Here is a 284,414-nt window from a genome sequence, read left to right as displayed (position 1 = left end):
TAAGTTGATAAATTGTGGACACTCAAGCAGCATTCTATAAAAAAACAAAACAGCATTTCAAATCATTCCCAAAAAGTATAAAAAACACAACAACAAAAAAAACAGAATTGGAATGGATTACAACCATGGCAAAGTGGTCTCAAATTTCAGCCCCATAATGTAAATGGTAAATTTTCTTATTGTGGCTTTTGTAGCATGAAAGGCTGATGATGGAGTAAAACATAAAGGGAATGGCTGCTGTCAAGTACGTATATTCAAACAGTTACTATTGCCCAAGAGAAAGAAGATAAAAGGAAAACAAGAATATATCATATCTTCTATATATATATATATATATATATATATAAATAGCTGTAGCTAGCAGTATGTGAACCAAGGTCTCCTTTTCCTTTACTTTGTGGTTCCACCGTTAAGGCTTTTCGAACATTAAGATACAGCCTTCAATCCTCAGTCCGCTGCTTCCCTGAGATACAGAACGCTGTAGTTTTCAGAGTTTGTTCGATAAAAACACCTCGACCCCTCTGGAGTGGGAGAAAGAGAGACGTCCGCTGGGATCGTTCTTCATCTGCCGAGTGCTTGTTTGATCTGTGATGCTAAAGGGCTTCTGATCACGTCTTCTGTGTGTTTGTGGTGTTTTTTTCTTCCTCAAAGGGTGATAGAGAGGTGGAAGTGTTGAACTAGTGAGCAGGGAGTTTTTATTTTTTTATTTGTGTAGATTAAGTTTGTGTTTTCTTCTTATCATTCGTTCAAACTTTGAAAATGCAAAGCTGTAAGGGTTCATTCGTCTGTCATTCCAAGGCTGAATAAGAAAAGTGGTTTGCAAGAGAGTTCTGTTTTCTAGACTCTGTGGTTTTGGAAACAGCCTCAGTGCCGATGTGATGCTAGGCGCTTCAGAAGAGGCTTGTCATAGACCCAGCATTCACCGTCCTCGTGAAACAGCTGCAGGGAAACAAACAAATCATTCTTTAAATAATCATTGTTCTGAAAGGAAGACAGATCATTTAATCAGATTCATGTGAATCTGTCAATCAAGATGATCAAAGGTATTTTACATTATGTAAGCTCTGATATCTTCAGAGAACATTTCAGCAAAATAGTTCCTGCTAAAAAGAATACTCAGATCTGATGTCACTATTCATATTCAACATCTTTCTGTCTTCCTTCAAAGTCCTTCAGATATAATATATTTGTATGCATTTAGACCCATTTATTCTGTGTGAGAAAAATATTATATATGATCTTAATATATAATTATGATACTTAAAAAGGTTTCTCATTATTTTTAAATATATAATTAAAAAAAGATTTCAGAATACCACACAATTTTAAATATTGTTCTGATATTCTAGTCACAAATCAATCTATCCATCTTTTAAAAGCTTTTACTGACATTGTAACACAGCCCAAATTAATTGCAATATAAAATATTTTGTAATATATAAACTAGTGCTGTCAAATGATTAATCGCATACAAAATTAAAGTTTTTGTTTGCATAATATATGTGCGTGTTCTGTGTATATTTATTATGTATATATAAATACACACACAGTATATCTTTTGAAAATATTTACATGTCTATATTTATATTCATATAATTTATATTATAAATAAATATATTTAATATATAAACAACATTTTTCTGATATATATACATGCATGTGTGTATTTACTGTATATATGCATAATAAATATACACAGCACACATACATATATTATGTAAATTAAAACTTTTATTTTGGATGTGATTAATCGCGATCAATCGTTTGACAAACTCATAACTGTAAATGAGGCCAACAGCCTCATAGTTTGAATAGAGCTCAGTAGTATGATTCAAGATGTGAACTGAATGTTCATTTATGAAATATTTTGGCTAATATACTTATGCTTTCAGAGTTGAACACATTTTACAATGTTTAAATCCATTTCCCAGATTTTGCCCCAAAATCAGCTTAGAAAATGTGAAAAGAATCAGGAGATTTCATGCAGTCTGGCAATAACATTTAAGTCCAGATGGGTCTGCCAAATAATGGTATATGCTTTTATATTAAATACAGTTCTGTCTGATTGCTGAATTCAACATGAGTTGATTGGTTTGTGTAAAAGCTGAAATATGTTTGGTGAAAATCAATTTGCAACACTGTTGGGCACTTTAAATATCCAGCTATGTGCATCATGGGTAACATTCAGTTTAAGAACATGCTGCTTTTAAGCAACAAGAACCAATTAAGGACCATTTATCAGAGTCATATTTCGATCTCATTATTTCTCACAGCACATTTCCCCTCCACATGTGTGTGTACATAAGCACACTCACTCTCGTCTCCCACTGCATTTCATTCTCCTTCCTTTCTCTGGCCTCCGCCCTCTGTTTCTCCTCCAGCCTGTGTTTGGCGTCCGTCGCAGAATCAATGTCCTTCAGTTTCAGGTTCACGGTCACGTCCTTCCACAAACTGACAGCAGACAGAGAAATAACAACGGTCTGCATCAGATCATCTCACAGAGGTACCCAAGCAGAAAAAAAAAACATCACTTCAGCAGGTCCTCAGAGGAGCCGCCACAAAAATAACCAAGCCTTTTGAAGATCAGCAAATAAGTCAGGTGAAAACAAAACTAAATGCAGTGTGTTCCAAAAGTCAAAATGCTTGCATGTTGAATTGAAAAATGTCTGAGATTAAGTTGAAAATTTCTGTGTTTGTTTTGTCCATATTTTGCTTTGATACAAACAGCATTCAAGCTCTATGAGCTTCACAGGTTTGTGTACAACTTGATGATCGTGATTTAAGAATGAGACTCTTGAGCCTTAATGGAAGCAAGAACATCTGAGAGAACCTGAAATATTTATTTTTATTTAGACAATGTTATAAAAAAGCCTAAAACTGTTAGAAACTTTGTTTATATGCAGATTTAATGGAAATTTCAATGTGGATTTTCCAAATCACTTTCCAAACCTTCCCAGATTGAGTGGGAAGACAAGACACCTCATTCGGTAGTACAAATTAGATTTAAGAACCTGAAGAATTAGACTTCATTCTTAACCACACAAAATTCAAATGAGTTTTTAAGGATGGTTTCCCATGACTTGTCACAGAGTCAAGCCCAAGATTAAAAAGTGTGTATATCTACACTATAGCTTAAGAGAAAATGGATTTTGGAGATGTTTTGTGTTGCGGCAAATCCTGTTTTAGAGGCTCCAAGAAGTAGTCAACATTTAGAAAGCAGAGAAAAAAAAACAACTTGTCAGACCCACACACCTTCTGGATTCATATTCCAACTGGTCCTCCAATTTCCGCACTTTCTTCTTAATAATGCCAATTTTCTTTGTGTCAATGAATACTGCATTTTCCTGGGTAGAAGACAAATATGTTGTTTCATTTTTTCTTGAAGGTACTTCCTTTTCTTGTTTTCTATGGTACAAACTTACCCCGGTAGCCAATTTAGAATACATAACACCATTCCACTCTCCCTCTATGGAGCAGAATGACTTCTTATCATTGGGAGCACTAATAAAAAAGGACAATATTATGAGGATTTTATTAGATATTTTCAATAAACATGACAATAATCTTAATGCATTTGCATACAAATTCCTTATCATGAATTTATTGTAATAACTAAAGAAACCATGACAGTAGCGGTTATGACTGTCACTGAATTTAAGGGAAAGTACCACTTTGACTTACAAAATCTCAGCAGTTATCCTGTGCTTCTTTCCTCCATAGAATGGTTTGGTGTGGAAAACTATATTGGCACTGTAGCCAGATTTGGAACAGGAAATATTGCACTCTCCACCCAGCTCAACCCATGGAACAGTGAGGATTGACCTATTGGAGCACAGTGAGATGGATGGGATGCTCTGCCCACTTCCGCTCTAGAAATCTAAACATCTAAAATACATCAGTGTGATAAAACAGAACAATGCTTACCTTCCGTAGCCATTGGGAAAAGTAAGAATATAGTGCTCGTCATATTCAAGACAAGACACACAACCTATGGGAAACAGGAGAGGACAGTTGAGCACTGCAATAGCACTAATGTGTATTAAATCACTACTTAACAACGTCCTCGACTACCTTGACCAATATTATGGACACCAATTGACATTCCAAGGAACTTTGATTTCGTCCAGATGTGGGCGTTGAACTGGATTTTTTTGCTGAAACACTCAGCATAAAACGCAGATACTGCAAAAGGACAAAGGTGTTGGAAAATGTCCATTTACCCAAAAATCACAACAGATTATTGCATTAACATAAAATTTAAATGAGTTTAATAAATAAGTTGCTAATTAAACAGATATTGTTTTTGTTGTACTTTTCAGTACCAGGTCATTTGTGGTAACTTGTAAATTGGATCTATTTTCTTCTACTGGTGGCTATGATAAATTAGTTAGGGATGAAGTTAGTATTAGTTCAGCACTTACTAGGTGGGTGGTGAGAAACCTGCTCGGCCACAAAAGACACACTGTTTTTGCTACTACACGGCACTGGCCCATCTGATACAGACTCCTAGAAAGACAGACAGTGAGCGAGGGAGAAGGAAACATATAATACAGGGAGCGGCAACAAATAAAATCTGTTAAGATAATGCAAACATTGGCTTTTTAGACCTTCAAACACACACTCACAGAAGCAGCAGGATCCTCTGTTTCGTAAGGCAGGTCCCAGTGACAGAAGAACACCTCGCCCAGAATGGGGTTGTAGGGCTTCTTGGCCACAGATCCTTTCCGACCAGCGTGAAAGGCTGAGAGGTACCACTTTACCACATACACCATGCGGTCCCTTGGATCCTGCTGCTCTGCAATACTGCAAAATGTGCCAATCGTGAGTTCATTAAAATGAACTGTTTGAACAAATCAACTTGTTAGAATGAATCACACTCCTATTTCAGAGAGCAAAGATATTCTGGCAGGACGTTTAATTATTTCCTCAGCTCATTTGGTTGCAACATTGGAACCAATTGCACAGTACACTGGAAACAGCTCAGTTGCTGTCTGGCAACTCAAAAATGTAGTCACGTTAGTACTAGCATTGCTACTTTTAAATACATCAATTATTACAGCGCTGCTGTAATCAGACATAAGAATGATAAGTCCATATGGTAGAACAGCTGTGAGATCTATAAAAAAGACAGGATGTGCATTACCTTACAAACAAATCCGGGTGTGCAAAGAAATCTGCATACATTTCCAGCAACGACCTCCGCTCCAAGATAAATGTCGGCAAGACGACCTGAGGATGACAAAGATGGATTAAAAGGTGGAAATTGTATGAAAAAATAGGTGAGAATGTAAAAAATAAGAGAAGGTTGTTTGTGTTTACCTTGGTGAGATCCATTCCCAGTCGCACTTGAGACAGCAGATGCATGATGACACTTTTGTGTTCTTCCACAGATTCACCCTCGCCGTCGTCATCTCTCTCATCATGACTGTCAAACTGATCTGAGAAAAACACACAGCAAACACTGAACATTAAAACCAACATATACACATATTGCTGGCCAAAAGTTACAAATAAATATGTGTTTAAATGTTTTTTAAAGAGGTTTCTTATGCTTACCAAGATTGCACTTATTTGAGCAAAAATCTAGTAAAATCAGTAATATTGTGATTTGGGGCTCAAGGGATTTTTCTTATTACCATCAATGCTAATCAGTTTTTGCTGCTTAAAGAAACTACGGTTTAAAAAAAAAATATTATGTATATGATTAAAAAACATATTCAGTAAGGATGCAAAATGTTCAAATGTGACAGTAAACACATTTATAATGTTACAAAAAATAAAATAAATGCTGTTCCTTAAACTTTCTATTAATCAAAGAATCCTGAAATCACCTTTTTAAAGAAAATATTAAGCATCAAAAACTGTTTTCAACATTGATAAGAACCATTAATAATTGAGCACCAAATCAACATATTAGAATGATTTCTGTAGAATCAAATTTCAGTTTTGCCTTCATAGGAATAAATGACATTTATTTACATCACAATATATTCAAACAGAAAACAGTTATTTTAAATTAGTAGCAGTATTTCACAATATTACTGTCTTTACTGTATTTAAAGAAATGCAACATTGGTGAACATTAGAGACTTTTTCAAAAACACTGAGAAATCTTATTTATTGTTAATAAATATTTATTATAATAAATATTAATTCTTCTAATTAATCTTAATTATTATACACTTTGTGAGTTTTTGCTTGCTGTTGGTGTCCAAACTTTTAAAAGTTTGTTAAATTCTAAATACAAAAAAAAAAAAAAATACACACTTCACTTTCAACACAAGCACCAAGCAAGAAGACACAACACAAACACAGTATTTGCTCTAATTCATTTTGAGAAATGTGCGTGTGTGTGTTTGTCTGTGAGTTTTGTGTACCTGCATCAGTGGTGCCGTTTGACATGGAGGAGTTGATTGACTCGTTGGTGTCTGGCCGTTTCAGGGCTGTGCTGTCTTCATTGTTCACAGCAGCGGTTCTGTTCGGACTGCAGAGACACAAGAACATCACAACAGCTTATTCCAGAATAAATTATGTGGCAATGGAAGATAGCGTTTGTGTGTGTGTTTTAATTAGGTCAGTGTGTGTGTTTCTTTTTGTTTGCAGAAAATAGTGCGTGGGAGTGTTTATATCTCTAAGCAGAACTGTTTTCACATTATGCAGTGTTAGTTAATGTGCGTGTGGGCAGGTGCTACTATAATTTACTTGTGCAGCAGTACTTCAGTGAGTTTTAATTATATAGATTCCGTACATTACTTACACTATTCTGTGTTTCAGGTGTGGTGTGTGTATGTTTAACTCACTCTATGCAGTGTTTTGGTGAGGTGCTGCTCTGATAAAACTCATCTGCATCGTAAAACTCGTCTTCACTGCTGGAATAGGAGAAGTCAGGGACAGTGTGGGGCGGTAAGTTCATGTGACTGGGTGAAGTCACGCTGCTGCTGGGAGCTGAAGGACCACTCCCTAAAACCACAGGAAGAAAATTAAACTAATAAATGTGAGAATAAATGCACGTGTGCTGAGGAACTATGACTAACCACATTCATTTAAGCAATACCATGGCCGTAAGTCATTGTAGTTCAGATATAGGTTGAGGTTGTGTGCTTTTGCAGAAGTGGTTGGCATATGGGCTTCAAATAAATAGCATGGTTTGTTAGAAAGGACATTAACCTCTTTAAAAATGCTAGTAATTTTTTACATAATTGTAGTTCAGAAATGTTAAGACAAAACAGAAAATGGCTCATGAGACAAAGCATGCATATTATTTTGATGCTGTCAGCCTAAAGCCTAAAAAATGTTATGTTTGGTTGTGTTGATAAGACCAAGATTGTTCAAATGCTCAAAGATGTCCAATTCAATCAGCCCTGCCTACAACGCAAGCACTTTCAGCATGAATATAAATGGAAACCCTGATTCACAGTCTGCACTTTTGAGCTCTTGACTGTGTTTTATGCGTAGTTTCCTGCACTGCTGTCCAGAGTGCTACCGATCGGCTGTGTTTTTGCTGAGCTCAGCTCTTCCTGCACTGCCTCAGAAGAAGCTGGACTCTCTGAGCTGAGGCCCTGTATCCAGCACTAATGACAGTCAGAGGAAAACAGACTGACTGCAGAGAGAACAGCTCTGCCTGCATCCCCACTGCAGCGGAATACTAGGGGAATACTGCTTCTGCTCACGTTAAAAAGAAGCATTAGTTGAATGAGAAGTAAGTTAACTTCATCCTAAATACAGTGTTTTCTTTCAAAAACACTTTAGCTTCATTCTAAGATTAGATTAAATCTAATGGGAATTTGCTGATTAGAATACAAGCATCTGCATGAATAGAATAAATACAAATACATAACATGCACACGTATGATAGGATAAAAATGTAACAGAAAAAAAAAATATTCGAAAATATTAATCCATATTAAAAGTGATTTAAAATGTAACATTTTACACACGTCACATTTTAAAATGGATTAATATGTTCTAACATGTACTTTTTTCTTTTATATTTGTATATAAACATACATTTAAATTTGATACAAATATGTATATATAAAATTAAACAAGAAAATACAAGACATAAAAAACATATGTAATTAATTATAAAATTAATATGTATTATAAAATGTTGAAATATTTTAATATGTGACCCTGGACCGCAAAACCAGTCATAAGGGTAAATTGTTCAAAATTGAGATTTATACATCATCTGAAAGCTGAATAAATAAGATCTCCATTGATGTATGGTTTGTTAGGATAGGACAATATTTGGCCGAGATACAACTATTTGAAAATCTGGAATCTGAGGGTGCAAAAAAAATCGAAATATTGAGAAAATCGCCTTTAAAGCTGTCCAAATGAAGTTCTTAGCAAAGCATATCACTAATCAAAAATTAAGTTTTGATATATTTACGGTAGGAAATTTATAAAATATCTTCATGGAACATGATCTTTACTTAATGTCCTAATGACTTTTGGCATAAAAGGAAAATCTATCATTTTGACCCACACAATGTATTCTTGGCTATTGCTACAAATATACCCGTGGTTTTGTGGTCCAGGGTCACATATACATACATATATGTATATGTATATATGGCTGTCTCATTGTTGATTCAAACCTGTGCTGTTGGGAGTGGGGGTCTGAAGGCTGCCCATCACCGTAACAACAGGGCCCACAGGTAAAGAAGAAGGCCTCTGTTCCATTTTACACACCTGAGCTCCATCTACGGAAGAACACACCCCCTTCATATGCCCTTGGCCCTGATATACGCACACAGAATTTGCAAACCAAATCTAACCTTTGAGTTTCCAAATCAAAAAGGGTTTCCAATGCCAAGAAGCCTTCAAAATGTGTAAAAATATATATAAAACATTATTAAAGAATAAAATGGAGAAAGAGAGAGATAGAGAGCTCACCTGTGGGTAGAGTGGTCTGCGTTGGCATGGCACTGACTACAGCGGTGTTGAGAGGGATAGGCTGGAATACCCCATCCACTGGGTTTATGGTGCTCTGCAGAGAACCACAGACATGATACAAAACACGGCTCTCACAGGAAAACACATTATAAATACACCCTGTCATTGAAGATTTCAGTCTCAATGCCCAACCAAACTCTCACAGAAATCTTCAGGGGAAACAAGGACTTGTGCTATACAGTTACTAAAACTGTTTAAAGGGATAGTTCACCCAATTATGACAATTCGGGCATTATTTAAACTAATGTTGTTCTAAACCTGTATGACTTTTTACTTCTATTGGTCATTCTTTGAAAGTATAATGAACTTTCATTTTAGAGTGGCCTGGATGCACTTTTTCCTTCTGTGTTCCACACTGATCTTGAACAACACAAGGGAGAGTAAATGATGAACTATCTCTTTAAGGTGCTAAAAAATAAAAAAAAACATTTGTAAGTGAAATACAGACATACTACATATATACTAATTTCTCAAGTTGACTTCAATACTCTGACTTCCTTCATGAAATAGTAAAACATTGTTATTTATTGTTAAAGACAACATGAAATCATGAAATTAACACTACCAGTAAAACTAGTTTTATCTACTAGGCTGCATTAAATTGATAGTCATATGTCAATAACATGTCATGTTATGCAAATTCCATGCATTGCCACTTTATGTTGTCTTTAACCATTTTACGTGTCCACATTCTTTCCACACAGAGAAACAGAAATAGTCAATGATGCTTTGATAATTAAGAAAAAGATTTGAAGTAAATCAGTGAATCAGATTCAGTGCTTTATAATACACTGTGTCCAAATGACCAACCTCTCAGCTGTGGCCCGTGTCCGTGACACTGAATTTCCTCAATATACAAAAATCACTGAGTCAATCTCTGCCTTATGGTAACCAAACACCAAGCATCTGTCAGTCGGCACAGACTCAGACCCAAGGCTATTATGACGACAAGATCAACACATAATCCTGTGTATCATACACTAAATAGGCAAGGCAGAGAGATAAATAATCTCTACCCAGCATGCACAGTGAAACATTGACGTCACAGGGCACAGCAGTGAGGTAACTTTACCTGAAAACACACAAGGGGGAAAAAAGGCATGCAGGGGAGTGAGTGAAATGAGTTTGGAGGGGCTTTTCTGCAAAAGAACTTGTTGTTCTGAATAATCCGTTTCTTTGTACCACAACAGAGGCTGCTGCTCTTAATTAAAAGCCAATTGGAGCAATTAGAGCTCTGCAGTAAATACATAAACTCTAGAATGAGATTAAATCAAGAGGCAGAGACACTCAGGTCAGATTCAGAAGGAAGAAACTCAACATTTGGTTAAAGTCCCTAAATACTGTTTGCATTTTCAACATTTCATGTAAAAAAAAATCTGCTATAATGTGCATAAAACATTATATACAAATTTTAGATTTGGCGTTTTTAGCAATATTAATTTCAAACTAAACCAGACTGCGTGAAATATTAAATGCAGTTGATGATTACGTCACTTCAGCACTAGCCTTGACGGTTATTGACCCAATGAGAGCCCCTGGGTACGTCGTAATAGATCCGTATGCATTTGTCCTACATGGTTTAATAGCATGTATGACAATGGAAAATCGATGATTACGCTGCGTGTTTCATGTTTGCAGGGTTGAAGCAGTTTGGTTCAATCACAATGTCGGAAAGAAGTATTGAGGTTTAAATTTGTTGAAAATCATGACCACAGGAAAGGATAGGCCCAGAATTACCCGACACGTAGTGTAAGAAAGAATGAAAGCAGAGAAAAAAAAAAAAGAGAGAGAGATGTAGACGTGGTGGGCAGAGCCCTCCGATCAAGGTCATGCACATCTTGGTTCAGTTTTATTGAAGTGAAAATGTGATTTCAGTGGAAGAGAGAACAGTAGCACCGTTTGATTTAGACTAGTTCATTGCTAAGGAATGTCAAAACTTACTATCAGTCCGTTTGAGTGTTGCTGTTCGTTACTTTGATCCTTCAAATTTTAAAAAAGAAAACACAAATTGAGAAATAAGGCAACTCCACAGTTGGGAGTAAGCAAAAAAAAGATGCAAATGGTCTCTGCTTTTATTTAAAAGCAATAACAATTGTCACTCAAGGTATTTTAACCTACTGAATCTCTCAGACTATGTTCACACAGTCAGTATTTGGGATTGTAAACCGTTTTTACTAATAGGTCCACATTCATAGTAAGACTTACAGGAGTTTGATACAATGTTTTTTGATAAACAAGTCCAATCAAGATCAAAATTTTAGGTCAATGTAAGCATAACCATGCTTATCACTGTAAAACAAGCCAGACAACTATATCCTGCTGCTGTGTGAACATGGCCTTAGTGTAGGAGAATCACCTCTCCAAACCATTAATATGGTACCTGCTGGAATGTTCACAAGTCGGCCAAAATAAATATTAACAGGGTTATGGAAAATTACAGGTTGGGTTGCACAAGACACATAAATATTAACACAGTGGGCAGACAAAACACAGGTGCATACACATTCTGAGCTTGAGAGACAAGAGTTTTACCTTGGCAATCTGTAGTAGTACGATACAGTGTTTGATGGATTCTACCATACTCTAAAAAACAAAAAAAAGACCAGAAAAAACAAAAACAAGTAATGAAAATGCATTCCACTACCAAAATTAGATCCAAAATGCATTAAGAGGGTGAAGGTGCAGACGCTCTTACACAAGTCGTGTCCTTCAGGTTCTCGATTTTCTGTGAATAGGACAATGAAAAAGATGACAAGGGACAGTTTCAGTTAAAATTGTGAAATGCTCTTGGATTAAAAACAAGATGCACCTTTACAAAACCTAAAAAAAAGCAGAAATGAAAACCTGAGACCAAATGTCTCACGAGTTTCATCGCCTAAAATAGGCTTAAACTGTGACTCTCTTTAAAATCTTGGCTTCAAATTTGGTCACTTCAAAACATTTTCATTTTATGAGAGCTCACAGACCTCCCCACCCCTTCCATCTTCCAGTCAATTTACAATCATTTAGTGCCTCATTAGAAAATATAGCAAATATCTTGATTTATTTATTCGGTAACACTTTACAATAAGGTTTATTAGTTAACATTAGTAAACTAGATAAGTCAATATGAACTAAGAATGAAACACATTTCTAAAGCATTTATTAATCTTAGTTAATGTTAATTTCAGCATTTACTAATGCATTATTAAAATCACAAGTTGTGGTTGTTAACATTAGTTAATGCACTGTGAACTAACATGAACAATGAACAAGTGTATTTTTATTAACTAACATTAACAAACATGAATAAATAGTGTAATAAATGTATTGTTCATTCATGTTAGTTAATACATTACCTAATGTTAAAAAATGACACTTTATTGTAAAGTGTTACCATTTACGCTTAATCATGAAAATATATTAATGTCTTTTAAACTTCATAATATATTGCCTGAAAATGGGCAAACCTTTCTTAGCATTTCCAGTTAACAAGTAACAATTTAACTTGCCATCTAAAACAAGATATCATAATAATGCACTGCATTTTGATCAGGCATGCCTTTACTCTGGCTTTTATTTGGAAGGTGGGATGTCCTTCAATAGAGATGCCATATTGGGTGTTCCTGTTACTCACAGTTATTGTAATAAAAGTGGACTGTCTCTGCCATATACTGTGCCTGGCAGAAAGATAGACTGATAGACAATGCACCTCTGGTGACAAATAAAAATGATCATGTCTTACTCTGCGCGACTCATCTTCCTTGCAGTCTTTAATCTTTTCATCGAAGAGCTATAGGATGCAACAAAAGCAGGAATTAAACAGCAATGTATGAGAAAAATGATATTTCAACTCAAAACACAAGGCAATTTTGAGTCACAATGAGGTCCTATGATAAAAAAGCCTTACTTTTAACTGGTCAATCAAAATCTGCAAATACGCATCAGCTTCAGCTAGCTTCTTGTCGAAGTCCTGAACGCTGGGAACGAATCCTGTTTCTGTCTCCTGCAATTGAAAGTGAGAGGGATCAGTTTCAGTCCTTCTACAGCGTATAAAAGCTTTCATGGTGTCCTAAGCTCAGTCATGTTCTGCTTTCGAGAGGAACTGAGCAGAACTGCCCTCTGCCTGTTCACATTTCTCTCTAACAGCTTTAACTGAATTACAGAATTAGACAACAGGCATAAACAGAGATCAGATCATGAGAGGGACTGACACTGAACTGAACTGTAGAATAAAGGGTACAGGCTGTGACTGGTTATTGAAGGAAAAAAAAAAAAAAGTCTTCCAATGCACATCAAACACTGCAACGAATAGGGTTTGTTTCTAGGACACGAGGCCAGGCGAGGCCAGGTGATCATTATCTTGTGTTATAATATTTCTGAGCCTTTCTATGTAACCGAGTCAAACAATACTAGGTTGAAAAAAAGGGAAACAAAAAATACTTCAGTTGTTTAAAATGATCAACAGACTTGTCATGACTGATATAATGCAGACCTGGACTTTAATGTTGATCATCATAACATAAAATTAACCAACAATTTTCATGGATTCATTTCAGCTTTACTTGCCAACTAACTAAATTAGACATTTTAAAAATAGGCTACATTTTTAAATAAATAAAAATATAAGAAAAAATGTAATAAATAAACAAACTGTCAATAGAATATATGCTCATTTTATTTATCACACAAACAAATAACTACTTTTACAGCACATGCTTTATGTTATGACACTTCTCTTATGAGGAGTGATGTCTTCCCTAAACTCATAACACACTCAAATTCGGAGAATTACACAAGCGAATTCACTAAAACCTTAAAACAGCTTCCTATAACTAGAACAAGATGTTAAAATATTATTACTTGTAACCTTAAGAAAGGCAAACCACAGTTCCTTCTTTTATATGCAGCATAACCACAAATACAACCTTAAGTTATTCCAGACCTCTTAGTTAAACTATCAGAATAAACACTAAAGCTAATAGCGGCTAGCCCAGGTGGTTTTGAGGAGTGAAGTTTAGATAGCACAGGCAATGTTGGCAGTAGCCTTAATAAGAGAGGTACTCCCTGGTCTGGGGGCCACTGTTGCGAGTTTTGGATCTTGCCGGACCTCATGAAAGACCTCACGGTGGAGATTGGCAAAACTGAACTGCATGGGCAAATGAAGAAAAGCCATGGGCAGCTAACTGTTGGTCAAAACGGTTAACATTATAAAAATAGGTCAAAGAGCAAATCCATTCAGAAATCAAAGGTTAAGTGGAATATCAGCATGAAACCGTGTGATTCATTGAGGCGACTGTGAACACATGTATGTAGACGCACAATAAAAGATATGAGAGATTTGCTGCTTTTAAATTAAACTAAAGTTCAAGCTCCACTCTAAAGGCATGGCCTGATTGTACTAATCTACAGGTTATTTGTACTTCTGACATCTTATAGGAATGCTTTTACAAAGCACTCAGTCCTTCTAAAACAAACTCCCTAAACAATGAAGGCAGTTAACAGCTGGAATGAAAGCCTGAAACATTGTAACAACTCATAACCCAATTTGCAAATGTATGTAACATTCTAAGCATTGCCACAAGAGCCACTATATCAGGCAGATGGTCAGTTTTCTCTTTCAAGCCAACTATACTCATTGCAATAGTTTAGTGGATACAAAATCATGTACTTCTAAACTGTTGGCATAGCAGCACATCAAAATAAATGGAAGGTATTTTTTATATATGTTAAGGGTTTGTTAGCATAACAATAATGCAAGAACGCAGGTAAAGTATGTTCAACAGACCGCTTACCTTGCCAAGCATTCATGCCAAGCATTGCTTTTACGTACCTTTTTTAATAGTGAAGTATGTTTCTGGCAAACTAGCATCCTAACAGTTATGCATCCTCTGCTCTTCTGTGTGACCATAACATTTAGCCAAAATATATTTAACAATGTTTTATGGTAAAAGTCTAGGTATGATCGTTATGGTGGATTTATTTATATAGTTATTTATTTATGTGCAATGGCTATATTCATGGCAACATTAACAGAATCATTTCAATACATAATTTACAATAATACATTTTCTGAAGAAGCAAAAACATACAAGTAACAACAATAGTACTAATAAAAATCATAAAGAATCTTTCAATTTAATCAATGATAAAACGTTTATATTAAAAAATCTTTAACAATAATACTGTAAAACAAAATAGAAATATGAGAACAGATGACTTTTAAACTATTATTTGAAACCATTTTTTTTTTTCAAGAACTGTGAAAATTACAAACAGTATTGTAACTATTCTTTATTTTATTCATTCTATTTTAAACAGAAGAAGGGTATAACCGCCCAATAAGCACATAAATAACCTCAGAGGGTAGTTCAGAAACTGACTTGAAATGTGTTAACAAATGAAATAAGCCGCACAATCTCCAGAAAAATAATAATTGTAACTCGTATTTACGACAACTCAAAAATCAACATAATATAAGGGACAATTTCTGGTTAAGGGACAATCAGATTTGTGATTTAACTGCTAATATAATGTTAATATATCTGGCATGCACTTTTATTGAAATACATATTCCCTGGGAATTGACCCACAATTCTCTAGTTAAGTATGCCTGGTCATGTCCTACAGGCACCATAAACATTTCACCTCCCAGCAACCAGATCTGCTATTTTGGCATGAACAAACTGCCAAAATACCTCTTAACAAGCATTTGCGACCCCCAAAAGAGCATTACATAATTATTTTATCCTGTGCCTGGCAGGGGAAAGCTGCGGCACGCTGAGAACTACATGGTAGCTGTTAACACACACCTGAACACACAAATTGTCCAGACAGGAAGCTGTTCCCATTGACTCACTCTTTCAGTCTGACTCATAGCAGAAAACATCCAACCACTGCAAGGAATATTTTAGCGTGAATCAACAAAACCACTTGGGGTGTATTGGCTATCGTTGTGTCTTTTTAGGAGACAAACCCACCAGTGACACATTTGAAAGGCAAACACACAAGTCTGACTCCAAGTCATGTGCTGTATTATGTCAGCACAGACCATACACACATGATGTGGCTGAGATTGCAAATCTCAAGTTAGTAGAAAAGTAACCTTCCCATCCTCTCTGTATTTGCACAAGAAAATGCTTTCCTACCTTCGTCAACACACATTCACACACCCACCTCTACCTGTCCACACTCACACACACACACACACACACACACACACAGCATGATTTAATGCATCAGTAAATCACAACAAAACAAAGATACTCACTCGACCCTTGCCACTGCAGGACATGCCTCCACAAATCTGACTCTCACTCACAGAAACACTTTCAGTATTAGTCCGCACACCCTTTCCTGTAAGTTCTCCCTCTAAAGGAGGGGAGAATAAGGTGAACAAATACCTATTGGCTTGCTGGCTGATTCAGAGCCATTCTATAAACCACTCTTGACCAGGAAGAGTAGACTTCCTCAAAAGAAAAAAAAAAGAAGTCGAAGTAGCATAAGCTTTACAGACTGTAGGAAACAAAATAGAGTGCTGTGATTGGATCTGTCATCTGCTGCACAGTAGTGCCTGGCTGAATAAGCAAAGCTGTGATTGGCTGCCAGAGATCATGTGACCGGATAGCTGCGCACACTCAGGTACATGCAGTTACAAGTCAGCAGTTTTTTTTTTGTTTTGTTTTTTAAAGACACAGAGCTAAGGTAGAGAAGGAACAGAGAGATCTTTGAGAGGACAGGAGGAGGGGAAGAAAATAAGCTTCAAAAACTATTTTATTTACATTATTGCATTATTTACAAGATGGGGAAAAAACAACAACTATAAAGCTGCATGCTTTTTTTGGCCTGTCCTGGTTTCCTCCTTTGGTATGGAGCAGGTGGGCATGTTTAATGCATTCAATTCCCTCAGAGCTCCTCTTCAGGCCTTTTTTTGTAGTTTTTAGATCATTAAAAAAGCAAATCTTACACAAGCTCTAATTAAAAACACATTATACTTTCCTAATGATAGCCACATGGAATGGAAGACACATTTCTCTATTTTAGGAAAATAACATTTCTTAAACTGACTTTGCCATCACAAAAGATTTGAAAAGGTTTGATAAATGCCATTTTCTTTTCTGTGTTGAGGTATTTTCCATTGAAATAGAAAGTGTGGCACATATTAATAAATAAATAAATAAATAAATAAATAAATAATTTTATAATACAATCTTGAGCAACTCAATGGATTACACCTTGGACAATAATAAAAGACAAAATGAATAAATTGTAGCCACCTAGTTAGAATTGAAATAAATAACTTTTACTATACATTTTAGGTACATGTACATTTTAGGAGTACAGCATATAGCACATTGACAACCTCAAAAAATACGTAAAAAAAAAAAAAAAAAAAATCACGAGGTCTTTAAGCATATTTTATTTTTCACCTCCCTGAGATCATAAATGTGGTATATGTGGCACTGATGTGGCTCTTACCCGCTGAAGGGTGTGGCGAAGAATCGTCCCCTCTAAGGCATGAATCCACTTCTCCCGCTCGTCTGCGTCACGGGCTGGGGGTGGGGGGACATCCAAAAACACATCCATTAGTAATAAGCAGGCGGATTGCAAACACACGGCATGTGAAATGGAGAGTGGAGAATGACCCTGCCGTGGAACTGTAAGGGTGACAGTGGTAACTACAGCTCTATTGTCCTATCCAGTTTTCCTTAATGAAAACAGGCAGAGTTTCACGAAGACACGACAGGGTTGTGGCTTAAGTTAAACAGGAACACACACAAATGAAAGCCTCTGCCCTTGTGTAAATACGAACGGTAAATAACACTCATGACAGAGTTTCCTGTAGAAAAGAGGGATGAAATTTCAGAAAAGCCAAGGTGTAACTAAAAACAGCTTCTGCGCTTCAAAAGATCTATAAATCAAGCATAAAACTATAAAGCCTACAGCATAAAATACAAGTAGGAGTTTCTAACTGTCAGGTCAACAAATGTATGTACGCCTGAAGAGATAGTTGATGTGAAATAAAATTCTGTCATTGTTTACCCATGCACCCTCATGTTGTTCAAAGCTCGATTTGATTCATTCCATTGAACTTTCTTGTTCACGTTTACACACAATCAAACCTGATACTCACACAAGAATAAGATTTATGAGCTTCAGTGAAGGAGATGGTTTTCAGTAAATAATGACTTCTGTTTGATTTTCATGATGAACTTAAAATATAGAGCAAAAGCTGTACAGACCACTTTTATGGTGCTTTTTTGAGCTTTAGAGCCACCGTTCACCATCCACTTTCACTGTATGTAAAAGAGAAGCATGAGCATTCCTCAAAACATCTATTTTTGGGCTCCACAGAAAAAAAGAAAATCCTAAAGCATCAAATGACATGAGGTAAATCATCAGTAGTACTATATGTAGTTCACAACAAGGGGCGAATCAAACCTCTAAGGCTTCATTTGATTTGATGTTTGGCCTAAGAAGCTCATAAAATGTATAGATATTAGTCTAAGTCTTCATCTCTTTCACAAATAGCCATCAGTCATGCATTTAATTATTTCCTATGGGAACTGATGAGAAACAGCACTCCAAACATAACATATAGCTGACACTTCAATGGATGAAGGTGCAAAGCTCAGCAGAAAATCTAAGAGCTTTCAGAAGCACAAAAAAGATCTGACACATTCAATTACCATTTCTGTAACAAATTCAAAAACAGCTGAATAACTCAATGACTGCATGTTGAGGTGACCTTATAGATGATAGAACAACCTTGAGATACAGCAACATTATACATACACAGAATCAGTTAATAATCAATACACATTAACCAGAAATAACAAAAACACAACTGATTTAATATCTTCAAGAAAAGAACTTGTAATCCTCTTTACCTGCTGATAAAATGCAGCAGCGTCAGCGTTCGCACAGAACCACCAAAGCCATCCCACATCTATGGAACATGCTTGAAATCAATGTCCCAGATCCGTGTAAGTCACCGTCCAAAACAAACATGGTCCCTCCCTGCGTTACTGGCACCGGAGCAGAGATCACATGACGCATGAAGACAGGCTACCTCCACTTGCTAGCCAATGACATTTCACAAGGTGCGGTAGTAGAGTTGATTACAAAACACTGCACTTGTCCGTTATTTGGCAACGAGGACAAACTAACATTGACCTAAAGACTGCAGCAACAGCAAAACCCTGAGTACAATATGAAATCAAAAATATTTTCATTATTATTATTAATAATAATAGCAATAAGTCATACATTTATAATATATTTAATAATATAATTTAAATTATAAACAATGTAATGCAAATATCATCAAAGAAATGGACACTAAAATTGCTGTCTACTTGAACTGAATGTTCTTTGAGCAAATGCGTGAGCGCTAACTTATTTTACTACCTATTTTGCACTCCTCCCCATCACTACCCTATATACTGAAAGAAAGGTGGAGTGTGTCTCTGGAGAGCAATGGCGGACTTCAGCGTGGAACGAGGGCAATGTGCCCTTCTAACGACACCCCAGCAGTATGCAAGAGAAAGAGAGAAACTCCAGCTCTCAAAAAGTCCTTTTAAACCTAGTGAACGTGAAAGACATTTCTGCAACACACTAGCAGCTGCTGTCACATAGCAGGGTGTTTTCACCAGACTTGCCACTAAGCTACTTCAAGATGTTAAAGGATGGTGAAGCAAACAGTAACAGTCGGAGGAGACAAAAGAATGTGTTAGGGGTGAAGTGATATTTAAAAAAAATCTGGCTGACACAAATAAGCAACTAATTATTTACATTGATATTAAAATTATATACACTAGTCAAGTAAAGTCAAGTCACCTTTATTTATATAGCGCTTTTAACAATACAGATTGTGTCAAAGCACTTAACAGTATCAAGTTGGAGGATAGCGTGTCAGTAATGTATACAAATAAGATTAAACACTCAATTTTCAGTTAAGGCATTTCATTATTGAGTTCAGAGATGTCATTGTCTAGCTCAGTTTAGTTTAAATAGTATCTGTGAAATCAAATTGACGATAATCACTAGAAATTAAGTACTACCATTCAAAGGTTTGTGGTCGTTAAGATTTTTTTTTTAGAAAGTTTATTTTTGAAGAACGTCTATTATGCTCAACAGGGCTACATTTATTTGATCAAAAATACAGTAAAAACATTAATATTGTGAAAAAATATGAAATTTTCTGCGGAATGTTTAGCAGCCATTACTCCAGTCTTCATTGTCACACGATCCTCCAAAAATAATTTTATGCTGATTTGGTGCTCATTTTTCTTATCGCTGAAAACGGAAATCTTTTGTAACAATGTAATAGCCTTTACTGTAATTTCTGATCAATTGAATGCATCTTGGCAGAATAGCATTCGTTTCTAAATTTTAATTACAAAAAACAAAAGCCTACCGACTCCAAATAAAATAAATACTAAAATAATTTTAAAAAATTTATCAAAACTGTTAGTCATCACAAGATTATAATGTACAGTATTAAAAATGAACATTCATTTTAAGACTTGCTTTTGACATATTATGACTTAAATAATTAGTATTTTAAACAAAATAATTTAAGTGACCATTCGATGATGGAAAATGTAATTTAAAATGTAAAAATAAGGGAAATATAATTAGATAAAAAAAACTGATATGGTACAGATTTATTGTGCATCCCTGGTGTGTGTCCATCTGTCCAGAAAATATAGTGAGCTGCCTTATATCTATAGTTTGGAACAGCCTTTGTATCAGGAAAGAGCTTTAAAATGCTGCTTAGCTCAGTAGGTTTTGGAAGAGAGCACACGTGTGTGTGTGTGTGTGTGTGTGCTCTCCTGCAGTCTCTCCTAAACTCACTGCAGCTTCCATGGGACTCCCTGCATCTTTCCACTGCCAGCTCTGTCCTGCAGAAACATGAGAGTTTGACGACAGAGAGAAAAGCACACACCAGTAGCTCACTCTTCCTCTATGCAACCGTTCCACGTCTTTTCTCCTTCTCTGTTATTTCTTTCCCCTCTGGAGCATGAATGTGAATGTTGATCCACTGCCAGCAGGAGCTCAGTGTCGGACACTGGAAGCTTTTAACTGCTTTTTTTGCAGTCAAGTGTCTGAGAGGAAGACAGGTAGAGGCTTTTAGAAAATAAAGGAGCTTTCAGGCCGGGCTGATATTGGGCCACAGAAGATTATTATGAATTATGGATGGTCCTCTAAATAGCAAGTACAGTTCCTCTGAGCCATCTCTGCGGCCGACATTGTGCGAACCTCTCCATATATACCCGTCTTGATCGGTCAAACTCATCTAATTCTCAAATGTATCTTGCTGAATGGGGAGGTTAACTATATTCTTACATTCACATGGTTACATTTACTGTCCTGCGAGTGTTTATTACACTATATTATCATTTAGCAAGAGCATTTCTAGAGCAAGGTTGTGTTGTTTCTACACTGTAACATCTTAACAGCACGTTGTTTGGTTTTAGCTCAGTGGGCAGCCTGCTATAATCCTGATGAGGTTTCATGTTGAAACAAGAAAAACAAAGCACAGTTTTGCTTAGGTTTAACCCGAACACATCTCACTTTATAAATCACCCCACCGTGCACTGACCACAAACACTGCAAAATCAGAACAATGTTATTAAGGTTTTAGCATTTCAAAGCCATATAAAAGATGCTGGATTTGTATGATACAGCATTAAGATGTTACAATTAAATCTCAAATCGATGATTCCATGAATTTGTTGATATCATCATCGATTAATAGACCGACATGCAAAAAACTGGTAATCTGTTCGAATAAAAGCCATTTGCAACAACACCAATGGAAACCGTAGAAGATCATACAAATGCAGCATCTTTTATAATAATTGTTTATAATCAATAACAAAAATAACCAAGAAATTTGATTACACACTACCGTTCAAAAGAAGTATCTTATATTCTCAAAATAAACCATTCTGAACCCAATATGGCACTATGTAACGCTAAATACTCTAAAAATAACAAAGATGCAAGCAAATTGTGCTGCAATTCCGGTCCATTGAGAGATCAGGAGGCACAAAACCATTTCCGCTGTGGGGTAAATGGCTCCTGCTGCTATGAGATATGAGAACTGATAGGATGAGTCCCTGAGGATCTCAAGAGGTGGATAGTATGAAAAGATTGTTGAAACCGAAGCCTGAGCTCCACACTCACACTCACTGAAATACACACATGCAAACGCACATCAGGAAATCTGACACGGCAGGTTGGGTTTGTTTTTTGTTTTTGTTTTTTAAAAGAGGTTTGGATTGGCATACCACGGCACAACTGTCACACGATACCAAAGAATGTCGGCAATGAATGAAAGTGAAAATTAATAAAGTTAAAAAATCTTCCTTCAATATATGCATGGAAGACTTATCACAGGATGGAATGAGCCTAAAACTATCACTGATAAATATAAAAGCCACAATCTTAACATACTCAACATAGTGCCACCAAGTGCGTATTTTCAAAACCTGTAACTCTTAGAGAAAGAATAAAGCCAACACAACCAGCCAACTTCAAGTGTAAATAAAAACAAAGCATGGTTGAAACTAATCATTAATGCAAACCGCAATGATAAACGGTCACGGCAGAAGACGCAATCAGACGAGTCCCAGCTGAGCGTGACCTTACCCTTCTTACTGTAAAGCCACAGCATACAGTGTCGGAACATAGCAGTGGATGAGGGCATGGGGAGTGTGAACGCACCCCCGGCAGGGCGGATGCCAGGGGGGGTGGAGGAGGATAGATGAGCCAGTGAGAGAAGGTGGAGGCTAGAGGCTAAAAACCTGGAGCTCAGCAGCCAGCAGCCTTGCGTAACTCTGCGGTGAGACTGTCTGTTCTACTCCGTTTCTCGAAGAGTTCTTCCAGCTCCGAGGAAATTCCTAGTAGAAATTCAACACGGATCCTGGAGAAAATCCGAGAGCCTCTGATCTCAATTCACAAAACTATGAAATCTGCAGATCGTCCCAGTCAGTGGTCGCAAGAGATAAGCCAGACAAATGCACCAGGCCTAATGCATGTTTAGATTGTCTGCGCGCAACTGATGCGAGTGAGTCGTGTTTGCATTAGAATGCTGAATGTTACTAACGTCATAATCCTCTTTAAAATCAAAATGAGAAAGAGCATGTGGGGGAGAATGAGTAAGCAAGAGCAAAAATAAACAGAGTGGAAAGAGGAGAGGAGGGATGAGCAGTATAGAGAGAGAGAGAGAGAGAGAGAGAGCGAGAGAGAGAGAGCGTGAGCAAGACAGACAGACCAGGTACACGTGAGCAGCCGGCTGATGGCCGCGCTATAAACACTGGCTAAAAGCATCACAGCAGGAGGTGCCAAAGAACAGAAGATGAGAGAGGAGAAGAACAAGACAAAAGCCCTAGAAGAACAAGAGAATAGAGACCTCACCCTGAAAATGGAAAGTCTTCTGGTCCACGGTAATGGTGAAAGTGCTGTCGTCCTCGTCATCGATTCCAATCACAGCTCCCTGCAAAAAAGGAACGCAGCAAAAGCCATTCAGACTGAGGGACACGTCATTCGCTCCCTCTCTCTTTTTATCTGTTCCTCTGCCCCACTCCCTTACGGACAGAGAGAGAGAGAGAGAGAAGGAAAGGGGTGGGAGAGAATGGGTGGAGTAAGAGAAAGAGAGGGGAACAAGGCAGAAAAGGGAGGAAAAAATGAAAAGAGAGAAAGGGGAAGGAGATGGAAATTGAGAAAGGAGGACGGAGAGAGAGAGTGAGGGGAAGAACTGCAGCACGTTCAGTAAGTATTACAGGGCCAGAGGAAAAACATGAGGTTATTAACTCTTTCATACCTAATGTACTACCACAGCAAATCCTGATCATTCAAAAATCTAAAATCATTTCTAACATCATAAAACATTTAAACAGAGCACTTTGAAAACACGCCATTGTTTTGAAGAAGAAAATGCTGAAAATCTAAAGGAAAACACTAAGCTTTCAAACACTAAGCCTTGAGAAAAATAAGCCAACGCCCTAAGCTCTTTTAAAGTCTGTCTTAAATTTACATTAACTGCTCACTGTCAGGCAATCTGGAGCTCAATTTCTTATTTACGATGTCATCAATTAAAGGTATGCAATACAAGGAGATACACAAAACTCTTTAATTAACACTTAATTGCAATTTAACTGCAGAGAAACTTCATCCATCTTCATTCTTTTGGCATAACAGAAATTATGAACATAAAACCTGGTGATAATAACTTTGACTGTCTTTAGGCTGTATTTAAGCATTAACTACAACTAAAATACTTACAATACCATGCTCCCTTTAACAAAATAACTCTACTCTGTATATTATAACAATTCTTCTCTGCTTTTAATTTGTACATATTTCATAACTGTCCTCTGCGTATTAAACTGAAGAGTGTGCCATCTGCTGGTGAAGAGTTTGCACAGCATTGCATTCAATAGGTGAAGCATTTCTATCACATCCTGAACCAGACACACATCTCTGAATAAACCGGGTTTGTACGAGGGTCTAATGATTACAGTGGAAACAAATCCTAATGCTAAACCATACAAAGAGCTTCTAATGTATTGCAGCAACAGTTTGAGAAGGGCTCTTTATTGTTTCACCATCACTGACTGTATACTAAGCAAGGACCACATAGAAATGTTTTACGAAATCTGATGTTGAAATGCTTGACAGTGCTGCACAAACCTGGACCTGAACTCGTAGTGGACTCCTAAGAGAAGATATTAGCCTCATTAATACATGCAGTCTACCTCTACTAAAATACAATGCATAAAGCATAAAATCATGTCACTTTTTAAAAATTCTTCATCTATACTATAATATCCTGATGACAGATTCTCAACAGCAGCTAGGGTTCACTTAATAGCATAATTAAACAAGAATAATAGCCAGAACAAGAACAGACATGAGTTAATCACTGAAATGATGGACTAGAAAAAAAAAATGGAGTAAGACCAGATTCAACTTAGTCCTGCTTTAACAATAAAGAAAGCTTCTTACCCGAAGTCGCACACAGCCTCTTCTAGAGCCACGCATCATCTTATCCTTGGACTGAAGAAAGAGACAGTGTGTTAAAGAAGGATTTTATCAAACCACCAACACAGGGCTGGAATACATTCAAGTCTCACTTTGCTGAAGAAAATGTTGGGTCTAAGATCATACATGTAACCAATTTGTATTTTGTATCATACAGTAGAAAAATGGTATGTGCACATGGTATGTAATGGTATCTGCACAATAGTAGTACTCTGGGAAATGAGACATTCAAAACAGAGCTATTAATATAAAACTATATACTCTCTCTCTCTCTCTCTCTCTATATATATATATATATATATATATATATATATATGTGTGTGTGTGTGTGTATGTGTGTGTATACAGTACATAAATACAGTATATGTGCGTGTCATTATAATATATATAATAAAAAATTAGTTGTATACTCTGTGTGAATGTATACATGTATGTATTTACATCTCCGTTTGACAGTTTCAGTTGTTGGATCATATGCAGTATTAGCGAGACAGTAAACCAAGATAATCAGAGATAAGAGTTCATTTTTACCTGTTTAACCCTGTGTCAATAAACAAATTACTGGCTAAAAAATTATATGGCTTATATGTAACGTTAGACATTAACAAACCTGAGAGCTCTAGCTTGTGGATGATTTACTGACAGCAACTGCAGCTCTTAGCTTAGCTATTTATCTTGTGTTTGAACATTATAAAGCTTTCCGGATGAAGTCTGAAAGCTATAAATGTGCGTTAAGACATTTAATATCCTGCAGCTAACGCATCCAAAACAGCGGTGACATGTGGTCGCCTCCACCCTTCAAATTTTGCAAACTAAACTACACTACTGTAAGCATTTTTTCCAAGGGAGGTGGCCTTCCTGCTGGCAACACATCAGGTCTAGCTGCTCATTGGCTAACGGCTTCCCCAGCAAAGCCCGGATTGGCTGAAGTCACGGTCACTCGAGCTAAGCCCCGCCCCAACCAGCTGAGATTCCCAACTCTTGACAGGCCTGCGAGTGCTCGTATCCTTCCTAACATTAAACGATTGTGGAACAGGCCACTAAGCGATCAGCCCTCTCTCATATCACGTAGCCATGCAAGAAAAACTTACAGTATAATATGAGAGCAACCCGGCGTTATAGTCCAGTACGAACCAGCGGTACTGCCACCCCTTCATGACGTTAGTCCATTTGCTCAGCGGCCCCTCCATGATGGACGCCATTTTTAGACTTTGCCTGAGTGCTCGCGGGGAGGAGCGCGCGGCGAGAAAAACCATGCGTCTGACGTCACGTGCTGAACTATGCCTTGCTTTATAGAAGGATGACTTCTGGCTCTGGAAGTAATAATAACTTCAATCTTACATATGTGCAAGATGGCATGGTGAAAGTCAAAGAGAATGAACTCCCAACTAGGCTATGCATATACGCATATGTTCAGAAATGTAATAAATTGGAAACTCTGGAGATTTTGGAAGAAATAGCCTACTGTCTAAAAATAACATAGTTGTGATATCTTACATGATATATGCAGCTGAATGTGTTATAGATGCTTGGGTAGTCTTGTTATTTTTGTTTATAAAATCAGTTTTTGTTTTTGAATATATAGTCTTTTTTAGTGAAAAGGCTGACAATTATTTGTCTGTGCACATATTAATATATTATAGGTTTCATTAATATATTGAATTCGTGTTTTTTTTATTTTCATTTAAAAAATTTAGTTTTGCTATGTTTTGTCATTTTTATTCGTTTTAAAAATGTGTCTTTGTAAAAAAAATATATTGTAGTATATCAAGTTGCACTGACAGCTAAAATAAAATAAGCGGTTTTTATTGTGTATTTTATTTCTAAATGCCGTTTTTATGGAATAATTATTTAGTTTTTCAGTTTTTAGTTTTCTTTACTATAATAACCCCCGCCTTATAGAATAGAATAGAATAGAATAGAATAGAATAGAATAGAATAGAATAGAATAGTTAACATTTGAAGTGGCTCAAAAAAGTTAATCAAAGTTGTCCTAAGCCTAAGGCAAGAACGCATTTTGGTTTTCGGTTTTAGGACAAGTTTGATGAAAGGTTTTGATCCACTTCAAATGTAGACTACTGTAGAAGAGTCTGTGCCATAGACACTCATTTACTGATCTATATTGCTCTCTAGTGGTCATTATATCACTATATAATATACATTATATCTCAAACTCAAACGTTCCTTTCTGCTTGTTTCCTTCCAGACTTAGTTTCTCGTTACACTATAAAACATTCAATAATTTTAGACATTTGTCTGTCGCCTCATCATGTACTGTTGTATGTTAAGGTAAGTTCTTTTGCTAAACTAATGTGTTTCTGCCGTTTTGGAAAGTTCTTCGCGTTTATTATCCGAGTAAGCTCATAACGACCTTTGACACACTTAAAGTAAGAAAAATACAGGCTCATGCAGCATAAAGAATTAGACGAGTAATATAAACTAGACATAATAGAAAGACCAATGCAACGTGCAAGGTTGTTTTTTTTAGTATTATTAACAATGCATTATGCATTATTACAACATTATGTATTTATGTAATCTTGAGGATTTCTTGTGGTTGATTGTAGTCTATAATATTACAGCTCGACCTGTCACTTCATATTTCTCTTAGAGCTGCATTATATGTGCACAAAACCTGAATCACGATCTCTACAATGACAAAAAACAAATTCATTGTGTCAGTCACAGTCAAAAACAATAGAAAGGTATTCTTTAACATTATTCATTTAGACTCCAATCATCACTAATGCACTGTGTGTCTAGTTTAAGTTATTCGTGCACCTCTTTATGCTGCATGAGCCTGTATTTTTCTTTCTTTAAAGGTTGTAATTTAACGAATAATAATAACTAATAAACTAATAATTGTAATAATCGATATATCTGTATTATTTAATATTATTATTAATAATAATAATTATTATTATTAAAGCTGGTGTTTTGAATAGAAATCCCTAGCCCGATGTGTAATTCCTGAAGTTATTGCAAATAAAATGTATGTCTCTTATTTCACCAGGTCTTTCCATATAAAAGGAAATAATCTCATTCAGCTCACTAGAGCATCATTCTCTCAAAATCCACAGTCATGGGACACATCACCCAAGCTTTTCAGTTGCACTACTGCACACATTCACTTGTTTCAGGCAGTCTGTGGCAACCCTTGACACATAGGGCACACCAGCCTGCAGCATCGTCCCACTGTATGAGCTCCACTGTGCGCAGGAGACACCTGCCAAGTGCCTTTCCAGTTATAGATGGAGAATTTCATCCAGTTCACAGACATGTGTATGAAGCCAATGTGAGGAACAGCCTAATCTGTCAACAAAAGTAAGTCTGATTCACCTGTGTTAAAGATCTAACCACAGTTACATTACAATATTATTCCTTAATCATACATTTCATCACATAAGTAATATCCACCTTGTATAACATTGTATTGTTTCAACAGATACCTTGAGCACAAGGAAAAAGTAATGAAGGGGGGTGGTGAAAATGCCATAGCACGGCATACTCTGAGGAATCGAAAGGTACTGGTACGAGACAGACTCCGCATGCTGCTGGATGATGAAGATTATTTAGAACTTTCTCCTTTTGCTGGACTTGATCTGCCCTATGGAGACATCCCATCAGCTGGCTGTCTCACAGGTAAAATACTACATAATACAGTGAAAAGTATTATCATTTATTATTTATGGTTAATAAAAAATAAATTTTACGAATACAAAATTAGGCATTAAAAGGATCAAAATCAGAATTTCAGTCATGCTTCTTTGTGAGGCTTATTTAAATGAAGGTTGTAATATTGTTACTAATCATTAAATAATTGGCATTATATGGCAATTATAATTATATTTTTCTCCTTTCCTTGAATTGTGTTTTTTAGTGCACCAGGGTTGTTTATTTATTGATTGGTATTATTATAATTATACATAACATTATTTCGACTTTATTTATTATTTTAATTTATTAGACTTTATATTATTATTATTAAAGGTAATCATTTGAAGTTAAGTGATATTAAAATATTTGTGCATAGACATTCCTCTCAAACCGCTTCCTTAGAAATTGTTATTTATTTTTCCACAGGAATCGGTAAAATGAATGGACTTTGGTGCATGTTCATTGCTAATGATGCCACTGTGAAAGGAGGCACAGCGTATCCCACCACAGTTAAAAAGCAGCTCAGAGCGCAGGTTATGGCCATGCAGAATCTTTGCCCTCTGTTTACTTGGTGGACAGTGGTGGCGCATTTCTGCCTCTTCAAGTAACTTGCATTTATTTCCATGACGAGCTCTGTAATCTTTGAATGGTGCATTAATGGTTGTGCAACTACTGTATCAACAGTCAGAGATCTTTCCTGATAGAAACCATGGAGGTCGCACCTTTTATAATGAAGCTGTTATGTCAGCAATGAAGATTCCTCAGGTAATAAAAGATTTGTGCAAAACATTATTATTAAAAAACAAATATCCATTCCCAGTCAATTTATTTTTTAGTGTTACTCTTATGTTTTTTGTGTAATGTTAAATGTTTGATCTAATGTGATGTGATTATCATAACCTGTAGGTGGCAGTAGTGTGTGGCTCATGCACAGCTGGAGGTGCTTATGTCCCCACTATGTCTGAGGAGGCAGTGATTGTCCACAGGATAGGAACAATATTTTTGGGGGGTCCACCGCTGGTGAAAGCTGCAACCGGAGAGGAGGTTTCCCCAGAGGACCTGGGAGGAGCCAGGCTGCACTCAGAGTATGCCGTTTCCTTCCTTGATTGCATTTTCTTTTTTTATCTTGGTCTCCAGAGCAGTGGTTTTCAATCCCTCTATGTCCACAACCATGTTATTAATTGATAAATAAAAATAATGACGAGCATGTGGTTGTTAACAAAGACCAAAACCATCCTGCTTTGCTTCATTGATTGTCAGTCAAGTTTTAGGGTATATTTAAAGCAGCATAGAGTATTCAAAAATGTGTAAAGCTATTAGATTAATTTAATAATATAACATAATATCATATTAATACTCGAGCAGTAATTAACATGCATAGTTTTGCTCAGCTGATGGAATATAACTAATAATAAAATATTATATATTATTGTTTACCATAATATTAAATAAAATGAAATATAATTTTTTATTTGTAAAAAAAATAATTGTATTAATATATAATATAATAATTGAACTCAATATTGCAACAATATTATAAATGCATCCTGCACAGTTTTACTCTGATTAATTTTTTTCAATATTTCTCTAATTTACCTGCACATTTCTTGCCTCCTTGTCTATATCACCAGAGTGAGTGGCTGTGTGGACCATTTTGCTGCAGCAGAGAATGAGGCATATGAGTATACCAGAAACATCATCTCCACCCTAAATTATGAGCTCCCAGAGGAGGACAGCACTCAGGTTGAGGAGCCCCTGTACAACGTGGACGATCTCATGGGCCTTGCACCCCGTTGCTACAATCACAGCATGGATGTCAGATTGGTAAAGACACATGCACTGTTTCAGACTTATACTATCACATGATTTGTGGGCGTTCATTTACTAATTTCTTTCTTTATACTGTTTAGATTGTGAGTCGACTGACTGATGGTAGTCGGTTTCAGGAGTTCAAGGCCCGTTACGGCACCCCCCTCCTCACTGGGTTTGCCAGAATTGAAGGGTAATAGCATTTGGAGGATGTTTTTAGTTCATTTGTTATTAGAAAAAAGTGAGGTGTTTTGATTATTGTGGAATTTGAACTGAATATAAACCTTTTTTCCCCACTGTTAAAACATTGTGCATAACTTGTTTCCAGGTCATCAATCAGGACACTGCCGTGACAGTAAAATGGTAAATGTAAAGATAAAACAGTTATCCCTGTTAACCTGAAAATCAGATTTTCTTGCTTCTGTATGTCTGACCTATCAGATCTAAGCAGGATGTGGATTAAGAGAAGGAATCTCGGCTAAAGATGGGGACCGATCTCTGAGAGCTGCTTTGTTGTTGTCAATCTGAAACTCCAGACTACAAAAAGAATAAATATACATCAGAGATGTTCAGATAAAACTGTTATTGAGGGTTATGTTATGCTGAACAAATATTACTTTATTGTTAAACTGATGTTACTGTATATTTAATTTTACTTTTAACTTTATTTAACTGGCAATGCTTGCTATGGCAGTCATCATTTGTTAAATATATCCCACATCGTTTGTGTTACGGACATGAATTGTACCATTAATTAAGTGGTTTGTTGAGAAGAGGTGTTATTATTTATTAATCAATTCAACAACAACAACAAAATCACCTGGCAGACAATAAAACGTGAATAAATCTGTAATTTTGATACTAAATTAGCCATTTCTTGGGGCTAAAATATAAAGGCGTTTTACAGCACCCAGAAGACCCTGGCTACTGCATAGTTACATGCTCTGAAAACCACTCTGAACAGCTTAACAACCACCCAGAATATATTGGGAGAGAGTTTTGCATTGGCATTTTTTTTTTGAGAACATGCAAAAATCTAGTTTTTAGGTTTTATTTTCTCATCAATCTTTAGTCATCAGGTTGGAATCGTGGCAAATAACGGAGAGCTGACATATGAATGTGTGATCAGAGGGACATTCCTCTCATCTTCCTGCAAAACACGGCACCAGAACCTGCACACACATTCTCACAAACCAAGGTGCATCAAAAGACATTTACGTATATGCAGACTTTCCAACAAAGATTCTTTAAAAGAGAAATCATATTACTTGTGATTTCATTTAAACAAGCATGTGATACACAGGATAGTGTAATAGTTTCCACTTTGTTACAGTATAAATAAGTGGGTTTTTTTTTTAACGGAATGATTTCTGGCTCTACACACGCCATCTTGTTTTACTTTATTTGCTCTCTTTTCTCCCTCGCTCACTTCATTCCTCTAAACCACTCGTTCTCTTTCCCATCTCTCTTTTTAGGCAGAGTCCAACACTAACAGACTAAAAGCTCAAGGTTCCATGATGTCTGCTGTGGCTTGTGCTTCTGTTCCCAAAATCACTGTGGTTATTGGAGGATGTCATGGAGGTGATAGCTATGCTATGGTCAGTATATAAATCTGATATTTGGATTTAGAATTTTTTTTTTAACTTTGTGTAGTTAAAAATGTAAAATCTTTCTGAACACTTTTTTTTTTTTTAGTGTGGAAGGGCTTTTGACCCTAATTTCCTGTTCCTGTGGCCCAATGCGAGAGTGTCGATTTTGGCCCCAGGCCACTCGGATGCATTTGTGCCGACTGAAGAGGAAATCACACCGATTAATGAGATGTAAGAGCCACTGTAACAGGATATCACACATTTTAGTGACAGAGATAACTGGCTGTTTTAAAGATGTATTAAAAATGCATTAATTAAATATAAATAAAATTAAAATATGTAAAAAAAAATATCCTTGTGAAGGTTGGAGGAAGAGAGTTCAGCATTCTTTTCCACTGGCAGACTGTGGGATGATGGTGTTATTCTACCTCAAGTCACCAGGAAGGTAAAAGAGCTAGCAAATTTACTTTAACATATATGTGATTGAATCTTCTATTTGTACTTTTGCTATGCAAATATGAACACTGGTTTAATTTTCTACAAAAAATGGGGTAATTAATCTTTTACTTAAAAATATCAGACAAAAATAAAATACAGAGCACTAGACTTTTCACTGGAAGGCCATAATGAAAAGCAGCTGTTAAGGGGTTTTAGCGGCATCATTGATGTGATAGCAACTAGAATTAACTAGTGTTCCTAATTAATACTTCTTTATAATAACCTGAAATATTTCTTTAAAATAAATACCACTTGTTTTGATATTTTGTTATCTAATGCAATTACATGAATATATTTAAGTGTGCTTTAACTGCCAAAATACCTTTTTCACTGTTAGCTTAAAACATTTGCTCATATCTTTTGTTATAAAAGAGTTAATAGTTTTAAAAGTAGTTAAATTTGGATTTTCTTCAAAAAGATCTTGAGTTTGAAAAACAAAGCTTTATAAAATATATGCCTCTGTTCCTTTTTAGGTTTTGAGTAAGTGTCTGAAAATCATTAAGCAACAAGAGTATCAATTGTCCAGAGAGGAAACGAGGACTCCTTTTCTTCGACTATAACACTACCTCTGCAGAATCCTCAGTGAACTTGATAAACTTGTATAAGGTGTTTTATTAAAGTAATAAACTAACAGTGTTAGTGTTATATACACATATCTTTATTTTAATGACAATTTGCCTGTAATCAGCAGTGGTGCCTTATTATTGTGATTTTCTGACTGATGTAAAATAAACCTATTTGTACATATGGAATTTTACTTGTGAATAAATCATTGTTCATAAATGCTGAAGTAGAAATTTTATTTAAAAAAAAGTCGTCTTTCTTACTGTACACGTTTATCATAAAGCAACAATCACACTGTTTACATTAAAAAGTTATATTTACAAAAAATGACCAATTTTGAAGTATAGTCTGAAATGCAAAGTCGTGGCTCTGATCCTCTAGGGTTTGTACATGCCATGGAGAATGACAGGAATCAGGACATCAACCTCTGCACGTGCTATTTCTGTCAGGTCAGTGGCATTGAGTATGAGGAGGAACGTTGGCCTCTGGGTGACTCCTGGTTTCACGACAATACTCAGAGGAACACCTGAGAAAACCAGAATAAATTAATTTGGGATAATAAGCAGATCCAAAATATATGTTCTGTTTAGTAACAGATCAGGGCTTTGAACAAACGGGTTCGGATGGATAGGCATCTGGCTCCTGCCATTTCCATGTTTCTTTGCTTTTCACATTCAACTTGCAAATCTAAAACCCCACAAAAATTACACAAATGACACACGGAGCAAATGTGGAACATGGAAAAAAATTCAGTATCACGTCACACCCACCCAGTCTGGAACGAAGTGGTTTAGCCCAAGTCCATAAGCGAAGGTGTAATGTTTCCCACAGTATTTTTTGTAGTTGATCTGAGGAAACTCAAAAGCTGAAAAACAAACACAAAGAAATACTTTAAATCTATTATTTTTTTATTCAACTTCATTAATTTTTTTAAACAATTATTAATATTTGTTTTTAACAAGTACATAAAAATAGTTTTTGATATAAATTCAATAGTAAGTGTTATAAATCTATAATAACTATTATACGGTATATACAGTACCGTCTGGATCAGTATGTGGATGTGCAGTCACACCATTGACAGAGATAATTGCAAAGGTCCACCTATGGGAAAGTAGAGATGCTAAATAGTTCATGCAAAAATTAGAATTTACTGAAAATGTACTTACCCTCAGGCCTTCCAAGATGTAGATCAGTTTGTTTCTTTAAAGGAACAGATTTGGATAAATTTAGCATTACATCACTTGCTCACAAATGGATCCTCTGCAGTGAATGGGTGCCGTCCGAATGAGAGTCCAAACATCTGATAAAAACATCATGATAATCTTATATTAGTAATCAGCATGACTATGTTACTTGATGGACTGGAGTCATGTGGATTACTTGTGGATTATTGTGATGTTTTTATCAGCTGTTTGGACTCTCATTCTGACGGCACCCATTCACTGCAGAGGATACATTAGAGAGCAAGTGATGTAATGCAAATCTGTTCTGATGAAGAAACAAACTCATCTACATCTTGGATGGCCTGAGGGTGAGTAAAGTTTCAGCAAATGTTAATTTTTAAGTGAACTATTCCTTTAAAAGGTGTATGCTTCTGTTAATAGCCTCAAAATTGGGCAACAGTGCAAAAGCCTACCTTTTTTATTGTTTCTAATGTATCAGGATCAACTTTGGCTATGTAGTTGGTTTCTGTGCAGGCATAGAAGTCCTCACCAATGGGGTAGATGTTAACAAGGCAGTTGTCTGTCACCTCAATGCCTTGAAAGTAAGTAAAAAACCTGATGTATATATATTAAAAAAAGTACCAAAAGTAAATGCACCATTAGGAGTAAATTTGTTTTTATGTGGCATTATTATTATTATACTCCCAAATGAAATCGAACAGAAAATATTCTCCAGACATGGAAAAGATGTTTTTGCATGGATCTGGATATGCAGCGGTGCCAAACTCTGTGATCACAATCCTTTTTTCTGCCTGTTTTTCTTCAGCCCCCAAATGTCTATAAAACAGCTCCCATATCAAAGGCTACAAGGCATTTACAAGAAGCTGCATACACTTTTCTCGTCAATGAAAGCATGGAGAAAGTAAAATGTGGAAAGTTATCAAATTGAAAATGCTTATAGGTGTTCAAACCTGAGACATGAGCAGGAATGGGCTCAGCTAACTCTTCACATGACTCAGATTTTTTTTATAGCCACCAGCTGGGTGTTCAAGACTGTGAATGAAAACAGATGTCCACATTTTTCGCATAATGACGTGACATGAAAAAGAAAAAAACAACTAAACTTATACTAAATATACATTTTTCTAAATTATACATTGCCAAGGACAAACGTAAGCTTAAAGGAAACAAATGATTAAGGAAACATCACTTTTAAAATTTCCAAAAATGTACAATAAATACATTTGTACAATCTGCAGTTTGACTGAGAGTTAAAAGTTCCATTACTCACCGGCTGACCATGTTGAACTGAGTTTGAAGTGAGATGCTGCCTGTTTGTGTGTAAACCAGAACTGTTCTGTTCCCAGGAACAGCCGATTGGAAGGCTCTGAAACAATAATCCCTTTGTGGCATGTGAAAAGACATTTTTTTTTTTTTAACAATCTGTTTGTTGAGATGTAACAAGATATTACAAAGTCGTAAATGTAGTACAACAATAATGTAGTTACATCTTTTCATATGAAAAAACACAACACAAAAAAACCCCACAGGTTATTTTAAATAGTGTGAAAAGGCATTTAATTATTTTTTCTTTGTTTACTGCCCTGCATGACAAATGATTTGTTTTCCAGGGCCATCATTCATAAACGGAGACTGGTTGTGAATACTGATGAATGTTCACACAGAAGCACTTCTCACAAGTCAGAGACTACAATGACATGCACACGTTTCATATACTGACAATAAAAAACAAAAATGTAATTTAATTTAAAAAACAAAAAATTGCATATTTATAATGTTTATTGCATAGATCAGGAACAGTATAAGAAATTCAGGGTGATACAATAAAGTAATAAACAACATAAAACAATGGATTTGGCTCACTTATGCTCATTAACTCGATACAGTAAAACCATAAATCAATCACTGTCCAAGTTTAGTCTTTCATTCTTAATATGCAAGCCACTAAATCAGTACAATGACTGAGTGCAAGATGATAAAACACAGATAAGAGGAACATAAGCAATCAGTAGATACTGACTAGAAAGAAAATGTACACAAGAAATGACTACACGTCAGCGCATTTGAGATGGCAAAAAACAGTGCAAATTAGCCCATATTAGCTTAGTAGCCAGGAAACTCCCACATCACAGAAAATCAATATATTTGTCTTTACAAGTCTGAGTGAGCATTTTCTATGCACCTGAATAGTGAAGACACACACAAAAAAAGACATAATAGAAAAACAAGGGACGAAAAGTGACACACAAACAATGTTACAAGACTAAAATTAAAATCTTCATTTCGTTTCAAGAAGTCTCCATGTAAACTGCATGTCAAACCTATCTGCATAATATTGGCTGTGGGTTCTCTGAGCTTTTGTAGATATGACACTATGAATGTCTGAAAGCTCCCAATAAATCACACACCTTAAATAAATAACATTAAAACTAACAGACATCTGTACTGAAACTGAAAAAGAAAAATCACTTCACTAGAGAGCAACAGCACAAGAAACCTAAAAAAAAACAAAAAACACTTCAACCAAAGTTACAGCTCAGATTATACTATGCAATCCAATGCATTAGATCAACTAGAGGTCTTTAAACACAAACAGTCTCCCAAAATATCATTCATAATTCACAATTTAAGAGGTATTCAGTTTCGGATACTGAAGGTTTTGGCTTTCTTGATGCTTAACAGCATTGGCGGTTTTATCTTTGGTTTATCTGCAAAAAGCTGAGCTTCACTCTCTGTTGTGGGAAAACGTCTTGAGTAGATGTCAGGATATTCCTTCTGAAACTGAGAGAAGAACAAGAAAAATAATCATTTGCTTTTGTATGCGGCCATAAAATTATCCGGAACAAACTATGAATCAACACTTTGGTGTTAAGAGCATATTTCAGTGATTAAATTACATTTCATTTTGTGTTTAATATTTACTGCTAGAAAATAACAAAAAGTAATAAAAATGTTTAAGGCCTTATTTTGTGTCCCTTTCGTGGAAACGGCAGGATGTTTATGAGATATGAGAAGTGGAGTAAATAAATACCAGTTTTAGCTTCTTTTTCTTCTCTTTCACAGACATGGTCTTGTCCTTTATGAGACTCTCCAGTAGGTCAGCAAGAGCAGTCTGGGACACAGAGAGTTTCTGCTCTTCAAACTCCTGAGTGCTGATCTGCCTGCAGAATGAGTAGATCGGCATGGCAACACCAGAGCCTGGGTATGCGGTCTGAGATCCAAAACGCATGCAAATGAATGTTGGATGAATAAATAAACAGAGACATCTCTTCTCATGAATAAACTTGTTTAAATTCAATTTAACATGTTCTATGTTTAATTCCTTCAATGCAATGGCCATTACAATACAAACCAAAAATCTTTGATTTTACAAACTGAGGGATGTTTTTGTTTTAACTCGGGTTCTGTTTAACCCTCACTAACCCTTCATCCTCAGGTTGCAAGTTGCTTTAAAAAAATATTTAATATATATACAATAGTTCAAAAGTTTGGGGTCAGAATTGTGTGTGTGTGTGTTAAAAAAATAACACTTGATCAAACAAGACAGTAAAAAGATTTAGAATGTAACAAAAGATTTTTATTTCTAATAAATGTTGTTCTTTTTTAACTTTCTATTCATCAAAGAATCCTGGAAAAACATGTATCAAGGTTTTCATAAAGATATTAAGTAGCACAACTGTTTTTAACATTGAAAATAATAAGTAATGTTTCTTGAGCACCAAATCAGCATATTATTATGATTTCTGAAGGATCATGTGACACTGAAGACTGGAGTAATGGCTGCTGAAAATTCAGCTTTGCCATCACAGGAATAAATTTATATATATTAATTATTTTAAACTGTTATCGTATTTTACAATATTACCCTTTTAACTGTATTTTTGATTAAACAATTGCAGCATTGGTGAGCGTAAGATCTTTATCAAAATCTAGTTAATTATAGTTCTCTATATATTTAGCATTTTTAAGCAACACTGCTAATATATTAAAATAAATACAAATTTAAATGTATTTAAAAACATTCCCCCGGTTTCACAGACAAGGCTTAAGCTAGTCCCAGACCAAAATGCATGTTTGAGCTGTCTCAACTGAAAATATATTGCTCTTACATATCTAAAATTATGTCAGTGTCATTGTTCTGTGTCAAGATGCACACCTTAATGTGTTCTTCTAAGGCATTTTTGTAAAAGTTGCTTAAATATCTTAATTTAACGAAGGCCTAGTTCTGGCTTAAGCTAAGCCCCGTTTGTGAAACCGGGCCATTATTTCCAAGAAGTATATATCGTATGAGTAATTTCAATGTGGTTTGTCAGCACTCACCAGTGATTTGAGATAACTGATGTAATCTTCCACAGCATTGCGCAGGTACACAGGCACCTGCAGGACCTCCTGGTGGTGATCCATGAGAAAGGATAATAGCCTTGTAGCCAAGAGCTCGTCCAGATCATCTACCTCCTCACAACTCAAGACACATCTAGAGAAAGTCTGCACCAACTGTACAGAAGTATATGAATATGCAGAAAAGCACAAGAAAATAAAACATTGACTTGAGAGATGATAAAAAGGTAAAAAAACTACATAAAATCTATCTATATAAGGTCTATTGGACTCTTCCTGACCAGAGTCCGTGTTCCAATGACGTCATGCAGCCGTGGCATGTCGACGTTCTGGCTCATACGAGAGGTCATTCGCAGAAGCAGCTGTAGTTTGCGGCGACTGGCGGGTGGCAGGAGTAATGTGCAGAGCTGCAGGGCCTCAATGGCCACCCGCTCCAGTGATGGCTGCAATAAACCTGGAATGTCATGTGACTCACATGTAACCGAAATAAACCACACCAAAAAACTATAAACACACATAAAGCTTAAACATCACGTAATAAGTTCTGATGATCATGATCAAATCACACACATAAACTTCTTTAAGCAACACAAACACAACTGCACATCTAAAAAAAAAAAAAAAAAAAAAAAAAAAAGTATTTTACATTTCAGTAAGTGAATAAAATGCTTAGAATATAAATACTGCAAATTACAAGAAAACTAAAATATACAAATCAAACACACACTCACTACACTGTACTGTTGTTGTTTTTTTTAACCAAAAATTGCCAAATAAATATGTAAAACGTTCAAAAAAAAAATATTATTAGTAGCCAAAGTGTGCCACAGAATTAGTTAGCATTAAAGTGATAGTTCACCCAAAAATTTTAATTTCGTTATACTGTTCCAGACCTCTAAGGAGATATTTAGCAAGAAAATAAGAGTAGCTTTTTTCCTCCTAAGTATCCATTTTGTGTCCTATGCAAGTAAATCATACAGGTTTGGAACAACATGAGGATGAGCACATTTTTGAGTTTTCATTTTTGGGTGAACTATCCCTTTAAGAATTATCATTCACGTTAGTCTGGCGGGCACAAACAAACACATGCTCAAGCACAAACAGACAAGCACATCCTCATGGTTTGTGTGTGTTTTTCACATGCTCTTACTTTGCTCGGGGTGGCGTGCTAACGGGGGCCAAGTGGGTGCAGGTTTGCTCAGGTCCAGAGAGCTCTGACAGCGTCTGTTAAAGCTCGGACCAGCCCTAATGTCCATGCAACTTCCATGCAAACTGAGCAAACCAGGACCTCTAAGGCCAATGCTATACGTGGAATCTGGCCTCATGGTAATTTCAGCCACAGGAGCGTGGATGCTAAAGCTGCTAGCAGACATTTCTCTATTCTCCTCTATGTCAAACAAGTTACCGATGCTTCTGGGCCGGGCCCTGGAGGGTCTCTGGTTGGTTCGGCGAAGATCTGAAGGGAGTTGTGAGATTGTGTTGTTGCTGGACGTTTGAACACAAGAGTTTATGGACATTGAGGAACCTTGAAGCTCAAATTTGAGGTTTGGGTCTACTGGAGAATATGTTTGAGAGGATGATTTATCACTGCTGCAGGACTGTAGACTTTCAGATGATCTGAGAAGTCTGTTCTTTGAATGGTTATGAACAATTCCCTCCAAAGAGCAACTTCTTGACCGAAGCCTGCCAAATGGGACTTCTGTTTTGTGAGCCTGAGGAATATCTAGATAGCTACCGCCCAGCCGGTCTCCATCGCTGGCCCTTCTACCTCTAAACACGGGCTGCTGTGCTCTATGGGTTTCTAATTTAGTCTCTGCTTTTGAACTGAAAATTTCCCTCATGGGTGAATCGGCTTCATCGAAGGCCTCCTTTCTTATTAAGCTCAGTAGGAGGCATTCGGTAGATTTGAACAGGTTGGCAGCGTTCACAAATGGGGTTTTTGCTGGCTGTGGGCAGTTGGGTTCCTCCTGGTTTTTACGCTTTCCACGTTGAGTTTTAGGAGCTGTGATGTAGCCACACATAACTAGCAAAGGACCAGACAACAGAACATAAACAACAAACAAGCAGACAAAGACATTCAAGAATGAGGTGAGACATTCAAAACAGAGAAGTCAGAGTTAGTTTTGAACATCATCTGACAACACAAAAGCAGTGCAGTCAGAAGAAACAGTGCCGTGTGACTCCACAGTTTGCTCCATCAGTATTTTATATATTAATACCCACAGCCAAATGATTTAGGTAACTCTTTAGGAAGGATTTCCCAGAAAGGATGAAGTGTCTGAGTATTCAAACAATCCAGGCCTGAATCTCAAATGACTTATTAACCCATTTATCCTGCTTATGTAAAAAATAAAAATCATCATGTAACAAACCATACTTGCATAAACTGTAAAATGGATACACTACCATTCAAAAGTTTGGGGTTAATAAGAATTGTTTAAAAATGTTTTGGAAGACGTTCTTCAAAGCTGCATTTATTTGACCAAAAACACAGTAATATTGTGAAATGTTATTTCTATTTAAAATGAACTATTTTCTATTTGAATAGATTTTAAAATATAATTCCTGAATTTTCAGCAGCCATTACTCCAATATCACATGATCCTTCAGAAATCGTTCTAATATGCTGATTTGGTGCTCAGAAAAACATTACTACTTATTATCAGTGCTGAAAACAGTTGTACAATCAAGCATGTGCTTCATACATACCCAAGATGTTGACAAAGAGTTCATAGTACTGGTAAGTAAGCAGTGGCTGAGAAAGGCTGTAGAAATAGTCTGAAACCGTTTTAAACACATCCCGCTCAAAGCCTGGGTAAGATGGCTGGTTTGAGTCATACTTTGGCCCTTGATAGATTGGAAAAATTACAAAGCATTATTATAAAATCAATTAATCATATATATATATATATATATATATATATATATATACACACACACACACACACACAAAAGTACATTATGAATGTTATCTTGATCTGGCTGTAGTAACATTTTAAATACTTATTTCAACTTCACTTAATTTCACAAATAGCATAACTTACAGTTTGCAAGACATTTCATGGCAGACAAAACCCAGTGTGGCAAATCATCTATTGAGGGGGACGAAACAAGACAAAATAAACAGAATGCAAAAATATGATGTTCTCCACAGACTGAAAAGACACATATCTGACCTACCGGTCTTATCTTCCAATGAAACGACCCCATGTTTATTGACTTTGGTCATATTATAAACAATGAACTGGGGATTGACTTGGGCTGGATCCAAAACATCTTCAAGAGACCCTGATCCCACCACCTTCTGCAAACTGAGCATACAAAAGATGACATAGAACATCATGTAGAACCTATTTAAAATGTTGTTTTTTTATTTATTTATTATTAATTTATGTAATACACCCTCTAATTAGAACAGTTAGACATGTGTAACAGAATTTCCTACACTAAAGGTGCTTCACGATGCCATAGAAGAACCTTTTTTGTCTAAATGGTTCCATAAAGAACCCTTAACATCTGAAGTTCAGTTTCACAAAAGGTTCTTTGTTGTGAAAGAAGGTTCTTCGGATTATAAAAGGTAAGAAAGAGATGATTCTATAAAGAACCTCTGACTGGTTCTCTGTGGAACCAAAAATCTTCTATGGCATCACTGTGAAGAACCTTTTAAGCACCTTTACTTTTAAGAGTGTAGGGGAAAACACTGCAAAAAAGACAACATAGCATCACATTTACTCTATTATTATTCATTTGGACTCAAATAAATCATACAGAATCCACGTCTACATCAAAAACAAACCAGCAGTGATCACTAACTAAACAATTACCATTGTGGACATGCACCGAGATATATTTAATACCTTGGTATGACTTGTAAATGCCAAACATTTAGAAGAAAGCAATGCTTCAAAGTATTATATTAGATAATCTTGCTACTTTGTAAGTGATTACAAGCAGGAAGTACTTTTGGTGCAATGCGGTGTACTTCAAAGCATGCAAACTATAGGTGACAGATGGTGTGGGGGGAGGTGGGCTTACTGTGTAAGTGTGACATTCTTCCAGATGACTTGAATGTCGTCCTCTGCGAGCTCCCTGCAGTGCTCCATCTCACTTGAGGAAGATCCCATAGGAGATTCTTGTGCTTCTGGATCCACATTTTCCTGTGTGAAACAGCAAGTGGATATTATACATCTGCAATGAAATGTCACGTTAACAACACATTGGAAACAACTAAAATTACCAATATTTCTTTGTCAAATTTCTTAGAGCCCCTGAATTTGAAGAAACTCTCCCTGTCCATCATAGATATGCTCTTTTTTCTCAAAACAGAGGCACGGTTAGGAATGGTCTTCAGTGGAGATGTTGATGGAAACCTGAAACATATTTTAAACCAGATAACATTACGATTCTCTATATTTTTCACCAAAATTCTTTCCAACCTTTCTAAAACAGTTTATAATACCTGTACAGCTGGCTGTTGTCCTCCAGGTCTTCCATGCCCCATCTACCCTTCACATCCTCAATAACATGGTTCTTCAAGAACTTTTTTAGCAGCTGGACTGTCTGCTGTCTGGTGACGTCGGGTCCAAAATTGCTGTTGTTCTTCAAGAGTTCATGTAACCAGTCCACAGCTGCTGATGCGGTGAAGCAGTTCATGTAAACTCTGAAGTGCTGCCGGTGCTTCTTCAAAGGCATCCCTGCCCGAAACAGCTTGGTCACTTCATTCCACTGGAGAATAAAAAGATGAAGAACATGAAGAGCTTGTAATCACTTATATATATATATATATATATAAATAAATCATAATAATAAGAATATGCAGGGAAGAACATTGTTCTCCAAGTTTATAACTGTTACTCTTTTTGTTCAAAATGTTTTCACAATTGACATTAAATATACATTAAGTAGACAAAAGGCATGGTAAATAGTTTTAATGTGAACTATAACGACATATATAGCTAAAGAAACACCTAATAATAAACATAGCACTTCTATAGCTCAAAAAACAACAACTCAATTTGCTTAACAAAAACTGAACAGCTAAATAAACGTGCATTATAAAACTGAGATGCAGGTAATTGACCTTGTAAACAAATGCTATACATGACCGAACCAAATTTGATCAAAGGCAGGAGACTCACCAGTTTAGTGGCCCTGTATGGACCTGGAGTGACGATGTGTGAACTCATTGAAAAGGTCGCGATGTATTAAACACCTATACAGCCGTTTTCATTATTCCTACATATACGGGACAGTTTGTTTTTGATCTACTGAACACATTAGGCTATATTTAATAGTATTACTGAATATATCGATAGCTAAACCCGCTAATAGATATGCCGCTGGCTGTGTAAACAGATCATCCGGGGATGTTTCAATCCTCACACCCGTTTGAAATTACAACGCTAACGTCTCAGAAGATTGTGATTGGATGGTTTGTTTGGTCACATGATCTACATTCCGACAGCCATTGGTTGTTCATTGGTGACAGTTTTGGCTGTCAAAATATTGGTCTGATAATAATATAAACTCTCAGATGTTATTTTATTATGAAAATCCAAAGCTATAATATGTTGTTAATTTCCTTATATTGAATGCAAAATTCTTCATTTATAAGCAAAAATGGCTTAAATCTCCTTTGTATTTTCCACTTTTTCTTGCTGAATTTGACTCATTTAATCTCTCTTTCATTTTACATTTACAAATAACAAATAGACTGCCAATTTTTCTTAAAAGTTGTAATTTTATTTATTTATTTTTTGCTTTTCTTTTCTTTTTTACAGTCTATGGGATAATACCATAATGTGTGCAAATCCATATTATTGTTTTCTGTGCTTGCTTTATTATTATTATTATTATTTATACAATGAATTTAAATATGGAATTGCTCAAATTATATATATATATATATATATATATATATATATATATATACATATATATATATACACTCCAAACAAAGAAAATGTAAAAATGACAATACAACATAAAAACAAACAAAAAAAGGTACTGCTTCACTTATTTATCATTATCATATTTATAATTACATATAATTCAAATGATATATAATTCACATTGCATTCTCTACAAGATATTTGCAAGACAACATGAATACAGGTTAACAACGATTAAAAAAAATTTTTAAATAAAAAGGCTCATTTAAGCCATTTGTAGTTTCCGTTCTGAGAGGACGTGAATGGGAACGACTACAATTCCCATGCCGCAATGCACACACGTTAAGAGTTTCACTTCCGTTAGGTGTTTCTGGCGACAGTTACCGACTCATAACTGGTCGGCAAATATTGAACGGTTTATCTGGTAGGTGCTCGTCTTTTTATAAACAGATCACATTGAACAACATGCTCTATGTAATGGTATTTACACAAAGTTACTATAGTGTAATTTTCATTCATATTAGTGTTGTAGAACAGTCGCTAGAAAGCTGTGTTGCTAGCTTTTAGCTGCCACTGATACCTACCGAACTTCGTTAGAGAACTGTAACTGGTTTAACAGTTTTATCAAATCATTTTTAAATATAAATATGAATAGGTATATATTTATTGCACAAAAGAAAAATAATAAATCTTTACTCGGTAAAACAAAACTCATAGATTTGCATGCTAAACTACCTAGCTAATAATATGATCAGTCAAAGGCATAAAAGGCTATTACAGCGAGCAATATTGACTCTAAACTACAATGTAAACTTAGGAATATGACATTTTACACATTGCATGAGATCCTGCATCTAGTGATGTGAATTTATAACTCGTTTCTCTTCTCAGGATCTGCTGCTGAAGACGGAGAACAAGGACGATGATTGATATCAAAGCATGGGCAGAATATGTGGTGGAGTGGGCAGCCAAAGATCCCTATGGATTTCTCACCACGGTTATCCTGGCTTTGACCCCTCTGTTTATTGCCAGCGCCCTGTTGTCATGGAAACTCGCCAAGATGATTGAGGCCAAGGACCGTGAGCAGAAGAAGAAACAAAAACGACAAGAGAACATTGCCAAAGCCAAGAGGGCCAAGAAGGATTGAGCTTGGCATGGAGAGGGGTCAATGTAACAGTCTGGTCCCCGATATATGGCTCTTCTCTTCACCCAGGACAGTTCTAATGGGACTTGGAGCAAGACTGGGCTTGAAAGAGGCCTTAGTAAACCCTTAGAGGGAACATTTAATGGAGAGTTGATTGATCTCAGTGGCAGGACTGCAGTACTTTTCCAGGATATTATCAATACAATGGAAAATGCACTGCATTTTTGTGCTATACACCATTGTGCAGTACTCTGCATTCCATTTTTTACTGGGTTGATTGTTTTTTCCAAGCTGAATCCACAACACACTTAAATTATGCTTTTTTTTTTAATTATTAATAAAAAAAATCTACATGAATTTTGGCTCAAAACTGTCTGTGTGTGATTACTACAGTATTCTTGAATCTTAACCACATTATTTTTCAATGACAAAGACATTTAACTATTTGTGAGACTTTTGATTCATTAATCACTAAAGGTAAATAACTAGAAGAATAAAGTGCAGTAAATGTAAAATGCCTGTGTTTATGATTGATTATTTTGATAAGTGCAGCTGCAATGTTTATTTACACACTTTCTAAAAATGCAAAAGGAAATAGAAATCATTTTAAATTAGTCTCTACTGATATTAATAATTTTCAATATGGCGAGACGGCACATCTGAAATAAAATTGATTAAACTGAATGCATAAAATGTTTGATTTTTAAACAATCCTGAAGCAGAGCTCTCAGAAAATTAGCAGCATATATTTTGTTTCTTTATATCATTTTACAATCCATTTCAGTGATGGTAAAGATAGTTCACCCAAACATTAAAATTTACTAACCCTCAGACCATCTAAGATGTAGACGAGTTTGTTTTTTCATTGGAACAGATATGGAGAAATTTAGCATTACATTACATTACTATCCAGTTGATCCTCTAGTCTACAGTGATAGGTTCCATGAGAATGAGAGGAAAAACTCCATAATAATGCACATAATTGACATGAGTCCAGTCCATCAATTAATGTCTTGTGAAGTGAAAAGCTGCATGTTTGCAAGTTTACATCCATCATTTAAACTTTGAAGTTTTCACTTTAAAGTCTAGAATCAATAATAATGCTTCCTCCAGTGAAAAAGGTCATGTCATCCTCTCACATCAAAATCGACCATAATATTTGTTTAGAACTGCTTTGGCTCCTGATTTAGACAAGGAGAAGGCAATAGCATGGATAGAGGACTCGTAATTTACCTGGAAGCAACGGTTTGAAGTTAAAAACATCTTAATGCTGAGCTTTTCAATTCACAAGACCTTTGCGATGTTGTATTGTCATGTTTTCATCAGATGTTTGGACTCCAAATTCTCCAAATCGGTTTGGATGAAACTCACCTACATCTTGGATGGCCTGAGAGACTGAACATTTTCAGAAATTTTTAATTTCTGGTCAAAATATTCATTTAAACTTGAAAAACAATAGCAAGCTAACCAGTCATTACATAGTGTTTTTAATTGTCTTCAAAAAAAACAAAAAAAAAAACAGTATTGAATATATATCAAGACGTGCTGAGATGCAGTGAAAATCAGCAGAACTACTATTTCACTTAGATTGCAAATTTACTTGAAGACAGCAAAGGAAGTTTCAAATAAAGCTATTTTTTGCTTTCTGGAGGTGTCCAGGACCCAGGCTGGAATGTGTTGGCAGTGCTTACAGGGTCCTCACTGAATTCAGGCTTTCCAAACTGTGTGGCAGAAGCATGACCTTTGACCTGAGTCTGAACAGGTTGGGCCACCAAACCTTCCTCATGCTCTTTGGCCTGCAGGGCTTTATCCTTCTCCTCTGCCGCTACAGCTCTGATTTTGATCTGTTCCCTGTAATGTTCATTCTGTAGCAACTCCTATAGAGGGCAACAGACAAGTGTTAAAGGGATAGTTCACCCAAAAATGAAAATTCGGTCATCATTTACTCACCCTCAAGTAGTTCCAAACCTGTATGAATATCTTTGTTCTGCTCAACACAAAGGAAGATATTCTGAAGAATGTGGGAAACAGAGCAGTTCTGGGGCACCATTGACTTCCATAGTATTTTTTTTTTCCTACTATGGAAGTCAATGGTGCCCCAAAACAGCCTGATTACAAACTTTCTTCTTTGTGTTTGGCAGAGCAAAGACAGTCATACAGGGTTGGAACTACTTGAGGGTGAGTAAATGATGACAGAATTTTCATTTTTGGGTGAATCTCTTTAACGCGACACTCCCAATGATGTGTTCATTACAACATTACTAGCTATACAATTCTCATTTTAAGACATTATATAATGCCTTTATAGGCACTCTCAATATAATCAGACACAAAAGTACCTCTATTGTAGGTGGCTGCTTCCGCCTGCCTCTGATCCAAGCTACGGGAAAAGAAAAGCCAAGACTAAGTTAATAAATCATTTGATAACTATATATATGAAAACATTTACATTTTAAAGAACAATATTATAAAACATCTAATAATAGGCTTACGACAAGGTCAGTTTTGCAAACAGTTCTTTTCGTTTAGACAGTTATAGAAACAATCTGGACATAAATTTTGGTTGGATTCATTCACATTATCGTAAAAATATATAGTATTTGTTCATTAATGTAGTCTCTATTACCATCCCATTCAGAAGGAATGTTTCCCTCCATGTACTCAAACTCTTTTGGATTGGCTGCTTCTACTAGGCGTCTGGTCCGGGTGACCCGTCCTGAGGAAGACAAGGCATTAGGTTTATTTGAACTAACAAATTAAACAACAAAAAGATAAGTTATCTATAACCACTGGCCAAAAAATGAGCTTGATTGGAAGATGACTGGTAAGTATTTATAGTACAGAATGGCTACAATTCAAAATATTTACTTTTATTTAAAGTTATTTTAGGCATTTAGATTATATATTTTCGGCATATGCATAATTCTCAATTTTAATATCAATTTATAATCAGTATTGCATTAATATGAATAAACTTGTATCAAATTGGCTATTAGTGGTTTAAAAAGAGGTCAAGATTACTCCTATGCATGACCTACCTGTCCATGACTTCTGCTCGGGTATGTAGTAATATTTATTTCCTATATGATCTGTGCCGACATGCTCTTTCACCACTCCAAATGTTCTTCGCAACAGAGAGGTAATACGGCTCATCACTATAAGTTAAGTATCTGTTTATATATCCTCTCCTAGTGTACATACGCATTTACTTTGAATCGTAGGTTACACAATGACCTAGCATTAATACTGTCATCTGATTGGTTCTTGCTCCCGGTTTGACCAATCAGAGTTCGTGTTGTAGACACGTCACAACATGGCTGCCTCCTATCCAACAAAGTGCGCAACAATCATATTTAAAAGCTGAACTAGATCATATACATTTAGTGCGTTGTGCAGAATGAATTTGTTTAGTTTAAAAACGCGGTTTTACAGGCTAAAAAACCGCCACTCAAAAGCTTGGGTAAAAGACTCTAAACAGACATCTGTTATGGTTATTTCACTCTGAAACACAGTCATACCGTACAATACCCAAATAAACAGAAAAGCTTCAATGTCTCTACAACGATGCTGAGTTTTCTTTATGCCAGGCAATCAGGGCTTGGCGACCCAGTTCGTCTGAGACGTGCAGAGTCTACAAGAAGGTAATGCTGTATTTTTTCCCCGAGGTGCTTCTAGAAGAGCTTCAATGGTTTAAAAGATATACATGTTCAAACAAAACAAGTAAATAAAAAAATAGGGCTGTCAAACGATTAATCGCATACAAAATAAAAGTTTTTGTTTGCATAATATATGTGTGTGTTCTGTGTATATTTGTTATGCATACATAAATGCACATACAGTATATATTATGAAAATATTGACATTTACATGTCTATATTTATGTTCATTTAATTTATATAATAAATATATTTAATATATAAACAACCTATTTTTCTGAAATATATACATGTATGTGTATATATATATATATGTAAGGAATAATTGACGACGGGCCGTTGAATTATTAGAAAAATAATGCACACCCGAGGTGGTGATGCGGCCACGACGCGAAGCGGAGTATATATGACATCGATCAGATTATATATTTCAAGGGATTCGTCCGGTTTTTCTACTTAAATCGCTATTGTGAGTAGGATTATTTCTTCCGCATCTCATCCAACGACTCTTTTGCTAGTTCCAAAAAGTCATTTTAAAGCTGGCAATGGAGGCTTGAGCCGTTGATAGCAGACTAATGCAGTTAATAATGAAGTTATTAGAAAGAGAGCGAGAGAGACAGAGAAAGAGAAACAGAGAGAGAGAGAGAGAGAGCTTGTATGAATTAGGCTACCTCTGTGTGTCCCTCAACAGTGTTCTGAAGCACCGTCTCTAAACTGTAAGTCTGCTTTAAGATGCAGCGCTGTTATTACCTCGCTAGTGAGAAATGTCATGTGTAGCCTTTAAGTTGCTACACTAGGCTAACTGATAAAATCGTCAGGGCAGCGCTGACAACGATGCGAAGTGATATGGAACTGTAATGCGGTCAAGAAAGCTGCCTGGAACTACGTTCGCCGTGCGTTTCCCTGAAAATAATTGCACACCTCAGAACGTTCGTCAGCCAATCAGATTCAAGCATTCAACGGCCCCGTAGTATAAATGTATATAATATACACAGCACACATACAGTACATATATAAACAAAAACTTTTATTTTGGATGTGCTTAATCGCGATTAATCCTTTGACAGCACTAAAAAAAAAAAAAAAAGATAGGGGAAAAAGCTTTTAAAACTATTAACACGTCTCTATTTGTTTTTTTTTTTTGTTGGTATTGTGTAATGATGTTAACATTCCAGTATTATTTTGTTACGTTTGCTGGAATAATTAATGCATAGATGAGAGTGTTGGACTAGTAAACTGCTTTATTTATGAATGTATGTATGTATGATTGGGCATAACCCATTCTCCCATACTGTATTTTTAGGGTGCTGAGTCTGGAGTTGAACCACAACAGAGATGTTGATCGTATTCATGGCAATGGAATTAACACCCTGGACATTGAGGCTATTGATGGAAGATAGTAAGTGTACAATAACCATAGAATTCACATTTACGTATATTTGCATGCATCACACAATTCTTTTCTTGTGATGACACCCATTTTGCTGTTTTGTACATTGCCTATTTGTATATTATTCTTTTATTATCTGTGTCCTGGCCTGTTGCTGTCTTTCTGTTGCACTGTGGAGCTTCTGTCACTAAAACAAATTCCTCGTATGTGTAAACAACATACTTGGCCAATAAAGCTCATTCTGATTCTGATTCTGATTCATATAACAAGAAGACAATAAATACAACAAATTTCTGGCCTGGTTTGCTTTCCAGTATTTTGTCAGGTGGATCTGATGGCGTAATTGTGATCTATGACTTGGAAAACAACAGCAAGAAGCCTCGATACACTTGCAAAGCAATCTGCACAGTGGGCAGGTCAGTATGACTTCATTCTCGTTCACAGTGTTCCAGTGACCACCAGATGGCAGTATGATATTTTCAGATTTTAATGTGTGTTTGCATGTAATGTGCTGCTTTCACATCTCTGTTTTTCTGTGAAGGTCCAGTCAGCATGTGCATAAATTCAGCGTTGAAACAGTGCAGTGGTACCCGCATGACACTGGTATGTTTGTAAGTAAGTAAGTAAGTCGTGACGTATTGTCAAGTATGGTGACCCATACTCGAAATTGGTGCTCTGCGTTTAACCCATCCAAGTGCACACACACAGCAGTGAGTAGTGAACAAATGCGCACACACACACACACACACACCGTGAACACACACCCGGAGCAGTGGGCAGCCATGCTGCGGCGCCCGGGGAGCAATTGGGGGTTCGGTGCCTTGCTCAAGGGCACCTCAGTCGTGGTATTGAGGGTGGAGAGAGCGCTGGACATTCACTCCCCCCACCTACAATTCCTGCCGGCCGGGGACTCGAACCCGCAACCTTTCGAGTACGAGTCCGACTCTCTAACCATTAGGCCACGACTTCCCCCAGTCGTGGGGGAAGTCGTGGCCTAATGTATCTAGTTCATTCGACAAAACCATGAAAGTCTGGGATACAGAAACTCTGAAGGTGTGTCTAAGTCTATGTCTTGAAGATTACTCATTTATTTATCTTTTTCTCTCCTTATAATTATAATAATATATTGTATGTGTGTATGTCCACATAATGCTATTTTCACTTCTGTTTAGTTCCTTCCTAACTGCATTTAATTTGCTCTGTCCTTGCACAATAACAGCAAAGTTGAATCTAATCGAATCTATAAGTATACATGACCACCTGCTTTTACCCAGTCCACAAAGTCCCCACAGTTTTTGTTTTTTTTCACAAATGTAATTTAGCAAATTATCCAACAACTGAAAGCAGTAAGCCATTGTGGAACCACCAATCTGCTCTAACAGTGGCTCTTCTGTGGTGTCAAATGTCCCTTATCTGTTGGCCCTTCATCTGGTATTTGCATTGTAACTGACACACAGGAATGGTCCCCAAGCAACATTCAATGCCTTCTGCTCCCTTAAGCACATCTAACATGGGTGTATATACAGTGGGTATGGAAAGTATTCAGACCCCCTTAAATTTTTCACTCTTTGTTATATTGCAGCCATTTGCTAAAACCATTCAAGTTCATTTTTTTCCTCATTAATGTACACACAGCACCCCATATTGACAGAAAAAAACACAGAATTGTTGACATTTTTGCAGATTTATTAAAAAAGAAAAACTGAAATATCACATGGTCCTAAGTATTCAGACCCTTTGCTGTGACACTCATATATTTAACTCAGGTGCTGTCCATTTCTTCGGATCATCCTTGAGATGGTTCTACACCTTCATTTGAGTCCAGCTGTGTTTGATTATACTGACTGGACTTGATTAGGAAAGCCACACACCTGTCTATATAAGACCTTACAGCTCACAGTGCATGTCAGAGCAAATGAGAATCATGAGGTCAAAGGAACTGCCTGAAGAGCTCAGAGACAGAATTGTGGCAAGGCACAGATCTGGCCAAGGTTACAAAAACATTTCTGCTGCACTTAAGGTTCCTAAGAGCACAGTGGCCTCCATAATCCTTAAATGGAAGACGTTTGGGACGACCAGAACCCTTCCTAGAGCTGGCCGTCCGGCCAAACTGAGCTATCAGGGGAGAAGAGCCTTGGTGAGAGAGGTAAAGAAGAACCCAAAGATCACTGTGGCTGAGCTCCAGAGATGCAGTCGGGAGATGGGAAAAAGTTGTAGAAAGTCAACCATCACTGCAGCCCTCCACCAGTCGGGGCTTTATGGCAGAGTGGCCCGACGGAAGCCTCTCCTCAGTGCAAGACACAAAAAAACACCTGAAGGACTACAAGATGGTGAGACATAAGATTCTCTGGTCTGATGAGACCAAGATAGAACTTTTTGGCCTTAATTCTAAGCGGTATGTGTGGAGAAAACCAGGCACTGCTCATCACCTGTCCAATACAGTCCCAACAGTGAAGCATGGTGGTGGCAGCATCATGCTGTGGGGGTGTTTTTCAGCTGCAGGGACATGAATGCGGCCAAGTACAGGGATATCCTGGACAAAAACCTTCTCCAGAGTGCTCAGGACCTCAGACTGGGCCGACGGTTTACCTTCCAACAAGACAATGACCCTAAGCACACAGCTAAAATAACGAAGGAGTGGCTTCACAACAACTCCGTGACTGTTCTTGAATGGCCCAGCCAGAGCCCTGACTTAAACCCAATTGAGCATCTCTGGAGAGACCTAAAAATGGCTGTCCACCAACATTTACCATCCAACCTGACAGAACTGGAGAGGATCTGCAAGGAGAAATGACAGAGGATCCCCAAATCCAGGTGTGAAAAACTTGTTGCATCTTTCCCAAAAAGACTCATGGCTGTATTAGATCAAAAGGGTGCTTCTACTAAATACTGAGCAAAGGGTCTGAATACTTAGGACCATGTGATATTTCAGTTTTTCTTTTTTAATAAATGAGCAAAAATGTCAACAATTCTGTGTTTTTCTGTCAATATTGGGTGCTGTGTGTACATTGAGGAAAAAAATGAACTTGAATGGTTTTAGCAAATGGCTGCAATATAACAAAGAGTGAAAAATTTAAGGGGGTCTGAATACTTTCCGTACCCACTGTATGTGTATTTCCCTTATTTATCACATTAAGTGATAAATTATTATTTTATCACATTAAGTTTCACTGAATATTATTTATTTCAGCCAGCTGAGGAGTTCCAGTTTGATGGTAATGTCTACTGTCATCACATGTCTCCTATAGCCAGGAAGCACAGTCTTGTAGCAGGTGTGTTCTCTGACCAAACCAAACCTTCTGCATGTGGGTGTTCTTTTGCAATTCTGAGCACTCATTACTCTTTGATTTGATTCAGTTAAAAATTGAGAATCCTTAGAGCTTTAGAGTAGCACATTCACAGCATCTACATCTTCAGATGGCCTTCAAAAAAGAGTTTATTCCCAAAATGTATGTTTTAGGTAGATGCTCATATCTGCTCTAGAATATTCTTTAGGTAAAGTGGAAGAAATTATGGGATCTTTATCATCATTATTACCATTAAATGGGGAGACGGTAAAACATTTCCTGCTTTAGAAGTGAGGAATCCAGGCACTTACCTACTAATCAAGAAGGACAGGTTATGAACGCCTCCATTGTCTCCATCTTTCCTTTTCTCTATTTCTTTTTCTTTTTTTCCCAATGAGTTTCAATGAACTCATAATTAATTTTTCCCCCACTTCCATTTTTTTCAGGAAAAAAACTAACTTGTTTAAGAAGACTTTTTCTTAATCTCCCATAGTATAATAAGATGTGACATGATTATATGCTGAAGAAGCAAATGCAACCTTCTCTATAATGTAATATTTATCAGAAGCTAGGATCTGCCCTGATACATATTTTGTACATATGATCAGTCTTTTTGTCTTCGCTAAATTATCTTTAAAGCTACAAGAAGTATTACGTCAAGTGTGACATCAAGGCCTTTATGAAATTTCACACCTGTTTCCAACTTCATGCATGTCAAACATTATTCATTTTGAGTGTTCTGAGTTCTCTTGGGTTTGAGGCATGGTTTACATCAAAATTTCTGATAAATTTGGCCTGACAGCTCTGACTAACACCTCCAAAGTTTCCAGTTACTGGAATCCATAAATTAAATTTGATTAAGCAGTATTATTTAAGTAAACTGTATCTGTATGTTTATTGTGACGTAGTTAAAAATCTGGTCAATTTTTTTTATAACCAATTTATTCCAGAAAATCTGACATCTCGCATACATACTTTTTCTTGCAACTGCATAATCAGAATCATTTTAAAAATTATATTAATAAATAATTTGTTTTATTTGTCACATACACAATTATACAGAGTATAACCAGCAGTGAAATGTGTGCATTTAACCCATCCAAGTGTACACTCAGTAGTGAACACACCCGGAGCAGTGGGCAGCCAACGCTGCGGCGCCCAGGGAGCAGTTGGGGGTTCGGTGCCTTGCTCAAGGGTCTCGGGTCTCACCTCAGTCGTGGTATTGAGGGTGGAGAGAGTGTTGGTTATTCACACCCCCACCTACAATCCCTGCCGGACCTGAGACTCGAACCCACGACCTTTAATAGCCATTAGGCCACGACTGCCCCTGTGGGAAAATTCAGCATTTTCCCACAAGTTTATCATTTGTATTCCAGTACATAAATCTTATAAAATTACAAAATATTGTGCAATTACTTGCCACAAACACATATTGGTGTGTTCAGTGTGTGTTGCCCTCAACACTGGGTTCAGAGCTACTACAATAACAGTGTGTCTGAGCTGTTGTGTTATTCTTCTCACTCAGCTCTATTGTGCTCTGTGTTGGCAGTTGGTACCAAAGACCCCAAAGTGCAGCTTTGTGATCTGAAGTCTGGGTCCCGCATCCACATCCTTCAGGGTGAGTAATGCCAGTTGTTTCTGAATGGAGACAGCCCTGGTGGAGGGATATTGTATGCTTTTAAAAGCCAAAGCTCAAATGTTTTGAATAGACACGGGTTATTAAATCCTGGCCATATTAGCAGTAATTTTCCCAGATTTTTCTGTTCATCTCAGAGACCGCAATGCAAGATTTACAATACCATTCAAATATTTGCGTGTGGTAAGTTTTGTGCATTAAAACAATATTATTGTGAAATATTGTTATAGTTTAAAATAAAATGTTTTCTATTTTAAAATATTTTTATTTAATATTGTGATGCAAAGCTGCATTTTCAGCAGTCATTCAGTGTCACATGATCCTTCAGAAATCATTCTAATATGCTGATTTGGTGCTAAAGAAACACTCTTATCTCTGTATATAAATGTTGAAAACGATTGTGCTGCTTAATATTTTTGTGGAAATTTATAAAAAAAATTCAGGATACATTGATAAATACAAAGTTCATACAAGCAGCATTTATTTGAGATAGAAATCTTTTGCTAACCTTATTAATGTCTTTAGTGTCACATTTGATCAATTCAATGAATAAATGTATTAAGTATTTCACCTCAAACTTTTGAGCGGTAGTGTACTAACATTAAGAGTTGGCCAAAGTGTCAGTTATCATAAAAACAAGTTTTCCCTGGCAGGTCACAGGGGCGAGATCCTCTCAGTGAGATGGTCTCCACGATACGAGCACATCCTGGCCACCGCCAGGTAAGCACTTCCCCACCTGCACAAATGTCAATGCACTCAACTTTCATTTGCTACCATAACAATAAACAGCCACATCTTGTGCTATATGATGCTGTTTTTTTAACTATTGAGGGTATTTTTGTAACTATTTGGTAACTATTTATGGTATTTATTAGTTTTTTACATAATCAAGTCACATGCAGTATTTATGCATAATGTCTTTTCAAAAGATTCAGCGCTCACCTGCTGTTTGCGTAATGTGAGTGAATGAGAGTGAGATAATTAGCCACTGGGGACTTTTGAAACTGTCCTTCCTGCCTAGAAAATTAAGAAAACAGACCTGTGTGTCAGCCTTCTGCAAGATTATTTGCTAAATCTATTTTACAAATAAAAACTGAGCACATAAAGTTGAACTAAGCACATAAAGTTCTAGGAAGAAACTGATTGTAGGAAGACTTTCAGGCATTTTGGCATCCGTTTTGTTTGGCATCTAATTCTCAAACGAGATGATGATTGCCTAATTTAGGTGGGCATAAGAATGATTATGGTAGCATTACATGAACAGAGGGATCAAACTTGTTTAAAGGCCAGTTCTGAATCTGACCTCACCATCTGTAGGAGATTTATTTATCTTGCATTATTGCTAGCAGGATTTCCCATTAGCACTGACAGCAGGGTTCGTGTCTGGGATGTGAGAAGAGCCTCGGGGAGTCTTTTTACTTTGGACCAGCACAATGGGGACAAATCCAAGGCCTCATCTGAAGCAGGTGAAATCACACTTGTTTCATCAAGCCTCATGAGGATAAATGTGTTTTGTGTTTTAATCTTTACACGATATTTGGGAAAATGAACTGCATAATGAATGAATTGTAATCAGTTACAGTTTAACTGAAAAGCATTTGAGAGGTAGTTCATGAAGCTGTAAAATATAATTTACTGTGTGCATTCTATAAAATGCATTCATGTGAATAAATAATTGCTTCCAAAATAGTGCATCAGAATTAATATGCAATTTTAAAGCAAATTCAGATGATACATTTTTTTTAAAGACTGTTGCCACAGCGAAGAGTGCAGCAAGCAGAATTAAATTACCAATAATCTCTGTGTAAAAGATGCTGACAACTCGTAGTGCTGCATCAGACAAAGAGCTGTTTATATACTTAATAGACCTGTCTGTTATCACCCACATTGTACTTGTATGTATTTTTTTTTAATTTTCTTCTGTCACAGAAAACAAAGCAAAATCAAATGCACACACACACACACACACACACACATATATATATATATATATATATATTAGTCAGTTTAACACACTAATGATATAATGATAAACACTAAATAATATAATATAAAATATCAATATTATTTAATATAAATATATAAAAGAATTAATATTATACACTTTCATTTAAATGTGTATATACTGTATATGTACAATACAAATATATTTTGTATTTCTTATATTTCTTATTTATAAAAATTTATATATATATATATATATATATATATATATATATATATGGCTCGATTAATCGCATCCAAAATAAGTCTGTGTTTACATAAAATGTGTATGTGAACTGTGTACAGTATATTTATGTTTATATAAATACACACACACAAGTGTATATATTTAAGAAAAAAATATATATTTATTGAAATATATAAATTATATATTCATATTTAAATATGATTTATATATACATGTAAATATTTCTTAAATATATACATGTATGTGTGTGTTAATATATAAATATACAGTGCACACACATATATTATGTAAACACAAACTTTTATTTTGGATGTGATTAATCACGATTAATCGATTTGACCACCCTAAAAATATTTAATATAATATGTTACTTTTCTTCCAGTGAACACGGCACACAATGGGCGAGTGAATGGATTGTGCTTCACAGCTGACGGACTTCATCTCCTCACTACTGGGACAGATGATCGCATACGCCTGTGGAACAGTGCCACAGGGGAAAACACATTAGTGAGTAGCAGTTAGGCTTGTTTGAAGACTTTCTTAATACCTAATCTATGTTTTGTAAAAAGTATCAAGAATTATATTCTGAGCCTATGTTCATGCAGCAAAAGGAATGTCTTCTCTCATGAGTGTTATTGGCCTTCTGTGTGTCAAAAGAGTTTATTCCAAAAGCAACTGAGACAGAATGTTGCCAGACATGAAAACAAGATACAATCATCTGAAGACATTCACGTGTTTTCCTAAACACTTTCTTTGTTAATGACAAGAAATATGTTCTTTAAAAAAATGGCTGGCTGATGCACATTTTTTATCTGCTAAGTTGTTCATTTGTTATTAAAAAATCCTTATTTCTCATTAAAAGGTGAACTATGGGAAAGTCGTGAATGAGAGTCGCAAAGGCCTCAAGTTTACCGTATCGAGGGGCTGCAGTCCGGAGTTTGTGTTTGTGCCGTGTGGCAGTTCGGTTGTGGTGTACAGGCTTCACTCAGGAGAGCTGATCACTATGTTGAGGGGACATTATAATAACGTAGACTGCTGTGAGTTCCATCCTGATTATCAGGTAATGTTGATCCCAGTGACTTGCTTAGTGGTTTTGTCTTTACTAATTAACTAAAACTTAAAGTATGCCTGTAATTTAAAGCTTTTGAGGTCTAGCATTAGCTCATAGACTATTGACTGTGAATCTGTGGGGTGCATTTTTAGGAGCTGTACAGCGGAGGTAAAGACTGTAACGTCCTGGCCTGGGTCCCAGTGCTGAGACAGCCTGACATTGAGGATGATGAAACCAACTCTAAAAGGGTAAAACAGTTTGAGACATTTTTAATATAAAACATATTACTTAATTTCACTGGCTCTTATTTAGATTTTAAAAAATCTGAGGTTGATTGAATTAACAGTGCACCTTAATGACAAATGCAATGCACTGTGGATCAGCTGTTTATACCTTTGCAGATCTGCAGGTTTGGATTAGGTGGAGCAGAAAGTAAATCCAAATTTGTGCTCATGTAAACACGTTCTCCAACCTTGCTCATGTCCCTCAGCCAATAGATAAGATCAGATGACTTGACAAAAACTATGCCCATTATGGCATGCATTCAGATGCGATTGCTGTCAGTCATGGTATACGTGAGGTATGCATGTTGCCTGGAGTCACATCTTGATGGCTTGTAGTTTATCAGTCTCTCTATGTTTTGCGTTGAACATCCTGCTCTACCAGTTTTTCTGGCAAAAACTCTGGTACACATTTAAATAATCGCAATGTATTACTGCATCACTGATACACACATAGTAGCTATTAGCAATTACATGGCTTAGTGATATGATTTGTATTTTTAACAATGTATTTGGAAAAACTTTAGTAATTTCACAACAATATATATTTTTATTTACATATTTAACATTTTTGTTTATTATTACTATGATTTATTTATTCGTTTTTTTGGTAAAATGTTGTGGTTTGAGAAATATATTTGAAAACTTTTTAGATTTAAAAATATTAATTCTAAATATTTTCAACATTTTATTTTTATTTATTATTTTTTTTAAAAATATTTATAGCTTTCATTATGTTTTTTTTGGAAGTTTTTATTTATTTAGTATTATTATAATTTTTTTCATTTGCAATAATACCAGAAATGTATTCAGTCATAAATCATGACAGCTATTAGTTCATAAACTTATATATGCAACTATGTGCCCTGTATCATCTAAACCACAATTAAACTTGACTGAATCATGTTGGCTTAATAATGATTAAATATTTAATGTTTCTGAATATTCTGGATGCATATTTTTACAGGGTGGAGCACAAGCTGCTATCAATCCTGCTTTTGAAGATGCCTGGAGCAGCGATGAAGACTGACAGAGCAAGGAACCCATCACCACTATATGCATTCCCTCAGAGATTAAAGGGCTTTTACTGCATTCAGTTGCAATCTGCATCAAGGGGTGCATATAAAGTGACTGTACATAAAAAAAGACTCATGGGTGTTGAGTACTTTCTTTGATTGTCATCTACTGATTTGCCTGTGGATTTTAAGTTTTACATTGTCTTGAGCTTCACTTCTGTGGGATTTGCATTTCACATAGATGTGAACTACAAGTTCTCATATCTTTAGAACCAATAAATAAGCTACCATGGTTTCGTGTAAAAAAAAAAAAAAAAGGCTTTGTGATTATGCTGAACATATTTGTTTTTACTTCTGTGGGATGATCAACGAACAGTTTAGGCTTTATTTTTGAGCTTTAAACATTGAATGTGTGTGTTTTTTTTTTTTTAAAAAAAGACCCTTGCTGACAGTATATCATTTGTGTATTTTATGCTAATACTGTTGTCTGTGTTGTTGCTTTTAATTTATTTTTATTCAAATTAAAATAAAAACTTTTGGAACATTTTCAATGAATCGATATATTGTGGCATCACTAATCTGTCACATTTGGCACAATATTTTCGATCTCAGACATTTCTATATTAGATGGCAGTCATGCAGCCAATGGCGTGCAGGTATTGAGAGTCCTGATGCGACATTTGGCCAATCAGAGCCCTCAGTCTCGGAATCAGGTGAAAGTCTCCGCCCACCGCCCGCTCCTCTCAGCGAAGACGGAACTCCGGCGTCTGAAAGAGTAATTGATGGAGGTCGTGTTGACGCACCATTAGCTTTTACTTTTTAAACTGCTTTAACTGGCCGAGAGGTAGAAGACGAGCGTCCTGGTGAACGCAGAGCGGGAGGACCTCGAGGTCTTCAAAGAAATATATATCTGAACTTTTGTCTGTTTTGTCACGGTAAGACAGGTGCACTGAGATTAAAATTTGAACTAAGCACATAAAGTTCTAGGAAGAAACTGATTGTCATTTAATTAGTAAGCTATCTTTTTTTCACACTGTTTACAAAAGTTTTATTTAATCTTTTTAATGATTTTAGAGCACAGGTGGTGTCTCTGAAATGCTGATATGTGTTTGTTTTTGTTTCAGAAAAAAGACATTAAAAAATATGCATAACTGAACCTCGAAAACACGTTGGTGTACACAACAATATATCAAATATATTTTAAATATTTTCATTTTTTAACGTATTTTATTTATTTGTCACAAACACGTATTTTAAATCTATTTATTCCTTGTTGGTAATGTACACCCATGTGCACTCAAGGTTCAGAGAAAGTGATTTTATGATCTTTTTCTTAATGGTTACACAACTATTATTTAAATTTAGAGTCATTAAAGGGAGTAATGTATTTACACACGTTCAAATTTTTAGAGCCATATTTCAGCTGAATCCAGCACTGGAATTGAACTTGTACATTTGCATGGCCAATATTAAAATTTTCTGGCATCATAAATCAAATTGTTTGTGATGCAGGTAATTTTATTTGTTTTCCCGGTATATATTAATTGTTGAAAGTTCAACAACAGGGAATTCTGCCTATGGCTATGGAAAAACTCTAAGCCAACAGAGCATTTCCCACACTTGAATGTCATAAAACTTCAGATATTATGTTTGGTTTTGATTAGTATTGGGCTTTCCAGTTAAGCCGTTGGCACCCGGTGTTTAAAGCACTTGTGTGGAGAGAAGGTAGTGTCTTCCTCTCACACCTGCAACCTGTCTGTCTCATGGCAACAGGCGTGTCGGAGCTTGCATTAAAGATTACAGTATCTAGGCAAGCAACTCTCTCCAGATAATTGGGCCAGTATGTCCTGAAACACATGTTGGATTAGTTTCTTTTCAAACATTGTGTAGTGTGTGTTTTGGAGGGAGGAAAAAAACGCTTTGGTTGATGGTTCACTAGAACAATGCCAAAATTCATGTACAGCTGCTGAGTTGGTGTTTTTATTTATTTATTTTTTTAAATTAGGGCCCTTCAGCTTGAAGTAACCTGTTATTTAACATTTATTTAATGTAATTTTTACTTGTGTGGACTGTATGCATATACCAGGGAAAAATTATATCCTTGTGAAGTCATATTTACAAAATATATACAAATAGTTCAGTTTTATGCAAGATTTTATATGTAATTTTTTTTTGTTACAAAAAGAAGATACAAAAACAAATAATGGGTTTTTAGTTTGCAGTAATTGCAGTTTCAGCCCTTATTTGTCCTTAAAGAATAAAATTAGTTTTTGCGACCCTAATACACAGCCACAGATATGTACGTTCATTATAGAACAATGGCATTTGAAATGCACTTTTCTGGTAATGTTATCATGTCGAGAACAACTGAGTGTCTCCATTATATGCATCTCTGAGTTCAGCTGTTTTCTGGTATATTACTCTACATTGTTCTCTGCGCTCTGCATATCTTCGTTTATCCACCCCCGTGGTTTTATGGGCTTGTCCTGTCCTGAACATACACTGACTGCTAACCATTGTGTTCCAACACTCGTCCTCTTGTTCAGCTCTGAGTTTGCTGGAGAGGATGGAGGATGGCCCAACTGCTGATTTTAACTTCTTGTGTTTTCTTACCACAATACAACTTTTCATGGTGCCACCATACACGAGCCATTCCTGCTTCATTTTAGAGCATTTAGGTTCTACATCACGTTGTGTCATACTGTCAAGAACGGGAACGGTACTGTGAAGGTGTAATTCAGGATTGTCCAATTATAAATTCAGTCTGAATAACATGGCATTTAAGTTAAATAACTCAACTTGTGTCGGACGTAACTTGTGGGATGTTTCTTTTAAATGCAAGTCATCTATTGAGGGTTATATCACACGTACACTTTGTGTTTGTGACCTTAGGCTCTAACCATTGGCAGTGATGGTATTCCATGAGTTCACATCCACAGCTGCACAGCTGTATGACAAGTGGATGAAAGATGCAGGTAAGAAGGTTTCTGACATCAGAAAATCAAAACATTAATGTATGACTGCACACATTTAAACCTCAACAACTCCCATAGAGTGCAGCAGTCAGGTTTCGGAAGTAAAGATTGCATTTTTCGCCGTAGGGGAATTATTTAATTTTTTTTGACTATAACTTAAAAAGCTTTAAAGACAGACCTACCATCTACGAGGTTGTTAATTGATGTAAATATGCTTTTGTTGAAGCCATCAGGCTGCATTATTTAATCTTATTTTTTAAATAATCATGTTTAAAATTGGAATTCCTGGTGAAAAACTACATTACCTGTGACATCTCCACCAATCAGAGAAATAACTATTTAGCTCCCACCCACATAATTCAGTGAGTCTGTCTGTGCTCTTACACTGTTTAAGTATTTGTGCATATATAAGCTTGTTTCGCAATAAATGTAAGATATTGTTTCTTTATATATAATCAATATTTTTGAACCAATAGCTTTGTCTCACCATTGTTTTTAACTAGGGCTGCACAATAAATCTCATGTGATTATCATGCGCATCTACTCCGTAAAGCCGGTTCAGTGATTAGTAGTAAATCTCCGTCATGTGCCTTCAGATGGAGCGGCATTTAATACACAGAGCCGTAGATCACTGACAAGCTACACAATATCGCGTTCATAATCAAAGGCGATTCATCTGTGATTCGTCGGGCTTTACTGACGAGATGCACATGATAATCGCATGCAATTTATCGTGCAGCCCTATTTTTAACAATGGAAGGTTTGGATCATTGCTTATAGCTATTTAACAAAGAATCCCTATAGGATAAATACTTCCAGAACTAACACTGATGAAAAAGTGGGTTGGTACTGTTGCACTCTATTCTGTGTTTAGTAACTTAGTCCACCCAGTAATCATTATTTCAAATGACTTATTTTGTGGATCTTGACTGATTCTGTTCCTAATATTGTTGAAACGTCAATTTCTCACTGTATTTTATTGATCTTAAGGAATTAGTGTACAACAACATCAGTGCCAAATATAGACAAACTAATGCAGTTACTATAGATGTTACTGTGCATGGAGACATTACATGGAGTGCAGATATTTTTGTGATGTGATTTCAGACCCCAGGTCAGAAGACTGGCTGCTCATGTCCTCGCCGATCCCACAAACCGTTATTATTGTATTTTACATCTACTTTGTGATGTCACTGGGGCCCAGGTTAATGGAAAACAGGAAACCGTTTGATCTAAAGCGAGTCCTCGTCATCTATAATTTCAGCGTTGTGGCTTATTCTCTTTACATGTGTTATGAGGTAAATCTATTTCTGTTTGCTAGCAGGCAAACCTGTTGTGTTTTCTTGGGAGTTTACAAAGGCACGTTTTTATGAACGTGTTTTGTTAGATTCCATTGAGTTATGCTATCAAGTTTCATGCAGCTCAGTCACACATTAGGTTAATGCGTAAATGGGTGGAATGAGTTTACCTACACCAGTGTCTGCTTCAGTTTACTGAAAAAATGACAATTTACTCATCCTTGTGTTGTTCTAAACTTGTATGATTGTCTTTTTTTCTGTGGATCACAAAATATGATGTTCTGCAAAATGTCTGAAGCAGCTCTTTTATGTACAGTGAATGTGGATCTGATTCATACTGCCAGGCACCATATACGTTTGCTATACTTCTGAAGACTTCTGAAGCATGTAGAACAAACTGAAATGAAGTATTATTGGAGCTTTTTGTGTTGCTCTTTCCCTTGGCCAAATTGGCAGTATTAATCACTGTTCATTTTTACTGTATGGAGAAAAAAAGAACATTTTGCAGAATATGAGCTTTTTGTGTTACAGGAGAATGCATGTCATGAGGGTGAGTAAATGTCTTTAAACAGAGGTTTCACCATTTAATTGTGCATAATGTGGTATAGTTTCCTACAAAATGTGTAGGGCAACAGTCATTAAGTGCATTAATATGCCAGTCTTGAACATTGTGTTATTAGCATAATCGGTGTACATAATTCAAAACGGTGTTCCTTTTAGTAAATAACAAAAACTGTTTAATTAAAGCTCAAATGTTTTTGCTTATTATCCCACTTTCACTTCCAATTTGATGGTGCATGTATTTAATGTGTGTAAATCAAAATGTAATGCATGTAAACAACTTGCATTTAGTTCATCTCCAAATTAAATGGTATGACCAAAGATGAATTTCTTGAAATATTTCTTCTTTGCAGTTTGTGATGTCAGGCTGGGGAACCGGGTATTCATTCGGCTGCGATCTGGTAGACTACTCTCAATCGCCAAAAGCCATGAGGGTGAGAGCAGAAGAAATGTTGTCTTACCTGTTTTATGAAAAGCTCGTCACCTGGCTCCAGGTTTAGGTGTTTCACTTGACTTAAATGATAGACAGGACCATTGAGACTAAACAATACACTCACTGCTGACTGTGCTGAGTAATATATTGTATCTGTATGTCTGATGAATTTAGTGATTCATTCAAGTTTGTTATAATTTAAATAACATGTTTTATATTTAATAGTTTGTTGGGCATTTGTGCTTAATCTACATTTCTCTGTCTCCAGATGACATGGACTTGCTGGCTCTATTACTTCTCAAAGTTTATTGAGTTGTTGGACACAGTAAGTAATGTGTTTCTAATTTACAACCCCAATTCCAGAGAAGTTTGGCCATTTTGTAAAATGCAATAAAATCAAGAATCTGTTTATTCTCTTTAACTTTTATTTAATTGACAAAAGTACAAAGAAAAGATTTCTATGTTTTCACTGACCAACGTAAATGTATTTTGTAAATATGAACAAACTTTGTTGATGGCCGCAACACATTCCAAAAAAGTTGGGACAGAGGCATGTTTAACCCTGTGTCACATCAACGGTCCTTTTAATTACAATGTTTAATTGTTTTTACAATTGAGGATACTAATTGTTAAAGTTCTGCAAGCAAAAGTTTTGTCCAATCTCGCTTGATTCAAGATGCTCAGAAGTCTGTGATTGTTGTTGTCTGATTCTCCTTTTCATGATGAGCCATACATCAATAGGAGTCAGATCTGCTGGCCAGTCTAGCGCATTCACTCTGTCTACGAAACCACGCTGTTGTAGCACATGCAGAATGAGACCTGGCATTGTCTTGATATAATAACCATGGACTTCCCATGAAAGACAAATCATATTGAAGGCAGTATATGTCTCTGTACAATGCCAGTATATGCCTCCATGTCAATGGTACCTTTGCAAATATTCCATGCCGTTTGCTCTGCTGCACCCCATACCATGACAGACATTTGCTGTTGCTTCTGGCGCTAATGAAAGTCTGGATGGTTCCTTTGGTCTTTGGGACTGAGAACTCAAAATCCATATTTTCCAGGAAACAAGTTGAAATGTGGACTCATCTGAGTACAGCACACATTTAGAGACACACAGTCTTTTTGACTATCTGAGATGAGCTCTGGCCCAGAGAACCTGGCAGCATCACTGCATAGAATTGATGTATAGCTTTCTCCTAGAGTAACCGATATTCAAGTTGCATTTCTTGATGCAGCAGCAGACTGTGGTTTTCTAAAAGGGATAGTTACCAAAAATACAAATTCTGTCATTAATTACTCACCCTCATGTTGTTCCAAATCCGTAAGACCTCCGTTCATCTTCGGAATACAAATTAAGATATTTTTGATTGAATCTGAGAGTTCTCTGACCCTCCCATAGACAGCAAGGATCCTTACACAATCGAGGTCCAGAAACATAGAAAGGAGATCGGTAAAATAATCCATGTGACATCAGGGGTTCAACAGTAATTTTACGAAGCTACGAGAATACTTTTTTTTTTTTTTTTTTTTTTTTTTATGCACAAAAGAAGAAAAAAAACAACTTTATTCAACAATTATTCCAAACTATCCCTTTTAGAAATTTGTCTCCTCTGCGTCACGCTGGCGCCATTTTGGGGAGTATCCACTGAACGTAAACAGCGTATGCTGTTCTGTGTCAGCTGCAAATTGTTGAATAAAGTCATTATTTTCTTTCTTCTGCGTTTTCTTAATTTGTGTTCCCAAGATGAACGGAGGTCTTACGGATTTGGAACTATATGAGGGTGAGTAATTAATGACAGAATTTTCATTTTTGGATGAACCAACCCTTGAAGTACTCCTGAGCCCATGCAGCTATATTTAACACCGCAGCATGACTGTTTCTTATGCAATGCCATCTGAGGGCTCAAAGGTCAAGCACATTCAACTGAGGTTTCCTGCCTTGCCTGACATGTACTGTGATTTCTCTGGATTCCCTGAATCTTTTCACAATATTATGTATGGTACTTGGTGGAAGACCTAAATTCTTTGCAATTTTGCATTGCGAAATGTGATTTTTGATTTGTTTGACACCTCTCTCGTGAAATTTGGCACAAAGTGATGAGCCATGATCCAGCTTTGCTTGCAAAGACTTAGATGCTCCTTTTATACCCAAACATTATACCTTGACCTATTACTAATTCACCTGCTTACTGTGAACTGTTTCAAAACAGTATTACATGGATATTCTGTAACCTTTTCACTTTTATTTTGCCTCTGTCCCAACTTTTTTGGAATGGGTTGCAGCCATCAAAAACAAAATTTGGTCATATTTAAAAAATACATTTACGTTGGCCAGTGAAATCTTTTCTTTGTACTTTTGACAATTAAATAATTTAAAGAGAATTAACAAATAATTAGGGGTGCTCCGATCAGGATTTTTGAGGCCGATTGCTGATCACAGAAAGCAGTGTCTGCCGATTCAATCACCGATACCTATCTTTTTAAAGCCATCTTTTTATCATGTAGAATTATTTATAGTGATACTCCAAACTTTATTTTTAGACATTTATTCAGTGCCTGAATTTAATTTTTGAAAATGGGGGGAATTCCCCTCTTATGTGACTCTTATCTCACCTAAATGTTTGATCATCCAGTGCATTTTTGTTTTTACAATTGTGCAATTGTTGCAGAAAAGCTTACACACAGCACAAGCCTGATTTCACACAGGAGTCCACTACTGATCCATCTGTTTACCACAAACACTATTTATCCATTATTTTGATTTCAAATCCAAACATTGTTACTGAAAATGCTTTCTCATAATACAGTTCACACAATTTCTCGTAATACAGTCTTTATAGACGTGTTTAAATGCAATAAATATAAGAAACGCATTATTCAATGCTTTTTACTTTTGCATTTAGGCTACTTCTAGATTTATATATTAAGTTGCTGAAGCAAGTGGCAAAACAGTTTAACTACTCTTCTTATGTTATCACAAACATTCTAAATTAACTTATGCCTGGCAGAAACAGTCAGCTCTACTGAATTTTCTTTTGCATTTAAATCTTTATTACAAGCAATCATGTGGTTAGAACTTTGCTTTCCATACCTCCATGAGTGCCATCTATTATTGCCTTTTATCTAACAGTGCTCTCTTCCTCTTAAACCTAGCCAAAAAGCCACATGTGATGACTCTGAAACACAGTAGACTTTAATTACATGCATTTATAGTATTACTACATTTTCGTGTTAATCCATGTTACTTTAATTCAGTGTGTGCAGTACAGCAAAGATGGACTCGGTGCAGAAACTATCTCTGCACTGCTGCAGACGCACTGCTCCTGAACGGACTGCCAGACCACAACCGCGTGCAGTGTTAACGCTCTGATCCGTTAAAATGTTAAGTGTGGAAAAATACGCACTGCAAACGGAGAAATGTGAACCTGGCATTATGTGTGCGCGCTGCGAGTGCATTCACACAGACCGTTTAAGAAGCGATGTCTCACAGAAAGTTTCAAATTACTTTATATGCTATTTAATCAATAAATATGAATTGTACCTCACCTTCAGCATTATAATTATTTCACTCGCACCAGACAGAGACTGAGACGTTACCGCTGCATGTCGTGCCAAACCTCTCTCGGCACGCATGTCATCAGCTATAAATCGTTTTTTTGAGATCGGCCTTTTTAGAGACCGCCGATCAAACATCCTCAAACGATTATCGGCCGATAATGATCGGTACCCGATCAATCGGAGGACCCCTACAAATAATAGATTCTTGATTTTATTGCATTTTACGAAACGTCCCAACTTCTCTGGAATCGGGGTTGTATTACCTTGCTTACATCTACTTTGCTACTGTACGAATATAGCTGGTATATAGGTGTCAGTTCTGTTCGGCATGCTAAATATGGCTCTTTTATGTGGCATACTCCATTTGGTTATGAAGGAGATTTAAAACCTGTTCTTTACATTTTCAAGATTTTTCACTTTATTTGATAGTTGCTATTTGAAGGAAACAGAAGTAAGCAACTAGTTGTCGGTCACGTCTTTGATTACAACATTTACCTCTTGAGTGAATGGATCACAATCAGTTTAGACCCCATTTACGCCAATATAGTATTTAGCACTGTCCTTGTGATCAGATCACACAAAACGGATGTTTAACACCGGGTCTTTTCTGCTTCTTCTGGACAGGTTTTCTTTGTGCTGAGGAAAAAGCACAACCAGGTGACTTTTCTACACGTCTTCCATCATTCCATCATGCCTTTCACTTGGTGGTTTGGAGTCCGGTTTTCTCCAGGTGTGGATTTGTCTCTTACGATTGCATGAATACACCTAAAAGATGTATTTCCTATAGACGTCTGTTCGGTTTGATGTTGCAGGTGGTTTGGGGACGTTTCACGCTCTTCTAAACTGCATCGTTCATGTCATCATGTATACATACTATGGGCTGTCAGCTCTGGGCCCTGCCTACCAGAAGTGTTTATGGTGGAAAAAGCATTTGACTTCAATACAGCTTGTATGTATTACAACATTTTTGACTTCCTTTTGATGATGTTTCTTGACCATTGATATGATCAGAATAAAGGGAAACATTTATTTATCTATTTATTTGTTTTATTTATTTTTATATATTTATGTATTCTTATTTGTTTCATTTTATTTGCTTATTTTTATTTATTTTTAAATTTTTATTGGACTGACATTCACGGTCATGAATGTGATGAAGTCAATATTTATTGTATCTACATCAGTTACCATAGCATCAGAATGAAAATCGGATTTCAAGTTACATATGGAGGTGGTTTAGATCTGGTTTTAAAAATCATGTCCCATGTAGTCTTTTGCTGTTCATACTATCAATTAAATCATTTTGAGTTGGATTTGACACACTGTTATTTTTGCTTGTACTCTCTCTTCTCAGATCCAGTTTGTCATCATAACTTGTCATATTAGCCAGTACTTCTTCATGAAAGACTGTCCTTACCTGTACCCCATATTCATCTACATCATTGCTCTGTATGGCATCATCTTCCTACTCCTCTTCCTCAACTTCTGGTACCACGCCTACACAAAAGGCAAAAGGCTTCCTAAGGTCCTGCAAAACACAACCATGCAACAGAACAACAATGACATAAACCACAAGAAAGACTAACTGGTGCAGTGTGACTAACCAATCAGCAGTGACAATCTCCCTAAAACCACCTTTTGGCTACATTTTTATAAGACTATTTATATGTACACCTTAACATTTATCTTGATGCCCTGGGAAAAACGTTACTGTACAGACTGTGTGTTGCAGTCTGGGCTGGATCTTGCCTTCTACCCTCAGCTGGGCATTTGAGTTGAACTCTGGGTCATTGCCCTGAGCGCTTCTCCTGTTTCTACTCATTTTCCTCATTGTTTTCTTCATACTGACGTGTTTCCCCTTCCTACTTAATGAGATGCGAGTCAGAAGCCTCCCAGCTCCTCGCTCATGTCAGTCACATCATTTTTATTGCCATTTTAGACACCATTTTTTTGTGTATTTATATATTTATGTCCCCGTTTTTGGCTATATCAGTAAATAAGATGAAAGAAGTGTTGGCAACTTTTTCTCCTCTTTCTTTAATAAAAAGCAGAACTGTCAGGAATGATCTACTTGGTGCTATCTCCGTAATGCATATTTATGTCTGTCTTTCACCCTCCACATGTGACATTGTGTGAATGGTAGCAGTATTGCAACTGTCCTTGGAGGAACCAATGCATTGATCTCATCTTGCACTATTGGTGAAGGAGGACAGGAATTCGGTTACCTTTTTTATTTTATATATCATGTCGTCATGAATGTCTTGGGATGTTTTTTTGTCCTGGGACAGGAGCTTGCAATTTTTGTACAAGTAAACTTATGCCAATTAACTTTTAAATATTTATGAAAAAAATAAATGCTGTATTCACTTGTTGTGCTGTGCTGTTGTTGTTTTTTTACTGCACTTTCTCATGGACTGGCTATACTTGGCTATACTATACTGGCATGGACTGGCCCAGAAGTCCGCTAAATATCTCAAAACCTCAGCACATGTAGGGGTTTTGGTTAATTTAATGTATTTGATTATATTTATGCAAGTAGTAGTCTGTTGCATGTCTCCATTTAGGGTTGTGTTTGTTTTAAATATAAACACAAGATTTTAAATACCCACTTAGATCTAATTTTTCTAGTATCTGTGTTCTCACTATAAGATCACAGCTCCCCCATGTGGAGTAAAACGTAGTAACAGTCAAGGGATAAAAGGGTCTGGGAAATATTTTTAGATTTTTAAAATAAACGCACAATAAACCTAAATGAATTTGGCTGTGTAAGACAGCCACATAGTTTCTTTTTTCTTTTCTTTTTTTTTTAGCATGATATAAAACTGTTATTTTAAAGACCTTGAAGGAATAGTTCAACCAAAAATGAAAATATGCTGAAAATGTACTTACCCTCAGGCCATCCAAGATGCAGTGAATGGGTGCCGTCAGAATGAGTCCAAACAGCTGATAAAACATCACAATAATCCACAAGTAATTCACATGACTGCAATCCATCATTTAACGTCTTGTGAAGGTAAAAGCTGTGTTTTTATTTAAAAAAAACATTCATTATGAAGACGCTTTTTAGTTCAAACCATTGCTTCCAGCTAAAGTACGAAGCTAAAATAAAAGTCTTCTATCCATAATATTGCTTTCTCCAGTGAAAAATTCAGCTTGTCTGAATCAGGAAAGAAATATGCACTGATCAAGCACTGTTTACAAGTGAAAACAAATATGACAGGACAACAAGGAATGGACTTTTTCACTGGAGGAAGCATCAACATGGATGGTATTTTGGCGACAGTTTAAACTTAACACGCCTTAATGATGGATTTGTTTATTACAAACACAGCTTTTCACAGCTGTCTATTAAAAAGAGAGGAAGCTCCTTTCCAGGTGAGTATTTTTTTTACTTGCAGTTTGATTTTGTTAGCCTATTATTTGAATCGTGAATCTAATAGTGTCGTGGCTTAAAAGGAATACATTTTATGTACATTGAAGTCAGCAAAAGTGGGTCATCAGCAAAAATAGGACATATAAGCTTTTGGTGTAGTGCTCCTACACCAAAAGCTGATACTGATAAGAACGGGTGGTCTTGAAATGTTGTAATTACAGTACTTAATTTGAATATCAACATTTGAGTAGTCAAATGTAAATCATAGGGGCGTGGTTACCACTCAAATGCTAGAAGGTCTGATAAAGTATGGTAAGTGTCCATACATAGTTTAAGTCTATTAAAATTGTTACGGTGTAAATTCAAATACAAACAGTATTTCAATCTACATTATAAATTTGTATTACACGTGTTCATGTGATCATTCAATTTTATGCAAGGATGTACAAGTTTCTTCGTTCTCTTTTTAAAAAGCATGTGTTACACACATACTACTAAAACACACAAATGGGTCAATATCACTGTAGGGTGCCTTTTGGTGTCCTGTACATAACTCATTTGCCATGATAATTTAATATAAAAATTACTATGAAAGGGAGTGTTATATTAGGCTAAGTTTTTATATTCATAACAAAAGCATAACTTGGCTCTTTAGATACATTTTCAACATTTTTTTTAGTTTTGTGTAAGAGGATGCATGTTATTTTGCTATGTCCCATGCACTGCTCGTTAAATTTGAATGATAGTAGAATATTGTCCAATCATAAAATACAATGTTCCTCTTCAGGAACTCGAGCTGTGTCCAGGGACGCTTTGGGGAATGCCTTCAGCGTGACACCATGGTGGTGTTGCGGGCATACCAGGCTGACCTGCTCAAGGAGTTGGATGAGGGCGAGGGATTTAGTGCGGAGGACATTCGTAAACGCCGCAAAACCGCTGATTTGTCTCTCCGCGCCACCAAGGAGATGTCGGGGGATCTGTGACAGCTCTGGTGGCGGCGGAGAGGCATCTTTGGTTGACCCTGTCGGTTTTAAAAGACTGCGACAGGGTCTTCCTTCTGGACGCCCCACTTTGCCTTCTGGCTTTTTCGGTGACGGGAGGCAGGCGGCGGCATTTCAGCGGTTTCTCCCTCGCTGCTCTCTAGCTCACGGGGCTGCTTGGCGAGAGCAGCCCCTGCCGCGTGCTGGCTCCTCGTATGGGCAAGCTCGCGCCTGCGGGAGCGGGGTCGGGGCGGTAAGAAGGGTGCGCGGTCAAAGACCTCCCAGCCAAGCAGGCGAAGAGGTCTTCGGCCAAGAAGCCCTGATGTGAGTGGATCAGGGCTTATTAGGGTAGCCCCGCTGGGGTAGAGCAACGATCACCGCAGCGTACGGTGCTCGTGTTCCCCCAGTGCCCTCAGGAAATCGATCTGCTAACCCTGCCACATATGGTGTTCCAGGGCGCAGCGTTCTCCAGCGAGCACACATCTCAGTCTCTTCCGCTCGGAACCGTAGCGGAGCTGAGATGCTCGCTACCCCTTCGGGGGTCTCTGGAGCAGCTAGTTCGGCTGTTCCCTGCCGGTGTGCCATTCCAGGGCACCGAGCCGCTCTGATTACACCAGAGGCCAGTCTCGAGAGACTGGTTCCCTTAGTAGACTATTTCGTAGCGTGGAACTACTGCCAAATGTTTCTCAGTGGGTCCTGCGCACTGTAGAGAGAGGCTACAGAATCCAGTTCGGTTCTCGTCCGCCTCAATTCAATGGGGTGAATTCCAAGTTAGTGGGCCCAGAGCAGGCTCTAGTAATGGAACAAGAGGTAGATACTCTCTTAAGGTAGGAGGCCATCGAGGTGGTCCTCCTCACGAAAGAGAGTCCGGGTTCTACAGCCGGTACTTCACAGTTCCAAGGAAGATGGAGGATTGCGTCCCATTTTAGATCTGCATCAATTGAGCCGCTCAGTCAGCTGACTGAAGTTCAAGATGCTCAGGTAAGTGTCTCAGATCAAGTTCGAGGACTGGTTTGTCACGTAGATCTAAAAGACGCATACTTCCACATCGCCATCCTTCCCACTGACAGGAAGTTCCTGAGGTTTGCTTTCGGGGGCAAAGCTTACCAAAATCGGGTACTTCCCTTCGGCCTAGCACTCTCACCCCACACTTTTACGAGTGTGTGGACGCCGTGTTAGCTCCGCAGTGGCTACGGGGTGTCCACATACTCAATTTCATCGATGATTGGTTGATTCTCGCTCAGAGCGGAGGGCGGCTCAACATTGAGATGTTGTTCTCGTTCACTAAAAGTGTTGGGATTAAGACTGAACCACAAGAAAAGTTATTTCTCCATTACAGCTGGGAGAACCACTTATCTGGGGATGGTGTGGGATTCGACCACGGTGCAGGCACATATGTCTCCTGCTCGGATCGAGTCAATCCTCACGAAAGTCAGGAGGGTGAAAGAAGGCTAGTCACTCACTGTCAAGCAGTTTCAGACACTGTTGGGTCTGGTGGCAGCTGCGTCCAACGTGATACCTATTGGCCTGCTGTACATGAGACCCTACAATGGTGGCTCAAGAACAAGAGGTTCTCACCGAGGGAAACCCGCTTCGCATGATCAAGGTCACGCGGCGATGCCTACGTGCCTTAGACATGTGGAGACAACCTTGGCTCTTGTCCCAGGGCCCGGTGCTGGGAGCTCCGTGTCGCTGCATACGCTAGCGACGGATGCATCCCTCACTGGTTGGGGAGCGGTCATGAGTGGCCACCCTGCCCACGGTCTGTGGAGGGGTCATCATCTCGCTTGGCACTTGCTACAGGCTCTCTACTTCATCCAGCTTCATTGGGGCTGGATGCCATGGTACAGACGTGGCCGAGGCTTCGTCTTTACGCCTTCCTCCCCGTCTGCTCTGCTCCCCAGAGTTCTGGAGAGAGTGCGCCGGGACGGAGTCCGGCTGCTACTAGTAGCCCTGTGCTGCCGGGCCGAGTATGGTTCTCAGACCTGATTTCCCCCCTCGACGGCTCTCCATGGGAGATTCCAGTCAGGAGGAATCTCCTCTCACAGGCAGGAGGCACCCTTGTGCACCCCCACCCGGAGTTGTGGAGGCTGTGGGTGTGGCCCCTGGGGGGGGCACAGCTCATAGCTTCTGGTCTCTCAACCGAGGTTATTGAGACCATCCTCCAATCCAGAGCTCCCTCAACGAGGAGATTGTACGCCCTGAAGTGGAGCGCCCCCCCCCCAAGCTTAACCGTACGTGTCCAGTGCGAGCACTGGACGCATACGTCCACAGAGCTGCCATGTGGAGAAGGGCGGACCAATTGCTGATTTGCTATGGTCCCCCTAAGAGAGGTCTTCCTGCTTCAAGCAGACCCTCAGCGGTGGATTGTCGATGCCATTCATTGGACCATCCATTGGACAGATTTCATTTGTATTCAGAGCCGGTCACGCTGAAGGCGTTCCCCAAAGCGTCTCTGGACGCAGCGTCTCGTTCCCTCGAGGAACTAGGGTTACATATGTAACCCGAGACGTTTTTTTGTTGAATAAGAGATTACTCAATTTGAGTGGTCTGATCATTTGGTAATAAAAAATTATATTTTTATTTAATAAAAAAGGAGAGTTTGTCCATGTCCCTTGAATGGTTGTCCACCCTGTAGTATTGGGGAATCCGCCCCTTTAAGAAAGGCACTGAATATATCAATGTGATTGATAATGTAATTATATTATTTATTATAATATTATTATTTTAATAACCCTGTTTAGGAAAGGGACATCATACCTTTCAGAAAATATAATTTGCATCTTAATTTTGCAATGAAAATGTATTTAACAGTAATATATATGTCCTGACAGGGTGGACATATCTTATGGTTTATGCTTCGAATAATGGCCCATTATTATCTAAAAAAAAAAAAAATGTATTCAAGTACCGAGACTTGCTACTGCACTCTAAAAAATGCTGGGTTAAATACAACCCAGCGCTGGGTAAAATATGGACAAACCCAGCGATTGGGTTGTTTTGACCCAGCAGTTGGGTTACTGCCCAGAAGGTTGGGTTAAACATTTAACCCAACTGCTGGTTAAAAACAACCCAATCGCTGGGTTTGCCGATATTTAACCCATCATTTTTTAGAGAATCAGAATGAGCTTTATTGCCAGGTATGTTTGCACATACAAGGAATTTGTTTTAGTGACAGTAGCTCCACAGTGCGACAGAATGACAGCAACAGGACAGGACACAGATAATAAAAAATTGAAATTAAAAATTAAAATAAAATAATGTACAAATATACAATAATTGACAATGTGCCAAATAGCACAAACACAATATACAAAATAGACAATTCGGTATGTACAGGTATGTTAGGTGCAAATTAGAAATGTAATAAGTATGTGTGTAAAATAAAAAGTATGATAGTGTTGTGTGTTTCATGTTTATTGTTAAAAGTTCAAATGTTCATGAGATGGATTGCCTGAGGGAAGAAACTGCTCCTATATCTGGTCGTTCTGGTGCACAGAGCTCTGTAGCGTCGACCAGACTGTAACACTTCAAGGAGGTTGTGAGGGGTCCAGAGTGATTTTACCAGCCCTTTTGCTCACTCTGGATAAGTACAGTTCTTGGAGAGTGGTAAGGGTTGTACCAATGATTCGCTCAGCAGTCCGGCCTACCCTCTGTAGTCTTCTGAGGTCAGATTTGGTAGCTGAGCTGAACCAGACAGTTATAGAAGTGCAGAGGATGCATTCAATAATGGCAGAGTAGAACTGTTTCAGCAGCTCCTGTGGCAGGTTGAACTTCCTCAGCTGGCAAAGGAAGTACAACCTCTGCTGGGCCTTTTTCACAATAGAGTCAATTTGATTGTCCCACTTCAGGTCCTGAGAAATTGTGGTGCCCAGGAACCTGAATGACTCCACTGCAGTCACAGTGCTGTTCATGATGGTGAGTGGGGGGAGAGCAGGGTTTTTTTTTCCTGAAGTCCACAATCATCTCCACAGTTTTGCGCGTGTTAAGATCCACGTTGTTAAGACTGCACCAGACAGCCAGCTCCTTAACCTCCCGTCTGTAAGCAGACTCGTCACCTTCCTGAATGAGGCCAATCAGTGCGGTGTCGTCTGCAAACTTCAGGAGCTTGACAGAGGGGTCTTTAGATGTGCAGTCGTTGGTGTAGAGGGAGAAGAGCAGTGGGGAGAGAACGCAGCGCTGAGGAGCTCCAGTGCTGATGGTGCTGGTGCTGGATGAGAATTTTCACAGCCTCACTAGCTGCTGCCTGTCTGTCAGGAAGCTTTTGATCCACTGACAGATGGAGGTGGGCACGGAAAGCTGAGTTAGTTTGGGCAGGAGGAGGTTTGGAATGATAGTGTTAAAGGGCCGAGCTAAAGTCCACAAACAGGATCCTCACATAAGTCCCTGGTCTGTCCAGGTGTTGCAGTGTTTAATGCAGTCCCATATTGACTGCATTATCCACAGACCTGTTTGCTCTGTAGGCAAACTGCAGGGGTTCCAGTAAGGGTCCAGTGATGTCCTTCAGATAAGCCAAAACCAGTTTTTCAAATGACTTCATGACCACAGATGTTAGAGCCACAGGTCTTTAGTCATTAAGTCCTGTAATCTTGGGATTCTTTGGGACGGGGATGATGGTGGAGTGTTTGAAGCAGGAAGGGACTTCACACAGCTCCAGTGATCTGTTGAAGATCTGTGTGAAGATGGGAGCCAGCTAGTCAGCACAGGAGTTCAGACAGGCTGGTGTCACACCGCCTGTCCCGGAGCCTTCCTTCTCTTGTTCTTTTTGAAGACCTGGCGCACATCATCTTCTCTTATCTGCAGTTCAGGTGTGGGGGAGAGGGGGGTTGCAGGTGTGAATGGTGTTTTTTCAAACCTACAATAGAACTCATTAAGATTGTCTGCCAGTTGTTGATTCTCCACAGTGCTGGGGGATGGTGTCTTGTAATTTGTGTTGTCTTTCAGACCTTTCCACACTGAAGCCGTGTCACTGGAAGAGAATTGGATCCTTAACTTATCGGAATAATTCCTCTTTGCCACTCTGATCTCCTTTTCCAGTGTGTATTTGGCCTGTTTATACAAGACTCTGTCCCCATTCCTGTAAGCATATTCTTTGGCCTGACGGAGCTGTCTGAGTTTTGCTGTGAACCACGGTTTGTCATTGTCATAAGTTAGATGAGTCCTGGTAGGAATGCACATATCCTCACAGAAACTGATATATGATGTTACAGTCTCTGTGAGCTCGTCCAGATCATCAGCAGCTTCAAAAACACTACAATCAGTAAGGTTGAGACAGGCTTATAAAACCCGCTCTGTCTCATTAGTCCATCTCTTTACAGTTCTTAATACAGGTTTAAGATATTTAAGTTTCTGCCTGTAGGTTGGAATAAGATGAACTAAACAGTGATCAGAGAGTCCTAAAGCTGCCCGTGGGACAGAGTGATATGCGTCCTTTATTGTTGTGTAACAGTGATCCAATATATTACTGTTTCTGGTGGGACATGTAACATGCTGTTTGTATTTTGGCAGTTCGTGGGAGAGATTTGCTTTATTAAAGTCCCCGAGAATGATTAAAACAGAGTCTGGGTGTTGTTGTTCTGTGTCTGTGATCAGATCAGCGAGTTTCTGTAAAGCTGAGCTCACGTGCGCTTGCGGTGGAATGTAGACACTCACGAGAATGAACTCACAGAGTGTGCCAATATAACCACAACATGCTGCTGTGAGCATGTAAGAAATACGGCTGCTGCAAAAATAACATATATGAAATAACCCCTCATATAGCAGGGGTCGGCAAGTAAGTTTGGCATCGGGCCAAAAAAAAATAACTTCACCACTAGATGGCGGACCAGAATATAGTCAATGGATAATTTAAGATATTAATTGATGAAAAATACAACCAGGATTTCCTATGACTGACTGTTACACTGACTGACTGTTACATAGTGAGCTCTTGCTCTGTGTAAAATCCTGCGACAGTCATTAACAAAAAGCTACATTTGTGTGGCGGTGTCCGATAAGAGTATGTGAGCGGAGTGGAGCGCCAACAATTTCCCCTCCGCACTCCGAGCATTTAATAATCACTCCGCGCTCACTGATATCAGAAACACCGCTCCGCGGCTAAAGTATTTCATTGTGTTTGAAATATCACAGTTCTATGGAAGCCTGTTTCAAACACTGAATAAAAAAATAAAAATAAAAAAAAAAGTTTTTTTTCCACAGAATTGTGACAAACTCGCAATTGTGAGTTAAAGTCCAGTTTTGAGGGGGGAAAAAGACTCATATGTTCTCAGAATTGTGAGTTTATATCTCAGAATTATAACTTTTTTAACTCGCAATTGCGAGTTTATATCACAGCAATTCTGAGAAAACAAAAGTCAGCTGTCAGCTGAAAATATTCAGAAAGAACAAATAAATTCCTTGAGAAATATAACTTCCCACTCATGTCCATTGCAGTCATCATAGCCTTCACATTCTTTCTGATTTGAGTGATCCTTTTCTATCTAGCTAGCTAAATATATATGTTTAACGTGAATTCTTGCTAAATATGCAGTTATATTACAGGTTGTTGGCATGAATTGTACTCGTGATGGAGCAGTGATGGAGCGCTTTTAGAGTGAGTGAAAACTAAGAAAACAGGGTGATCACGTGACGTTTTCATGAGCCAAGTCGCACATTCGCTGAGCTCCTTGTATATTACCGTCTTTTACTGTTGATTGTCTTCTTTTTTACATTTGGGGTAGTTTTTTCATTTGTCGTTGGTCTGGAGATGTCACACAGTCGGAAACTCACTTGTAAGATATCAGAGACCGAATCAGACGAATTTAAGATGCATCAGAACATTGAAACCCGAGGAGCTGGAATGCAGAGAGGCTTCAAAGCTGTAACAGGACAACGTCATAAATCGGATTCCTGGCTCCTAACAAGCAAACTAACCAGCAAGCCTCTTTCACAGAATAGCTTACAACCTTGAGACAAAAGAACACTGATTGATAATTCCAATTCAGGAAGCAGACTGTCAAATTTGTTGCAAGTAATCAAGACTGATGGTCACATGTAAATCTGTGATAGAAAATTACGAGCTACAGACTCTCTTGGGTGGGTCTCCACACACAGAAGACAAAGAACCAGACTGAAAGTCCTTCGTTCATAGAGACAATCTGTTCACATGTACTAAAAATCATCTTAAAAAGGACATACAAGTTATTTCTCTGCATAGAAATAACCTATACAATATTTTGTCTTTCAAATGTAGTGAAGTTAAAGTCATAAGTTTCCAGAAAAAAATAATACTCAATTACAGATACTCAAAATGTGTACTTAAGTACAATACTCAAGTAAATGTACATAGTTAAGTACAATACTCAAGTAAATGTACATCGTTACTGTCCGCCTCTGATTTTACTGAACTCTGGCACAGTGTCTTCAAGTTAAACCGAACTTTTATTTTGACGGGTTGCCGTGAATACCTTTACATTTCTGTGTGATATGAGGCTAGTTTTACTCCTATGAAACGGTAAAATGCTCATGAATTGACTCTCAAAGCAGTTTTGGAGATGTTGTTCATAAATGTCCTCCTTTAGCAAGAATCTGAAAACACAGAGAGGGTCACACACGCTTAAAAACCACGAGTCTGCACCATTCTCTAATACAGACACGCGGAACATGCAGAATTTATGTTTAAATAGTCTTTTTGTGGCTACTAGTCTGAGTAGTGGACGGGCACGTAGGGTAATGCAGCTTTAGAAAGCTCTGTCAGTTTTTTTTTTACTTTCACTTTCTCTATAGTGAGCAGAGGAGAATTATAAACGTGCGACCGTGTAGAGACAGAAATGACATGCCATCGTGTAAATAAGATAAATACCCCCCCCCCCCCCACTATAATAGCAGGGGAAACACGGAGTAGTGGTTAGTCTCTTATTGCCATGTTTAGAAAAGCTCTCAAAACAAACAAAACAAGCACTGCAATTTAATCAAATAAAACAATATACAGACAATTCTTAGTTAATAGTATTTGATTATTAGTTGCATTTTATAGGCTATATTTTACTTTCAATTAAACATTTGCAATGGGTTTATAAGAACTATTTTATGCACATTGAGTTTTTGTTGCATTTACAGAGTTTTGACCAGCAGGCGTCACCTTGTGGTGTTTCGAGCACTTCGAAACAGTGAATAATTTTGCTTCGAAAAGGGTTGTTTCTCCCATTATAGCCAGGCCAAGTAGCCTATTGCATATTCAAAGATTGCATATTCCGATGAAAAAGATATCGGTTGCGTATCTGTTTCAAGACGTTAACTTGTCTTATTGAATAATACGGGCCCGGCCATGTGTATATTGAATGTGCGAGGCTTCTGGTGTCCTTCACTTCCAATTATTTTAAAACAGTCTGTTATTGCAAACTTATGTTTTAATTCATTATCATATTCATGAACACATTGGCTTGTATCGCAACTAATGTTAGTTAACGGTACTTTATTCTAGTTATTTATCTTTATGAATCGGAAGTCTGGCACATTTAAAGAAAATGGCTTGCTTCGCACGTTGCAAATATAAGGTGGCTAGAAGAATGAGCATATTCGTTTCAGGAATCAGTCTACAGTGGTCCCTTATGTTTGTGTATTTTGATTTACTAAAAATAACCGGCTCGAAGTCCTTTCATGAATAACTGGTCACGTGGCATTGATTCACCTGCAATGCTTAAAAATATGGATACAGGAAAGATGCTACAAACAAACTAATTAATACAGAGTCCAAACTATGCACTGATTTATTTTTTTAGTGTTCGCTCATCTGCAATACGTCTATAGGACGCTTCTTAGATGTCAAATAGACGTTTATTAGATGTCTTTAAGATGTTAATGATTTAGAATGCATGTATGTAAAACTGACATCTTACAGACATCTGTCATATGTCTGTACACAGCAGATGCTTTCCAGATCAAGCGATCTTTAGCAGACATCTTGCAGACGTACATGTGCTATATGCAGTGTCATGAGTGAGTCATGCAGTCACCGAAAATACTAAAAGATCGATTTGTATCGTTCAAGTCGCATTTGATTTCAAACGATGATGTTTTTACTAGATCATTGTTATTGTGTTATTTCTCTCTTAATTTTGGTGTAAAGTATCCTCATCAAGATGGATAAAGTGTTGTCAACACTTCAACTGGCTCTGACATAGGCTAACATCAGCATCATACATCTGGACTTGTCTTATAGGTTTGTTTGGACTGCTTGTGTGTCTAAACACTTCGAGCAGATGGGAAATCATGACAGACATAGCTCAAAAAAACAGCTCGGTGCCTTATTCACAATATTTCTAAATACCATTGACGTTTGCAGTGTCTGTAAATGTAATACACCGATAACTCAATTTCCCATCAAACATCCTGTAAACAATAACAAACATATCACATAGGAACTCCAGACAGTGCCTCACAAAAATGTTAGTAATGAGTTTATTTAAAGTGCATCGTAGCTAGATATCCAAGAGTAATTTATTACAAAATATGATTTGTTTGCTACCCTTGCCCACTTGAATGTGGCTAGGCTAGAGCAGATTAGCTCCATATGTGTGTGATTATTTTTTATTATTTGTTTATTACACAATGCTTTGTAATACTTGATTTTGATTGGTCGATCATGGCATTGACTGGTCAGATTTTTCCACAATTTTCTATGGTCTGCTCACATTTTCAGCGGCCTTGGTTCCGCAAATATTTTTTCCATACATTTTTCCCATGGAGATTTTTAAAAAGTCTTTGTTAAACAGTTAAGCAATGAACCAAATCAGTAACCTAAATTATAAAATTTAAAACTAATGCATAAATTGAAGCAAAAACATATTTGAAGATCTGACAAAATAAAGGACAAGACTATGCACTTTAAACAACAGTTAAATATTGATTTCAAAAGGTTAACTGTGTATAGAAATAGTCAACATTTTTGCAAAATAACCATTTATTTATTTCAGGATTTGCTTCACTTTGTTTCGATTCTCTAATTGGTGTAGAGGTCTTTGCAACTTCATGGGTAATGTAGTTTTCACCATGTATTTTAAAATACCATTTATTGTGAAATAGTGTTTTTTTTTGTTGCTCAGGAATAGGGTATTTTTCACGAACGTCAGGACAGAACAAGTTTTTAAATGTAATAAATTCAATATCATTTGCCCAAACATTTTTGAATGTTGCTTTTTTGCACCGTTTTTTCTCGAATCGTTTTACGTTTCATAAGAGCTTCACTGTTTGATTTTTGCCGTTTAGCCATGTTGTCACAAACGATCAGTTTGAGTTCAATTAACGACATCTTTTTCCACATGACGCTGGAAATGTTCAATAGCTTGTTTGTGGCTTTGACTTTAAAGTGTATGCTTATATAAAAATGAACTTCTACATTTTTCAGAAGTATGAAGTGTGACAACTAGCCCCGTTCTCTCCTGATAATCAAAAACGAGGCAGAGACCAGTCAGAGGGCATGTGAAATGAGAACTGCAGAAGGGACCACAGAGGTAAACAGTAGCACAACTGATGTCTGACATCCATTTTTGACCATTCATTTCCAAAAGAAAACTCTCAGCTGATTGCAGTATTCCCATGGTGATGCAAACACTCTTGTGGCTCTTGTGCTTGACAATTTGATACGTATAAGCATCCTGCTGTGATGCTGCAGTGGCCCCTGCTTTTTAAAACATCACTCCAGTCTCTGCTGGCTATTGCTGGAGAAACTTTAGGGAGGGGTGGGGGGAAACAGAGCTGAGGGCTCTGATTGGCTGAGAGGCTGGGAACTCCGATATTCTTCAGTCCTTAAACCAAAGAGCATCACAGCACAAGGCACAGTGTCACAGGAAGCAAAGGAGACTTAGATATTCTGTTCTGTTTCAGCTGGACTGTATCGCAGTGACTATCGGGATCAGTCTCTGGAGGATTGCATCTGTCACTTCCGTTCCTTTTCTCTTTCTCCCAGGAGAAGAGTAAGTTCCCATTCACACTTTATTCACTCCCTTTTTCCTTTTATATGTACCTCCCGATGGTATAGAGAGAATGTTTCTGTACCCTACAAACCTGTCTTCTCGTGCTTTTCCTGCTCTCACCGTCCATCTGGTCTAGAACTGCCCGCTAGTGCATGTCTTTTTTGAGCTTATGGCATGTGGATGAGATGCAGGTGCAAGGTGACTTTTGAGCACTGTTCAGCCAACTCATCGTTGCAATGCATGCAAAGGTTTCTTTTAGAAGAGAGACGTTTGGTGGCTTTTGCATCCTTTAATCTATAAATAGAGCACCACAAAGCAGCCTGCACTCACAGTGACCTGGAATGTCTTATTGTATCATAATCATAGTATAGTGAGGCATTACGGTCCACATGTGCTTCTTTATTGGGGCTTGTGTCCAGCTGACGATATTGTAGCCGCTCTTGTGTTTTCCTTCCACATGTCAGTGTTTCCCCTACGAAATGAAGTCATGTGTAAAAGCGAGCTCATGACTGTGTGACTTTGTCACATAATTGCTTACTATGAACTCACTATTTTTGAGTAAGGAGAGATGCAGTTTTGTATTCAAATGATTTTTGAATAACTTTTTTCCACCCAGTATTTCACCATTTTACAAACAAAAATACAAAATCTCCTTGTCCCTGTTATGCCAGTCACAAAAGAGTAAAATAATATAAAAAACATAAATAATATGTATAATATAAATATACTTCTGATTAATACTACTAATAGTAAGTCGTCAAGTCGTGACGTATTGTCAAGTATGGTGACCCATACTCGAAATTGGTGCTCTGCCTTTAACCCATCCAAGTGCACACACACAGCAGTGAGTAGTGAACAAATCCACACACACACACACACACACACACACACACACCGTGAACACACACCCGGAGCAGTGGGCAGCCATGCTGCGGCGCCCGGGGAGCAATTGGGGGTTCGGTGCCTTGCTCAAGGGCACCTCAGTCGTGGTATTGAGGGTGGAGAGAGCGCTGGACGTTCCCTCCCCCCACCTACAATTCCTGCCGGCCGGGGGCTCGAACCCGCAACCTTTCGATTACGAGTCCGACTCTCTAACCATTAGGCCACGACTTCCCCACTGTTAATATATCCCCACTAATAAAATATACATTAAAATTTAATAAATTACAGTACCAAATAAATTGCAGTAGATTATTCAGTTATTTAAAAAGGTATACATTTATTTCACATCGTAACGTGTTACATCCTAGAAATCATACACAAAGCAACCTGAGCTTGATGAATGGACGCATTCAAGATATGTAAAAAAAAAAAAAAAAAAAGAAAAAAAAAAAAAATTCCAAGATCTGGAAAAATCCCACTAGTTTATCAACAATTTCTTACCTATTTTTGACCATATGCAAGTCTAACAACTACATTTTATAAAAAAAAAAAAAAAAAAAGTCACACAGTTTACTTGAACACTGACAAGATGTCAAAACAAGAATTTCATTTTATGATCCAGTGTTTTTTAATAATGGGAAATGTATCAATCCAGTGTGCTTTTACAATATTCAAAAATGCTGAATCTGAAACAAGAAAACGTTCAAAAGGGTGTGCGATGATGTATGATGTCAAGAAGGCCAGCTAATGATGTCAGCGATGACACCACCCTTCCCCTCTAAAACATCTGCGCTCCTAATCGGTTCCTTATGGCACAATATCGCTGCATTTATAGCCACGCTGGGTAATTATTACTTGTAACGACTCGCCTTAAAACTTGTAAGGAGTACAGACCCCTGCTGTTTTCTAACACTCCTCCCTCACGAACTGTGAATGTTATGCTTCAAAAGCTTGTGTGTGCGGATGTAACTGGAGACTTAATTTAAACCTCCACCTTTGGTTGTCTGTCCAATGGCCTTTTTGCTTTGAACATTTCAAACTTTGTGTAAGCTTCTCCAATGCAAATGGCTCTTTGTAGTTCACTGAAATATTAAGGACGAAGGAAGTTGGCTGTGTTCTGATTGCTCTTGGTAACAGATGTTTTTTTCCTGCTCCTTTGCCATCAGTTTCCACAGTGTATAGTCGGAGCCCTCATTAGGTACAATTAAGGTAGTATATTTTATTTCAAACATATTAAAAATGTTTGGAAAATGTGCAGGCATGTCTGAGAATCAATGATGCAGTGACTCGAGACAAGCACATGTTCATGCTGTTGTTTCATGCTTATTATATAATTTCATGCTTTAAAGGTCAATCTAAACCAATGCCAAAGCTGACAGCTTGCTTTTCTGTCATGTGAATGTTATTTGGGGGCATATGCCCACACCAGAATCTACCTGGCTAATCCTCATCTGTTAAATCAGCGTGAGGTACATGAGAGGAAACTGGTGAGGGACCCTCAGGCGGCGACATAAACAAATGAACTATGATAGGCCAGACAATCTAGGCAAGTCTAGGTTGTTCTTTTTTGTTAAATGTGTACTCAGTATTTTCATACCCTTCAAAAAAGCTAGGAAACCATTTTCACTTGCTTGAAAATTTTCATATATTCAAATATTTGCTGTAAATTTCACAAATAATTGTAAAAATACAGCAACAGTTATCGGTTTTATTTATGACTTTGAAGAATAATTCATTACATTGTCAAAACTGAATAGAACTGTTATAAGTTTCAAATCCTCAAACACTCACAAAATATGAAGACTCTAGTAATATTAGTTGCTGAATTAAAGCGGTTTTATTTTTAATTGACCAGTTTGCCTCTTGGAGTCACATGACCAAGTCAATACTACTCTCTTTAGCTTTAGCATTTCGCTCACTAAATAAATTTAGTATGGCTGAGAGAAGATGGGGAATTTTTTAAATGGCATAGGCAAGCAAAAATTGTTTTGTGATGCATCATCCACACAGCTAGGTGTCAGTATAACTCTGAATGACAAGGATTCAAATCTTGCACGTTTTAATGGCAAAATTTGTCTTAATCATATTAACAAGATGCTGCTTGTATTTACATTAACATTCGTTAACAGACAATCTATCACAGGCTAAACTTAGGCAGATTGTTATTAGCATACACCAAGGCCATGTTGTTCTATTGTGAGCACCTTAACATGACCGCTTCTTGATCTTACATCTAAAAAGTTCCTCTTTTCTTCTCCCCCGATGGTGTATATGGAATAAAAAAAAGCCTAATTTTCCATTTTAAGATTGTGTTTTAAATGCCTCATCTAGCATCCTGTGTGGAGAGGTTGAAAAGCCATTTCTGGAAGAACATCAAAAGGAAAACAGTGCAGCCATTTTTCCCCAAACTCTCTCATGACACATTAAAAGTTCAATAACCTCAGCAGAAACACACAGATGGCAAGGCAACATGGGAGCAACTGACATTTAAAGATTCAGTAATGGCAATGCTGATATACAAAAGTTAATATATATGACAACACTGTGCTAAATTTTACATATGAAGCCCTCTGGTTTCTCTTTTTATACGTTAGATTTGCAATTGCATGTATGACATGACATGGCATTTGCCTTTGCGCTGTAAACATTTGCCAAGCATACAAATATCATTCTTCCTTTCAGAGAGCACAAGGAAAATAACATTTGATTAAAAACATCAACATGCCACATGCATGAATTAAAGATAATTTTATAGAGGACACCGTGGGGTTTGCATGATCATATCCACTACAAGTGCTTGTTGGATTTCTTTGGCGAACTTTGGCCGAAAAGAATGTAGAAAAGGTTGTGTTATGCTTCCCATGGAAAATATTCTGTAAACAATAATTGACATATGCCTATTTTAGCCTGTGACACTCACAAATATTTGCCTGGGGAAATAATTGTCTGAGAGAGAGTTTACATTTTCAGCAGTTACTGAGACATGGGGAACCTCTTTCTAAAAACACTGTATTTTCCCACTGTAAACAGTACAATGTCAAGGGGGCTGTTGTAGTTTTATGACTAAAATTTCTAGATGAGAATCAGACAGTGATCAGAAATCTTTCACATTTAGTGCAGGTTCTGAAGTATATTTAACGTTCCATTCTGTTAATCACATTTATTGTTTCACGAAAACATTGTATAATAATATAAGGTCTGTTTTTATCAAATTTTTTCTGCAGATTCAGCAAGCTAAACACCTATGTGACCCATTTTTTTAAAATGCATTTATACATCATTTGTTAGGATAGGACAATATTTGTCCGAGATACAACCATTCTGGAATCAGATAATTCAGATACAAAATCTGGAATCTGAGGGCGCAAAAAAATCTAAATCCTGAGAAAATCGTCTTTAAAGTTGTCCAAATTAAGTTCTTAGCAATGCATATTACTAATCAAAAATTAAGTTTTGATATATTTATGGTAGGAAATTTACAAAATATATTCATGGAATGTTATCTTTACTTAATTTGCTAATGATTTTTTGGCATAAAAGAAATATCACTAATTTTGACCCATAGTGTGTTTTGTTGGCTATTGCTACAAATACACATGTGCTACTTCAGGTTTTGTGGTCCAGGGTCACTTATGGGTAAGTGAACTGATTCTGCAGCAGTATAGCCACTAGATGGTGATAGAGACTTCAGGTTTTGTGGTCCAGGGTCACTTATGGGTAAGTGAACTGATTCTGCAGCAGTATAGCCACTAGGTGGTGATAGAGACTTCAGGTTTTGTAGACTATTTGGGGAAAAATTCCATTCCATAGGCATCATATTGCTTTCCTTAGACATTTCATGTTGCACAGCTATTTACAATATGAATAGGGAAATGCTCTGTAAGAAAAGATTGTTTATAGCATTCTTTCCAAATTTTGTTTTAGTGTAGTTTGTTTTCATTTTGCAAGTTTAGCTTATCATATTCTGTATATTTGTGCTAAGTCTGTTGATTTCAGCTTGAGCTTGAACTTAAAACAAATGTTTTTTTTATTTTTTCTCTCTTTCTCTCTACTCTGTCGGTCTACTCTGGTTTGTGGGTACAACGGTGCTAAAGACTCCCTGGTTTAAAAGGTTCTTTTGATTTTTATTATCCCAGTTCGCTGTTCCCTGTATGCTGTTTCACTCTTAGAAAACAGTTATCCAAAAAGATGGTTTTACAAGTGATGACAAAAGAATAATTTTGGGTTCCCCAAAGAACCGTTCAGTGATCTGTTTTCAAAAGATATTTTTTTTCTTTATCTAAGAAACATTTGAATAATCTAAAGAACCTTTCTCCACTATATTAAATGTTTATTTAGATTTATATTCCACATTTTGGGCAATGGAAAGGTTCCATGGATGTTAAAGATTCTTAAATGGAACCAGATGCCAGTAAATAACCTTTATTTGTAAGAGTGTATAGGCCCTGCAGGGAATTTTTGCCCTCCCTTTTGGGGTAAATTGGCCTTCTAGCTGCCTTAATTATAATATTTAAATTAAATTGTTTCTTTTGATACAAAATTTGTTCCATCAAAATTCAGTAAACTGTCTTTATATATTTTCAGCCATCATATTTAGAAATAAAAAAGTAATAATAATAATACATTTTTTGTAAGGGTGCTTTTAGACCATTGCACCCAAGTTTTTGACTATGTTCAGTTTTGAATAGATTTCGCCTTGCGAATAAGTTTTTCTTCAGGTCAGCAGAACTGCGCCTGCAACAAAAGACTTGCCTACCCAAATAATAATGCATTGGCATGAATAATCACCCACCCTTATAATGGAAATATTATATTATTTTTTTAGGTTTTAGAATACCTCACAGTTAGAAATCTCATTTTTCTGTTATAAAATTATGTATGTACATACCTATTTTTAAACCAAGGATGCCTAGAAGAAATTCTTGAAGTGCTAACTTCAAGTTTTAAGATTATTCAAAGCAGGAAGCATCTGTCAAAGATTCAGTTTGGTATTGAAAGTGACTTTGTGGAACTGGCCAACTTCAAATAGGACAGAGCTTGTTCTGCCTCATGAATAATTTATAGAGCTCTAATTTAAGAAATGTACACAATAATTCCAAGGTCGAATCAAATGCATACAATGATTACCCTAAATGTAGAGAGAAAAGTGACACAGCTCTGTGTGTGTGTGGCATGTTGCAGTCTATACTTTTGAAAACAGTATAATTTCTTTTTCATGCAAAACTAGCTCTTGAACGGTTGGTTCCTAGAAAATCAGCTTGTCCCCAAGGACCACAGACTCACTGATGAAAAGAAAAGTGCATTTATTCAAATGCAATTTCTGATGCCAGAACTGCACAAGATGTTTTTGTATGCTGGTAGTAGTCAAAATGGGATTTGGAGCCAAAAATGTGGACATTTGATGTTGTGATGTCTGTTATCGCCTTATTTTACTAGAGTCTCTTGATTTGTGTGATGACAAACCTCCTTTGATTTGTTCTAGGACTTTCTACGTTCTGAGGCTGAAACCTCAACTTTTATCTGGGGGACAAACAATGCAAGAGAATGCCTGCAGCGGAGAAAGTCAGTTGGAGAGTGTGAGTGCAATGAAATCATTCATGCCATACACATGCACAGACAATTAAAATCAATATGTGTAGCTTTTATTTATTACACTGGACATTTTACAAGCATTGAGTAGTTATTGGAGTCGGTTAAGAGGTTTATTAATCATCATTGGGCACCAACAGACAGAGCAGCTAGCTTCGGTTAAAACTCAGGACAGATGGTACAGGTTCAAATGATATTTCGCGAAGATGTTTTCATTTTATAAATGAAGGGAACAAAGGAAATGTTGCTGCTTTCACCTGTGATAAAGTACATTGTCACTTGAAACCTTGCCTAGAGAAGGGTTTATGGCTGTTGTTACAAAATAGCATTATCTTGGAAATCGGTTGCCCTAAATGGGTTATTTACCAGTACTTACAAACAGTTTTGTGGCAGTGATTAATGATCTGAGCTGTAAACCAGTGGCGGTCCAAAACTGAAGCCCAAGAGGCAGTGACCCATGAACTGGAGTGTTGATGAGTTCCTCTACCACCTTAGTGTTCTTGTGCAGCACTTAAAATGCAATTTTTGCACATTTTCTGCTATATGAGGAATGTGCATATGTGTACAGCTGTTCAAATGTTTGGGATCAGTAAGATATTTATTTAGAATTGGATCATTTTATTTGAAAAAAAGGATATATAAAATTGATGATTTATAATGTTACAAAATATTTCTATTTCTATTCATCAAAGAATCCTAAAAAAAATGTGCATCACGGTTGCACAACTGTTTTCAATTATAAATAATAATTGTTTTGCGCACTAAATCAGCATGTTAGAATGATTTCTGAAGGATCATGTGACACTGAAGACTGGAGTATTGATGCTGAAAATTCAGTTTGGCATCACAGGAATAAATTACATTTTAAAATATAATAAAAAAAAAAAAAAAGAGTTTTAAATTTTAATAATTCTTCATCATATTTTTACTTTTGATCAGATAAATTCAGCCTTGTTGAGCGTAAGAGATAGCTTTCAAAAACAAAAAAAATTCTTACAGACCAGGGTTGCCAGGTCTCACAACAAAACCCACCTAAATGCTACTCAAAACTAGCCCAATCGCGTTTTGAAAGGGGTCCCCCCAGTAAAAATCATGTTTCGGGGGTAAAATATATGTTTTTTTGGCAGGGTTCCCCTGGTAAAATTAGCATTTTAGGGGCTAAAAATCACATTATTGGGGTCGCTTAAACCCGCAGACATGAAAAACAACCCGTGGCAAAAGTGTTTAAGTAAACCAATTCCAGGGGAAAACCGCAGACTTGACAATGTTTTATTTATTTATTATTATTATTTTTAATGTAATATATAGAGCAATGGTAAAAAATCAATACATTTCACTACATGTCGTACTATGTATGTATATGTATGTGACAAATAAAATTTGAATTTGAATTTGATTTGAAAAACTTTTTTTTGTAAATAAGTTAATTTAATGTGGGATGTAAAAAATGTCTCCAGGGACCTGCTATTGTATAGTATTATCTCTCACTTATTCAAAACAAGTAAAATATTTGAATAAAAATCTAATAAACAGCCAATATATATAATAAAAATCTAATAAACAACCAGTTTGCTAGGTAATATGCATCCTAATAAGCAACTAATTAATGGTGATAATTGGTCCTTAAAATAAAATGTTACCTATAGTTCACTATAATATTGTAGACCAAGACATTTTTGTATTGCATAGAGGCAAGATTTTCGAGTGGTTGCTATTTAGCAGTTTGTGAGAAGATAATACCACAAGTGTTTTTTATTTATATCCTGGGAGGCCTTTAGCCTTGTAAATTCAAATTCAAATTCAAATTCAAATTTTATTTGTCACATACATATACATACGTAGTACGACATGTAGTGAAATGTATTGTACGACTGTCCAACAAATTGTCCAACAAAATTAGAAAAACCTCAAGTTTACAAAAATACAAATAGAAAAAGTACAGTAACCATATATACAGAATAAACTAGCAATAAAATAAAATAACAAATAGATATGAGAATAAAAAATAGAATATGATTCTATATAGATTCTATAAAAAGTAAAGTGTATGTCAGTGATAAAGTGTCCGTGTGCTGTGCTGTGCAGTGCAGTAAAGTGTATAAGTGAGTAAAAGGATACTAAAGACAAAGACAAATGGTATGTAAGTCCCACTCATTTATCCTTCCGTACCTTCTACAAATTAGTGCAGATTGTACTTGAAAAATGTGCAAAGTGGAAGTGTGGGGTGATGTGATTAGAGTGGAGAGTGGTTTAGACTCCGAATGGCCTGCGGGAAGAAGCTCCTCCTCATTCTCTCTGTGTTCGCCTTCATGGAGCGGAAGCGTCTCCCTGAACGCAGCAGAGAAAAGAGTCCATTGTTGGGATGGCTGAGGTCCTTCACTATCTTCCTGGCCCTGGTCAGGCACCGCTTGCTGTAGATGTCCTGCAGGTTAGGGAGCTCGGTGTGAATGGTACGTTCCGCTGAACGCACCACCCTCTGGAGGGCTCGTCTGTCCTGCATAGTGCAGTTCCCGAACCAGGAAGTGATGCTGCCCGTCAGGACGCTCTCGATGGTGCAGGTGTAAAAAGTCTTAAGCACCCGAGAGGGAAGTCTAAAGTCCTTTAAGCGTCTCAGATGGTACAGACGCTGCCTGGCCTTCTTCACCAGGGTGCTGGTATGACAGGACCAAGTCAAGTCCTGCGTGATGTGAACACCCAGGTATCTGAAGCTGTCCACTCTCTCCACTGGAGTCCCGCTGATCGTGATCGGCTGGTACGACCGCTCCTGCTTCGTACTGAAGTCCACTATCAGCTCCTTAGTTTTGCTGATGTTCAGGTGTAGACTATTCACCTGGCACCAACTCTCCAGGTTCTTAATCTCCTGTATGTAGGCCGTCTCGTCGTTGTCTGAGATCAGGCCCAACACAACAGTGTCATCAGCAAACTTAATGATGGTGGTGGAGTTGGAAGTGGCCACACAGTCATAAGTGTACAGTGAGTACAGCAGGGGGCTCAGAACACAACCTTGAGGGGCTCCAGTGCTTAGGGTGATGGAGGATGAGGTGTGTTTACCCATCCGTACGGCTTGCTGTCTGTCCTTCAGGAAGCTGGAGATCCATTGGCACAAGGATGTGCTGAGACCAAGGACCTCCAACTTGGAGGTGAGTGTGGAGGGAATTATGGTGTTAAACGCTGAACTGTAGTCCACAAACAGCATTTTTACATAATTCCCTTTTCTGCAGTCCAGGTGACTTGTTGTGGTGTGGAGGAGGTGTGAGATGGCATCCTCCGTGGAGCGGTTATGTCTGTATGCAAACTGTAGTGGATCCAGTGTGTCTGGTAGTGATGCAATGATGAAGTCTCTGACCAGTCTCTCAAAGCACTTCATCACCACTGATGTGAGGGCTACAGGGCGATAGTCGTTTAGGCAGGTGGGCTGCGGTTTCTTGGGGACAGGAACAATGGTACTGCCTATATGTAAATTATTAAACCCAAATATGTCTCTGAAATATATCCTTTCAGAACTAGTCTCAAGGAGGCAGATGAAGTGTAGTCTTTTATAAGAAGATTAATAAATTGAGATTCATCATTGACCTGCTGTCATTTAGCTCCAGGCGACATAAGAGACTGTCATCGCTTGTCATCACCTGTGTAACCCGTGTTACTGCTCACATCACAAAAGCCCGGGGCAAGAACTTCATATCACTGTGATTCATTTCTGGTGCTTTAGCTCCACATTTCAGGACTCTATGATATCTAAACTGTTTTAATGACTTTTTAATGTCAGACGTGCCTTTATGTTTGAGTTACAGCTAATTTAGTCTATTTAAATTTTTTAATCATCCTTCATTCTGTCTTTATCATAATTAATACATTTCATTAAATGAGCAGTGTATTGTTCTTTAGTGTTGGAATGACAAATTAAACATCCAAGTGATTTACCTTCCCTAAAATTAATATGAACACTTTCAGATACCTGATGATGACTGAAAATTTAGATTTCAATCCATAGTAAAAGAAGAGAGCTAGTGAAGCCTGCTAGTTAAATATCATCAAATCTCACTTGATAAAGCGCCTCATTTGGGTGCCGGTCTTTACCCATGTGACACCTTAATCATTCCTTTCTGAAATCACATTTCCAATATTTCAAACGCAGCAGAGCTCTACAAAGCATCAGTGACGATAATTAAAATGTTTATATATTGTTATATAATGTTTATTCAACGCCTCTGTGAAAACACTGGTAATTGGATAAAAGGTTTGCGTATTTACCCACACATTTATTTATGAGTCCGCTGATGGTTTGCATATTTCATTCAGGCAATAAGATTGGGGTGTTCCCCCGAAAGAGAGCATGTTTCTTTGCAGTTAATGTGTTTTTCACGGGATGTGACCACAGCCATTAGAGTAGAAAGGTGAGACGTTGTTTACTCCTTTCACCTTGAGTCAAAAGACATTTATTTTCTGTTTAAAATTTCACAGTTGGGCAGTTATAATTTAGGTAGAAAATTAGTTTTTTAGTTAATATCTGATTTATCAAAGCTAAAAAAGTCTGTTAAAAAGATGCAATTTAATACATGTTTGTGTATTTTTTATTTAAAATATACAAACACACTTTACAAACTTAGTTGTATTCAAAGTTAAACTGAATTAATTTTTAAATGATATTTCAAGCATGAAACTTGAGTATACAGATGAAATGTCCCTTTGCATTCACACTTTTGTCCTCTAAACCCCCTACAATGGCACTGAGACACATCTAACTTACTTCCTGTGAAGAGGAAAATTAATTGTTCCTGAAGGCCAGAACTATTTTAAACCCTTCCGTTCACATGGGATACCTTGTTTTGGCTTGCAGCAATATCTGAAGTGAACACAATTAAGTAATTCATAATGTATGAGGTGAGAAGTTTGAATGTAAACCTCCTGAGAGAGGTTTCTATACAACCGAAAACAAAGGAAAATGTCAATGTTAGAAAAGAAGTAAATACCTTGTAGACCTGTCTTTGAGCACAGGTACTTAGTCATTTTCCCTTCAGTCAACTATCGTAATGGTTTTTTGACTACAAATTATGCAATAATTTATCTTTCAGGATAACTGTTTTTCATTGCATTTTGGGGTTGGTGCCTGAAGGAAAATGAGTGGGAGCCTTTTTGTTTGAATCAATGGTGATTTGTGTTTTCGACTTTGTCCTGAGGCTGTTTGGAGAGAGCTGGTCTCTGTATAAAATCAATATCGCTTTGTTGTATCCAGAGGGAGTGAGGGTTCTCATGTGTCTTCAGAGCATATTGTCAAAAGAAGAGAGGACTTATGATCACAAAAAACAGGAATAATAAATGGATGGATGGATATTTGTCACGATTCCTTAGAAATCGTTTTAATACTCTGATTTGGTACTCAAGTAACATTTTCTATTATTTTTACATTTTAAAATGGTTGTTGTTGTTGCTTTTTGCTGCTATTTTTGTGTGAAATTGTTTTTATAAGATAAAAAAAAAAAAAGATTTATTTATTTATTTTCAAATTATGAGCATAGTGCTATAAATTTGGACAATTTTTAAAATAAATTTTTATGTAGAAAGCCAAGGTTAATGGAATACAGGTGACTCATTCATTCTAAAATTAAGAGTAAATGGTTCATTTAGTTATGAATAAATTCACTTGTTTTAAGGTTCATAATTTTAGTATACACTCTTTAAAATAAAGGTACTTCAAGATGCTATAAAATAACCTTTTTGTCTAAATGGTTCCATAAAGAACCTTTAACGTCTGAAGAACCTTTCTGTTTCACAAAAGGTTCTTTGTGGCAAAAGAAGGTTCTTCAGATTATAAAAAGGTAAGAAATAGATGGTTCTTTATAGAACATTTGACTGAATGGTTCTTTGTGGAACCAAAAATGGTTCTTCTATGGCATCACTGTGAAGAAATTGTCGAATAGAATCTGCACTTAAAATCTTCAGACTGAAGGTTCATCTGAGGACTGATTCAATTTCATTCCTTACCAGTTCATATATCTCATATATAGGTGGGGTATGTAATTTTTCAAAAACACTTTAGAAAACTGAGTCGGGGCCGAGTACCAAAACAAACTTGTAGGCAATCAGCGGTAAGGGGCGTGTCTGCTCATGATATGGAGGAGAGAGCGTTCAGTGAACAGCCGAGCCGAGCAACAGAAAGATAGAGTTGGCGAATAAAAAACAAAAGAGGAAAACGTCTGTGGAACGATAAGGCAAGAAGTAGGACCCGTGTAAATAACAGATCAGCTTTCCAGCGCTGGAGAGAACTCAAGGAGCGGAAGGCCTGCGATCGGATGCCGAGGTGGCTTTGTTTCTTCCCGATAGTGTCTACACCGGACGTGCCGTGCTGCAACAGCTAAAGTCTGCCTACAATGGACGTGATAAAGCGACTGTTGAAAATCATTTGAAGTTTGTGTCAGCACGTCATAAATAGAACGTGGCAGCAGTTTTCTGTCGGAGATTTGTCCCGGTGTAGACACGGTGTAACATTGGTTTTGCTTTGTAATTAATCGTTGCCTGGGTTGCATAGGCTACGTATAGGGGCGAGACCCTTTTGGGGTAGGGGGCGTGTTTGTTTTGATGATTTCAAATATCAACATTGGCTTCCAGAAATCGCTTACCCCACCTTTAAATTGACTATTTTTAGTAAAAGTCTCATATATTCTCTAAAACTGCAAAGAGTTTGGGGAAATGACTCTTAATGAAACTGTCACTTTCTCAGGTCTCAGATTGTTCCCCAGACTCCACAGACTCATGTCCACTGTCCTGCATGGAGGCCTTTGCGGTCCGCAGGCTTTCCTGCCGAACCGTCCAGCTGCCCCCTTTGGCCTTCAGGCAGGCTGAGCAGTACTACTGTGAGAGGAAACCAGAGACTGAGACGGCCCAGCCTCGACCCACCAGCCTCCCCTTGAGAGCACCTCCACTCATTGCCATCACCTCCGCAGATACAAGCAGGTAAACAGCTGGGCTTTTATCATCTATTATTGCCGATGATTGTTTTTGTTCCGTTTATCAGAAACAAAGAATGAGTCAATATTATCAACTTTTTAACAGAAATTAAAAGCCAATTTTGACTTTAAACAAAAAACTTTTACTTTTAAGCATTAAATTAACATGGGTCACCTCTTACAGAAAATTCAAATCTGCTTTTGCCTGACAGATGCATCGGAGCTAATAGCACTTTTGATCTGGTTATTTTCTCTTGCTTTGGAGATTTGTTATTTTTTTAACAAGAATATTTGTTAAAGGCAGTGATACATTTTGATTCTGATTGCTAGGCTATACAGTAGCCTAAATGTTTATATTGTGCCATCATTTTAGCAAGCATATTTTATTGCATGTGTGTAAAAGATCAGAAAATCTCCACTACTTTTACTGAAGAAAATAATTGGTGACCCAACTGAACCGAGGTAAACAAGAAATGTTTTTAAAAACAATATCATGATGAACTGCAGGTAGATACTGTTTGCACAGATTGTTAATAGCGTTACTGTTTGCACCAAGTGTAAAAATCAACAATTATCATCTGGTTTACACTTAATTTAGTGTAACTTTCCTGTAGCTCAAATAGTAGAGCATGGCGCTAGCAACGCCAAGGTCATGGGTTCGATACCCAGGGAAAGCAAGAGCTGATCAAATGTAAAAACTGTAACTTGAATGCAATGTAAGTCGCTTTGGATAAAAAGCGTCTGCTAAATGCATAAATGTAAATGTAAATTAAATAGTGGTAAATGCTATGTAAACAGAAGTGAAATGCTGTTTGTACTAAAGGTAAATTGTCTGAGCATTGGAACACAAACTTGAAAAGAGCGTCTACATACACATTGAGTGTAAACAAACAGTCTAATTATTAACATAGGCTGAATGGAAAAACTGACATTTTTAGTTTAAATGAATAGTTCACACAGAAATTAAAATATGGTCACCCTCAGGCCATCGAAGTAGATGATTTAGTTTGTTCATCAAAACAGATTTGGAGAAATTTAGCATTACACCATTTGCTTACCAATGGGTGCCGTCAGAATGAGAGTCCAGTTGATAAAAACATCAAAAAGCTGCATGTTTTTCAAAACAAGATTTTAATTTCAAATCGTTGCTTCTTGCCTCTATCCATAAAATTGCTTTCTCCAGTGAAGACAAGAGGATAATCAATGGACTGGAGTGGTGTTTTTGTGTGTACTTTTTGATGTTTTTATCAGCTGTTTGAACTCTTATTCTAACGGAACCCATTCACTGCAGAGGATTCATTGGCGAGCAAGTGATGTAACCTGATTTCCTGGAGTCAGCAGCTCTTATTTTTCTTGAGAATGTGCACACCTCTTTATTTAGTCCATCTCAGCTAAATATATATCTAGCTGCATTTTTTCCATTAAGCATTGCTCCATTGCTTTAGATTACAAATACTGACAAAGATATAAACTTTTTATTGTAGGTCTTTGGATTTTACATGGCCTTGTAGCCTCATGACGTTTGATGAAACATGATGGACCAGTTCAGTGGTCCAAAGAATGATTACAGTCCAACCAAAGACAACTCAATCATAGCTAGCAACTTTCTCATAATTAGCGTCTACAGCAAAATATGATTGACAGTCATGTCAGCTAGAGACGTAGAATCTGTCAATCAAGTGCTCAGTGATACGCAACATCAGTTCCCATCTATGGCACATAGACTTTATACGCATGAGGCTTTTTTTCCCCATCTGATTATGGCAAATCATTTTTTCAATACCCCAGGAGGCCTCAGTCTCCTACTGTGAGGACTGGAGATTTGATGTTAAGAACACTTTGCATTAAACATAAGGAAAAAGCTTCATTTGTGTATGCATTATTGCAATTTTTCTTATATTTAAGAAACTGTTGCTGAAACTCACTATATGAACTATTGTTTTAATTGTGTTACACTGCCCAGTGTTCAATCGCATCTTCTGCTCTGAATAAGCCTTGCATCTTGATTATGTGTATGCATCATTTCCCTGTTTTATGCCAGACTTGTAATTCACAAGGTCATGCTCCCCTCTTTACAATTCAGTGAATATTCTAATATGCCGACTTCACTGGATAAATTGTCTCAATTCTTCTTCCCCCTGTTGGCTCTAATGGAAAGAGCGCTTTATCCTACACCTCTCTTACACACACTTATCTTTGAATTGCCTTCCTGTCAATGCTGTGTGTCAGATGCAGGACAGTTATTCGAACAACGCTTTGGTTTTAGTGCCTGAACTTAGGGTTGATTCGCATTGTATTTGATTGAAAATCTATCTTAGATAAAAGAGAGAAGGGGCAAAGAACAGATTTGCTGTCAAAAGTAATTTCATGCTTATAACTTCAGGATTCTGGGTGGTCGTTTAGTGATTATCGTACGCTCAGGTTGAACTGGCACCTAAAGGATGCTGTCAATACTGCTCAGCTCATGTGAGGAAACCTGTCAGGATGCTCAGAGTCACTGTACACAAACTGCAGTAAATGGAAAAAATTCTAAAATATAATTATGTATAGGAAAACTGTGAAATATTATTGTAATGTATATTAAATATATAATGAAAATTTAGACCCTTTTCGCATTTCCGGGTTTCTCGGAAGCAGCAATTATCATAGTTGGGTAGACTTCTGTAGCTGTGAACAAATAAAATTCTTGCATTCCCATTTGCTCAAATAGCAAAAGAAAATCTCCACAATAGTATTTTCATGACTTTCAAAAAGATGAAAAAAAAAGAGAGCGATTGATAACTGCAGTCAGAAGAGAGAACAATGTACAATTTACTGTTACTTCCAGAGCCTCTGCATTAGAAACTCCTTCACAGTGTTTTTAAATTACCTTAAATATTTAGTAATTTTTTAGTAATGTGATGCAAAGGTCTATACAGGTATAGCAGCATTATAAAATGTACATAATATATTTTTTAATAAAACATGTATATGTGTACGTGTATATATATATATATATATATATATATATATATATATATGCATTAAAACATCGTCATCTGACTGATTCGGCAGAAACAAATAAGTTTTGTTTTCTCAAAGTTGTTTCCCGCATTAGAAGAGCATTAGGCTCCTCCCCCTGGTCTGTCAGTCAACCTGTGCAGAATAAATATTGATCGCCTCCCAGCATCACTTCTGTGTGAAGAGAGGAGAGGAGAGGAGAAGGAGAGCACTTGGATGTTTTTTCCGTCCAGGCGAGGCGCGAGACAGGGATGCTGGATATTGTTGCATGGACCCCGAAGATTTGCTAGTTTATTTAGGAACCAATTTGACGGGACAAGCGTCTGTTGTCCGAAGTTTTATGTTATTATGAACATAACGATAGAAGCGAGCGATGATGTCTAGAGACGATGAATTATTGGACAGAATGGGTCAATCCAGTATAGTAAACATCAAAACTGACTTTTGGGTTTATATGCATTTTTTGCATATTTTATGTAGAGTATTATTGCTTTCTTGGAAATAGCACTAATGGTGTAAGTTACTTTACGTTACGCTTTCTTATGGATGTTTTCCAAGTTTCGGACATTTCGCGCCAAAGCTAGTTGCAATAATTATCTCACAAAAATATAGTGTTTTGACGAATTTTAGTGAGTCGATACAACTGCAAGAATGGACTCCGGAAGCGAGGTGTCAACTTTGGTTTCTCCCGGTACCGATGGAAATGCGCCAAAACATCTGTGGAGGCAACAAAGCCCGGTTCCGCTTCAGATCCAGAACTCTTTCGGCTCGCGCAAGAACTACCGGGTGAGACAGAGAGGCTTTTCCGACACGGAAAAGTACCTGAATCCCAGGACCATGGACCGGAGCTATGCCGTGGACACCGGTAACCGTCCCGGTTTGAAGAAGTCCAGAATGTCATGGCCATCATCCTTTCAAGGACTTAAACGGTGAGAATATGATTTTGGCTATCAAGTAAACAAGTTTTTTCTTTTAGGTAAAAGTAAATACTTTGTATATAAATACATTACACGGGTATTATGTAGTATAATATTATTTAACTTAGTTTGCATATATTTACATTTTTAAAGGCATATAGCCTAGTAATTGATACATTCATGGATCATAATATATTACAATGTGGAATTTATTAAGCTATTTGTATTATATACAAAGAAGCATGTACATATCTTTGTCAGATAAAGAACAAAAATTTATAATTTTGGTTCATTTTTGTAGCAGAGAAAGATTGCAAGTTTAAAATGTGTATACATGCCAAGTCAATTTTGCCAGCTTTTATCGGTGCATGACATTTAATTGGGGCTTAATGCTTATAAAAGAATATAAATATAAATGTTTGAATATCTTAAATTGTTAGTTTTTGCAAACTAGTACAAGAAAAAGCATAAATAGGATGCCATCTGGAGATGCATCACAGAAGTCATGCAAGTACAAGGTATGTTTTTCACGCCGTGCAATCCATTGAGTGAAAGAGAAAACTAATCCATTTACTCTTCTGTTTAGCTGTGATTTTGTTACATCAATTTTGTTTTCAGTCTGGACAGTAAAGTGTTTGGTGCTGGAATTTTCCAGGTTAGGACACAGATGGATTGCAAAATGGACAGACACAGATATGGGTCAGAATAATATATAAATAGGTTTAAGTGGACTGTAGTTAAAGTGCAAACTGGTTATCAAATAGCCAAGCAAAAAGGTAATCATAATCAATATTTTTAATTAGCCCAGAGCAAGAGGCATGGCTTCTCTTGATGAGTTCGTGCATAAGTATATTTCATGTTTGTTGCTCTCTGGAGAGCCCTCTGGAGAACTGCTGTCCTTCACGGCTCCCCCTTCATTCACCAAATGAGAAATAAGACTGTTTACACCCATCACGGACTAATTCATTGCAAGCTGAACACCAGACGTTCACATCCAGTCCCTGATGGTCTAGTACTTGGTAAGAAGCGACCAACAGTTCAAATGTTCCCTGAAGAAAAGTGAGTGTTTATCAGAGAGCCTTAGTTACAGGCAGAAATATGCAGATACCCTTGAATCAAGCTAATAATAGACCATTAGTCACAGATTTGATACCTTTCGGTCAGAGCAATGAAATGTTTCCTTACCTCATATATTGCCCTCACATTGGCACTAAGTGGTAAATGTAAAAGTCACCTTGACAGATGTTGGAGATTTTACTGTTTTCTGTCCTTATTCCTTAAGGACTCCCCCTCCTTCCTTTCTAAGTCTCAAAACAAAATATATGCAAAAACAAATATTTTTTTTGTCTTAAAACTAAGCACCTCTGATTTATGACATCAGTGTTCAGTATATACAAGAACGGAAGAAAAACAAGTCCTACTTTCTATCATTATGCCGATAATTGCTTCTATAGTCCATTTAAATCCATTTTCTCATTACTGGAGATGGATTTATGAGACTCGCGGAGGGGGTGAAATTCAACCCCACACATTTAGACCACGACCAGACCGTATGACTCACTTTTGTGAATGTTATCACAATTTTAATATCCAGGGCCTTTGTACCCCTTCGTTGCAAGTTCGAGTTTTCCTTGCTGAGCAAATTGGTCTCAGTGTTTGTGGAATGATGTTCAGTGACTTAACATAAGGAGCTTCAAGCTAATGTTTTTTGTGCTTTCAGGACAATCACAAGTTATATACACGTTTTCAGCTGCATGGATAAAAATAGCAACATCTAGGGTCTGCTTGACTAGAATATTAGACTAAAACTTTCATTGCAGTTACCTTTTTATTCATAAAATGCTTTTTAATGACGTTGATCTGTTTTCTGATGCCATTTTTATGCTCGATGTAGTATGCTGTAAAATGGATTGTAAAACAGTGCTTTGGTTGTTTTGACATGTTTGAAGGACTATGTGAGAAGATCTTTTTGTAAATTATGACTGAGCCTTTCTGTTCATTGCTGCCTTTGTGCATTGTACCGAGGAACTGGCATAAAAGGATCCAATATCTGTGCACCGTGCACATGTCTGTCAGCTGATCCCAAGAGCTCATTGTCGCACTGGTCCCTGGAAACACCTGAGATGTGAACGTGTTTGCTGCGCAGCTGTGTGTGAGTGCTGTTACATTAGATCTCTCGGTTAGAAGAGTTCATCCTGATGGATGGCCTTATTAACAGAGAGCGGCGAGATCAGCAAGTTGTGACGCTTAAGATATTTTCTGATTAGCTAACTATTGGGGACTAGAAAGACTGTATCATGTGCACTGCAGTGATGTGTTTCAGGTGTTAGTTTTTTTTGTTTTGTTTTGTTTAAATTTGGCATGTTAATTTTAAGTTTTTTTTAAATCCAGTCTTTCATTGACATCTTTATAGTGCAGATATTCTGCCTGTCAGGCAGCATGGATTTGCTTTCTAAAGTAGTCTCAGTTGTACTACTGTTTTGTACACAAACACGCACACGCTGACAGCCAAATCCCTCAGAGACCTGATATGTATCATGGTGCAGAACTGCCTCTAGACGCAGACAAAGCTCTCTCGTTGTCCTGGCACATGGTTGCTTTAAATCCAGAGCGCTCCTGGTGTGCATGGAGAACTCATTGTAGAAACCGAGTAGTCAAACTGATTTGCAATAACATTTAATATTGGTGTAAATAGATGTATATGAATTTGCGGGTGGTATAAAATTAAGTAACATCCTGAACATTGTAATTATTTTAGTGCGCATTTATTTGGCTATAATTAGACTAATTTGTGTGATTGTAGTGCTAGCAACAGCATGTTTGATTCCCTGTGAATGTCAATGGAAAGTCTGTCAAATGTAAATGGGAATAGTGAGTATGAGAGTGTTATACAGATGGCAAGCTTATTAAACTTCAGTAGCAAAAACAGAATTAGTAAGTTTTATTTATTCCATCAGACTGTGTTAAAGTTATATGAATAAAATGATAGTTAGACTGATTGAAAAATTACCCTTTTTAGCCATTTATATATTGTTATATAAACCACGGTTTAGAAGTTTTGGATTGGCAAGATTTTTTATAACTTTTTGAAAAAAGTATTCTGTGCTGCATCGTTTTGATCATAAATACAGTAGAAACTATTGTGAAATATTATTAAAATTTAAAATAACAGTTTTCTATTTTAGAACATTTTAAAATCTAATTTATTCCTGTGATGTCAAAGTCTAATTATCTGCATCATTACTCCTGTCTTCAGTGTCACAAAATCCTTCAGAAATATTCTAATGATTTGGGGCTCAACAAGCATTTCTTATTAGTAATGTTGAAAATAGCTGTCCTGCTTAATGTTTTTGTGAAAAGGGTGATCTTTTTTTTGATTACTAGACAATTCAAATTAATAGCATCATCAGCCCTTAGAGTATGCGAGTTGCCATCAGTACAAATCAATACCTTTACATTTGTATTCTCTGGAAGTTTAAGTCCTGTGATACACTTTAGATTTGATTGCAGCGATAACTGATGCCTGGCCGCCGAGGCTTTCACCCGTGATGAAGAGTGCGGTCACTGGTAGAGCATTCATTCTATCTATAAACACAGGGATAGTGTCTCCCATGAGTGGTTTGATTTATGCGCGGCAAGAATTCAGGTGGATCGGTGTTCACATTGAATTCAGATAAGAATCAAACTGTGGTGCTGTGTGCTAACGTGAACAATTTGTAAATTCATAGTAAAGAAAAAAGGACAGGTACTTCAAGGGTTCCAGTAATGGGCATATCAGTGAATTTTTGGTGAATCCATCATTTCCATTGGTTACAATTCACAGCTGAGGCCTCGTAGTGCAGAACTGCTGCCACTTTTATCCATTTCCTTTTAAATGATTCCGCACAAGAATCAGTAACATTTTTATAAATTGGCAAAGAATCTGACCCACTTCTCCCAAGTAAAGGACAGAATTCACTCCCATGGTCGGCAGAAACAAACATAACATTATTAATCATAAAAACAGGTTTCAGGGGGTCTGTGGTGCTGAAAAGAAATTTATATCAGAAACGAAGAGGACTGAGGCGCTCAGGGGAACCAACGTTGCTCTAGTTATTATGTATGCTGGTCACCCCTCCCTCTTTTCTCAGTTTTATGGAAAACTTTTCAGACATATCTTTTTTTACAAATGTTTCTTTTGGGTACAAGTACACATATTTATTCTCCTGATTCTCTGGTGGGCGGTATTACCAAAATCTTCCATCTAGTAACGCTATTTTATTTTTTAATAATATGATGCTGTTATCGTTCTGTTGTCCTTAACAAAAGCGTATCACAGTTTCTACAAAAAATTAAGCAGCACAACTGTTGTTAGCATTGATAATAAGAAATGTTTTTTTATACAGGCAATAAGCATATTGGAATGATTTCTGAAGGATCATATTCCTAGTAAAGAAGGGATATACGAAGTTCAAATCTATTGACATACTGACTAATCGCTTGAGACTTATAGAAACATTACAATTAAACTTTTAGTGCTCATGGCACATTTCTTAATATTAAGCCTAAAATATGTTTTAATGTCACTATTGATGAGGATTATATGATCTTTGAATAATATCAGTCTTTAAATGCAAGATAATTATGTGTACCTGAAGTGTACTTGCAATAGTTCGACTTTGTCACAATCATACAGTATACTTTAGTTGGACTTCAGCACTACTTCCACACAATTAAAGTGCATTAAGTACAAAATTAGTTGTTCCAATTTAGCAGATTTTAAGTAGGCCTATACCAGTTTAGTATAGGCTACCTAAAGTACAATTGCAGGGTATTTTTATTAAGTAGATAAATATGTAAATATTTGTAGTAGGGATGCAGAAATCTGATCCTCAGGATTGGTATTGTCTCCGATACTGGCATTTTCTATCGGGTATCGGTCAGACGTGACTGATCTAAATCCGATATTTTGTGTATACTATTCTGTTTTTGATAAGCCCCACAAAAGCACAAAAACATAATAAAGCACCATAGAGTCGAAGTCCAAGTGTTCTGAAACCGTTCCATGGTTTAAAGTGAGGTAGAGATAAATATTTAATTCAGGTTGACAAACTCTTCTCTCCGCTGCGGTTGTCTTTCATCCTCTGTTCAGCATTCAAACTGTGTGTCACATTCGGTTACGACAGTCAAGACGATACAACTCTCCCCAAGAGCGTACATTAACTGACATTTAAAACTGTTAAAAGAAAAGGCTCAAATTATTGCACAGATTCCATAAACTACGCATCAATATCTCTTTCATTTGTGCTTTGGACTTCTCTATGTGGAGCGCTGCGTGCGGTGATTCCGTGCTGCTTCAAGCGAATCATTCTGCGCATAGGATGCGCATAAGTGCTTCGTGCCGCTCTGTATTGGAGCCTTTTGTATTATAATACTTTTGTGCAAGATTATTTATTTTTTTACGTTTCTTGTTTGGTCCTATGCTATACATTTTTCTAAAATAAATTAATGCTGCTTAATTATCCACTAACTTTGTTTATAATTATAGTATTTATTTTGTAGATGTCATTTGTTATGATTATATGTTTTTTTATTTGTTATTTTTCATTAATATGAATTTGTCTATATTTAGTAGATTATGTTTAACACACAAAGGAGTGACGATCAGGTCAACACATTGACGGAAATTCTACATTGATTTAAAAAAAAAAAAAATTCCGATCAGCGCTCTGATCGGAATCGGCCGATACTCCGGATCGAATTGAACCAAATACGTTTTAGTTTATTTTTCACTAGAGGTGACACCGGAGACTAGAGTAATGGCTGCTGAAAATTCACAGGAATAAATTACATTTGAAAATATGAAAATAGAAAACGGTTATTTGATTAAATTGTAATAATATTTTACAATACTGCTGTTTTCACCAAAATGTTGAATGTCTTAAAAAAAAAAAAATCAGATAGATAGAAAGATAAAAATTTTTAAGCTTATATCCGTTTAAGTATGATTTTAGTATACGGTTTTACCAGTATAGCTGAATCTCTACCAGATGACACATTTCTGCCATATATACCACCATACAACTCTCAGGAATAAAGGTTTCTTAATCAAACCGCTGTTCTCTTCTGTTTTGCATGCAAAATGCAGAACGCCGTTCTCTTCCAAATGCATGCAATCATGTCCTTTTTCCCTCCAAGGTTTTGAGTTGGTGTTACACGACACCCCTGGAGGATTAGGTCCGGTCTCTTAAGCTGGCTGCTCTGATCCCAGGGGTTAGACTACCTGCAGCCAGTGTTTATGACTCACGCTCGTCTTACTATGCTTCTTTCCCTGGCAACAATAGAGAACATGCATTACCTGGGCTCAGGACTGGGCGGTGCAGTGAATGAAATGCAATATATTTGAGATCTGTATGCTTATTATTAGTTGTTTACGTATGCTTCATGCAGTTTATAAAGGAATGGAAAGCTCTTGCATGAATGATCTAAGAAACCCACACACCTAATATAGGAGACTCAAGGACGGGTTTGAGAGGTAAAGATGAAATGTACTGGAGAAAATGAGATCACTAAATCTGAATCACTTGCTGATGCGTTTTATTATTTGCAAATTAATATTCATTTGGAGACAAAGCAAAGAAAGTTTGGAGATGTAGGACAAGAGACTTCAGAGTCAGAACAAAGCATGTGTGATCTTTTTTTGACTGTAAACACATGCATTTCTGCTTTGCAGTACAACAGAATGAGATCTTTTACTTTCGATCAAGGTAATGTTGTGCGGGATTACTTGGGGGACTCCTCGAGAGAGGCTGCTTTCTGATTGGTAGTCTGGCTGTACGCGCCGTTCTCCTCAGAGGTCACCCTGGCATAAAGCATAATGGAAGGTCACAGGGAGATGTGAGGTAGACAAAGACTTCAGCAATTACAATATTTATTGTGTTTTAGAAAATAAGACAGTTACGCTTACATATTTGTTTGACTCTAAAAGACTTGTTCAGTTTAATGGATTTTCCATTGTGTTAGTCATGTCTTTTTTCTCTACTGCATTTCATCTAGCAACCTACAGTGATTATTTCCGGTCTACTATCATGTCTGTGAATGCAGTCAGTATGTCAAATACACAGGTGTGCGGTGGGGTTTTAAATTGAGGAGGCAGTTTTATATATATTAGGGATGTGCATCTCCATAACTGAGGCCGATGCGATAAGCATCTCGATGCATAGCCAACGATACAATACATTGAAGATACATATGAAGCAGCTAGCAATGCAATTTTCCCCTATTACGATGCAGTGCGATTCGATTTTGATTCGATTCAACACAATGCGATTCGATGCAATGGAAAAAAATATGATCGCTTTTATTTCTTTGGTTCAGACAGACAACAAATCATAAATTGACTTGTGTCTTCTGACTTCTAACGCCTCGAGGCCTGTTTTATAAAACAAGTTTACCAAATAGGCCAGGCTTATTTCAGTTACTCTGACTGCAAATTTAACAAAGATCAACCTGGCTATTTATACTGGAAAGCTAACCTGGTTCAAGGCAGGCAATCTGTCAGGCTAAGCTGAGCTCCTCTAATACTGACCAATAGGAATGCAATTTTACCACTGACTCTTTCACATACTATCATAGCCATGCATCCTTTCTCTCTGGTTTTATAACAGCTGTACCTTTTATAGTTAGAACAGATAGCATTAGAAAATATACTTGTGACATGTTAGTTATGCACTGAGGAAAACAAGACGTCTCAAATGCATTAAACAGCACAAATATATTCACTGTTTTCCATGGTGGATCGATCTGATCCTTGAACGACATTAAGGTCTGCTTAAGAATAAGTGTGCACACATTAGTTAGATTGTGTGAACTTACATTGTCGTTTATAAGCGCTTTAGCCCCGATTGATTTATTAGGTTATTTCAAGTCAGGTTTTGGACTTTAATCCCCGCTTTTCCTCAGGTCTTCATCATATTCACGCGCAGCAGTGATGAGAGAACGCACTCGAGAAGCAAGCAATACTTTTGTTTCGAGAGGAGAAATCAATCTACAAATAAAATATTGGTCACTTTCTAAACAATAAAAGTGTAGCGCATCCACTAGTAATTATGTATAAATAAATCAGTTTTTACCGATGCAAATGTGTTAGAAACGATGCATCTTGATACAAATGCCAACTTGTATCTGATGCACACTTTTTAAAAAGCGAACGATCAAATTAGTCAGGTTAGTTTGATAGATAATATCAGAAATATGGTGGGAATTAAGTTATATTTTACCACTTAAACAACGGAGAGGGAAAGTAAGATTCAACAGAAAAGCGAAGCTACAATTGCAAACCTCTCAGCAGCACGACAGACAGCTAAAGCATAATCCAAAAACTGATTTAGTGACAAACGCGGACCCTCGTGAATGAGTTTAGATTTCAGCGGTAGATTAACGCCCTCACAGAAAAAGTCTATGAGCACACAGTCAGGCAAATCAGAATAATTAGCGATCTCTAAATACTCCTGAATATAGCTCTCGAGCGATCGAGTGCGCTGCTTGAGAGCTAATAGCAGTCTTGCTGTGTCCATACCTGGCCAGTGTCCACTTGAAAAGCCGCTGGATCCTTGTGTGGCCGAGTATTCTGTTATGGGGCGAACGAGACGTGAGATGTGAATAACACGAGCAATAGTCCAGGCGAGGAGCAAACAGAGTCCGAAACAGCAGGCAAAGGGTTAATCCAAGATATATAGGCAGAAGATCAGGAAACAGACTACAAGGCAACACGAAAAGACTAGACTTAGACTAGAACTGGAACTAGAAACTAGGACTGGAAACTTGGAATGGCTCCGTAGTGTAGCTATCGCTAGAAGAGTGATCAACGCTAAACAATACTCGGCAGTGAGAAAGAGGAAGTCCATGGCTTATGTAGCATGTCTGATTGAATTCAGCTGTGTATGTGTACTCAGTGCATTCAGCTGTTTATGTGTAATCAGTGCCATGGATGATGGGAACTGTAGTCCGGGGTGAAGTGCAACAGTTATTGTGGTGCAAGAGTCCTTAGTAGTGAACGGGTAATCTCTGGTGGTGAGCAAACGGAAGTGCATGAACCGGATTTGTGACAGTTATGAAGGTATTGGTAAAATAATTTCAGAAGGTATAGATTAAGTGTAGTTAATTCTGGTGAGTACAATGAATATGGACTGAAAACTGTAGCTGACTGTCACTCACTTTTTTTATTTACCTCATAGGAGTACTTACGCTGAATGTAGATTATGCAGATGAGATGCAAAGACCATCCATGTAGCTCAATGGTTTGATAGAAGGCCTATGAATATTTATGAGATGCCAGCTCAGTTGTTGACAGCTTTCAGAGATGGCAAATAGTTTTTTTTTCTGCTCTATAATATTTACATGTTTTGTCTGACCTATTCCACATGAACATGTGTAGATGTGTGTATAGATAGATATGTATTTATATATGTAAAAGTTTTTTTTGTGTGTATGTTTAGTTTTATTATTTCTATATCTAGATATAAATGAGAACAGCCTGTAATTTGCAAACCGATGTAGAACTTTGTCGAAGCAAGAACACACACACACACACACCTATTAACAGGACAGCACATTCCGGAGAAATTTGCTCTTTTCACTATCTGTGGCCGTAAAATTAATTAACGACCAGCACCGCGCCCAAGCATCGCGCCTTGACGTCTCACGAGACCCCTAAAACAAAGGATATATGTGTGGAAAAATCTGGAATGTATTTAAAACAGGACTTCTTATCACTTAAGCATAATTCAACCAGAAACAGGACGAAGACCTTGGCATCTGGAAAGGCTCCAGCACAGACCCTCCCTGAGATCTCCTGACCATTAACGCAACCAGGAGAGATGGTTTTACAACCGATGTCTGAGCTAAGGAAATCTCCAGATCTCCACAAACGTGTTCTCATGACCTCGAACAACTCTTCTCCTCTCTCCTCCTCACATTCCAAAGGAAAAGCGCCTTGTCTTCTTATTAACAGACAAAGAGACTCAAATCTTTGCTTTAAGTATGTCAAAAAGAACAAATTATAATTGTTGCTGCTATTAAAGCAATATACTCAAAAGCAATACATACAATATATTTACAATATATATTCAGGTTGTATTTCATGAAATTAAATTAAGCTTGTTGTGTTATTGGAATCTATGGTATTGTTGTAATCTTTTGATGTCTAATTTTTCCCGATCACTATTGTTTAGTTTCACATGCTTAGTGTGATTATTTAGAATTTAGGATCGTTTAATCTATGCCTTAACCGCGTAATAGATAAAATTGATATATGTACTTTGGGTATGCAAAATACTTGGTGTTTGATTTCGAATGAAAGCTAGTTGCGTCAGCAATAATTTGGTGTGGATGAAAATTGACCTTTCTCATCATAATGTTTATTAAAACACTTATAGGAATCTGCTAGGATATGCTCTTCATGTTATGGAATAATTCAGCAAAGGATTTACGCACGGAAAACTGAGCCGTGCGTAAAGATAGCAAAGATAGTAAAGTTCCTTGCTTGTGACTCCCTCAGGTTGAAGTTAGAGCATTCTTGGAAACGAGCATTAGAACCTTAAACTCTCTTCAAATCAAAACAATTAATTGCCTGCAGCGTGTATGTGTGTTTGTGTGTCTATGTATTCTGTTTTGTGTTATTTTAGCTTAGTAGTGTTGTAGAGTAGCAAGTAAACTTTGATTTATTAAGAAATCTTTGTCTGGTGCTATGTGATTTTCAAGTCTTAAACTATTTGCCAAAGATCACGTTACCTATGCTAAAACTTACCTATGCTAAAATTACCTATGCTAAAAAATTACTTAATCAATTCGGTATTACTGTGGCCACGGGAATAATCTGAATTGTTAAAACATACTGGTTTTAATGCTTGCTGGCATTAAATATATCCTATTAAAGTATGACAGGATTTTAAATTTAAAGGTGTAACATGTAAATCAATGGAACTGAAGGTCTTTTGTGAGCAATATATGGGCTTCTGACAGTTCTGGTACGTAATGGACTCACTACTCTAATGAGATGTCATGGTTTGAAAATTCCAGACCTTTCTTTGATAGACAAAAATAGAGACTCTTTTATATTGTTTCCTTGTATGTTGACATCCCAATTTACGTCAGGCGGTGTGGCAGAGTATGCAGAATTGTTCAGTGGAAGTCAGTGTCTCAATGAAACGTGGGTGTATATGAGATTAATTGCTGGACATGAAGTTTAATATTTTCTTCATGCCAGGGGGGCAGGCAAAACAGACGGGCCTCAAAAACTCTTAAATATTTAGTTTTACATTTGGTCCATATTGGTGTCGTTAATCAGTTTGGTGACTAATAGATTGCTTCATTGTTTAGGAGGAAATGAACCCACAGTGAAGCATTTCAGTGAAGGTTTTTTTGTTGGATTTTCTGTGTCTATGGCTTCTGCTGTTTGTTGTGTTGGCTCCTAAAGCCTTTTGAAGAAATGGCTTCTAGAGAGGTGATAGGCCAACTTCACTGGTTTTCCCATCTCCTTGAAGTGTCAGACCCCCTGAAGGGGAATCTTTCAGCTCTGGAGTCCCACAGATCCATGTGTTTTGGAAATGGCAAGGAATAGATCACAGGACATCAGATAGAAAAAGATGTATAATACATACACACCCTCACATTCAGTTGTGGGGGATACTAATGCAGTTGTTGAACACCTTTTGTGAGATTTATTAGCCTCTGTTTTAAATTTTTCTTACAATGATTCTAATATAATTTTTTATATAATTTTTTGATATGATCTACTGTATTTAAATATATTAAACATATACTTTTTTTGTACATTTTTGATTAGCTTTTAAATACAAATATTTTATATAATTTAATTATATTATTTTTTATGACTGAAGGCCATGGATCACTGATACCAATTAATACTGATTTCCCTATAAAAAAAATTCCCCTAATATTTAACCATTAACTATAGCTATTCAACATTGCATCATAATTAAGAGCTAGCAATTTTAACATTTATTAGACTTTAAAAATAACTTCTAATTTAAGTGAACTTAAAACCTTCACATAAACCCTTTAGGCTATAATAAATGTCATATTTACCTGTGCCCCTCAGCAGAAATATACAGAAATTGAATAAAGATTTCAAACACTAAATTCTAAACTAAATACAGGTGAATTCTTAAAGCTATAGAAGTTATTGATTTCCTCTTTTTTCTTTTGTTCTTGATGAACAGACATCACAGCAGCTGGCTATTAGGTTGTTTTTGGCTGCTGTTTCTTTAAGAGCTGCCGCAGCTGATCATTACGCAGATCTGGCGCGCATCGTATTTTCTCTCAACTCTCTTTACCTTTTCTGACCCATTTCAGTCTCTACTAATGAACCGACGAGTTGAATCGGGTGTGTTAGATGAGGGAGACAGTGCTGGGAGATTTATTTCACTATCGGCCAGTGGCCGATTGTTCAAAAGCAGCCGATGATCAGGGCCGATTATATCCTGTCAATCAAAAGGTGGCGGAAAAACGTGTCAGACTGCAACTCATACTGTGAGTGAATAAAATCTCTGTTGAATTTAGGGCTGTCAAAATTAACGTGACTAAGGCATTAACAGTTAAAAAAGCGACATTAAAGCAGGCTCTATTTGACCAGATGAATCACCCGTAGTTCAAGCCAGCATTGCCAGATGCACAGTTTTTCTCTACACCAAACATTTGTAGCACACCTCGATCCATCCAATAATCACAAAGAGCTCTGTGCTTTCTTACTTTTGATAAGAAACAAACTCTCAGCTTTCAAATCCTGTATATTCTATCATGAAATACAAACAATGAATGCCGTTTTGATGCTTTTAAATGGGACGTGACCGATCGCTATTGCACCTCAGTTCAAGTTCAAGTCAAGATTCAAGATTTTTATTCGTCACATACACAATTATACAGAGTATAACCAGCAGTGAAATGTAAGTCAGGTCCGCTCCAAGGACAGTTCAATTGTATAGACAAATATTAAGAAAAAGAAAAGTAGAAAAAAAAAGAGTAAAATAAAAGATAAAAAAATATAAATATACCGTAAATGTGCAGGTCAGTATGTTGTTGACATAAATAGTAATATAACAGGAATGTGCAAAAGAATGTGCAAAAAAGTTGTACAGGGTATTTAAATAGCAGCATATGAGGTAGAACAAATTATGAATAGCTTATTGATATATTGATATTAACATGGAGTCAAGTGATGTTATGACACAGAGTTAGAGTTTAGGAGCCTGATGGCCTGGGGGAAGAAGCTTCTCCTAAGTCTCTCAGTTTTTGCCATCAGGCTACGGAAGCGCTTTCCAGATGGAAGCAAAGTGAATAGTCGGTTACCAGGGTGATTTGAGTCCTTGATAATTTTGACAGCTCTACTTTTGCAGCATTTGAGGTAGATGTCCTGCAGAGAGGGGAGAGCAGACCCTGAGATACGCTCAGCTAAGCGCACAACTCTCTGTAGTGCTTTGCAGTCCTGATTGGAGCTGTTTCCATACCACACTGAGAGTCAATACACTTTCTATGGTCCCTGAATAGAAAGTTTTCAGGATTGCTGGTGAGACCCTGAATTTCCTCAGCTGTCGCAGATGGTACAGTCTTTGCCTGGCTTTCTTAAGCCGGGCTCACACTGTGCGATTTTTAATAATCTTTTGCGATTGCTGCTTGTCACACTGTACGAACATGATCCCCATGTCAGACTGTAGGATCTCAGTTGTCTTAATGTCAGACTGTACGACAGTCAAGACGCGATAAAAACGGACGTACTCAAGAAGACTTGTCCGGAGTTTTACGTCATCAATACGTGACCCGCGTTCTCTCGCTATAATGGTAGCTAGCAAACAACAGCAACGTGTAGCGTTAGTTTTATTAATTACATGCCTTGATGTAAAAAAAAAAAAAAAAAAACCCGAAAAAGACGACGTGTGTGGAGCAAGTCATGGCTGGGCAAAAGAGGACTTTATGGACTTCCAGTTCTACAGAGCGAACTTGAGGTAATTTTGTTATTCGAGTTTAAACATCCTGCCCCTTAATAAATAAACTTTAAGTAAACTTTACGTTGTACATATATTGTTTTTTACAAATAATGAATGGTTTGAAGTTGTCGCGCTAATTGCGTCATCAAGTTCAGTGCTCCTATTGGTTCTTGGTTTGACGGTCGTCGTAGGAGATGTCACACTGCAGGAAACTTGAGGAAAGTGTCTGAAATCTTCTGACACTGCCAGAATTTAATCGGAGGAAAAAATTGATCGCAACGGCCATTAATCGGCTGTCGGTGAACATGTCAAACCAGCGATCTAGACAACCGATTTTAGCCTAGGATTATAGGAATCTTTTAGGATGTTAGGATTTTCAAAATTTGTCTCAGACGAACAAATCGTGGCCAAAATCGCACAGTGTGAGCCGGGCTTTAACCTGTGTTTGGATGTGTGTAGTCCAAGTCAGGTCCTCGGAGATGTTTACACCGAGGTACTTGAAGCTACTCACCCTCTCCACAGGGGTCCAACTGATCATGAGAGGAGTGTAGGGCCGCTGCTGTCTCTTCCTAAAGTCCATGATCAGCTCTTTAGTTTTGCTCACATTCAGAGAGAGACAGTTGTCCTGGCACCATGATGTGAATCTCTCTACCTCATCCACGTATGCGGTCTCATCATTGTTGGAGATGAGGCCCAGAACCACAGTATCATCAGCGAATTTGATAATGGATGTGGAGCTGTGAGAGGACACGCAGTCATGCGTGTAGAGAGAGTAGAGCAGGGGACTCAGGACACAGCCCTGTGGGGCTCCTATGTTCAGAGTGATGGAGTTTGAGGTGAACTGGCCAACTTTCACCACTTGAGGTCTGCCGGTGAGGAAGTCTTGAATCCAGTCACAGAGTTAGGAGTTTAGGCCGAGGTCTGTGAGTTTAGAAGCCAGCTTGATGGGGACTATAGTGTTGAAAGCTGAGCTATAGTCAATGAATAGCAGCCTTACATAATTCGCATTGTTGCTGTCTAAGTGTGTGAGGGAAGAGTGGAGGACGTGAGAGATGGCATCATCCGTAGTTCTGTTTGGGCGATAGGCAAACTGAAGAGGGTCCAAAGTATCAGGGATGGAGGAGCAGATGTGGCTCTTTACAAGTCTCTCAAAAACCTTCATGACTATAGATGTGAGGGCAACTGGGCGATAGTCATTCAGCCAAGAGGGTTTATTGTTCTTAGGCACAGGGATTATTACGGATTTTTTAAATGAGGTGGGAACCACGGAGGTAGCAAGGGACTCATTAAAGATGGAAGTGAACAAACCAGCGAGCTGATCAGCGCTGGACCTCAGAACACAGCCGGTTATCCCATCAGGTCCGGCTGCTTTCCTGACGTTCACTTTCTTTAGCGCCCTCCGAACCTCATCCTCTGACACGGTGATTACAGGATCATCGCTGCTCTGCCTGCTGCTTCCTGACGCGCTGGACGGCAGAGACGCGCTGCCGCCGTTGCAATCGAAGCGGCCGAAGAAGGTGTTTAACTCGTCGGCCAGCAACGGATCTCCGCGGAGGATTTGTTTCCGAAGACACAGATGGTCCTCAGTCCCTGCCACATCCTTCGAGAGTCATTGAGCTGGAAATGAGACTCAATTCTCTCTCTGTATCTGTGTTTAGCGGCTCTTACTGCGCGTCGGAGAGCATAGCACGATGCTTTGTACTCACTCATATTCCCGGTCAGAAGAGCCTCATTGTAAGCGGCAGTGCGTGTGTTAACCTCAGAACGGATTGTACTGTCCACCCACGGATTCTGATTGGAGAATGTCCTTATCGTTATTGTTTCTGTATCTTGCTCGGTTAGCGTGTTTACAAAGCTTAATGCTACATCCGTGAACTCGCTGATGTCAGAAGAACTCACCCGGAACATGTCCCAGTCGACGTCATCAAGAGCCGCCTGCAGCATAGCCTCTGAGTGGGAGGACCAGCGCGTCACTACTCTCTGCACCGGAGGATCCTGAACGAGTTGAATAAGTTAATAAGTTTAATAAGTTAATAAATTAATAAGTTTAATAAGTTATAGCGCAAAATACACATGAATGTACATAAAATGTTGCAGTATGGCTTACCAAAATGTATTATGTCTGTCTAATGTAATCGCTCAATCAGTGTTTCAACCGCTGATAAATGCAAATAAAACAAGACTGTGAACAGTATGTCACTTAATGTGACATTTACCTCAGCAGTTCACAGTTCATTAGTTAGCTATAAAACAACACTGAAGAGAAGTTTTTTTACTTTATATAAGTATGTTTGAATAAATCTGGTATTAAGGTATTTATGAAGAAAAAAGGAAAGTTTATGTTTAAGTTTATGGTAACAAAAGTGGTTAACATTCAACCTGTTCTTTTTCATCAGTATTATTTGTGATTTGAAATTTGTGAACGGGAGTTCCTCTTTTGCTGTGCTAAGCCGGGCTTAGGACGCTTTCACTTTCGAATTCAAATTCACGACCGTCACTTTTTACAAGAAAAGATAGTTGTCTGTTTTGCTTACATCTATTCACTGTTTAAAACTAAAACAAATTATTGAAATATGGATTCTTAAAAGCACAACAACAATAAAACAGTAGGCTACAAACTAACTTATATAATGTAATTAATATAAACGAATAAGACGAGGCATGGCATAGGTGATACCAGAACGTTTAGCAAACACAGAGGAATCAAATAAATAAACAACATTTAAAGAAAGCCTCCATAGCATAACATGAGATAAACAGCAAAGACAAAACCAACATGTTCACCTTCTCTGGTTTAAGAAGTAGTCTTTTATTTTACTTTCGCTGGAAAACCAAATCATCTGTCCCGTCCGCCATCGTTTCCTCAGTAGGAAGCTCTGCTCCCAAAGAGCGTAGACCATGCACTGGCACAAATGCGAACACGTCAAATTTTAACGCTCTCATAACTATCGGCATCGGCATCGGTATCGGCCGATATCATTCTGAAAAATCGGCTATCGGTATCGGCAGAGAAATTCAGTATCAGTGCATCTCTATTAAATGTGACTCATAACATAACTTCAATTTTATGAGTCACATTTAAAATGGGTGGGTTCAAACAAAAGGTGCTATCTTCTAAGTTGTGTATCAGATCCAGATGAAAATACCTGTAAATAAAAGATGAAATGTTAATCTCTCATCTCATATTCATCTTTTGATGTCAAACCCAAATGTTTTCAGTCTACAGCAAAAATAAAGGAATTGAAGGAATTGGCCTTACTGTTCCAATACTTTTGGAGGGCACTGTATATACTGTGTATATATTAAATCATTCTAGATTATATTATGAAAATATTTTATATATTAATAATAGATCTATAGATAGATAGATAGATGATATATTTTTTTGTATTTAAAGTGCATTTATTTTATAATTGTGAACAAATGGGCAAAATAATATATACAATATCCAACAAGAGATGTAAGCCCTAGTTGTGCAATCTTTTTTCATGCATTTTTGGTCACTTAAGTGGGACAGAATGAAGGCCACTGTTGCATGTGTTTTGAATGATGATTACAGTGGAGGCTGTTCGTCTATTTTAGGAGTTCTTGCCCGATGGGCTATACCCACCTCCCTCGGTAAAACGTGACCTGTTTCTGGTAAATGCTCTATCCTCGGCCCTCTCTTCAGGCTCGAAACTGACCATGTGCCAAACCTTGAAATTCCAAAACACCACTTCCTCTTTGAGGAGCAGCAACAAAGATAAGCCACTTTGTTATTTTTGGGTGGACAAACGCCTCGCACAAGAAATTAGTGTAGGAGAGCCGATGTTGAAATGCATAGTGAAAGCTTGTAAAATAAAGCATTGGCTGCATTTACACAGACAGACAGACAGACAGATATATATATATATATATGAGAGGTTTTTTACCTTTTATTTTTTTCTTCAAAATAAATGCTTATATGGGCTTTGGTGTGAAGAAATATTGAGCGTATGAACATGGTGTCTAATGAGAAAGACCTTTTCAGGTTTTGTTGTTTTGAAATTCCTCCTGTAGCTGTCTCCTCCTGATGAGGTCACGAGGTCACAATGAACCCTGCTGTTCTATAGCGTTTAGGTGTTTCTGCAGGGTGCCAAGCTGTTGTTCCTGCTCTGCTGACATATCTGGGTCATTCCATCAAGGAAACTAACCATTTGTTTTTCAAGTAGTTTGCCAGTGCATGTGATATATTATTTTCCACCCTAAATATTCATTGATCTTATTGTTGGGTGTCGTGTAGTGCTGCTTACTGCTGTTTTGTCAAGTGTACTCATAAGAAATCAGCGAGTGTTCGGGTGTCTGGATAGAAAGCAAGTGCCACAGTGTGAATTAACATAAACACTGCCTTTGTCCTTACTGTCATCTTAATTTGTCTCTTTGATTGCATTAAGGCTCATATCTTGCTGTGAAAATTACATTTTTCACCGTCATGCTCCTGTCTATGAATATTTTGTTAAAAAAAAAAGCAGACCTAAGGCTTGTCATTTCACTGTGCTCTGATTACAAATGCATTTTGTATAGAGCGCTGCGTAGAGATCGACATTCAAAAGCATGATAATTTTGGTCTAGATGAGTCAACCCCCTGGTAAATGCGTCATAAATCATAAAAAGATCAGATCTATTTGAACTTTTACAATTCTTTTATTGCTAAAAATGAAAAAGTAATGAAAAAAATGTCATGCAGATATGAGACCTTGCTAACATTTGGTGTCTCAAGTGTCTTTCCTTCACATAAGGAATTATGTTTGACACTAATTCATTACAGAGCAGCTATAAAAGGAACAGTTCACCCAGAAATGAAATTACTGTTATTGTTTAAATTTTGGAAAAGGAAAGAGGAATTGACGTGACATGTGGCCAAGCATGGTGACCCAAATTTGGAATTTACCCATCCAAGTGCACATTTTGGTGGTTAGGGGAATCAGTCTTTTTTTTTTTTTTTTTTTTAACTAAATATACATTTTTAGCTTTTTGTGAAAATGACCCTTTTTTTTCCAGATCAACCAAAATCAGCACACACTTAGGTAGTCCGTGTCTCAGATGCGGTACGTTTCTTTAAAGAACTACAGACTCTGTTTGTAAAATAGGCTGTGAAGCACAGAGATGCAGGGTAGGATTAATCTTGTGGTCTTCAGTGTCTATGTTTTAAATTCATTCATTTTTATAAGATACAGAATGTGTTGAAGACTGAATCAATGAAGGATCCGCAAGGCCTGATATTCTTAATATTTTGGAATGGCAACATTTAGTGATGTATTACTCTAGACTGGTCTTATCTCGAACTGTTGTGCACAGCTGTGTTTCGCTACTGAATTAATCAACTAATTTTAACAAATTGTTGAATAATTCATTCATTCACTCACTCACTCATTAAATGATTGTCGCCACCTACAGGCGGTTTTAACTTTGTTTATCATTTAATCTTATCAGTTATCATTCATATCAATGTAGGCTTTTTATTTTTCCATAATATTTCTGTATTCAAAATGTTATATTTAAAACATTATATTCATAACATTATTTATGCAGTTGTAATTGTAGTGTAAGTGACTTTATGACTTATTTTATCAAGACATTTGTGGATCTTTCAGATGAATTTGAGGAGTGCTGGTCTGGTCTTGTCTGGTTTTGGTCTTGCCTTAGTCTCAACCCTTCAAAGTCTTGGTCTTGTCTTTGTCTTCTTGACGCACTCAGGTCTTGTTTTTGACTTGATCTTGATTTATTTGGTCTAGCAACATGACAATAATGTATGTTTACAATTCAAATAATTCACAAATATTTAATTGGATCTGCAGACATTGCAGTAATTATTGCAGTAAAAGCTTAAGTTTTATTATAAAGTATATTTTTATTTGGGGGATGATAATAATAATAATAATAATACGTTTTATTTATATAGCGCCTTTCCAGAGCTCAAGGATACTTTACAATAAACATCAGAAATGTGAGAATAACATCAAACAATAATACAGAAAGTATATAGAGTAATATATAGAGTAATATAGAGTAGAGTAATATATAGATTAGACAACATAAAACAGAATAAACAGAAATCAACTTAAGAAAGGTCGCATTCTGAAAACAAGTGAGTTGTAAGCAGCGATTTAAATTCAGACAGGTTATTGGCAAGACAGAGTGATCTGGGCAGAGAGTTCCATAATTTAGGGGCAACAACACTGAATAATCTGCCCCCCATGGAAGAGAGGGACAGCGAGAAGGCGAGAATCAGAGGGCCGCAATGAACGAGGTAGAGAACAGGCAAGGAGCAAATTGCAAAGATTGTAAGGAGCCAGACCATGCAAAGCTTTATATGTAAGCAGGAGAATTTTAAACTTGATATGATAGGCCACTGGTAGCCAATGCAGATCAATTAGGGATGCATCGATCCGATACTCAGTATCGGTATCGGCTCCGATACTGGCATTTTCTGCGGATCGGGTATCTGTCAGACAAGACCGATCCAAGATGAATACAGATGAATATTTAAGTCGGTAAACTCAAGTTCATGTAAACTCTTCTCTCTGCTGAGGCTGTCTGTCATCCTCCATTCAGCATTTGAACTGCGTTTCACGTTCGGTTATGCCAGTAAAAACGATGAAACTCTCTTCAAGAGCACTTAACTACTGAGATTTAACATGTTAAAAGAAAAGGTTCAAACTATCGCACAGATTTAATAAACTACGCATCAATATATCTTTCCTTTGTGCTTTCAACTTCTCTATGCAGCGCTGCACGCTATGACTCCGTGCTGCTTCAAGTGCATCATTCTGCGCACGGGATGCACATAAGCGTTTTGTGCCGCTCTGTATTGGAGCTTTTCTTACTAGGCCTATAATAAAGCTTTGCGCAATGAAGGATTATTTATAGCGTTTCTTGTTCTGTCCGATGATAGGACAGAAAAAGAAAGGCTAATAATAATCTAATGTATAGCACAGTAGTGGAGGCAGCAACATATGATACATAGGACATTTACATTTAGCAGACGCTTTTATCCAAAGCGACTTACATTGCATTCAAGTTACAGTTTTACATTTTATCAGCTCTTGCTTTCCCTGGGAATCGAACCCATGACCTTGGCGTTGCTAGCACCATGCTCTACTATTTGAGCTACAGGAAAGCTAACATAAAACATTATTTTTGTATCTGCGAGGTGTCCATTACACATTTTCCCTGTGTGTTAACATCAGTAATTATGACTATCTCTTGGTAATGTATTTTGCCCCGCCCCCAAACATATGATTGGACTATCAGTCGAATATCGGCAAGATTCAAAAATTCTGATTCGACTATGAAAATCCTTAGTCGGGGACACCCCTAATATAAATACTTTTACTTGTTTTCATTAATGTATTTTACAACAATACAAAGAGCAATGTGTAACATTTTACCAGATTTAGTCCTACACTTATTCACTTTTATTTGTTCCCCTCTAAATAAATGTTATTTCACTAAATGTTTAGATTTTATGAAATTGTGCACTTGTGTAACTTTCGCTGCTAAATTATCCACTAACCTACTTTATAATAGTATTTTTGTCATTGATATGATTTTATATTTTTTCATTTGTTATTTTTCATTAAAATTAAGTTATTTAGTAGATTGTGTTTCACACACACGCTAGTGATGATCAGGTCAACACACAGAGGTATACAAATTCTACATTGATAAAAAAAAACTGCGCTCGGATCGCATCGGATTTGGCCGATAGTCAGAATTTTCTAGATCGGATCGGATCTGAAAAAAATGGTATCGTTGCATCCCTAGCTAGAATAGGGGTGATGTGGGCCGAATGCTTAGTATGAGTGAGAATACGAGCGGCTGAGCTTTGAATATACTGTAATTTAGCAATGGAGGTAGCTGGTAAACCAATGAAAAGGGCATTACAGTAATATAGATGACTTGAAACAAAAGCATGGATGAGAGTTACTGCATCGTTGGCACTAATGAAAGGACGGAGCTGGACAGTTCGTCATGAAAGAATGCTGATTTAGTGAGAGGGTTGATATGAGACTGAAATGAAAGAGAGGAGTCAAACATAACACCGAGATGATGGGGGATGATGATTAAACAGACAAAAAAAGCAACATACAAGTATCATAAAAATTGTCAATATGATTCCACATCTTCTGATCTTCTCAGTATGGGGAAAAAGCAGCTTAGACAATTTGCCTAAGATCTCCTTTGTGTGGAAGCAGAAAAATATTTTCAGCCATTTTTGCACTGTATTTTAAGACAGCAAACGTTTTTTTGCAATTACAGCTGCCTCCCTTGGCAGGTGTGCTGTTTTGCATTTTTAATGCATGTGCGTAAGAGCTGTCAATGTCTTGATTTTGCATTTACCCCTGTCGCAAGTGTCTGGCAGTATTACATGAAACAACCGTGTCAGCGTGAAGGAGGCTAGCCACTGTGAGACTCAGAAAGTTGAATAACAGAAGCAGATCTGACATGCAGCCAAAATATTATTCGTGCCAAAGCTGCGAGATGCATCATTAAGGAGAGAATAAGCCCTGCTGAGGGCAGCGATAGAAAAACAACTTGTGTGACCAAGACATCAGCCGTTGGATCCCAAAGGTTACTCTCTAGTGAGGACAAGCTTCCCAAACATTTTCAAGGTGACAACAGAAATGAGTCAAGCATTATCACGTTAAAACAGATTGTATAAAGGAGGATCTGATATGAGATGAGGAGTTTTGGGTTTTTGTGGACAGAGGAGATGAACTTGGGGAAAGGTGGAGTGAAAAAAGTAATTGTGCAAAGCAAACGCTATTATCTGTGATATACTGTATTAGGGAATGTGATGCCTTGTTTTGGTCTTCCAAGCTTTCACATAACTATCAAACGTGTTTGTGATGGTGCAGAATGATAAAATGGATATTGAGGTGGCTAGAAAGGTCTTATTTTTTAAGCACTTCATCAAAATTCTAAATTTATCTCAATGATTCGTCCTGGAACCAAATAATGGGCCTCAATACACTGAAAGTGGAAATTGGCCCCTTCTGATATGATTCAGGTAAAAATGGTTTAAAAATGAAAGTAGCTGTCCAAATTTCCCAGTGCTATTTTAAATTATAATTTCAGAATGGAATGCAAAAATGAGACGTTTTCACATTCAGAGATTCTCTCAAAGTGTGAAGGTAATTTTTTTTCCTGATACTGGTATGCCCTCTTGTGTCCAAAACACAACTATTTTTCTGTTCTGAATATTGTACAATAATATTGTAGGTTTTATTACCCTGTTGTGGATATTTAACTGTGTTTAATGAAATAACAATTATAGTTGTAAAATAAGTAAAATTGCAATATAATTAAGTTACAGCTATTGTCAAATAAATACTGCTACCTGTAGTTTCAAAGAAAAAACTGATGATAAAAATGTGTAAATATAATAAAATGGAGGATAATCTAAACACATAATAATGATAATAAAAATAATAATACAAGATTAATTTTCTGAAAGCCAAAATCTAAAAAAGTGTCTCTAAAACTTTTTATTACACATTATCAAGTGTAACAATATGCAGTGTGCTATCATGGTGTATTAAATCTTTAAAGAAATTATATTATTATATTAAATATAAATAAAATAATTATATTAAAATGGGAAAACATTATTATTAATGTATTAATAATATTAATACATTAATAAACATACTCTACCATTTGAGCTACAGTTTTTGGGTACTCCACCCACCTCTGTATTTAAATAGTACAGACTAATATAGTTTTCAAGGTCAGTCATTTGTTTTTTCATCATGAATGAATGATGCATTTAAATGGCGCTTTTATTGTGTATTGCCGTACTCCCAAAGTGCTTTACAATCATGTGGGGGTCTCTCCTCAACCACCACCAGTGTGCAGCATCCACTTGGATGATCATAGCTAGACCTGTTTTTTTTTAGGTATGCGTGTACATATTTTAGGGTTGTTGCTAAAGAAAAAACAAGCAAAGAAATCCTAGTAAGGAAAGATATAATGGTTTGAACCCAGTCGTCCAGTAGAGGGAGATGTTTTACTGTAAGTCAAGCTTTCTAATTCTGCTTGTTAATTGTGTGCATTGTATACCACTGAAATGTGCAGGAATAATTAAGGAATTAATTAATAATTAAGGAATAATTCACCCAAAAATTTTATATTTATTTATTTTTGGTAATGCTGTTTCAAATTCACATGCTCTTAATTTTTCTGTTAAACAGAGACAGTTAATTTTTGAAGCAACTGTTCCTTTAAGAACAGTTTTTTTTTTTTATTGTCGTTTGTCATTCCTGTCATTTTCTTTTAATCCATGTACAGATGTGGACTGGAGTGACTTTGCTCTCGCTGTTTCTAAAATAAGTGGACAAGCTATAGTTTGATTTAGAATCTAAATTTGCTCCATTATTCCATTGAAAGCTTGCAGCACACAACAATGCAGTCTAATTTTAGTTCATGTTTTTTATACCTTGATTTTTAAAGTGCTGACAGAACAAGGGTATGACAACCTCTGCAATAGTGATAAAATCACAAAGTGTTTGAAGAGATGTGTCACTTCTTCACTTTTGATTGAACTTGTTTGAGGACATCCTTTTATAGCACCGTTCTCTCAGCATGTCAGACTTTAAAAAGGGTCTTTTTATACCGTTGTGTTTGAAGGGTGCCACAGCTATAATTCACACAAAGTGCTCTGGCACAGAGTTCTCCCTTATCAGCTGGAAGGCAGTTAGTCAGTCAGTGCGAATGAGCTGCTAAATGGCCACAGAGGTCGTGCAGCCACATCAACTCTGCACACAAAAAGACAGATACTTTGCATTTATGTATCTTCAATATATTCGTGACTGTCTATGGATTTTTGAGTATTCAACTTGGCATGGTTGGGGCACCACCAATATCACAAAACATGTTCAGGTTACATTTCACCCTGAAAATAAGAAATTGAGGCTTTTTTTGTGTGTACCAAGCACGTTTTCCTCCAAAATTACATAATGTATCCAGAGGTATTACTTATGATTATGCAATTTTGAAATTATTCCTAATAGTGATTTAATTAGCTACTCGAGTCTGATGAGAAAAAGAGTTGTTCAAAATGTCTATTGTTTATTATGTTTATTTTTGATTCTCATTTAATTCGCATGAATGTAACACAATAATAATAAAAAAAAAATTTATCACAATTTTTTTATCGATAGGTAGTGTAACACATACTATCATGTGTAGTTTAAACCGATCATAGAATCATAATTATATATAAAATATGAATAATAAAAATAATAAATATATAAAAAATAATATTAAATAATGAAAATATCAATTAAAACTATTTCTCATTAAATATAATTATAAAAAAATAAAACAATTATTAATAATAAATTAATTATTAATATTAATATTATTAATAATCCTTCCAACTGTCTATGAAACCTATGTTATTCTGCGGGCACCACTTAGACATCCAGCCATTGAGTGACGACAGTCTGCTATGAATCTCATCGCCACAGTAAGCAGGGAGCGGACCAGAGCATATTACAGTGTCTGACATCGTACTTGCAAGTTCACACACCTCTTTAACATTATATTTAGTGATCTCCGACTGGCAAAGTCGAACATCATTAGCGCCGACGTGGATAACAATCTTACTGAATTTACGTTTAGCATTAGCCAGCACTTTTAAATCTGCCAAGATGTCAGGCGCTCTGGCTCCCGGTAAACATTGAACTATGGTGGCTGGTGTCTCTATTTTCACGTTCCGTACAATAGAATCGCCAATAACTAGAGCACTTTCATCAGGTTTCTCAGTGGGTGCCTCACTGAGTGGGCAGAACCTGTTTGATGTTTTGATCGAAACGGAAGAGACTAGGCCGCCTCACAGTCACCCAGCTGCCCTGCTGCACGGGCTCTACCGGAACCGAACAATGTACAGGACTCCCTGAGCTAGTCGCATCCAAAGCAGTATCAACAGCCCTCACATTCTTACTGTCCTCAACTAAAGTTTGGATGCCTGTCTCAAATTCTGAAACCTTCTCTGTCAGCCTAACTATTTCCCTGCATTTACCACATGTGAATCCCTCGTCGCCGACAGAGAGAGAGATAAACTGTACATGTGCCAAACAGTGCAAACAACAATAGCAGGGGAAGAAGCCATTACTCACCGTGATTGAAGAATGATTCACTTACCACTATTGTTTGATGAACTCGTGAGAAACGTAGCGAGAAAAAAGAAAACAATAATCGGCGCGAATGGAACTGCGAGTGACAAGCTAACCGGCTAACGAATCCTAACGCGCTACACTCGCGGTTTTAAACAGCGACTATCAAATTAGTTTGATAGATAATACCAGAAAAATGGTGGGAATTAAGTTATATATTATCACTTTAAACAACAGAGAGTGAAAGTAAGATAGAGATTCAACAGAAAAGCGAAGCTACATGGAGCTACAATCGCAAACCTCTCAGCAGCACGACAGACAGGAACAGACAAAAGCAATCGATGTGAGTAGTAGTAGTAGTAATATTAATACATGTTTTTCATAAATGATTATTAATATAATAATCAATAATGTAATATTAATAATAATTATAAAATAATACGTTTTTCTTATTTACTTTTAATTCTATTTTAAAATCTTTATTTTTTTACCTTTAATTATCTATTGTGATTATTTTACGACTGTGATCTTTGAATTAGTATTGTTTATGATATGTGTAATATAAATAAACTTGCGCTTTCTTGCCTAATATTATTATTATAATTATTACATGAAATTATAATGATCATGATTTGCTATTCAGTTACTTTATATCACAGTCATGAAAATTCGATTTTTGCCTTAGAGTAATGAGAATTTTAGGAGGAAGTGTGCTTAATTAAATTAAATTAATGTCACCACAATAATAAAAAAAATTAAAATGAGGCTTCATTTTCTTTAAGCGCAAAATATTTTTTTCTTTTGATTTTTAGGGTGAAATAGGACCTAGACATATTTCATATCTCTGGACGGGTTCTGAGAGATTGACCCAGAGAGTATTTGTGTGAGGCGTTCATGCATGCATGCATATGTATGTGAACATCACCAGCACTGGGTTTGGAGCTGCATTCTGCGGATTAGTCTCCTTTCATTCCTCTGTTAAATCTCTAGCTCTGAGTCAATTCTTACCACACACACACACACACACACACTTGTCTCTTTCCATCCATGTTGCCAAGGGTAACAGTGGAGAAACACACACAGACGTCATGCAGGGAGAAGTGGGGATGGGAAGCGAACACACAATGCAGTGCTCTACCAGTCACTATGACACAACCCAAAGAACATGCACACATTGAGGTGGCCTGATGCCAAATGTGCATACTGACAGTCCACAAAAAGCTGAGGGTTATCAAATCAGTAGTTAAAATCATAACATCCCTATATTCCTTGATATATCACAAGTTATGAGTCTATTGTGAGATTTGGAACCCAGTGAAAGCAAGTATGGTAGATCTCACCACATGGAGTATTTTATTGTCTTTTTTGTGAGCACTATTATTTATGCTCCTTTTTTGTGGACTATGTACTAGATGAGAGATTGACAGCCCAGAACTAGTGCTTGCGAACGTCTCTGTCCTGTGTCCTTGAAGTAATGAGTTGAAATCCAGAGGCAGTTTTCCGACGGGGCACGGTGAGGCCAGGGACCAACACATCCATAGACAAGCACACACTTTAATAACATGGTTACCCTCAGACAGATGCTGTTTTATGGTATCAAGAGATTTATCTGAAGTCACATTAATAATTCTTAACAAGAGATTAAATATTAACATTATTTCCGATTAAATATACACAAACATTCAAAACTTTTAGGATCAGTACTTTTTTTTGTTTTAAAGAAATTACTACTTTTATTCAGCATTGATGCACTGAATTGATCAAAGTGACAGTAAAGACATTTACAGTATAATACATTATTAATTACAAAAGGTTTGTGTATGTGTTAAATGCAGACCTTGAGCCAAAAGCTTATCACCAAACACCAATGACTTGTACATGTGAGAAGCACACAATTCCCTAGAATATCATTATATATGTATTAGGGGTATGCGATATATATCATCTACGATAATATCATAATTGTTGTTTTAACAATGTGCGATTTGACATTATCGAGTATTTTGCAAAAACCATTCAAAACACACCTACAGAGTGCACGCATTTATGACGTGTCACTACATTTAGAAAGATCACAAAATTAAAGACATGGGGGCAGAAAATGTATATAGGCTATTTATACCACTTCATATAGCCTAGTTAATAAATTTCACACGAAGAGTAACGAAAAATAATGCTCCAAAAATGACCATGATTACAAACGTGGAATTGATTTTTTTTTTTTTTTTTTTTTTTTTTTACAACAGTTCAATAAACAAGAAGTTAATTAAGAGACTTAACGTTTTAGACACCATATTTCCTGTTTTTGCTTTATTTCGACAACAAGAATAACTCCAAACACAGCCACAGCACTGTTTTGCGTCTCTGAGCAACATGATGCTGTTTTGTTCTTGAATGAGTCAACCTTTGAATGATTCGGTTCAATCCCGACTCACTTATTAACAGTGACTTGCTGCCACCTGCTGGCGGTTTTAATTTCACATTCAAAGTATCTTTTTTTATTTAAATAATTTCAAATATCGGTATTTATTGTTTTATGTTTAATGTATCAAAACATGATTTATGCATTTGTAATTGCAGGTTAAATGCATTCATATCTTGCATTAAACAGTGTGTATATGCATCTAAATGCCCTGTCAGATGCAGCTTCTGTGTTTTCTCTGCATTGCAAAGATTCATTTTGTTGTTACTGATTTCATTTGCTTGGTAACAGCCCAAAAGTCTTATTATTCTAATTCACTGATTAAATGTAGGAATTTGACTCAAAAGATAATGGACACTTTTAGAAAAAATTGCTTTTTATATTATATCATAACATGTAAAAATTAGTTTAAACTTATTGGAAAAGATTCATTTCTATCAGTGTGAACTGACCACCACACAGAATTTGAAGAATATCAAAAACTTTAGGAGTCGGCTGTCCACGACAGTCCTTAAGGTACCAGCACAATAGCATACAGAAAAATATAGTCGAATTATCTTTATCGATAAAATCCCAGAAAATATAATCGAGATATAATATTTTGTCAATGTTGCACATCCCTAATATGTATGTATGTATGCATGTATGTGTATATGTATATATATATATATGTGTGTGTATATATGAGTGTGTGTATATACAGTACATAGTCCACTGAGGGTGAACAAATATATGACAGAATCATACACTGCACATGAGAACATCAACAGCCAAGCAAGCACACACTTTAATAACTTGGTCATCCTGAGACAGATGTTGTTTCATGATATCAAGAGATTTAATTGGAGTACAGCTTTTGCAAAATCTGCTGCTCTGAAGTCACATTAATACATTTTAATGAGAAAAAGAATCGATTAAATATTAACATAACTTTCAGTACTGTGTGGTATTTCTACAGTGGCACCACTTAAGATGTTGATATATCTGTTAAGACTGTCATAATTTCTTGGAGTATTTTGCAGTATAAAATCCTTGTATTGTACATGCTTTTATATTGATTATGCATCATTTTAAGATAGACTGTCATAACCAGAAGGATGAGACCGTAGCGTCATCCATGACACATTTGTACATCAGATTTCTTTGGTTTTGTTCACAATGAACTGCTCACATTTCAACCAAATTGCAGGTTTCTTGCGCAATCACCAATCTTTCTGTAGCTATTTTTGTCTGTCTTCCTGGATTTTGTGTTAATTCTACCCTGATCTTCCAGCTAATTCCAGGAACTGGAATTGAGAACCACTGAATTATAGATATAGTGTATGTGATTTGTATAAATTTTTTTTTTTTTTACATTTTTGTATTTTTTTTACTCACCCTTATGTGGTTCCAAACAAATATTAAAACTTTGGAGTCTGTAAGATTTTTTAAAATGTTTTTGAAAGAAGACTCTTGCTCACAAAGACTGCATTTATTTGATCAAAAAACAGTAATGACAATTATATTATGAAATATTATTACAACTTACATTTAATTATGTTTAAAAAGCAATTTATTAATGTGCTGACAAAGCTACATGATCAAAAATACAATAAAATAGTAATATTGTGAAATGTTATTACAATTTAAAAGAACTGTTTTGTATTTTAATATATTTTCTAAATGTATTTCTGTAAAGCAAAGCTGAATTTTCAGCAGCCATTACTCCAGTCTTCAGTGTCACATGATCCTACAAAAATCATTCTTATATGCGGATTAATTCCTTGAGGAATAAAAAAGCTTTCTAATTTTAAAGGTACTATTTTATGATTTTTGTCCTTTTTTGAGCACTTTCATTTTATGGAAAACGTTTGCTTGGACAGTCTGGCTAGTTGTTTCTTTGGTGTTTCACAAAGATATGCCTTTTGTTATTGTAACAATATTGTTATTGTAATTATTTGTTGTTGCTTTTAAATGGTCGTTAAATTGTGTAAAGTAAAGGTGAGCACATCTTTTTGTGATAACAGATGGCAAGCTGAGTAAGTATATTCACAAGTATATTCACACAGACAGATGTGAACTAATGAAACGTTAGCATGCTAAATGCTTCTCTTCTCAAAATAGCCCAGAGGGTTATCTTAATGTCACACTTACAGTTGTTATTGGTTATTATGTGATGCTTGTTTTTGTTTTTTTGTAAAGCAATGACAGTCTGTTGCAGTCAGCAGGGGGTGGTGTGCTGTACTGGTTAAAGATCTATGCTTCTAACGGAAAGAGTTTGAATCCCTCATTGAATTGCCGTTGTGCCCTTCAGCTAAACACTTACAGCAACCCCGGGTTTCTACAGTGAAGATTCTCCCTGTTAGAAGTGCACTTTAAATTGCTTCGGGTCACAGCATCTGTTAAATGACTAGAACTCAATAGAAGCTTATGATAGTATCACCAATTCAGGTGAGTGAAGGTGAAAGGGACAGGCAGAGAAGTGCTATTGACCCCTGAGCAATTTTGTGTCCAATGTCTAGTTAGTATGAGGATGATTATGTATGGTATAACTGAGAATGCATTTCTGCATTCTGATAAACATGAAAGTAAGCATAGAAATAGGAGATTTGGAAAAAGTTGTCATTTTTGGATTTTACATGCTAAAACACAGCAAAGAGATCATACAGAGATCCTAAAACAATTGAGGATTGTTCTCCTGATGAGAACTTTACACTTTCCTTTTTTTTGGGCATTTTACCCAAAGTGTCTGTAACAGGGCGAACGAGACGTGGGGATCCATGTGCAAGATTTTATTAATAAACAGTCAAATAACAGGCAGGATTATCAAACAACAGCGAACAGGTATGGTACGGGCAAGACACAAGCGTATTCCTAGAACAAGCGTGGGTCTTTGATCGGCGAACAATATCCAACAGGGTGAGGCAGAGAGATAATCCAGGTAAACGATCAGTGATTCAAGAGAGGTGCAAACAGAGTCCGAACGGCAAGGCAAGGGGTTAATCCAGGAAACATGGGCAAGAATCGAAACACTAGAAAACACACAAGGCAAGGCTAAGACAACAAAGAGGGTTCTGTATCACAACTAAAACTAGAAGAGTTATAAATGCAGAACAATACTGGAACTAAACAGAAAAACACAGAATGGATCAGTAAGGCAGCTAACACTAGGGGAGTGCTAAACGCAGAACAATACTCAGCAGAGAGGAAGAGGAAGTCCATGGTTTAAGTAGGGTGTGTAATTGTGTGATAATTCTCAGGTGTGAGCGTGATTAGTGGAATCAGCTGTGTGTGTCGTCAGTGCAATGGATGATGGGAAATGCAGTCCAGTGTGATGTGTGCTGTGAGAGTCAATATGATGGAGAGGCGACCTCTTGTGGCAGTCAGACGGAAGGCCACGAACCAGATTCGTGACAGTGACTTTGATTGCATTGAAGGTTACATTATATTACATTCTATCAGTTCATGCCTGGGGTTCAAACCCATGACCTTGGAGTTGCTAGTGCCATTCTCTACAGTTTAAGCTACAGAAATGCTCAAAAAAAGTAGGATTTTTTTTATGATACAGTAGCATATTTGGTCTCAGAAGTAGGGATGCACGATGTTATCGGACTGATATCGGAATCGGCAGATAATGGCTTGTAAATATCAGCAAATATCGGCCTGATATGAAAAATTATGCCATATGTCTTGCCGATAAGAGGATTACATTAACTCACATGTGTTCAGGGTGTGCTAGTGATTAGATCACGTCAACAGTGTGGCTCATTCTTGAAGCAAAGTTTTGTCTGAATGATGATTAAATTCACTGATTTAGATAGCTGAACTTAATCTGTGAAAGCACGTACAGAATGACGCGTTCGGTGTGTGATAGAGTAAACAGTAACAGCACGTGCAGCGGCAGCAGTGACAGCCTCCCCCCCAGGTCTTAACGCCCGGTCGGTAAGGAGATTTTATCTTTAGGGGGCGCTGTTGGCCTACTTCTAATTAAATTAAAGGTAAAATAGCCTACACAAATAACATTTAGACTGTGTTTCTGATTTCATAAAGCCGTAATTGATGTCATAAAATAACGAGTATGTTTCGATTTAATGGTCAGAATCTATAGCTTAAATAAAAAAAAAATCACAAACATGACACTTATAATTTTATATATACTGATTTATTCATTAATGTGTCATGAGCTGTAAAAGATTTTAAGAACTCTTTTGTTTTAGACCATCTACAAATGTTAAATCCTAAAATAAAATGTTAGGGTAAACTGCATCTTTCTGGGGGAAAAATGCAGCAATTGATAGTTTATTTATAGTTATTTTCAAAGCTTCAATGTACTGTCAAAAAAAAAAATCATAATTTTTTCTTTAATTATAATAAATAAGTTTGTTAAAAACTAACCAAAATTAATTTCTGCACAGGAGAGACTTGGTGTTGTTTCCAAACAAAAGGAAATATATCGGCATCGGCCAAAATTAGATAGAACATATCGGCATATCGGAAATCGGCAAAAATCCAATATCGTGCATCCCTACTCAGAATAATCTGAGCACAGTATGAGACATTGTTGAGATCTCATCTGAAGCTTCAGAGAAGACACATATATTACTGGATTTTAGTCTTTGGAGAAAAATCTTAAGAAATTTAAATAGATAGTTATCCCAAAAATGAGAATTCTGTCATAATTTCCTTACTCTCATGTTGTTCCAAGCCTGTATGACTTTATTCTGGGGAAAGCTAAAGAAAATATCTTGAAGAACATCGAAAACCAAAGATTTGAGGCCATTTCGCAAAATATCTTCTTTTATGTTCCACAGAAGAAAGTAAGTCATAGAGGTTTGGAAACGACACAAGGGTGAATAAATGACGACAGAATTTTTATTTTTGGGTGAACTATTGCTTTCAGTAGAAGCCTCCATTTCATTTTATTTTCTAAAAGAAATGATAGAGATATTAAAGAGATTTTTATTTATTTCCTGCAGCTATTAAAATAAGCATGCTGTGATGATCATAAGCAACATTTATAGCCGGCTCCTGTCAGGATTCATTAATCTTCGTGTCTCCTTACCTCGCGAGGCTTTTCATTTTGTGACAAGTTTGGCAGTGTAAAGTCTACATCATAAAATAACCTATTTAGAAACTGAGCAGCTGTTCTAAATATGATTTTATGATGTTGACTTTACGCTGCCAAACGTGTCACAAAATGAAAGATTGATTTTATTGGGAGGGCATACGACTGGACCCGTGTGCTGATCACCGATTGCTTCTGTCTCTCGATTGCTTCTGTCTGTTCCTGTCTGTCATGCTTCTGAGAGGTTTGCGATTGTAGCTCCATGTAGCTTCGCTTTTCTGTTGAATCTCTATCTTACTTTCACTCTCTGTTGTTTAAGTGGTAAAATGTAACTTAATTCCCACCATATTTCTGATATTATCTATCAAACTAACCTGACTAATTTGATCGTTTGCTTTTAATCTAAAAGCGTGAGTGCAGCGCGTTAGCATTTGCTAGCCAGTTAGCTTGTCATAAGTGTTTCTACTCACGTCTATTACTGTTTTGTTTTTTCTCGCTCCGTTTCATTTCTCTCTCGCTCTGTTTTTCATGAGTTCATCAAACAACAGTGGTAAGTGGTAAGTTCATTGTTCAGTTCCGGTTGAGCCCGTGCAGCAGGGCAGCTGGGTGACTGTGAGGCGGCCTAGTCGCGGGTCAAAACACCACTCTTCCGTTTCGATCAAAACATCAAACAGGTTCTCCCCACTCAGTGAGGCACCCACTGAGAAACCTGATGAAAGTGCTCTAGTTATTGGTGATTCTATTGTACGGAACGTGAAAATAGAGACACCAGCCACCATAGTTCAATGTTTACCGGGAGCCAGAGCGCCTGACATCTTGGCAGATTTAAAAGTGCTGGCTAATGCTAAACGTAAATTCAGTAAGATTGTTATCCACTTCGGCGCTAATGATGTTCGACTTCGCCAGTCGGAGATCACTAAATATAATGTTAAAGAGGTGTGTGAACTTGCAAGTACGATGTCAGACACTGTAATATGCTCTGGTACGCTCCCTGCTTACCGTGGCGATGAGATTCATAGCAGACTGTCGTCACTCAATGGCTGGATGTCTAAGTGGTGCCCACAGAATAGCATAGACTTTATAGACAATTGGACGAGTTTTTGGGGCAGACCTGACCTGTTGAAAAGAGATGGTGTTCATCCCTCCTGGGGTGGTGCCGCTCTTCTCTCTAGAAATATGGCACATAGTCTCAGAGTTCGTACTTGACTAACTGGGGCCCAGGTCAGGAAGCTAGCCGCCTTATGTCACAGAAGTCAGTTAATTTTCACTCCTTCACCCAGATATCACTTCTCAATGTCAAATGCAGAAATGTTAATTCATGCGTTTATGACCTCAAGGTTAGATTATTTTAATGCTTTATTGGGCGGTTGTTCTGCATGCTTAATAAACAAACTACAGATGGTTCAAAATGCAGCAGCTAGAGTTCTTACTAGAACAAGGAAGTATGACCACATTAGCCTGGTTCTGTCAACACTGCACTGGCTCCCTATTAAACATTGTATAGATTTTAAAATCTTGTTAATTACTTATAAAGCCCTGAATGGTTTAGCTCCTCCGTTCTTGATCGCATTATAGTCCTCCACGTCCATTACATTCTCAAAACTCTGGCCATTTGATAATAGCTAAAATATCAAAATCAACTGCGGGCGGCAGATCCTTTTTCTATTTAGTGCCCAAACTCTGGAAAAATCTACCTAACACCGTTCGGGAGGCAGACACACTCTGTCAGTTTAAAACTAGATTAAAGACCCATCTCTTTAACCTGGCATACACATAACACACTAATACGCTTCTAATATTCAAATCCGTTAAAGGATTGTTAGGCTGCATTAACTTGGTCAGAACTGGCCCCCCGACTGAGCCTGGTTTCTCCCAAGGTTTTTTCTCCATTCTGTCACCGATGGAGTTTTGGTTCCTTGTCGCTGTCGCCTCTGTCTTGCTTAGTTGGGGACACTTCATTTCCAGCGATATCGTCGACCTTATTGCAAAGACACTATTTAAACTGAACTGAGCTGGATGATGACATCACTGAATTCAAAATTGAAATGACTTTAACTGAAAATTGAGTGTTTAATCTTGTCATTTTACATTATTGACACACTATTTTCCTATTTTGATAATGTGCAGTTGCTTTATCACAATTTGCATTGTCAAAAGCGCTATATAAATAAAGGTGACTTGACTTGACTTGACTCAGTGATCAAAGGATAAGCAAATACGCACACTATTTTCTTTGGACCGCACGCACACATTCTTGTCATAAATTAGTCAGATTTAAACATACGGAGAGGGAAAAAAGAGAAAAGTTGCTTTTTGGCAGCAGTGGCCGCTTACTCCATACTGCACACACACACACACACACACACACACACACACACACACACACAATTTGAATGGCTCTTTAGCGAAGTGGTGGCTTGCAGTCAGCAGTTAGTGAAGCACTGCAGATCGACAGCTGCTCGCTCTGTCTCTCCTCCCTCCCTCCCTCCCTTCCTCTCTCCCTCTCCTCTTCTCTCTCACAAGCACACCATCATAGCTCGGCAGTCGTCCTGACAGGAGCACGCACTCTTCTGCTCTCCCGCTCTTTCGCGATTAATTCCAGTCACTCATTCTTGCGTCGAGCAGCCCGCACAGGGTTTGCAGAGACGCTCCGAGTTCGTTTGCTCACCCCTGCTCTCCCCCATCCTGGGGAGTTTACCGCTGGATTAGTGGACGTTTTTTTGTTTTTGCCCCCAGCAGCGGGAGAAGGACAGGCGAAGCGTGAGGATGGCCCAGCAAGCGGCCGTGGGCCACCAGGACACGCTGGCAGTGCCGCCCATGCCCAAGCATGTCGGGCTTAACGAGGACCTGGTGAAGATCCTGAGGGAGAACCTCCTGCAGCAGGAGCGACCCCGAGGGCACCGCCGCTCGCCCTCTTCCATTTCGCCGCGGCTGTCGCCACGGAACTCCCCCCGTCTCCTCCGACGGATGCTTCTCAACAACAACATCCACAAGCAGAGGCGCTTCACCGTGGCACATACTTGGTAGGACCCTGCCTGCCGTGTTTTTTTTTTTTTTTGGCTTTTTATCAGAGCTGGAAAAAGGAGCGTTTGTATGTACATTTTGTCAAACAGTTTCTATGCGTGAGAAGTTTTGTTCTGTTTGTTGTGTCTTTCGGAATCGTTTCCATACTCTTCCTACCTGTCACCTGCTGGGTTCTGCGTCACTTTGAGTGGCGACTGCTGTTTTCAGCCCGCTGGCACGCTTTTTGGTGTGCAGGCAAACAAATATTAATGTGCATGTTCTCCTTTGATATGGCAGATGCTCTTGCGCCACTGTTGAATAAATCATACCTGCATAAACGCTCTTTCAGACTTTCCACCTTAAGGCGAACGTTGAGGGATTAATAACTGCATATCCCACTTCATCCTCCAGTATCCTACTCTTCCAATTCCTTGCCAGCAGAAATGAGATAGAACTAATTGTTTTTTTGTTGTTGTTGTTGAAGGTGTCAGATTATTGGGCTCCAGGAAGGATTTTTACATCGCCTTCTACTGTTTTCACTATCTTAATTTCACACTTCCTTTAATGCCGCCCCCTTGCCATCCGGATTACTGTCACAAGCCACTTTAGAAATACATTTAACAGAAATTCTGTGGTGTTCTTTGGCCTTTTTCTGTTTCTGATCCAACACTGGAGAGATGTGCTGAGCAGAAACATTTCTCGGTGCCATTCTCATATGAAAAAGGTGGCGTTTAAGTCTTCGTCCTGATGAAATGGAAGTAGCAATAGATCGTTTCTTCCATTTTGTGATGTTCATCCAAGTGTAATGGATTATTATAGGGGCGGACTTAGTTCTATGCACTGGTTGTTGATTGGTTTTTGAAATGTGGGCATTGCACTCAAACCTTCAAACACCTTTCAATCTGCATGCACTTTTAAGCAGGTTAAATGATTGGAGTTGCCCTGCATATGTCACCAGAGAGAAGTCTTGATTAAGGTTCAGTTTTGATTAAACAGTACAAGGTCAAAGCATTTTTTAAATAGAAAACACATACACTAATGAAATGTTTACAGTGCGATCCATGAGATGCATCCAGTAAATAGGGATCTTTTGCATTTCATGCCGACCTTAATGCAAATGAAAACACACATTCGTACATTCTCACTGATTTTGCAATCATTTGTATTGATCCCTTCCCTCAAGATGATTTCTCTTCAGAGAAATGCTCTGGCCGTTCTTGAAAGCCTTTGAATTGATGCGCTCATCCAAGGTCTATCAGCTTGTTTGGTTAGAGACAGCTTTCCAGAGAATATCATCATTCAGAACCGCAGGGGTGTAATCAAGGTGTCAGCGTCTATGCTCATTAAATCGTCTTTAAATGTAGATGGCCTTGTGCATTTTCCCTCATTTTTCCAGCATGCCATATATCTGCAGACATAATTTGTAGTGATAACATGCATGCTCAGAATTCCAAGTCAAAGGTACATGGTTTTGACGAAAATTAGAAATATGCCCTTGTTATTTGCAATTAGCTATTGCTGGTATGCAGAAAGTGCTTCTTGTTTGTCAATTGACTAGGACAGCTAGGCATTATTGACGTATCTATTTTTTGCTCTCAAGAGATCCCTTTGTAAATGTTACCCATCTAAAAGAGGAAAAATCCCTGCTGTGTTTCAGATGCGATTAATTGGCCCACATTTCAGAGGTGTGGGAGCTGTTTTGTGTAAACGGTAAAAAAGGAGATCACTTTGCTCAACAGCTGTTGGATTCGAATGCTTTTTGTAATGCCATTATTTCGCCCCTGCACAGGAAAATGGTTCCATCAATCAGGTGAAATGGAGCTTGAGGTTTTGCCGTTTGGGGGTGATTTCTAGGATGGCCTCTGATAGAAATCTCTCGGATTTCGGGTATTTCAATTTTGAAGTACATTTTCATGTCCACGTTATGTCTTAATATATTGGCTGAAATATTATTTAAAAAAAAAATAACATTAGTTAGTTTCTTTTGTCGTAATATTCCAATTAAATGAACATGGAGTGAATATGAAATAATTTTCCTTTTTTTTTTTTTTTTACTTTTTTTCACCATGTAACTGGGTGTAAATCACTGACTTCGAAAATTATATTTTATTACTTGAAATTAAATTTTTTAGGAAATATGCCAGGTTTTTCTTCTTTTCTTTTCGTTGGTTCTTTAATCAAAAAGTTTGCAAGAGGTTTGGTAAAAATTTAAGAAGTGAGAATTTGAATTGAATTGGCCTGATCCATCCATCTAGATAAATCCATCCATCTTTTTTTTCCCCCACAAGTTTTAAACAAAGATTTGTCAAGCCAATATTTAAAGTTTGTCTTGGCCAACTTTGCTTTTCTAGTTAAATTTCATAGAATTTCAGTTTAATTCTACTTCCATATATTTAAATTACCACTTCAGTTGGCGCAGAACTCTGGTTTCCAGTAGGGATGTGCAACAGCGATCGAGTACTCGAGTACTCGGCCGTGACAGCGATGATCGATCATGAAAATGATGATTGTGGGGAAAGAAAATTCTGATTGGTTATAGCAGCACTTTGGGCGGCACCCTGAGCTCTGATTGTTTAGCTTGCAACAGCATGTGGGACAAAGTATAGACGCGAGAAGAGAGAGAAGCTTGGCTTTGAAGTCATGTAGCTACACATATCTGATTAATCTAATGTAGGATGCCTTGGGATATTAACATTTATTTACATGCAGCTGAATGCGCTGCATATTACAGTGTTTAGTTTCATGCTCAAATGAGTTATTTGAGACGGTCATATTGCTTTTAGATGTTTCTTTTTCAACAATACTGATCCTATAATATTGCAGCAGTGATGTTTTTCATCATATTTGTTCAAAAGTAGACATACTTCAATTAAAATTATTTTCGTACTTCTTATGGCATCGAAAACACGCAGGCAATTTTAGGAATCACCTGATAATGTAGATGAAAATATAGCACAAATCTGCCATAAACATTAATGACATAAGCATTATAATGAGAACTTTATAGAATGTGAAATCTATAGTAAATCCTGTCCATGCCCATGTTTCAGCGCGCTGTTGAAAGCGCATCACGGCGGGAGCGCGTTCTCACTCTCTCTCTCGCTATAGCATGTAACTTAAACTTCACTGGCATATGCATCCTTTTGTGCAGATACAAGTTGTAATGTTACGTTTATGTTTTGTATCTAAGTTATCTGATTAATATCATAGGAAGTGTCATAGAACGGGTTTCAGTTTATTGGCATAAAGTCAGCTACACCTGAGGCAGCTATTCTTTTTTAGATGCTTCTTTTTTTAATAACATTGCTGCATCGTAATCATAATCTAACATCTAATCATGTGTTCATGTTTTCATGTCATATTTTTTTTTTTTAACATTCATTTTCATAACAGTCTTCAGATATTTTCTTTATCTCCATTACGACCATGCCCCACCTCCCGAGTACTCGATTAATCGTTTTTGAAACCTATCGATGATCGAAATAAGAAATTGTCAAAAATGCCCATCCCTAGTTTCCAGCAAAATATTAACAACTTAGCAATGGCAAACTCATGCTTTTTTTCCACTGTCTTTCTTTTTTTTAATCTATTTTGTGAATGTGTAAATCTGGCATACCCTGAAATACATTCCTAAATTACTACACATGCACAAGTTCAGAAGGTAGTGCATAACGATAATGACCCACATGTGTCTTGTTTGCAAGAGCAGATGGTCAGATGGCAGAATGAAATAATAATTTAACGCTTGTTAGGAATCGCTTGTAATCCTAATGGACTTTGACTGGTGTCAATTAATGTTTCTTATGAATCATGGCTTAGAAGGTAGTGCTAGTGTGTCTCGAATGTTGGTCTTTTTCTAGATTTTGCCAGGCCAGATAGGGATTTTGAATCTTTTATTCAGAATCATTTGGACTGGAGGTGGTTTACATTGTATGAGGCTGAATGCCCACTGTGAAAAAAAGAAGCACTTCACAGTCATGGTACGTTTTTGAAAAGATGAGAGGAAGCAACGTTTACAACAGTCCTCAAATCAAGTCCCCTTGTTATATTTCCTCTCACTATCACCGAGACAAACTAGAGATATTTTTACAAATGTATAATACAGATCATCAGCACCACTGCATGCACGCTGTGCGCTCGTTTTCTCGCTCGCTCTCTCTCCCCCTCGCTCTCCGGCATAGTCATACTCTCGCTCACACAGGAATGCACAAAAAACAAACACAGAAGTACACACAGTCACGATTCCATCACCTCCCTTTCTTTCCTGCTCGCCAGCGCTGTGAGTTACCTTAGTAATGTTAGAAAAAAGGTTTGAGAGATTTCCAGAGGCCTTGAACTGAAGAATGTGAGGAGTGATGTAAGAGGCACTGCAGGTTGGGTGGAAGAGATGGAAAGAGTGCATGCAGAATGGAGAGGAGAACCAGAAATGGTATAAGGACCACAATAGAAAAATGAATGAGAGAATCTATAATGCTCATTATAGCTTTTTCATGACCTATGCAGATTGTTGTTATGTTTAAATGGCTATTAATCAATATCCAGAACTGATTTTTAACATTAATAATTGTATTATTAGTAATACATTGTTCTTCTGATGTATGTATAGTGAGGTCCATATATATTTGGACACTGACACAATTTTCATAATTTTGGCCCTGTATGTCACCAGAACAGAATTAAAAATAAAACAATCAAGATGAAATTGAAGTGCAGACTTTAAGCTTTAATTCAAGGGGTTGAACAAAAATATAACATAAAGTGCTTAGGAATTACAACCATTTACCATTTTTATACACAGTCCCCCCCATGTTCTGGGGCTCAAATGTAATTGGACAAATAAATATAATCATAAATAAAATGTTCATTTTTAATATTTTGTTGAGAATCCTTTGCAGGCAATGACTGCCTTAAGTCTGGAACTCATGGACATCACCAGAGACTGGGTTTCCTCCTTCCAGATGCTTTTCCAGGCCTTTACTGCAGTTGCCTTCATTTGTTCCTTGTTTGTGGGTCTTTCTGCCTTTATTTTTGTCATCAGCAAGTGAAATGCATGCTCAGTTGGGTTTAAATCAGGAGATTGACTTGGCCATTGCAGAATATTTCACTTTTTTACCTTCAACAACTGTTTTTTTTGGGTTGCTTTGTTTTGGGTCATTGTCCATTTGTACTATGAAGCGCTGCCCAATCAGCTTTGCTCCATTTGACTGAACATGGGCAGAGAGTATATTCCTATACACTTCAGCATTATTCCGGCTGCTTCTGTCTTCTGTCATGTCATCACTAAATACCAGTTACCCAGTGCCACTGGAAGCCATGCATGCTCATGCCATCACACTGCTCCACCATGTTTCACAGATGACGTTTAATGCTTTGGATCATGAGCTGTTCCAAGCCTTCTCCATACGTTTTTCTTTCCGTCATTCTGGTACATGTTGATCTTAATTTCAGCTGTCAAAAGAATGCTTTTCCAGAAGTGGTCAGGCTTTTTTTTGGTGTTTTTTGGCAAAGTCTAATCTGGCCTTTTTTGCACCTTATGGTGAACCCTCTGTATTTGCTGTCGTGAAGTCTTGTCTTGATTGTAGACTTTAACAGTGACATGACTACCTCCTGGAGAGTGTTCTTCTCTTGGCTGGATGTTGTGAAAGGGATCCTCCGATCATCCACCCCTGCTGTCCTCCATGGACATCCGTGGACATATATATATAAATATCAAAATAATAAATATTATTGGTTTTGTTGCTGTTATTATTTATAACTATAATAATACAAGTGTTTTATTGTTGTTAATAATGCTATAATACTAGTACTATTACTAATAATAATTATTATTATTTATAATAATAATTGTTTATTATAAAATAATACAAAATAATATAATAATACTTTTTGTACAATAATGTTTGAACTAGACAAGCAAAATTTATGATACCATTGTCAGACTTTATTGCTGATTTAAAAATATTCAATCTTGACTAATATTTTCGGAGTAGATAAAAACTATACTTGCATGCCTGCATACACTACCAGTAAAAAGTTTGGAATTATTAAGATTTTTTTAATACTGTTAAAAGAAGTCTCACCAAGGTTGCATTTATTTGAATAAATTACAGTAAAAACAGGAATATTGTGAAATATTATTACAACCTAAAAGAACTGTTTTCTATTTTAACATTTTTCTTAAATATTATGTATTCCTGTGGCGGCAAAGCTGAATTTTCAGCAGCCATTACTCCAGTCTTCAGTGTCAAATAATCATTCAGAAGTTCAGAGTCCAAATCACCCAATCAGCCCAGCAGCTCACCCATAAAAACCCACAGCTGAAGCTCCCATACCGACACTGCAATGCCTCACACATTGATTTTTTTTCTTTCCTGTCATACTGTATGTCCCTTTTCTCATCCTCTATCTCATTTCAGCTGCAGGACTCTGAAGCTTTGCTGAAATCACTGTTAGCTTTCACAGCAGCAGAGCCGAGAGCATTGATTCCATATGGATGAGGGGTGAGCGCACGTCATGCTGGAGGAAAAGTTTCAAAAGTGCTGGAGAGGCAGAAAAAAAGGTGTGGGTGGGAAGAGATGGACTTCAGCCAAGGTGCCCAAGTCAACCAGCAGCGAGCAGATAGCAGGCGTACATGCAATACTGAGGTATTACAAAACAAACAAGGCAAACTCGCAACATCGTTGCAGTGCTTTCCACCAAGCACCCTGCAGAACAGCAATGCGTGGGTGGCTTGAGCTGTACTCACAGAAGGCAATAACTTGATCAAAGCGATTGTTTTCTCTAGAGATGCAACAGGGTGACTATCACCCAGAGACAACATAAGGTCATGGCGACGACAAGCAGCAGACATTTGTGCAGAAGAGAGATGCCATGAACTGATGCATAGCTACATAAACAGGCACTTCAGATTTGTTCTAGCTGGCGGTTTGATTCAAGCCAGTGCACACAGCTGCTTTATTGTTCTACACACACACACACACACACACACACATTAATGTGCGTGCGCATGTTAGAGATGGGTCAGGAGGAGGGTGGACTAGTCATCCACCAACTGATTAGCTGATTTGTGAGGTCAACTAGATTTAATATATTTAGCAGCAGTGCTTTCAAGGGAATGGATTTAGAGGAGCAACTTTTCAAAGATTTATGTGGTTTAGTGCAGATTTGTACCCCCCTTGGATGCAAAGGGGGCGCTAAGGAGTCTGGAGAAATAACAAAAACATATATAATTCAGTATTAATAAAGTGAAAGGATAAATGTTTGCCATATCATATCATTGACTACGTTTACATGCACACAAATAATGTGATTATTTCCAATAATCAGAGTAAGGACTTATTTGCATTATGATGCTTACATGACAAGAGCAAAGCTCTTACTCCTGTTTACATGCAATTTCCATTATTCGCTAAGAGTTATTTTTTTACTGCCATTATTCACATAGCCCACTGCACAGCACAAATGGACTCAGAAAGAGCAGGTGTGTTACCAGCCACTGTTTTAATTTATTTGCGTCTAATGCAAAACACTTTTGTATGGTTGCATTCCATGCTTTTTTGGCGCCATAGAAATGTGATGGCAATTCATTTGCCTTCGCTGCCGTCATATTCTACTCGCCGTTTAGTAGTAAAGACATCATTAAAATAGTCCATGTGACATCAGTAGTTCAAGAAATTGTTGAATAAAGTCATTATTTTTGTTTTCTTTGCGCACACAAAAAGTATTCTTGTAGCTTCATAAAATGAAGGTTTAACCACTAGTGTCACTGATGTGAGTATTTAATGGCAGAATTAAAATTTTTGGGTGAACTAACCCTTTAACATATAAATATAAATGGATCTTTGTGTATAAGATGCATAAGATTTGTGACATCAAAAAGTTTAAAAGTTCTGTTGTGTCTCTAAAGATGTGTCTATAAATTCATCCTTTTTAAAGCACAGCTGCAAAGCACCAGCTGTGTAACAAATCCACAGGCTTCAGCAATAAATTTCAAGACAATTAGTGACGGATTTTAAATCACCTGCTGTGGCCAATGTACCTGTTATCATGAATAATCCATAAATCGCTGGGTTTTTTTTGGTCAGGAATATGAATATTTGCTGCAATAATAGTTTTGTGCAATAAAATACTTTTAGCTAATATCATATTTATGTTGCTAATTGGATTCAATCTGTGTTTTTTTTTTTATGTGTTTTTGTACACAAAGACAGATTACTTCCGCCATTAGCTATATTGTGTTTCACTCTATTTTTAAGATTTTTAAGACAATGTGCCATATTAAATAGTTGGACTATTAGAAATGTGTCTCTGGCAGGGTGGATATGAACTGAGAATATCTTTTAAATTAAGGTTATTTCCAGAATTTGAATGGAGTTTGCAAACAGGATGTAGAATTGCAATTTGAAAGCAAGGAAGTAGAATTAAAAGTAATTGAAATTCATGTAACTTATTTTAACTGTAAATGTGCAGTTTATCAAGACAAACTTTGAATATTTACTTGGCATAGATAAATGGATAAATGGATGGATGGAGTAGATGGAGTTTCAGATAGATAGATCATCCCTAGTGCATCTAATTTTAACAAGACAAGAGGGTAGGTACTTGTTTTGGTGAATGCCACATCTGATGGAAATATGGCAATTGGCATGTGTTTCTTTGATTTGCAGACGTGATAGCGTGAGCTAATCATTTCGCACATCTGCAGTGTGCAACGTGTTTATTAGCAGTAATTATGCAAATTACTTTTCCTTCATTTTCCCTATCTCCTCCACCCATGTGTAATTTGCCCAGTAATGAGCGGCAAGTCGGATTTGAGCAGAGGAAACACTAAATTAAATCTCCTCTAAATTATTAATCAATTGAATTAACTCACAGACCAATCATTTATTTCCAAATAGAATTAAAGTCATTCTCAAACAAACAGAGCTACTGTAGATGAACTACAGTCTGAGAGCGAGTCTGTTTCCATGGCCACACCATAACGGAGAGGTCACCATCCACTTCTTTGTGCTTTAAGGATCCTTAAGCTGTATGTGGATTTTCTGGGTGGTTTTTTGCAAGTCAAGTCACCTTTATTTATATAGCGCTTTTAACAAAGTAAATTGTGTCAAAGCAACTGCACAATATCAAAAAAGGAAAATAGTGTGTCAATAATGTAAAATGAAAAGATTAAAAAAATGATTTTCAGTTAAAGGCATTTCATTATTGAATTCAGTGATGTCATCATCCAGCTCAGTTCAGTTTAAATAGTGTCTTTGCAATCAGGTCGACGATATCGCTGGAAATGAAGTGTCCCCAACTAAGCAAGCCAGAGGCGACAGCGGCAAGGAACCAAAACTCCATCGGTGACAGAATGGAGAAAAAACCTTGGGAGAAACCAGGCTCAGTCGGGGGTCCAGTTCTCCTCTGGCCAAACGAACCAGCAGTTCAATTCCAACTGCAGCAAAATCAGATTGTAAGGGCTCAACTGGTTCCAGTGGTCAAGCTGTAGGTCTCCCAGAAGGAACTGTGAGGCATCGTGTGTGAGATTGGGCTTGGCACAAGATTGGAGTACAGAGGGCTGCCTGAAAAGAGAAAATAATGAATCAATGTGGGCAGGAAAAAGGAAGGGCATTGGCAGCCCAGATGCTCCGCTGCGCTTTGAAAGCTTTTTAGAGAACTGATTAAGCTGTGGTCTAATGAGCTGCAGTGTCCCTCCACTGTTTCGGTCCTTTGTTCTTTTCATTTCAGAAATGAAAAGCAAGGCTTTGATTGAAACCAACCTAACCTTTGTTCTTCTCACTGCTAGAGATTCTCCTTATTTATCCCTGTGCACCGACCAGAACTGAACACGGCTGCTGAAATGAAGGTACAATTTTGTTTGAAATGGAAATGATGCATAAGTGATCCTGGGCTTTCCGGTCATCATTCCAGAGTCATATCTTGGTATCCTGCGCCTGGGAGGTGTTGCAGTGTTTGGTTGTTAAACAGTTTTTCTGTAGAGCTTTTCAGTCATGACATTGATTAGCAGGTCAACCCAGAAGGATAATTCACCACTGCATTGTTCAAGAGTAGCGGCTTTTGATTTATGAGTAAAATAAAATTACACATTCACAGTCATACATCAAATGAGTTTAAAAAAATGTTTAATATTATATTTTTTTATGTTTAATAATAAAACAATGTATATTGAATATTATATTTTTTAACATATATTTTTAATATTTAAAATTATAGTAATATTTAAAATATGTCGTCATGAGTCTGGGTCCTGCGCTTCTCCTTCTCACCACAAGAAGTCGCCATCTCCCATCTTCCCGGACTCAATTCTCCAGATTCCATTCACCTGACACTCATTATTACAGCCTCAGCTGTTCCCCATTACCACAGACTATATATTCTACTCTCTCCCACCACTCTGCCTGGTTGTATTAGTTGTAATTAATTGTTTGTAGTGTGTGTTCATCTCTGGTGATACATGCACTGTATTGCGGACTTGTATCCCATTCCTTTTACTGCTTTGTTTTTTGCCTTGTTGGCCTTTTTGTTTATTAAAATAGAGCCTTACCTGCACTTGGACCCAGACTTTGTATTTTCCACGGCGCTCTCTCAGTGTTCCGTGACATGTATAATATACTGTATCATTAAATATTTTATATGATACATTATAATATGAAGAGTTTATTTTTGCATTTTTTATTTATTTTCAGAAATCATGGTTTTTATTGTGCATTCCAAGTAATATCAATCAAACTGCAATTGGGTTGTTTTGATTTAGTAATAATAACTTAAACATAAACAGGTAACTTACAAAATTAAAGTTAATTGAAAGTATGTTTTTTTTTAATGTATCGAAAGTTTGTTTATAGCAAAAGCAGATAACTCCAACAGTCATTTTTTGGCAATAGCAGATAACTCCACATTTCAAGTTTCAGAGTTACAAAAAACCCCCCAAAAAACTAATTTTATCTCATCAGATGACATTGTAGATGCCTGATAAGCTTTGTTGTTGTGATCATAGACTGCATGGTTGTGATTACACAAATTACACTGAGCTTTTCCCTCACCATTGTAACACGCTGCTTTTGCAAGGTTCCATGAAAACGTTTCAGCTTTTATTTTCCTTTACGCTCTAAAGAAGATCACAGGTTCATTAAGTTTGTCTAAATTATCCATCCTCGATCACTTTTAGTCAGCTTTGATGAAACTCCTCTCAGCTAGTGCGTCTTTTCAAAGTGACTGGCAGCCTTGTCACCTGACCTGAATACAGTGTGCTGATTTGCTAAATCATAATTATTGGCTTCTGTTCACAAACCGCCAGGGCGCTTATCGGCTTCTGCAGTAAAACGTGAACTTGCTTTGCCTTGAAAGTGGACAATACTGGCTTTTTTGACAAAACGTGTTCAGGTTTCAGATCTTGCTATGTGTGGAGAATAATGCACGGCACTCAGTTAAATTTCTTTTTTGAAGTGGCATTTATCGCAGGGCTTCAGTCAAAAAAATCCAGTAAGGAGCTATTGGCTCCTATTGTCACAGTTTTGGTCTGTTTTGGGTTTTTTTCCCCCCGTGTTTGTTCCTGTGTTTCCTTAATTGGTCATTTTCCTGTCCTTGTTTAGTTTGATTATGATTCCGTTCAGCTATGTGTGATTTAATTATGTAGTTTCATCCTGTGTATTTAAGTTTCTGTCTGTTCAGTTAGTTTTCGACTGGTCTGCTCGTTACTCCCGTTGTTCCTGTGTGTCTGCCCTGCCTTGTATTGCCCTGCCTTGTTTGGATTAAAGACTGTTTATTTTGAGTTTACTCCTCGTCTCATGTTCCTTGTTCCTTCCCGTTGTGTGCACTGGGACACCTATAAGAAAAAAATAATTTTTTTAGGTGCCACAGAATAAATGCATTTTATTATTTACCTTTTGACATATCAATCATACTGTCATGTGTTTATGTCTACACTGATAAAAATAATTTTGTGGTGAAGTAAATACTACAGAAAAACAAATGTAATTTCTACATGAAATAATTTAGTTCAGGCAAGAAAAATAAAAAATAATTTCAAACTGTCAAGTTCACTTAGGCCTGGTTTCACAGACAAGGCTTAGACTAAGCCAGGGTTAGGCCATAGTTCAATTAGGTCATTTAAGTAATTTTTATAAATGTGCCTTAGAAAAACACATTACTTTGTGCATCTTGAGACAAAACAAAGCCACTGAGTTAATGTATTTCTTTAATTATGCATTAAGTGTATTTACTTAATAATTTTAAGGCAACGGGTTGTTTCCTCAATTTTTTTAAATAAAAGTCAACTGATCGCTTATTACAGTGTTAGTTTGGGCTCCTCAATGCATCTTATAGAAATATTGTCAAATCTCTCACACATCCAGTCGGTTTTTCTTCATTAGTAACATGCAATTTTATAGGATGTGATGAATTTTTATCTTTAGCTTGCATTCTTGCATTTTTTATCATGTAGACAGCAGGTTAAGTAGAAATATCAATATGCTGTAGCGAATAAATATAGCAAAATGCTCCTCTTTATAGTTATTTTTCTAGCTGACTGATGAGTTTATGGATGCCGAATGGAGGTAAAAGTATCGTTACTTGACATTGTATACAAGCTTTACATGTTTTCTGCAGTTTGACACAAAATTAGCGATTTAATGAGACATTTCAATAAGTTGTATTAGGCTCTCTTATAAAATAGCCTACCTTTTGATGTTAATTCGCGTTCATTTCGTACTATAGTAGAGAAAGATATAATGGGTTCACTTGCCGCTTGAACTGAGGCGCTAAAGCGATATAAGGACATTATTAACTGTCTTTACATTTATTTTGAAAGCTGAAGCTTGCGATTATGGAAAGGGTGCTCGGCCAATGGTGCTCGGCCAATCACAATGCACTGTGTCAGTTGGCTAATCAGAGCAGACTGCGCTTGTCGGAAGGAGGGACTTTGTAGAAAGCGAAGCATTTGAGAGAGGCGGGGCATAGAGGACCTACAATAATGTACAGTATTTTAAAAATAATGTGTTTTTTGATCATTAAAGCATGTCAACATATTCTGTTATACCAAATACACAAAATAATTATTTAAAAAAGAAAGCATCATATGACCCCTTTAAAACAGCATGCAAAGTAGGAACATCACTAGATACAAACAATTGGCTTGCACTCATCCACCTTGGGAACTTATTATTAATGCATCATTAAATGCCACCTGAAGCTTTTTCATTTTAGCTTTACTGTAACTACACCATAAGTGTGACGTATAAAATGAAGTACAGTACGCTCCAAAAAGTGCTATTTTGACATCAACAGTGCACAAGTAAAATTTACGAGCCAACATATTCGCTTGTCCGTATAACTTATAGCACTGGCATTGCACATCATCATCATCATTCAAATCATCTCTAATAATGTGACCCAGATATTACCACATTTTATACTTGGTCACCTAAATAAAAGGAGGGAAACTTTTGTTTCCGATCTTCTTTAGTTTTAACAATCATAACCACACTCTTTTTCGTATTAAATACAATATCATGCTGCACACCATAATTTGAACATACACGAAGCAACTGTTGTAGCCCAGAACTTTAAGGGGACAGAATAACTAAGTCATCAGCATACATCAAATTTTCATTTAACTCAACAGAGAGATCATATATACAAATAAAAAAGAAGAGGTGATAATATTCCACCTTGCCGAACCCCATTTGTCACACAAAAAGGTGCCGAAACATTCCTACCCCATCTGACTTGTATAGGTTGATGTATATACCAGTACTGTAAAATCCTAATCAAATATGGGGGAACCCCTCTGTCTTGTAACTTTATAAACAGCTTAGTGTGATTAATTTGATCAAATACCTTAGAAGCATCTAAAAAGCACATAAATACTGCAGAATTGTCTATTATACACACTAACCACTTCCTTTAGCGAATATATGCATAAATCAGTACCATGCTTCCTCTTAAAACCAAACTGATTATCTGTAGTTGCCAAATATTCTTTGAGTCTATGCATAAGGTTTAGAAAGTAAAGTTTTATATTTTATGTGTGGTACTTTTAATATATTATCACTTAGTTAGGGGTGCTCCGATTGATCGGCTACCGATCACTATCGGCCGAGAATCGCTTGGGGATGTTTGATCGGCGGTCTCTAAAAAGGCAGATCTCAAAAAAACGATCTCAAGCCACAACATGTTGCTCACCGTCTCAGTCTTTGTCTGGCGCGGGTGAAATAATTATAATGCTGAAGGTGTGGTACAATTCATATTTCTTCATTAAATAACGTATAAAGTAATTTGAAAACCTTATGTGAGACGTAATTTCACAAACAGCGTGAGTGAATCACCGCATGCGCTCTCTCTCTCTCAAAAAGCACAAACGGCTTCAAATCACATCGCGTCACTATAGTTTATAAAGTGCATTTCATTTGAATTCTTGCCAGTGTTTAAACCATTCAGCGCTTGTGTGCTCATGCACACTCGCAGCGCGTACACACACACATAACGCCAAGTTCACATCCGTTTGCAGTGCGTATGCAGTGTGTATTTTTTCTGCACTCATCATAACGGATTAGAGCGTTCACACTGCACACGGTGCGTTCCAGGAGCGGTGCGTCTGCAGCAGTGCAGAGATTGTTTCCACTGCACGCACTGAATTAAAATAACAGCGCATTGTTTGCAGTAAATATGAACATGGATTGACATGAAAATGTAGTAATAACACCATAAATGCATATAATTACAGTCTACTCTGTTTCACAGTCAACACATATGGCTTTTTGGCTAGGTTTAAAGGGAAAGAGCACTTTTAGATAAACAAGGCAAAAAACAAAGTTCTTTATGAACCGCAGGATTGCTTGTAATAAAGATTTAAATGCAAAAGGAAAAGCAGTACAGCTGACTGTTTCTGTGAATGGTAAGTTTGTGATAACGTAAGAAAAGTAAAAAGAAAACATTCAACATTCAAAAAGAAAAGTTTGAATGTTTTGCCACTTGAGCAATTTAATATATAAATCTAGCAGTAAATGCAAAAGTAAAAAGCATTGAATAATGTGTGGCTTTGCATATATTTATTGTGTTTAAACACATCTATGAAAGATTGTATTACTGTACTGTATAAAAAAATTATCTGATAATAATGCTGAAAAAGCATTTTCATTGACAATGTTTGGATTTCAAATCAAAATAATGGATAAATGTTGTGTTTGTGGTAAACAGGCACAGATCAGTTGCAGACTCCTGTGTGAAAGCAGAGTCAGTGCTGCTTCAGCACATGGACTGCATACACACTGCAACCAGAGTAGGCCTATGTGTGAACCTGGCATAAAACGCCACCTCATATGCAGCTCACAAAATCAGGCTTGTGCTGTGTGTAAGCTACTGCACGATTGTAAAAACAAAAATGCACTGCATGATCAAACGTTTAGGTGAGATAAATATATATTTTTGAAAAATGTTTAAAAATGCCCCCTCCACCCCTCAAATTAAAAAATCACCTCTCACAAGAGTCAACTAAGAGGGGAATTCATTCTTAAAAATTAAAATTCAGGCCCTGAATAAATGCCTAAAAATCCTGATTGGAGTATCACTATAAATAATTCTACATAATAAAAAGAAGGCTTTAAAAAGATCGGTATTGGTGATTGGATCGGCAGAGACCGCTTTCTGTGATCAGCAATCGGTGATCAGCCTGATCGGAGCACCTCTACACTTAGGGCGCTTTCACACTAGCACTTTTGGTGCGTACCCGGGTTCGATTGACGTCAGAGTTCGGTTCGTTTGGATGATGTGAACGCTTGTCTTCCGACCTCGGGTTTTTAGCATTCCATCACTTGCTCACCAGTGGATCCTCTGCAGTGAATGGGTCCCATCAGAAGATAAAAACATGAAAATAATCCACAATAGATTTCTTTAATAATCAGTTAATATGTATATTTATAATCAACTATCTTTTCACACCCTACAATGCCTCCCACATAGTCACCTTGGTAGTTTTTGATGACCAAAAGTCATCAAATTTTCAATAATACTTTAATATAGGGACCAATTCTCGCTATTTACTAATTACTTATTAGCATACCTATCATTTATTAGTACTTATAAAGCACATATTCTGCATAACCATATTCAACATTCCTAATCCTACCCAATACCTAAACCTAACAACTACCTTACTAACAATTAATATGCAGCAGATTAAAAGTTTGAGGCAAAAGTTGTAGTTAATCAGGTTTGCTAATAGTGAGACTTGGACCTAAAATAAAGTGACCAAATTGTCTAATTACATGTTTAATTCTAAAACATGTTTAATTCTAAACTCTTACTTGTTCTGCTCACTGAAAGTGGGCAGTAGTATTAGTGCTATTTTCATGCTAGCTCATGTATTCAAGATTTGAAAGGAATAAATAAAGGAATAAAACAAACTTGCCCACGCAGTCCCCCAGCGTCCAACTTGTGATCCAACTCCAAAAAGCGAATCTCTGAGAGTCATGACTGTGTCAGTATCTAGTGTGACATCTAGAGTTCTTCAAAGATGACCAAAATAATTTTGTGAGAGGTGAAAACCAAATGAGATTTGCTTTTTAGAGATTTCTTAGAGACTGTGTGTACTTCTATTTCATTATATTTTTTTATTTCTTGAATACTTGTGCTAATGAGAATGCGTGTCATTTATTTTACTTTTCTTTTAGTTTTTATTTTAATTTATGTAATTTACTTTACAGACTCTACTCATACATAAAACCATTATTCTAGAAACTCTGTAGGGAACCCATGCTTTGAAAATGCTAATTTGCTTCCAGGTTTTAAACCGAACAGCTGTAGCCTAAGCAACAAACACACACAAAGCTTTTTTCAGAGTAAAATCTTAACATCACCATTGTTTGCTTGGTCAGGTTCGATATTTGAATGCTTCGGCGAATGTTTGAGGTGAAACCTGCATATTCTATCACATGTCAAAGCAACAGATTGAGAAGATTATCCCTTTCATCCACTTTCATTTTTTCTGTAGTTGGTTGGTGCTCCGTGCTGACATCCCTGTACATGTGGGATGTGCAATCTCTGAGAAATTCTTTGCCTGCGGTATTGATTAATCGTCCGATCTTCATGCTTCTCGCTGCACTTGAAACCTGTTAGTCATCTCTCGCAGAGACATTACATTTTAGTCTTTCCCTGCACTGCATAAATATACAAATATGCCCTTATCTTTGCTCTCAGTTCACTGTCTACATCTCATTACCGACCACTTTCCACTCATTTAAGATGTAATACTAAGAAGTACACCTACTCAGCCATATTCTTGAGAGGACTTCAAGTCTTTCACTGTAATTATTAATTTTGTGACCTTTGGAAGATTGTTCCGTAGGACATGCAACACAGACTGCTTAATAATCTCAGCCTAACTATAATATATTCCAATTTTTACAGTTCATGAACATTTCTTACAGCAGATGCACCATTGTTTAGGACACACTGTTAATTTAGTTAATGAAATTGCTTTTTTTTTGGTACTGTAATATTAATTAACATGATTTTAATTAACAGTATGTAAAATATGATGGTAAAAATGTATGCAGTATATCATCAGGTTTTCATAATAACACTGAAAAAAATTGGTGTTGTATTTACAATTTTCAATTTATGAATAAAATAAAGTCTGTGGTCGACATTACTTGAAGAGACATACAAAGCCATTCCTCAAATATTTTTAATTATACATTTTTGACATTTAATACTATATTTCATATTAAACATGTATTTTAATATTATGAAATATTTAAATATTATGAAATATTTAGAAAATTGTAAACAAATTACTTTTAAACTATTTTAATTCAGAAACTAATGTACTCTAATAATTTCTAATATTCTTTAATTAAAACTTTAATTTTATATATATATATATTACAGTGAAGGACAGTTTTCACAATATTTTATTATGTTTGAAACATGCTCAAATAAATATTTATACACTTTTCAAAAATGTTTTTCACATTGTGAACTAAAGTGATATTTTTCATGAATATGAAACCTCTAAATGTTGATTTTTGAACTGTATCTGTGACCTCTTCCCTGCTGGTCATCAGAAGAAACAGTGATGGGGCAGCTGTGCTTCGAGAATCCCATAAAATTAAAGTCAAGGCTCAATGACGTTTATGGTTAGGAGCACCAGGTAATGATTAAAGAGGAAAAATCCTAGCTGTGCTGCAGATGAGACCTGTGCCCGCTGCCTCAGTACATGCTGTGTCATATATTATGCGGCACTCTCTCTGCTCTCTGAGTGCGCGCAATGTGGTGGATGACATTTTGAATGCAATATATCTTCCACTTCAACCATTTGATTTGTTCTGCAAACACTCAAGGTCTCATTGCTGGAAATGTTTAGAGATTGATCCTGTTATTCCTTTATTTGCAACCATAGAGAATATACAATATTACAAATTATATTTGTCCATATATACGTCAATCGGAGGAACTAATCTAATCTAAGATACTGTAGCTGATACTGTTACATTATTAGATTTACTGTACATGTATTGGTATTCTAAAGCTATTTTTTTTTTATTTTTTTTACAATACCTTACAATAATAATAAATGTAATGAAGTTTAGGACTTTTTGAAGATAATTTTGTTTTTATATTTCTTTGTATTTTGCATATTGTTGCTATGTTTCTGTTATTGCTACTCTTTACAGTGATCTTGAGCTTGGGAAAGGTGCTTATTAATCATTATTAATAATAATAATAATACATTTGCATTATAAAACATACAATTTCACAAATGTATGTAACCAAAATGATAAGAAATTATAATACTTACCTATTCCTGGTTATACCATAAGGCATTAAAACAATATAAAACATGAAATTATACATTTATTTTCAAAGATAATAAGTGGAATTTGTGCACTACCTACTGGATATGCAAAAATAATAACAGTTTCTAAACAGGTTTCTTAAAACACACTCCCTGTCTGCCATTGGTCGAGCAAAAATATAGCCTTTGGTTGAGCCAAGTTGTCAGGTCATTATATGTTTTGGGCCTTTATATGAAATACATAAACCGGCTTCAAGAACTTTTTGTTTTGAGTATAATTTATGTTTATCTGCAAAGATTAACAGCCTTTCATTGGTGAGTATTGTGGCATTCACATAAAAGACTAAAGTGACATCCTGGTGTTACATCCATATAGACAGCACCTATAGTTCAGTAAAGCTGAGTAGTATTTCTGTAATGTTTTTTCTTATTAGTGTGTATCTGCTGAGACAAATGTCATTGGCGTCAGAGAAAAGACAAGCAGAGGAAGCATCTGGCTGAGAGCAAGAAAGAGACTTTCTTTAGGGCTCGCTTCTCTCCTAAATCGTGACCTTTGTAGTATGTCGAGACAGTTTGACAACACGTGCTGTGGTCCTATTATATTGACTGTATCGAAGCATGTGTATATACTCCTGTATTTGTGTTTCTTCACCTGATTTATGCACGTAATCATTGTGGTGTCATTTGTGTGTTTAAATGTTTTGCTGAATTTGTGAGGGTCAGATGTTTAGAAATGTCTTGTGAAACTTAAATTGGACATTGACGTTGTTGGAATAAACTGGTTTTAAATTCAACAATGGAATTATTGGTTTAGGGGTGTCATATAGTAAATGTCACTATTCAGAGCTGGGTCTCGTAATCACAAACTTTATTTGAATGATCTGGATATAATTCCTAAAAACCCTCAGATTGACATTTTAGTGTTTTAAGCAGCGTCACACCCTGAATCTAGAGGCTCGTGAATATATTCCCATGTTAAAAGTCAACTAACTGTGATCAGTTAAAAGTAGACCAAGAACACACATATTTTATCTTTCACACATATTTTGCACGTAGTAAAAAAACCCCGCTTGATTTAAGAACAAATGACTCTTATGAACCGATACTTTTTAGTGAGTCAGCAACATAAAACACAACCAGTGAAGTCCGACTCAAGAACAAACGATTCTTTCAGCGTAAATGATTCACAAACAAATATTTCTTTTGAATCAAGCTTTTAATAAAGTATTCAAAAATTCTCACAAACTCAAAAGTTACCGTTTTAATTAATCTGAATCTTTGACTGAATGAACTGGCTGCAATTGAACTGCATAGTTTGGGACCTTTTGTTAATTTTTAAGTTTAATATTTTCATAATGCAACATTTTAGAAGATCTGCTACAGAAAAAGTTGCGAGAGAATTATTTTAATTCTCCTCAGCGCAAACACTTTCAGTTTACGGTCATATCCTTATCTGTAAATGTCACAAATTCACGCGAGCATTTCCATTTTTGCATAATGTTCTGTCCTGAGAGTCTGTGTTAAGTTTAAATCTTTACTTTGAACGCGTGTCAGAGAGGGAGACAATATAGAGTGGGTTCCATTTAGTGAACAAAGTACCATATTTCAGCTCTCATTTTGTTAAGGTGGTTACACAAAATGTTATTTTATCCTTGCTTCTAGGAAATCCTCAATCTATATGCTTTCTAACAGCTTCATGGGGCCGTAAACATTTAATTTTAATGTGGCTTTAAGCACTATGCAGCCTTAAAGTTTCACTTTAACCACATAAAGCTGGTAAATGTGGTGTTTACATCTAATAATCGTAATATGAGTTTACCTTATGGTACGAACCCAGAGTCTCCGCATCAGTAAGCGATAAAAGGAGCATCTTCCATCCGAAGACTTGTGTTCCATTTCGGGGCAAAGCAAAAAAAAACATTGTCGAACAACAATATAAAATGCGGGAAACTATTCATTGGTTATTCAAAAATTAATTGTATTGCAACTTATACTACAACTGGAAAATACTGTAAATTGATCAACTGTTCGGCGTGATGACGTTGAATGTAACAGCCTAAAAAAAAATCACGAGTAGGGTGTAACTGGTGTGTTCTATGTCGTAGAATAAAACGTGAAAGTATCTTGAGCCTGTGTGAACCACGGACCTTATTTAAGAGGTTTAACCAAAATTCCATTCAAAAAATCCATTGATTCTGGGACGACGGAACCGGAAGTGCTAAAATGCTAACTCCGGGTTTTCGCCAACAAAGTGACATCATAGTTTCACCACTCTATTCAGCACAAAAACATTAATTGTGCTGAAATATCTGTTGTTGAACGTTAAATTAATGTTTACAAGTCAACATGTAGTGCACGTATTTTATGAGAGTAGGAACTGTAAAGGGATAACAGCGTGTAATTGTCTGAATATAAATATCAGACGCTTCATAGCCACCTTTTACAGGATAAAGAAATTAGGTCTACGTGACTGTGATCAAAAAGTGAACACGTGTGCCTGCAGAACATTACGTTTACCTGTTGGTTAACACTGAGTTTGTGTTTTTATTCTATCTTTATTATTATCTTAATTTTTGATGAAGAGATTTAAACTATAGGCCTATATACAATGCTTAAATTTATTAAAACAAATTTATGTAAGGTTTATAACAAATTATGTAAGGTCTGTGCCACTGCTGCTCAATACTGCAACAGTATTGGTGTTTACTAAAATAATTTTTTAGCTATCTGTATTGGTTAGTCCTCCAATATGCGTAAGCTCTTTAGTAAAAGTAGGCTATTTCTAATGCTATAATATAATTATTGCTGTTATATATGAAATAATGAAAGATCTATGAAAGATTTTTTTCAGATACCCACAGTCAAAAAGTACCTAAACAATGCCAGCAAGAATGCATGCTGTTATGAAAGGCAGGAGGCCATTTATTATTATTATTATGTGAATAAATACTATTTAGTTGTTTCAGTTTGTTATTTGCCAAATAAATGACAATAACAGTTTTAGATTTAAACAATTCTTTGACAAATTCCTCAAATATTTGTTTTCTCTTTATGACAAGTGGTCTAATAAATATGATTTATTAGTATGTTTTTATAGCATTCAGTTGGCACGTTTGTTTAAAGAACATTGGGCAGAATGTGGAAGTAGTTTTTTTGTCAATAAAAGAAAAGAAAATGTAGCTTTTTGTATCCAATCTAATATCTAATCGTTAGTTGCAGCCCTGTGTGTGCGTGATTGATTGCTACTGGAGTGTTTTTCACCATATCGAAATTTACAAAGAAATCTAAATATTGAGAAATTCGCCTTTAAAGTTGTCCAAATGAAGTTCTTAGCAATGCCTATTATTAATAAAAAATTAAGTTTTGATATATTTACAGTAGGAAATTTACAAAATACCTTCATGGAACATGATCTTTACTTAATGTCCTAATGATTTTTGGCATAAAAGAAAAATCTATAATTTTGACCCAAACAGTGTATTTTTGGCTATTGCTGCAAGTATACCCCAGCGACTTAAGGTTTTTTGGTCCAGGGTCACATATTGGATAATGAACGCAGAAAAGCATGGATCACTCACAGGGGAAGAATTGATGTGCACCTCCTCAACTCTGAGAGGATGGATGAGTTTAGCTGGCTGGCTAATTGCCTGATTAAAATATGAAGGCTTCATGACGCTCATGGAGCTGATTGACTGCTCTCCATCCTGATGGAGATGTTCATCGCTGTGTTTGCATAATAATGCATGCAGACATCTACCAAAGTCCTCAGTCCATCATGCGAAGGAAGGTACGACACTTGCGCTTTACACGTTTCCAGATAAACCCAGGGTGTTAGATGCCATATATTGTCATTTCTTTTCCTAGTGCCCTTTTGTTTTCCCACTCAACCGATAGTGTAAGGCTGAAATCAGCTGAAATTGTCTCTAAAGAGCTCATGCCCTCTGCCAACTCAGTCTTTTTTGGTTCTTGTCTCAGAATAGCTGATAAATGTCAGGTGCTGTATTACGTCCTCCTGTGCACACACCGAATTAGCCTCCTGCATTAGTGCTGTAGGTTATTTATTTCTGCTCCTGCCGGACTGACACTCTAATCCAGGGAGAATAGAGACAACATTAACGTCAACCTGTCTGTTCCCTTATGTGTTTTATGGGGAGGGAGGGGTGACAGAATAACCTTTGTGCAGACAAATCACAGCTTCTTTACGACTGTCTGCCTTCTCACCGCATTAGACTTCTGTCAAAACTGAGCAATGGCTCTGCTGCCTTGAGGTACATGTGGTCTACACTTGCGGTTTTGTTATTTGGTGATTAGTTGTAAAGCAGACTTGGGAAATGGATAAAAATAACTCTTGTAAAAGGAATAGTTCTCTTAAAAAAAAAAAGAAAATTTGCTGAATGTTTACTTATCCTCAGGCCATCCAGGATTGTAGATGAGTTTGTTTCTTCATCGGAATAGATTTGGAGAAATTTAGCATTACATAACTTGCTCAGTAATGGATCTTCTGCAGTGAATGGGTGCCGCCAGAAGTCCAAACAGTTCATGAAAAACACAATAATCCACACGACTCCAGTCCATCAGTTAACATCTTATGAAGTGAAAAGATGTGTGTTGTAAGAAACAGATCCATCATTTTAACTTCAAACCATCGTTCTGACCAAAATATGAGCTCATAATCTATAATAACTCGTCCTCCAGTGAAAACGTTCAACGCCTGTAGTCCTCTTTAATCAAAATCCACCAGCTTATTTGCTTAGAACTGCTTTGGTTATTTCTTTCTCCTGATTCAGGCGAGATGATTTGTTCATTGGAAAAAGCAATATCATGGATATAATGAACTCATAAGTATTTGACCTGAAGCAACGGTTTGAAGTTAAACATGTCTTGATGGATTTGTTTATTATAAACTCTCAGCTTTTCTATTAACAAGACATTAATTGATAGACTAGAGTCAATTATTGTGATGTTTTTATCAGCTCTTTGGACTCTCATTTTGACGGCACCCATTCAGTGCAGAGGATCCATTAGTGATGCAATGCTAAATTTCTTCAAATTTGTTCCGAAAACAAACTACAGTGAATAAATGATTAGTAACTAGTAAATTTTCATTTTTGGGTGAACTGTTCCTTTAATGAAATGCTAAGTTGAAATATTGTCTTAAAAAGACCTAATTGAATAGTCTAGTCTCAAACAGTCTTTTATATTACATTTCTAAACTATGCCAGACGTTTTGAACAGTATAAATATGCTCCCATGCATGGCAGAGTCAACATTTGCTCAGAAATAATTGTTGCCCCTCTGTTAGCACCAGTATATCATCACAGGAGAGGTCCAAGACCCCTTTTTTCTCAGAAAGTCTATTTATAGAAATTCATTTAGATCTGTTTGCAGTGGGCTTGCCATCACAATAGAGAATGGATATCACCTGGCTTCGTTTTCGTCCCCCCATCCCCCCCTCCACAGATTACTGGTTACAGATAACAGACCTGCATCACCCCGCCATCAGTCTGGTGTTGCTATGTGCTTTGTAGAAGTGTTGCACAGACTTAAGCAACCTTCACATATCGAATTAACTCCGGTTTCCATGGTGAGCAGCAACAGTGTATATAATCCCAGAGTGCTTGATTTAATTGCAGATCGAATCAAAACAAAGTAATGATGCACGGAAATAACGGATAAAATGCACCGTCAGGCTATTTTTAGCTGCAGTGAAACATCTTTCGTGGCTACTCGCAGAAATAGCAAGATTTCATTTAAGCATGCTGGATTAGTATAGTTATCTTATCCTGTATGTACTGTGATCTGATTGAGCTGCAATCAGTAGAGTAAATAATTTACATTTTTGAAAAAAATAAATTTCACTTTAGTAAGGGATGGTTTGAATTGTTTGCACTGAACTCTAAACTAATTTTGCTGAGTCCAGAAATGAACAGAAGACACAAGAGAGAAAGACCAGAAGCAAGGGAGGAAAGAAATGAGCAATAAAGCAATTTTCCTTTTCCAGTTAATTTTTGTTAGTGCTAGAGGCCATTTGGAAATGTACTACTAAAGTCATTTACTTGACTTAATTGCTTTTAAATTTAAGATTAATAACAAATTATTATTAAATATTTTTTTTCCTATTGCCATCAGAAATTATGTAACCCAATTTTAGAAGTGCTGTCTGAAAGCTTTAGCTTAATTACATTTTCTATGCAAAAACAAAAAAAAAGTTTAAAGTATTATCAGATATTTTCAGCCTAATAATCCATAACGCCATGCATTATGAGTTTACTGGGAAGCCTGGTGGACAGTAAACTCATATATCGTGCATGTGTTTGCTTGTGTGAGTTTGTGTTTGCCTGTTTGTTTGTGTGCCGTTGGTGGTAGACATGGTTTGGATTCCTGATTTTTAATTGGCCCTGGCAGACATTCAGAAGACATTGAATTACTGTGTTTAGCGTAACAGAGGGACAGACTGCAGCCCCAAGAGTGCTGTTAGTGCTTATAGAGGGTATTTATCATTCGTAAGAAGGTCTGTGCAGAGAGCGAGTTAGATATATAGAGAGAGAAATGAAGAGAGAAAGAGGAAACATGAATGTTTGCAGATGGTTGAAAATCCACAGCGACCGTTCAGTGAGAGCAATACCATAGATTTAGATTTTTCATTTTAGCTCTGATTGTGCTGAATAAAACCTTTATGGAGGGAAAAAACAAAACAAAACACAAGTCGCCCTATGTTGGTGTCACGGGCTGATGAGGCACAACTGCAGGCAGACGACGGTGATACAAACAAAAGGTATTTTAATCAGAATATCAAAAGGTAGACAATAAATCAAGCTTACATAGACGAGAACGGACGAATACACAGGGAGAACTGAAGACTTATAAAGGATGGACCAAACATAGGAGACTAATGAGATAATTGCAAAAACAGGTGAACTGAATGACTAATTAAACTGAATGGGGAAAACTAGGTCACAGGGGAAAACAGAAAACCAGACATGTTACAGTTCGCCCCCTCCCGGCAAGGCGTGACCCCACGCCGTCATATAATAACTGAGGAGGGAGGGTGGGGGCTCTGGAGGAGGATGCGGAGCAGGAGGGTGGCAGAAAAAAAAAACAAAAAAAACAACGAGAGAGTCCAAAAAAGAAGTCCATGGGGGAGTGGAGGGTGGGAGGAGCCAAGGGGAAGCCAGGAGCAGTCCGATGAAAATCCAGAGACCAGCCAGGAAGAGGCCACAGGGCGGAGTCGAGGGAGGGAGGAGCCAGGGTGGAGAAGGCCTTGACGACACCCTGGGGATGACTGACGGAGATGGAGCCGATGGAAGGGGAGCCCAGGATGGAACCGAGCAGATGGAGAGCCAGGGTGACATTAAGGATCCGGAGGGCCAAGGCGGAGTCCGAGGCTCAGGCGACTGAGGTGGAGGCGGGGAACCGGAATGCCGCGGCGGAGCCGGAGTGACGGAGGATGAAGGTGACGCTGACGGGAAGGAGGAGCCTGACAGCGCCGAAGGGGAGGAGTGACTAGGTGTAGCCGCAGGAATGGAGCCCCAAGGCGGTGGATGGTCGACGACTGACCAAGGCGGAGCCGGAGGGACGAGGGAGCCCGGTGGAGCAGGTGGGAGGACGGGCCCCGGTGGAGGTGATGGAGCTATGAGCCAAGGTGGAGCCGATGGTTCGGAGGGCCGAGATGGAGTCCGGGGTTCGGAGGCTGGAGGTGGAGACAGGGAATCCTCACACCTTGGCAGAGCTGGCAGGTGAAAGTCCCGAAGCGATGGCTCAGGGCGCCCAGCTGGCGCAGACTGAGGGTGAGCTGAGGGGCTGACAGGCACCAGCGGGACTAGGGTAGAGGAACTGACTGGCTTGAGAGGAGGCGGGAGAGGGAGGCTGGGAGGGAACACAAGAGGATTCGAGCTGGACGGAACCAGCGGAGGCACAGGAGATTCAGGGCTGGGCGGAACCAGCGGAGGCACAGGAGATTCAGGGCTGGACGGAACCAGCGGAGGCACAGGAGATTCAGGGCTGGATGGAACCAGCGGAGACACAGGAGATACAGGGCTGGGTAATGCCTCCCCAAACCAGTCAATAAGATCCCACATGAAGATGTCCTTAAGTTCTTCGGAATAATTGCCAGTGGCCAGTTGCAGCTCACCCTCAGCTTGGGCGGGGCTTCCCTCCAAGCCCTCGATCTCCACTAGGATTCCCTCGGGGACGGACGATGTTGCCGGCTCACGCACTTGGTCAGACCACTCCTGGGGCTCAGGCTCCGGGGTAACGATAGGCTCGATCACAGGTCTCGGATCTGGCTCACGTGTCACGGCAGGCACAGGCTCTCCATCTGGAGTGGGCTCCGGCGAAATCTCCGTGCAGTAGGAGAAAGGCTGGCTGGTCACTGGTTTGGGAGTGAGGCTGGAGAAGTCCTCATCAGCGGGGCAGACGGAGAAGAATAGTCCATTGTTCTCCAGCACCCACTCCACACATGCGGCAAAGTTGTTCCGAGGACCGCTCCCGGGGAGGCGTGCCTTAGACCGCTCGCTAAGGCTGGCGATGTAAAATACACAAAGCGAGCGGTCAGGATAGTGCGTTAGGCACGCCAATTCCACAAAATCCCTGGTGTAATCTTCTAGGGAGCGGTCCCTCTGCTCCAGGCATAGCAGGGCAATGTTGGGATTATCCATGGGAAAGGGGGAGGAAAAAATAGGGGAGCAAAAAATGCCGCAAAAAAAAACTGTATTGGTCCGTTCTTCTGTCACGGGCTGATGAGGCACAACTGCAGGCAGACGACGGTGATACAAACAAAAGGTATTTTAATCAGAATATCAAAAGGTAGACAATAAATCAAGCTTACATAGACGAGAACGGACGAATACACAGGGAGAACTGAAGACTTATAAAGGATGGACCAAACATAGGAGACTAATGAGATAATTGCAAAAACAGGTGAACTGAATGACTAATTAAACTGAATGGGGAAAACTAGGTCACAGGGGAAAACAGAAAACCAGACATGTTACAGTTGGCTGTTTTATGGAAAATGACATACATTGTTTTTGGCCAATGTGATAATAAATAAATAATTTGAAAAATTAAATTAAATAATTACATAATTAAAAAATAAAAACAATATTTTAAATGCTAGAAGTACATTTCTAATGTTTATAATGAAAACTGTGGAAACTGTCAGGATTCTATGATTAAAAAAATGTACAATAAGGTTCATTAGTTAACATAAACTAAGATTTTATTAGATTAAGATTTAAGATTTTATTCATTTATTAATTTTAGTTAATGTTAATTTCAGCGTTTACTAATGCATTTTTAAAATCACAAGTTGTGCTTGTTAACATTAGTTAATGCACTGTGAACTAACATGAACTAACAATGAACAACTCTATTTTCATTAACTAACATTAACAAAGATTAATAAATAGTGTAATTTATGTGCTGATCATTGTTCGTTCATGTTAGTTAACACATTAACTAATGGTAATAAATGACACCTTATTGTAAAGTGTTACCAAAAATTCAAAAGAACAGCATTGTAAATGTTTGTACTGTAACTTTTGATCAATTTAGTGCATTCTTGCTAAATAAAATCAGAATTTAAAAATATTATAATATAATATAATAATAATAGGTGTCAACCACATTACAAATGTAAACCGTTTTTACAGATGTAAAGTCATTCATAAAGTTTTATTCATCCTTTAAAAACCACCAGTAATTTTTCAGTGTGTGAATTATTAATCTCAATTGTAGATGCTTTTAATGAAGGATTATGGTTATTCTAGCACACTAGGAGGCAGGAAACCATAAGGAAAATCTGGGCCCCAAAATGCAAACGGGAAAACAGGAGACTATATCTTAGCCAGCAGTCAGGATGAATGCTGCTGAGGAGTAAACAAATTATTGAGCAGTCGTGTGGAATTCTCAACAGTCAGCCGTGTGATACCCCATGCCATCTTTATGGTTCAATAGCACAGAACTGTCCTCACAGCTGTTGCATGAGAAGGTGCTGGAAATACTGTGATGAAAGACATTTACAAGAGATCTCACCAGGCCAGGGATATTGTGTGTGTGCACCGAGAAAAAGAGCAAGAATTTGTCAAATTAACAAAAATACCAAAGCTTGACATTTCTTGGTGCATCCAGCATTTATTTCTTCCTGGAAATGTCACTCATTTGAATAGTTCCCCAACAGTATTGTCCTTTCAAGCCAGGGGCCATCAGTCTGGAAAAGAGCTGTCTGTTAACTTAAAGAGACAGAATCCACAATGAATTATTACCGCCAAGAAAGAGCCTTATTTTTAGACCCCACCATAGAGATGAATGCATTATGTATGAATCTTCAAGCCTGTAAGGTTACAATATTTATGACACCATGTGCTAACTTAATTACTTATTACACTGATATCATGCAAAGCCTCATATCTGTAATACATGCTTTGTTTTGTTTTTGTTATTATAGAGTTTAGGAGAAAATATTCTTGTCTTAAAATAAAAATATTCATTGTTTAAGCGCACCATTTGCGTTGGTTTAGCACCAGATAAGATAAAGGAATTATGCAGATCAGCTAATAGTGCAGATTTGCTCAAAATGTGTTGAACTAATTTTCACAGTGCACATCAAATCTTGCTGGCTGGTTTGGAGTGTAAGTTGTGAAAATGCTGGTAAATGTACACAAACATCTAGGGATGCACCAATATTAAAATTCTGGCCATTACTGATGGTTGATGGGAAGTCGTGGTCTAATGGTTAGAGAGTCGGACTCGTAATCCAAAGGTTGCGGGTTCGAGTCTCAGGCCGGCAGGGATTGTAGGTGGGGTGAGTGAATGTCCAGCGCTCTCTCCACCCTCAATACCACGACTGAGGTGCCCTTGAGCAAGGCACCGAACCCCCAACTGCTCCCCGGGCGCCGCAGCATAAATGGCTGCCCACTGCTCCGGGTGTGTGTTCACGGTGTGTGTGTGTTCACTGCTGTGTGTGTTCACGGTGTGTGTGTGCACGTTGGATGGGTTAAATGCAGAGCACGAATTCTGAGTATGGGTCACCATACTTGGCAGTATGTCACTTCACTTCACTTGATAACTGGTAAATAGCCAGTATTAAAAATCTTTACAGTTTTGCTTTAAAGAAGAAAGAAAAAAGAAAAAACCAGAAAATTACTGATGGATCCACTGCAGTGAATGGGTGCCGTCAGAATGAGAGTTTGAAATGCCTCTTAATGATGAATTTATTACAAACGCTAAAAGCTTTTACTTCACAAGACACGAGTCGTATGGATTACTTGTGGATTATTGTGATGTTTTAATCAGCTGTTTAAACTCTCAATCTGACGGCACCCATTCACTGCAGAAGAGCAAGTGATGTAATGCTAAATTTCTATATTTCTTTTTTTATTTCATTTGCAAAAGCAAACAGTAATTGGCAGATGTTTAACTATTCATAAAAGTCATGTTAGATACAAGCCTTTATAAAAGTACATCTTAAATTTAGCAAAGTACATAGCAGATATTTTGTTTTGAGGTGTTTTGTAGCTGGTACAGTAGCTTTGTAGCATTTTAATCTTTAGTTTGAAGATATTATGCCTTTGTTAATCATGCTGCGGTAAAAATATCTCCATAAAGGCTGTGATTCAGCGTAGATCTGCATGCAGAGAACTGAGGTGCGAGGGTTCAGTGCACGAAAGATCAACAGATCGATAGTCAACAGCCGCTGAATGCTCCCCTTTGACAACGCTGCCTTCTCAGTGAAGAGCGAGTCTCTCGTCTGCCTCTTCAGCACTCACTTCTATGCAACAAGTGCACAGTTAGAGCCAGTCGCATTATTTAATCAGGAGTGTGCTGTTTGTGTGCTCTCGTTAATGTACCCGGTGTCCACCATAGTCTGTCATGGCATTGGATGTAGACTGTTTTAATGGCCTTGCAGCTATATTGGGTATGCGGTGACCCTTTCCCTCCTCCGTTTTCTCCTTACACTTGACTGCATCGTTCTGTCTTTTCCTGAACTTCCATTTTGCTCCTTGTTCAGAAAGGCTTCCACTGGCTCTGCTCTTGCTGTTTGATTTCTGACAGGTGTGATTTATTTCACTGTTAAAGGAGTATTCCAGGTTCACAAATTGGATCGGATTAAAAATCGGATTTGGTTTTTGTCAAGGGAATCAGGGTGATGGTTGTAATTTCCAAAATGCTATAACTGCAAACATATGTAATCACTACAGCACTCTATTCTTTTTGGTGGCGCTAGGAATTCCACACTTCATCTTTGAATTTGGTTCTTAATCTAATTTTTGAGAGCAGGTGAATGAGCAGTCATCTGTAGAGCGAGTCGGTGATTAGGGCTGTCTGACAGAGGTGCTGGTAGTAACTGTGTGTGAGAGAGAAAGAAAGCCACTTATCACCTTTGCAGCCCATAAGCACTGTGCTAATTGTACCCGTTGCGCTGTATAATGTCAGTGTACACTTTGTGAAATCCCCTGACTGATGCTATTTCTGATCGTTTGGAGCAGAACCGAGCCCCATGCACATCCTTGCTTTAATAGCTGTGCTTGAGAGAGCACTGAATTGCTGACTGCTGAAGTGTTAAGAGATGGAATGCCATATTAGCAAATTGCTTACAATGCAAACGCTGCAATCCAGTTTACGGTATGTAACAATAAACACTTGAACCTGTAGAATACTACACTGTTGTCACATGACTTTACATCTTGTTCAATTTTGGGGCTGGGGTTTAGTTCATAGTTTTGCCATTGATTTAGATTTTTTCCCGATTTTGGGCTATATTAACTTAATGCTATATAACAATAATGCTGGTTCTTCACTAATGTAAAGTGCATTGTATTATGGGATGGGATACAATACAATATGGGAATTGTAGTGTGCTCTAGTTGTATTTTGTACACTTTTTTTGAATACGCCACAAATACTGCATTCTGCATAAAATATTATGAGTAGTATGCTAAATATACTGCAGCATTTTTGTAATTTCTTAATTCACTGTATTATAAATTTATATACCTCAAAATTATTACACTACAGTTCAAAAGTTATTTTTATTTATTTAAAAATATGTTCACCAAGGCTATATTTATTTGATCAAAAATACAGTAAAGCTAGTTTTTAAATATTATTACAATTTTTTATTATTTTAATATATTTTAAAATGTAATTTATTTCTGTGATGGCAAAGCAGATTTTTTACTCAAGCCCTCAGTAAAAAAAAATTATTATGTTTATTTAGGTTTATACTTATGTTAATAAGTATTAAGGATGCTTTTGTTTAATAAAGCAGGGATTATGGAGGATAAGGTTTTTTAAGAGAGAAAGCTTTATACTTTCCAGCCAATTAAAGCACCTGTGTGCATGGAAGGAATCAATAATAAATCTCTCTCTACATCCCGCCCAGCCGAAGTTACAAAACAGCTTATTCACACCGGCCACGAGGATCTATGAGGCAAGCACTGAATAATTCATTGCTCTCCTCGACTACCAGGGTCTTCCTCACAGCTAACACTCCAGCATGAGCTTGCATTATATGATACGCTTTTTTAATGTGTCCTGTTGATGCAGATTTTACATTCACCAAGTCCTGCATCACGACCCTGTTTGTTTAGATGATGTCCTCTCCCACAACACCACATTTCGACGAGTAGAAACAATAGCATGTTACGACCCTTATTAATGTACAAAGAAATCAATAATTAATGGAAAACATAATTAAAATGCTAGCTTTTCCTTTAAAGCAGCTTGGTTCCATAAGTTGATGAGGTGACAGATTCAGCACGAATAACAATGAGTGGGTTTTGGCCCCTTCTCTCAGACGCTGCCTGATCGCACACCCCATCTTTTTTTGTCTTCTCTTACATAATTCTGCTCCTTCTGCTATTTATATCACTTCTGTTTTCAGGGTTTTCCACAAGATACCCACAATTCTCCCTGTTTCTCCTGCCGTTGGATGTGGGAAACTCGATAAAGAGTCATTCAATGCGATTATAGCTAATGAATTGGAAAAAATGGGACTGATGGACTGAGGTGAAATAAAGACTTATTGGTTGGCTGTTCATGTAGCACCAGAGGGCTTGTTTACTGAGTGTTGAGCAGCGAACATGTGGGTTTCCACTAGGGATGCACCGAATGTTCGGCAACCGAAATTGTACCGAACAATGCCGTGACGTCTGCAGTGTGAAAGTATTTAAAACTATCAGAGAAAGATGCTAAAATCATTATAAGTAGGAATGCACGATAATATCAGGAACACCGACAGCACGAGACTGCTTAGTGCTGCATCTCATGTCTCCGATGAGAAGAGGAAGAGGTGGTTGATGCTGGTTACTGTGATGATTGAAATCACAAAATGGCCTCAAATGATTAGTAAATAAACTGTAGAATGTTATGTTTTCAAATACAGGCACGAATTGCATGTATTCAAACAGTTTGCACAAGCTCGCTGTGCCAGGGTTCAAAGTCCAAAGCGAGGGGAAAATCTGCGCTAAAACACTATTACTCGTCACTTGCTCTGTAACATTTTTATTAGTTTCTTCTGCTCAGCAAGGCCTCATTTATTTGTACAGTAAAAAATACATGCCTGATTCAATAAAGGGGTCTCAAAAATGGCCCAAAAATATTATTTTACTAACTTATGAATTATAAATTTAATTGTGCTTTGTTGGTATAATATAGAGCCCCTTAGAGCTCATGGTGGTGGAAAGATTTCAGGGTGGGTGAAAAAAATTCGGGGTGGGAGGAAAAAATATTTTTCAAATCTTTTGCGTTCTCTCGCAAAACTCTTGCGTTCCCTCGCAAAACTTTGCCTTCTCTCGCAAAGATGTTTGCTTTGCGAGAGAAGGCAAAGTTTTGCGAGGGAACGCAAACATCTTTGCGAGGGAAGGCAAAGTTTTGCGAGGGAACGCAAACATCTTTGTAAGAGCAAATATTTTTTCCTCCCACCCCAAATTTTTTTCACCCCCCCCCGAAATCTTTCCACCACCATGAGCTCTTAGGGGCTCCGTAGTATAATGTCTGATAGAATGTTAAAAAATGTTCAGTGTTAAGTAAATATTTTTAAATTGTTGTTTTGTAATTGATTTGTTTATTTGAAAAACAGGACAAAACAGTAAAAAGTACATTTTGGCTATTTAATGGTGAAAATGGTGAAATAAATGGCAAAATAGGCCTACATGGGGAAATAAAATACAAAAAACGTGCTCGGTATTCGGCTTTCGGCCCAGTGTTTAATTTTGTTCTTTGGCTTTGGCTAAGAATTTTAATTGCAGTGTATCCCTAGTTTCCACATCTGTTTCTGACCAGAGTCACCCACGAGGAGGTGGATGCAATGGTGTCATGGTGTAACGGGTTTGGTTTTGCACAAAGGGATGAATTGAAAAATCAGTGCTGCATGGTGGTAATTGTTAAACTCCTTGCAGGATAAATTCTGTCATGTCACTGTAGGACACAAAAAAATAAATTACAGTCGTGATAAACAGCATAATAAATGGAGTCCTGGCTAAACATTTTCTCAGTAAGGGCCTTTGAAATATTAGAAATATTCCACCTCCACAGTGTTGAAAACAATCATTTCCTAAAGCCATTGCTGAATATGTTTTTCTTTTTATTTCCACTAAAGTATGTACCTTCCCTCCACCTTTTAAAATTTAAATATATTTTATATATATATACATATATATATATATATATATATATATATATATATATATATATATATATATATATATATATATATATATATATATATTTATTAGTGGTGCAAGGGATCACAAACCTCACAGTTTGGATTTTGAGTCACGGATCGGATCATTTTTCGGATCAGCAAAAAAAGTTAGCTTTTCATTAATTACTAAAAGCTTACTTTAATTACTTCTATACCCCAGCAGAAACTACTAGATTAACTACTAAAGCCAGTAATAAAACAAGAACAGTTACACAAATTACGAGCATAGATGAACAGCCTACAACATAAAATCATTAATAAAGACAGTAACAGTAGTATTCAGGCGCAGAAATGTAAAAATTAAGTGTAAAACAACACAATAATGCTTACTGCATAAGTTAAATACAGATGATTAGCAGACCGAAGCCGGTATTATAGGCTGCTGTCTCTTTAAGACTAAATGCACGTACCTAATACTGACACACATCCGTTTTTTTTCTCAGCTGTATTCGTTAACTTAAGACATAACCGACTGTGTTTAGCAGAATACTTGCCAAAACGGGTATTTTAACGTAACTTTGTGTGTATGTATCCATCTGTTGAGGCGTTGTCTGAAACGCGGTATCTGAATCGCGCCTCTCTCTCTCTCTCTCTGCGTGTGCACGCTTCAGTGTGTGCGGCAGCGGCTGAGCACAGAAAACGGTGCACGAGTACCGATTCGACTTCTCCTTCATCTGAATGGTCTGTATATAATAAATATTTTTTTTTTCAAATGTATTTAATATATCATATAATTTTAATAATATATACTTAAAGGGGTCATATGATAAGATTTCAAGTTTTCCTTTCTCTTTGGAGTGTTACAAGCTGTTATGGCATTAATAATATCCCTGAAGTTGCAAAGACTAAAGTCTCAAACCCAAAGAGATATTCTTTATAAAAGTTAAGATTTGTCCACGCCCTCCTAAAACGGCTCATTTAAACACGCCCCCACGTCTACGTCACTGTGTGGGAAGAGTTAAATAACACCCCCCAAATGTATAAGCAAAGAAAGAGGGCGTGATTTTTATTCTCGCTGTAGTGTTGTTGCCGCTGGCGCCATGTCCTGAGCGCTGTGTTTCGTTGTGAAAGGGAAACTACTTTGTTTGGGCTTCCAAAAGAGGACATAACTAGAAATCAGTGGTTAAGTTGTATTTACAACACTGTTCCAGAACAGTTCAACCCAAATATTAGAGTGTGTGCAGCGCATTTTACAAAGGACTATTTCCTGAACCTGGGAGAGTAGCCTACAATCGCTTCTGACTCTGAGCCTGCAAGTATGTTTTCATATTTAAAGAATTTGCCACTGACTATTCAAACGCGTGTTTTGAGCAGTGTAGAGTAGTGCTTGTTGTTTGTCGTTTCTCCAATCACAAATGCAGACATGGTAATGTTTACGTGGTGCGATGCAACGCAACGCGTAAAAAGACAGTATAAATCATTATAATCAGTAATTATTTCCCCACTGGATGCAACAAATGCCTCGTTTATAGTGGGTTTTATTGTTTTTGTCTCATCGCGCAATACGCCATCACAATACGGTAAGGGGCGTAACATTTCCATCTCATGCTTGAGGTATTCGGCCAATCACAACACACTGGATAGCTGGCCAATCAGAGCAATCCTCGCTTCTCAGAACGATGAGCTTTGTAAAAATCGGCACGTTTCAGAAAGGCGGAGCATAGAGGAGCAACAATAATGTACAGTATGTGGAAAAGAATGTGTTTTTTGAACCTTAAACCGCATAAACACATTGCATTACACCAAATACACAAAATAATGTTTTTTTTTCAGCAAAGTCATATGACCCCTTTAACAAGTACTTATATAATAATAAAATTTACTTTTTAAAAAATCTATTAATATATATAGATTTTTTTAAAAGATTCTTTTTCTTCTTTGATTTAATTTTTTTTTTTCTTTAGGATGTTTTATTTCTTTACTCATGTAGCATTTTGACCCGTGACATTTAAATGCCACCTGCAGTTCACCAAATCATCTCCCAGACTGTTATCGGACATGGCTGTACACTTGCTTCCATTGTCAGCGCCAATATGCTGTGAGCACCCAAGTATCCATCAAGACGAGGTGAAGGTTAATTACATTGTGACAGTAATTACACAGTCCTGAGGACAGATAGCAGACGAGACTCGCATGACATTGATAGCCACGATATTATCTTCCTTTTCATTCCAATAGCCCTTTGAAGATTTCTCTCAATTTATTTCACCATCTCCCACCTTCTTCACACAGTGGGGCTTTGTTTTCACAACAGTAATAGAATTCAGGAATCATAAAAAGCCAGTATAATGCCTTTGGGTGAGAATTGGAATTATGCAAATTAGTCTCTGGACGTGAGTAATTCATTAGCGCCTGCAATATAACAAAGATATTTGGCTGCTACTTCTTTCAGGCACATAAATTGGGTTATAACTTTTGGAGACTTTTGGTTATGTTTCATATGATTTACTCAAGAGCTCATTTACATGTATTTCATTAACAACGATACATTGTGCCTTGTTTTACATCTCGTGGCTGTCGTTACAGGTTAAAACATACCTGGGCTTCCTGTGCATATGTCGATGTTGTTATTTTTATGAGTCAAGTTGTACACCTGTAATCAATTATGAGAAAACATTTTCCTGAACAGCAATTTCAAAATGTTCAGAAATGCAAGACAAAAAGTATTACATTGTCAGTATTTAAATGAAGTAATTGTCATTCAGAGCAAGTACACCTTTCTATGTAAATTAGACTCATTTAGGGATGGAATCATGAAGAATTGAATGCTTCTAGTTCCAATTCATCTTAACAATTCATGTCCCTTTATGGTTCCAATGACTCTTTTAATAGTCTTAGGAATACATATTTGGAAAAAATAAATACAGTTCCATCGTAAACTAATGAGATTATTTAAAAAATAAATCATTTTAAAAAACAATTCTTGCCAAAGTCTGATTTTTTCCTGTATTTGGCCCAAGTGTTCAAGTGAGGATGAAGACAAGAAGTGTGTGTCGAACTTTTCATTACCTGACGGGACACACACTTATAGTGTTGTAAAAATGTGTTTACATAGCTTTATTTTAATCTTAATTTGAAATACTTTGCATTTTAAAATCAACTTCTAAATGTCTGTTCAGTAGTCCCTATAACATGACATAGTTTAATTTGTGGTGCTTCTAATTAAGTGATAAAAAGCAGTTGTAAATGTTGTACAAAATATATATCACCACTACTCATCTTTGCACCATTAAAACTTAAAAACGCTGTTTTTCTGCCAAATTATTTGTAATATCTTATTATATTAATGTTTAGCTTATATTGGAAAGGTTTCCGTGACCTCTCGCGAGATCTCGGCAAAAAGTCTCACGATTTATTTCCAGAACATGATGCATGATGGGATACACTTAGCCTCGAATAGCGCTCCGGAGTGTGGATTTAGTGTGCGTTAAGGGCGCTGTACTTTGTCATTTTGAAGACCTGGGACAGTCTTGCACACTTACTTTCTGTCTCGCACGTGCTCTCAAGTGGCCAAGACCACAAGTGTGGGTATTTGGACAAAGCCTATGTTTGAGAACTGGACTTCATTGGGTGCACAGTTTGTTTTCGATTCACTAAAAAAGGACCAGTTCATAAGAGTCATTTGTGAATCAGACTACCCTGGTTCCACAGCATGTTATTTGATTCCCTAACAGGAATCGATTCTTTAGAGTCATTGTTTTGTATTAAAACTACATTGACTGCACTGTTTGTTTTGCATTGTAAATTAAACAGTGGTGCTGCAGGTCTGATGAATAAGTTGTTGAGGAATATATGATGATGTGAGTAGTTTTTAGCTATATGTTGGCAAGCAAAGGTTGTGCATTGGCATTTGTTCTTTTCTTAGGACCTTTACTGAAACATTCAGTTGTTTATAGACTCCTGTTAATCTGTAAAACCTGAGCTAAGAGTCTAATAGATCACCCTGCGGTCATGATGCTTTTAAGGGCCTAAGTTTATGTATTGCTTTTGTTTTAAGACCTCAGGTGCTGCCATTTTACTCTATCCTGGTGGCCCTGTTGGTGAAAATGAAATGTGAAAAGCAATGCTGAAAGGGGGAGAAAGATCCCACTGTAGAGAGATAACATAAACATCAGACAGCAAGATAAGGACCGTTGGTGCAATGCAGAAAGTCTATTTTGGGGGATGGGAGAAGGACTAGTGTGAGCAGCCCCTTTAGGACCCTCATTCAGGAGTTATAACATCTCCCCTCTCTCACTCTTCAGTGATCACGCCCAATGCAAATACCAGCATGCATTTCATTTAGCTCTCGCTGTCAGTAAGTGCACCAAATTAACGAGTGAATGAAGTGGAAATGTTGGAGATTGATAATGGTCACAGATCATGTGTAAAAAAGGAAAGAAGCTATTGCATAATGCACTATAACCAGGTTGCAGTTCAGTGGTGCATCTATAAATTTATGCTCTGTGGATTTTTAACACTAAAAGCTTTTATCCTAACGGATGTTATGCAATGAAGAGTATAAAATGTGACTTGTGGCATACCTGCTGTAAACGCATTTGAAGGGAAGAACAGCTAGTTGATTTTAAGCAGTTTTATAAATCAGCATTTGACATATATTATGGCAGCTAAAGCAGTGGTGGGTTGTGATCTGAAAATGGGTGTATGTCAGGGTTCTGTCACTTCGGTCTAGTTTATTCATGGTTTTGTGACGGAGCCCTGACACTCCCTATTTGTCTTGTTTCCTGGTGAACTCTCTTGTCTGCGTACTCTGTTTAATTTTGGGGCGTGGTGTTCGGATCCCGGCACTCCTGTCTTGTTCAGGCTCAGTTCTGGTTTTGTGTCGGTGTTCGGACACTCACGCTCCAGGTTTGTTCTTGCTGTGGAATCGTGCGATTTCGAGTTCGCTCGGGCTGTGCACTCCTCTGTCCTCTGTGTGTTTTGTTCGGCACGCGGTTCGATTTTGGCTGCATGCTTTTTCTTGTTTTGTTTTGCTCTGTGTTGCACGCAGCTTGTGTTTTTTCACTGGCTGCGTGCTTTCATGTTTGTCATATTTTGTGTGAACACACGGCTTATAAGTCTCCTCATTAGCTGCAAGTTCGTATCCTGTTTTGCACATGGCTAGTGATTTTGGTTTTGCTGGCCATGTGCTTGTGTTTTTGTTTTGTGTGAGCACATGGCTGGTCTTGTTTGGTTCTATGTGCCATGTGCTCTCATGTCAATTGTCTTGACCCCACCCACCTTGTTTCCTGATTATTTGTTAATTTGCCCCACCTGTGTTATCTTGTTACCCTCCTCATTTGCTCCCTTCATAATCTCCTTGTGTTTGCAGTCCTGGGCCAGTTTGTCGTTGTATGGTCCCCCGTTGTGTGCTGATCCTGCCTTGCCTTGCCTTGCCTTGCCTTGCCTTGCCTTGCCTTGCCTTGCCTCGCGTCGTGTCGTGTCGTGTCGTGTCCTGCCCTGCCCTGCCCAGCTTGCCAGCTGTCCTGTTTTTCCCCTACGGTGTAGTTTTGGTTGGTTTTGTTTATTTTTATTATTAATAAAAGCCCATTCTCTGCAGTACTGTGTCCTCGCCTCATCCCTTCACCCCACAAGCCTGACAGTGTAGGTCTATAATGATAGGGTCGTTAACTGCTGGAGAAAACAAAACAATGAAATTAAATATTATCTTGCATAATTAGGAGAAAACACTAAATAAGCTAATAAAGATGTAAATGTTTGTGCCTACCAACGTGTGTTTTGTGATGAATTATGCAAAGAGAAAAAGCGTCCATCATTGATATAAAGTATTTTTGCAACATGCTGTGCATTTAGTATATTCAGGAGCATTAAGTTTGTTTCACATGTTAGACTGTTAAATCGCACCTTGGCTACTGTTTGTTTCTGAATTTCCCTTTATTGTACAATAATAGCAAATTAGCTATTTTGTGACAAGACTCAAATAGTTACATTGCTGGATATAATTGATACTTTCTTTCACAGAGAAAGAAACTCTGTTCTATTCTGTATGCTAATCTACTCCCAGGAGACTTTTTAAAATTCTCTTTTATGCCTGTTTTGTGTCAGTTTTAGCTGATGTTGACAGATTGCTTTTTTTTTCGATCACGTGTTATCGAACCGCATGCATTAGAACCATTGATATGGAACACCTAAAAATTTGGTTGACAAATTTATACTTTAATATCAGGATAGATTAAGTTGATCAAAATTGACAGTAAAGACTTTTACATCGGTAAAATCTATTTCAAATAAATGCTGTATTTTGATCTTTCTATTTTTGTGATATTTTGATATTAAAATTTTCGATGGCATTATATGAAAATATAATGAAATAGGACTGATGAGATGGCTGATATTGTGTCTGTGTGGGTATATGATAAAAAGAGAGAAATCGAGTCACAAATCAACTTATGAGCATCTCACTGTCTTGTCACCATATCCCAGTGCAGCATCCCGAGGTCTTCTCTATTTCCCTCTCAGTTTGAGGCGTCATTTGTTGTGTTAAAAAGCTAAAGAGTGCAGCTTGCACTGACAGAATCGATACGCTTTAGCTACTGGAACGAAGAGGGCAGCAGGGGCTCTCATTATGGGTCGAAGAGGATGACCACATGCCGACAGGGAAGTAGATCTGCACAGGAGCACTAGTCTCACCCAGGCCTGCAATGTGTTTTCCTCCCACACAAACACACACTCATACACCAGGGATGTTTTGTTCAAGGGAGACATTGCCTCTGCAATGAAAACCAGATAAAAAAATTATTTATAATGCAGTAATAAAACAAAAAACATGACGAAATATATAAGCAGATTGTGTGAAAGTGAGGGGTATACTTTTTTTTTAAATCTGTTGACTGCCCTTTTGTTTTTTTAAAGAAATGGTTCACCCAAAAACCATTCACTCACAATAATGTCATTGCAAAACCTGATTTTCTTCTGTGGTAAGATATTTTGAATGTCAGTGGGGTCTAAAACAACATCGTATCCCACTGACCGAAAAGCACAGACTTCTTTAGAAATATGTTTTTAAAAGCGAATCACACAGGTTTGGAATGACACGAGGGTGAGTTTGATTACAATGATGACAGAATTTAAATTTTCGGGTGAACTGTTCCTTTAATAATTTCTATTTTATATATCAGTGCTGGTACTACTAGATCTTAGTGCTGCGTTTGACACTGTCGATCATAACATACTTCTAGCGAGACTGGAAAACTGGGTCGGGCTTACCATCTGGGATGGTACTCAAATGGTTCAGGTCATACTTAGAAGGGAGAGGTTATTATGTGAGTATAGGAGAGCATAAGTTTAAGTGGATGTCCATGACATGTGGAGTCCCACAAGGCTCAATTCTTGCACCGCTCTTGTTTAGCCTGTATATGCTCCCACTAAGTCAAATAATGAGAAAAAAATAAATTGCCTATCACAACTATGCTGATTATACCCAGATTTATCTAGCCTTATCTCCAAATGACTATACCCCCATTGACTCCCTCTGCCAATACATTGATGAAATTAACAGTTGGATGTGCCAGAACTTCCTTCAGTTAAACAAGGAGAAAACTGAAGTCATTGCATTTGGAAACATTGATGAAGTTCTCAAGGTGAATGCATACCTTGACTGTAGGGGTCAAACAACTAAAAATCAAGTCAAAAATCTTGGGGTGATTCTGGAGACAGACCTTAGTTTCAGTAGTCATGTCAAAGCAGTAACTAAATCAGCATACTATCATCTCAAAAACATTGCAAGAATGAGATGTTTTGTTTCCAGTCAAGACTTGAAGAAACTTGTTCATGCCTTTATCACAAGCAGGGTGGATTATTGTAATGGTCTCCTCTAGTGTTGCTTTCGTCAACGAAAATTATGACTAAATATCGTCGTCAACGAACCTTTATCACATGACGAAAACGTGATGAGACAACGTAAATGCTGGTCATGTGACGATGACTATAATTAAATGTATAATGCAATATTGTTGACGAATAAAAACGAGACTAAATGTGGTTTACAAAATAAAAACTATGCTAAAATGTCTCTTCATTTTCGTTGACCAAAACGAGACGAAACGAAAAGTTATAACGTTATTTCGTCTCGTTTAATCGCGTTATTATTATTGTTTTTCAGTATTTCTGTTTCCGGTGTCTCACTTCAGGTCGCACTGCGCAGACGCAGGCGACGTCACTTCCTCAAGCCCCACTCGCGGCATTATTTAGAAGACGACAACAAAGTTAAGTCTGACACAGAGTAAGGGAACGATGGCCAGCCAGCCAGGGTTCATCTTTGGGAGATGTGTGTGTACTTCTAACATGTTTGTTTGATAAAATAAATGTTGTAAATTCAGAGCGTCTTCCGTGTCTCTAATGGATGTATTCTTGAGTCTATAAAGTAACAATAATATAATAAGATAACCTTGTTTGAAATGGGTTTGGCTAAAAGAAAATTTTGGTTTTGTCTATACTACTAGGTACTTATACAATATTGAGTGGGTTAAATAGAATTGTATTACTAAAAAGAGACTAAAATACAATTTTCATTGACGAAAACTAGACTAAATGTCATCAGTTTTCTTCGACTAAAACTAGACGAAAATAGTCATGGATAATTCTGACTAAAATAACACTAAAATGCTCAGACTTTTAGTTGACTGAAACTTGACTAGACTAAAATGAGTATGAACGTGACTAAAACTAATAAAAACTAAAATGACAGCTTCACACAAAGACTAGACTAAAACTAAAATTAAAACAGGCCGCCAAAAAAAAACACTAGTCTCCTCACCTGCCTTCCCAAGAAGACCATTAGACAGCTGCAGCTCATCCAGAATGCTGCTGCCAGGATTCTGACTAGAACCAGCAAATCTGAGCATATCACACCAGTCCTCACGTCCTTACACTGGCTTCCAGTTACATTTAGGACTGCTTTTAAAGTACTTTTACTCGTTTATAAATCACTCAATGGCCTGGGACCCAAATACATTGCAGATATGCTCACTGAATATAAACCTAACAGACCATTCAGATCATTAGGATCGAGTCAGTTAGAAATACCAAGGCTTCACACAAAACAAGGTGAGTTTGCTTTTAGCTTTAATGCGCCCCTGCAGTTCCAGAAGTAAATCAGAAGTAAAACCAGCTTCCAGAAGAGATCAGATGTGCTAAAAAATGTATTTTATGTATAATTTTTATTTCTAGCTGTTCTAAATTCTTTTTAAATACATCTTTCAATCATTTTAAACATTTTAAAATTCTGGTTTTATTGTTTTGATTATTTTGTAATGATTATTTTACTTCCTTTTATGTAAAGCACTTTGAATTACCATTGTGTATGAAATGTGCTATTTAAATAAACTTGCCTTGCCTTGCTTTGCCTTTATAGGATTAACAAAGAAATCATCTATAGTTCCATGAAGAACCTTTAACATCCATGGAAAAGCACAAAAGGTTCTTTAGATTCTAAGAAATATAGTTAGAGGTACCCCTGAGGTACGTGAATCATTGACGTAAAACACCATGAAAACAAAAACAGACTTTAATGTTCAGGAAAAATGTGGATAAAGCTGAAGTGATTGAAACACGGAAGGATTTAGGGCAGTATATCCTTGCTGAACTCTAGCGCCCTGCCCTCTGTGATTTGAGAGGAAATATATCGCTGGCAACAGGAAAAAACAAAGATTTGATATCGTCATGTGGATAGGAACGAGGAATGTGGTCAAGCGTATTCCATATAAACACAATGAACCTCAGTTGGGACGGGAACAACTCGGCACGCTACGTCAGAGGCTTCTGTATTTAGACATCATAAAAATTTCATTTGTCTTCTCTTATATGCTTAATAGAGTAGCTTGATTATTGATTATTGATATTGATGTTTTTGTTTTCTTTATCATCATTAAACTATGGCAAAGTAGCAACGGATTAACCAGACCAGACTCCACATGGCGCGATGGCAGTAAGAAGACATTATGGACACAGACACCACTTAAATCCACAGTAGTCACATAGTCTTTTCTCTCAATGAGAAGGATTCATGAAGAGCTTGTTGAGAAACTCTTGAAAGTCTGTCGTTCAATGAAGTCCAGCCGCAATCACAGGGTTCGAGAGGAGAGAATGATACGCTTGAGCAGCCTTCCTCTCCGAAGGCATTCCTGGATATGGTGAGAATTTCCTTTAGCATGTCATGTGCGTTTGTGTTTTTGGTTAGGCAGCATCTACAACACAGCAATGCGTCAAAGAACATTCAGCACTTTTTACACGCTCATTGTTTTGGTTGTGTTGTACTATATGTGATTGAGAGCACATGTCCGTTTGAGTGTGTATGCGTGCCAGTTGTGTGAATTGATGCTCAGTCACAGGTTGCTGGGCTCTCATCCGCCAGCTTGCCATTCAGGGTAAATTTACTGTTTAATGATGGACTCATTTCCTGCGGCCTCATCCAGCATTAAACGCCTGAGCAGGTTCACAGATGAGGGTATATATCAAAAGCAGATTAGCAAGGGTGGCGGTTATAATTGAATCAGAGTGGTATGTGTTTGTAAGCCTATCAGAGCAGAACTTCTATAAAAGCACTGTAAAATAAAATTGTTTTACTCATTTTTAGTTGCATTGTTTATATTTGAATAATCTAATTTTCATGTACAATTATTTTATTTGTTATTATATTTGTATGTAATATAATTAATATAATAATATTAAAATAATATATTATTTTCATACACACAAACACACATACAAATAAAAAAAATGCATATACTGTATCCGACTGTTTAAAATGCAGTTGAACAGCAGTATTGTGAAATATTATTACATATTGTTTTATATTTTAAAATGTAATCTATTCCTGTGTCTTCAGTGTCACATGATTATTTAGAAATCATTATAATATGCTAATTTGGTGCTCAAGAAACATTTCCTAATATTATCAATGTTGAAAACTGTTTTTCTGCTTAATATTTTTTGTGGAAACAGTGATACATTTATTTCAGGATTATTTGATATATGTGACCCCTGGACCACAAAACCAGTCTTACGTGTCAATTTTTCAAAATTGAAATTTCTACATACGCTGAATAAATAAGCTTTCCATTGATGTATGGTTTGTTAGGATAGGATTGGCTCTTTTTTTGCACTCTTATGCTAATTTGCCCTGTTTAGTAAATCTGGCCCAAAATGAACAAATCTGTATGATACTTACATATTTATTTTTTGGTTTTTATTTAACAGTTCATTCAATAATTTGTAGTTTTTCAAACATTATTTGAAATTGTCAGCATTATGCTATCTGTTAATGTTTGTTTTTTCAAAGCTTTCTCGTGACAAACATCAAAAACAAAAACAAATATTTGGAAAATGGCACTGGTTTCTTTTCTATCATGAAAAATATGACTGCTTTACAGCAGCCCTCTCTTCTTTCAAATATAGGGACATTTTTTTCCCTGATTCACTGCAGGCCCATCACGTAATCCCTGACTGTGGACTTGCCAATGCGCTGATTTTCCCTGGAAATACAGGCGCTTGTGTAGCACTTCTCATCCCTTTAGCTCAGCGGAGAGGCTTGGCTGATAGATGCTTTATTGAATCTGCTGCTGGGCTCCTTGACAACAGTGAGGAATGAGTGGGTGTCTCGCTATTAGTTCACAATAAGAACACAGTGTCAGCACAGTCAGCGGGCGGCAATCAGCTCCATCCGTATTTCCAACCCTGTTGATGCAGGAAGAATAGTGCCTGAAGCGGCTAGCATCGTTAACGGCCCACCAATGCTAACCCGATTCGTCGCTGCCATCATACTTCCTGTGTGTTTCAAAACATCTCTCATGTCAGTGTGTGGGCTGCCGCATTTCATACATGGATAGTCAGACTTACACAATCTGTTCATGCGGTTGACAATAGCTTATTGCTTAACGGATGCAACAGGAACATACGCTAAGGATTTGTGGTGTAGCTTCCCTTAAGGGACAAGGGGGTGCGTGACTAATCCAAAAAACAGCATTGTTACTTTAAGTGCAACTTTCAGCCCTACTCAGTAGCACCTTTTCAGTGTTGTTTATTTGTTTGCGATGACAGCAGTCGCTATGCTAATTTTCTGTTATTTGTGCGATGCTTGTCTTGTAGGCACACAAAGTCATTCATTTAAAGTCGAAAACAACATTGTAGCAGGATAATTGTAATAATGCCTCTGAGTTGTGCGCTCAATGGCTTATTGTGAGCTCCCAGCATGCACTTTTGCGTGGCATATCACATAGCACTAGAGATAATCCAGAGAACAGCTTGCTCAGGAACAAATAAGCTACAACCCCAATTCATTTGCAGCGCCCCATGTACTGAAATACTTCTCAGACAGTGTGGAGGTGTTGAAATGGATTTGAAATAATGAGCAGGAGCACTTCCAATGTTCTCTTGGCTTTATGAGGAATAGAGATCACTCAGAGACCCCCCTCCCATGCATACACTCAGGGTTCATGGTGCTGTAAAATACTGTCGTTGATCCAAGGTGCCACCCGTCCTTGAAAGCGTGTGACGCACAGCCTTCCGTTTCATCACCATTAGTGCTGTAAAAAGCCGTCTTACAACTGCAGGGGTGGGATTGGTGGCTCACATGTGTGAATCCCATACCGAGAGCCTTTTATTTTATTTTGTCACCTTAAGTGGCAAGAAATATGAAGATGATTCACTTTATTCATGCTTATTTGGCTACTGTTTATCTGTGAAGGAGAGGGGTCGCATGCAGTGTGAATAATGAAATGAATTACATTTTAAATACTTAGTTACACTAAATAAAGGTGCTTCAAAAGGTTCTTCAAGCGATGCCATAGAAGAACCATTTTTGGTTCCACAAAGAACCATTCAGTCAAAGGTTCTTTAAAGAACCATCTCTTTCTTACCTTACCTTTTCTTAATCTGAAGAACCTTCTTTCGCTACAAAGAACCTTTTGTGAAACAGAAAGGTTCTTCAGATGTTAAAGGTGCTTTATGGAACCGTTTCGACAAAAAGGTTCTTCTTTGGCATCGTGAAGCACTTTTATTTTTAAGAGTGTATCTAGTTTTTCACATTGATTTAAATAGGATAATCGTGTGCCATATTGATATAGGCTAAAAATACAAAGAGTAAGAAAATATATTCCATTTGTTGTTATCAACATCATGAAGTGCATTAAACATTATATTACGTCAATGTTTCCCAAACTGGGTTTTTAAATCAGAATCACATTTAAATCAGAATTTTTTTTAAATTAAAACAAATAATTTTGAAATTTAGAAATTATATATTTTATTTGTTTACCTGCATGTCGTGTGACCATAACCAACATCAGAGAACCGTGAACATGCAAATGTAATGCTTAATTATTAAAATATTTAATTATAATTGTTTGTAATATTTACTACTATGTGTATAGTAGAAAGTAGAAGAAAAATATTTGTATCAAAACCAGTACTAGAGCCAGTCAATTACAGAAAATGAGTTTTGAACTCTCCATCAGATATTTCATAAGTCTATATTGATCTGTCAGTTTCCATTTATTATATTGAGTATGCCTCACTAAACAGTACAATTCACATGCAATTGAGTTTTATCTTCACAAATAGAAAATATTCCTTTTCACATTATTCACATTCAGCTGCAAGACCATTTTTTACCTGCATTGGTCAGATACTTTACTTGCTTTTGTACAAATGAAATAATAATTTATATATATATATATATATATAGCCATCTGATATACAGAGAGAGCGAGAGAGAGAGTAAACAGATTAAAAATCAGATGAAATGAGTATTGCCTTCCCTGTCTGAACTGATAGTGCCATATGACAGGAGCAATTGAACACTTCACACTGTTGATGAAATCTGATATACAGTGTATACAGTCTATATCAACCAGATATAATTTTCAACAGTATATAATTTTCTAGCCTCAAGTCTAAGCCCAGGAACCCATGTAACTTTTATTCAAAAGCTTTTAAGAGGAAATAGCAATTTGCCCTTGACTTTTTCAACTTGCATTGTGTTCTAATTTCCCCACAACATCCTCCCTTAGACCATTTAATCTTTAGAGAGAGAAAGGTCAGTACTGCAGTGTGATTATTGTGGAAATGCTTATGGCATAACAAAGCATAAAAAGCGTAAGTGTGACGTTACACAGAAAGAACGTCTATGAAGCATTTCAGCAGGGAGCACCAGAGAGGCAAGGAGCAGTTGTAAGCATTTGTTTTGACATTTACATTCAATGACACACTTCTGTGGATGTGTTTCTTCTTATCTTCTCTGGTCCTTCTTCACTGATGCTGCCATTTAGCCTCCAGGTTCTTCTGAATCGTGAGCCTGTGAGATTTACAGCACCTGTAACAGTTAAGATAAGTGTTGTCTGTATATGCTGCTTTTATTTTAAAATTGTTTTAGGGCCAGATTCCCACACACAGATTACAACCATCAACAAATTTCCAGTTTTCTGCTCCTACAGTCAGAACATTTGGCATTACCGGTTGAAATGAAACATTCAGTCTTTTCATTATTAAAAACAGTTCTGGCAAAAGACTACGTGAGGGATTATATGTGCAAGTCTCACATTCACATGTTTATAATTTAGTACAATCCACACTACATCTTTCATTCTCACCTAGTGGTGCCAAACCTTCTGTTACGCATAACTTTGAGACAAAAATAGCATGTTGGCTATGCTAATGACTTGTTTGTGCTTTTCTATACTAAAATCATAATAGCCAATAATCAGCGTTTAAAGTAGCTTACCAAAAATCTAACAAAAGAGTGAAAGTTAAAATCTAGTTCATAGTTTGATTTTATTTTCAAGTTCTTGAAGAAGACAGTTTCGTAGATTATCCTTGCTGTAGATTTGAATGTGCTTTTACATACTCAGTGATTAATTTAGCTGACAAAAAGTTTAACAAAAGAGTGAAAGTGAAAGTCTGGTTTATAGTTTATTTAGAAATTCTTGGATAAAACACCTCATCCTTGTTGTAGACGCATTATGCCATTGTTAGCTTTTCAGTCAACCCATTTTCATGTTTTGCGTCATTCTTGATTCAAAACAAAATTATGCTGTACTCAAATTACACCATGCCTTTCCTGTTAAAAAAAACAAAACAAAACAAGCTTCTCTTGCCAATAGTTTGAATTGTTGGTAACATGACAGATAATAGATTGTATTTGGATGTCACAAACAAGTTTAGCAAATTTACAGGTTTATTACATCCAAAACAAATGCATCAGATGCAGCTATAATTAAAAGTCTGTATTTGCACACTCAATTTAACTCTTTGTAATCAGTGGTTTTGCTTTGGGACATTCTCATTGTAGAGCATTTGATTGAACAAAAATCTGTGCAGTGCAAAATGAGTCAACAATATTTTTTAGTTTTGGAAAAAATACAGTTTTAACTGCTAAAACTGATTTTGTTAGCATTTGGGCATTTAAACTAGCATATAGACTAGCATGGACTAAAAGCAACGAGTGTTGATTTCATATGGTCTTGAATATAGAATGTACACTCACAGGCTCAACCAATCAGAATTTATAGATAAAATAATTGGTAAAAAATATGTTATACATAGTTTTTTTGCTTTAAAAGGAAAAACTCAAGGTATTAAATCTGAATGCACAGACAATTTGATATTCATTTTTATATATGTATGATGAATTATTAATATATAGATAAACAAGCCTCTACTAAACTAAGCCTCAACCAAATGTCTTGTTCTAGAGCCTGTGCTGATGATGTCATACTGTCACTGATATGACATCATTCAGCTTTGTGTCAGTGTAATCCTATTACAACAGCCACATGCTGCTAGTATCTCCACAGGAGAACACCAGATACAAAACAAACTGCTACATGAATAGCTAGAATGCTTATTTGAGGCTGTGTGATATTGTGCTTTGTGACACTTGTGTAGTCTACTGTTGTGCTGTCAATGTATCTAGGTGTTCTCTTTTGTATCCTAGCTTCAAATCAAATAATATACAGACATGTGGGCTATGCTTGGCTCTGTTAGTTGAATATTCAAATCTATGTGCAACATACCCATTTGAACCAACAGTACTACAGTGCTGGATGTTGCTCTCTCTTGTCTGTCCTTGTTAGTGACTGTCTGTAAGACTTTGTTTTTGTCCTTTCAGAGACCTGTCATTTGTCGTTTTCCTTGAACGCATCTCCAGTAACCTTGGTAACACTGAATAGAGTTGAACTATTTTGTTGCTCTCGCTCTGCTGAGTCTTTAAAAGATTATGAAATAAGCTTGAATACACATGTAATAACATTTGCCTTGGATTTTAAAGGCCTTGATGGTTGTAAAAATGTCATTTTACATGAATATTCAGTGATAAAACAACATTTGGGCTTATGAAAAATCACTTGTTAATTTTTTCGTGCATCATGATTGAAATATGTTTTATTGAAACTGACTTTTATCTGTGAGAGAGCCCTGAAGCCCCAGACTCGGAGCGTATATAAGATTTATCCCAGAGGCTGAGAGCTCTTGACTCCACCCAATGAGATAACAAGCCTGTAACATTTTCCTGATTATTTAATGCTTAAATGAGTCATATAATTACACATGCAAGGCAGCCGGCTATTATACTTTGATCTTCTGAATCGTATCTTTTAGGGCACATCGCATCTTTTAAAGAATGAAAAAAGAAGGCAATTTTACTTAACTTTAGCTCCATATCCAAGTGCTCAAGGTTTGATCCAGATCAAACAAAACTATCAGGTTATAAAAATCATCTTGACCATCCATTGATGATCATTCAAAATTAGACATGGATTCTGAGGAGTTTTATTATTTTTTGCAAGGAACAAATATGATATTTTATTGCAGTTGGTGTTTTTTCATTGCCCAGTTCTTTCTGGAGCCTCTTAAAAGTGTGAGACTTCACAGTTTCACATGTTACAGCTCAGAATAGTAGCTAGCGAGGGCTTGGTGCATGTTCTTGTGTTGTCATGATTAGTCACATGGCATTTACGACTAAGGTGATTGGCTCAAAAATTTCAGTGGTTCCTATGCGCAAAGATGGAAGATTAAATGTCATACTTAAAGGAATAATTCATCCAAAAATGATTTTTTTTTGAAAATGTACTCACTTTCATGCCATCCAAGATGTAGATGAGTTTGTTTCTTCATCTGAACAGATTTGGAGAAATTTAGCATTACATCACTTGCTCACCAATGGATCCTCTGCAGTGAATGGGTGCCGTCAAAACGAGAGTCCAAACAGCTGATAAAAACATCACAATAATCCACACCACACCAGTCCATCAATTAACATCTTGTGAGGTGAAAAGCTGTATGTTTGTAAGAAACAAATCCGTCATTCAGCATTATTGTGATGTTAGGGTTAGGGTTGAAGAAACTCATCTACATCTTGGATGGCCTGAGGTAAATTTCTAGCAAATTGTCATTTTTGTGTGAACTATTCCTTTAAAGGGGTTCTGCGCCAATTGAACAACTGCCATAGAGATGAATGAGAATGCTAATGGCTAGTTTTTCTTCAGGAATTATTGATGTCTTTGATGCAGTAATACCATGTTGTCTTGAGAAACTGAAACTGATGAGACAAAGAGGGTCCCACAAATCCTTGTTAGTTCACACAAAAATTCCCATAGAGGAGTGTTCATCAAGTGGTGACAGAAGTTAGTGACTGTTTCATCTGTCTGTTTTGTCGTTAACGGTTCAGTTCACACTGTGCCTGCCATAATTAATTCATCTGTTTGTTGAGTTCATGGTCAGACGCATATGGCATTCAAGCTGTCTTGTTAATTTAAACCCACTACCAGCAGCTGTGAAAAATGTTTCTTATTCTGTAGAGCATTTTTAGCTCAGTGGGTGCACAAGGTGAAACTGAGGATTGTTTTGTTGTGCGTTGCAATACAGTTACTTAAAATTTAAAGCACAATTCATAATACTCACAGTCAGGGCCGCTGCTGGCCAATTGGGTGCCCTAAGCAGGATTTTATTGTTGTGCCCCCTCCCTCAAATATTCTGGAAGTCAAAAACACACCTACTGTAGGGGTCAAAATAGAACTTCAATAAAATATAAAAGTAAATAAATTGTAATTAAATTTTACTATTTACAAATTAAAATTGTGGCTCTAGACAGTTACCTATGGCTATTATTTTATTAATACAGTTGTCTGATTGATTTTATGGTCTCAAGCATTCAGAAATCACGCAAAAGAAAATTAAGCTGTTTTACTACGATAAAACTATGGTTATTTTTTGTAAGGGTTGTGATGTCCACATGTTTTTTGTTGAAGAAATTATAGAGGCTGTGTCATCTATAGCAAAAAGATTGCCAAAAAATGAAAGATAAAGTGGATATTTGAATGAAATGTTTGGTCAATAGCCTATTAAACAAGGATATGATCATCCTGTAAGTATAACAGTAGCAATTACCAGGTCTTTGGCTCCCTTTACAGGCATTTATAACATGTAATATTGAAAAAAACTATAGACACCATCACAAAATTTGTAATGGTTTTACTGGTTATAATGGGACTTGTATTGGTTTTAATGGAAACATAATAATTAATAATAATAATAATTGTATTAGAATTTTCTGTGTTGGTTCTATTGTTTTTTTCAGCAGGGTTACCTCATTGTTTTTATTTAATACATTTTAAATCATTTTAAAGGCTGTTGTTGGCTTAGGTTTGTTTTTATAACCACAAAAAATATTATCTTAATACTTTTTTGTATTATTTGAAGTAACAAAACCATGGTTAATTTGCGGTTACCATGGCTACAAGAACCATATTTTTATTTTTTTTGTGTTAAAACCATGGCTAAGTTTCTTTAGGGAACATGGAACCTCGGATATAATATTAGATGGATTGGTGGTGGTGAAATCATTACCGACATTAAAACACGTTATTAACCTCAACATCCAGTAAAGGTTTCACAGGATATTGAAAAGCCTACCTGAAAGTGACGCACAGGCTTTTTCATATTTTTTTATTCTTCTTCTTTTCTTGGCGCCGGATTTCGGATGTCTTTTCATAGGTATAGTTGTCCATCAATTATGATCATTTGCATTCAGCCGTGAGCGTGCGCTAATGCAGGAAAAGCGCGTTACGTTTTTTATTTGGGCAATTTTTTATTTTAATTATTATTTTTTGAGCAACAGGGATGGTGCCCCCCTTTGGAGTTGGTGCCCTACGCAAACTGCGTACTCTGCGTATAGGGAGCGGTGGTACTGCTCACAGTCATGTTGTTCCAAACCCGTGTGCCTTTTTTTCCATAGACATGAAAGAAAGGTTTCATTTAAATTAAATTTAAATTATATATTATTTATATAAGTATAAAACACACAATAAGTCTAATATTTTCTCCATTTCTTGGTTTGTGTTGCTCAGAAGGTGAATAAACTATGAACTGTTCATTTAAATATTGGCAATAGACATTATAGGAATTTGTATTTAACCCATACCAAGAGAAATGTTGTTACTCGACTAACACACACATACATATACACACAGCACAAATCACACCCCACCACACACAGGTTACAGAGTAAACCGATTCTCACACAGCTTTGGCCAAAGGCCAGCACTGTGAGGTACGTCATAAGCCAGTCAGGTGTGCTACAATTGGCCACATGCAGACAGGCTAATTAGCCGGTCACTCGTCCTCGACAGTCTGGCTGTGTGTGTGCAGCCCGACCGACCTGCGCGAACACCTGGCGACTGAGGAGAAAGCTGTTTAACCCCTCTGCTCCACTCGGGAGGTCATGAAATCCATCATGTTTCGGAGGTACTGCACAGTCTACAAGCTAGGGCATTACTTGCATCCCCAGAGGGCATGTGCGGTTTGTGTTTTGGCTTTTTTTTGAGTTGTGTATTTTGAGACAAAGTTGATTGAGGCAGTAGAGAAGACAAATTAGATTGAGTTGCACCAGCTGGAAAATTGGCTTTAGACATGCACACCTAGTTGTTAGCTAGGTGCGTTAATTTAATTCATAGGATGAGGGCTAGTGCCCTCTTTCTTTGCAAACAAGCTTAAGAATTATTACTATCAGCTTATTGCTTAAGTCATTTTAAAAATGTAAATAATGTTTTCCTGTCTCAGTCTAATGTGAAGAGCTGTGTATAAATAGGTCATTCGTAGGTTGAGGACTGTAGTTGTGTCAATTGTGGTTCTGTCTTGTTTTTTTACATGCTCTTGTTTGTTTTAGAAAGTCCAACATGTCAACTTCTGGCTTGACCAATGGTGTGAGTTTGGGGTGGGGCTACGTTTGCACACTAAAAAGTGATTGGGACATCTGTTTGGGAAAATTTATTAGTTTTGCAATTCCATTTAGTGCTGCTACAATATAAAATAATATTATTGGATAAAGTAAATAATTCTGGAAAAATGTGCAGAGATTTACCTGATTATTGGTTTGCTTTTCACAACCAATTACAATTTAGAAACACATTTAATGCACCTCAATGCAGATTTAAAAAAATAGTTAAATTTATTCAGTTCAAACGACAAGGACAATAACTGTAATGATAATTATAATTATAAAGATTTAATAATCATTCTTATTCTATGAGAATTTGGAAGTCCATACAACAACTAACAATAATGACAAAGAGGAACAATATATATATATAAATATACAGCGGGTAAAATAAGTATTGAACATGTCACCATTTTTCTCAGTAAATATATTTCTAAAGGTGCTGTTGACTTGAAATGTTCACCAGATGTCGGTAACAACCCAAGTAATCCATACATACAAATAAAACAAAACAAATAAATTCAGAAATTAAGTTATGTGTAAAAAATGGAATGACCCAGGGAAAAAGTATTGAACACATGAAGAAAGGGAGGTGCAAAAAGGCATGGAAACCCAAGACACCAGCTGAAATCTATCAGTAATTAGAAAGCAATCCTGCCCCAAGTCATTGGAAATTAATATTAGCTGGTTCAGTCCCAACACCTACAGTACCAGGATTATGAAGATAAAACAAGGGTGGACATTTCAGCAAGACAATGATCCCAAACACAGCCAAGGAAACTCTCAATTGGTTTCAGAAAAATAAAATACAGCTGCTAGAATGGCCCAGCCAATCACCTGACTTGAATCCAAAAAAAAAACTAAAGATCAGAGTTCATAGAAGAGGCCCACAGAGCCTTCAAGATTTGAAGACTCTGTGGAAGAATAGGCCAAAATCACACCTGAGCAATGCACGTGACTAGTTTCTCCATACAGGAAGCGTCTTGAAGCTGTCATTACCAACAAAGGCTTTTGTACAATGTATTAAATCAATTTCAGTATTTCTATACTTTTTCCCATTTCATTCCATTTTATTACACATAACTTAATTTTTGAAATTATTTGTTTTGTTTTATTTGTATGTATGGATTACTTTGGTGGTTACTGACATCTGGTGAAAATTTTTTATAAACAGAACTTTTGGAAACATATTTACTGGGAAAAATGGTGACCTGTTCAATACTTATTTTACCCGCTGTATATATATATACAGGTGCATCTCAATAAATTAGAATGTCATGGAAAAGTTAATTTATTTCAGTAATTCAACTCAAATTGTGAAACTCGTGTATTAAATAAATTCAATGGACACAGACTGAAGTAATTTAAGTCTTTGGTTCTTTTAATTGTGATGATTTAGGCTCACATTTAACAAAAACCCACCAATTCACATCTCAACAAATTAGAATACTTCAGAAGACCAATAAAAAATTTTTTTTTTGTGAATTGTTGGCCTTCTGGAAAGTATGTTCATTTACTGTATATGCACTCAATACTTGGTAGGGGCTCCTTTTGCTTTAATTACTGCATCAATGCGGCATGGCATGGAGGCAATCAGCCAGTGGCACTGCTCAGGTGTAATGGAAGCCCAGGTTGCTTTGATAGCGGCCTTCAGGTCATCTGCATTGTTGGGTCTGGTGTCTCTCATCTTCCTCTTGACAATACCCCATAGATTCTCTCTGGGGTTCAGGTCAGGCGAGTTTGCTGACCAATCAAGCACAGTAACACCATGGTCATTGAACCAGCTTTTGGTACTTTTGGCAAATCAGCATCTCCATAAAGCTTATCAGCAGAAGGAAGCATGAAGTGCTCTAAAATTTCCTGGTAGATGGCTGCGTTGACTGTGGACTTCAGAAAACACAGTGGACCAACACCAGCAGATGACATGGCAGCCCGAATCATCACAGACTTTGGAAACTTCACACTGGACTTCAAGCAACATGGATTCTGTGCCTCTCCACTCTTCCTCCAGACTCTGGGACCTTGATTTCCAAAATTTACTTTCATCTGAAAAGAGGACATTGGACCACTGAGCAACAGTCCAGTTCTTTTTCTCCACAGCCCAGGTAAGACGCTTCTGACGTTGTCTCTGGATCAGAAGTGGCTTGGTAGCCCTTTTCCTGAAGATGTCTGAGCTGGTGACTCTTGATGCACTGACTCCAGCTTCAGTCCACTCCTTGTGAAGCTCTCCCAAGTGTTTAAATCAGCTTTGCTTGACAGTATTCTCAAGCTTGCGGTCATCCCTGTTGCTTGTGCACCTTTTCCTACCCAAATTCTTCCTTCCAGATAACTTTGCATTTAATATGCTTTGATACAGCACTCTGTAAACAGCCACAACTTTCAATAATGACCCTCTGTGACTTACCCTCTTTGTGGAGGGCATCAATGTTCGTCTTCTGGATCATTGCCAAGTCAGCAGTCTTCCCCATTATTGTGGTTTCAAAGAACAAGATAATTTATTCTGTAGGGATGGTCATTAATTGAAACTCAAATGTAAAAATTCTAATGTTTTGAGGTACTGATTTTTGACTTTCATGAGCTGTAAGCTCTAATCATCAAAATTAAAACAAAAAAACTTTTGAAATGTTTTACTTTACATGCAATGAATCTAAAATATATGAAAGTTTCACTTTTTGAAATAACTTACAAGAAAAAATTAACTTTTTCACAACATTTTAATTTATTGAGATGCACCTGTGTATATATATATATATATATATATATATATATATATATATATATATATATATATATATATATATATATGAAAAGTGCGAGTTTCTCAGAAATCGTGTAATATGAAATGTTATAATACTATTCTGCTACCTCTGTGCCCTTGAGCCAGTTATTTAGCCTTAAGATACTCCAGGGGGAGTTCCTGTTCCTGACCATTACTGAATGATTCATACAAGTACAAGAATCATGACCAGATCTTTGTCAACTCTCAAGAAAATAACTTCAAGATAACGACAGGCGTTGTTTCCAGGAGACTAGAGAACATTGTTTCTGCGAGGCAGACGAGACGTCAGTGGCGCTTGCTGACAATGAGAGATGGCGTGGCTTTTTCTCGCCTTCTACTGAAGAACAGTGATGGATGATGGGAACTACCTCCCCGCCTACAAACAAAGCCGTGCACTTTGTCTTCAGGAAGGGCAGTTGCAGTGGCATTACATAGCAGGTTAGCCTGGATAAGCTGTTTATTATAGGCTATACTTGGCAGAGCTTATAGGGATATTCATCACTAGCAGCTTTGATTGTCGTTTGATGGTAATGAATGATAAATACGCATGTTAATGTGGAGGCTTCGCCACACTTGGATGCCTGAAGCTCATTCCGGAGCAATTCATTCAATTTATATGTATATAATATATTCATGTACTTTGTGGCAAATTCGATTTTTGCTATGAAACACTATGATCATTACATAAGTGTCGTGTGGTAATGGGGTTTTGGCCTTGCACACATTTCTCTATTGCCCCCCCCCCACCCCCCCTACTGTTGTGATGAGATGTTCAGTCTCAGAGTGAGAGACCCTTGTTAAAGTAACTGTGTCACAGCAGGTGAAAGAGTGCTCCCTAGTGGTAATAAAAGGAGAAATCTACTGCAAAGCTGCTCTCAGGTTTAGCTGGAGAATCAGATAAGGCCTCAGTTACTGCTGAAGAGGATTTTGTGAAAAAGCATTTGATTTTTTTTTTCACATATTAGTCTTTTGTGAAAATACTTAATATTGTAGCAGCATTTGTTAATATTGTTAATGTAATGTTTTTAATATATCTGTATGTATTTCTAATTATTATTTAATATATGAATAATTATATTTTATTACATTCTTTTTTTAATCTGAACTATAATTTCTAATTGAATTAATTTCATTATAAATTATAACTATTTTTATTATGTTATTTATTTATTTATTACATTCCAGCTCTGCACTGTAATCTGTTAAAAATAATTAATATTTAGACTTTAAGGCAAAAAACAAATTGTCTGAGGAATTATCTGGGTGTTTGGCATTAGATAATGATTTGATTGTTGAGGTTTGAGGATCTTATATGAGTTGTTATTATTATTATTATAGTGGCAAATGTTTTTCTCTAACAGTGTGAATATAGGCATATACTTGTAATAGACTGAGAACACAGTTCAAATGAAAATCTGTCTCATTAAATTACTGGTATTTCCGTGTTCTTTGCCAGTACTTACAAGAATAGTTCATTGTTTTTATGCCCTCATGTTACTCTTTCATCTAAGCAACACAAAAGGAGAAACTGCCAAATATATAGTCCATAGAATTCACAAAATACAGTTACTAAGCTACAGCATTTCTGACAGGCTCACCTATATAATAAATGTTTGCATTTATATGTTTTCTATAAAACATTATGTAGTCACAAAATGCACTTAATTTTGAAATGGCTGTCTAGAGATAGATGCTTTGCCTCCATTATGGTGTAGTCATGTCATCTACCAACAGTGGCTAACCAGACCTGAGCTCGTAATAATCTGTTGGTCTGCTGCCATCTAGTGAACAAAGCAGAATTTGTAGTGAAAATTTAGTGATAGTGAATTTGGAGAGGAATCTTGGTTCTAAAACTCACCTTTTTATCAATTTTGATATTCACATACAATATTAGAAACTGTACAAATTGTCAGCAGTGCTTGGTCACAGTGTTAAGGGGTTGAAGTTATCAGGGCATTGCTGTGCAGTTGCTAAGATTTTCTGATTGTTTTTAAGTGCATTTCAACCCAGTTTCCTTCAAAATTGATTATTTTAATGGCTTTAGAGGGTCACCATGTTTGGACCTGTAGTCTGATTGCTTAGATATGTAATAGCAGACAACAAATTGGAGAATTATTAATGTCTGTAGCACAAAGGGGAAGTCGTGGCCTAATGTTTAGAGAGTCGGACTCGTAATCCAAAGGTTGTGGGTTCGAGTCTCGGGCCGGCAGGAATTGTAGGTGGGGGGAGTGAATGTCCAGCTCTCTCTCCACCCTCAATACCACGACTGAGGTGCCCTTGAGCAAGGCACCGAACCCCCAACTGCTCCCCGGGCGCCGCAGCATAAATGGCTGCCCACTGCTCCGGGTGTGTGTTCACGGTGTGTGTGTGTTCACTGCTGTGTGTGTGCACGATGGATGGGTTAAATGCAGAGCACGAATTCCGAGTATGGGTCACCATACTTGGCAGTATGTCACTTCACTGCACTTCACAAACAATGTGGCATGCATTGAATGCCAAAGTTTAATTGGTTACATGCGTACAGTGTATAACAAGACATTAGGTCCAGTACACATGAAAGACTATTAACAAGCTAAAGCTGTTGCACTGGGTTAAATTGGCTGAAAGTAGAAATATAATGTCCGTGGGATCTTGTCATTTGCGAGGTTATGTTCTTGATGTGCGTCAGCCCCGTCTGTCTGATTAAGGGCAGAGGGTCGGGACATAAAAGCTTTTTAGAAATGCCACTGAGTCAATATAAGTATGATTAGAGCAGATCAGGACAATTCCATGAAACGTGTGTGTGGGATTTTATGGGCTTAGACACTCACACGCTCACTCTGGATGGTCTTCATTAAAGTTCATTAATGGCTGATTGAGCTTAATGATCTTGCCAATGAATTCAGCACCTACCTGCTTCTTGTTCACCCACCTCCTGCTCTCTCTGACTCTCTTTCTCCCTCCTCTTCCTTTCTGCTCATCCTCCAGTCCTCACTCAATACTTCCACTCCCATTTTTACTCACAGTACTGAAAACTGGTCAAACTGACCCAGTAAGGCTTGATCAGCTGTAGTTGGTCCTGTTCAGCTTTGATTGTAACTCAACGATGAGTTTGCCAGCAAACTCAGAACTTTGTTCTCTGGAGAGGATCGCCCGTTACCGTAGCGCTTGCATCAACGGCTCGCCATATGCCATCAATAAACCTATTGACATCAAACCCCGGAGAAAATGGTAAAGTTTTATATGTGTGACGTGCATCAGAATAGTCCGCTGCTCCGTTTATAATTCGATTTAGGACTGGATTATAATTCAGGAGATGTTAGCATGTGAGATTTGTTTTGTTGTCCTCATTAAATGTTTCCTTGTGGGATATAGTTTGGAAAGATTGTTTCATATTTCATAGTGTTTATCCTGCTAATTAATGAATGAATAAATGTTGTTCTGACAGTTTGGATCACTTATTATGTGAATGCTTCAGGTCAGTGGTTATACTTGAGTTTTTATTCATATAATGTTCAATTTAAAAGAAAATACATGTAAATATGTCTGATGTTGTTTAAGGCTGTGGTTAATAATAGGATGTGATAACCAGCTGGTTATGAGCCCATTGATTTCTTTAAAGATCCTTTAATGCTTCTCATCACCGATAAACCTGTTTTATCTACAGCTCGTTTAGATAAAAAATAGGTTAAATTGAGTGGCACTCTTGACCTGTTCTAGGCAAATATCAGATATTGTGGAAACTTACATAACAAAGGGGTGTTCATTTTTATTCATAAAGGTTCATATTAGTAGCATTACTACTAATAACTAATATTTGTCATTGTTTTGACATTTGAGCAGTCCAATAAGGAGCAGGTGTGTGTCAATAACTACAGTACACATTGACAGAAATTTGAATGTGTGTGTGTGTTTGTAAGTGAGAGAAAGTCAGTGTGTATTGGGCCAAAGACAAATGCTTGGCAACAGAAAATCGCTATCAGATATGTGCCTTATGCTAATGCCAATAAAACCCACACATACACACTACCATTAAAACACAGACTTAGAATGGACAGGTAAAGAACACATCAGATAAGATGCAAAGTATAAATTCACAGTTTTCAGATGAAGAAAAAGGGGAAAATCAAGTTAATTTTATATAACTGGATTTTTTGCAGTATAGTGGCACAGACCCATTCAAATCATCTGCGTTCTGTTCTTCATTCAGCCGCTGTCAGCCACTAATGTTGAGTCTCTCTCTGTTTTATTTCATCCAAGCAATTATGAGTAGGAGGTTTAGCACATTTATCAGATTTAGAATATATTTAACACTTTTTAAAATAGCGTAGTTTTTCTTAGATCAACTCCTGATTATTTATTTTTACTAATAATTGGTTGTAGGTGAGTGGGAGTGTGATATGGGGGTGAATGCATGTGGAGATGCATCAGTACATTTCCAGACACTTACCATCTGCTATCCGATGCAGTACTTTAAGACAGACAGCATGGAAAGTTCTTTTGACTTGAAAAAAAACTAATTAAATTAAATACTGTAGTGCTATATATTTTAAATAATAAATATTAAATGTGTATGTCTGTATAGTAAAAAATAAGAAACATCACTTAAACAGGATACTGTATTTTAAAGATAATATAATAAGCTTTATTGGAAAAAATGTTAAAGAGTGAACTGTATTTTTCATGCTTGTTTATGCATACCTGTGTGGAACCGTCTTTAAGATCCCAGCTGTTTACAAGTGGCAGGCAATGAAGGTCACAGTTACAGTACCTTGGCTTAGGACATAAAGGGACCTTTCTACTGACTCTGGAAAGGACCAGAAGAAAGATGCCCATGAGGACTGCAGATGTGGCCAGAGCAATAAACTGCAATGTCCATAATGTAAGATGCTTAAGACAGTGTTACAGGGAGACAGGAAGGACAACTGATGGTCCTTGTAGTGGCAAACCATGTGTAAAGTAAAACCATGTGTCCCCCCCAGAAGTGTTTGAGAACTTGCAGTTGCATTGGTAGAAGAGTGAAATAACATCTCACAGGAAGAATTCGCAAATCTGGTGCAGACCGTGAGGATATGATGCTTTTGTATTATTCAAAGTAGATGGTGGGCACACATATAAAAATTTTTTAAAATCTCATCTTACTTTGCTGATGACACAACAACTACAGTTTTAAAAATAAGGATTCCTAAATGGGGTTTTTGCAGTGATGTCATAGTAGAACCATGTTTTGGTTCCCTAAAGAACCTTTCAATAAACAGTTCTTAAAAGAACCACTGTGTCTTGGTGGAAAGAACAATTTGGATCTAAAAAACTCTTTACTATAAAGAACCTTTTGTGCAACTGAAAGGTTCCATGGATGTTGAAGGTTCTTCATGGACCCATATATGCCAATAAAGAACCTTTTTTTTAAAGAGCGTAGGGTAGGGTCAAAACTTTAACAAAGCCTAAAGACTGCTGATTGGCAAAAGGTCCTTGAGTTTTTATTTTCTTTCAAAGCACTAAATGAAAACAAATGTCACCACAGAACTTTTCAAACAGCTGTTTATCATTTATATTTGTGCAATGTAAAATATTTCTTTGGAGGTTGTCACATTTAATAGTTTTAATCTAATATTCACTTAAGTAGTTTGTTTGTACTTTTTTACCACTTTTTATACATATATATATTTAAATAATGAAATGTTTATGGTTTTCTGTGACAAAGTTCTCTGGTAAATGTCATAACAGCGGATTTTTTAGACATTAGCTCACATTTGAATACATTTGAGTGCAAGAACAAAACTTTCACTTGAAATAATGATTCAAATATGTTCCGAACTTACATTTTTATATGTTCAGTTTGGAAATACTGTATATAAACAGCTGTGACGTGTGAAACAAGCACCTTCTATCTTACTCAACTGAAATTCAGTTAATCCCAAACCACAGAAGTAAGAACAATTACTGCATACTTGGAGGATAAAGCTTTTTTTGCCTTTTTAAGATGCATAGAATTGTTCTTACGAGTTTACAAAACTATAATCTGTTTTTTTAAAGCTGATTACTTTCTTTACTTTTGACATAGTTTCATGTTCAGTTTACCAGCACAGAAGCTTGTGTTGCTTGCTGACATACCAGCTGAATGCAAGAAGGCCAGACAGGTGTTATTGGATTATAGGATGAGGTCAGAGTAGTGACGTGGACATTTTCCTCACACAAAGCTGAAGCTTTCTTATTTGGGGTCAGTCAAGCTGTCGGTTTTCTCAGAACACCATGGCTAGTGAATCTCCTGGTGGTTCTCCTCTTTCTCTCTTTCTTAGCACTTTTAATTGGAATGGCCGCCAGCTTGATATAAACTCACTGAAAGGCAAGAAAAGGAAACGCTGGTTCAAGTCACACAGGTACATTGCACATTAGATAGATATATGGTTTACAGTGTACCTTTTAATTGGTTAAAAGTACACACTAGTCGGGGCTGTATTGGTAACTGCATCAATGGTTTATTGCTTCTTTTTTTTTGCAGTGGTCATTTGTTTTCTTAAGTATCCTAACTGTCTTAAGGATCCATCAAGCCAGATTTTGAGTATATTATTGCAATTGCTCTTGTGTAAGCAAGCAAACATGATAAAACTGCACTGGTATATATTTATATATATACATAATTGAACATGGCTTAATTTTGGTAAATGTCAAATGGGTCATGTTGATATTGGGTTTAGCTGTCACATAATGTAATGTTTATAGCAGCCTGTTTATTACAATTTCTGCTGGCTGAAGCAATATATATATTTTACCTTTTAAAAAAATGTTCCAATGCCATGAACACAATCTTTTTTGCTGATATGGCAATAAAAAAAATCTTTGTATATTACATTTCCCCATTTTTATTTGCAATTTATTGCTTATTGGTATCTTTTCATTACTAAATATTAATTTATATAGATAGATTGCAGATTTATATATTTATATTCTGCCATGAAAATCATCATGCCACTGTTGCTGATTTGAATGAATGAATGAATGACGCATTTATATAGCGCTTTATTGTGTATTGCTGTACACCCAAAGCGCTTTACAATCATGTGGGGGAGGTGTCTCTCCTCAACCACCACCAGTGTGCAGCATCCACCTTGATGATGTGACGGCAGCCACAGTACAACGGCGCCAGTGCGCTCACCACACACGAGCTACAGGTGGAGAGGAGGGAGAGTCATAGATCCAATCAAATTGATGGGGATTATTAGGAGGCCATGATTGATAAGGGCCAGTGGTGGCAATTTGGCCAGAACACAGAACACCGGGGTAACACTACTCTTTGAGAGAAGTGCCATGGGATTTTTAATGACCACAGAGAGTCAGGACCTCAGTTTAACATCTCATTCGAAAGACGGTGCTTTTTTTTTTTTTTTGACAGTATAGTGTCCCTGTCACTATACTGGGGCGTTAGGACCCACACAGACCACAGGGTGAGCACCCCCTGCTGGCCTCACCAACACCTCTTCCAACAGCAACCTAGTTTTCCCCAATGATTTGGCCAATGTGTGTGTATATATATATATATATATATATATATATATATATATATATATATAAAGTTGCAGAAAAGCTTTTATTACATTTTAAATGTGGAAGACATCCTTTTTTACTTTAGACAAAATGTATTTATTAAAAAAAAAAAAAAAGCATTTACAAATCCCTGTTAATTTACAGCAGGTTCTCATTTTCCGATAAAGTGTGACAAGCCCATATATCAATAAATCATTAAATAAATAAAATAATTTTTCTCATCAATAATGGTAGAAATGCTCAATAATCGCTCTGTATACATTACTAACCGAGGCAGTTAAGCTGTTTTTTTTCCGTCATCTTTGAATTTTGCTGTTTTTTAAATGTTTTTTTTTTCTTGGTGTTTAACAAAACCATTAAACAATAAATAAAATAATAATTTAAAAAAATTGTAGAAATGTTTATCAGCTTTCTATAGTTCAGACTTCACAGTATGTATTTATATAGTTATATACTTAAAAAAAAAAACAAGTATAAGATATATTCACTGGAGCAAAAAGTGTGTCAATCATTGAATTGGTTGGTTAATTCCACAGCACTTAGAATAAATACTTAATTGTATTTACATTCTGTTTTTACACTCTATGATTGACTTTGTCAGGAGATGTTCTTGACTGTATCTAGTACTATCTGCTTTAATCTCTTGTGAACACAGGGGGGCAATGATGTGCACAAATTTATATCAGCTGTTGCAATTGAGTGATAATTACTCCACTGTCTGTATGTAGTGAAACAAATACACACTCACCATTAAAGTCTTATTCTAGTGTCTTTTGTAATTTGTTGTAATTTACCACTGACAAATTTCTTCCAAACTAATTACTTTATAATCAGATCTGTAAACTTTGTCTGAAGATAAAATCAAGCTTGTTGTCTAAATGTTTATTGAAACCATCAAGTGAGCAGAGCTGCAAGCGATACTCCCTGCTTCACTGTCATTGGTTGACGCGTGTCATGCGTCACTGGAACACCTCTGAGGGCCCTTTGCATGGGTTAATGTGTGAACCGTTAGACAAGCTCCCGCAAACTAATCAAGCACAGCCACATGTGTTCAATTTTCTTTGTTGAAGAGTTCTCTAATCGAAAAGTGGTACATGACATTAAGTACTAGTCTTTTTTTTTTAACCTTTCAATGATGTTTGAAGAGCCCTCGTTGCCTGTTTTGGCCGTTAAATGACTCTTATATTATTACATGATGGTCATTGCACAGTATGTGAAAGTGCTTTTAATAAGTTCATTGTGAATGACTCGTGCTTCACAGGATGTGCAGTTTCACACTAAATCTTTTGACTCAGTGTGAATTCATACTACTGGGCAACTCCTTCCCATCTGTTGGGACCCCTTACCTTTAATTTTTCCCTGTCATCTGAAACCTCACAAGTTGAGGTGTTAAGTTGCCTCCTCCATTCAGTCATATCAAACATGAGGAGTGCCCTACCCCCGACTACGTCATTAGTACATGAGTCCAAGCAGTGAGCCCTGCAGCCAGCCAGGAAGGGAGGGAGGAAGGTACACAGGATGGGAGTTTCAGGAGAGAGAGAGCGGGGGAGAGACGGATTGTCTTGAATTATAGCAGCCGGTTGCTGAGTGACAGAAACACTGGAACGTCTGACTGGTCAGTTTGAGAGTCCTGGGACACGAGGGGCTCCTGTCAGTGGATCAAACGGAGGCAGGGCCGTCTCGACCGAGTCATGTTCACACTTGGAGACATACGTGAGGACTGAAAACAAACACACACTGCTGGGATTAGCTGTAGCCGCTAGCAGAGGGAAATCCACGTCCAGAATGAGCATTATCATGAAGCCCCGGTCTCGCTCCACCAGTTCACTTAAGAACACAGACGGGTAAAGGAGAACTTCTTGACTATCTCCTTCTGCCTCCCTTAACCTATTACCCCGTGCTTGCTGTTTCCTTCTCCTCTCTTACATCAACCGTTTGGTTTTCCACTTAAGTATTAAACCCCTTTGTTTTTCCACTTACCTTCCACAAATTGAGTTTCACTCTAAGGAATTTGTCTTTTATTTACATTCTCTTCCACTAGTACTCTTCTTCTGAGTTTTTCATTAACTTTCTGTCTCACATTGACTTGTTAAAGTGTAACCGTGGGATAGATTTAAACATTCTTTGATGCATTATGTTGCCTGCCTGTCAAATAAGGGTAGAGATGATTTGGCCCCAAGTAAATTTTATGTCATCAAATTTTTGTTTATTACTTTAAGGTTTTTTTTTTATTTTACAGAATTAATTCGTTTTTATACATATAAAAATATACTTTATCCAATGTTTACACCATCAAATTTTAAAATATATATTAAAACACACTTTATATATATATATATATTTTATTCAAGCTAAATATAAATGGTTTGAGTAAACATCAGTCAATAAATTGAATCAGAGAAAATGTTTTGCACGTTGCATATTGGGATTGCATTTTACTCCTTTTAATTTAACTGAAAATAAAGTATGTCGACCAATACTATATCCAATACGTGCAATCACCTTCAAAAAAAAAAAAAAATGCTAAAAAGGCAGACTGATATTTCCACATGGGAAGACTGCTTCTGGATTGCAGCATATTTGCAAGCAGTGCTAGAGGGCAGATACCTCACCCTTGTTTCTCTTGTCCCATCTTGTTCTCCATTTGTATTTGCTTATTTTAGAAGCAAGTGATGATTGTTTGTGGATAACTGAGTATTTTGGTGCAACAGTTTTGAGTCTGTTTAAATGCACTGCGTGCGTGAAGAATAATCTGAGCAGTCATCCATCACTGCAAACTCTGAGATATTGCATATTGATGATTCACAGGATTATTTTGGTGCATAGTTCTGTTATGTTTGTGTCTGAATGTTTATAAAGTAGGCTAGCAAAAAAAAAGAGACAGGTTACAACCCCCCTTTGCTAGTGGAATGCCTCATTCTGTGTCCATGAATAACGGCTCTCAGCTAAGCAAAGACATCCTTGATTTCAGAATGTTTAAGTGTGTGTGTGCGTGCATGTGTGTGTGTGTATGAAAAAAGGTTACGATGTCAGTAGGAAATCTCTCTGACATCTTATTGATGTCACCAGTGTACAGGGCGCCGTGTGTGTGTCAGTATGTGTTTCCTTCACCTCATATATTGACCCTATTGTCTGCGGTTCCTGTTTATTTTGCTTTATTGTAATGCATGACAGTGACTCAACGCAAGTCATACACACCAATCATTAAGTAATAGTTGCCATCTCATATCCTGTCATTCATACTATTGTCATTTGGGCTAGTCTAATAAAATATTACCATAATTTCAATTTGCATACTGTGCGGTTATATTATGCACGCAAATCAAACCAGTTAAATGGTCTTTTCATTAGTGATCCCAATAGACGTTTCTAATTTCCAATTCGTGGTTGCATTTAAGAGAGTCTTACATCTTCCAGCTCATAGAGTGTGTTTTAATCTGTGTGTATTTGTGTCTCTATGTAAAAGAGAGGTTTGCGGATTTGTTATGTTTTGTATGACACCTAATCTGATGGAATAGATGGCCCATTTCCTCTCCTGTCGTTTAAGCTTTGACATCACTGACACATTATAGTACCTTGTTAGATAAACACATCAAGAGCCATCCAATTACAATGGCTTTTATGTGGCAAAGTGCAATATTTGCATTTCATGGAAGTGTGTGTTAAGGTTAGCACATGTGTTTCTGTTGTCAGCAGCAGTCACTAAATATGGCTTTCACTCTTTTTCTGTTAATTTCATTCCGTACATAAAGATTTTATAAATTATTTATAGAAGTTATTAAGAGGCGACAACCACTTTTTAAGACCTCATTAACTCAAATAATTGAGGTACACTGTAAAAAATTGAGATAACTTAAAAACTTAAGGCAACAGATTCAGTATTTTTTTAGTTTACTCAGCTTATGGAAAAATTGTATCTGCTTAACACTTATAGTTTGTTTGTGCTTTCATCAAACATAATATGTTCAATAAACTTCAAAAAAATGTTTTTTTGCTTATAGATCCTCGGTCAATCACCTTGCAATTTAGGTTAATATAAGTCTTGATATAATAGTGATGTAGAACTTTCTTAATTTGTCTAACTTGTGTTTCAGTTTGTTGAGCAAACTGAAAAGCCTATAAAGAGTTACTTCTATTCCAAAGTAAGTTTTTATATTTGTGATAATGGAAAAAAACTCACTAAAGAGAACACTTATGTGACTTGAAACATAACACAAACACAAAATATAATCTAAAATTCTGCAAAATATAACCAAAAACACTACATAGAGCTAAAATATCTATTATTTCTGAACAACATATATTCATGTTATCATGTTATGACTTCATCCATGACTTCACCAAAAATAAAAATTATTCTAGAGTAAGCAGAGTTTTTCTAGAGTAATTATTCTAGAGTAAGTGTTTGGCCCTCACCACCAAACTTGACATTGTAATTTCTTGTTATTTAATATTTTAAGTTGCTCAAAATAAATGGCCAAAAAATATTTTAATTAATATTTTTGTGTAATGTCAACTTTTTCTTCATTTGATAGTTCAGATAATTTTAATTTCAGAGCTGCTTTGACTAACTGATTCACTTTCCCATATTTCCTTTACTTATTTTAGAGCATGGTAATTTTAACAAGTTATTTTTATGCTTTTGACAGAGCTTGATTTGATTAATGCATTATTCCTTCCTGCTATTTTTATCTGTGCATCTCTTTTATTTCTCTATTTTGAGCATATTCCTGTTCCATCTCATGATTGACAAGAAAAGCAGCTGTGTTTTGGGAACAGCCTCACGTGATCACCAGAAGAAAACAATGCCTTTTTCTTTGCATGTGGTCTCGAACCATCGGTTTCTACTTTCTGAATGTCTTTGGGTTAGACTCCACATTTCCTGTGCTTTTCTGTTCTTCTCTTATGCTCTAATGGACCACATGCCATTAATAGAGCTTACGAGGTCACGTTCATTAGCGATCAACTTTTAACATTAGGGATAACTCATTTATTTTTCTTCGGTTTTGGAATCACAAACATGTATTTAGGTTTAGTTTCTGTTTTTCCCCACTTATGTTTTTTTTTTTGTATCAGTTAACAGAAATGTTTTGCATATGGTTTACAATTCACAAGACTAAGTCGTTTCTGTTGTCATTTTGATTTATTATAAATATTAGTACTCCAAGTATAATTTAAACTCCTTTGAGAACTCAGAATCAGAATTAGCTTTATTGCCAGGTATGTTTGCACATACAAGGAATTTGTTTTGGTGACAGTAGCTCCACAGTGCGACAGAATGACAGCGACAGGACAGGACAGGACACAGATAATTAAAAAAAATTATGTACAAATATACAAAATAGACAATGTGCAAAATAGCACAAACACAATATACAAAATAGACAATTTAGTATGTACAGGTATGTTAGGTGCAAATTTGAAATGTAATAAGTATGTGTGTAAAATAAAAAATAAAAAGTATGATAGTGTTAAGAGTTCAAGTGTTCATGAGATGGATTGCCTGAGGGAAGAAACTGTTCCTGTGCCTGGCCGTTCTGGTGCTCAGAGCTCTGTAGCGTCGACCAGATGGCAACAGTTCAAAGAGGGAGTGTGCTGGGTGTGAGGGGTCCAGAGAGATTTTACCAGCCCTTTTGCTCACTCTGGATAAGTACAGTTCTTGGAGAGAGGGGAGGGTTGTACCAATGATTCGCTCAGCAGTCTGGCCTACCCTCTGTAGTCTTCAGATTTGGTAGCTGAGCTGAACCAGACAGTTAATGAAGTGCAGAGGACGGATTCAATGATGGCAGAGTAGAACTGTTTCAGCAGCTCCTGTGGCAGGTTGAACTTCCTCAGCTGGCGAAGGAAATACAACCTCTGCTGGGCCTTTTTGACAATAGAGTCAATGTGAATGTCCCACTTCAGTTCCTGAGAGATGGTGTTGCCCAGGAATCTGAAAGACTCCACTGTTGTTACAGTGCTGTCCATGATGGTGAGTGGGGGGAGAGCAGGGGGGTTTCTCCTGAAGTCCACGATCATCTCCACTGTTTTGAGCGTGTTGAGCTCCAGGTTGTTAAGACTGCACCAGCTCCTGTCTGTAGGCAGACTCATCACCGTCCTGTATGAGACTGATCAGTGTGGTGTCATCTGCAAACTTCAGGAGCTTGACCGAGGGGTCTTTAGAGGTGCAGTCGCTGGTGTAGAGGGAACTCTGTGAACTCTTAACATTGTTATTGTTGACTACCATTCTAATTGGAAAAGATTGGTTTAGTACCAAAAACAGTTAGTTGGGGAACAGCCAGTCTCAATTAAAGTGGCTTAAACTGCATGGCCAAAGGGATTGGGCAGGTTGTCCACAACAATAGAGCTAGCCAGTTGGACATCTAATAGAACTATAGGACATCTAATAGAGCTATAGAGATAGCCAGTTGGACATCTAATGCCATAGATAGCATAGTAGTGATTGCAGCTACTGTAATTATCCCTTTGATTTTTTCAAGGTACAAACATATTTAATCCTTTCACTAAAGTAACATTAAATGGATTGGCACACCGTCCATAGTTGTTCTTGTAGTCTGTAGAAGAATAAAGGCCCTTGCACACTGAGTCTGAAATTTTCGCATGCGTTTTTCCGTTTTTTCGTATTCCTCATCTTTTCCTATCAAAATGCATGCTACAGATGCGAAAATGCAGAATTTTTATTTTTTTTGGACGAAAGTTTCGGAGGCAGTGTGCAAACGTGATTGACACAACGTGAGGTCGTATTTATTTTTTAACGTGCGAAAATTTCGGACTCAGTGTGCAGTGACCTTCACACCCTGTATTGTGATTGTTGAAGGTATTTGTATAGCAAATCACTTTGGTTTTTATATATCTTGACTTTAAGTGATGTTAAAACGCGTTGTTCTAAATCATTCTTCTTTTGATCTTCCTTTTGAAGGATTTAGAACTCTTTTTGTAAACAACTCGTGAAGAAACCAGAATCCATACACCCCTTTAAACAGAAAACATACAGTGACCCCAAAAAGTCAAACCTAGTCCCATCTGCAAACTAATTATGCTAGAGACTTTCTCAGAACTAGCTTTAACTTCTAACTTTTCTGTGCTGTTTTTACTATTTATTTATAAACTGGTCTAATTTTAGGGGATATATGAAGTCACTTCACACAGGTGCAGAAAAATGTAACACAGATGTAGTTCAGCACATGAGCTATGGACATGCTCCATTTGACAATTAGAAAGTTTTTTTTAATTCAATTTGTATTATTAACTTTTTATATTTATCGTAATTATAATTTATACATTTTTAACTAATCTATGTACTTTTATTACTTTAACAAATAAATTTGATTGCTTTAAAATAATATTTCTTTTTGTGAAATATTTTGCTTGTTCCTATGACATTCATATATTTTTGTGCCTTAAGTGTCCAAATACTTTTTGGGTCCTCTGTTAATGTTATATGATGAAAGTTAACTGGTTTACAGTAAATTCTCTAGAAGTTCTGACAAGTTTGGAAGTAATTTCCGCTTACATGTTTTGATAATATCAGTGGTGTCTGGAGAGATTCCACCCAGCCTGCTCCATTATGCTTTAAAATAACTGGAAGTCATTATGATTATCTAGAAACTTTATTAACGAACTGTTTAATGTATCATGTGCATTGCGTCACAGAGCGCTGTTTGACGTCTAAAGAGCTTAGTTTTTGTCCAATTCCAGCAAAAAAGTAATTAGGGATTAAATTCAGACTTCTACTAACCTCTCAGGTAAACTAAACTGTGGTTAACACTACAACTTGGTGTTTTTTTTTTTTTTTTTTATATATTGACATTTAGGAGTGCAACAGAAATGTTTCTCATAAGATTAATGTGGTAGAGGTTTTTATCTGACACTGAATTAAAGCTGCTAGAAATTTGTTGTGTGTTGCTCTATGTAACGTTTCTTAGGTTTCCATTGTTCCACTGTTTTCTGTGTTTGTGTCGTGTGTGAATTAATTACGGAGTGTTTATATGTCAGGAACAAAAACACTTCAAGATAATTACCCTCAAATGTATACACAGCGCTGTGCTTTTGGACCTATAAGATTGGTTTGTGTGTGTTTGTATGTTAAGTGTAGTTTAAGCAGGCAGTGATCTTTGTACAGGGAACAGATGGAGACCTTCACATATTGTTTATTTGATAGAGGGAAATTAGGGGAGTGAAATTAGACCACTAGGAAAGTGAAGGAGAGAGGATGGGAGTGGTGTATTTTCCTCTCTTTGTAACTGAAGACACACTAGACAAAGCAAACTGCTCACAACACTGCTGTTTGCTGATGGACTTTTCCTTATTGTGAGGAATCGAAAATTAATAAATGGTTGGATAGCAATATTTGGACAGCAATATTCAAAAAAGAGTATTTGATATATAGATATGCAATAATATCAATTGTTAATAGAACATACACCATTGATCAAAAGTTTGGGGTCAGTAAGATGTTTTTTAAAGGTGCCATAGAATGGAAAACTGTATTTACCTTGGCATAGTTGAATAATAACAGTTCTGTACATGGAAATGACATACCGTGAGCCTCAAACACCATTGTGTTACGTGACATGCTCCAGGGAAGGCAGGAAACGGGGAGTTCAGTGAAAATAAGGTTTTTAATGATCATGAGATTTCAAAATATAAAGCAAATAGCAACATAACGTTAAGACACGACAAACCAGACTAAGGAACTCAAGACTTAAAAAGAACAGGGAACAAAGGGGCAAACGAGATAATTAACGCAAGACAGGTGAATAGGAAGAATCATTAACTAAACAAGGACAGGAACTACCAAATTAGGGCAAAACAGAACTGAAAGGAAACCGACACGTGACACATTGTTTCCTCCTTCTTATGTAAATCTCGTGAATAAAAAAGACCACTGAAAAATAGGCGAATCAGAACATAACACCGACTGTTGCGTAACAGTCGGGATCACTAATAGTTACGCCCCCAATATTTGCATAAACCCGCCCATTTTCTAGGCCGGCTACCAGCCGAACCATCAGAAGTTCTGCAGGTATTGTGAAGAAACAAGCGAGGACTGGTATCTCACTCATCTTCGGATACTAAAACCAAGGGTGTCCTAATATTGGTGCGGAGGACTTTAAATATTGCACTAATCCTTCCTTCTAAGGAATCTCCCTCCTCTGCTTCAGTCATCTATCTCTTTCTTCTTGAGCATTCATACAAACCTTTATCTATTACTACTGTTTGGGCTAAGGATCTTAATGAGGATGTGCATGTTTTATTTTCCGATCAGGTATGGGGTATGTTTAAACGGTCTTCTAAAAACCCTAATCACCAAATGATTCATTGGAAATTGCTGCATAGGATTTACTGGAAGTTGACTCCAATGAAATGTTTTTATATGAATCTGTCATCTTCTCCTAAGTGTAATCTCTGTTCCCAAGGAGTTTTAGGCACGTTTTTGCATTTTTTTTGGGAGTGCCCCTCTCTCTCACCTTTTTGGACTCAGCTCTCACTGGACCTATCATATTTGTTGGGTACTGAGATATGTTTGACTCCGCACCATGTTTTCATGAATGACTTTTGGGACTTCACCTTGTCCGTCCAACAAAGATCTTTACTGTTAGCTGCTCTCACAGCAGCAAAAAAATAGCTGGTCAACCGTTGGAATCCTCCTCACACAATGGACAGACGAACCTGGACTGTGTATTTGTTGGACATTATCTCGATGGAACTCTCTACTTCTCGTATACATGGATCTAACGTGAAAACTGTTCATTCATGGCATTCAGCTTTTAATGTTGTGTCTTCTTTTCTAAAATTTTAGTAAATTATTTAATTTCTTTATCTATTAATATATTTTTATTATTATTATTTATTTATTTTTAAGTCTACCAGGGGGTGGGTTCTGAATTTGTACAGCTGCTTTTTGTTTTGTACTACTGTTCCAAGGAATAAAATTCAATAAACAGTTGTTAACAAAAAATAAACAAGCGAGGACAACAGTGAAAATGGCTTATCATTGAAATAAATGTTATGTTCCAGGCTGTGCAGGCAGGGCCGTAGCTGGGGTTTGCGAGGCACCGGTGCAGGTTGTAACAGTGGGCCCTGTTTGAAATAGTTTAATTTGTATGTTCGTTCTATTCATTTATTTGTGCTATTTACACAATGTTTAAGTTTGTTCAAGTTTGTAGGTGTCCAGGTACAGAAACCGAATAATCAAATGTAAAATAGCACTGCGTAGTCTTTACTGTAAAAATTAAATATACAGTCAAACCTACATTTATTCAGACACCTTCAACATTTCTCACATTATCATAGTTTATTTGCTATAGTTTAGAAAATGGTAATAAAATATGTCAAGAACTTAGAGTTAAACTGTGTCAGAACAAATTCATCTTGATGCCAGTTAACTTTGTTAGAATGGAACCAAAAATTCAGACAACTAAATTCAATACAGTATGACAATATTTACACAACTATCAATACTTTGTTGACCAATTACCAAGCAATGCTTCATTTTGTTCTGTCTGGGGTGTAAAAAGGTCACATTAGCAATTAAAGAAAACACTTAAGCAAAACATGGTCAGGTCAAAGTGTCTGAATAATTTTTGGTCTAAATGTTTTAATAAATTTTACTGGTAGTCCACTGTATGAATAATTTTTGGCTATAATATGTCACAGTTCACTTTATTTTGCTATACTCACGTACATAAATGAACTATAGTGTCCTGCACCCACTAGTAAAAAAAATATCAAAAATTATATCTGGTGTCTAAATAATTTTTGGTTTGACTGTGGATTAATTCTTGTTAAAACTACGAAGTAAATCAGTCGAGAGCAGTGAGTGATTTTCTTTCTTTCATTTTCTTGGATTAACATTTTTTAATAAAATATGCAGCGTTGGTAAATTTAAGAGAATATTTTCAAAAACATTAAAATAATTTCAAACCTTTGAATGGTAGTGTACGTGAAAAACACTTTTTTTGTCCAATTGTTTTTGAGACAAAACAAAATAAATATTTATTTAAAAATAAATAATTTTGGACTAATCTGTTTAGCATGTTTTGAGTTATAGATTTGCAAAAATTATATAATTACAATCTAAATATTATTGATTGATTGATTTGATATAAATAAAGGTTTTGTAAAATATTTTATTCTGTAAAATATTTTGTGGTCTGAGCACAGGTGGTTTTTGACCATGGTGGCCATTTAGAAGTCGGCCATCTTGGATACAACTTTTGTTTTTTCAATAGGAAGAGGGCCATGTGACACATCAGACTTATTGGTACTGTCACAAGAAAAACAATGGTGTGCTTGGTTTCAACGTAACTTTATTCGTTCATGAGTTATTTACAAGTTTCTGACCACTTATAAAATGTGTTCAATGTGCTGCCCATTGTGTTGGATTGTCAATGCAACCCTCTTCTCCCACTCTTCTAAGGGGGTCAGATCAGGAGACCTTGGGGGCCATTCAACTGGTCCACGACGACCAATCCACTTTCCAGGAAACTGTTCATCTTGGAATGCTCGGACCTGGCACCCATAATGTGGTGGTGCACCATAAATGGAAACCTCAAGGCCACTGGATATTTGAAATAGCTACATGATGATGTGTTTCCCTCTTTATGCACTGAAGCTGGCACGTTCCCTGAGTTTTTCCAGCAAGATGGTGCACCACCACATTATGGGTGCCAGGTCCGAGCATTCCTAGATGAACAGTTTCCTGGAAAGTGGATTGGTCGTCGTGGGCCAGTTGAATGGCCCCCAAGGTCTCCCAATCTGACCCCCTTAGACTTTTATCTTTGGGGTCATCTGAAGGCAATTGTGATACGAGATGTGCAGCACCTGAAACTACGGATACTGGATGCCTGTGCTGGCATTTCTCCTGCGGTGTTGCTATCTGTGTGTGAAGAGTGGGAGAAGAGGGTTGCATTGACAATCCAACACAATGGGCAGCACATTGAACACATTTTATAAGTGGTCAGAAACTTGTAAATAACTCATGAACGAATAAAGTTACGTTGAAACCAAGCACACCATTGTTTTTCTTGTGACATTACCAATAAGTTTGATGTGTCACATGGCCCTCTTCCTATTGAAAAAACAAAAGTTGTATCCAAGATGGCCGACTTCTAAATGGCCACCATGGTCACCACCCATCTTGAGGAGTTTGCCCCCTCACATATACTAATGTGCCACAAACAGGACTTTAATATCACCAACCATTCCCATGTTATTACGGTGTATCCATATAAATGGCTCACCCTGTATAATTTCATAAAATAAAGAGCATATAAAAATAAATGTTATATTTATATTATAAAGGTTCTAGTGATAATCTGAGATTAATCTCAAAAAAGTAAAAATGGTGCTGTTTTCAAAACTAATCACTGGAGATGTTTTGTCCCATCTTTCTAGAATCAGTGAGGCATTTTCATTTTCATGCTTGTTGATTTATTTATGATTATTATAAGAGCCCATATTCCCCTTTGTAGCGTAAGCATCAGTGCTTTTGTATGGGTTACAGTAAAAGGAGAACAGTCTCATTCATAATGCATGTGTAGAGTTGAGAGTGTGAGACGGTAAGCCGGTGCATTCCTGTGATATGACCCAAGAGAGATGAGGGCAGCACATGAGCGGGCCTCTCACCGCCAGCTCTAGTTTTAACTGTGAATAAGCCAGTTCTCAATGAAACACAAAAATAAAGTCAAGTGCCATGGCGTGTTGGGTTGACAAAGCACAGGACACAAACTCCAAATTCAGTTTTGTCCTCACACTGTGCGTGAGTTTTGTTGTTGCTGACATATTTGTTCTCAGTCAAAACAAAACTCAATCCCCCGTTTTACGTGGGTCATAAATCATTGGCCCTTTATGTGCGAGACAGTACAGTCTGCTGAAGTCACCAAGGTGCAGACTGAACCACTAATATGGATTTATCCATCCGCACTACGTTACTCGTCTGCATGGAGGTGATGACGGTGGGCAAGCGAGAATAAGACGTACAGCCACATCACCGTTCGCAATTAGGAAAATACCCAGGGCAGAGCAATTATATTAATACTCCCTGGGGATTATGGGTCAGCTTGTTGTAAGCACAGTTGGGTGGCTCTAAGGTCTAGAGAGATGAAGGTTAAGGACGGCGCTCCCACTGGGCTGGGGAAGCCCTCTAAATTGGGACTTTTTCTGGAAGAGTTGTTTTTTTATGTTTTGTTTTTTTTGCACTACAATATTACAACGAAATATAATGTTAGTCACATTACTTTGGATCAAAATTAAGTTTTACTTTATTTTTTGTTTTGTGTGTGTGTGTGTGTGTGTGTGTGTGTTTTGTTTTATTTTAAGTTGTTTTATTTTTCTGTTTTTTGCTTTATACTTATTTGTTAAATATTTGCTTTTTGTGTATATTTTTTTGTTTATTTTTTGTTTTGTGTTTGTTGGTTTTTGTTTTATGTTTATATTTTAATGTTTATTTCGATTGGTTATTTTTCATGTCTATATTTTTGTTTTGTTTTATTTTTCTACTTTTTGCTAAATATTTCCTCTTAGTTTTTTTGTGTATGTTTTTTTTGTTGAATTTTTAGTTTTGTGTTGGTTTTTGTTCATGGTTCTTTGGTAACCCTTTACAATAAGGTTTCATTAGTTAACATTAGTGAACAACATTAGTAGACATGAACTAAGAAAGAACAATACTTCTACTTCTATTTATTAATCTTAGTTAATGTTAATTTCAGCAGTTACTACTGCATTATTAAAATCACAAGTTGTGTTGTGTTTGTTAACATTAGTTAATGCACTGTGAACTAACATGAATAAATATTGAACGACTGTATTATCATTAACTAACATGAACAATGAACAATGCATTTATTACACTATTTATTAATCTTTGTTAATGTTAGTTAATGAAAATACAGTTGTTCAGTATTTATTCATGTTAGTTCACAGTGCATTAACAAACACAACTTGTGATTTTAATAATGCATTAATAAATGCTCAAATTAACATTAGCATTTAAGATTAATAAATGCTATAGACGTATTGTTCATTCTTAGTTCATGTTTACTAATGTTGTTAACTAATGTTAACTAATGAACCTTATTGTAAAGTGTTTCTTTTTTAATGTTTATTTCTATGTTTATTTTTAATTTTTCATATCTATATTATTTGATTACATGTTTATTTGGAAATGAGTCCTGACAGTTTTGTCCACAGCAGGAATTTATTTTTAATCTGGACAAGGAAAAAACACTGCTTGTATCCTCATTAGGTCTCTTGTGTCACTATTAGGAGTTACCAAATCTAAAAACAATTTATGCTATTTTTCCATAAAATTTTGTTTAAAACTAACCTAACACACACATCTTTGTAGGCTGATAATAGAAAATAGCAAACATTTGTCCAAAAAAAAGGGGGCAAATTGCAACAGTTGCTAAAATTTGTCAACAAAATGCCCATATTACTGGAAATTGTTAACTCTATCAACCTGAGTAATATGCTACTCTAACGTCCTCCAGTTATCTCATTTAACATCAGTGCTAACTGTCCTGTTGCTTTGTCTCCCCAGCTTTGATGTGGACAATGGCACCTCATCAGGACGTAGTCCCCTGGATCCCATGGCCAGCCCGGGGTCAGGTCTCATCCTCCAGGCCAACTTTGTGCACAGCCAGAGGAGAGAGTCCTTCCTGTATCGCTCTGACAGCGACTATGACCTCTCACCAAAGTCTATGTCCAGAAACTCCTCCATCGCCAGTGACATGTGAGCAAATGTCTCTTTTAAATGCAGAACTGGTTTATTGGCATACACATTTCTTTTTATTAATGTTCATGTTTTATTCATAAATGGAAAGACAAATAAGGAAAACTATAAATAGAAAAAGCTTGTGCTGTTGTAATTAGTATTGTGTCCTTTTTTTGCAGACACGGTGATGACATGATTGTTACTCCTTTTGCACAGGTGTTGCAATATTAAATGTCAATATTTAAAAATTTCAAAAATTATGAAACACAATCTAACTCATTTTATGCATCTTTTCTCAGGTTCTGGCAAGTTTAAGGACTGTCCGGAATAATTTTGCTGCTTTAACAAATGTACAACAAGAAAGGGCCAATAACAAGTGAGTGCTTTCAGTTTAAAAAAATTCACATGCACACATTTTTATCATAACACTGAATCTTGACAGAATGTTGTAAGTTTGGTAACAGCAGTCTTTGTTACTTTTGTTTGCATCATACACAATGACACATTCTTTGTTTCCTTTCTTTCTCTACCAGGAGATCCCCCATGTGTAACCCACCTCCCATCACAAAGACCTCCTACACAGGTGTCGTACCATTACTTTCTATTTTAAATATTGCCATGCCAATTTAAAAGCAGTGTTATGTTATTGTTTATATACTGATATAGTATTTGTTAACATTTTCAGTTTTTTTTTTCATTTTTGATGTGCGTTTGTTATTTTTATTACAGTTTTAAATGACTTTTTATGCTTCTATAATAGCTTTAATTTTCAGTTTAAGTTTTAGTAATTTTAGTACTTTAAAGGAAACTAAGTTGCCAAGGCACGACTTCTAATTTTCATTTTTATTTTATTTTATTTTACTTCAGCTTTTTTTTCATCATTGAGTTCACATTTTATCAGATATATGATAAATGGTAAAGAGCACTTTCTCTGAGCTTTTCGGTTTGTTTATTGTTAGGATAAGGGGTGTTTTAATTTGTGGAGAACTGTTAGGCACTGTCTGATATGAGGGATCATGTTGTCTTTGTGCGGCACCTTCAGTTTTGTCTATACCAGCACAAGGGCAACCTCCAGTCATCACATATCACAATGTCATGTACTCTGAAGCGGATAAGAAAAATTAAATAATATGTCATAATAACCTCTATGCCCAAATTAAAGCTTTAAAGATACTTTTTGCTCACTTTAATCGTTTGTTCATACTTTATAGAGCATCCTGGGATGTGACAGTGTCTGCCATAATCATGAGGCACTGTTCATTGTATTTATTAGCTTCTATTTACGGTCTATTTATAAGGTTTGCAAAGAAAAGCTTGTTTTGAGATGCAGGTGTTTGACCTAGAACTGTTGTACAGAGTGCTTGCTGGATGTTTAGCATGAGCAGATTGTTCAGCTGCAGAGATAAAAAGCACCAGTGTTATAGATTTATAATATTGATTTGTACTAGAGGCAGTGGCAGCATATGGACACATTATACAATTTAAATCCCCATGCTGAGTTTAGATGTCATGTGACCACTAAAAGTGTCAGAAGACCCTGGTGGGTGTTAAGTGTGGATTGCCTAGATATCCATATACCTTAATATAGAATAGGATGATGATGCCCGCAGCTGAAGATACGACCTGGTCACCAGAAGGCTAAAATCCCTGAAAGGGGTGATCTGTAAACTATCACCATTATAGACTTAAGCAAGACACTTAGCTTCATGTTGTCTCTCCCTAATAAGTGTGCTGGAAGTCGCTGTGGATAAAAGTGCCACCTAAATGACTAATTAGTGGGGCTTGCTATGGCATGATTCCTAAAATCATTCAGCTTGTTAAGCAGAGGGGTGATCAGACTTGCGCAGACAATAAAACTAGTGATTAATAGACTTGCATTGAAGCAGGAACCAGAGCCATATTTACAGACCAGAATGCCACAGGGAAGTGGGCTTTTTTTTACTTTGGGCCAGTAAGGAATCATCTAGCAACCCAGAACACCATAGAAATAGGGGATATCAAACCTTTTTATACTAAGGACCCAAATATAATCATAATATAATTGTGAAAAATCTGCTTCGTAAAATATAAAGCCATATATTTTAAGTGTAAGAAAAGTGTCATGTTATCAAGACAACATGTTGTTAAAAAATAAATAATTGGCATTTATGTTGTCATTGTGAATTCTTAAAATATTATCCAGAAAATATTATTAATTCAAATTAATTAGTAATAATTTAAATGTATTTATATAGCACGTTTAATCATATATATTGGTCTAATTTATAGTATTTGTTAACATTTTGAATTCACTTTTATTTTTATATTTTCAGTTTTTATTTCAATTTTTGATATGTGCTTTTGTCATTTTTATTAGTTTTAGATTAGATTTTTTATATTTCTATATATATTTAATTAATTTCAGATTTCATTTTAGTAATTTTAGTACTTTAAATAAAACAGTTACTTGCCAAGGCACAACTTCTAATAATTTAAATGTATTTATATAGCACCTTTAACCATACATATTGGTCTAAAAAGCCTCTTTTTTATTTTCTACAGACCCACTACTATGGCCGTTTGAAAACCCTTGCCACTGAAAATGCATATGAACATAAAAAAAACTAGAAAAACTGTTAAAAATATATAATCGTACTCGCATTCAGTTGCATTTTAGTAAAACCTTAGTCTAGTTGCAATTTACATGAATTCTGCTCACAACTGGAGAATAAAGATGTAATCAAACAGACTTTCACTGCATGTTTAGTTTTTATCTGTATCTTTTTAAGGTTGTTTTTTGTGATTTGTAGTGTATCTGAACAAATCCTCAAATGTTTTGATGAGGATTTCCTTGCTGATATGGTAGTGAGAGCCTGTGACCCAGATTGGAGGAATCCAGTCCAGCTTTTCACCACAGCTCTCCTGTCTATGGAGCCAGTGCCCTCTCATGGGCTGGTGTATGATGTCGCGCTAAGCACGAGAAGAATGTCATTGACGTCAGTGCAGTCTCTTTCAGAGAAAGTGGCACCCCAGCCCTGTGTGCTTCACCACACATGCAGAAAGAGAGAGAGACACACACACAGACAGGCAATGAATAAGATAATGTATGCTTTGTTAAAGGAGTGCACATGTGGCACATGTATTCTGTCTGGCTTTGTTTTCATAGTTGTTTCCAGTAACAACATGTCTAGCATAGCTGCACTGATGTCTGTTTTGTAAGTCTTTTGTTATTTTTTTCACTTATTTTTATGCCCTATTATGGTCATAATAACCTTTCTCGAAAATGCACATGCAACAGATGTTTTGACGTTCATAAATGGTACCATCTCAGCAAACTTGAAATGCTGACCACAATTTCATTACTAAATTATTTGCATTCTTTATAAGCCTAAATCATAAAGCATCCTCTCCAAGAACAAAAAACACATTGGACACCTCTAACCCTTCTCAGACTGTCAGCTGTGAAAGACCTGAGTTCCTCAGCTCCAAATCCTGTAAAGTTCATGTCATGTTTTAGCTGAAGTCCTCACTCTCCTGCATGCAGCGGCACTGGCAGGCTTTAGGCTTCTGTTTCAAGAGGAAGCTCGGCTCACGTTCGGCTAGCGACGCTCCACGGCTGCCCCGTGCTCGTGCAGGGCATCCACCGCTCTGAGAAAAGGGGGCAGGCAGATGCGAGCACCTTTGTTCTGTTTTGCGGCAGACTGGAAACAGGGACAAGTCACTCATCTGTTGGCGTCAGCCCTCTATATGCTTTGCGTTTGTGCTCATATGCGTGAATGAACGAGTATACGTGTGTGTTATTGTTATGACACTATGCCTGTGTGCTTTGTTATGGGTCGGTTTGCATGCTCCTAGGGGCCACCGCACGCTCCTCTGCTTCTTGGATGTAGACCGGCATCTGTCACGCAGAGATGGGCCTGCCCACAGCAATGACATTCTCCGTGTCCCGAGATGAGAGGTTTGACTCCGGGATCCTCGACATGTAGGACTATAGATTCTGCGGTGACTGTCGTTTTGTTTGTGAGCGGTGTGAGTGTTGGTTTGTGTGGCCCCTTTGTATGTTTTCGTAAGGGATATAGTGTTCCCTGCTTCTCACGAGATCTGACTCCCACTCCTGGTCGTTACGGTGCCTCGTTTGGATTACGGTGTTTTTGGAAACCTTGTTTTTTGGCTCAATTTGGGGCCCCATCATTCACTGTGGAGGGCTTCAGCAAAGCATGAAGAATCACCCATGCGTTCTGTCGGGATATCCCAACATGGCGGTCTACAGCAGTTTGGGCCCTCTGCTGGGAGCCTCAGTTAGACCCCTAAAGCATCTGAGATCTGACTCCTTGCCTCCTTCTCTTCCTCCAGAGGAGGCCTACCAGAAACTGGCCACAGATACCCTGGAGGAGCTGGACTGGTGCCTCGACCAGCTTGAGACCCTCCAAACCAGGCATTCGGTCAGCGAGATGGCATCCAACAAGGTAAGAATATCTAGGCGTCTTGGGTTATTTTTTGCTTTTTAGGTTTCCCTAGAATAGTTCTGCAAGTTGATGAAGTACAATTATTGTGTCTCGGGTATTCAGTTTCCACTCACAGTCACAAATGGGGCACATATTGTGGACTTGTAACTTTTTTTTTTTATTCATAAGTCAGTCAGCTTATGTAATAAACGACTAAACTGTTTAGATGATTTAGATCGTTGAGTGTCACTATATGGTCATGCTTTGGTGTCTTTTAAGCAGTGCACTGGTTGCAATAACAGCAGCAGAATCATCATTCAGGCTGCACTGCGCATGCTCGCAGTCTCCAGCAAGGCCCCAGTACACATACAGCATGCTAATCAGCCTGTAGTGTGTATCCCGTCTAGTCCACTCAGCCACAACACCTTATAAAAAAAACAAGATTTGAGATGCTTCTAATATTTCTTAGACAACCGGGCTAAAGGTCTGACAAAGGTGACCAGATATAAGTAACAGAAGCGTCAAATACTCACATTTTCATACGTCTCACTTGACCCCCCCCTCCCTTTCCCTCCTCAATACCCAGTATCCATGGAAACGCACAAGGCCTGTCAGTTTGCTTTGTTGCTTTAGCAATAGTGGCGTATCCCGTATAAAACTGCCTCACATTCGCCACGCAAGTGTTATATCCTACTGGACTGTTATAAATAACACTGTTTTCGTGTTGTTTCAGAACAGAAATAGCTAGACTGTTATGAAAAACATTTTTAGTGGTTGTGTGGAGATGTCCAGCTGCCATTGTTTTTATGTTTTTATTGTTCATATTAGCCTGGGTGCTTGAATACATTTTCCATTTCAGTGACAGAAAAACATATCTATTTCACCATAATAATTCAATTTAGATTTGTTTTATAACTCTAAAATGTAATTTTTTAGGTATAGGGATTAATCTGAAAGACAGAGTTTCAAGCAGAACTGCACATTTTTTGATCAAACAGTGATATCTGGGTAGCAAATCAGTCCAGGTACATCATTTATATAAAATATTTCAAGGCTACATATTTTCATGTGACCTTATGCTATCCACAAATAATGGTGTTTTATATTTATAAATAAACATATATATAAATACATATACATATATATATATATATATATATATATATATATATATATAGGGGTGTATACGCGCATTCGTATTGAACCGTTCGGTATGAGCCTTTCGTTTCGGTACGCATTACAAACCAAACGATTTGTTGGACAAATCCTATTACGTTTGGAAAACAAAAGAGCTTAAAATGTGTGAAATATCAGTGCCACTGCACTAAACAACGCAGCCCAAACGACGTAACAGGCAACGTGCTGTCGGCCCAGTGATAACCTCCCCTTGCTGGGGTGCGTCGAAAGACGATGATCTTGTATCGACGATAGCCAGAGACATTGTCAAAAACATAAATTATTGGCAATCTTAAGAGGATTTGGCATTTCCAATTAATGTAGGCTTGTTACATTCTTATTTTTATTAGGTTTATTATGAAGCATTAACACTGCAGTCTTCAATAAAAATCAAAGAAATAAAAAGCTTTTATTTCAAGCACCGACTTTATAAAACAACCTGTTTCTTAAATTATTTTTTTACTATGTATGGGCCACAAGAGAAATATTAAGGGAATAAATGAAAAACATCTATAGGCTATACCGTTATCAGCATATGTTGAAATAGATTCATCTCTCTTTGTCTCTGAGATAATATGCGGTGTCTGATGTCGAAAGCTCCGTCATTACTCCGTCATTACGTTTTTACTTTCACTTTCTGCTTATAGTGAATTGACTTGAGATTAAGACGTTCACCAGAATAAATCTTGCGCAAAGTTTGCACGTGTGCAAACCCTGGTGCAAATGCGTGCTTGTGTGATATCCATTGGCTCGCCTTCATGGTTTAAAACATAAATATTTCCAACATTGCGACATAACCAATTGCCCCGCCCCCCGTATCGAAAACGCACCGAACCGTGACACCACTGTGTCGTATCGAACCGAACCGTGAATTTTGTGAACCGTTACACCCCTAATATATATATATATACACACACACACATGTACACACACGCATATATATATATATATATATATATATATATACATATACATATGAAGAGTTAATTTGCAAAAACCGATAACTTTATTTTTTTTCAGAAATCACATTTTTTTATTGTGCATTCCAAGTAATATCAATCAAACTGCAGTTGGGTTGTTTTGATTAAGTAATAATAACAAACAAATACAGGTAATTTACAAAATTAAAGTTCATTGAAAGTATGTTTTTTTCATATTAAAAGTTTGTTTTATAGCAAAACTCCAACAGTCCACATTTCATGTTTTTGAGTAAAAAAACCCACTCGTTTAATCTTTGTAATCTCCTGAGATGATAATGTAGATGCTTGACAAACGTTGTTGTTGTGATTATAGACTGTATGGATGTGACATGCAGCTTTTCCCTCACCATTGTAACGCGCTGCTTTTGCAAGGCTCCGTGAAAACGTTTCAGCTTTTATTTTCCTTTTACGCCCTGAGGAAGATATCACAGGTGCATCAAGTTCATCGAAATTCATCCTCGATCACTTTTAGTCAGCTTTGACGAAACTCCTCGCAGCTTGCACGTTTTTTCAAAGAGACAGTAGCCTTGTCACCTGAACTGAACAGCGCGCTGATTCGCTAAAATGGACTTATCGGCTTCTGTTCAAAAACAACAAGGCTTCTGCAGTAAAATGTGAACTCGCAATGCCTTGGAAGTGGACAATACTGGCATTTTTGACAAATCGTGTTTAGGGTTCAGATCACGCTGTATGTGGAGAATAATGCACGGCAATCGGCTCTTTTTTTTAAAAGTGGCATTTATCGGTGGCATTGAACTCTTCATATATAACATCATTATATCATTATCATAATATCATTATCGTTATATATAAAATATATTAATATATATATAAAAAAATATATAATATATATTTAATTGTAATAAAATATATTACTGATTTAACAAAATATAATTTCATATTTTTATATTATTATGTAAAATATTATTTAAGAAATATTATTTAATAATTCTATATGTTCTATCTTTTTATGTAATGTATATTATTTCTATTGATAGTATGTTTATCTGTTATATTAAACACTACTATATTAACAGTATACTACTACAACCAAGTTGGTTCAAAGTCAAAATAATGCTCCAGTAAAAAGCATGTTATGTTACTGCTTTGTTTTAAATTTTATTATTATTTGAATTTAATGCAATTTTTGGTTAGTACATATATTATTATTAATAATAGTCATTTTTATTGGATTATTTTGTGTTTTATGTAATTTTACTGTAAGTTCATTTTGATTACTTTTGATTTCATTTAACCTGCTTTCATGTAACTGTTGGACAGTGTCACTTTAGGAAAATACATGCTATCTGATCTGGTATTTTGTAATATTGAATTTGATTTATTTTTGTATTGTTGATTATTTGCTCATCTGAATTGCATCTGAGAAATGTCCTTTTTCAAAGCTGTGTGTGTGTGTTATGGATACTGAACACTTATGCATCATTGTAATTCAATGGCTATGTTGTGCTCAATGGCTATGTTGTTGCTGTTTAGTCTGCTGAAATATTATATGTGCAGTTTATATTAGAATAAGAATTATGTTATTTTGACCTCAACATTGTTATTTTACATTGATATCATCAAACCTCTTGCAAGTTCAGAAGAAATAATGAATGAACGTTGCTTTTGATCTACAAGGCATATTATTAAACCAGAGGGATGGATTCAGGAACAAATCATTATTTAGGCCTCTGTCCCAGAAAACACATTTTCAAGGAATCACAGCTACAAATTGTGTGATATCTTTCCATTTTTCGCTGGGAGACGTGTTTTAACACCCTCTAGATGTTCCAACAATAGAAACACAGTCACCTCTGTCTGCACAGACCCCCAACAGCCTATTACCGTCGGCTCATCTGCTCCAGTAAAGCTGCAAATTACTCAGCATCCCACTAGTGGTACACAGGGACCAGAAGTGTGAAATAATCCTTGGCCATGTTCTGTCAGCTCCACTGCCTCAGCTCTTTATTTGCTGCCGTGCTGTACGTATTTCTGCCACCGGCTCTGTCCAGCTCAGTGTAAAGACACAGGTTTTGGTACAATACCTCAGTGATATGTTTCTTAAAATGTACAAGGCCTACAGGTACTTTTTTAGTCACTTGCTCTCTGGGTACAGTGTGGTTTTGGATAGTAGTCCATTGGAAGTCTATTACGCAGTCATCATACATTTGGTTAAATACTTCAGGCCCTGACCATATATTTATGTTATATTGCATATAGATTGCGGTTTTTTATGACTTGAACATTTTAGTATTTTTCTAAGTTGTCTGAAGTTTTGCAAATTTAACAGAATTCTGCTGATATGCAAGGATAGGAAGAAGCATTATTATGTATATAGCCATCTTATATACAGTATTAGCATTTTTGTATTTTTATATTCATAATGTATATGTTTAAAATGCATATTTTATCATAATTACAGTGCATAAAATACCTAAATTTTAGTTTTTAGTTTTTTTTGCAAAAATAAGTGAATTTGCCAATTTGACAGAATTCTGCTGATAAATATGAAAGAATTGGTAGATGGTACATTGGCAAATTGGTACATTTATTATGTTTATTGCAGTCATGGAGCAAATTAAAACTTGTACATTTGTAAATATATATATGTGTATATACAAATTTTTTATTTGCTCCATGACAGCTATAAATGAATTAAATCAATAAAATTTAATATAATTTTATTATTTTCTTACATTTATATTTTATTTTTTATTAAATGTAATATACAGGTGTCACTTTTAATGGTCTTGCCATAGGGCAGGGCTAGTAAAAAGTTACAATTGGGCCAGTGAAAATGTTTTATTGTTTAGCCCTTAGAATTATTATTTTTTTCCCCAGTAACAATCAGTAAAAGAATAAAATGGCACATTTCCCGGCATAGTTTTTGCTTTATTCAAGGGCTCATTAACAATTTACCAAGACAAATCTAGCATGGCGTCATCGGTTTGTTTTGTTCTTGTTCATATGACATATGTTCTCCATTGACTCCCCTCTGTGGATTTATGTGAATGAACTTCACTGAATATTTTATGAGTCTGGCTGACACAATGTCCACTTCCAAACCTCACGTCATGTCATGAAGATTACCTCACCTCTTCACACATACACTCGCATCTGTCCACACACACATATGCACATATTCAAACATGACGTGAACATGCATTAATCCAAACCACACATAATGACTGTGCCCTTTTGGGGAGCTATCTGCTGTGTTAAATAGCTCTAGTACAAAGAAACACATCCTCCAACTGAGCTGCAGACATTTAAAGGGTGAAGTGGGAGGGGTCCTGAGGAGGAAAGCACTCCCAGAGGATTTACATGCGAGCTCAGCTTGGCCAATCGGCTGCAGCGATGAGCTCATTCTAATCTGGAGGAGCCGCCTGATTGGCAGGGCTGCAGTCAGAGGCTCTCACCTGAAGGATTGTGTAAACGCAGCCTTATTTGGAAGCTGTTAACTGGGCATATTTTCCTTCCAAGGTGCAGACATTTTTCAGTCTATTTGGTTTGAGTGCGCAGCTCACAGATAGATGCTGTCAGACAATGCCGTGGCTTCTTCATGCCCTCTTCTGTCTAAGATGGAATCTTGCCAGGTTTCTTAACAATGGAGTCGGCCATCGCAAGGAATGCCTTGGAATTTCTGGACTTTTCAGATGGGGTTTAGTGTAATATCATAACCTTAGTTCAGGAGGATTACAAAATAAATAGAGCTTTGAGATCCTCTCGCTGAGCTGTTTTTGTTCGTCTTACCTACCAGCCAGTGTTTTCTAATCTCATCTGCTATCTGGATTTACTCATTCAAAATGCCTGAGGCAAATTATTTGCTGTCAGTTTCTTGGGGATATATTAAGGTAAGCTAATTAATCATGAAATACTGTATTCTTATATTGGAATGTGGTTGGATGGGCTGCTATTGTTTATTTGAAACTGTATTTATTAGAACTAGCTTTTGGCTGATCACACTGAGCTTTCAATATTGGGGTTCGTTATTTTATGATGTTTGTTTTACCTGTTTTTTTTTCTTTCTGTGATATGGCTTTTTATTAGTTGTTACTGTACAGCACATTGGTCAACCTTGTGTTGTTTTAATTGTGCTATATAAATAAATAAAACAAACAAACAATTACTGGTGTTCAGTATGTGGTTACATAAAGAAACATGATATCTAACGACAGGTATCTAAATGAATGGATTTGTTAATGGTATTTTTATGTTTAGATTATTTATATTTAAAATCTGCATTTCATCATAATTACAGTTCTTAAAAACCTACTTTTTTTTAAAACATTTTTTTCTATTCTATGCCTTGTCGCTAGTTTTTGCTTTCCTATTTTTGTTTAGGCTGTATCACTATTTGAACCAAACTACTATAAAAAGCACCAGCACATCATGTGCTGTCGCTGGGCTGTTTTAGTTCTTTGTTTGCGCACATTAGCAAGTTTATTTTTGAGCATGAGGTGGTTTTCATCTCTGGTGTCTGCAAATGTTGTTAGAAATGGAGAAAAAGGTATTTCGTTTTGTGGCGTCTATCTGGTGTGACCCAGCAGGTCGTTTTGACCTGACATTCTCAACAGTGTGAGAGGATGCATATGTTTTGGGTTGTTTGGAACCATGGTGTATCTGCCAATAGATAGCGACACAGCTGACAACGGAAAATCCATTAAATGATTAAAAAAGGTAAAATGGTGTCTAGAGCAGTGAATAAAAGAGGGGGTGTTTGGACAATGGCGCTAAATTGTTACACAACGCCTCCACACTAGATATTTTTACTTTTTCTTTTTTTATAATTATGGACACTCGAAAAACAGTCAGACTTTTTTCACACAAAATGTCTAAATCTAAATAATAATTTTCCTTGTTTGTTTATCTCTCAACAGTTCAAGAGGATGTTGAACAGAGAATTGACTCACCTCTCAGAGATGAGCCGATCTGGTAACCAGGTGTCTGAGTTCATCTCCAGTACATTCTTAGGTGAGTGTCCCACAAAAACCATAATAAAAATCAAATACGGATGTTTACATGAGTGTAGAATACAACTATAATGTTATGGCAACATGCACAGCATTTTTAAATGAACAAATGAGTTAAAGCATTTTGATTGGAGGAGGGCAGCTTTGTGAAATTTTTGGGGAAACTCAGAGAACTAGAACAACTGAAGTGCTGATTATGAGCAAAAAGCAGGTCAACAGCAGCTCTGTAGCCTGACGGTCGTGTAGCTTAATAATCAGCCACATGTGAGACCATTAAATGACCATAGCCCACTATTCTTTTACAAAAATGTCTAGAACCTTCTATGAGCATTTTCTGTTTCTCTAGACAAGCAACACGAGGTGGAAATGCCATCGCCCCAGTCTCAGAAAGACAAGGAGAAGAAGAAAAGGCCGATGTCCCAGATTAGTGGGGTAAAAAAGTTAACGCACAGTTCCAGCCTTACCAACTCTAGCATCCCTCGGTTTGGAGTTAAAACTGAAACAGAAGATGAGCTGGCCAAGGTAATCTTAAAATATGTATTAAACAATAATAAAAAAAAATATTTTATATAAGTTCGGATTTAAAAAAAAAAAAAGTTTCTATTTTAAATAAATGCTGTTATTAAGCAGGACAACTGTTTTCAAAATTGATAATAAGAAACAAAATAGTGTTTTTTGAGCACTAAATCAGCATAATATGATGATTTCATCATGAATTTGATCATGTGGCACTGAAGACTTTTGCCATCAAAATAGAAAACAGTTTTTTAAAATTGTAATATCACTGTTTTACTGCATTCTTGATATAATAAATGTAGCTTTGGTGAGCATAAGAGACTTCTTTCAAGAACATTAAAAAAAATCTTGCCAACCTCAAACTTTTTAAAGGTAGTGTATAAAATAAAACAGCTATAAATTAGAGATGTACAGAAAACTTCAATATAGAAAATCAAACTATATGTCTTCACTTTGTGTCATTTCAGGAGCTTGAAGATGTAAATAAATGGGGCCTTAATGTCTTCAAAGTGTCAGAATTTTCTGGGAACAGACCTTTAACGGTTATGATGCACACAATATTCCAGGTACATTTTTACAGTATTTGTTCCCTCAAGCTCAAGTTTGCTTTAATGTCTTTTCCTGCTAACAAGGACAAAGCTTATGGGTTGTCTTTCTGTAGGAGAGGGACTTGTTAAAGACATTTAAAATTCCCCTTGACACGTTTGTCACCTATCTGATGACATTAGAGGACCATTACCATGCAGACGTTGCCTATCACAACAACATCCATGCTGCTGATGTCACACAGTCAACTCACGTCCTGTTATCAACCCCTGCCCTTGAGGTACGATACTGCTGTCCCAGTATGCAATGCTGTTTCGTCTGATTGTTGACTATTAAAAAAGTGTACTATGATGGGAGATTTTAGAAAATCTTTCTGTCTGTTATTTTCAGGCTGTGTTTACAGACCTTGAAATTCTCGCTGCCATATTTGCCAGTGCGATACATGATGTTGACCATCCTGGCGTCTCCAACCAGTTTCTCATCAACACTAGTAAGTCTCTAGCTCTAAGAACATGACACTTTACTATTAAACTTTCTTTTGCTGCTGTGACATTAAAGGAATAGTTTACACAAAAATGTAAACTTGCTGACAATTTACTCACCCTCAGGCCATCCAAGATCAGTTTGTTTCCTCATCAGAACAGATTTGGAGGAATTTAGCATAACATCACTTGCTCACCAATGGATCCTCTGCAGTGAATGGGTTCCGTCAGAATGAGAGTCCAAACAGCTGATAAAAGCATCACAGTAATCCACAAGTAATCCATAAGTCTCCAGTCCATCAATTAACATCTTGTAAAATGAAAAGCTGCGTATTTGTAAGAAACAAAGACTTTTCAATTTAAACTGTTGCTTCTGGCTGTTTTTTTTTTCTTTTGTGAACGGTGCTTGATCTGTTCATATTTCTCTCCTGATTCAGACGGATATGACTTTTTCACATCGGACAGCAATATTATGGATAAAGGACTCGTATTTTAGCTACAGTTTGTTACGGTAATTGATGGACTGGAGTGGAGTGGATTACTTGTGGATTACTATGATGTTTTTATGAGCTGTTTGGACTCTCATTCTGATGGCACCCGTTCACTGCGGAGGATCCACTGGTGATCAAGTTATGTAATGTTAAATTTCACCAAATCTGTTTTGATTAAGAAAATCTCTTGGATGGCCCAAGGTTGAGTAAATTTTCAGCAAATTTAAAAAGAATTTTGTGAGCTATTCCTTTAAGACCTCTGTTATACTTTAAAATGCAAAGTTGCTATACATGGTCCATGTTGACTGGGAAAAGTCTACATATTATACTAAATCAAAAAAGCAAACCCTATTCCAGTTGTATCCGTAAAGGAACATCACGTTGCTTCCTACAATTTACATGTGTGCAATGTTTTTCACAGCTGTCAGAACCACTTTTAGCTTAATCACGGTTGTTCAAAGTAGCAGACCCACACAAAGAGGAATCAATACGTGTTTAAGGTGTTATCACGTGCAGTAAGTGGTCAATCGGGCGATTTTCACATGCTATGGATGCATGTGCTAGGTGGGCTACATGTGCCGCTGAATCACAAAGCTCACGTGTCCCACCCACACAGCTGGTAAAATCCCCTCAATGACTAATGGAGGGACCAGTAGTGCTTGTCACAAGCTCAGCAGGAACTTGAACACAAGAGGAGGATGCATGTTGTTCCATACCTATATGCTGCTGTTTTTAGCCGTGGAACTCGAAACGACACATTTTGATGAATCTTCACACAGTTCTGAAAGGTCAAGCTCCAAAAAAAGCACCATGAAAGTAGTTCATATGACTTGTGCGCTCTTTTGAAGCAAAACTGTAGCGTTCCAGTAAACTGAAATTTATTATTTAGGTTGCTATACATAGAAAGTCCAGCAAGAATTGCAAATACAGTCGTGGTCATAATTATTGGCACCCTTGGCAAATATGATCAAAGAAGGCTCTGAAAATAAACCTACATTATTAATCCTTTTGATCTTTTGTTTTTAAAAATCACAAAAATCTAACCTTTTATTGAACTGAAACAATTGAAAATGGGGGAAAATCTCATTATGAAATAAATGTTTTTCTCAAATACACGGTGGACACAATTATTGGTACCCCTAGAAATTCTTATGAGTAAAATATCTCTGAAGTATATTCCCATTCATATTCACAATTTTGAGAACTCCAGGGTGATTATGAACATGAAATTATCCAGCCATGGCTTCCTGTTTCACAGAAATAATAGAAAATAGTTTAGTCTCAGGGTCAGAAAACCTTTAAAAAAAAATAGTCAAACAGCACCTACATCAGCACATGTTGTTTGGCAGGGTTTCAAGAAAAAATCTCCTAGCTCATCCAAAAACAAACTCCAGCATATTCAGCTATCAGACACGACTGGAACTTCAAATGGGACTGGCTTCTATGGTCAGATGAAAATAAAAACTTAGCTTTTTAGCAGCAAACACTCAAGATGGGTTTGGTGAACACAGGGATAAAAAGTACCCCATGTGTACAATGAAATATACTGCTGTATTTTTGATGTTGTGGGGCTATATTTCTGCTGGAGGTCCTGAACATCTTTTTTAGACACATGGCATCATGGATTCTATCAAATACCAACCGATAAAAAAATCAATAAGTGACTGACTCTGTTAGAAATCTTATAATGGGCCATGTTTGGATCTTCCAACTGTACAATAATCCAAACACAAAGCTCAAAAACAACACAAAAATGGGTCACTGGGCACAAAACCAAGCTTCTGCTATGGCCATTCCAGTCCTCTGACCTGAACCCTATAGAAAATGAGTGAGGTGAACTGAAGAGAAGAAGCACCAACATGGATTTTTGTTAATTTTTTAAAATAAAAGATCAAAAGGATTAAGTGAAGTGACATATTTCCAAGTATGGTGACCCATACTCGAAATTCGTGCTCTGCATTTAACCCATCCAACGTGCACACACACAGCAGTGAACACACACACACACAAAACAGTGAAAACACTCCCGGAGCAGTGGGCAGCCATTTATGCTGCGGCGCCCGGGGAGCAGTTGGGGGTTTGGTGCCTTGCTCAAGGGCACCTCAATCGTGGTATTGAGGGTGGAGAGAGTGCTGTACATTCACTTCCCCCATCTACAATCCCTGCCGGCCCGAGACTCGAACCCGCAACCTTCGGATTACGAGTCCAACTCTCTAACCATTAGGCCACGACTTCCTGCATTAACAATGCAGATTAATTTTCACAGCCGCCTTTGATCATATTTACCAAGGGTGCCAATAATTCTGATCTCGAGTGTACAAGAGCTGTCGAGTTAGTACAGTATAGAATTAATTGTGCCTCCTCTTTTTTTCTCTCCCATCTCAGACTCTGAGCTGGCCCTCATGTATAATGATTCGTCTGTGTTGGAGAATCATCATCTGGCTGTAGGTTTTAAACTGCTACAGGAAGAGAACTGTGACATCTTCCAGAACCTGAACAAGAAACAGAGACAGTCACTCCGCAAGATGGTCATTGATATTGTGAGTCACAATGTTAAATGTGTCGTTGGTCTATAGTTTAGCTATAATTGATCACACTGGACTGTTTTTGCAGTTTAATTGCACTGATACTTGTAATATGGAACTAAACTTTAATTTTATGATGATCATCCATCTTTTTTTTTGCAGGTTCTGGCCACAGACATGTCTAAGCACATGAATTTATTGGCGGATCTGAAAACCATGGTGGAGACCAAAAAGGTGACCAGTTCTGGGGTATTACTGCTGGATAACTACTCTGACAGGATACAGGTTAGTTCTTTTTTTTTAAAACTCCTATTGTATTGTAGATATGGCAATAAATAGTATGATTTGAGCTAGTTAAAAGTAGTGTTTCTCTTTTTTTGTCATTAATTTAGAAAACTTCTTAATTGACAAGTAATATTTGTAATAATGTATACTTTTTTTTTTGACATTTATATATATTTATACATACATATATTTTATACATACATTTTCTTTATTAATTTAAAAACATTAATTCATTTATTGTTTAATAATTTATAATTTGTTTACTTAAAATGTAGTAAGAAACATTTAATTTGAAGATAGCAATGTGAGAATCATTATAAAGTGCTACAAATTAATTATGAAGCTCCATGGCTGAGGAGTCTAGATGGGGGTCCCTGGGTTTAAAGGTTAACAGCCTCTGCTCTGAAGAGTTCAGCACCCAAATTTAAATAAGATAATATACTTCTGAATATGTAAATGAATGTAAATATTCGTTTGAAGAGAAGAAAAGAAGCACCAACATTCGTTTGAATGTCTCAGGTCTTACAGAACATGGTGCACTGTGCAGACCTCAGTAACCCCACCAAGCCGCTGCAGTTGTACAGGCAGTGGACGGACCGCATCATGGAGGAGTTCTTCAGTCAGGGGGACAGAGAGCGGGAGCGCGGTATGGAGATCAGCCCCATGTGCGACAAACACAACGCTTCAGTCGAGAAGTCCCAGGTGAGCCAGCTCAGGGTAGATAAAGATGAATGAAATAATGGAACACAAAATATAACAATATAACAATAATCAAGCTTATATATTTATTTATTTATTTATTTATTTAGTCATTTAGCAGACGCTTTTATCCAAAGCGACTTACAAATGAGGACATAAGAAGCAATCAAAACCAACAAAAGAGCAATAACGTGCAAGTGCTATTACAAGTCATGGTTAGCCTAACGCAGTACAGATAATTATTATTATTATTTATTTTATTTTATTTTTTATAAAAAGACATATAGATAAAATAAAATTAGAATAGAGAGTGCTAGAGTTAGAGGGTCAAGTAAATATGGAACAGGTGAGTTTTTAGCCGTTTCTTGAAGATGGGTAAGGATTCGGCTACACGGATTGAGTTGTGCAGGTCATTCCACCAGATGGGAACAGTTAATGAAAAAGTCTGTGAAAGTGTTTTTGTGCGTCTTTGGGATGGCACAATAATGCGTCGTTCACTTGAAGAACGCAAACTTCTAGAGGGCACATAAGTCTGAAGTAATGATTTAGGTAAAGGGGTGCAGAGCCAGTGGTGGTTCTATAGGCAAACATTAATGCCTTGAATTTAATGCGAGCAGCTATTTTAGTCAGTGCAAATTGATGAACAGAGGTGGGACGTGCATTCTTTTCGGCTCATTAAAGATTAATCTTGCAGCTGTATTTTGGATTAATTGTAGAGGTTTAATAGAATTGGCTGGAAGACCTGCCAAGAGAGCATTGCAATAATCAAGTCTGGACAGAACAAGAGCCTGAACAAGGAGTTGTGTTGCATGTTCCGAGAGAAAGGGTCTGATCTTCTTAATATTGTATAATGCAAATCTGCAGGACCGGGTAGTTTTAGCAATGTGGTCTGAGAAATTCAGCTTATCATCAATCACAACTCTAAGGTTTCTGGCTGTTTTTGAAGGAGTTATGGTAGATGAGCCTAACTGGAAGGTGAGATTATGATGAAGCGATGGGTTAGCTGAAACTACAAGCAGTTCTGTCTTAGCTAGGTTGAGTTGAAGGTGATGGTTCATCATCCAGCAAGAAATGTCTATTAGACACGCTGAGATGCGAGCAGCTATCGTCGGATCATCAGGATGGAATGAGAGGTAGAGTTGAGTGTCATCAGCATAGCAGTGATATGAAAAGCCATGTTTCTGAATGACAGAACCTAGTGATGCCATGTAGATAGAAAAGAGCAGTGGTCCACGAACTGAGCCCTGAGGCACCCCAGTAGCTAGATGTTGCGACTTGGATACCTCACCTCTCCAAGATACTTTGAAGGACCTATCAGAGAGGTAAGACTCAAACCACTGGAGTGCGGTTCCTGAGATGCCCTTTCTCAATAGGTTTGACAAGAGGATCTGATGGTTGACCATATCAAAAGCAGCAGACAGATACAGCAAGCTGAGTAATGAAGATTTGGAAGCCGCTCTTGCAAGTCTTAGGGCTTCAACAACAGAAAGCAAGGCAGTTTCAGTCGAATGTCCACTTCTGAAGCCAGATTGGTTACTGTCCAGGAGGTTGTTCTGTGTGAGAAAGACAGAGACTTGGTTGAGCACAACTCGTTCAAGTGTTTTTGCAATGAAAGGAAGAAGGGAAACCGGTCTATAGTTCCCTAAAAGAGTTGGCTTAAGAGTGAGTTTTTTAAGAAGTGGAGTTATACGAGCCTGTTTAAATGCTGAGGGAAAAATTCCAGTGTGAAGGGATGTATTAACGATGTGAGTGAGTGCAGGTACAACTGCAGGAGAAATGGCTTGAAGGAGATGAGATGGAATAGGATCAAGCGGACAGGTAGTAGGATGACTGGAAAGGATGAGTTTAGAGACTTGTGCCTCAGAGAGTGGAGAGAAGGATGTGAACGAGTGTACGTTTGCTGGTAAGATGTGTTTGATAGATTGTGGTGTGGAAAATTGTGCAGTGAGGTTTGTAATTTTATTAATGAAGAAGGGGTGGTACAGGCTGGCTTGGAAGATAAGGGGCAGAAAGTATCTAAACAAGATGTCAGAGTGGAACAGAAAGTATCAGTAGCACTGTTAGCATCAAGAGAGGATAACTGTTTAGGGGGAGGAAGCGAAGATGAAACCATAGCAGATAGCCGGGAGGGTGAGAGTGAACGCAAGTTACGTCGAAAAGCGACATGTGGAGGGGTATGTGATGTGTCAGGAATCATGTTGAGGTTAAGAGTGAGGAGGAAGTGATCTGGGGTGTGCAGTGGAGTAACTAGCACATGATCAGTGGAGCAGTGTCGTGTGTAAATAAGGTCCAGTTGGTTGCCTGATTTGTGAGTAGCCGTGGTTAGCACTCTCTTGAGATCAAAAGAGGCAAGCAGAGTGTTGAAGTCTGCAGCCTAAGGTTTATCTAGGTGGATGTTGAAGTCTCCAAGTAAGACTAAGGGAGTACCATCCTCGGGAAAGTCCTTCCACAAAGTTACCTAGTGATCCTGGAGGACGATAAACAACTACAAAATGGATTTTTAGAGGGTAAGAGGGTAATAGTAATCAAATGTGATTCAAAGGAGCTGTTGATACTCAGAGATGGTAAAGGAGTAAATTTCCAATTATTAGAGATGAGCAGACCAGTACCTCCACCTCTTCCAGTCAAACGGGGGGTGTGGGAAAAGGAGAAATTATTGGAGAGTGCTGCAGGTGTAACATTGTCCTCTGGTTTGATCCAGGTCTCTGTCAGGGCTATGAGGTTTAACCTTGAATGACTAGTAATGGAAGTAATGAAATCAGCTTTGTTGACAGCAGACTGACAATTCCAGAGACCAATAGAAAAAGAAAGTAATGTATTAGCAGACATAGGCAAAGTGCGCAGGTTGATAGGATTGCGCTGTCTACAGTGAGTGATGTGTGGTTTGCGAGTGGTAGTGATAGTATTGATCTGGGAACACATAGTAAGAATAGGTTATATAAACTAAAACAGAAATGAAACAAGTAGTAGGAATGAGGATAAGTAAAAATCGATACTTATGTGCTTTGCCAGTGTCCCTGCCCGGTTGAGTCGCACGGTAGAGTCGATGGTCTTTACACTCTTCGGTCTTCACACGAGGAGGGCTTTACACGACCGCTGCCGCGGTATAATAACCTTTTTTTTATACCAGTCTAACAAATCACTATTTAAATTCAGCTGAAGCCACTTTCCTGTTAATCACAAAAAATGACCAAGCAAGTGCAGACACTGACAAGATGTACCAAACACGATTTCAGCAAGAAATATATATTTATTATATATTTACATAACTCTATATTATGTTCCTAAATTGTTTTTATTTATTTGTAACCATTATGCATAATGTAAAAACTGATAACTCAATATATTGTGTATTCTATTAATATATTTTATCACAGTATACAAACCTAGTCTTTCAAAAGAAATTATAAATATTTCTCTTTCTCTTTTTTTTCTAGGTGGGCTTCATTGATTACATTGTGCACCCACTGTGGGAGACGTGGGCAGACCTGGTGCACCCAGATGCCCAGGACATCTTGGACACGCTGGAGGACAACAGGGAGTGGTACCAGAGCACCATTCCCCAGAGCCCCTCTCCAGCGCTGGACACCAACAGCGAGGGCCGACGCACCGCCGGCCAGGAGAAGTTCCAGTTTGAGCTGACTCTGGAGGAGGACGGGGAATCCGACACGGAGAAGGACAGCGGAAGTCCTCCTGATGACGACGAGGAGGAGGAAGAGGAGGAAAACAGCTGCAGTGACTCTAAAACCCTTTGCACACAGGACTCCGAATGTACAGAGATCCCCCTGGACGAGCAGGTGGGGGATGCACAGGAGGACGAGGACGAAGAGGACGAGCAGGAGGAGGAAAGGGAAATATCAGAACCTTGTGTTTTGGAGGAGGAGGAGGAGGAGGAGGAAGAGGACACTGCCAACACATAACAGTATGACACGCCACCTGAACTTTTTTATATTAGAGATGAGAAACACTTATTTATGGTTAAGATATTAGTTTTTTTCATTGTCTATTTTGCATACGTCGTTCAGAAGTGCTTTTTAACCTGTTTTTTATTTTTCATTCCTCACTTTTTTTTTTTGAGTTTTAACCATTTTTACACTCAGGAATATCTTTTCCACTCCCACCTGTCGTTCATACAGACAAACTAAACAAATGAAAGGTTAAAAAGCTTGACTTGTAATCCTGATTGTGAGGTACTTTTTTTTTTTTTTTGACTGAAACAGTATTTTAGAAACATTTAACTTAGAAAGCAGCTGTTTTTCACCAACGAGACACTATTTTTTTCTGTTTATCTGAAGGAAAGTGGCAATTCGAAGCATTTTAGCAGACAAACACTTTAGAAGTGAATACTTCATGCTTTGAACTTCATGTCTTCCTGATGCCTTGAATGTGTTATTAATCTGGATTTAGCTGTCTGTTGCGTTTGTGTATCAGTCTTTATTTGAAGTGAATGGACATGGTACCAAAGTGAAAAGAACTCGTGAGACACCATTTTCACACTGAAAATACTCATTTTGATTTAAATTACCATGTTTGGGGTAAATATGGTAATTTCCACTTTTTTGTGTTTGTTTTACCTTTATTTGTTGCATCCAATCCAGATCTGAAAATAATTTTTAAATATTATTTTTTTGAACAATAAGTTGCTCAGTTTAATAATACCTAATTATGATCATATTTCAGCTTGTTTTTTTGTTTTTTTAAGTTTTCCCCCAAGAACAACAACTCTTGTTAGAAATCTGTTATGAAATAATAGCTTGAATAAGCCTTAAATGTTTTTGTTGCCTATCATTGTTTATCTTGCTAGAAATGGAGTAAAATGAATCCTGGTTATCACATCATAAATAACAATATGAATTATTATTATAATTAAATAATAATAATCATTTGAATTATTTGGTGCCAAACGTCCCTGTACTGTACTTTTAATTTCGTTAGTTTTTTTTTTCCTTTTTGTTTTTTGTAATTAGTATTTATTATGGATATGTTTGACATTGCCAAACATTTACAGTCGCAATGATTATAATTGCTGCTTTACTCATCTCTGTCAAGTGTCCTACTGTACAAACATCCTCTTCATTTTGTTACGTTAATGCTAGCATTATTTATTAATGCTCTTTGATGTGCTTGTAGCATATTAAAGTGTTTTAATCAAACTGTAGCATCGGCAGTGCAGGCTTATGAGTCAGTTTTCCTTAACATATTATTTTAATTATACATATGCAGTAAATATACCTAATCAAATGTACAAAATTCTGTATAATATCGAAGCCTTTTGAAACTACCCCTTTCTCGTTGCTTTCTTTACTCTATTTAAAACTCATTCTGTTGCCAAGTTCGCTTTTTTTATTAGTAGTTCATATTTTTTTAATTGTTTCCATTCTCTACATTGTTTTTCATTTCTCTCTGTTTACATGTATTTATTGTGCTGTACAGTACATATTGTTGCTCTTATCATGTGGTTGTAAATGATTATATCATCCCTTTTGGTGATGGTGTTGTATTATGGAACTCTTACTGAGAGAATGTTTGTTATTCTTAGTATGTAATGATCCCATTGATATGTGTCTCTAGAGAGATTGCGTAGAGAAAGGGAAAGCCAAATTATAGTCATTACTGTGCTTATTTTTCATTTTTTCTTTCTTTTTGAAAGAAAGTGGTTCCGTGGCCTGAGGGTTGTGCCTTACAGATAGCTCTTTAGATTTTATCCTCTTGCTGCACTAAAGAAACTACTGGCTGGAAATTGACCTAGATGTGTTTGTCGTGTTCCTCCTGTTTATGTGGCATAAATGCTCCCAGCATAAAACAAAAAAAATGAATAGACAAAAGTTGTCAGACCTCATCGGACAGGGTAAAAGCAGGCCAGTGTGATGGGTTTGGGTTTGCGACCAGCTGTAAGAACCTCCATCCTATTTCCGTCTATGCTGTGTTCATCTGACTGAGACATTCAAAGACATTTGCGTTTGTTTCATGCAATATGAGAGAAAACATCTTTCTGTTTAGGGGAAAACAGGGCATTTTGATTTCCAGATCCTTCACAAAAAGCCCAAATGCTCAATTTGGGACTCATTTTGACACATATACTGTAGATTCTTATTGACCCTAAATGGATGAAATCAGTGCGTCCTTCTCGTCTCTTTTTAAATCATGAGAAAAATACACAAACAGAATTTGACAAATGATATTTAGGGATAACTATTTTTTTGTTATGTGACTTGAATGACTAAACTTGTCTGGAGGTTTCACAAGACCGTGTAGTTGTTTATTGGACTCCTTGTTTATTGCAGTCTATTGGATAGAACTGTAGAAATAAATTTACGTACGAAAACTGGTAAAATCTAATAAAAATGTTTTTTTATATGCACCAAAATAAAAGCATGGGTTGACTCTATGATGCTGTCTTGTTTCCTCTGAAAATAACCTGCAATCTCTCTATAACCAAATCTATGATTTGTTTAGCTTTATTATATTCTTAAATGACATTTTTTGAGAGGGACTGTTCAAGTTATATTTGGCCTGATCTGAATGTGTGTGTGTTCAGACCAGTGTTACTTTAGCATCATTGAGATACTATCAATTTTGATATATAGCATATATATATAGTTTTTATATTTTCTGTTTTTGTTTTCATTTTTTTTTTTAGTTTTAATAGTTTTTGTTATTTTGATCAGTTGTGTGTGTGTATGTGCAAGTGTGTGTTTTTATTATATAATTTTCTAATGATATAATTTATTTTCTATATATAGTTTTAATTCAGTTTTAGTATGTCAAGATGTTTTCTAGGCAGCCAGCTGTAATAAAATTAAGTTTTAAGTTAATGTTTTTTTATATTTGTTAAATATTTTATTTCAGTTAACATTAATTTTATTTCAAGTAACATTTTTTTTTTATGGTTTTAGTTTTCTATAACCCTGGTTCAGACTGATTTTTCATTTTATTTATTCTTTAATTTTATTTTAAATAAAAGAATGAAGATACAGACTCCGTAGTAGCTGTCTGTACGGGACCATGTGAAAGACTGGATCTAAACAAGAGAACAACGTCAGGGCCACGTTTATTTTTCTCACTTTTTTAGCTTTTGCAGTCATTTTCCGTACTTACGGTCACACACAAACATATCCAACTGACTCACCAGCAAAATGCGAGTACAACATCCTCTCAATCTATTACACATAAGTTAGACGAGTATAGAATTTATAAATTTGCAGATGTTTATAATTCCCCTGAGAGACATGGGAATGATTGCGGAGAATCTAAAGTTCAACTCATTTCTACTTTTGCTAAAATGACTAATAGGAGAGATATTGCAGTGCAGGGAATACAGGTACACTAACAACCCCTGAAAAAGACCTGTATACTGGTTTAATGGAATAAAGGAAGGACAAGGTTTGACACTTGTGTTTGGCACAATCTTGCTAGTTTGCTATGTCATTAACACCAAAAAACTAGGAGTTAAAGCCAGGTCAAAGACTTGAGGTTCAGTAACTTATTCTGTGTCAGAAGACAGAAGCTTGGCAACAGCGCTCGAGCCACAGAAGCGAACGGCCTGGATGGTGATTCGGTGAACACTAGCAGCTACAGTCAGACTGCTGCGGGGGTGTTGGGTTGTCCGTCAGTCTGGTAGTGGGTGTTCCTGTGGTAACGGCTGGGTCGGCCTCAAGTGTGTCTGACATCTTGTCACAAATGATGTCCACCAAGGATTCAAAAGTCTGCTTGACATTGATGTTGTCCTTTGCGCTTGTCTCAAAAAACTCAAATCCTTTTTGGAAAGAGAGATTGGTAAGTATGGTAAGTAAAGGGAATACACACCTAGCTTTAAGGAGTTTGGGGTCAGTAAGATTAAGTTTTTAAAGTCTCTCATGCTCATCAAGGCTTCTATTATGTGATCAAAAATGAGTAAATTTGTAATTTATTCATGCGTTTACTCCAGTCTTCAGTGTCACATGATTCTTCAGAAATCATTATAATCGTTCAATTTGATGCTCAAGACAACATTATTATTATCAATGTTGAAAACAGTTGTGTTTCTTAATGTGTTTGGGGAAACCGTGATACATTTGATGAACAGAAAGTTCAAAAGAACAACATTTGTTTGAAATGTCTGAAAATTATAAATGTCTTTTCTTTCAGTTTGATCAATTTACTGTGCTCCTTTCAGAATAAAAGTCTTGATTTCTTTAAAAACTTCCTAACCCCAAACAATATGTTTGCTCAAAACTAACCAAATTTAAAAACATATATAATACATAAATACATATACAGTATCTCACAGAAGTGAGTACACCCCTCGCATTTTTGTAAATATTTTATTATATCATTTCATGTGACAACATTGAAGAAATCACACTTTGCTACAATGTAAAGTAGTGAGTGTACAGCTTGTATAACAGTGTAAATTTGCTGTCCCCTCAAAATAACTCAACACACAGCCATTAATGTCTAATATGCCACTGGCCACAAAAGTGAGTACACCCCTAAGTGAAAATATCCACATTGGGCCCAAAGTGTCAATATTTTGTGTGGCCACCATTATTTTCCAGCACTGCCTTAACCCTCTTGGGTATGGAGTTCACCAGAGCTTCACAGGTTGCCACTGGAGTCCTCTTCCACTCCTCCATGACGACATCACGGAGCTGGTGGATGCTAGAGACCTTGTGCTCCTCCAACTTCCGTTTGAGGATGCCCCACAGATGCTCAATAGGGTTTAGGACTGGAGACATCCTTGGCCAGTCCATCACCTTTACCCTCAGCTTCTTTAGCAAGGCAGTGGTCGTCTTGGAGGTGTGTTTGAGGTCATTATGATGTGGGAATACTGCCCTGCGGCCCAGTCTCTGCTTCAGTATGTCACAGTACCTGTTGGCATTCATGGTTCCCTCAATGAACTGTAGCTCCCCAGTGCCGGCAGCACTCATGCAGCCCCAGACCATGACACTCCCACGACCATGCTTGACTGTAGGCAAAACACACTTGTCTTCATACTCCTCACCTGGTTGACGCCCCACACGCTTGACACCATCTGAACCAAATACGTTTAACTTGGTCTCATCAGACCACAGGACATGGTTCCAGTAATCCATGTCCTTAGTCTGCTTGTCTTCAGCAAACTGTTTGCAGGCTTTCTGAGACGACAGCCATACAGACCAATTTGATGCAGTGTGCGGCGTATGGTCTGAGCACTGACAGGCTGACCCCCCACCCCTTCAACCTCTGCAGCAATGCTGGCAGCACTCATATGTCTATTTCCCAAACACAACCTCTGGATATGACGCTGAGCACGTGCACTCAGCTTCTTTGGTCGACCATGGTGAGGCCTGTTCTGAGTGGAACCTGTCCTGTTAAACCACTGTATGGTCTTGGCCACCGTGCTGAAGCTCAGTTTCAGGGTCTTGGCAATCTTCTTATAGCCTATGCCATCTTTATGTAGAGCAACAATTCTTTTTTTCAGATCCTCAGAGAGTTCTTTGCCATGAGGTGCCATGTTAAACTTCCAGTGACCAGTATGAGAGAGTGAGAGCGACAACACCAAATTTAACACACCTGCTCCCCATTCACACCTGAGACCTTGTAACACTAACGAGTCACATGACACCGGGGAGAGAAAATGGCTAATTGGGCCCAATTTAGACATATTCACTTAGGGGTGTACTCACTTTTGTGGCCAGCGGTTTAGACAATAATGGCTGTGTGTTGAGTTATTTTGAGGGGACAGCAAGTTTACACTGTTATACAAGCTGTACACTCACTACTTTACATTGTAGCAAAGTGTCAGCACATGAAAAGATATAATAAAATATTTACAAAAATGTGAGGGGTGTACTCACTTCTGTGAGATACTGTATATCAGTATCGGCATTGGATATCGGCTAAAATGAGTTAAAAAATATTGGACATCAGCAAGCATCCAATATTGTGCATACTTGATTATCGTGATTAATCACAACCAAAGTAAAAAAATTCGTTCACATAATATGTGTATACTGTGTATATTTATTATGTATATATAAATACAAACACATGCATGTGTATATATATATATATATATATATATGAAAAATATGTAATGTTTATATATTAAATATATTTATATATAATATAAATTATATAAATATAAATATATACATGTAAATATTTTCAAAATATATACTGTATGTGTGTGTCTTTATATATACATAACAAATATACACAGTACACACACATATTATGTGAACATAAACTTTTATTTTGGATACGATTATTCGCAATTAATCGTTTGACAGCACAAATATATGTATATCTTTTTACTCACCCAGCTGTTCTGCTAGCAGTCTCCCGCTGTCCACAGAGACTATCCTCTCCTCCTCCATGTCACATTTGTTTCCTGCGAGGATCACCTGGGCATTGTCCCAAGAGTATGTCTTAATCTGGGTCGCCCTGACACAAGACGAGACAAAAGCCAGCAGACATGCTTGTCATCAGTACAAATGCCACTAATTCATCCTCCAGCACAAGATGTGCCAGACTCATACCAAAACTTTTTACAGTTTATTGTATCAATATGTCATCATGCCACACGGAATCATTGGAAACGTGTCGAAAACACTTCTTCAGATTGTGTCCCTCTCTGTTCCTGTTTCTCATCTCTACAGCAGCATGTTGCTTGCATTTTCAAATGTAATGGCACTTTATTACTACAATGTATTTTGGGAGTATTTGTACTCAAGTGATACAATTTCCTTCAAAACCACTTTAAGTATTGTGTTTCATAAGGTCATTATGACTTCTCTTGTACAAAAAGTATTTTTCATCTTACTAAACTAACAAGATAAATCAAGCTTGTGTAATTTAGAGGAACAGTAAAATATTTTTCACACATTGCTATTGTATGGCTTCATGTTTAGTAAGATGAAAACTTCATGTTTAGTAAGATGAAAAATACTTTTTGTACAAGAGAAAAAGATTTAAGTCATAATGACCTTATGAAACACAATACTTAAAGTGGTTTTGAAGGAAATTGTATCACTTGAGTATAAATACCCCCAAAATACATTGTAGTAATAAAGTGCCATTACATTTGAAAATGCAAGCAACATGCTGCTGTAGAGATGAGAAACAGGAACAGAGAGGGACACAATTTCCCCTTGGTGACGTGAACAGAGGGAGAATTTGAAACAGCTCATCTGGAGAGACTCTTTATGATTTATTGGTTTTATAAAAAAAATGAGTTGGTGGATTTTTAACATTATAGGCTGGTTATTTTCACACACGGCGGCCACACAACTGTGTTCAAACAGCTTATAAAAGTGATTTTTGCATAATAGGTCGCCTTTAAGAAAAGTGGGTTTTACCAATGTTCTTCAAAATAGTTTCCTTTAAGTTATTTCACAAGTTTGGAATGGCATGTGGCTGAGTTAGTAATTACATAATTTTCATTTTTGCATTAACTATCCCTTTAAGTTTGGTTTTGCTAAATTAAGGGAAAAAATGATTTTGTACTATTAAAACTTAAGTAAAATTCAATTTAAACACTGTTTTATTCTCATGTTTTGGCTTAGACACTAAAATCAAGTGAAGTTTTAACACAAACCCATGGTTAAGTGATATTTCTGTACTTTCTATTTACTTTTTGAACGGTGCTCTGCTTTACAAAATCAATATATGCTCCTGATATGATTCCTGATGTTCATTAATAGATTTTGACTCCAGGATCGACAGGCATGAATGTCTCATGCTTTCAAGCAGATGGAAACTGCAGGATAACCTCTGCAAACCCACATAGTGAAAAGCTCATGAATACTTCTGTCGAAAGCAGAAGCTCTGGCTGTCATAACGCACAATGCAAGCTTTAAATCCACTTACCAGTCCTGTACAGCAGCAAAAGACTCCTCGTTAGTAATGTCATACATTAGGATGAAGCCCATGGCCCCTCTGTAGTAGGCAGTGGTGATAGTCCTGTACCTTTCCTGCCCGGCTGTGTCCTAAAAAAATATCAAGACCAGCATTATTATATGTAAGAATGTAGTCTAAAACGAGGTATGCCAAGATGTTTTATGAAGTCAAGATTTACAAGAGGTGATTGAGTTAAAGAAATACTTCACCAAAAATGTTTAATTTGCAAAACATTTACTCAACCTCAGGCCATCCTGAGTCCAAACAGCTGATAAAACACAAGTAATCCACAGCACTCCAGTCCTAGACATAAGTTTTAATTACTAGGTTTTTAACTTCAAATTATTGCTTCCAGCTAAAATAGAAGTCCTCCATTCATTATATTGCTTTCTGCTGTGGAAAAGTTAACTGATGGACTGCAGTCATGTGGATTATTGTAATGTTTTTATCAGCTGTTTGGACTCTCATTCTGATGGCACCCATTCACTGCAGAGGATCCATTGGTGAGCGAGTGATGTAATACTAAATTTCTCCAAATCTGTTCCGATGAAGAAATAAACTCATCTACATCTTGGATGACAGTGAGTATATTTTTAGCCAATTTTCATTTTGAGATGAACTATTCGTTTAATTTAGTCTGGGACAGACAGTCAATCCAACAAATACATGAAATGAATGAGCACTCGAGTCTGAGAAATGATCGAGACGGTGGTTTGTCACCTCTAAAAGTAGCAATGCTTTCACTGAAAGACTAAAATAGAAAAGTGTGCCCCTGTCTGATGAACAGATCAGTTTTGCTGATGCTGATTTAAAGGCCTAGATAAGGTGACAATGGCTTATGTTCTCTTTCCATAAGCCAGTGTTAATCATCAGCCCATGTGATATTTACATTGCACCATATGCGATTATCCAACCCTTCAATGCTTTACCAAGCATGAAACATTGATGCTGAGTTAAAGAAGATTTAAAGTCTGTGTGGTTTTTGCAGTCGATGTGAGTGAAAGAAATTACCCAGATCTGAAGCTTGATCCTTTTGTCGTTCTTATAGACAGTTTTGACCTTAAAGTCGATGCCCACCGTACTGACAAAGGCAGATGTGAAAGTATCATCAGCATAGCGGAAGAGGAAGGATGTTTTTCCAACGCTGCTGTTTCCAATGATCAACAACTTGAACATGTAATCAAAGTTTTGATCAGGGTTCTCCTTTTGTTTGTTGTCTTGCGTAGCAGCCATCTGTGAGAACACAAAGACAGTGTAATAAATAGATCAAAGGTTTACAGCCTAACAATATTGAGTGAACTCTTAATGTGGTCGAAATGTAATTACAGTATATCATATGTAGTTACATGATATTATAAATAGAGAGAGAGAGAGAGAGGCCTTCTGGATTTCATTAAACACTCAGTTCTCTCTATGTGTTTTTAAGCAGGCTCCATATGTCAATCTGTGAAAGTCAGCACCAGGAGCTGTCCATGACTGTGTCTTGAAGCCTAGTGAGTGTCCTACAGCATTTTTAAATATAACCCATTAATCCCATCTTTATTACATTAGTACATTAGTAACTAAAATGTCATTTGTAAGTTTAAATGTTAATGTATTTTGCAGAAGTTCTGAACTATAAATTTATGTATATACACCCACACACACACAAATAAACAAAGTTTGACTCTATTTTTTACTTTATTTAAAAATTTAGCTGGGGAAATTGTTTAAGAGGCGCGTGCAAACGCGGAAGGTGCCTATGATACACCAACAATGCTGTCTAGGTAGGCAGCTCCGTAGGTTTTGAGACGCAGCCTGTGTGTCCTTCCGTGTCTCTTTTCAGTCAAGCCCTGGATATTAAACGCTAATAGTCTTCAAAGAGAGCATAACCAGCATGCTTATATTCACAATATCCCTACATGGATGTTTGAATTAGCAGCTCCTATGAATAAATGAGCTTTTACGGCTGATTGCTTTTGTCGTCACTGATGTTGCGTTTCATAAACCTTTCAGTATTATGCACGCTGTCAAATGACAAATCTCTTTAAACGACACTTATGTTTTTACAGTATGACTAAATTAGCCATTCATTTTTCTTTTTGCGTGGCTCCATTACGACCAAACAACATTATATATAACGCTGTTTCTCACTTACCTTTCCATATAACTCCATTGTTTTAACTGTAAATAAAACAAATACAATAAACGGGGCTTGATTCTTATTTAATCCTAATAAATTATAGTTTTTTTCCGTTTTGGAGAGGTGGAGTCGGCTGTTGGGATAAATGTTGGATGCAGTGATGCTCGCAATGGACGTCAGCAGACACTCTCACCCTCCACCCATTCATCCCACATCCGCCCAGAGTGTGAGTGCGGTCTGCAGACAGCAGGGGGCGGCCGTGCTGCTCTCTCTCAGAGCATCTGATCATTCACTACATCCTACATTTGTGGATTTCATCAAACAATAAACAGATTATGTGTGCAATATATAATACATAATATTATAATAATTACAAACAATAGACACGAATTAACAAATGTCAATGTACAAAAACGACTGAACAAAAGTGGGGGAAAAGTAAACAAAGTTTACAAAAGTAAACGCATTCGCGCTTTTGTGGACCAGGTTTTTAAAGTAAATTGAATCTCTTATATACGCGTTCAGGTGGTAATCATGTGGATTGGTAGCGCTCTCTAGTGGCTGAAGAACTCTACAAAGTAGGACTTTGTACTTCTTGAGCAATGACCTGCATGCATGTGGAGGGGAAGAGCTTTCATATAAAATGTGATTTATGACGTGCATGTCAGCACTGATCAGATTTATGTTTCACTTGAGTCATGTACATTACACTGTTTGCTTTTTTCTCTCTAGTGTTCCTTTATGGAGGATTCAGTGGAGGTCATCCTTCAACATAAAAGTTGCAAGCTCTCCCATCATACTCAGGATAAGCCACTTGTCACCGCAGCATCTGGCGCTTTGCTTGTGGGAGTTTATGGCCTCTGGTCATTATTTGCACTTCCTGGTTTTCGGAAAGTACCCATATGTCTCAAGGTACTGGAAGTCATTTACAATATATTGGGAGCTATATAGCTTTGCTCAGCTATTCGTTCAATACCCTGGTGATCCCTTTAGATGGGAAAAATCTGCACTTTACCATGTTTAGATTTCTAGTCATACAGAGAGAAAATCAATCAATCAATTAATCACTGATGTAAGTGAAATTTAATATTGCCCAGGTGCCTTATTTGCCCTCCAGTAGAACACAGACCCAGAATGTAATGAAACTCCTGCATGGGAGAGCAGGGTGTCTGGCAGATATGGGATCTGGTGAGTCTTTAACATTGACAATAAATGAAAATGAACAGAATATATGACATGTATTTCCAAATACTGTGCTTAATACCAATCATTCTGCATTATACTAATGCATATATTTTAACCCTAAGCCTCATATGGACATCTAACAAAAATCCTTATAATGTACATAGTATTTAACATTTTTTAATCATGTAAATCTCTAAGTGATTAAAAGATTTTTAAAAATGAAATTTTGTGCTTCTAAGCACTTTCTGTTTCAGATACGTCTGATGGCTTTCTGCAGGTGACTACTTTCTCACCACAATACATGGTGAGATGCTTAGCAGCTGGGTGGGAGATAATACAGGTACATCTCAAAAAATAAGAATATCATGAAAAAGGTAAATATTTTTTGTCACTCATTTCAGAAAGTGAAACCCATATATTATACAACAATAAAGGACGCATATCACTCGGTTCCACGAGCAGCTTTAGGACTCTCTGATCACTGTTTGGTTCATCTTATTCCATCCTACAGGCAGAAACTTAAGTCTGCGAAGCCTGTATTAAGATCTGTTAAAAGATGGACTAACGAAACAGAGCGGGATCTACAAGCCTGTTTCGACCTGACTGATTGGTCTGTTTTTGAAGCTGCAGCAAATGACCTGGACGAGCTCACAGAGACTGTAACATCATATATCAGTTTCTGTGAGGACATGTGCATTCCTACCAGGACTCATCTATTCTACAACAATGACAAACCATGGTTCACTGCCAAACTCAGACAGCTCCGTCAGGCCAAAGAAGATGCTCACAGAAAGGGGGATAAAGTCTTGTACAAACAGGCCAAATACACACTGGAAAAGGAGATCAGAGTGGCAAAGAGGAATTATTCTGACAAGCTCAGGAACAAATTCTCTTCCAGCGATCCGGCTTCAGTGTGGCTTGGATTAAAGGACATCACCAGCTACAAAACACCACCCCCCAGCACTCTGGAGAATCAACACCTGGCAGACGACTTAAACGAGTTCTTTTGTCGTTTTGAACGACCACCCCACACCCGCCCAGAACACCCCTCCACACAACCATTCACACCTCCAGCAACCCCTCTCTCCCCCACACCTACAATTCAAATCAGCGAAGACGATGTGTGCCAGGTCTTCAGGAAAAACAAAAGAAGGAAAGCACCTGGTCCAGATGGTGTGTCACCAGCCTGCCTAAAAATCTGTGCTGAGCAGCTGGCCCCCATCTTCACACAGATCTTCAATAGATCACTGGAGCTGTGTGAAGTCCCCTCATGCTTCAAACGCTCCACCATCATCCCCGTCCCAAAGAAACACAAAATTACTGGACTTAATGACTACAGACCTGTGGCACTAACGTCTGTAGCCATGAAATCATTCGAAAGACTGGTTCTGGCTCATCTGAAGGACATCACTGGACCCTTACTGGACCCCCTGCAGTTTGCCTACAGAGCAAACAGGTCTGTGGATGATGCAGTCAACATGGGACTGCACTTCATCCTGCAGCATCTGGACAGACCAGGGACTTATGTGAGGATCCTGTTTGTGGACTTCAGCTCTGCTTTTAACACCATTATCCCGGAAACCCTTCAAAATAAACTAACCCAGCTCTCCGTCCCCACCTCTGCCAGTGGATCAACAGCTTCCTGACAGACAGACAGCAGTTAGTAAAGCTTGGCAAATTCTCATCCAGCACTCGAACCATCAGCACTGGAGCTCCTCAGGGCTGCGTACTCTCCCCACTGCTCTTCTCCCTCTACACCAACGACTGCACATCTAAAGACCCCTCTGTCAAGCTCCTGAAGTTTGCAGACGACACCACACTGATCGGCCTCATCCAGGACGGTGACGAGTCTGCTTACAGACAGGAGGTTAAGGAGCTGGCTGTCTGGTGCAGTCTCAACAACCTGGAGCTTAACACGCTCAAAACTGTGGAGATGATCGTGGACTTCAGGAGAAACCCCCCTGCTCTCCCCCCACTTACCATCATGAACAGCACCGTGACTGCAGTGGAGTCATTCAGATTCCTGGGCACCACCATCTCTCAGGACCTAAAGTGGGATATTCACATTGACTCCATTGTCAGGAAGGCCCAGCAGAGGCTGTACTTTCTTCGCCAGCTGAGGAAGTTCAACCTGCCACAGGACTTACTGAAACAGTTCTACTCTGCCATCATTGAATCCATCCTCTGCACCTCAATAACTGTCTGGTTCAGCTCAGCTACCAAATCTGACCTCAGAAGACTACGGAGGGTAGTCCGGACTGCTGAGCGAATCATTGGTACAACCCTCCCCACTCTCCAAGAACTGTACTTATCCAGAGTGAGCAAAAGGGCTGGTAAAATCACTCTGGACCCCTCACATCCAGCACACAACCTCTTTGAACTGTTACCATCTGGTCGACGCTACAGAGCTCTGAGCACCAGAACGACCAGACACAGGAACAGTTTCTTCCCTCAGTCAATACATCTCATGAACACTCAATAAATAAACGTAAAACACACAACTAATACATTATCCATTCACCACACTCACTTATTTTATTTTCTCATTTCTAATTTGCACATACTTCACCTGTACATACATAGTCGCCTATATTATATATTATATATTGTGTATTTTTTATTTTTTTTGCTGCTTTGTACATTGGTTATTGGCTATTTCCTGTTATTTTGTTTCATTACCTGTGTCCTGTCCTGTTACTGTCTTTCTGTTGCACTGTGGAGCTTCTGTCACTACAACAAATTCCTTGTATGTGTAAACATACTTGGCCAATAAAGCTCATTCTGATTCTGATTCTGATTCTGATTATATAGATTCATTACACATAGAGTGAAATATTTCAAGCCTTTATTTCTTGAAATTTTGATGATTATGGCTTACAGATAATGAAAACCCAAAATTCAGTGTCTCAGAAAATTTGAATATTACATAAGATCAATAAAAAAAGGATATTTTAAACAGAAATGGCAGGCTTCTGAAAAGTATGTTCATTTCTATGCACTCAATACTTGGTTGGGCCTCCTTTTACATGAATTACTGCATCAATGCGGCGTGGCATGGAGGCAATCAGCCTGTGACACTGCTCAGGTGTAATGGAAGCCCAGGTTGCTTTGATAGCGGCCTTCAGGTCATCTGCATTGTTGGGTCTGGTGTCTCTCATCTTCCTCTTGACAATACCCCATAGATTCTCTATGGGGTTCAGGTCAGGCGAGTTTGCTGGCCAATTAAGCACAGTAACACCATGGTCATTGAACCAGCTTTTGGTACCTTTGGCAGTGTGGGGAGGTGCCAAGTCCTGCTGGAAAATGAAATCAGCATCTCCATAAAGCTTGTCAGCAGAAGGAAGCATGAAGTGCTCTAAAATTTCCTGGTAGATGGCTGTGTTGACTGTGGACTTCAGAAAACACAGTGGACCAACACCAGCAGATGACATGGCAGCCCAAATCATCACTGACTGTGGAAACTTCACACTGGACTTCAAGCAACATGGATTTCTCCACAGCCCAGGTAATACGCTTCTGACGTTGTCTCAGGTTCAGAAGTGGCTTGGTAGCCTTTTTCCTGAAGACGTCTGAGCGTGGTGACTCTTGATGCACTGACTCCAGCTTCAGTCCACTCCTTGTGAAGCTCTCCCATGTGTTTGAATCAGCTTTGCTTGACAGTATTCTCAAGCTTGCGGTCATCCCTGTTGCTTGTGCACCTTTTCCTACCCAAATTCTTCCTTCCAGTCAACTTTGCATTTAATATGCTTTGATACAGCACTCTGTAAACAGCCACAATTTTCAATAATGACCCTCTGTGACTTACCCTCTTTGTGGAGGGCATCAATGTTCATTTTCTGGATCATTGCCAAGTCAGCAGTCTTCTCCATTATTGTGGTTTCAAAGAACAAGAGATACCCAGAATTTATACTGTAGGGATGGTCACTAATTGAAACTCAAATGTAAATATTCTAATATTTTGAGATACTGATTTTTGACTTTCATGAGCTGTAAACTCTAATCATCAAAATTAAAAAAAATTTTTTTTGAAATGTTTAACTTTACATGTAATGAATCTAAAATATAAGTTTCACTATTTTAAATAAGTTACAAGAAAAAATGAACTTGTTCGTGTTATTCAATTTTTTTTTTAGATGTATCTGTATATGGGAAATAATACAAATGTAAAACAAAAGAAAAATATTTAAAAACAGGCTATTTATAATTTTGCATGACTTCGCTGTTAGATGTTGCTCATTTTTAAACTCTTGGGGCTTGGCTTTCTAAAATGAAATGACTAATCTGTGGGTTATTTATACAGTCATTTCTCACGAAGATAAGTGCCACTGGGCAGCCTACCTGGGGCTGCCTCTTTTGTGTTTAAAATTAGATCTCATTAACTCTCAAATTTGGATGGAAAAATGTTTTTCCCTTGTACACACATATAATAGCAAGAATCATTGGTCTTGCAGATAAAAATATTCTTCTTGGTGTCTTTTATACATAGAAAGCAAACAATATAAATATAAGACATAAATATCATAGACCCTGGTTCTCAAAGTGTAGGTTTGGCCTGGATGTGTTTTGTAGGTATTTGCTGCCACTGTAGAGGGTTTCCAGTGCACTGGCTTTGAAATTAATTCTATTCTTACTGGATATGCCAGAGTCAAAGCAAAGTGGAAGGGAATACCATCCAGCACTGCGACTTTTATAAACCAGGACTTTTGGAAGGTAAGGTAAAGGTGTTAAAGGTGAAGTGTATAATGCCTGTGCCACAAGCGTAAAATAATGGTTTTCAGACAGATTTTCAGCATGTCTTCCATTGGCCAGTAAAACAAATATCTCCGCCCCCAAATAATTCCATTGGTTAAGTAAATGTTGGCATGTAGGGATGCCAAAACAAACATTAAAAGGGGCATTAAAGCAATGTGCACAAGCACCAGGTGGGATTTCACACAAACAATCGCCTCAATATCTGTTGCTTTTATTGTTTTTATTTATCTTACATCAATTTATTGTACCTATATCAACACTCCAAGTTTTGGTTAATAATATATTTGATGATCATATCAGTCAATAACCATGTCAGCTTGGCTGCTTAATGTTATGTGTTTTCTGCTATTAAATTATTTTTAGCAGTATTTATTAAAGTAAAACTATTTATTTTATTTTAGCGTTTATTTGTATTCCTCATTTACCTTTTTATTCATCCTTAAAATATTATACTAATTGCATTTAATAATTAAATTATAACAATTTTTAAAGTACACATACAATATTATAATATTTGTTATACAATACATTTATATACATACTGTTAATATTTGGTCCTTTGAGTCAAAAAGGGTTTGAGTTTCTTTTTCTGAAACCGGTTTCAGCACAACACCTGTTCTAGTTCTACAACTGTGTGGAGAAACACCTATTAATAAATTACACATAACATGTGAATATTTTATTTCTGATTTAATTTCACATGTCCAAGTGTTGATGATTCAGTTTTATCATTTCCTTCCACAGACCGATTTGTCCAAATATAACAATGTGACTGGTTTTCTTGGCACCCGGAGTGGTAAGTATGCACAGATGTCCTTTCTCCATTTATACTGAGCTGAGTATTAAGATACTATCTTTAAAAATCAATGCAACAAATTACACCATCTAGATATATTCTTAATAGTGCTATGATTTACTCTGAAGAATATATTAGGCTAGGCTACTATGGAGAATTTACGTAATTTTAAACAGATGTGGATGGACATAGTCATGCTTCTTAATGCAAAACACTAATGCAAAAAATACCTGTCTGACTGGAGGTGTTGGGTAGGAAACTGGAGAAGGAGTTACCAGATGAGGCTTGTGTGATTGCCTGTCGCTTCCCATTTGCTGACTGGACTCCCACAGCCACTGAGGGTGAAGGACTAGACCAGACTTGGGCATATGATATGAATGCTATACGGAAGCTTTCAACACAAGCTACCATGAGATGAAAAAGCATCTTCCCTTGTGTCAAAAAGCTTTCTGTTTTGTGTTTTAACACTGCCTGAAAGGTACCAGTCACTTTTAGAAGACATATGCACGCATGATATGCACAGTATAAAGCATAGAATAATTACTTATTTTTAAATTAAGGACTACTTTTTTCTGCTTTTCTGTTACTGCAGGTAGGTTTGATGACATGTTATTTGTCTCTGTTGTGAAATTCTAAACTAAACTGTGAAATAAAGTGCCAAAATTACTCTCCTGCCAACAAACTGCTGATGTGACCTTGGTCTTTTAATACCTCATAGAATAGCAAAGCCAAAAAAATTATGAAGATAACATGTCTCTCTATTACATGTGGGTTTTAATGTGTGGGTAACAAGGATGAATGGTTGAGCTTAATGGATAGTCAAAACTAAATTTTTATACGCATTAAGAAAAAGAATGGCATTTTTCTTGTTTTCCCATTATGCATATGCTCTTGTTATTACTTGGGTGTCACATTTGTGTTAGGGCTGTCTGGTGTGTTAAAACAAAGAGCACGACGAAGGAGTACAAAAGGAGTTCTTTTAATTATCCACTGACTGAGAAGGGCACAACCAAACGTAAATACAAAATAATAGCAGACAAAGGAACATGGGAGAACACAGGCTTTAAATACTAAACGTAATCACGGGGAAACAGAAACAGGTGAGGAGCTAATTAACTAATCAGGGCAACTAAGGAAAACTAGAAACGGAAGACATGGCAAAACACAACTAAAACAGATCAACATGTAACAATTTGACATTTTTAAACGATATTACAATTTTAAGTAGAAGGATTGCACACAAAATATGCAGCCAAATATGTTTTGATCAGTAAAGTTAAATAATAAATAATAGTTCTTAGTTTTCATGAAAATTAACATCAAAATAATAACATTCTTGTATGATTTTAATTAATTATTACATAGTCGAGAAGCTCAAGACCTGATGTTGGGCATGCAAAATACCCATTTAAAGGGGAAATACTGATATTTTAAATGTTTTAAGCTATGCTATTTGAATTTTATTTTAGGTAAAAGTTCATCTAACATGTTTAGTAGTTATTATATTTAAAAAACTTAGAATAATGCTTTAAAAATGGAACATGCAAGATGTTGCGTGTCACTTTGGCCACATGGGGATGCTCTGACACTCTTCTGTGAATCAGATGGTTTCAAACATTATGAAGCTGCACTCACAGAACTATCGTTTTTTCAGACAGTGCCTCCTGCTGTTTGGAAGATTATCTAACCTGAATTCAATTGCTGATAGATTGCAACTTTTTTCTACTATAAAATATTACGCTATGACTGAATGCATTATATAAAATATTACAAATACTAGGTTATGATTTAATGCATTAAATCTGGTTTATTTTTATTAATTGTATTTGTAAATAGAAATTGTTCAGTTACTTAAATATTTTCATAGTCATTTATTATTTTTCTAATTATTAAGGATTTATCACATTCTTTAGTATTGAGTTATGGGATGAACATTAATTCTGTATTTACATACAATAAATTATAGTGCTTGGAGTCATTTTCTCACACCAAACTTTATTTTTGTATTCTTTTTCATGAGGTCCTACAAGTCATCGACTTGTAAACAATGCAGAGAAAAATTGTGAAAAAAATAATTGGGTTAATAATGTATATATTACACATTAAATAACATCAGAATCAGAATGAGCTTTATCGGCCAAGTATGTTTACACATACAAGGAATTTGTTTTAGTGACAGAAACTCCGTTTTATTGTCAAATGTTCATGAGATGGATTGCCTGAGGGAAGAAACTGTTCCTGTGTCTGGTCGTTCTGGTGTAGCCCTTTTGCTCACTCTGGATAAGTACAGTTCTTGGAGAGTGGTAAGGATTGTACCAATGATTCGCTCAGCAGTCCGGCCTACCCTCTGTAGTCTTCTGAGGTCAGATTTGGTAGCTGAGCTGAACCAGACAGTTATTGAAGTGCAGAGGACGGATTCAATGATGGCAGAGTAGAACTGTTTCAGCAGCTCCTGTGGCAGGTTGAACTTCCTCAGCTGGCGAAGAAAGTACAACCTCTGCTGGGCTTTTTTCAATGTGATTGTCCCACTTCAGGTCCTGAGAGATGGTGCTGCACAGGAATCTGAATGACTCCACTGCAGTCACGGTGCTGTTCATGATGGTGAGTGGGGGGAGAGCAGGGGGTTTCTCCTGAAGTCCACGATCATCTCCACAGTTTTGAGTGTGTTAAGCTCCAGGTTGTTAAGACTGCACCAGACAGCCAGCTCCTTAACCTCCTGTCTGTAAGCAGACTCGTCACCATCCTGGATGAGGCCGATCAGTGTGGTGTCGTCTGCAAACTTCAGGAGCTTGACAGAGGGGTCTTTAGCTGTGCAGTTGTTGGTGTAGAGGGAGAAGAGCAGTGGGGAGAGAATGCAGCCCTGAGGAGCTCCAGTACTGATGGTACGAGTGCAGGATGTGAATTTACCAAGCTTTACTAACTGTCTGTCTGTCAGGAAACTGTTGATCCACTGGAAGATGGAGGTGGGGACGGAGAGCTGAAGGGTGTCCGTGATGATGGTGTTAAAAGCTGAAGTCCACAAACAGGATCCTCACATAAGTCCCTGGTCTGTCCAGATGCTGCAGGATGAAGTGCAGTCCCATATTGACTGCATCATCCACAGACCTGTTTGCTCTGTAGGCAAACTGCAGGGGGTCCAGTAAGGGTCCGGTGATGTCCTTCAGATAAGCCAAAACCAGTCTTTCAAATGATTTCATGACCACAGATGTTAGAGCCACAGGTCTGTAGTCATTAAGTCCACTAATTTTGGGTTTCTTTGGGACGGGGATGATGGTGGAGCGTTTGAAGCATGAGGGGACTTCGCACAGCTCCAGTGAGCTGTTGAAGATCTGTGTGAAGATGGGGTCCAGCTGATCAGTCAGCACAGATAAAAATAAAAATAAACAACATCAAATAAAATAAATGCTTTACATTCTTGTTGGGGAGATTTTTCATTTCTCGAGCGAGTCAAATTCCTCAACTTCACTAAAAGAAAAGATAAATGCTGTTGTCAGAAATGTTGTGTAACACAAAAATCCAACAGTTTTTGTACAAACAAAAATTGAAAACATACCTTGAGTAATAAATGGGGCCCTGGAGGAACACCTCTTCAGCCTCCTGCCAAGACAAGCCCTGCAGCTCGCAAAGGCCATGAATGATGGCCTGTACAAATAAACCATCTGGGAAAAAATACAAAAGTCACACGCAAATTATTTAGACAACCCAACAGAGCTCATATTGTCAATTCTACGCAGATTACTTGATATTTTGATGAAAATAAACTCAAGGCCGCATTTTATTCCAAAAATCTTATTTGTAAATATTACAGAACTTATTTCTAATTGTTACACTGTTATTAGGTTACTATTATTGTCTGTGGTAGCACTTAAGATTTGTAAAGTACAATAAAAAGAACGTGCAATATTATTTTTCTTACACATACTACTACTACTAATAGTATGACATAATAGTAGTTAATACAGTAATACGTACAGTAGACCTACATAGTACTAAAATATGTTACAAATAATAATTTTATTATATATTATACATTTTATTTGAACATTTTTACTTTAACGTTTTTTATTTTGTTAGAAAACATATGAAGTATCCCAGAATGGTACAATAACACAGAAAATAAGAGCAAGCTGTAAATATTATAAAATAATGCTATCTTTCGACACTAATTTTTATCAAATCAAACACTGACTAAGCTAGCAATAATAGGTTACGCACCACGTGTTTGAAAATAACTGGGGAGAAAAAATAAATACTAAATTTAATACTAAAATAGGCTATTCGTTTGTTGGTGTAATAAGATATCACATTGATTTACGCCATAAAACTGGTAATGTTCAGGAATCGCTTTAATAAAATTAATAACCTTACTCACGTGTCCGATGTTGCTTCTTGCTAGCAGTTTTATAATGTTGGAAATGATTACGGTACACACCGCTACAAAACAAATGTTCATCCAAACAGCAGGAGGGGTCTGAAAAAACGATAGTTCTGGGAGGACTGGTTCTGCCTGCAGCTTCATCTACTCGTTTCAAACGTACATATGTCTTTACCATCGTTCATTTAGTCTATTGTTGAACCACGCTAAATTGGCAACATCAGTAAATCTCGCTTGTTTATGTGTATTCATCACTATGCGAGAGATTGCCGTGTGGATATGAATCCCTGCTCAGATAGACCTGATTTTATGCGATAATCTTTTTTCAGCAGATGTCTATGAAGTGTCTAGGATGTTTAATAATGGATACAGTGAGGTAGTTCACAGATGACAGAGCTCACAAGCCATATAGGGTCTTCCCGTCTCGTGACGCAGTTAGTCTGGAGCAGAGGCGCGCGGCGCTGAGGTATAAAAGCGAGGAGACACGCCGATCCAGCAGCACTGTGACAGCACACACAGAGCCATGGAGACACTGAGGAATACCTCTTACCCAACTATAACGACACACAACGAAAAGATGTGTGAGCTCAATAAAATAAGTGAGCAAGGATGGAAAAAGCCAGAGGATAACAGTCGGATCGGCACAGAGTACTCCAGAATCATTACAGACCCCAATACTGGGAAATGTTACTGCCGGGGAAAAGTTCTAGGAAAGGTAATAGGTTCAGTATTAACGCTGATGTTGTTTATTTATTCAAAAGTTTTTTATTATTTGATGTGAAAATTATTCTATTTGAAAAAGGATTGCTGTCTGTGCATGATTGCACTACTTTTGTCTAATATGTCTATAACTATCTGTCTATGCATGCATTGGTTATGATTACATTGCTTCTTCTTGGTTAACATTATACTTATCTTATACTTTCTCTATATCATAGGGAGGCTTTGCAAAGTGCTATGAAATGACCGACCTGTCTTCAAGTAAAGTCTATGCAGCCAAAATCATCCCGCATTCGCGTGTGTCAAAACCGCACCAGAGAGAGAAGGTAGGACAGACACATGCATATAAAAATTGCACTGCACAAACGATTGATCAAGACCTCTCACTATTATGTTCTGTATTCTGTTGATCCAGATAAACCGAGAGATTGACCTGCACAGGGCTCTCAGCCACAAACACATAGTGCATTTCTACCACCACTTTGAAGACAAAGATAACATCTATATTCTGTTGGAGTTCTGCAGTAGAAGAGTAAGTTTCAAAGTCTAAGTGTATTAATGTGTAATATGTAATACAAATGACTGTGTGCCCCATGACTGACTCCTGGTAATCTTTTTTTTTTAGTCACTGGCCCATATATTGAAGGCACGTAAAGTCCTAACAGAACCTGAAGTGAGGTATTACTTGAAACAGACAGTATCCGCTTTAAAATACCTTCATGATTTAGAGATCCTGCATCGTGATTTGAAACTAGGTATGTATGCATATACTTACTGGACATGCATGATGTTTATTAACATTCCATCAGTTAAAAAATGGTTAAAAATCTCCTGTTTTATCATTCAAAGGCAACCTGTTTGTGAATGACTCAATGGAGCTGAAAGTGGGAGATTTTGGGCTGGCTGCCAAACTGGAGCCAGTCAGCAACAGACGCAAAACGATCTGCGGTACACCCAACTACCTGTCCCCGGAAGTGTTGAACAAACAGGGCCACGGCTGGGAGTCTGACGTGTGGGCTTTGGGCTGCGTCATGTAAGTTTGTCACCCTCAGATTTGAGGGTTTCCTCTATATGCTATATTTATAAATTGCTTAGTGTGAATAGGCAATGACTGCCGGTTCATACTTGCTCTATCAATGAATGTCTACTTTTCCATTCTATTTGTGTATGCCATTGTATTCGGTGGTTATGCTTTAGCTTCGATGCTTGAATGACATATTAGCAGCATGTGGTGTACAGTTTTTCACCAGTGACCTATTTTGGGATTACTTACTCAACCTCATGTCATTTCTAACCTAAATGACCTTCTTTCATCCAATGAACACAAACAAAATTAGTTACTGAAGAATGTGCAGGTTGCTCTTGCCAAAATAATGAATGTAATGCTGTTTGTCAAGCTCTAAAAAAGCTCCATGAAAGTGGTCTTGCACTATATTTCAAGTGTTTTACATTGTTATTCACTCAATTCTGAGCTATTAAATCGTGAACTTAGTTAATACTTAATACTTAATTACCTTTAAGAAAATGTGATGGTTCTTTTATTGCATTCTTTTTGAAACTTGACAGCAGTCCGCAGGCACCAGTCTTCATTCATGTCCATTAAATATAAAAAAAGTAGCCAGAATATTCCAAAAAAATGGACAAAGAACATGAGACTGAGTATATAACTATTTTCTATTTGTTGGAACTATTCCTTTAAGAGCCAGACACTTATTAATGACACATTTCACATCTTCCTCTTCAGGTACACCATGCTTCTGGGTAAACCTCCATTCGAGACCACTAACCTGAAGGAGACATACCGCTGTATCCGAGAGGCCCGTTACACCATCCCGGCCTCGCTTTCTCTCCCTGCCAAACAGCTCATTTCCGGCATGCTCGCACAGAACCCTGTGGACCGCCCACACCTGGATGACATCATTAGGCATGAATTTTTCACCCAGGTAAGTTTATTTGTTGCACCACAGTAGATTAAGTATATCCAGCCAAGCAGTTCGTCAGTGTTTTTGTCATGATTTCGCCGCAGGGCTTCATGCCAGAAACTCTGCCTGTCAGCTGCTGCCATTCTGCCCCAGACTTCCACATTTCCAGTCCAGCCAAGAGCTTCTTCAAAAAGGCAGCTGCTGCTCTCTTCGGTGGCAAGAAGGACAAAGCCAAGTACTATGAAAATATAAGTAAGTTCTTGCTTTAGTTAGCTAGTGCACTACTCATTTCAGATGACCCCATGAATAACTGTTTTCTTCCGACAGATCGCTTAGCCAAAGAAGAGGAAGACATATTCAAGCTCCGTCAGGATTTCAAAAGGACTGCCATCAGTAATCAGATTACTACACACTCATCCGAGGTGAGCATTGTTCCATTTATAGTAGGCTATAATAAGGAATTCATCACCAACTTTGAGATATTGATGAACGTTAAGTGTTAGGTCATTCATGACACACATATGCTGCGATTTTTCCTGTTTAGGAAGGAGGAAATCCATCAGCACCTACAAGAAAGCCTGTTACCCAGGCAACTGCTGGAAGGCCGCAGACAAGAGATACCATTCACTTGATTGTTAGAGGCAGCTTGGGTAGCTGCAGCAGCAGCAGTGAATGTAAGTGTGTGTTGTACGTGTGTGTGTGTGTGTGTGTGTGTGTGTTTCGCCTGTTCATCTGACTCCAGCTCATTAGTTTCACAAGCTGACGCAATGTATCCCACTGTCTCTCCGTAGGTCTTGAAGACAGCACCACTGGCACTGTGGCAGAGGCTGTTATTAGTGTTCTGAGAGGCTGTCTTGAACACATGCCTAAAGGTGAAACTTTACACTTCACACCTAGGGTTTTCTATACCGAATCCATTCTATAGAGCAGGCATCCTAAAATCTGGCCCACTCCTGCAGAGTTTAGCTCTAACCCTAATCAAACACACCTGAGCATGCTAATCAGAGTCTTCAAGATCATTAGAAAATCACAGATAGGTGAGTTTGACCAGGGTTGGAGCTAAACTCAGATTGGACCTTTAGGGAAAGATTTGAGGAACACTGCTATAGAGTAAAGAAAATATACGATCTTTGCATTTAACAGTGCCCTTTTTCCCCACAGCGGACAGTCTTCCCAGAGGAAATGGTTGTAATAGCTTGAAGTGGGTGACTAAGTGGGTTGACTACTCCAACAAATATGGCTTTGGCTATCAGCTGTCTGACAACACAGTGGGCGTCCTTTTCAACAACGGAACGCACATGAGTCTCCTCTCTGACAAGAAGTAGGTGCTTCAAGTTGACTGTTTGCTAACTCAGTTCCGCTATTAAGTAACTCCAAACAAATATTCATATGTAATGCCAATTTGATTCATTTTTGAAGTAGGCAAACATCACACAACACATAGTCATTAAGCAGTTGCTAATTATGAAATCAGTACCGGTATTCAAATTCTGGCCTGCAATTGTTATTATAATGTTCCATGTGAAAATTCTGACCATTTTTAAAGATAACATTTAACAGTAAATTATTAAATTATTAGTGTAAGAATTACTTGTGAGTGTTAGATGATGACAGATCCTTCATCTAGATGAAAAATACGAGAAATGGGTATCCACAACTAAACCTCCAATATTGTCTAATATGCACTACCATTCAAAAGTTTGGGGTCAATAAGTTTGCTTTTAAAAATTCAACCTGTTATAAATGCAATAAATCTGTTAATGCATTAAAATGATCAAAAGTGAAGTCTTTTCAGAAACGAACGAAATATTAAGCAACTGTTTTCAAATTGAAAGTCTTTAGTAATAGCTGCTGAAAATTCAGCTTTGCCATCACAGGAATAAATTACATTTTTAAATATATTAAAATATTATAATATTTCCCAATATTATGTAGTTGTTTTTTACTGGATTTTTGATCAAATAAATGCAGCCTTGAGGAGAATTAGAGACATTTTAGAAAATTTGTCCTGTTTTTGAATTGTAGTGTATAACCAGTATCCCCAATATTATTCCTTACGATTCCCATCCCTAGTTTTCTAGCATAGCTTCTAGATGATCTTCAGAAAGAAAGAAAAACTGCACCAGTATTCTAAAAATGTCAGTTGAATGACAAATGGCATTACACATGAAATATTATAAAAGAGTAAGCATTAGTCATAGACCTCTTATATATATATTGACTGTGTAGTTAATAAATCGATGTTGTCTTTGTTTTTATAGGACTGTTCATCAGTATGCTACCCTCAGCCAGAGGTCTGTTTTTTCTGTTATTGAGGTTCCTGAGTATGCTGTGGCCCAGGTCACCATCCTCAAGTACTTTGCCCACTACATGGAGGAGAATTTGATGGATGTGAGTGTGCTCTTATTTTCAACCCTTAAGTTTGTATTCAGTTTTAAAATTGTTACAGGTCTAGAAGTCAAAGACTTAATATTCTGGTCTAGACTTCAGGTTGTACAAGAAGTTGTTGTGTTAATATATTGTTTATCCTTATTTTTCATGCAGGGAGGGGATATGATAAGTGAACAAGATACCCAGAAGACCAGAATATATCTTCTGCAGTGGCTGAAATCAGACAGAGCTTTATTGATGCTTTTCAATGATGGCACATTCCAGGTAAAATTGCGGTCATCTTTATTCATTACAAAGCAGCTCTTAAACTGACAGTTCACCAAACATTCTGTCATCTCAGAACACGTATAACTTACTGTCATCTCTGGAGTATAAATTGAGATGTTATGATAGATGGTTATGTTGGTCATTTCCATAAAATGAAAGGGATTTGTGAAAAAGCACCATCAAAGTATTATAATATTTAGCTTTTTGTCATTGTTGGAGCTTGGATACTTTCATTGTATGGAAAAAACATTTTTTTTGGTCTACAAAAGAAACTTTAATGCAGCAGTTGGTAGAACTTTATTCCTCATGTAAAAAGCTACTGTCTAGTGCTCTCTAGGCCTATCAGACCCCTGGGTAGTTATCAGTCAGGTCTGTCTTTGTTCAGATAAAAAGCTGTGTATATAATAGCACTGTGGGAAGAAGAAGGTCACAAACCCTGCTGTAATAACATCCTGCATCCTCTGAGAGTGTTTCACGTCTGTTCCAGAATAACAAAACCTTTTTCTTCATCTTCCAACAGGTGAACTTCTACCACGACCACACCAAGCTCATCCTGTGCACACAGCAGGACGAATATCTGCTGACATACATCAACGAAGAGCGAACCTCCACCACCTTCCAACTGAGAACGTTGCTCAGCGCGGGCTGCACTGCAGACCTGAGGAGTCGTCTGGAGTATGCCTTGAACATGCTGCTGCAGAGATGCAACTGAGACTGACAGATGAGGAGAACAGTTGGCCACTAACTCAGCAAGATCTGATGATCTCTTTCGGTGCAAGGGCACAGAGAAGGGCTTGTTGAACAGGATGTCCACTGGATGTGAACTGGATGGAGCTATGGAAAGGTTTATAACCAAGACAGACTCTGTAGATTTACAAATGCTGAAATTCAGAGACTGGAGTGAAGAGGAATGATGTGATCAAAAACATTATAGAGAGGAAAGAAAATCTGGGCTGGGACCAGGCATCGTTTGACAAGAAACAGACTTCTTGTGTGTATGTGTGGTAAAATGTTGATGGATCACACATGCAATGTGCAAAAATTGTTTGTTTCTTGTTTTTTCCTCTGTCCTTACAGAATATTTATTGTGTACATAATTCTTTTATTTATTTAATGAATAAAATCCAAAAATTCTAACATTTGACCAATGAATATTTATTTTATACTATATACTAGTATTGTCTTTTTTCTAAATATACTGAATATATATGTTCAAGTTTATTTGTATAGCGCTTTTTACGATACAAATCGTTGCAAAGCAGCTCTACAGAAATTGAGTTTCCACTATATATTTATGTTGCAGAACCTTAATATATTTAACTTATGGCAAAATTCTGTATGTTGTCTGAGCATTGGCATCCTCTGAGGGGCTGGCATCATCTTTTCTCAGGTGTTCGGTCATCTCAGATCATTTAAGGGTTGGATTCAGACTGAAGCTTCTGTAATTCCTAGTTACCATGGGATGTTAATCCCGTGGCAGAAACAGAGAAACAAATAGAGACATAATTAGCGTAGCTGCTGTTCCATGTAAGCAAAAATTATTTGTTCAACCCAAGCTAAATATTATTATTATTCATGTACATTTGATCAGATATAACTGCAGTACAAGATTATAAAATGCATTATGTGAATGCTTGGCTAAAGAGATGTGTCTTTAATCTAGATTTAAACAGATAGAGTGCGTCTGAACCCCGAACGTTACCAGGAAGGCTATTCCAGAGTTTGGGAGCCAAATGTGAAAAAGCTCTACCTCCTTTAGTGGACTTTGCTATCCTAGGTACTACCAAAAGTCCAGAGTTTTGCGACCTTAGGGAGCGGGTTGGATTGTAGCGTGGTAGAAGACGAGTTAGGTACACAGGAGCTAAACCATTTAGGGCCTTATAGGCAAGTAATAATATTTTGTAAATGATACGGAACTGAATAGGTAGCCAGTGCAGAGACTGTAAAATTGGGGTAATATGATCATATTTTCTTGACCTGGTAAGAACTCTAGCCGCTGCATTTTTAACTATCTGTAGCTTGTTTATTGAAGATGCAGGGCAACCAGCTAGCAGTGCATTACAATAATCCAGTCTAGAGGTCATGAATGCATGAACTAGCTTTTCTGCATCAGAAACAGGTAGCATGTTTCGAAGCTTGGCAATGTTTCTAATATGGAAGAATGCTGTTTTTGTAACATGGGAAATGTTAATCAATGCTGTCTAATATAACACCCAGATTTTTGACTTTAGAGGACGTAACAGTACATCCGTCTAGTTGCAAATTTTAGTTCAAGAGATTGTGTGTACTGTTTTTTGGTCCAATAAGTAATATCTCTGTCTTATCTGAATTTAATAGGAGGAAATTATTGGTCATCCAATCTTTTACATTTTTTACACAATCTATTAGCTTAGATAGTTGAGAAGTTTCATCTGGTCTTGTTGAGATATATAGTTGAGTATCATCAGCATAACAATGAAAACTAATCCCGTATTTTCTAATAATATTACCAAGGGGCAACATGTATATTGAAAATAGCAGAGGACCTAGGACAGATCCTTGTGGTACTCCATACTTTACTGGTGATACACAATTGAGTAGACACAAATTTTTCTAAAATTTTAGACATAAACAGAAGATTTGAAATGGGTCTGTAATTTGCCAGTTCACTAGGATCTAGTTGTGGTTTCTTAATAAGAGTCTTAATAACCACCAGCTTGAATGGTTTTGGGACGTGACCTAAAGATAAGATGAGTGAATAATATTGAGAAGCGGTTCTTCTGCTACAGGTAACAACTCTTTCAGTAGTTTAGTGGGTACAGGATCTAATAAACACATTGTTGGTTTAGATACACTGATAAGTTTATTTAGCTCTTCCTGTCCTATAGTTGTAAAGCACTGCAGTTTTTCTTTGGGTGCGATGAATGAAACTGAACTATACATTTGATATTGTATTTCTGATGTTATCTATTTTATCAGTAAAGAAATTCATGAAGTCATTACTATTAAACTGAGAGGGAATATTTAGATTGGGTGGCGTGTGCTTATTTGTTTATCTAGCCACTGTACTAAATAAGAGCCTTGGATTGTTTTGGTTATTATCTATGAGTTTGCGGATATGCTCTACCCTGGCAGCTTTTAGAGCCTGTCTATAGCTGGACATACTGTTTTTCCACGCAATTCTAAAAACTTCTAAGTTACTTTTTCTCCATTTGTGCTCAAGATTACGGGTTTCTTTCTTGAGAGAATGGGTATAACTCTTGTACCATGGCGCAGTACGTTTTTCTCTAACCTTTTTCAATTTGAGGGGGGCAACAGCTTCTAATGTATTAGAAAAGATAGTGTCTATGTTGCTAGTCATTTCGCCTAGTTCATGTGTATTTATGGGTACACAGAGCAGTTGAGATAAATCAGGGAGGTTATTTGTGAATCTGTCTTTGGTGGCTGGAACAATAGTTCTGCCCGGATGATAACGCGGAGCCATATAATTAATATCAGTAATACGCAGCATGCACGATACAAGGAAATGATCAGTAACATCATCACTTTGAGGTACGATATCTATATCGGTAAGATCAATTCCATGCGATATAATTAAATCTAGCGTATGATTAAAACAATGAGTGGGCCCGGTGACGTTTTGCTTGACTCCAAAAAAGTTTGTTAGGTCAGTAAACGCAAGTCCTAACGCATCATTTGTATTATCAACGTGAATGTTAAAATCTCCGACAATTAGCACTTTATCAACATTAACCAATAGATCTGAGAGGAAATCTGCTAATTCTTTTAGGAAATCTGTATATGGCCCTGGCGGTCTATACACAGTAGCCAGAGCAAGAGACAGGAGAGATTTCTTTTGCATATCTAACAGTGTAACATTAATCAGAAGTATTTTGAATGAGTTAAACCTCCTGTATCCTGTTTTCTGAGTAACATTGTTGCCACACCGCCATCACGACCAGTCTGACGGGGCTCATGTTTATAACAGTAGCTTGGTGGAGAAAATAAGCATGGGTTCTGACTGCTGGGACTTTTGAGGTAAACTAGTCCCAGTGCAAAATGACAAAGGACTCATAAGAACCATGTCAAGGTGTACAAAGCAACACCAGGATGTTGTGGAATTTTAGCTAACAAATCAATACTGAATTTGTAAAATTGAAACGATAGCAGTCTTTAGTAGCGTGACTCAATTCAGTACATGAGATATGGCACATATAAATCAGAAATAGTAAAAATTGTAAAATTTAGTTTGAATGACACACAAGCGGTTTTGCTCGCAACCGTGTACTCTGTAAAAATAACTCCTGAACGCGCGCGTCTTGCTGTTAGTTACATACATTTGGGGGAATTATCCACAGGAATTATATACACACTTTTGTTCAGAATGCTTACAGCGAGATATAATAGGTGAATGTAAAAAGACGGGACACAATTCTAAAGTGAAATGCAGGTCTTACAATTGAAATGCAGCCGACTGTCGACAAGGTAACACAAATAACTCACTGCTTGTCTGAATAACTTTAGCAACTGTAATAATCTCTCTGAAGATATATACAAACTTAAAGGAAGCAAAATCAGTTAATTACTGGCTATTTACTTGTATTCTGAATGTTTATGTAGCTATTTGAAAGTAGGCTTGAAGACATGTCATTGTTTTAATTTACTATGAATTTATAATGTTCAATTTGCAGCAGTAGGCTGTTTAATATTTCAGATAGGTTGGTCAATAGTTTTAAATGACACAATCAGAGTTACAGAGTGACAAAGAGGGCAAGGCCCGTCATCAAAAAGCCTATGTAAAGTTACTTAAGCATATGATAAACAACTATGATGTCAGCTTTCTAGAATCTAGATAGTCATCAGATGGATAATAGGAGGAGGAAACATTACACTATTATTTGGGAACAAGTCAAATGAATGATACATATGTGTAGCATTACATCTCAAATAAACTTCTTCCATCTTACAATTAAAGGAAGCTTTTGAGGCAAACTCCCAGGAAACGTTAGGATATTACCAAGACACACCTCAAACAGAGAAATACGAATATTACTGGCACATCATATTATGTAAGTGGAATATATTTAGCACCTTTTATCTTGGGATCAAAAACCCCACAATCAAGCATTTGTCTGAAAGACAACCCAAAAGCTCACCGTGTTTTGATGCCAGTGTTCCTTGAAATTTTGTAAAACCATTTGACAGGTTATCTTGAAACAGAATGAATTAGCTATTAAAGCTAAATTTAAATGTAAAACTAAACATAAATGATTAAAAACAGGCTAAATCTAAGTGTTTGTCCTCACCATAGTCCCAGTGGGTGTTTGTTCAAAATTAAACACAGTACAAGAATAGTGGAATTATTATTAACTGCATTTCTCAATATTAACACACTGACATCATCAGAATTCTATAAATCCTTTATTAAGTCCTTTAGGAAAGAATTACTTGGTTGTTTAAAAAATACATTGTGTTACTCCTCACCTTTGAAAAAATAAATAAATCTGGCAGACTTTTAACAAGCCAAATCTTCAGCAAGGATGACTCAAACACTCCTTTAGAAAATTATCTGCCAACTCTGCAGCCAAGCAAACGTCTCCATGGATGTGTAATGTGTATCCGTGTGTTGATGTGTGCGTGTGTATGCATATGTGCTCCAGTGTTTGTTCTGGCGTGTGTATGGGTATGTGCATGTGTGTGACACACCTTGGTTACGCACGTGTTGCGCTGATGTGTGGGCTTTACAGATTCATCGTAGGCTTGAGAATCTGATGAAACGTTGTTTAGTTCAAGCGCTCTATCATTTCACAAACTGATCCATCCCTCGGATTTCACATTTGACCCTGTAAGGGTGGAATACATCTAGAAAGGAAAGCAGAAGGGGAAATAAATCAATAATCAGAAAAGCTCAGGCATTTGAACTTCAACCAAAAATTATTTTCATAAGCCCACTCTCTACCACACTGTGAGTTTGCTTAGGGAGAAATACAATGTGGTTGGAAGTTAAAGAAAGAGTTAACAGTGTATGGAGGGTATTGGAGCAATCTGATGTAGGAAGATGAAACATTTTCGAATGAATTTGGACAAGGCATTGCAATCACTTGTGTAATCAAATCCACAGCCTACTTGACATTTCGATCAAAGGAAAATGCTCTCAGATACCAGGGAAAGAGGTTTGTACCAACAGTGCTGTGAAACTCAAAAAGGGATGTTTCACATTGGTTCCTTGCCTTCGGAGAAGAATTCCTTTGGGCCCAAAATCACATGTATTCCATGTGGAACCAACCCAATTGGCAACATTGTCTTACTATGAATAACTTTCTTGTTTCTGAAAATGCCAAAGCTTCCCACATACGTATGCACAGTAGCTTCCCATTTGCCTTACAAGCCCAATCTAGTTGCTGTCGTCAGAAATCATGTCCTGAACTAAACAAAGCAACTTATTTATAAAATGGAGCACCGTTTTTATATCATTCCATTTTCAACACATTGTCCGAGATGTTCAACCTAAGGCATGTCTGAACAGTTTTTGAAATTGTAAAACATGATGTCATGTCTCACTATAGCCTGTAAACTGATGAATAAGGTCTCATGGTTAAAACAGAGCTGAACCTTGCAAAAAAAAAAGTAATGTGGTACAGTAATGGTATCTTGTGATGGTCCATTCATATACAATGTTACTGATTGATTAGCAAGTTTGGAGTCATTAAGATTTTTTAAAACATTTTTGAAAGTCTCTGCTCACCGAGGGTATATTTATTTGATAAGACTGTAAAAACATTAATATTGTGAAATATTATAAAAATTTTAAATAACTGGTAGTTTTAATGTAATGTCCTGTGATGGCAAAGCTGAATTTTCAGCAACCATTACTCATCTTCTGTGTCACATGATCCTTCAGAAATTCAAAAAGTATTTCTTATTGGAAGCTGATCAATGTTTTTCTTAGAAAATTAATAAAAACTGTATTTATTTGAAATAGAAACCTTTGAAACATTTTAGCTAAACGTCTGCTGTCAATTTTGATCAACTTAATACATCCTAACTGAAAAAGTAAGGATGTATTATTCATGTATATTCATTTCTATCCAAAAAATAAAATAAAAAATCTTAATGAACCCAAACATTTGAATAGTAGTGTACAAAAATAATATGGTATTGCACATATATTGGGCGCGGGGGTTATAATTATGGTGACACCATGGTGTATTAATGCATAACATGGTACTAAGTGATTACCATTATACTTGTTGGAATACCATAATAGTACCATAATGCTACATGTACAAAAATCACATTATTACCATGGTAATATGTCTGAAAACACATGGTATATTTTAGTTGAAAGTGGCATTAAACAATCTTGCTATTCCAATTATTTTTCTTCTATGCTAGTTTTCTCAGCCTTAAAAATACCTTAATATTTTTGAAAAATAAATTTCCAAATCCCCAAGGTATGTTGACTTTCTGAACCTCATGAGTTCCGAGAAATACCATTTCAAATGTTATCAGTGAACAGAGTTAATGTGTGTCTGCTTTTGTCAGGGCTTTGAGGAAAAGCGGTCCCCTTAGGCCACAAGTGGTCTGAAAGCATCTCAGAGGACTGCCATTGTATTGCCAGAGAAGATTCAGTGGTTGCTTACAGGAGAGAAGCTGCCACAAAATGACTATCACATACCCCAAAAATGGTACGGCATCATGCTGCATATATGGGCATTCGTGCTGATAACAAAGAAATGCAGTTTATTTGCACAATGATGCATAGTTTAATCTGAAACACTTTCATAATGTTTTTGCTTCTGAAATGGGTTGTTCTTTTAAGGGTTAGGAATGGTTACACAAGACTGATCTTAGTTCTGAGCAACAAATGTGCTCTTGTTGTCAAACTATGTGTTAGCTTACTGAAGAAAATTCCTAACGACACATGCCAGCTTAGATAAAATTCTCCCTGAAATACCGGAAAACATGCCTAATGTGAAGAATTTGTGCACAGCTGCTCTCTTCTTAGACCTGGATACACCCAAGACAAACATGCTAGTTGGAAATTTTCTGTCAACAGAGGCAGAACTAATAATATTGGTGTGTATTTATTCTGTGAAATCCTGGACATGCATCCTAGTGGATATCCCATGTTTGTCAATCGGATGAAAGAACAATACTGTCGGTGTGTGGCAAGGAAGTTGCCATTAGTTAGTACATTTAGTGTGTCAGTAATTTTGTATGCATTTGTTATCAACATGCATGAAGCAAATGTTATTCAAGTTTCCCAAATTTACTGACATTTTTCTTTTGTTTCTTATTTGGTTTCACATTTTGTCCTGAGGGGGAAGTTTCTCATTACTGAAAGATAGGTTGAGGGCACACTGACAGCTCGAATTTTACAAGTAGAAGTAGAAAGATAAGATCTCCTGCTGGCGATCTGCAGGGCTGATGCTCTGTAATTGAGCACAGATGATGCTCAGCCCACTCGGTGATTTGTGGACAACACTGTGCCCCTGGCAGGTTTGTGAAGCTTTTGAAGCTGTGACCTTTTGTTGCCCATGAATGACCCCAAATCTGGCCAATATTAATAGAAAACTGGACTTTGAAAAACAAAATGCTTATTATGCATCATTGCTTATAGCACATCGCTTTTACCTTAACGCAAGGGGGTGGGTGTGTGTGTGCGCGTGTGATTCATGCAGAGCTCTGTCTGTGGGCAGAAATTGATCATGTCTGCTTGAGCTTTAACGGAGGCAGACAGAATCCTGGATCTTCCTCATTAAGGTCTGAGAAGGATATGTCAGGAACAGACATGTTCAAGCCCCCCCTCAAATGACACACAACCCAAACAGCAGCTGAAACACTGAAAAATCACCAGGAGCCGTTGTGCCGTGTCAGTGTGTCACATCTGGTTTGCGAGCTCAGAGACTGTGGCCAGAGGCTTTATCTTTCAATAAACTGATGTTCTAACAGCCGTGCTTATGAATTACTCTATGGCTGGCACTATGGGATGCCAGCTCAGGTGCTTGGAAACTGTGAAAAAAAACAAACATACAGCACCGGGAGCGGGTTCAGCAGCTTTATACTTCATAAACTTTATGTAAATAGTTAGACACTTGTATAAGCACATTTATGAAATGTTTATCTTCTCTGCGTTTGGAGGGTTCAAGAAGTGACTACAATTTTAGCATATATGGTTCGTTTGGCTTGGCTAACAAAACTAAAAGCAAATTCTGAATCTAGTTCAGGAAGCCAAAGGATGTTAACTTGTAACAGTAAAGAGCTACACTTCCTCTCACAAAATGCCATTCATTGCGACAATACCCTTCAGTTGTTTGTATATGAGATTATATTGTATATGCCATTACCTTTGCAACCATAGTTTTCAACAAAATAGTTCCCTTCCAGGAACTTCGAGCTGCGTCAAAGCGCATATGGGAACGCCTTCAGCGTGACCAGGCTCTGAATATGATGTGTAATCAGTCAAACAAGGGCGAGGCGTCACGGGCGGGGTGACGTCACGACCAGGAAGCATGTAAGCACGTGCGGCGGAGCCGGCTTCAGCTTTTTGTCATTCAGCGTCAGCGAAGCGCTCTGTGTGTGTCAGTCTTATTTACTGTTGTTTGTCCTAGTTTTAAGTGGAAAGCATTCAGTATCATGCCAAAGCCAAGGGCAAGCTCAGGGGTGAAGCTTTCAGACCACGTTTTAAGTCGTGTGTGCATCCTTGCCCTCGCTATATCACGAGCGAGGACACACACGATTTGTGCGTGGTCTGCCTGGGTGCGGAGCACGCAGAATCGGTCTCCGCACCCGGAGGGCTCTCTTCGAGAAGGGAGCCTTCGCGAGCTCCCCACGCGGTGCCGGTCCCGCTGCTGCCGAGGCAGAGCGGCGGCTGCACTCGTGGGGCTCGCAGGCTGATCTGGCTGGCGAGTGTGAGACGGGCATGTCCTTATCTCCTCCCGTATCCGCCAGATCTGGCGCCCCGTCTCTCCGTGTGGAAGCGGTCTCTTTCCCCGAGACGAGGGCTCAATGCTTCGTCTCTCTTCCTCTGAGGAGGTTGATGTGACGAGCGTTCACGAGGTTTCGCCGCCTCTGTCAACCCAATATGATATAACTAGGAGCTTTGTAAGCTGCAGTGTTTGCACAAGAACAAAGAGAAAAATAAGCCGGTCCCGCTTCTGCCGTAAAAAAGAGAGAAAAAAAGGCAGATCGAGCGGCGGCTGCGCTCGCGGGGCTTGCAGAGAGAGAGAGAAAAAAAAGAAAAAGGCTGATCTGGCTGGCGAGAGTCAGACGGGCATGTCCCTATCTCCTCCCGCGCCTGATCTGGCGCCCCGTCTCTCGGTTCGGAAGCGGTCTCTTCCCCCCGAGACGAGGGCTCAACGCTTCGTCTCTCTTCCTCTGAGGAGGTTGATGTGACGAGCGTTGACGAGGTTTCGCCGCCTCTCTCGCCCCAGAGAGCTACTTCTACACAGGAGCCTTCCGTTTTCCCCGATCTCCTCACCGAGGTGTCGAGATCGCGGGTGAAATCTTTTCGTCCCGGCCATTCGTTCCCGCGGGAACTGAATGAGCGCGGGTATGCGGCGATGCCGCGGGTTGAACAGACGCTTGCGAGCTATCTGTCTCCCTCTACGGCATCGCCTTTGAAGGCTCCTGCTCTGCTTACAACATCTTTGGTGGGCAGAGGATATGCGTGCTCTCTAAACTCAGGTGGCTGCTGGGCGGGCGCAGCCTCCTCCACATACCAGCTCCTCACGCAAAAGGTCCTGAAGGGCGAGCCCCAGGACCGCGGAGGGCGACCCCTACTGGGGTGGAGTGGCTTGCACCGCGGCACTCGGTGACCACTTCACCTCGGTGCCCTCCAGGGACTTGTCTGCTGACCCTGCCGCTGTTCCAGGGCACAGCCGGTCCCAGCGAGTATATTTCCCAGGTTTGTCCGCCCGGCAGCGCGGAGCCGAGAAACTCGCCTCAGCCGCCATATTACGCGTCTCATTCCGGTGCGCCGCATCGAGACAGCGGTCTGGCCGCTTCTCTGAACCCAGAGGTCAGTCTCGAGAGACTGATTCCCTTAGAAGATCATTGGGCAGCAAGCTGCCGAATGTGTCTCTTTGGGTCCTGCCTTGCAGGGTCTGGTTCGTTCAGAGGTCCTGACGGGTGAGCCCCAGGACTACGGAGGACGACCCCTACTGGGGTGGAGCGGCTTACACCGCGGCACACGGTGACCGTCTCCCCTCGGTGCCCTCCGGGGATTTGTCTGTCAACCCTGCAGTTCCAGGGCACAGCAGGTCCCAGCGAGTATTACTCTCAGGTTCTTCCGCCTGTGATTTCAGCGGACCTGAGAAACTCGCCTCGGCCGCCAGATTACGCGTCTCCTGCCGGTGCGCCTCAGCGAGGCAGCGGTCTGGCCGCTTCTCTAACACCAGAGGTCAGTCTCGAGAGACTGATTCCCTTAGTAGATCGTTTGGCAGCCTGGCAGCGACTGCCGAATGTGTCTCTTTGGGTCCTGCGGACGGTAGAGGCTGGCTATTCCATCCAGTTCGATGGGCCACCTCCGCTGTTCAACGGGGTCTGTGTGACTACGGTTCGCCCCGAGCAGGCTCTGGTCTTGGAACAGGAAGTCCTCCTCACGAAGTCCACGCCGGCTGCTACAGCCTGTACTTCATTGTTCCAAAGAAGGATGGGGGGCTGAGGCCCATACTGGATTTGAGTCTTCTGAACCGCTCAAAGCTGAAGTTCAAGATGCTCACTGTCAGGCAGATCGTGTCTCAAATCAGGTCCGAGGACTGATTTGTCACGACAGACCTCAAAGATGTCTATTTCCATGTACCCATCCTTCCCTCTCACAGGGAGTTTCTGAGGTTCGCTTTCGGGGGCAAAGCGTATCAGTATCGGTTTCTGCAGGCCTTCTGTCCTCCTCCCTTCGGGGAGCCAGACCAGGAGAAGCACAACCGTATATGTCCAGTGCGAGCACTAGACGCATACATCCACAGGTCCGGAAAGTCGGACCAGCTGCCCGTGTGCTATGGTCCGCCTAGGAGGGGTCTTCCTGCTACGAAGCCCTCCTCTTAGTAGGTGGATTGTTGGTGCCATGGCTTTGGCATACAAGGCCTCTGAGCTCCCCCCGCCGGTGGGAGTCAGAGCGCACTCAACCCGAGGTGTGGCGGCCTCCAAGGCCTTCTGGGCAGGTGTTCCATGCAGGACATCTGCAACGCAGCTGGGTGGTCCACGCCCCTGACTTTCGTTAGGTTCTATGACCTCGACATCCGAGCCACTCCCGGCTCCTCTGTCCTTTCGTCCTGACACCAGGCAGGGACTTGTCAGTCTGGCGGCGTTGGTATCTCGTTCCCATATGCGCTTCGACGCAGCTCGAAGTTCCTGGAAGGGAACGTCTCAGGTTACGTATGTAACCATGGTTCCCTGAAGGGAACGAGACGCTGCGTCGCGTTGCCACACTTCCGGCATCCCTGCCAGCGCTTGCTTCATGACTTGAAGCTGAAGCCGGCTCCGCCGCACGTGCTTATATGCTTCCTGGTCGTGACGTCACCCCGCCCGTGACGCCTCGCCCTTGTTTGACTGATTACACATCATATTCAGTAGGGCTGGGTAAAAAATATCGATTCTCCGATTTTAATCGATCTTCAGTTTAACGCAACGATATCGATTCGGGAAATCCCCGAATCGATTCTTAATGCGCGTGCATGAACGTACCTGAAGTAAGAGGATATGAATATTCACCTCTCGTCCTGAAGGTGTCACCATCTATAGATATACTTACCTGGCAGGGGAGACACCATGATCAAGAAGGCGGTTCACCCAGAGCGAGGCTTGGCCATTGCACTCCGAGTATGGGTCACCATACTTGGCTGAATGTCACTTCACTTATCTTTCGAATTGCTCCACTAAATAAAACAACCGTGTGCACCCTATTATTAATGTAGATGTGTATTTCAGTTATAAACTTAAGTAGGAGAGTTTCAGTTACCAGCATTTATATCAAAATATGGATCCCATGTCTGCAAAACTAACATTTTAAATGAAATATTGATAGCTAATCGATATCGAATCGAATCGAAATCGAATCGAATCGAAACCATAAAAATAAGAATCGAATCGAATCGCAGAATTGGTCACAATACCCAGCCCTAATATTCAGAGCCTGGTCACGCTGAAGGCGTTCCCATATGCGCTTCGACGCAGCGTCTCGTTCCCTTCAGGGAACCATGGTTACATACCTAACCTGAGACGTTACTGTTGTTGATATTTCTGTAAAACTTTGAAAACTGCTTTTCATTTGTCAAATTATGTGGCTTAGTGTTAAAATATGATGCATTGTTTCAGAAACTAACCAGTCACAAATGTTTCCTGAACATGGTCGCATCTCCATCATTTGAACCACATTGGTTCAACAATATAGGACGGTCTTTAATGACGTCATGCGTGGGTGGTGAAGAAATAACTTCTACTAATTAAGTGATTCAAGTTCTCAAATATGCTGCTGTAACGAACACGGCACATGATGACTACTGTTTTTTGTTCCTTGTCCTTTTGCCTTATTTGATGTTTTATTCATCACAGTTTTGATTTATGTCCTATTCCAGGCTTCCCTTATGCAATTATGCACATGCACACCCTTCAAAAATGGCACTTCAACGGTGCTACACAGCAACATGTTAAAAAAAACTCAAAAACTTTACAACCACATACAGTAGAAATGTGCTAGGAACCACTCTGGCCAGCTGGTAAGAGATAAACCTCACTTCCCTGATCTCAAAAGGTGCACTATCAACTGAGTGGCGGAGTATTCACTTCAACATGTAAAAAGCAATTGGAAGCCTTTGCAACCACATAGCAATGTGCTAAAAACAACTCTGAATTTTGAGATCAGAGAAATGAGGTTCCCAATCAAACGTTCACTTCACATTGTGTGTATGGGGAAAAATCCTGTTGTACTCTGTACTGAAGCCTGATTTGTTCACGTTTGTGTAGCTGCACAAACCAATGGTGCGTTAGCCTGCCAGGAAGGGGCGGAGCCAATGTGTATACAAGTCGGCTCGCAGCACCATTTCATCAGATTATTGATTGATTATTGATTGATTTTAAATTGTAATTTTGTCTGCATTGCCCGTGAAATTAGTCATAGCCCACAGCAGAGACATGCATTTATCGCCCGAATGGAACAAGATATTAAGTGTCTAAAAACTTTTACGAAGTGCATAGATGTGGCTCTTTCCCTTCTGAGACCGATGGGAATCCGTATTTTGAACTACTTCGACGACTAGCTGGTTCTAGCCAGGTCAGAATGGGAGCTGGCTGCTCACAGGGAGCTGTTGCTCAGCCACTTAGAGCGACTCGGGTTGATCATCAACCCACACAAGAATCAGTTGTTGCCCATCTTTCTGGGAACAATTTTGGATTCCGCCCAAATGTGGGCATGGATTACACTAGAACGATCCCTGACTATTCAATGAATAGCAGCGTCTCTCAAACTGGGGACGATGTGCCCCGATTGATCTGATGAAATGGCGCTGCGAGCCAACTTATATACACTTCGGCTCCGCCCTTTCTGGCGGGCTAAAGCGCCATTGGTTTGTGCAACTACACAAACGTGAACAAATCAGGCTTTTCCAAATACACAAAACAGGAGTTTTCCAAATACACACAACACTCGTTCCCTTATCTCAGGGAACCGAGGTTATGTCAGCTGGCCTCTGCTACATTAGCATCCACCAGTGTTGGGGGTAATGCATTACAAGTAAGGCAAGTTATGTATTCAGATAGCTTTTTTGAAGTTACTAAGTAATGCATCAACCGTTTTCAAACAGGCAATGCAGGTTAGTTTGTTTTCCCATTAATTCACTGAGAAATTAGGAGTGAGGTGCAGAGGCAGATGCACTTCCTTCAGCCTGAGGCTTATTCGATTCACTTTTGGTGTGAAAGGGCCTTTAGTTTCGTTATTAAAAAAGCAACCCCAGCCCAGGTAACAAATAGCATGTTTATGCCTGGTCACTTCATGTGTTCCCTTCCAGGAACTCGAGCTGCGTCGACGCCTTCAGCGTGACCGCGCTCTGAACTAGAGTGTAATCTGTCCAATGGATGGGCGAGACGTCATAGGCGGGTGACGTCACCGACCGGGAAGCATAAAAGCACGTGCGGTGGAGCCGGCGTTTGCTTTTTGTCATTCAGCAACCGCTACTCTGTCTGTGTGTCTGTCGATTTGTGTTGTGAGTCTTATTTAGTGTTGTTTGTCCTGGCACAATCACTTGAAATAGGCTCCCGCAATATGTGCAAGCACTGGGGCGATAGCAGATCGCATTATGGGCTGTGTGTTCCTCCCTGCACACGTTATATCACTGCTTGGGATACACGCAGTCTGTGTGTGGTCTGCTTGAGAGCAGAGCACGCAGATTCAGCTCTCGAGGGAGCTGACTGCCCGTTTTGTGAGCTTTTTTCATTGCTTATGCCTGCTCTCTGAAGGCTCTCTTTGAAAAAGAAAAAGAGAGGAGTGAGTTTTCACTAGCGTTGAATGAAGACGGGCGAGCCCCTATCTTCTTCCCTTCCCTAAGACCGGTCTTCCTCCTAGGAGGTGGACGCGTCAATGAAACGGTGTTTGCACAAGCATATTATGAATAAGAACGGCGCGCAATCAGCTCTTAAAAAAAAGAAAAAAGAAAAGGGGCTGATTGTGCTTCTCGGTGATGTGAGATTGCGGGGATCGCAACATGGATCTGGCGAACGGGTTGGAGACGGGTTCGCCCTATCTCCTCCTGCATTCCCCAGATCTAGCGCTCTCACTGGTGGAAGCCCGCGTGTGCGGTTCTTCCCCCTTTGAGTGAGAGCTCGCTGTTGCTGCTCGCGTTGCCGAGGCGTGCATTATATTCAGCGGTTTCTTCCTCGCTTATCTCTAGCTCAGGGGGCTGCTGGGCGGGAGCAGCCCTCGCCGCGTGCCAGCCCCTCTTCAGAGAGGCACAAAACAGAGCGTGGTTACTCGTACCCCAGGTGGGGCCGTGGTGGCAAACGCTCTGGGTCGGGGACATCTAAGGCTAAGCCGGCTCTGCGTACCGTTCTTAAGTCTAAGGGTTCCTCGGCCAAGAAGCCCTACAGGCGTAAGGCTCCGGGCTTATGAGGACAGACCCCTCTGGGGCAGAGCGGTTGTCCGTCTCCCCCCAGTGCCCTCGGGAGACCAGTCTGCCCAACCCTGCCTGGGTTCCAGGGCGCAGCTGGCTCCAGCAAGCAATGTTCTCAGTCGCTTCTGCCCCGAAGTGTAGCAGAGCTGAGAAGCTCGCCTCCCCTGCGGGGGTCTCTAGAGCTCCTGGTGCCAGCAGCTCTGAGTACACCAGAGGCCAGTCTCGAGAGACTGGTTCCTTTAGTAGACCATTATCGTTTACCAATATCAGATTCTTCTCGTTGGCCTTGCACTCTCACCTCGCACTTTTACATCAACAATTGGTTGATTCTAGCTCGATCAGAGCAGGTGGTGATTCGGCATCGCGATGTCGTTCTCGCGCACATGAAGGGGTTGAGACTGAACGCCAAGAAAGTGTGCTTTCTCCAGTATAGAGAACCACTTATCTAGGCGTGGTATGCGATTCGACCACATTGCAGGCGTGTATGTCTCCTGCTCGGATCGAGTCGATCCTCACTTCTGTCAAGAGAGTGAAAGAGGGCCAGTCACTCACTGTCAAGCAGTTTCAGAACTGTTGGGGCTCATGGCAGCTGCATCCAACGTGATACCTTTTGGCCTGCTATACATGAGGCCCCTACGGTGGTGGCTCAAGACCAAGGGGTTCTCCCCGAGGGGAAACCCGCTTTGCATGATCAAGGTCACGTGGCGATGCCTACGTGCCTTAGACATGTGGAGCCAAGCTTGGTTCTTGTCTCAGGGCCCGGTGCTGGGAGCTCCTTGTTGCCGCGTAATGCTAGCGACGGACGCATCCCTCACCGGTTGGGGAGCGGTCATGAGTGGCCACCCTGCCCGCGGTCTGTGGAGCGGTCGCCACCTAATGTGGCATATCAATTGTTTGGGAATGTTGGCCGCGTTTCGTGCACTCAAGCACTTTCTCCCAGACCTAAGAGATCACCATGTGTTGGTGCGCACCGACAGCACAGCGGTGGTCTCTTACATCCACCACCGGGGAGGTCTGCATTCGCGCCCCTTATACGGCTGGCGCATCAGATCCTCGTGTGGACCCAGGCTAACTTTGCTCGCTGAAAGCCGTACTATAATCCCGGGTATTTCAGGGAGCAGACATCCTGTCGAGACAGGGGCCGAGGCCCGGGAAATGGATGCTTCACCCGTGGTGGTGAAGCAGATATGGAGGTTTTTGGCTTTGCGACTCAAGAGTCAGCGCTATGCCCCTCTAGTTCCTCCAGCTCCTCTGGACTGGACGCTATGCTACAGACCTGGATCGCTCTGCTCCCGGGAGTTCTGGCGAGAGTGTGCTAGGACGAGGTCAGCCTACTTTCGGTAGCACTGTTCTGGCCAGGCCGAGTATGATTCTCGGACCTGATTTCTCTCCTCGATGGCTCTCCGTGGGAGATTCCCGTCAGGAGAGATCTTCTCTCATAGGCGGGGGGCACTTTCCTTCACCCCTGCCCGGAGTTGGAAAACCTTTACTATTGTGTCACTAGTAACCACTGAATAGCTTAGCAACCACATAGCAACACAGTAGCAACCACTGCCAACTTAGCATTAATTAATTTGCAGGGTACTCATATCTTCTTGTGAAAATAGAAAAGTCTAGGTATGGTTTTACAGGTGACAAATGTATTTTTATCTGGAAATGTTTTTTTTTACATTTTTGTAACTGGGTTTGAATGAAATGACAAAAAAATAAAAACAAAAAAGAGTACATTGATGTCAGTGTAGCAATGTGCCAGTCATGTGTGAAAAGAGTAGCTGCCAGCAATCATCCTCTCCGGAACACATTTCCTTTTATGTGTGATTCTAATTAAGCTGTGATTGACTATGTAAATTTCTCCATAATCACAGCTCATTTTCATTCTGCTAAACTACACGTTTCTGTCCTTGTTTCTGTGAGCTCAGAATCGCAGTATGCAGCAGAAAGCCGATGTGTCTCCCACGGCAGACCGTGAGTCAGTGAGCTTCAGCGTGAAGCACAGCAGTGCAGGGCGGCAGGAGAGCCGGAGATTGTTATGGTTTGCAGTGGGTGGATAAGGGTCATACAGAAGTGTGGCAGGGGCAGGAAACAGGTGTCAGAAATGACGCAGAGAGAGAGAGTGAGTGAGAGTACTTCAGACGAGCACACACTCACTCACACACACAAACAGCAATCAACGTTCCTGTCTTCAAGCTGTCTAGTATTTACAGATAAGGTAAACACTAACATTAGTCAACTCCCCCGCATAAACATTTGTTTCATTATTATCTATAAAGCTTGGTCACCTATTATATACAACGTTCCTCGTTTTGTACTGTATTAGTGATGATTGCCAAGGCAAGCATCACTATTGCTCATACATAGGGTTAGAGATAAAAAAAACCCTCTAACCCTAAGTGTTAAAATTAGAAACTTGTAATTTTGTACTGTGGACTTGAATTATATCTCAAATCTTACTACTTTTCTGAGCAAACAGATTTGCTATTTTTGATGATAAAATGGGCAGCAGAACCTTACACTGATGGAGAATAGTCTTCTTGTGTAGCTATATAACGTAGAGATTTGAAGATGGGTTGGCAACTACATAGCAACCTTAGCAATCTCAACCTTAGCAATGACCCAGAAGTCCCGATAGCAACTGTATAGAAATGGGCTTAAAACAGCACAAAACACTTAGCAACCAATTAGCATCATATCATTGGCTACTGTGACTGGCATGATGGGCATTCACTCATATTTGTACTCATATCTGGTTACTGTAAAAATCTAGTTAATGTAAATAGATCTGTGATTACATCATTTTGTTGGCCAACCTGGTTTTTTGCTACTTCTGGTTTCTTCAGGAATTTCATATGAAAATTTTAAGTGAAATACAGCCTGTA

General features: G+C 37.6%; 10 protein-coding genes and 1 pseudogene across 20 annotated transcripts; 7 read left to right on the top strand and 4 right to left on the bottom strand.

Annotated features, from left to right (window-relative positions):
* Positions 1–709: 709 nt before the first annotated feature.
* osbpl9 (oxysterol binding protein-like 9) lies at positions 710–26,249 on the bottom strand (the record flags this gene model as incomplete). Of its 6 annotated transcripts, none has more annotated exons than XM_079384637.1 (24): positions 710–939; positions 2,316–2,451; positions 3,253–3,344; positions 3,423–3,501; positions 3,682–3,822; positions 3,925–3,988; positions 4,072–4,182; positions 4,422–4,506; positions 4,626–4,803; positions 5,144–5,229; positions 5,320–5,438; positions 6,378–6,484; positions 6,801–6,960; positions 8,604–8,708; positions 8,902–8,995; positions 10,903–10,941; positions 11,494–11,544; positions 11,657–11,686; positions 12,686–12,733; positions 12,851–12,946; positions 17,419–17,492; positions 23,368–23,446; positions 24,958–25,008; positions 26,085–26,214. In XM_079384637.1, the coding sequence occupies 24 exons, from the start codon at positions 26,193–26,195 to the stop codon at positions 865–867; spliced, it is 2,211 nt and encodes a 736-aa protein (XP_079240763.1). In that variant the 3' UTR covers positions 710–864. The 6 variants fall into 6 exon arrangements, with proteins under 6 accessions (XP_079240763.1, XP_079240765.1, XP_079240766.1 ...); XM_079384639.1 differs by having other exon boundaries at positions 25,604–26,184; XM_079384640.1 differs by having other exon boundaries at positions 26,128–26,137.
* Positions 26,250–27,262: 1,013 nt separating this feature from the next.
* Positions 27,263–33,332, top strand: LOC306849536 (biotin-dependent 3-methylcrotonyl-coenzyme A carboxylase beta1 subunit-like; annotated as a pseudogene). The gene is made up of 13 exons (XR_013786030.1): positions 27,263–27,282; positions 28,007–28,317; positions 28,439–28,635; positions 29,077–29,254; positions 29,335–29,415; positions 29,557–29,735; positions 30,282–30,474; positions 30,561–30,652; positions 31,532–31,657; positions 31,935–32,057; positions 32,155–32,279; positions 32,412–32,493; positions 33,020–33,332. The product of XR_013786030.1 is annotated as a biotin-dependent 3-methylcrotonyl-coenzyme A carboxylase beta1 subunit-like (transcript).
* A 2,502-nt stretch (positions 33,333–35,834) lies between these two features.
* LOC306849532 (DEP domain-containing protein 1A-like) lies at positions 35,835–44,033 on the bottom strand. Of its 2 annotated transcripts, XM_079384635.1 has the most exons (12): positions 43,774–44,031; positions 43,095–43,360; positions 42,873–43,005; positions 42,671–42,792; positions 41,816–41,946; positions 41,680–41,727; positions 41,345–41,482; positions 39,786–40,658; positions 38,917–39,089; positions 38,618–38,791; positions 37,329–37,508; positions 35,835–37,078 (listed from the first exon to the last, which is right to left on the bottom strand). In XM_079384635.1, exons 1-12 carry the CDS (start codon positions 43,819–43,821, stop codon positions 36,935–36,937), a joined length of 2,430 nt encoding a protein of 809 aa, XP_079240761.1. In that variant the 5' UTR covers positions 43,822–44,031; the 3' UTR covers positions 35,835–36,934. The 2 variants fall into 2 exon arrangements, with proteins under 2 accessions (XP_079240761.1, XP_079240762.1); XM_079384636.1 differs by lacking the exon at positions 39,786–40,658 and having other exon boundaries at positions 43,774–44,033.
* Positions 44,034–44,880: 847 nt separating this feature from the next.
* smim15 (small integral membrane protein 15) lies at positions 44,881–46,175 on the top strand. The gene is made up of 2 exons (XM_079384661.1): positions 44,881–44,950; positions 45,418–46,175. The coding sequence occupies exon 2, from the start codon at positions 45,449–45,451 to the stop codon at positions 45,671–45,673; it is 225 nt and encodes a 74-aa protein (XP_079240787.1). The 5' UTR covers positions 44,881–44,950; positions 45,418–45,448; the 3' UTR covers positions 45,674–46,175.
* A 961-nt stretch (positions 46,176–47,136) lies between these two features.
* Positions 47,137–49,006, bottom strand: ndufaf2 (NADH:ubiquinone oxidoreductase complex assembly factor 2). Its single transcript, XM_079384660.1, has 4 exons — positions 48,709–49,006; positions 48,297–48,386; positions 48,010–48,050; positions 47,137–47,547 (listed from the first exon to the last, which is right to left on the bottom strand). The coding sequence occupies exons 1-4, from the start codon at positions 48,821–48,823 to the stop codon at positions 47,302–47,304; spliced, it is 492 nt and encodes a 163-aa protein (XP_079240786.1). The 5' UTR covers positions 48,824–49,006; the 3' UTR covers positions 47,137–47,301.
* A 175-nt stretch (positions 49,007–49,181) lies between these two features.
* On the top strand, positions 49,182–60,731 carry LOC306849539 (DNA excision repair protein ERCC-8-like). The gene is made up of 11 exons (XM_079384650.1): positions 49,182–49,311; positions 50,630–50,725; positions 51,031–51,132; positions 51,258–51,319; positions 55,553–55,621; positions 56,293–56,359; positions 57,002–57,105; positions 58,213–58,337; positions 58,693–58,890; positions 59,034–59,129; positions 60,130–60,731. Exons 1-11 carry the CDS (start codon positions 49,235–49,237, stop codon positions 60,190–60,192), a joined length of 1,059 nt encoding a protein of 352 aa, XP_079240776.1. The 5' UTR covers positions 49,182–49,234; the 3' UTR covers positions 60,193–60,731.
* Positions 60,732–60,917: 186 nt separating this feature from the next.
* On the top strand, positions 60,918–71,387 carry elovl7a (ELOVL fatty acid elongase 7a). 2 transcript variants are annotated; one of them, XM_079384651.1, is made up of 8 exons: positions 60,918–61,113; positions 63,071–63,153; positions 64,261–64,451; positions 65,366–65,446; positions 65,714–65,770; positions 69,634–69,739; positions 69,822–69,958; positions 70,364–71,387. In XM_079384651.1, the coding sequence occupies exons 2-8, from the start codon at positions 63,090–63,092 to the stop codon at positions 70,592–70,594; spliced, it is 867 nt and encodes a 288-aa protein (XP_079240777.1). In that variant the 5' UTR covers positions 60,918–61,113; positions 63,071–63,089; the 3' UTR covers positions 70,595–71,387. The 2 variants fall into 2 exon arrangements, with proteins under 2 accessions (XP_079240777.1, XP_079240778.1); XM_079384652.1 differs by lacking the exon at positions 64,261–64,451 and having other exon boundaries at positions 60,924–61,113.
* A 19,343-nt stretch (positions 71,388–90,730) lies between these two features.
* pde4d (phosphodiesterase 4D, cAMP-specific) lies at positions 90,731–238,984 on the top strand (the record flags this gene model as incomplete). Of its 3 annotated transcripts, XM_079384645.1 has the most annotated exons (16): positions 90,731–90,772; positions 97,504–97,736; positions 217,794–217,985; positions 218,147–218,183; positions 218,267–218,343; positions 218,501–218,550; positions 222,300–222,412; positions 229,428–229,521; positions 229,867–230,042; positions 230,504–230,602; positions 230,698–230,862; positions 230,973–231,072; positions 233,941–234,095; positions 234,243–234,365; positions 234,885–235,067; positions 238,502–238,984. In XM_079384645.1, the coding sequence occupies 16 exons, from the start codon at positions 90,731–90,733 to the stop codon at positions 238,982–238,984; spliced, it is 2,322 nt and encodes a 773-aa protein (XP_079240771.1). The 3 variants fall into 3 exon arrangements, with proteins under 3 accessions (XP_079240771.1, XP_079240772.1, XP_079240770.1); XM_079384646.1 differs by lacking the exons at positions 90,731–90,772; positions 97,504–97,736 and adding an exon at positions 101,552–101,658; XM_079384644.1 differs by lacking the exons at positions 90,731–90,772; positions 97,504–97,736 and adding an exon at positions 138,001–138,257.
* Positions 238,985–242,098: 3,114 nt separating this feature from the next.
* Positions 242,099–249,250, bottom strand: rab3c (RAB3C, member RAS oncogene family). Its single transcript, XM_079384144.1, has 5 exons — positions 249,064–249,250; positions 247,938–248,159; positions 246,897–247,015; positions 245,347–245,471; positions 242,099–242,820 (listed from the first exon to the last, which is right to left on the bottom strand). The coding sequence occupies exons 1-5, from the start codon at positions 249,079–249,081 to the stop codon at positions 242,630–242,632; spliced, it is 675 nt and encodes a 224-aa protein (XP_079240270.1). The 5' UTR covers positions 249,082–249,250; the 3' UTR covers positions 242,099–242,629.
* A 539-nt stretch (positions 249,251–249,789) lies between these two features.
* Positions 249,790–256,199, top strand: LOC306849118 (ATP synthase subunit C lysine N-methyltransferase; the record flags this gene model as incomplete). The annotated part of the gene is given in 6 exon segments (XM_079383963.1): positions 249,790–249,960; positions 250,146–250,250; positions 254,803–254,943; positions 255,730–255,759; positions 255,761–255,781; positions 256,026–256,199. Coding segments are annotated over 6 exon segments (642 nt in total).
* Positions 256,200–260,603: 4,404 nt separating this feature from the next.
* plk2b (polo-like kinase 2b) lies at positions 260,604–266,599 on the top strand. Its single transcript, XM_079383759.1, has 14 exons — positions 260,604–260,871; positions 261,095–261,202; positions 261,292–261,408; positions 261,502–261,631; positions 261,726–261,909; positions 262,621–262,819; positions 262,903–263,050; positions 263,126–263,220; positions 263,343–263,472; positions 263,590–263,670; positions 263,960–264,119; positions 265,060–265,189; positions 265,343–265,453; positions 265,977–266,599. The coding sequence occupies exons 1-14, from the start codon at positions 260,680–260,682 to the stop codon at positions 266,166–266,168; spliced, it is 1,977 nt and encodes a 658-aa protein (XP_079239885.1). The 5' UTR covers positions 260,604–260,679; the 3' UTR covers positions 266,169–266,599.
* The last annotated feature ends 17,815 nt before the right edge of the window (positions 266,600–284,414 follow it).

The sequence above is a fragment of the Barbus barbus genome (genome assembly GCF_936440315.1).
Source record: "Barbus barbus genome assembly, chromosome: 29".
NCBI lineage: Eukaryota > Metazoa > Chordata > Actinopteri > Cypriniformes > Cyprinidae > Barbus > Barbus barbus.
The sequence above is the reverse complement of the archived record's forward strand: the minus strand, read 5'-3'. Positions and strand labels throughout refer to the sequence as shown.

Coding starts and splice junctions, on each gene's coding strand:
- rab3c (XM_079384144.1), bottom strand. Junction 245,472..246,896: donor TTTGCTGCTGTACAGGACTG/GTAAGTGGATTT, acceptor GTCTTGTGTCAG/GGCGACCCAGATTAAGACAT. Junction 242,821..245,346: donor ACTGCTAGCAGAACAGCTGG/GTGAGTAAAAAG, acceptor CTTTCCAAAAAG/GATTTGAGTTTTTTGAGACA.
- LOC306849539 (XM_079384650.1), top strand. CDS start 49,235: ATGCTGAGTTTTCTTTATGCCAGGCAATCAGGGCTTGGCGACCCAGTT. Junction 51,133..51,257: donor GCAATCTGCACAGTGGGCAG/GTCAGTATGACT, acceptor TTTTCTGTGAAG/GTCCAGTCAGCATGTGCATA. Junction 51,320..55,552: donor GTGGTACCCGCATGACACTG/GTATGTTTGTAA, acceptor CTGTGTTGGCAG/TTGGTACCAAAGACCCCAAA.
- LOC306849532 (XM_079384635.1), bottom strand. CDS start 43,821: ATGAGTTCACACATCGTCACTCCAGGTCCATACAGGGCCACTAAACTG. Junction 43,006..43,094: donor GACAACAGCCAGCTGTACAG/GTATTATAAACT, acceptor AATATGTTTCAG/GTTTCCATCAACATCTCCAC. Junction 41,483..41,679: donor CATGAAATGTCTTGCAAACT/GTAAGTTATGCT, acceptor CAATCTATCAAG/GGCCAAAGTATGACTCAAAC.
- smim15 (XM_079384661.1), top strand. CDS start 45,449: ATGATTGATATCAAAGCATGGGCAGAATATGTGGTGGAGTGGGCAGCC.
- ndufaf2 (XM_079384660.1), bottom strand. CDS start 48,823: ATGAGCCGTATTACCTCTCTGTTGCGAAGAACATTTGGAGTGGTGAAA. Junction 48,387..48,708: donor CGAGCAGAAGTCATGGACAG/GTAGGTCATGCA, acceptor TGTCTTCCTCAG/GACGGGTCACCCGGACCAGA. Junction 47,548..48,009: donor AGCAGCCACCTACAATAGAG/GTACTTTTGTGT, acceptor TGCCCTCTATAG/GAGTTGCTACAGAATGAACA.
- plk2b (XM_079383759.1), top strand. CDS start 260,680: ATGGAGACACTGAGGAATACCTCTTACCCAACTATAACGACACACAAC. Junction 263,221..263,342: donor TTACTACACACTCATCCGAG/GTGAGCATTGTT, acceptor TTTCCTGTTTAG/GAAGGAGGAAATCCATCAGC. Junction 265,454..265,976: donor TCAATGATGGCACATTCCAG/GTAAAATTGCGG, acceptor ATCTTCCAACAG/GTGAACTTCTACCACGACCA.
- elovl7a (XM_079384651.1), top strand. CDS start 63,090: ATGGTATTCCATGAGTTCACATCCACAGCTGCACAGCTGTATGACAAG. Junction 65,447..65,713: donor AATCGCCAAAAGCCATGAGG/GTGAGAGCAGAA, acceptor CTCTGTCTCCAG/ATGACATGGACTTGCTGGCT. Junction 65,771..69,633: donor TTATTGAGTTGTTGGACACA/GTAAGTAATGTG, acceptor TCTTCTGGACAG/GTTTTCTTTGTGCTGAGGAA.